General features: G+C 36.8%; 1 protein-coding gene across 2 annotated transcripts; it reads right to left on the reverse strand.

Moving 5' to 3' along the window:
• Positions 1-23,751: 23,751 nt before the first annotated feature.
• Positions 23,752-212,842, reverse strand: grm7 (glutamate metabotropic receptor 7). 2 transcript variants are annotated; one of them, XM_065259836.1, is made up of 11 exons: positions 211,866-212,842; positions 156,779-156,995; positions 122,558-122,693; positions 122,024-122,178; positions 106,870-107,007; positions 95,493-95,687; positions 86,443-86,582; positions 54,714-55,649; positions 36,828-37,077; positions 33,374-33,395; positions 23,752-25,029 (listed from the first exon to the last, which is right to left on the reverse strand). In XM_065259836.1, the coding sequence occupies exons 1-10, from the start codon at positions 212,343-212,345 to the stop codon at positions 33,391-33,393; spliced, it is 2,652 nt and encodes an 883-aa protein (XP_065115908.1). In that variant the 5' UTR covers positions 212,346-212,842; the 3' UTR covers positions 23,752-25,029; positions 33,374-33,390. The 2 variants fall into 2 exon arrangements, with proteins under 2 accessions (XP_065115908.1, XP_065115907.1); XM_065259835.1 differs by lacking the exon at positions 33,374-33,395.
• Between the last annotated feature and the right edge of the window lie 75,516 nt (positions 212,843-288,358).

Raw genomic sequence — 288,358 nt, forward strand, 5'->3', positions numbered from 1 at the left:
GGATTATAAAACTTTAGCCTGGATTTCACAGACAGTAACATTTATTTTTTTACTTTTTGGATCACACACCTCTGCAAGGTTTATGACACATTTCTCAGTCGGATAGTGGAGATTTCTCTAATTCATAAATACATAAAGGTCATAAATAGCTAAACGTCACCCCTCCCTTTGCCCAGTATGCTTATCTGAGGAGCTCCTGTTGCCATGACAACTAAACCAGAACAAATAGGCTCAACTCTGGTGGCTTTCATTAGAAAGAAAGTCCAGCTATTCTTCAATTCCCTCATTGTTATTTAAAATCAAGTGCAGATAAATATATAAAGCAGAAAAAACTGACAAAATGTAGGTTACTTGTATCATTAAAGTTATTTAAGAATGAAGTTCTTCTCAATTTCATCAGATATCCTTTTAATGTGGACTTACTAGAAATAAAAAATAGCTCATTTACGTAAGTCATTTGAATATAAGCGTATTATCGCAGCCTATCCGTAAAGGAAGGCCTCTTTATGAGACCAAGATGAGCGTTTCTACATGCTGTGTGTTTCTGTCACATTTCGTAAGATTTCTTCCTACTCAGGAGGACACAGTGTGATTCATACACCCACACAGCCTCCAACCAGCTATACACACCACAGTTTACTGCACACTTTGACTTAAATTACAAATATAAGCAAATTAATATTGCATATAGTTATGAGACCCACTATTGCGCTGTTTTCAGACAAACCGCACCTGTTCAGCATGTAAATATATATTAAAACTGAAGTGTGCTTTCTGGGTTAAAACACATTCTGCTCCCCGACCCTAATGTGCAGAGACGTCTATAAATAATCCATTGATGGTTGATTTCGGAACTGTAGTGGGATCAACTTTAAGATGAAACATGTTATATGGGTATAACAGTGTTTATAATTTATATTCATTAACAAGTACTCTTCAAATATTAGCTCAGAGGTAGAGCATTAAGTTATAGTAGCACAAAAGATCATGTGGGTTCGATTCCAGGCAACACACATGCTGATAAAATGTATACTGTACCTTGTAAGTCACTTTGGATAAAATGGTTTAACAAAAACGTCACGTTTGCTTTTAAACCCTCAAGAATGCCTCACTACATAGACTTCCATTGTAAGTACATTACTGTACATGCAATCTCACTGGAAATCACATTTTTGTCAAATTAAGTTAATCGACAGGAGGCTAGAGTTTAAATCTAACCTACAGTATTGATTTAAGAAAACAGTGTGTTAAAAGTAGCATTTGGGTTTTGTAAAGTATAATTTTGAACAGCTTTCTGAGAAGATTAGTGTGTGTGTGTCAGAAGCTGCATGAAAAGATTTGTTTACTGACAACAAAATTTTAACAAATTACAATGTGAAAATGTTTTTTCCCTGTTTGAATCATCCTTCACATTAGACATATCTAACTGAATTCTCTAAATATCTCTGATATGAGTGCAGAAATATAAACACAGTGTCATCTGGTAGCACTAGAGGCTTTTAAAGTGATAAACAAGAAGAAAGAACAATGGACAGCACCACAACTGATAGAAGGACCATGGGCAGCTCCCCAATAAAACCCAAGCCACCATTAAAGGACCATGGACAGCTCCCCCCCCAAAAACCACAATTTAAGGACCATGGACAGCTCCTCTCTCCAGAAAAGACATCAAAAGCACCATGGACAGCTACCAAACCCAAACAATCATTAAAAGACCATGGACAGCTCCCCCTCCAAAAAAAAAACACCCACCATTTAAGGACCATGGACAGCTCCCCAATAAAGCCCAAGCCACCATTTAAGGACCATGGACAGCTGCTCTCTCCAGAAATGCATAAAAAATGACATGGACAGCTCCCCAATAAAACCCAAGCCACCATTTAAGGACCATGGACAGCTCCTCTATCCAGAAAAAAACATCAAAAGCACCATGGACAGCTCCCCCTCCAGAAAAAAAAACACCCACCATTTAAAGACCATGGACAGCTCCTCTCTCCAAAAATTCATAAAAAATGACATGGACAGCTCCCCAATAAAACCCAAGCCAGCATTAAAGGACCATGGACAGCTCCTCTCTACAAAAATCATCCAAAACAGGACCATGGGCAGTCAAAAACAAACCACTACAGAGGAACGATGGACAGCACCCAAAAAAGTCAAACTGTCAATAGGACAATGGACAGCTCCCCAATAAAACCCAAGTCACCATTAAAGGACAATGGACAGCTCCCCCCAAAAAACAAACCACAATTTAAGGACCATGGACTGCTCCTCTCTCCAGAAAAAAAACATCAAAAGCACCATGGACAGCTACCAAACCCAAACTATCATTAAAAGACCATGGACAGCTCCCCACCCAAAAAACAACAAACAAACCACCATTTAAGGACCATGGACAGCTCCTCTCTCCAAAAATTCATCAAAACTGTCATGGACAGCTCCCCAATAAACCCAAGCCACCATTAAAGGACCATGGACAGCTCTTCTCTACAAAAATCATCAAAAAAAGGACCATGGGCAGTCAAAAACAAACCACTATACAGGAATAATGGACAGCACCCAAAAAAGTCAAACTGTCAATAGGACCATGAACAGCTTCCCAAAACACCTAAACCATCATAAAAGGACCATACAGCACCCAAAAAGGACAATATAGTGCAGAAATATGTACACAATGTCAGCTGGTGCTCTTGCACTAGAGGCTTTTATATCTTATGTCTTGTATGTTTTCAGTATTTCTATCGTATCTTCTAAACAAAAATAAAAAAGCGACAAACCTAATCTGTTGAGTTGTAATTTAACTTTTGGTTTCTGGGTTGTTTCAACCCAAAATGCTGGATTGTTGGACCCATTGTTGAGTCAAATATAAACATTTCCTGGGTTAATTCATGTTTGACCCTACACTGGGTTGAAGATAGCAGCATTTTTTCGACTGTACATACAGCTGTGTTGACTTTCGAACATGTCTGAAACTAAAGTTTAGTAAATCTTTTTTCTGTTTCAGCACCAGGTTTATTATATAAAGTTCACAATGTTTCCTCAATAAATAACCTAACTTGCAAGATTTATGGTCTATGCCCCAAATTTCCCCTGACCCCAGAGCAGCCCAACATGCCCCACAAATTATATTACGCCTGTCACATCAAACTCACCTCAGCATAAACCTTCATGTCACATTGTGTTTACCACAATATTCAACTAATGAATTTTAGAATGCCGAGTATAGACCGCAAAAAATAAGAGGCAAACAAAATGTCAGATGTCAACGGGTCTAACACGACTGAACGCGCTCTGGGAAGCTGATCTGAGATTGATTCTGACAGAAGTTAAATGACATTGAGCTTTGGTGACTTGAGCAACAAATCAGAGGCCGCAAGTTTTGCCATCTTCACGATCCTGGTCCATAGGGACCTCCGAGTGCACGGCTGTCAATCCTGAAAATCTATAGTGCTCAGGCGAGATATTGGACTAGGATATATCTGACAAACTTTCAATCAACGAACAACAAGAGGTGTACTGAGATATTTGTGTTATTCTGCTGCCAGTGTGCAGTTTTGGTACAGTTATTGTTTTTCTTGAAAATGTTAAAGGTTTTATTGCCCTCAAACAAATGTGATTTGGACCGTTGGCTCACTGTCTTTTCAGGAATCTTTGGAAAACAAATTAAACAGGAACATATCAATTTGTTCCTATAGTTCAAATTGTAGAACATTGCACTTACAATCCCTTGACATTTGTTTGAACACTCACAAGGTAATAAAAAATATATTTAGATGAAAGTATCTTGTAAATACAAGTTACACCGACTCATGTATTACCTTAACCTTCACTTGATTTGCACTCAGAACGTGACCTTAGACTTTTGGAAAGTCGTTTTTTATCCGCAAACCACCACCATTTGCATGCATAATTTTCAAATTGTGAGGTAATGTCATCTATGTTTGATTTCTAACAAGTCTCTGAATCAGATGTCCCTGGAACATGTGATGTTTGCCTACAAAATGTAATCATGCATGCAAATTTTTCACCTTCATTATTATCCCTCTAAACATGAAGGCACTTAAATGTTGGTTGACAAAGGTTTTCGAATCTATTTATCATCACCATATAAAGTTCTTGTATCATGTGCTTGTGTCCTAAGATGTTAATGATGTTCATTTACCCTATATCCTTGGGTAAGTCATGTTCTTAATTTGAACCTTTTGTTTTATGATAATGGATTAAATATTTAGTGACATCATTCATCTAATAAAAGTTCAGTGATTTTACACTGAGCTGGGCTCCTATAAAGTGTCCAATTTTTTTAAAGAAACAACCAACTGCATCTACTTTACTTTCGTGCACTTTCTTTCACAGAATACATTAGTCATGATGCAGGGAATTTCAACAGTGCCATCTGTAACTGAAAATATTTGGTTGTGCATGATGCTGCATTGGCGTTGCTAGCCTTCCCTTCAATTTCATGCAACAGTATACAAACAAAAAATAGTGTTTTCAAACAAACTCTATCACGCACAATTAAATAAATGCCATTTGTATGCTTTTTTAATCACCATAGACAGCTCCCCAAAACCTAAACTATCATTACCTATCATTATCATTACTATCATCATCATCATCAGACCATGGACAGTTCCTCCCTCCATAAGAAAACATCAAAAGCACCATGGACAGCTACCAAACCAAAACTTTCCTTGAAGGACCATGGACAGCTCCCCAAAATCCAAACTATCATTAATAGACCATGGACAGTTCCTCCCTTCAGAAGAAAACATCAAAAGCACCATGGACAGCTACCAAACCAAAACTTTCCTTATAAAGGACCATGGAAAGCTCCCCAAAATCCAAACTATCATTAAAGGGGCCATGTCACAGGACTTTTTTTAAGATGTAAAATAAATCTTTGGTGTCCCCAGAGCACATATGTGAAGCTTTAGCTCAAAATACCATATAAATAATTTATTATAGCATGTTAAAATTGCCACTTTGTAGGTGTGTGCAAAAATGTGCCGTTTTGGGTGTGTCCTTTAAAATGCACATGAGCGGATGAAATTCAAACACTGATCACAATGATGGTGGTTTGTTGAAATTGAAACTCAATTGTTCTGTGAATTATTTTCTCTCTGCACTAAATAGCAGTGCTGTGGTTGGATTAAGGGGTGGTTTTATTATAAAAAGAGCTCCTTATGACATCATTAGAAGAGCCAATTTTCAACGACCTATTTTTTCAAGTGCTTGTAGAGAATGGTTTACCAAAACTAAGTTACTGGGTTGATCTTTTTCATATTTTCTAGGTTGATAGCAGCACTAGGGACTCCCTCCAGAGGAAAACATCAAAAGCACCATGGACAGCTACCAAACCAAAACTTTCCTTAAAGGACCATGGACAGCTCCCCAAAATCCAAACTATCATTAATAGACCATGGACAGCTCCCCAAAACTCAAACTATCATTAAAGGACCATGGACAACTCCTCCCTCCAGAAGAAAAGATCAAAAGGCCTAGTGTCAGCACCCCAAATCATCCAAAAAGGACATTGAACAGCACCCCAGACTCAAACCATCAAATAACTATGAACTACTTTCCAAAAAACAAGCCCTTAAACAGGAACAACGGACAGCACCCCAAAAAACATAAAAAAACACATCCAAAAAAGACAATGGATCCCCCCCCCCAAAAAAATAAAACTGCCAAATGAACCATGGACAGGATCCCAAAAAAGGCAAACCATCCAAAAAGTATTACAAGAATGGCCTCTCCAAAAGTAACAAGCCATCAAATGGAACCATGAGTTGGTCCCCAAAAAACACAAATTGCCATAAAGTTCCATGGACAGCACCCCATATGGAAAACAGGCAGACACAAGCATGGATAGTAACATTACAGATGATACACAATGACTGTGTCTCTTTACATGTGCTATACAGTACAGCAGGAATGGCAGCCTGGATAACAAAGCCGTTTAGGTGTCAGCAGCTTTGTCACATAGAAAGCATTGTAGTAAAACACCACAATGCACAACAGAGCCAAAAACAATTTTACGCAAGGTTCAAGTCTGCTCCAGTGAATTCTCAACAGTATGATGCAATGGAAAATCCTGTGCCTTTTCCAAGATGGCATTCCTGTCTAAGACTGCAGTTGTCTAGGTACACAAAGTGGGCAGTTTTAACAAGCTGGGACATCGATTCCTTGCGGTCTCCTCTCCCCTGCTCAATGAGGAAGCAAACAATTCAGCTCTTTTCCCTTCACAACACCTTTCCATTCCATTAGCTCCTCATGACGGCATGTGCATTCCCTTGCTTTCACCACCTGCCGTGTCGAGAACGGAAATAATTCAATCAAGCCAGGATTTTGTGCCTGTACATCAAGCTTATTTTTAGTTTCGTTTTTGCAAAGTATAATCTAGAAGTCTTTTCCAAGTAATTTTCTACTCAATTTCTTTTTACATGTATGCTTTTGGAAGGCACTTTTTCAAAGGCCTTTGACATTAAACAATATTATTAAAAATTTATGAACGCAAAATGCATATAGCATCGTTTATAATAATTTTTACGAAGTTAAGAATGAGGTCTGACCGTAATTTTTCTCTTCTTCGCTACTCGATGTTGACAACAAGGGCGCAGACATCTTGGATTCATCGTTCCAAAAAGCGGCCACCTTACTGGTTGTGCTTCCTACACGTGACTACTAATAAAACACTAATAAAATAAATAAACCACAGGATTATACATGAAGAACTTTTATTTTCTCGCTCAAAACCAATAGCTCTTTTAATTGGAATGAAAAGAATTTAGTGCCCCGTATATGGGAACGGGATGAAAGGAAAAACAGCTTCACCTTACGGCCTATATACATCCCTTCATTCTTCTCAGCTTAAAAAAATAAACACTATATAAAAGTCATAAAATCATATAGTGTAGTAAAAATGTGTTGAAAAGCAAGACCAGAATGAGGGTTGTCTTAAAGAAATAGAGGCATTTCAGGAGCTTACATTAGGTATGTAAAGGGAGTTCAGGGTATGCATTTGTAGGTCGTGTCGATGACAGTGGTTTCTACATTCGTTTCAGGTCAGGCTTTGATGTACTTCATGCCCGTGACTTGAATGTAAGATCAAATGCCTTTAGAAATGTCCCACTGGCTTGCAAGCAAAGCACACAAAAAATAAAAACTATCCACGGACACAACAAAAACATTGCTGGCGGCCTGCTTTTATTATGCTTACAGAATGTTAAGCTCGACAGTATTTGCACTGTCATATTCATAAGGCCACTGGTAGAAATCATGGGCGCCAGTGAAAAATTATAGATCGATCTGTCTGTCTGTCTATCCATCCATCTATTTGTCTACATCTCTATCTGTCTGCCTGTCGGTCTGTCTTTTTTTATCTACATCTCTGTCTGTCTATCTGCCTGACTGTCTATCTACCCATTTGTCTACATCTCTGTCTGTCCGTCTGTCTGTCTTTTTGTCTATATCTCTGTCTGTATGTATGTATGTATGTATGTATGTCTGCCTGTGTGTCTGTCATTCTAGCTACATCTCTATCTTTCTATCTACATCTCTGTCTGTCTGTCTTTCTGTCTGCCTGCCTGTCTGTCTGTCTGTCTGTCTGTCTGCCTGTGTCTGTCTGTCTGCCTGTCTGTCTATCTATCTACATCTCTGTCTGTCTATCTGTCTGTCTGTGTACATCTTTATCTGTCTATCTAAATCTCTGTCTGTCTGTCTATCTCCCTGTATGTCGATCTAGCCATTTGTCTACATCTCTGTCTATCTGGCTGTCTGTCTTTTTGTCTATATCTCTGTCTGTCTGTCTGTCATTCTATCTACATCTCTATCTTTCTATCTACATCTCTGCCTGTCTGTCTGTCTGTCTATCTGTTTGTATTTCTGTCTGCCTGTCTGTCTGTCTGTCTGTCTGTCTGTGTCCGTCTGCCTGTCTGTCTGTCTGTCTGTCTGTCTGTCTGTCTGTCTGTCTGTCTGTCTGTCTGTCTGTCTATCTATCGATCTATCTACATCTCTGTCTGTCTATCTGTCTGTCTGTCTGTCTGTCTGTCTGTCTGTCTGTCCGTCTGTCTGTCTACATCTTTATCTGTCTATCTAAATCTCTGTCTGTCTGTCTATCCGCCTATATGTTGATCTAGCCATTTGTCTACATCTCTGTCTGTCCATCTGTCTGTATATTTGTCTGTCTGTCTGTTTGCCTTTCCATCTGCCTGTCTGTCTGTTTGTGCGCCAGTCTGTCTATTTGTCTTTATTTTCGTCTGCCTGTCTGTCATTTTATCTAAATATCTGTCTGTCTATCTACATGTCAGTCTGTCTGTCTGTCCGCATGTCTGTCTGTCTATCTGTCTGTCTACATCTCTATCTGTCTATCTACATCTTAGTCTGTCTGTCTGCATGTCTGTCTATTTGTCTATGTTTTTGTCTGCCTGTCTGTCATTATATCTAAATATCTGTCTGTCTATCTACATCTTTATATGTCTGTCTGTCTGTCTGTCCGCCTGTCTCTCTGTCTGTCTGTCTACATCCCTATCTGTCTATCTACATCTCTGTCTGTCTGTCTGTCTGTCTGTCTGTCTATTTGTCTACTTCTTTGCCTACATATCTGTCCGTCTGTCTGTCTCTATCTATTTGTGTATATCTCTTTCTGTCTGTCTGTCTTCATCTTTATCTGTCCATCTACATCTCAGTCTGTCTGTCTGCCTGTCTGCCTATTTGTCTACATTTTTGTCTGCCTGTCTGTCATTCTATCTGAACATCTGTCTGTCTATCTACATATCTGTCTGTCTGTCTGTCTGCCTGCCTGTCTGTCTGTCTGTCTACATCTTTATCTGTCTATCTGCATCTCAGTCTGTCTGTCTGCCTGTCTGTCTATTTGTCTACATTTTCGTCTGCCTGTCTGTCATTTTATCTAAATTTCTGTCTGTCTATCTACATATCTGTCTTTCTGTTTGACCATCTTTCTATCTTTCTGCCTATACATCTGTATTTCTGTCTGCCTATCTATCTCTCTATACCTGTCTATCTACCTTTCTGTCTACATGTCTGTCTGTTTGTCTTACTAACCATCTATCTGTCTGTCCATCTACCTATGTGTCTACATCTAAATCTGTCTGTCTGTCTGTCTTTGGTGTTGTGCTACACTGAGTCCACTACAGCAATGATCGTAATTTTTTTCCATTTGTTCCTTCTGTCAGGCTAAAGTTTTCAATTATGAGGAACTCCTGAGGGTTTGGGTTCTTATCTTGAGCCCTTGAGTCAGAGCAGACAGACACACATCTCTGTGATATAGATCCACTGCACACAGTGATGGGGATAATGCTGAGATAAGATTTCTATGACAAGTGAATCCCTGGCCTCAGCTTTTCCACACTTTACTTTAAAAGAGGCACAGTGGCGTAAGGATATATGGCAAAGAAATACAACAAAAGGTGCAAATGCAGTTGAATGTCAATGTATTACAGTCGAATGTGCATCTGTTACTTTATCAAGCAGCAGGCATGTGCCGCACATTTTTATACACCGTAATATCTCCAAAAGCATTAGAGACACAAATCCAATGAATCCTGTTGTGAGAAACAATAAATGTGTTACATAAACTGTTATGTAACATCAAATTAACCTGGCTGGCAGGAAAAAAGATTACCTAGATTTGCAAAGTAGCTCATTAAACATCTGTACAAAACCTTTGTGACACCCAGAAAGCAACATCATGAGTCTTTCAGCACAGGAGGATGGGTTTGTATTAGTAATCCTTATTTTTCAGCTGAGGAAATTGATCATTTATTTTTTATTGCCCTTTCTACATTTCTTTTTTTACTTATTTTAAAAAATAGCAAAACTTTAAAAGTTTCAAAACTCAATTTTTTATCTCTTTTCACACAAAGTGCCTTGCAATAGTGAGAAACCTGTGACGAATCGATTGTGTCGCCTGTGTTTATCCATCTCCCTGGTTTTTGGCCTTTCGTAATGACCGATGCACTGTTGTGGTATCAGCTCTCCATACATTCACACTCTTTGCAATGTTATCTCCATTTATTGGAGAACTATGTCCATGAACCACGCCTATTTCAGACACTATTCTAGAGAGTTTGATATTTTTGGTTGCTTCATGATAGTCATTAAGTCTTTAGATGTGTCTCATGGTGCAATTAGCCCACCCACACATGTGGAAACCTGGCTGCTGATTGGTGGCGGATGTCAGATCGTCGGCCCCCGCACATCTCCATCGCTGGCAGTATCAGCAGGTTGCAGCCTCACCCCCCATCTTACAGTACATTACAACAGCGAGACTTATATCTGAGGTTAATAGTATTTGAAATAAGAAGACTGTATGTGTGAAACTCTTGTAATAATGGACTGATGTCACGTAATATTGCAGAACAATTTCTAAATTTGGTGACACCTCCAAAAAGAGGTGTTGTTTGTGTCCTGTCAGTCAATGGTAGGAAGCCACACCCCCTCTGGAGCTTCCACCTCGTTCTGGAGTTTCCAGTGATGATACTTTCATGATACTTTACTGAGTAACCCTTAAATGCACGAGAAAATGAACCACTGAACCACTCATTCTAGTCACCATTACAAATGAAAAAAGCATAAAAAGTGGAAGTTTCCAATATGGGATTTCCAAAATAAGTTAATTTTGTTGATCCCAAATAAAAAAGTTACTTTTTAATAGCATTAGTTCATTATTTTTTTCTTACACTATACCTCTGGTTTAAAGTGAACCTATACACTTTTTATTTTATATTAATTATAAAACAAATATTATTTTACATTTTTGCATCTTTTCTCTTGTTAAATTGTTGATAAGACATAGATTGAGTAATACTAAGCTGGATATCTAACTTTAAAAAAATAAATAAAGGGGACAGACTGGGTCACTAAAGGCATGAAGTATGCCTTTAAGGGTTAAAAAACCATCAGGATTTTGCAGTCACTCACTGTCTTTGACTTCAGTTAATTCCTATACTTAGGTCTCAAGGTCTTCTTGGTTTCATCACCTGTCAAGCAGTCTTCTGCAAAGCAGACGCCTTTCTCAAGATCAAAACTTTGTGACTGCTTTTAATGTCTTGCAAACCATCCATCTGTCCATCAAAGATCAACCAATCACAAATGCTCTCCAACAGATGTTCGGTCCTCGCATTTGCATCAGCTGCCTCGGGAGAAATTTGAAAGTAATAATAACACATTTGAAGTCAATGTGAGATAATTACGCATCCCAATATTTCATTATTCAGTATAATAGCCAATCAAAATATGTTATTTAGTCTCACTTTTTTTACTTGCTATAAGCAACGTGTTGTTGTTTATAATGCAATTTCGATAATACTTAAAAATGCACGAAAGACTAACATTCATTTGTAAATATCTATTTTCACTGCGATAGACTGTCCAGCCTCCTTACACTCTCAGAAAGAAAGATAATAAAAGCACTGGGGTGGTGCACTTAAAAAAAATCCTGTTTATTCCCCAAAAGAGTGCATTTACTGTAGTACCTCAAATATACATACTGGTACCAAATGTATACACTTTTAAAAGCTACCATCCCAGTAATAGCTTCTGTAGCATTGAGAGTGCAAGATGAGATCGCCAAAACCATCACACACTCTTCATTGTATTCTTTCTCAAATAAAGCAATTTATTGCCTTTCATATCGGCACTGAAAATCCCACCATAACTGATCTCATAATAATTTAAGCCCGGTATAGAAATAAGAAATATCTCAGATGTGTCATTCACATATAGTTCATAGCACAAAGCAATATGCAATCTGCATCCGGGCTCAAATAGAGACACAATTGAGATGGTTGCTATTATGTCTTTGTACAGAGAAAAACGGTCTAATTTTTTAAGAAATGCATATTCGGTGACCTATCCATACATACTGTACTGTTCAGGTAAAGTGCTGCATTGAGAACAGTATGGGCCTACTTGTACCCAAGATGTCTTTTATATCATGCATGCCTTCTGTTACTTTGCATTCACGCATTTTCCTTTATAGTAACAGGGTCACCCTGAATCTGAAAGGGTGTCTCACTCATTGTCAAACAGCCATGTCGCTTTTTCCAATAACATGAGAGTACATGGAGATCAGCATCATAAAAGCTTTATTATATCCAGCTCATGTACTGCTTTATATTCCAAGTGTTCTGCAGCCATACGGTAGCTTTTACAGTGAGATTTAGTCATTATGCACAGATATTTTGCAATGGTCAGCATTTACTTTTACAGTATAGTAAGGAAGAAGTGTCTGCTATAAATACCTCATTTTGTGCAGAGATTGAATGTCTGTTAATGATGACAGATCTAAAGATCAGCCAATGAAATATTAAAATGACTGTATATGAAATGTTTAAGACGAGTTTAACCCCGAGTCCTGAACCCATCAGGCTGAGAGCGGTTAAATGGCCTCTGACACTTTTAAACAACAAGAGACAGAGATAAGTGGGGTCAGCATGAAATATGATTAAACTAGAGGCTTGTGTACGCCTATGATTTAAAGAGCGTGCGGCAAACAATTCATCTTCACAACCCACACACACACAGTCAGCGAGTTTTTCTGGAACAAAACTGGGAATACAGAGAGATGGATAGGACAGGGAGAGAGTAGGACACGCCGTGGGGTAGGTGGACCAAACTGGGCCGATGAAGCATGCCTCTTTGGGAATGTTTTAGCAGGTAAACACATAAAAATTAATATGCAAGCGTGCCGGGGATTTCAGGCGGCACAGAGGCACAGTGTTCTACTTTTTCTTGGTCTGCTGTAATTTGTCAACATACGGCTCGTAGAAATGCATTTTGTTGCGGGGAGGGAGCAGGTTTTGTGATGATCTAATTTGAGACGTAAACAACAAATGTAGTGTTTCATCAGAGTTTCATCGTAAAGTTTACAAGCCTAAGGCTGCAATCTGTAGCTTAAAAAGAAACATAAACAAAAATCTGTTATTAAGCAAATACATAAACAAACAATATTGAAAACTGTCTCCTTACATGATACACATCCAAAACTGTAAACTTATGTTTAAAATAATGAGGTATAAGTTGAACTGTCAGGTCAATTTATGCCACTTACATGATAACGTTACGTAATCACTTGGAAACGCACACTTGCGGACCATTTTAAACAATAAACTGAGTAAAATTCACATTCAACAATGTCTGAACACTCCTCCAAGTTCTCCACACTTATAGACACTGGAGTGGTAGTCTTGCATACATCATGTGTGACCTTTCCACGTTATTACGTAATACGTAAGGTCACGCTGGCGCATCACACGGTTAATGCAAGACAAGAAGTTGTGGTTAAAAAGTACTTTTTTTGCGAAAATTAAACATTTTTTGCTAAATAAGACCCTTATGTTTCGGTTGGGCTGCATTGAAACTAAACTGTTGAAGTTTATTATTTTGGGAAAAAATCTGAAAAGAGAAAGAGATAAACATCTAGGATGACACGGGGGTGAGTAAATTATCTGAGTTTTTAATGAAAGTGGAATAATCCTATAAAGTAGTCAATCTTACAATCTTCGTACATATTTTACGAGCTGGCTTATTCATATTAATTTATACAAAGTGAATCGTACAAAAACATACGATTATCAAAAGAAAATCACAAGCAAAAATGGTTTAAAAATAGAAACCAATACGTATGCATGATAGATGCATGATATTAAGTGAATGGGATCATATGCACGCAAAATTGGACTTTGACATATGTATTGCACGACTTTTTAATGGCATCCTATTTATATGCATTTGATTAGAATGGGTAGGCATGGGCATGGCCTTGATACCATGGCTCCACCTCACGATCACTGTGATTTTGTTTTTACAGTGAAAGTTTTTTTTTACAGCCTATGTTTCAAACTGAGATGGCGATAGATAGGCAAGTTACTGATTGTAGTTTTAATGTAACGTAATTAACCATAAATACTTTACTTTTTAAGTTGTTACATAGGTTACATGGTTGAGAAAGTGATGCTGTGTAAAATAATATTTTTTTTAATATGTTACAGATTTTTTCATGCAAACTGAACTTGGCTCATTAATGCACAACCCTGCTTGGTGGAGAATTTTTTTGTACAGAAACCCCCATCTGACTAGAAAAATCCCCCATGCATGCTTGGCTGGGCATAGCAATTCAAGGCTCAATTTTGATAGCCTCTCTCCACAGGAGTTAAGACTAGACGTCCCCATAGACTCTTCTCCAGTCTTAACTTGGGTCACTGCAAGATTAAGAGAAGCCTTCAGTCCCAGAGACACGATGATCAATCTCCAGTATTTGCTTCTGTGGTGTCCTGCTGGAAAATGGCTGGGTTTCAGGGGAACATGCACTTACACAGCAAGGTTAATGGGTCTGAGGAGTGGAGCTCTTATCTCTTCATTCAGCAAGGTCAAATGCACAGTGACCCGAAAACAGAGATATACCTTCAGATACCAGATTTCAGTACCATCTTCACCTAGTGTTGAGATTTGATAAAACATGCCATTACCAGGAAACTTATATTTGCCAAAATGTCACTTCAGGTTTATGAACCTCTTCAGCAGGACTATATTTGCAAAAGATATCAAAATGGTTGTGTATGGAAAAAAAACTATATATATAAAATGAAAGGATTGCACTGTATTGATATGATTCTTAATGTAAACAGTGTGCTGTGTATGCAGCTATAAAAATCAGTTGCCATTTACCAACATAAATGTTGAAAAACTATATTGTTCATTGCTAGTTCATGCATTTACTTATAACAACAAATACAACCCTATTGTAAAGGTTCACTATGGTAGTAATGCCAATGCAAGATTTTTCATTCAGAATAAACACGCATGTTTTTCTGCATAAATCTTGTCGTACAGCATGACTTAAAAAGGTCTTTAGTAATGCATTAATTTGTGATTTTCTACATGCATCACTGTGATGCGACATGACACGCACCGACTAAGAAGTGGCCTGCAGAGGGATTCCAGCGAGTGCACCGTGCTAGTACATTCACGAGCTTGTCACAGGAAGTTGGTTTGTGATGTGATGGAAGCCGTTCCCTGAAACAAACTCTATCCATCACAGGATCCCGAGAGCCCGGGATACAGGGATACATCTCTGTGGCTGCAGCTGTAGAAAGTTCCCATTGAAACAAAGACCCTCTCTCTCCTAATGCATTGCTGCCCTAGTTTGCGTCCCATGACTCAATTGTGGGCTAGGGCTTATAGAAAATGATCATCTTAAGCCCATATTGTTCTGTTGCTCAATATATGTATATGTGTACATTTTGTTAGCCATTTATACATCCTGAAAAGTGAAGCTGCTGGCTCGTTGATCGCCCCCTGGTGGCTGGATGCAGAAAAAATCATAAACCCTGTTTTTACGTAACATGTCAGCGCAGATCGTACGTTCAGTTTAGTACAATGGAAGGAAGCATCGTTGCGTCGTCCATCTTTTTTTACAGTCTATGTAGATTCGAGTGTAGTTTACTGTATGTAGGCTTCTATCATTTTAAGATTATTAACGTTAGGATAAGCTACCACAAGAACTCCAGAAAACCATTCAGGTTTTCCTTCTGTACCCAAAGCTGTAAAGCCGCAGTGGGCAATGAAACACGCTGGCACCTCTCTAAATAGTGCTGGTAATTATAGTCCAAAGTCAACTCCATATGAGACAAAAAGGTGAAAGACCGTGCTCCGTCCCAGGACAGATGAAAACTATTTTCACCGGTATGAAAAACCCCGCTGTCCTCTAAACTTCAGATAGGTGAGATTCTCATTTTAAACGGTGCACCTCTCTGACATGTCGCTCTAATGGAATTTTCAAGCACTGGGGCATTCTGGTCCTCTCCTTCTATTTGTTAAAGTCTGCCATATAACTCACACAGGTTGTGCTCGGCCGAGCAAAGACGATTTCTAATCTTTGAACAAGGAAAGTTTAAAAGCTGCCGAGAAGTGATACAAACCCATAGATTTATTCTGCCTCTAACCCCGTTGCCGTTCCACCTGCAGCTGGTGATGAATGTTAAAGTATCGCTAAACCGTCTGTTGAGATTTCAGTTGAAATCTACTTAAAGTTAGCAAGCACACCGTTAGAAAAAAGATATAAAACTCTACCTTTTCTGTTGGTGGATTTATTTACCTTTATGGGTATACAACACATTGAAATGTTGTACCTTTTGGAGTACCCTAAGTACCTACACTACAGTATTGTGTAAAGTTTACCCCCAAAAAAATGAAAATTCTGTATTCATTTATCAACTCAAGAAACTCATACAGGTTTAAAACAACATGAGAGTACGCACACAGTAGCACCCATTTACTTCCATAGTATTTGTTATTCCTACTATGGTAAGTCAATGGGTACAGTCTACTCTGGGATTACTACAGTATCATTTATCAAAATGCCTTCTTTTTGAACAAAAGAAAAAAGAAATTCATACAGGTTTATAACAACTTGAGGGATTTATGACATAATTTTAATTTTTTTGGTGAACTATCCCTTTAAGGAAAAATTTTGAACCAGTTAAATTTTAGGAGTACAAAACAGTTAACTGTATCTTTAAAGTTTCACACTAGATCCTTAAGGTACAGTAATGTACCCCAAAAATAACAACATTGTATTGTGTTAATATACCTGTAAAGGTACAAAAGTAACCTTAAGATGGGGGGGTCGCACACCGGACGAAAAGCCCCATGTCGTGTGTAGGACAACTCGCAGGCACACCAGAAGTGTCAGCCTGAACTCACAAGAAATCGTACATATTTTACAAGGTGGCTAATTTGTATCAATTCATACGTTAATCATGCAAAAAAAACAACAACAACGAAACCCCGCACCTCACCCCAACATCACAGGGGTCAAGGCAAATCATATGATTCTCATGAAAAAAAAACGAACCCCTAACCCTACACCTAACCCCAACGCCACAGGGGTCAAGGCAAATCATACGATTCTCATAAAAATAAAAAACCGAACCCCTAACCCTACACCTAACCCCAACGTCACAGGGGTCAAGGCAAATCATACGATTCTCATAAAAATAAAAAACCGAACCCCTAACCCTACACCTAACCCCAACATCACAGGGGTCAAGGCAAATCAAGCAAAACTTATGAATGTGGTCGTTTGAATTAATACGAATAAGCCAACTTATCAAATATGTACAAATTCTCATGAGGTAGCATTGAAAGTGCACATTAAATAGCGTGAGTTAAGTCAGATAGCTATTACTTCAAGATACAAAATATGCATCCATTTTTGGAGACCCGTACCAGCAAAGTTCAGCACCAGATCCGACCCGTCTCCCGTGATAATATCAAAATTAAATTGGCACCCACCCAGACCCATTAATACTTGGAACGTTACCCGCACACACATAAATCATACGTGCTAAAATCATTCCAATTAAAGTGCTTTATATTTTATGTCGTACATCACAATAGCGTCATGAATGGGCTAATGAAACAGGCTAAACTGTACTTTGTTTTGCGCCATTCAAGTAGCCTACCATCAGCACCTAAATAGGTTATGGAACCTGATAACTACACACAATTAGACCTATTAATGAAAAAAGAACAAGAAAAAATACAACCTACCTACACAACTGTGCTCCTACAAGTCTCAAAAGGCTTTCTAAGAAAAGACGTTCCCGGCTTCCGGCTATTAATGGCAAAACTTTATGCAACTCCTGCGACGCTCGCACCAACTAGGCTACGAGAAGCATCAACAAAGGTTGCGCACTGTCTCAGTGGTGGTGACGTGATGGGTCAACTTTCATATGTTGCATGTCTAATGGTAATTTAGACATACAAATATTGCACATTTTCATTTGCGCAACTATCCTCCCGCACAGAGTTAATTATGCACCCTGCATCCCTGCCCGTGAATTTTAGGAATGTCACAATCCACCCGTTTTAGACACTTTTACGTTGGTACACGCGGGTATCCGACCCGTTGCAGGACTCTGCGTTAGCAGCCTATTTTAATCGTTAATGATTTAGGACAAATATGATGTTATTTAATGTTTAACTATTTGGGGCATTGCAATTGTAGAGAACATTTAATTGGAGAAACGACAGGACATGCCCATGAGTCATCCAAAAGGGGCGTTTCCCAATATTGGGGCGTTTTCAAACTGGTATTGGGCGTTTTAAACCATTCAATCAATAAAGTACCAAAGCCCTGAAAAGCCATACATCGTTTTTTAAGACCTATTTCAATTTTTAATAAATATCACTTTGCTATCTTTTATAGTGGATTTCAATCTTTAAAATTACCGTACTCAATGACTGAAATAAAACTTTGATACACCTCTCATCATTAGATAATGATTTCACAGACTGAGTCACAAAATTTATTTGTAAGCAGCAACATTATATATTTTAAAATGCCACGATAAATAATATTTTTAATATCTGGCAGTGACTCATGTTTGATTCAATCAGAAACGTTATGTGCATGAGAGGTTTCCAAGCGAGTCATGTGAATAAATACAGGATTGTGGCCTCCGCCGGGGATTCAAATGAGCGTAATGACCCGTGCAATTTCCATCTGATGCATGCCATGTAAATTAGGTTGTGACACCTTTTATAAGTGGCAAAATTTGCATTTTCCTACAATTCGAATGTCAAGGAATAGTTTTACAGCCAGTCAATATAACTTATGTGCTGTACAGTTATGAGAAATGTCCTCTTTTAATCTTTTCTACAGTATGAAACGAATGCACTTTATTTGAAAAAAAGTGTGGGTACCGCTGATGTTGCTTGAGACTTAGAGAAAACTAAGTGAAATAGAAAGGTTCTTCAAATGTTAAAGGTGATTTAGTTTCTCCGATAGCACTTTACTTTTTAAGAGTGCATTAACAGTTGTGTTAGTTGCTTACCCCAGAAGTTTCCTAAAGGCAGTGTGGTGTTTGGATAGAAATACAGAGATAATCAAAGTTGAGGTAAAGTGAAACCCAAAGTAAATGTGTGCACAGCTCACAATAACGGGATGCTGATAGTACCAAAAGTAAGCAATTTGAGGTCTGCTTAAAGAAAGAAGTGTACTATTAATAGCAACTCTGTTAAAAATGAATGACACTTAAATAAATGCATGCTTCAGAAGTGCCCAATTTGAATTGCAAGTGTCTGCTAAGTACTTTCTGTTTATCTCCTTTCCAGGAATCCTAAATGTAAAACAAAGGCAGCTGGTGTTTTACTGGATATTCTGTCTAGCTGTTTGATCTTATCTGTTTAAAATGAGAAATAAATTACTAGCTGTCACATTGGCACATACTCTAAGCTTTCATCATCACGGTAAGCTAACATTATCCATGAATATTTAACGTGCAACAGTCTGGATGAATTACAATAACAATGTATCTTAAACTTACATTTAAATTTAAGGACGACAGTGAAAAGTAACAATAGTAATAAAACCTGAAGTACGATGAAGTAATCAATAAGAGAGCGTCATTGCTTTCTTCTGACATGATTTAAAGGAAAGGCGATTTCAGCCGACACATCTGGTTTCCATTAGCACAGTTGTAAAAAGTCGTGCCAGGGGGCCGCTGTGACATTTCTTGCTGTTTTGTGGAACGTGAAACGTATAATCCAGGTGAGAAGGAGTTAAACGTGCTGCGCAGCAGCCAGATATACCCGCGATGAAATGTCAAATACTCACTTAAGATGCAGCTGAAATAGATCAATGCGTCTCGAGTCGTTTCTCAATATCCTCCCAAACGGAAAGGCCAACACGCAAATACACATTTCCTGGCACGCAGGTTAATAACTTTCATTCCTGTGGATCATACAAATTGGGTTCTATTGACACCTGCTATTTCTCACTTGATAGAGGGAAAGACCTCATCAAGCAGGAGATGTATCTATTTGCGGGAAACTCTGTCTGTTTGGGTCTCAATTTTGCTTAGTGTAAGCCCAATACCGAGAAGAAGCCAAGAGATATATTGGTTGGACAATCACGGTAATTTTCGTGTTTTGTGAGAAAGAGGCCGAAGGCATTTTTGTAAGCTTCTTCGCAATGACAACCTGAAAGTCAACAGTCAGGAAAAAGTAGCAGACTGGTGGGTGGCTTTTGGGCGCCCAAAAGCCACCCACCAGTCTGCTACTGGACCAGTTGATGCACATTAAGCACTGGCTAGTCTATTTGCCTTTTACTTAACCTTTTTAAGGTTGCTTGCAAATAAAGTTGTGTTGACATGATACCATATTACTACAATGAATGTCACAGAAAAAAATAATCAGTGGATTTCAGAGAGTTTTCCTATTTGATGGAACTTCTTGGTTGCATTTTATTTTAACAGTATGTGCAGTTAGGGGGTGTGTACACCAAAGCATTAAACTCTTTCCCCGCCACTGACGAGTTTTATCTGTCAATTAAGAGAAAACATTTGCATTAAAAAAGTGTTCACAATTAATTTTTATGTTAATCTGAAATACTGCGATTATCCACTACCAGAGGCGGCGTTTGCGTATGGCAGGGTATGGCATTGCCATACCCTAGCATTCAGACAAAACACCAGAAATCAACAGGCTATAATGAAGCTCATTAAAAATAATGTTAAATATTTTCAGTAGAACATATCTGAACATTGGTACATCAATAATATGGATAATTTACGCGTGTGCTCGACTTCATGCTATAATACAGGAACCGACATGTGGATGACATCAACGTGCCGCGAGAGCGGTTTGAAAGCAAACTCTTCCAATGATTTCTCGCCTCACCCTCGCGGTACTTTGATGTCATCAACCTGTCGTTCTTGCAGCGCAGCTTGAATTGTGCAGGAGGTTTCATGATGACCGCTGTTGTTATAATCTTTATTTTGGCAAGTAAACTCCTTTTTTTGTTTTAACAGACTCAAGGTTCTCCCCCACACTCGCGCTATGCATATTGTATACATTATTCCAGAAGTAAAACGATTTGTTCTCTGTGGATAAATAAACATGTTCTCTTACACTGGGAAATTGTAGCGCAGTCGAAGTGATTGTATTAATTATTTGCGCGCGTTTTTGAATATGGCGACTTGTGGAATAAAAACTTCACGACGACAAAAGGTAAGACTTGTTTTTACATTTAGCCCTGTTTTACTGAGAGTTTTATTTAGTGTTTTAGTCTAGTTGGTTTAGTTAGCTGGCTGGGTTAACTACGTGTGCTCTATCACATCATTAAAAGTCTTTATTGTGTTTTATAAGTGTTTATTTGCGGCTGTCATGTCAAGATTTGTGAAGGGATGTTCCAGTATGTTTTGATGTTATCTTGTTTTAGTTTATCTGTTGCTGGAGTTGCACTTAGTTAAGAATGACAACATTTGAAAAGCATTTTAAACAACCATGATTTCTATTTTTGTTTTTCATTTGTATTGCTTCCGTATTGTTGTCAGTAAGTGTACATCCGTGCAATCATAGTATGATTTTATACAGGTTGGTGGAGTATGTAGACATATCATGGATATAATGTGGTTTCATAAATTCGTTATTTGAATGGCCTTCTTGTACGAAGGATTTTTGCCATACCATAGGTTTTCGTGAAACGCCGCCACTGTCCACTACATACACAATTTAAGATAAAACTGAGCCAAAACGTTTTTCACTAATTTTAAACTCTGTGTATGTTTTGATAATCGTTCTGAATTTGATCTCTAACAAAATTCCTTCATAAAAAAATGCAATTATTTCAGCTTTTTGCAAAAAACAAATATTTTTAAAGAAACATACCCATATTTAAGAGTTTACAAGCGTTTTGTTTGTTTATTGTTTGTTTAACCCTCTGGTGTCTAAGGGGTTTTTAGGGCCCTGGAGAAGTTTTGACATGCTTTTGCATTTGTGCTTTTTTCAGTTGCTTAAAAACATAATAATGACAAAAGTCTCATAACACTGGGCTACAGTATTATATGAGCAACATGTATGTATTTTTGAGACAAAAATTTTTTTTATGCATGGTTTTTGAAAAAGCAAAATGTTTAATTCACTGATATAAGACCACAAAAGTCATTCTAAACATGTTTTCCCAAGTCTGTCCTTTCATTGTCTTTCGATATGTTTATATATGTTTTTAGAAGAAAATTTTCATGGAAGGCATTTTGTGTAACTTTTGTGAAAATCTACTTTTCAAAAAATGCCTGGGGAGGAATGCGTTAAACACGTCTGAAAGTGCCAGGCAGATGACAAGCGCTTGCCAGCGTTTTTTCAGCTGGGCGCTTTGGTCGCTATGATACTCTTCTGTTCTGTTTATGAGTCATTGTACGATGTGCTGGTTGGTTGTTGTAGTATTTAACCCCCCCCCCTCCAGCACTGTGATTGGATGTCTGAGTAAAAAGTGACACTGACCAGCTGAGCGTTCTTTCCTAAGTTTAACACCGAGCTGGCCACCGCCATAAACGCCTTGGTGTACGTGCCCCCTTAGTGCATTTACAACAAGTGCATTTACAAGTGCAGGTACTGCTAAATCTATGTACTTGTGGGTTTAGGAGAATAAAGGCACGACTTTATAGGTAAGCACAGGCACACATACTGTAAAACCTTTAGCTTTGGGCAGCGCATGTAAGTGGAGCTGAGATGAGCCCAACCATTTCTCTCAATTGCGATCCCCGCTCACCTACAATTTCATCCCACTCCGGTAATGATTATTTTCCCCATGCAAGTCTATCATTACTGTATCAGCTTTTTGGATAGACCAACAAACATTTTTTCATCTTTGTGTCTAACTGTGCATTTTCAATGTGGACCACACTTAATGCCAAATGTTAGAATTTGGATATGTAGAATTACAAAGTATCAACTCTTATGAAATCAAACCCAGACGGTTTCTTGAATGTGTAATGACCTCCAGTATATCAACATCCTCACGCTGAGCATTGATATTTGCTGCGTGTCATAACCAAGTTAAAGAACCGTGACAGTGTTTTGGCAAACGTGTTTTGCAAACCACACATATTTCCTTCCTCCGTCACCCGTACAAAACTTCTGACTTACACCGAAAACACTTTAGACTTTAAACTCTCTCCAGCTGTGGCTGAAAGACGCGTATCTGTCATCCTCCGTCAGGCATTAAGCTTTAAGCACACAAAGTCTTCTGCTGACAATGCATGCTTGTCATCAGTGTACGTTCTTGTGTGCTAATGCAGAGCCGTTAAACTCTGCTTTCATCCTATTTTATAATTCAGAAGATGGGTTTGAATACAAAACTTTTACAGAAGCATTTTCTGCATTGTCCCATATGGGATTATGTCTGCAGGGTCTTAGGGGGTGTGCACACCAAAGCTTTTATGCAAATATCACAACAACCAACCGGCACATCGTACAACGACTGATAAACAAAGCAAAAGCATCACAGTAACTAAAGCGCTCAGTTGAAGAAAGCTGGCAGTCAGCTGAAAAAAGCTGGCGTCCGTCTGGCGTTTAAAAGCTTTGGTGTGCACCCACCCTTATGCCATCATAGTGAATCTAATTTTATAAATCTTTGGGATTTATTTGAATTCTCTAAAGAGTTTTTGGATGGTGTGTAGAAATCAGCTGCTTCTTCATAAAAATCTATTTTAAAAATCCAAAATTATGTTTTGTCGCAGAAATATTAAAATGAAAAGGCAAATTTTCTGAAATGCTTGTCAATCTCTTAAGTAAAATTGGCCATATTTACTTTCACAATACTCATTTTGGGGCTTTTGTTATTTCAAAGATAAAGATGTTTGTCTTTTTAATCTTTCATCACATCATTTAAGGTAAATTAATTTAAAGGCAAATCAAGCAAAGACTAATGAATAATAATAGTAATAAAAAATAACCAAATGGTTTTATTTCATGTTGGTACATTCTCGGACAACACCACAGTATAGTTGCATGAGTGGCCAAACATAAAAAGTCTTCCACGATATCAGCACATAAGCAGCAAGGGCAACATGAATATACTTAGTACAAACAGTATAAAACATACATGCTTTTTATTTTTCTCTTATTTTCTTTTTTAAATATATATTCATATCTTTTGCACAATTTCTCCATAAGTTCTGGGGCATTTAGAAATTCCAAGACAAATTAAAGCCATATTCTGTCTTGACCGAGTGAATGACTAAAACATGAATGAGATACTTATGAAGGAAAGGTGAAAAAAAAAAAGATATGAAATAATCAGAACAGGCCAGTGTGAGAGAATTGTGGTGAAATATTCATTTACTTCAACATCGAACATATCAAGCATGCATTGACGACTGCTACATGAACACTTCCTTTAAAAGAATTCTGAAACACCATCAGTTCTGAAACACCGGGGTTAAGATACTGAGAAACCAATGCAACGTCTCTCAAACCACTAAAAACACAGTCGATGGTCTACGGACCCTTACAGACATGATGAAAATGTCACGTTTATCATGAGAGGAGAAACCAAACAGATGGAATTCCAAAAAAGATTTGAGGGAACGAGATCTCATAGAGAAGAATATGGCTTTAATACAATGTGCATCCAGAAAAACCAAAGAACTGAAACAACAGAAATGCTGAGAGAACCACACGAACTTGCACGGAAATCTGAAAAACTTGCAGTTTGGAAGTACGTGTAAAGACGAGGAAAAGGCCCCGGGGCCGGCATTCCGAAGCCATGACAACCTGAATGAAGTCTGTGACAGATTATCAGATCAAGCGCCTTATCAAAGGTCTATAGATTTGCAACCGACGTACGAGTCGTGTTGTGCCGTTTTAACCACATCAACAAACCGTCATTCATCACAAAAAAATAAAATACAACAAAAATGTATTTTCTCCTTTGATTCGTCTCGCTGCTTTTTGTAGGTATTTTTCTGGGTGCATTAAAGTGTTGAAAATCAGCTGATGTCCTCTTTCGTTGGTAAAGCCGAAGGCCCGGTCGCAGTCCTGGCCCTCAAGCAGAAGAGAGGTGAGAAGGGAGGGATGGAAAAATCCTTTCTTCCCACTTTACTTTGTGCCAAAAGCCGAGAGAAACCGAGAGCTGTCATCGATCACCTTCTTCCTCCGCTGGAGGCTCTCAGATCACAAGGTCATTGTAGCTCACGTATTTCTTCTTAGCGGCTGGACCTGAGAGGAAGATTAAAGATAGACGTTCGTTTAACATTTCTCACGAAATGACGACGAACACATCCATTCCTGCTTGATGACCCAACAGTGACACTTTATAATCCCAGGATGTTTTAAGAGAGGAAAGAAATTTACAGTTAAACAAATCATGTCATAGTTCTACTACACTTTTTTTCCTAATATTTAAACTTTTTTTGCACATAAAAAGTTCCACCAAAATGGTAGGGTGCTGATGGTTGCCAGGGTGTTGTGGTTTTAGCATGTTGCCATGCATGGTCCGTATGCAGTTGCTAAGATGATCTGTGTGGTTGCTAGGTGAGCGCTTACTGGCCGCTGGTGGTATTTGTCACTAGAGTAAATCATTAAATGTAAATCAATACGATTTTTTATTTGCTGTATTGTCTGCAGATGAAAATGTTGGTTTTGATAACTTTACAAGTCACATAATTTAAAGTGTCATTCATCACTAATGTCAGTCCTTACAGAAAAACGTTAAGATTTTTTGTGATTGTTGCGTGCAAAAATCATTGAACTTTCTTGTTTTCTTAAAAAATGCAATTTTATGCGATGAAATTGCAAGAACTTGCAAAAACAGTTTGCAGCTTTTGCCGCTTTTCAATGATGTTCACGTCAGATACTCACGTCACTTCATAACGTTTCCATGGCAACAGGGACATGTCTGCGCTTGTGGGAAGTAAATGCAACATTTTTCAACTTTCTGATAAGATATATGTGATATTTGGATTATGAATTCATGCATATTTTCCATACGGAAATCTGCAATTTATGCTGCGAAAGTGCGTATTTGAAAAAATGCGGCCTATATGCGGACTTTGGCTGATTATGCGTTAAATCGTGCAATCGCATAATCAAGTTTTTCTTTTTTTATTGTATGCACAACACAGGACAAGTTACGTAATGATTTACGTACAATTATTTCAACGATTATTTCACTGCAAAAACTGATTCATTCAAGTTACTCAAATTTTGTAAGGTAAGTGGTTGCAATTAATTTATTTAAGCTATTTAAAAAAAAACTTTTGTTTAAATGTAGCATAAAAAAATTGATTGCGACCACTTACCTTAACTTAAATTTGAGTAAATTGAATGAATATTTTTTTTTACAGTGTATGACTCTTGTCTTAGCAAACACCGCTAATAAAAATATAAAAGCTTAACTGGTTAAAAAGTTGAACTTGCATGAATGTAAATAAACTATGATTAGAGATCTCCTCAAAATTACAAAACAAATCTATAAAAACATCTCAAGTCATATGAACATGACCTTCAAAACCTGCCACACGTGGTTCTGTAAAATAAAGTGACCCTTATGTGGTCTTTTGCATGTAAATTAACTTCTAAATATTTTAAAGTAAAGGTTAGCGCATAAAAAGATCATTGTGGCATTTAAGAGTCAGTAGCCCCTTTAATATTTGAGTTAAATGTCAGTCTAAAAGCAATTTATTCTCAAATGTGAGTTTGATGAATGTGGACTCAGAGGTGCTTTCAATATGTAAACACTCATAACACATTGAGTTTTATTCACTTCACAGGATTGAGGCCAACTTCATTCCTTTATGCAATGTATTTTGTAAAGTTTAATTTTACCTACAGCAGAAAGGAACAGGAAACTAAAGACTGGACCTCAAAAATGCATCACCCAAACAAGCAACATTTTTATATATATATATGACGCTAATAGCAACTACTCTGCTTCATCTCTGTTTAAATGATCATATTGCTCAAAACTATTTTAGCTTTATTGCAGGACATATGTGTGACAGGTCACATTTAAAGTTCTCCAAATGAAATCCTTAGGAACACATAACTAATGATAAAAAAAAAAAAATTATACTTAAATTAGGAAATGTACTAAATATTCATGAAACATGATCTTTACGTAATATCCAAATTTTTGGAATTTAAAATGTTAAAAATGTATTGTTGGTTATTGCTACAAATATACCTGTGCTACTTATGACTGGTTTTGTGGTTCAGGGTCACATATTTCCAGGAGGACTGAATATTCAGTAAAAAAGAATGAGGCGGGACTTTTATCTGTAAAGGGATGGGAGGGGTTTAAAAATAAGGTGTTTCAAAAGCGGAAAAAGTTACTTCATTTTGAAAAAAAATATAACAAAGATGTGCAACCTGAATCGATGGCCAAAGATGAATGAGTAAAGCTTACATGCATAAAATGAACACTTCAATAATACCATATTTCTAATACAACATATTTTTAGTTTTTTATCATATCTTTTCCCTTATTTCTATACTGTTTTTAAAATGTTTTACTGTTATGAAAAATAAATGATGTCAAAATATTGTTTAGTTTAATTTTATATCTAAAGCAACATTTTGTCTATTTAGTGCTTTGCTCCGTCTGGCACAATAATGTCTTAAAGGGATAGTTCAAAAACAGGTTTGTAACAACTTGAGAGTGAGTAAATGATGACAAAATTTAACATTTTTCGGTGAACTATGCTTGAACTATTTTCACTTTGGTACTTTTCTATTATATTGATGAGATCCTTTTCAATTTACTTGATTTAAAGAGTCCGCTTATCGCACCGTTTATTTGATGTTTTATTGTTGATTGACAGCATGGGTGTGAATACAAAGACATTCTACAAAATTAAATAGCGGGCTGTCTACAGTGATGGTATTACCCTGTAAAAAGAAGAAGAGGCAATGTGACCCCATTTAAAGATCTCATTTGGCCCACCAGCTGAGTTTCGCTCAACCACGGGGGTCGACTGTTTCACATTTCTTCAACTAATGAATCTTCAGACAGAAGCCATTACGTCTCTCCTGACCTACAGCAGCACATCCTTACAACTATAAACGTCTCACTCCCATAATCCACCTGAGACAGGCAGAGCATTGAAATGAGGCTAAACGTCAGCTGTGAATGAAAATAACAACAGCACAATGAAGGAAGTGCTTCTTGGTTTCCATACATATAAATGGCTGTTCGCATGTAGTATTTATTATAATTACAAACATATAAATGTAACAATTTTCAACCTGCCCCACATTTGATCATGTAAACTTTACTCACAAATTACATTACAGCTCATTTGCATAATTATGTTTTTTTTTCAGTTTTGGAGCATTACTGGACACACCCACATCGCTTTGCCGATGATCGCTGTTGCTCAAATTGCCTTAAAGGTGCAATTTGTAAAATTTAGGACGATCTATTAAAAAACGGAATATAAGAAACATAACTATCAGTGTTGGACGTAACGCATCACAAGTAACGTGCATTACGTAATAATATTACTTTTCTGAAGTAACGAGTAAAGTAACGCATTATATTATTATAAATCTACACAATAATATAAATAAAGGTACTTTTTTTTAAAGTAATGCGAGTTACTTTTCAGTTTAATTAACTCAATTTAAAAATAAAATAATGTTCTGAATTAAACTGAACATATTAATGTAGAATAACGCACTCTGTGCACCTGAGCGTGAACAGTTTGAGTCAGAAACGGAGATGGCAGGCCAGAGCTTACCATTTTTGCAATCATAAAAAACACCTGCACGGCCTGAAAGAGATCAAGCCTCAGACAAGGAAAAAAAGTAACACAAAAGTAACACAAAAGTAAAGTAAACATTACTTTCCATGAAAAGTAACTAAGTAATGGAATTAGTTACTTTTTTGAGAAGTAACTTAATATTGTAATTAAATTACTTTTAAAAGTAACTTTCCCCAACACTGATAACTATATTATAAAATAAAGACCTTACATAATGAACTGTATTGTTTTAATTACCTTGAAATTAGCAGTTTTTATCTATATACACCGCAGGTCTCCTTACATGGAAGTCGCCATCATGTTTCTATAGTAGCCCTAAATGGACAAACTGCTCTGTAAAGTGCGTTGTCCCTACGTTGTCTCATACGATGGTGTGTTTGTCCTGTGACAGCTACCGTAGCTTCACTATTCGTTTCAAAATTAACGGGTGACCTTTGGACTGAGCAGTTAGTTGCTATTCACAGTCTCACCACTAGAAACTCCCTGACTGCACCTTTAAATCGCCACATTATCAAACTAACATAATATGAAAATTTTTGACAAAATTTTTTGGAAAAAAATATTACGTATCGATGGTAAAATTTTTAAGTTGGATCTACTTAAAACATTACTTTGATTGGTACATTTTTTTTTCAAACCTCATTTTCTCACTTTAAGTGCAAAATTCAACCCAGTCTCCTATAGTCACATATTTTTTATTCTTTTTTGTGATACTGTCACGAATTTCCGCGTTTTTTTCATGATCGTATCACAAATTTCTGTTTATGTGTCATTGTCATGTATTTTGTTACTCAACTGCTTTTTCCTATTTTCAAACCATTTTCGCTTTGGTTTAGGGTTAGATTCGGTGTTTGCGTTAGGATGTCACTTTATATATTGGTTTTTACCATTTTTTTTCGGATTTATTTTTTTATATATCCCCTGGCGTTAGGGTTAGAGTTGAGTTTGGGTAAGGATGTCATTTTATGTAAATCTAACCCTAATCCGAAGCGACAATGGTAAGAAATTAGGAAAAAACATTTGAGTAACCAATACTTGACAATGACACACAAACAGAAATGTGTGATACGATCACGAAAAAAACGCGGAAATTTGTGACTATAATTTCGAGAAACTGGGCTGGAAAAATTTAAATAGAAAAATCATACAGACAAAATAAATTTTGTAGGTGTTACCAATTGAAGTCATTTTCTAAAGTGTTTTACCTTAAATTTTTCACAAAGTGAGAAAATGAGAGTTGAAAAAAGTGCTACCAATCGAAGTTAAGTTTTATTTTATTTAAAATTTTCAAAAGAAATTGTAAGTTATAAAAAAATCTATTTTTTAGGTGTTACCAATTGAAGTAATTTTTTAAGTTAGTGAAAATTTCACTTTTAATATTGTATGTTTAGTGCATAAATTATCATGTTCACAAATGTTTACGTCATGTAATACTGTATTTTTGTACAACTGTAATTTTGTAAAAATAGTTTTATGAACAATTCTCTAAGCTTTTAAGTAATAAATGAGATTAAAGAGCACCTATTATCTTGCTAAAAACAACGGTATTAATTGTAAAACAATGTATTTGCATGGTTTATGGCTTAAAAACATTTTGTTGCTCCGGATATCCTTGCCTCCCTAAAGTTGCTCTGATTTTGTACAAAACTCATCGTTTTGAAAAGCACAGTGTCCTCCGATTGGCCAGCTAATTTGTGCGTTGTGATTGGCCTGAATACCTCTGACGTCATCCTGAAATGTGACGCTCCTTACCATGTTTGAAAGATTTGCACACAATGCAATGCTGACAGGAGTTAATATCATCTTTACTACCTTATAATAATTGATGCCCTTTAAATGGCTTGCGGACACTTTGAATCTTTACAATTGAAATAATGTAATAGCGCCCATTAATATTATTTTATTAAGTTGATATTATGAACCCAGAATATATTAATATATTATGGATCATTACACTGTAAAAAAATTCCGTAGAAATTGCAGCTGGGTTGCCGGTAATTTACCGTAGATTTACATTTATGTTATTTACTGGCAAGAGTTTGTTCAAAATTAAATGAACATTAAACATTTACAAGTCTTTGTCTTTACAGAGTAAAACTAAAAAAACAGCATCAAGCAAAACATTCTGGGAAACAAAATCTGAAGCAAAAAACAGAAAAAGGTTGATGATGATTTCTGGTTCCCAGAATGCTTTGCATGAGGCTGTAATTGTATAGTTTTATTCTGTAAAGATAAAGACTTGTTAACTTCTTTAACTCTGTGGACCCTGTACCGGGTCCAGAATTATCTTATTTTGACTTAATATAAAATATTCCTGTAATTTGTAATGGTCTGTCATGGACCCAGTACCACATATGAGATACTGTTTGAAAGCTTAGACTCTCTACTTTCTGCAGATATGCATCACTTTGACATATCTTTTACTGTAGGAAAGTTATTTACAATTAATTTACACCATCACCCCCCCGATATTTTGTAATATCTTTTAATATTCATATATTTCATGTTTTTCAAGTATGACAAACATGGGCAAGTCTTATATCAAATGAAAGCTCTCACTCTCAGGAATAAGTCTGCAGCGTTATTTTTGTCGTATTATCATCACCTATCTAACAATCATCGAATGAATAATGAGGTAAAAAATTGTCTTTTGTAAACATATGGGAAACTTGAGTGTGGACTGCCTCAGATAGCACATATAGCCACAAATGATACACCATCTTTTATTTTAGGTCCTACTCTAAAAAATGAGTCCATTCACAGCATTTTCTTTGGTTGTGTGCATAATTAATCCCTTGCTATTTATTATATGTGCAAAACAAAAAATTAATATGAAAAATTTATTTTCGCACACTTCAGTAAAATGAGAATAACTTTTGAATGCAACATGCTAAAGAGTTCATTCTTTTTTTGGGTGTTTACTGTCTGCTGCTGGTAACAACCAGAACTGTCTGCAGTCTGCTAGAGCACCCAGAACCAGAGTTATACACTATCAAAGATAGCATTTACAACATAAAAAAAGAAAATTTGGTGTTTTAGCATATGAAAAACCACATAAATAACACTATTTGTCACAAACAACAGCTTTTTATGTAACTTCAAAGGGATTTTTGCAAAATGATATAAAGATATTGCATTTATTCCACTGTATGTGGTTATGGGAGCACTTCAAATGTTTTTAGGCAGAAATTGTATACCAAAAGCGTATTAGTCCTCCCATCAGTTGGAGTAAAATAACTTTTGCATTTATTATGATAGAGAAAAAATTCCTTTTTCCTCTGTAAGCTGGCAATTGCTGGAATCAAACAAAACTGTCTGGAGGTTTCGTTACCACTCAGGGCCAGAGTTATACACTTTTAAATACAGACTTTAGAAAAAAAACATCAAAAAGCGCCTATTTATTTTTGTGCTTATTAGAGAACTGACAACACATACAACCATGTTTAGCACTTTTAACAGTGTTTTATGTAATTTCAAAGGGTTTCCTGTAAAATGATACCAAACTTTTGTATGTGCACCTCTGCATGTGGGTATGGGAAGCTTTTGAAATTGGGTAGGCCAAATCCAGGCAAAAATCCCCAAAATAGCCTCAGAGTGTAAGAAGTTAATATTTAAAATTTATTTAACTTTGAACCAACTCTTGCCAGTAAATAACATAAATTTAAATCTACGGTAAATTACCGGCAACCAAGTTGCAACAACATTGAAATTTCTACGGAATTTTTTTACAGTGTACTATCTTTTAGTGACTGCAAGGATCATTAGGATATTGAATATGACCCTGTGAATATGGCAACTTTTTTGTTTATCTTCAGTGTAAAATATCCTCTTTTTACATGACTAATGTAGAGAGTCAGAGCAACTACAGTACATCAGTTCAGATGCGGACTGTTTGTAGCTGTTTTGCAAATTGTGTTGCATTCTTGCAGTGAATTCCCCTGCTGTTCGGCATTCGTGAAGAAACCAGCATGCGAAATGTGATGAGAATTTGCATGTGCTACCAAAATTGTTTAGAAAGACGGCCGTTCTACTCTTGTCAATGCTGTCTGGGCTGGATAGTTTTAGTGATTATTCCTCAGACTGTAAAAATATTTCAAGGTTCAGGACATTCTTAAAATATTAACAGACCAAGAGGAAAATGGAGAGAAAAAAAATGAGTGAATGAGTGCTCAGGGACGATCGACACAGATGGTTCGTGGCTCTTTTGGGACTTTTGGCAGTGTCTGCCATCAGGTTGACATTTGGGGAATTGACCAGTGGGGATTGCATTTGACATTTGAGTTCACTGTTTGGCAACTATGTTAAACTGCTTATATAGTCTACTGTGTGATAAACAAGTGGGCTTTTTTATAATTAATCTTATACCTGAGCTAATTTAGTTTTGATGAGTGAATCCAAACTGATGCACAAATGCAAAGATAAATGCTTATAATCGTGCATGCACTATATGCACTTTTTTAATAGAGAAGAGTACACTACCGTAAAACAGAATATAAATGGTTTATTGTTGACTTCTTTGTGGGTCCATTCAAACTCTATTTTGGCAGATTTTCATCTTTTACTTGGCTAGTCAAATATAATAGTACAATGCAATTCTTTCTATGAATGAAATTTAATGACTCTTAATAAGAAGTCTTACTGATTTACGCTGTGTGATGGTCATTAAGTTTTGTGAAAGTTTCGAAGGCCTTGATTAATGGCCACAAAAGATTGATTAGTATTTCCATTTCGTTCTTTCCCCAAACCTTAGAAAACCCAGCAAGGTCATAACGAAGTGAAGTAGATTAATTTGGTCTTACCTGATAAATTATGAGAATTAGCCTGTTGGGGAAAAAACAATACTTGGTGAGCTGTTCCCGAGCGAACCAACAGACGCTGATTGGTCCAACAGAAGAAAAGCAAAACTTCTGATTGGCCCAAACAGCTATGTCAAGCTGTGTTGATGTACGCAGGTGAGTGTGGTTTGCACGCAGGTGTGCAATAAGCTATGGTGGCAGGGAAAAGCCTGGCTTCGGAAATGACATTTTCCGGATTTGGTCTTTGTGCCTAGTGTCCCAATTAATAATGGCATATTGAACATTGCAGGTGAATTCTGGGAATGCGTTGCCACTGTCAATAAAAAAGCCTTTAGTTTTGAAATGATCTTAATTTCCAAAAATTGTCTTCTATATTCAGATCAGTGAAAGATTGAAATTGCCTGTGCCTTTATAGGTCAAAACAGTGTAAACAACACCACAAGTATTTTTTATCTGCTGAAATGGCTTTTCTTTGACGTGACCGCATGCTAATCCTGTGAGTTTAGAGAAACTCTGAGCTATTACTCAGGCCCTGTGGTGTTCATTAGAGGGAATGTGGTCATTCACAGAAGACGAATTCATTCCATTATAATCTGACGCAAGCTCATGCTGCAACAAGCAACGGTCCAAAGCAACAGTACTTCAGCTCACTGTGACATTCTGGCAAGCACGGCACCCTGGGATATGAACGCTTCATTACACCCGGCGGCTGGAGGACATTTTTGGGTCAAGCTTGGGTGACATATTTATAAGTGTTTTATTTTTTTATGTTTTCCTCTGGAAGGATTCTGATACAAGCGCTCAGATTTAATGATTACATCGAAATCATTAGTAGTGTTTTAGAAGTTTAATATTAATTTTGTTAATTTGGTTTCAAATTATTTTCTGCTATTTTGGTGATGCTTTTAAAAATAACTATGTTAGATATTTTAATAATACTTTTTCCATGAAGTTGTATTTGTTAGCATGAGTTAAAGGTGAAGTGTGTAAATGTTAGTGGCATCTAGTGGTAAGGTTGTGAATTGCAACCAATGGCTCAGTTAACAGCTCACCTCTCGCTTCTAAAACGCATAGAGAAGCTATGGTGGCCGCCAGCGACAAAGATATAATCTTCGTAAAAAAAGTTTGTCCGTTAAGGGCTTCTGTAGAAACATGGCGGCACAAAATGGCGACTTCCATGTAAGGGGACCCTCGGTATGTAGATAAAAATGTATCATTTTAAGGTAATAAAAACATAATGGTTCATTATGAAAAGTCTTTATACACCCCTGATAATATAGTTTTGTATATTATGTTGCATTTCTGTCAAGAGATCCTTCTAAAAATTACACACTGCACCTTTAATGCATTAGCTAACATTTGAACTAACAATACTTTATACAACACAATAATTAATTTATCTTAGTTTATGTTAATTTCAGCATTTACTAATACATTTTTTACTCTTTCCCCACCATCGACGAGTTATCTCGTCAATTAAGAGAAAACATTTCCCTGCCAATGACGCTTTACTGATGAGTTTTTACGGTAATCTGTAATTCCACTATTAACCACTAGATGTTTTTTTATTTAAAAAAATATAAAAAACTGAAGCAAAAACAAATTTAATACATTTTAAACCCTGTGTATGTTTTGATCATCACTCTGAATCTGATCTCTAACAAAATTATTTTTGCAATTATTTTAGCTTTTTATCAAAATTGGTATTTTTAAAGAAATCTAGCCATATTTAAGAGATCATAAAAAGAGAACAAATGAAGATTTTCATTAGTTTGAAAGCAGAGGGTCTGCTCTTTCGTTTGATATATTTATATGTTTATATATTTATATTAGAAAATTTTCCAGAAAGGCACTTTGTACCCCCCCCCCCAAAAAAAACTATTTGCTGGCTGGGAATGAGTTAAAATCAAAAGTGGTAACTGTAAACATTAGTTAATGGAAAGTAGCTATGTTTTCTTCCCCCTTTTTATGCTCACTTGTAGTTTGTATTTTTGTATGCGCATAAATACAAAAAATGTGCATAAAAAACTATGCGCATAATTGAATCGAATAAAGTTCACGAACAATGATGAAAACACTTTAACAGAATAAATCTCTAGATTCGCAAAAAAGATGCTCATTGTACAATATAACTGGACTTACCAGTCTGGTCTCACAAGAATTCGTACATATTTTACAAGTTTGTAAGAATTCGTACAAAGTTAATCGTGCAAAAACGTAAAAAAAAAAACAATAACAAAACCCCAACCCTAACCCTAACATCACAGGGGTCAAGGCAAATCGTACAAAAGGTATAATTGTGGTCATACGAATTAATACGAATTATCCTTTTCGTAAAAGCGTACGAATTGTCACGAGATAGCCTTGGTTTTGCCTGCGCAGTCTGAGGTGATTATACATTAAAAGCATAAATTCATTGCCGTTAAGCTATTCTTACTGGTATTTAACGCCAGTTTATCAGAAAGTGACGATTTTGCAGTCTTTAGCTTGATGGATGGAAACGTTGCTTTATTCACAAATGTTTAATGCGATATTCCAATTATGTGCATACGTAACTTTGGATGGAAGCATAGCTACTAACTTGAACAATTATATTGGCATTAACAAACATTTAATAAACGGTTAATAAATGCTTAAAAACTATATTGCTCATTGTTAATTTATGTTAGTTAATGAATTTACTAATGTTAACAAAACAACTTTATTTTGAAGTGTTAACAATTTTTAATAACATTTCATTAAATTCAATTAAATAATAATCATATAACTGAACCCATAATTTATTGTTTGTAATGTAATGTGTGTAAAAAAGTTTGAAATTAAAATGTAAAATATGTATGTGCACAAATGCTCATTGCATAATGTTTGTTAAAAAAAAAAAATAGTACGTTTTTTTTGTGATGATGCTATAACGTTTAATTTTTTTTAAGTATAGTGACTGACAAGTATGCATACTGTATGATTTCCGGTTTGTGTGTGTGTCTTGTTGAGTCACTAATTTTTGTCTCATTGTCGCAGTCTCGGGCTTTTTTGACACGACTGCATTTCATTTCACAGCTTCGCACATCTAGCTCCTTCATTTCACCTCTTCAAGGCTGTGTGACATTCTCAAATAGACATCCATTAATGGAACAGTCTTATTTGGGACACTGCCTGAGGTGAGAAGTCATGAAGGAAGATGTTTAGATTAAAGATCAATTTGCGTTGCATAAAAATCCTCTTTTTTAAATAAAATCACACATATAAATTTTAAAGCACAAATATTAAGCACACTTTGAAATTCTGCCAGTTACACAACAGCGCCATGGCAGGTGCAGAAATACAGAAAACATGCAAAAAATAATGCGCATCACATTATTTTCTTGTGATAACTTCCATACGTTCATGATTTCTAATTTCATCATGAACTAATGTACGTTATCCACTCTGACGTCAACAGCAAATGAAAAATACTTACTGTTGGGATCCACATTTTCACACAGTTCGGTTTTGGCCTCGCCGTTGGGTCGGTCGGCAGCGGCTTTGTGCGACAGACGCGTGGACATGGTGGCCGCCGTCACCACGGCTTTAAAGCTCCGCTTGCGTTTCAACACGTTTAGCTCCGGGTGAAAGATAATGACGTAGACTTTGGGCATGTAGAGCATCCCAAGGGCTACAGATGCACTCAGATTCATGGAGATGGTCAGCGTGGTGGTCTGGACGTACAGCTTTGAAAAAAGCATAAGAAGATGGAAGCAGAAAGCATTATTTTCAGAACAGGAAGGCAATAAATTATACAGTCCATTAGCAAACATTAGTACGTTTTTCCAGACAGAATAAAGAATAGCGCAAAGCGTTAGCAGGTCAGCTGATGTTGAGATCCTGCTGGGAGAATTCAAAATGCATGATATGAAATGGATAATCATCTGTAAAAACTTGAGTAGTTTTCATTGTCTGTATAGTCTCAGATACACTTGTACTGTATGAATTAAAGTGCTTGTCAAGTATTAAAAGCAAGTCGCTTTTATACTTCAGTCACAGTGGATTTGCATTCCTACAAAGATTTGTTTCATCTTTCATGAACGTTTCAAGTAGTAATTACCAATATTCTCAAAGTATTTAATATTTAATGTATTGCGACTTCAAAGCCTGTTAGGAAGGTCACTGGTGGGCACCAACGAAACATACTGGCCAATCTATCGTACAATCCATGTTGAGTTTCAAATTGATCCTGATACTTGAACAGCTGGCAGAACTGAATTCTCAAATGTCCTAAAATCTTTCAATGTTGCATATTTAAAGTGTGAAAACGTCTAAGGGTGTCAAACTGATTTGCGATGTGTAAATGCAGTGAACTGACACGTGAACCTTAACAGAAGAAAGCTTTCCGGATCAATGACACAAAGGCCCGGTTTTACAGACAAGGCTTAGCTAAAGTCAAGACTAGGCCTGAGTTGAATTAAGATGTTTAAGCCTCTTTAAAAACATGCCTTAGAAAAGGATGTTAATGGTGTACATATGTACGTATTAACTCTTTCAATGCCAGCGTTTAAAAAAAAAGTTGCTTATGATTTTTACAAAAGTTTAATGCCTTCCAGAAAATATGTTCTTTGAATATATAAACATACAATATATAAACAAAAAAGCTTCATCCTACCTTTATACCAAATTTTGAGCAAAAAGCTGAGATAATTGCATTTTTGTGAAGAACTTTTGATAGAGATCAGATTCAAAACGATGATCAAACATGCACGAACTTTGAACTGTTTGCCCTAAGGGGATACTTTCAGGTTTTATAAGTTTGGTAAAAGCACCACCTGGTGGATAATAGCGGAGATATGGATTGCTGGAAAAACTCATCATTGGCAGTTTTTTCTTAAATGATGAGATACTGTCAATGGCAGGGAAAGAGTTAACAGTGAGACCAGGCTTAAGCCTTGTCTGTGAAACCGGGGGATAATTTATTAAGTCACCTGCATGAAATTGAAACTGAAACTTAAATAAATGACTTATCTGTGCACTTCATTATTTATTTATTTATTCAATTCATGTGCCCTCATAATCTTCAATCAAAAATGATATCTAAGATTTACTGTGTGAAAAAAAAATGATGAATGAAATCTGATGAAGATCTTACATCTGCTATCCAATTGATGTATAGATGGTTCCTCTGATTCAGAGACACACACACAGATGTCCGAGTGAAGGAGGAGTGTTTGGCATTGATCAGCATTAATTACTGAGCATCCAGTCCTAACGGTCTCTCTCATCTGAGATGTGAGGAATAAGACGGAAATGAGGAGGTTTCTGATTCTGACTATACGTGGATCAGTCAAACCAGAAAAACCCAGAAATAAACAGCTCAATATAACAGCTTCTTGAATGGTGGAGGGCTCTCCAATGAATAAACTTTATGAAAAATCATTAATGGACTGAAAATGTAACAAATGAGAATGGGCTGGGTGATATGACGGTTTATATTGTAGATGCCTTTCCACAACTGGGATGAATGATTACATTGGTGAGTTTGCAAATGTTTTGGTAAAGTAAATAATAACATGTGCTCACCTAAATCTGGCTTTAACTGTGTCTATCAAACTATACAAACATTCATTACTTTCCCACATTGAACATCCCACCTGTATGTGTTTGATTCCAAGGTACACACGTACTGACAATATGTATAGCTTGAATGCACTATAAGTTGCTTTAGATAAAAATTACCACATGTCACCTTATGTACCACCTTATGGCAGCATGCAATCAGATGTTAATAGTTTTATATTGCCACACTGACTCTTGCCATAACCAAATGCATTTTTTAATGTTTTGCTATCATGCATATTCTCTAACAGCAAAAATTTGCAATGCAAGAATAGAAACCTGAGCTCCAATTCATTTTTTAATCCCAGCTTTGTACCACAGTTCTGAGTCTATGCTCAGCCCCAGTCTGAACCCACTTCTTAGCTGTTATAAGCGACATCTCTCCATCTGCAAGTAAAAACCCATTCTTGAAAACCAATCCTCAAAACGGCAGTCATTTGATGTGTTGAAAGTCTCGCACCTATAGAAGTAGCAAAACATCCTCCAGAACATTCCTAAATGCCACACAGACGTCAAGCAGACAAGAAGAGTCTTATATAAAGTGACATATATCTAGTGACAAACTGCAGTCGACTGTCACGCTGGATGAAGGCGGCAGATTTGGCACTACTAAGAGACCCAATCGTGGGAGTCGTACAGTAGGCAAAGACTTCAACTTTTTATTTTGGATTCACCTTTTACATAAAAGGACAAAGCCGGTTGTCATCAAACATCCTTTTTACCGCCTTACGGTAATACGGACTGAAGATGAGCAAAGGCAGTTTGACAAAAACACAAAGAGGATTTCTCCTTTCAGCTATCCATTTCAGTGACAACATCAACAAGTGGAACAACACTTCGGTTGAATGCGAGAAAATAAAGCTTTCTGTGGCCCTTACATCAAAAGCTGCATGTATGTTTATCTTTTCAGAGTTTGATGTGTGTGTGACACAAGCTTTTCAGATCATGATAATACCAACTAGATTTTAAGAAAATATTCTGGTGTTTGACGGTGCAAAAGCTGTGGTTGTTTGGGCATTGCTATGTGGTTACTATAAAGTGCAAAAGTGATGACATGTTTTTTAGGCCAATTCGGAAGTTAGCAGGACACTGGTTCTCTTCCCAGTTCTCACATCAATAACTTCTGTGGTTGGCCTACAAAAATACGTTATCTTCAATTGAACTTTTTTGCCTGTTTTGTCATCTGGCCAGGTACAATTATTTATGTTTGATAACACACAGCTCAACTGCAAAGAGGTGCAAAATGCAACTGTATGAAAAACGCTTTGTAATGTGACTGTAAGAACATTTAGTAACTTCTTACATATTTCTGAAATAAAATACATATGCAAATGCAAGTATGGATCCCGAGACATTGATACTTAAGCAATGCTTTGCAAGTTTATGTCCGCATTGTACTTTATAGCACATGCACTGATGCTACTAAACCTCAGTAACTCCGGTGGGCAATTCGGCAACTAACTATAAAAAATGGTTATCCAATCTTCTCAGTAGGATTCTCTTTAATATCCTGCAATAACAGAACTTAACCTGAAAAACCTGCACAAAACACTTTAAGTTAATGTTTACACAGCGCCCCCTGTGGCAGAAAACACATTACATTAATGGCTGAACAGCGGCATGAGTACTCATTCTGTATTATGTATTGCATTTTAGAAAACCAAACCCCATTTTGCCACAACAGTAATATTTTTTATGCCGTTCTTTTATATTTTATTACCCAAACACTTAGAAATTCAACATTCTTAGTTGGTTTAGTTTATTTTAATGCTTTTTTGTCTTATTTTGAATCTTTTAAGTCTCTTGAGTTGCCCCCTAGTGGGTCCCGGCCCCCTGGTCTATTATATATCTATAATATTATAATCTATATTTTTTTATCCATTTAAGCTCCCATTATCCCGCACCAAAATTACAGTTAAAAACAAAATGCGATTTATCGCTTTAAATGTCACATGGCTCTTCCTGCTAAGTTGAAACGGCAAAAACTACCAGACTAAAAGGTCTGCCAGCAATGGACTACATTTATTTATTGACTTTATTACATAAAACAACGCACTTACACCAGAGTGATGGCTTATGGCTGGTTTCTGTGAATGCATTACATTTAATGTGGTAATTACATTAAAGTGCATGAACTATCTGTGAAGTGAATGAAAATGTAGTGTGCATGTTTAAAATGCCACAACATTTCGAACAAAAATACTACATACAGTACTGTATGTTCCAAAGGTATACAATAAAACATCAAATACACAGAAAAGTACTAATGCATACAGTACGTAATAGTTTTATGAGTACATGCATGTGAATAGAAAGACTGTGTGCACACTTCCTATGAAGGTAAATGTAGAGACAGCCTGCAACATCACTGCATAAAAAAGCGAAGCACCTGTGTTCACTGACCTAAATCCGCATGGGAAGACCACAGATGGCATAAATAAAACAAACCTCTGCATTAAACAAGGGTCAACACTCCTGCATCCAAAATATCCTAAACTCAGCATTCTGTGCAGGCTGCTGAATCTCAACCACATCCAGATGAAGTTTTCTCATTGAATATGCATTTTGATTTTCAAATGACACCAGCTTCTTGTAATGTAGGGGAGAAATGGGGTGAAAGTAACGTGGGACAGAAGTAATAAAGTGATTTTCTCCAAGCCCTTTGATTACATTTGCATTTCAAACTATGACAGCATCTTTAGCACACAACCCTCGATAGAGCTGACAAATAATGTGTTATTTTCTCATCGTTTTGCGCGTGTAGGTCCAGAAAGCCGTTTTCAACACTGTTAATTTTGTCCCCCTGCTAATACTGTTGCATTATGTTGAACATTTATATTATTCTAATTTTATTTAATTTAATTTCATAGTGTTTATTTTCAACAATTCAAGTTTGTACTGTCTGGTTGCTTTTGAAACATTTAATAAAACAAATTTGAAATGAAAATCTAATATTTTTGCAGTTACAAATTAACAATGTCATAGTCATGCATGTTTACTAAAACATGTGTAACACAAATATCTATCTTGTACTGTTGTGTTACAAAGTAAAAATGTGCCACTTTAAAGTGAAATTATACTGAAGTTGTTTTACATTTGTTCAAATTGCACCTGTTATTGATCGACCACACTTGTGAATTATTGACCACAGCAAAAATATATCTCGGTCTAAACATTATCTTTTAAAATTATTATTTTTTTCTTAATAAATGGTACTTTCGCTCCTGCTCTCCCCTATTAAGGAACTCTTGAGGTTGGAGTCATTGTGGATTCACCAATATTTTCAGAATGGAAATCAATATCATTTATTTCACAGTAGACTTGTGGGAAAGATACAATTTGAATAGGTAAGGTTTGTACAATAAGGTGAGGGAAGGCAAAGGGTGTATTTTTCTTAAAGGGCCCATGGCATGAAAATCTGACTATCTCCATGTTTAAGTGCTTCTATCAACCTAGAAAATGTGAAAAAGATCAACCCAGTAATTTAGTTTTTGTAAACCAATCTCTACAAGCACATGAGAAAATAGGTCGTTGAAATTTGGCTCTCATTATGATGTCATAAGAAGCTCTTATGATAATAATACCGCCCCTTAATCTGCACTATCCAATCACAGCACTGCCAATTAGTGCAGAGAAAAGGAAAGAGAGAAAATAATTCACAGCACAACTGAGTTTCAATTGCAACAAACACAAACACCACCATTATGGCGATCAGTGTTTGATTTATCAGCTCATTTGCATTTTCAAGGACACACCCCAAACGGCACATTTTTGCACACACCTACAAAGTGACAATTTTAACATGCTGTAATAAATTATCTGTGGGGTATTTTGAGCTAAAACTTTACATATGTGCTCTGGGGACACCAAAGATTTATTTGCCATCTTAAAAAAGTCATGTGCCATGGCCCCTTTAAATTCTTAGTTATAATTTGTTTTGCTCTATTCCAATTTTCAAGTGTTATAATAAACTAATGTGTTTGAAAACTGCCATGTCACCCATCAGTTGCATTTTGCAGTGAAATTGAGCTTATTACCATACTTCCAGTTCAGTCTATTCCAGGTGTAAGTAAAATGCATACTGTGCACAGTATGCATTTTCTGCATGCATGTATATTAAGTTGACCTACTTTCGCCATTGGATATAATGCATCACTGCACGGAAAGATTTATCCATAATGCAATATGCCAAGACCTAAATATATCCAATCATTACTTAATCAGACTGATTTCATTAATAATACAAAATAATAACAGCTAATGTTGGTGCTTTGCCAGCAGCCTAGCAGATGGGATTGCTAACAGATTCTCCAATTATGAATGACCTCCCAGATAGCTCCGCCCACTGTGAACTCTCATTGGCCTGACATCCTTCAACATAGTCGTTTTCTCTTTTTTCAGAGAAATTACTTATCATGTTGTTGCACCTGGTCAGGACAGCCAATAAACACAGATGTCTGTAAGTCTGTTTACGTTTAGTCTATTTAAACCCGACAACAAGGACCGGACACCTGCAGGTCTTGCGTCTGTGACCTTTGTCGTACCAACACCTGCTCTACATTTGAAGTGACTGGACGGCACAGGTGGCCGACTTGCTGACCACGAACACACGCGTGGATGAGACGATATTCACCGATGTACACGGTGCTCGGTGGCTCTTCTTAAATCAACAGCAAGGCGATAATGGTGTAGGTTAATCCATCCCTGTGCATTTATAATTACGGATGTTCCAGTCGGAAAGCAAATGTAGGCTGGGATTATGCAAATGAACGCATAAAAGATACATAATGAGATTTAATGCAACGGCACGCACCTGCTAGAGGGAAGATTGTATGATTAGGTTCAGCATCACTGTGTAAGGCAATAAAACTAAGCAGGCTTTTTGAAAACACATCCGGCCGAGAGACTCGAGAGGCTGCGACTGAACAAATGCGCTTTGATTGGCTACTTCATTTCTTTGAAGGTTTTTAAAATAATCACGCTTCCTCTATTTCGAAATGAAGTAGTGACTGCTCAAAAAGGCTCGGGGTTCATTAAAGCACGCTTTGTGTGCATGCGACACCTTTTTCACTGCCTCAGCGGTATTTCAGCCTCATAAACATGCACCCCGCCATTCATAATCAGATCATAATTACAATATTACACAATGATGAGTAACCGTTCCGGAGTAAGAGTCTGCAGTTGTAATTCATCTCTTTATCCATACCGCAGCCATCTGAATGGCAAGAAGCAGACCCAGGCTCTGATTGAGCAAAACCGTACATTACCGTTTCCTGTGGCGAATATAATTACAGACCAAAATCAACAGGGACCTGTAATTCACACACCTACACGACCACGAGGCAACTCCAAGCTATAAAAGAACGCAGTCGCTTCTGGTAATTTCGTCCACTTTAGCCTTGAGAGTTGGCGGGGAGGTGCATTTCACAGTGTGTCTCACCACAGACACAATAAAACACTGAATATCTTAGTAGCAGACAGCCACTAAAATCCAGCCGCGTTGTTTCCTCATACACTTTGAGATAAAAGTTCACTCACAGCTCAATAAAAGCATGTTGCGAAACATCTACTGCCACATGCCACAATACTTGATTTGGGAATTGTGTTTGGCCATGCAAACAGTTGCCGCAGTTGTGCAAGTAAGGACTTGACTTGTCCGGTGGCTCTCAGCTCTGGTTCACTATGTTCAGCATAGATTAGGAGCTGGATCAAATCAAACACCATACAGACACGTTGTTGTTTTCACTACCCACCACGGTCGATATCAGTTCTGTTCAGCCCATTCCCATCAAACGCCAAATGAACCGTGCTTGTAGCCTTGCTGCTTCTGCATGGGGGTCTCCTTTGGTACGAGCATTAGCACAACCAAAGTGACTTTGTATTTGAACCCTCATCAGTGAAATCCCGCAAAGGACTCAATCAACAACTCGTCTGGTGCTTTAATCTGTGTGCCGTGTCCCGATTTCACAGAGGCTGATGAGAAACACCCCCAAGGTCTCCCCGAGCTAAAGACTTGCTGTCTGAATCCTTCAGTTTCCCGGCACGGTGGCACGGACAGGCCCTCTTTCCTTTTTGACTGAGCCAGGCGGGAAGCAAACCACTTCAAGAAGAAGAAGAAAGATGTGGAGGGCAAAGACACGGGGGAGAGAAGAAAGAGGGATCAACATGGCACACAGACTCCTCTGGATTTGCTCATTCTTCCCTTGATGTGGTTATTTTTTAGCAAGATGAGAAGTGCAGTGGATTTTTCTATTCTGTTGCACATTGTGTGCAAAATGTTTACTTTGCAATTATTGCATGTGAATGCATGTTTGGTCCAGCAAGCTACAGTACTTTAACTCATCTTCATGCCATTTCAGGTCTATATGACTTCCTTTATTTAGTTGAACACAAAGCTTTTTCATTAAACCATGCAAAGTTTGTTCATATGCAAATATGTAAAAAAGCACATATTGTATATTTCCCAAAAAAGAATATCGGAAACAAATGTATGATGTCATGCTACGTTCTTCCAGATGAACTACAGGAACAAAAAAAAAGGGGGGGGTGTCAAAGAGCCAAATACTCTGTAATAAATGACTGCTATCTGTGTTTATTAAAAACTGATTCAGCTGATAGAAGCTTGCTTTATGCGCATGCAGCTAACAGCCACCCCGAACATTCAGTCAAACCTTTGTTTCAGCAGTAGGAGGCTAACATGCAACTAATGAATTTGGGTCACACTCCAGTGGAGAAACTCTCTAAGGTCCATTCCCAGATTCAGTTCTGTTTTTGAAAAAAAATGGGAACATGCAAAAAATGTGCACCCATGGACAAAAACACAGTTTTTATAAGGGCATTACACTAACAGTAAATAAACAATTTCAAAAGCAATAGTAGCATGACCTCGTTTCAATTCAACTGCTCTTCAATTTCATGTAATGCATTTTGGTGCACCGTCAAACCTTCAGTAAATATCAAACATTCATAAATTTCCCTACTTTCCCCCCTTTCATGCTGTTGCCATGGAGACGGTTATGAAATAGCGAAGAGTTCGAAATTGACAAGCACAAACGATCTCTCCTCCATGGCGATGTCAAATAGATTTGTACCTCCACGCCAAAACCTTTAAGAGCGGACTCTGTAACACAAACAGTTCAGAAGGGCAACGGTGGTCGGCTTTCAGTCTCCGTTGTAAAGAGGGTAAGTGTGAGACTGCCATTACCGTACATTTAACAAAAAGTGACAGACACGGAGCCCTTGAGGGACACCCCATTAAACATAGCTGCTTAGCTTCACTGCATGCCTGAAAGCATCGGCTCACAAACAAGACAGACTGTTTACATATCAGAGGTTGTTCAAGCAAGGTTGGACTAACAATTACAGTTACAAAGTAAAAGGATTTTAAAAGAAGCATATAAAGATTTTTGGGAATGGGCCAAATTGGAAAATCAGGGTGATATACTTGGTAAAATATCACTTAAACTGTAAGATGATTTCTAAACTAAACCAAATAACTAAACATGGACTAAAGGGAAGGTGGTACTTTTGGCAGCATGCTTTGTAAACAACCAATCTTGTTGGCTCATTTTCTCTGTGATTCAAGTGACACTCCACATCCAAATGACTCTAATTACCAACCACAGATTAGTGTCTCCAGTATCGATCGACAGTCTCTGCATTTTCTCAAAGAGACAACGCTACACGCCATGCAGGCAGATTTTTCTTGCATTTAAATGTAAATGTGCCATTTCAGACAAATCTTCTTGACGCACAGCTACCGAGCAGCTCAGGCGAAACTGTCACTCTCTGTACTGCTCCAGTAATACTGTCAATCAAATGGCCACTTAACACTCTTTAAAACACGGAGCATTGTCGTGTTCATCGCATCTCATCACTGCTGTGACCTGCTTAACGTTTTTTTTTTTTTAAATAAAGTTTATTTTCCAGAAATAGGTGCCAGTCTAGTAGCTAGCTCAGCAAACTTTCTTTTTTTTTACTGACCCTCCCTCAAATCCCATCACACAAAGACCATCTATTTTTTCTTATTAATGCGTATGTGTGTGACAAAATTTTAGCGGGCCCAAGACTGGTATTTGGTTGGACGCCTCAATCCTGAGTGTGATTTCTCCTGGGACAATGTTGCAGGTTGTTCCTCTTTGACGCTAACCCTGGTTGTACACACAAATCACAGACAATATATGTGTAGTACATGCATATTTATGTGTGCATACAGCTTCTGTGTGCAGAATATTAATCAGCGCATGACACGTGAATGTGTTGTTATATTGAAGTGCAATCCCCATCTAACAGATGCACGTCAGAGAATGTATATTTATATATTTACTTTTTAATATCAGTACATCACAGACAGCGACGCTGCTTTTATTGGGTTATGTAAAACATCATACCTGTCCAACAGACCACCTATAAATATCCCTTCTGTTTGGTTAGTCTGCCGAGAGATAAGATAATTTACCATTTAGAGCCGGGGACCCATTGACAGCATCCCTGGTCGCTGCTATGATTTATGGCGTGGTCAAATATAGCAAGCCTATTAGTCTCATTTAAAAAGGCATGTAGTTACAAGGTGTCATGGACAATACAGAGGCGGTAGGGAGTGGGGGTGGAGGGTTAATAAACAATGATGCTAGATCAGGAAGAAAAGAGCTGTAATATGACCATTAGCTTGTGTTTTAATGTTACAGCAGTGTGCCGTTTCGATTTATATGCGCTGCAGCTTTGACGGAAGTTCAAGAGCTAGCAGATGACTCCGGAGGGTAAAATATCAGGATGGGTAGATCCATAAAATTTCTCTATTGTCTTTTTCTACTTTGGGAGAGGGATGACTGCTTGTTTGAATAAATAGTGCATTTACATGAATACAGTGACGTTGAGCTTAGGGGTGGGGTTATTGTTTTATATGATAATCATACGTCTAATTTCGCATGAATTCATACGATTTAGCCAACTCGTACAATATGTACAATTTCTGAGATCAGGCTGTCCTATAAAACATACAAATACCCAGAATGTACAGTAGCTTGTTTTTAACACATCAAATGTCTACCTGTTAATATTTTAGCGTGAATAAATTAACAAAATGGATAAATAACACCTAATATAAAATTTCTCTTGACTTTTTAGCACTTCAGGTCTTATTTCGCACCCCATTCACGGAAAGTACCACGGATGCTATTAAAAAAGACTCCACGCTATGGGTATTAGCATTGCAAACATCTCTCATCTGCTTACGGTAGATGTGTTAGAAAGGGAAGATTTGGTGGACGGGTCGGTCATTTATAATTCGAGGTTGGGTTTCGATCTGCCCTCACAGACCTTGACTCCTCGCTTTGCATATTGCAGCAAATCATCAGGGACACGCCCACCGTCAGCTCCAATAAGCTTTTACTGATGGCCGCAGATCTTTCAACGGCACAAAAACCCAATCTCATTGAATATTCATACAGATGCTTCTCTTACACCATTGAATATTCATTGCCGTGGTACTAGAGTCCACTACAAATGACCAAAACTTCAGTATTCCTACATGGAGCTGGATATTGCATGAATGCCTGTGGGTCTATATGGTAATTATGGTTTAAATTAAGCCTTTAGTGGTACACTCGACCCCTAACAGTTTATTATAACTCACTGTATTATAATTAAGTAATTTTTTATACATGCATTGAATAATAAATTATTGAATTAATAATATTTTCAAGGAATAAAATGGTAGAAGAAAAAAAATATAAAAGTAAAATATATGCAACCAGGATTATAACTAAAATGTAATACTCTCAAATAAAAATAGCTATTGCTTTTAGCAAATAAATCAACAAAATATAATGCAGATTTTTTATTATATGGAGTTCAGACTGTCTTTGGATAACTAATGGATTAAACAGTGGCCTTGACTTCTAATAAAATAAATAAAAATCTACACCTTCATATTCTCTTGAAAATGGCTTTAAATATTTGAATCGCTCATCAAGAAAGAATTGATGTCTGTAATTTTCTCTTAGATTCGGAGCCATGTTAAGGCTCATGCTTCTGTCGGCTATCACTTCCCAGACCTCACACCCAACTAGCAAAGGCCTCCAGCAGTACAGATGTCAGCATAAAATCAAGAGACTCCAGCTTCCATCACCAAACGCCTCTGTAACCCGAAGGGAACGATTTCAGTGGTTCAGGGTTGGTTTAAAGATGGCTGGGAGAAATTTATTCAGAGGATTATTTGTTCCTGAAATACAATGATAGTGGGAACAGTGACTAATAACACTGACTCTGCACTCGAGGTTAAAAAGCGTCAGACGTTTATGTGACAAAAGCCTTTTGGTAAGATTATTATTGCTTAAGTTTTTCTTCTGTTAAACTCAGTATATCTTAATAAAGCCATTGTGCTATTCTAGTGTAGGTTCAGCCTTAAACCATTATAAATGCTGATTATGAATAACTCTTGTTGCCTTACTTTTGGTTTCAGCAACTAGTTTTGTAAATCCCAATCATCTATGTGGCTTAACCGATTATCTTATCAGATTTTCCTGTGGTGTGCAGTGTGTTAAGAGCGTCTTAATCTGCTCAAAAGCACGTCGAGGCCGCTCCGATCACAAATCATGCTTGTGGTCTCTCACATTTTGAAAATCTGCTAAGATTATAGCCCTAGATATGCCTCAGATCACATTAACTTATGTGTAGATTAACTGGTTCTTCCCAGGAATGGTGTTAGGGAGTAAATAAAACAATGCATTTCAAGCTGCAACCATACAAATTCACATTTTGTTCACACTAGATGCTTTTTTAAAGATAACTGTGGTGCAGATTTGTCACATATACAGTAATGGAAGGGCCTTGAACTGAGACTGGTTATTTGCACAGCGTGTAAAAAGCAAACTATCAATCACAAGCAAGGAAAACCACCCCGACGACACTTCAGAGTTACACAGTGATCTGTTGAAGGTACGTGAGCCTCCATCTGGATTTATTCAGGGTCTGTCAGATCGAAATAATCATTCAGTTATCCCCCACCCCCCAAAAAAATATCTTAAAATGTTATCATTCACTTGTTCTTAACCTTTTAAGACTTCTGTCTATAGGGGGTGGTAAATTATACTGTCCAGCTCCTAAAAGCACCATGGAAAATTCATAGCAGCACATAATTCAAATGAGCTCCTTTTTACAAAGCCTTTTGAGGTCATACAGTTGCAATTGGACCCTTTAAAATACACCACTCCATTTATAAAGCACGCGTGTATGAACCGATTTGACCACAGAGTGTGCAAAAATCCTCGGCAACATTGAAATTAAAACGTCCTTTGATGTGGAAAAATGCTTAGTGGCGCTCAAGGGTCTGAATGGATGGACGCTCCTTTGCATCTCCGAGTCCTGCAGGTTTCTGATTTTGGATGTGGTGCTCTTTTATTTGTCAATGAGGCATCGGTTAGAAGGCGGAGACCTGAAGTGTTCATCTGGGCACTGATTCAAGATCATTTGCGACTTATGGATTTCACATTTGAAAGAGAGGCGTATGCCCATTATCTGTGCTTATACCACAAGCCTGTTAATGCTTTATTCTGAATGTTTCTATGCAGCAATTAATGCAACAAATTATCTCGTCAATTAAGAGAAAACATTTCCCTGCCAATGTTGTTTCCCGATGAGTTTTTACGGTAATCTTTAATTCCGCTTTTATCCACTAGATGTCTCTCTTACCTAATTTATAAAAACTGAAGCAAAAACTAATTTATTTAATTTTAAACTCTGTGTATGTTTTGATAATCGTTCTGAATCTGATCTCTAACAAAAATGCAATAATTTCAGCTTTTTGCTCAAAATTTGCCTTAAAAAAACTACCCATGTTTAAGAGATAGAAAGGATGAAACTTTTTTACCTGTTCGTCAGAGGGTCTGTTCTTCCATTTCTATGTTTATATATTTATAGAAGAACATTTTCCTGGAAGGCATTTTGTGAAACCTTTTTTAAAAAGTGGCGGGCAACTTTAAAAAAAAGCTGGCGGGGAATGAGTTAAAGGTGCAATGTGTAAATTTTAGCGGCATCTAGTGGTGATGTTGTGAATTGCAACCAACAGCTCAGTCCACTGCTCACCCCTCGCTTTTGAAACACACAGAGAAGCTCCTGTAGCCACCACCAGACAAACATGTCATCGTCGGAGACAACTTAGTAAAAAAAGTTTGTCCGTTAAGGGCTTCTGTAGAAACATGGTGGAACAAAATGGCGACTTCCATGTAAGGGGACCCTCGTGTATGTAGATAAAAACTTCTCATTCTAAGTTAATAAATACATAACAGTTCATTATGAAAGGTCTTTAAACAGCCCTGATAATATAGTTTTGTATATTATTTTGCATTTCTGTCAAGAGATCCTACACACTGCACCTTTAAATGTTATAAATGTGATATTATGGCATTTATTTTGAATCCCATTTTTTTTTATTTTGCCATCTTCACAGAAGAATATAAAAAAATTTGGGGTGAACTGTTCTTTAAGATTCAATGTGGTGGAGAGCAACAAAATAAATCTTATGCTGCATAAGCAGGCGACATTTCTGCAGTCACAACAAATTTAAAAATGTAAACAATTCTGCTCTTGTCGCACGCACATCCCTCTAGTCATTTCCAAGATGACGACAAGCTCAAAACAACTCAAAGTGCATTATTTTTTTCTACTATACAGTCACGGACGTGTCCATGAACGTGTCGGAGCGAAGCTATTATTTTCATTTAAGTGAGATCCTGCTTCACAAAAACTCCCTCTGCCTTGTACTTGCATCTCTTTCCAACACACACATAACACACAATCTTCACAGCGGCACCTCGGAGAAGCTTCATTTGTATTCTGCGTGACTCTGGCCAGGTAAGTAATGACAAGCAACGAAAGCCAGCATGTCACAGTTCCCCTCAGCTGGGACGTCGGCCTTACGTCAGTCTTTCACACGGCCGTAGGCTCTGCCGCATATGAGACCGCTCTCCTCTAATGAGCCTGCTGTTCTCCTCTCAGGGCTGTACATCATATCCAGCGTCCCGCCTGACTTCAAGTAATAGTTATAGAATCCACAGCTATTTTGCTTTGGCGGCATAATGCATACGGATGTCGTCGTGTGAAGCTTAATATGACTCTTGAATTAGATGAAATGCAATGAGATGGTTTACTGTTTATTAAAAACAGGCATCTAGTTTTGAGCTTTGTATTTCAAATAAAATATATAATTTATATACATCTTACATTTATATACACATTTATTTTTCATTTGAGCATTTCACAGCTCAGTATATTTGGTAGTAAAGGCCCTCGACTGAATAAAAAATGTGAACGGAAAGCTTTCTCCAGGTATTAAAGATCTCATTATTTATGATGCTGATAAGAAATCAATACAGCTATAGCTTACAACACTACTATTTTGCGGCTGTTTGTCACATTCACATTTTTATTATAGTGTAAAAATAGTTTTAAGCTGTGTACGCAACCAACTAGCCTTATAATTAATCATCATGAGGCGGTTTCCCAGACAGGGCTTAATTTAAAAACACCTTGTACTGACGCATCGTAAAATATATCAGTGCCATTGTTCTGTCTCAAGATGCACACTAGTATTGTTTTTGCAAGGTTTCTTTGTAAAAAAAAAACTACTCTTATCTCCTAATATAACTAAGGCCTAGTCATAGGTTCATCTAAACCCGGTCCGGGAACACACCACATATTCTTTAAAACAATAAAGAATTTGAAAAACAGGTAAAAATACAGGGAATCTTAAGGGGAATGAACAACTTGTCCCATCAAGCAATGTGAATGTACTAAAAAATCCAGAAAACAAAATAAAACTAGCTATATATTTATTTATAAAACAATTTATTTAACTTTCTTTGTGACTTTTACAACTATAGTGTTCATATTGAAATGTATATTTATAAAGGTTCATTTATTTATTTAAATATTTTTTTTTACTTTTTTATTATTATTATATATCTTATAAATAAAGTTGTTTTTGTTCATTTTTGTTATATGTTATATATTAAAAAACATGAATTAAAAAAAAAAATTGCACACTTCTTCCAGTATTTTGCGTTTGAATTACTGAAAACTCATATTTTCTTTTTTTTATATTCTAAAAACAATTGCGGATTAACATTGCAAGAGCCAAATGTTAATAGTTCAACTATGAACATTACACAAAAAAGTGCAAGTGTAAATAATCAACATATGTATTATGTATAGCAATTACTGTAATGAAGAGCTCTTAAACTTATTTTGTTTATAACCTTTTAACTTTCATAAATTGTTACATTTCAAGTATTCACAACATATAGTCAGTCTTCTCCTAATGACTAAAATTGCACTTCATGTTTTTTTTTTTTATATTTTAAAGCTATATAGCCTAAACTCCCGATTGTGAATTGATTCCATTGTACACTACATTTGGACACGACTGTCAGAGTTCGCCCCCTAGTGGCAGTCGTAATGAAATTGTAAATCTGTGTCAACATGGAAGAGAAGCTGATTCTGGCACAAAAACCTTTAAATCTATGAATACATTTATACTTAATCATTTACTTATCAGTAATCAATCATTTTTAAATGATTCAAGTGTTACTGATAAAGGTCAATAAAAAGGATTAATAGTTTTCATCTTGCACACAATGTTTTGATCGGTCGGTGTGTCACGTGTGGTGTAGTCGCACAAGTTTAATTTTTATGCATCCAAAGCTCAAATAGGATCCGAAAACTATGCACCCGCAGATAGTTGGCATCCCACACAGCCCCCTTCCGGTTTTTCGGCCATCATTTGTCATGTACAGTGGAAACGTAAAAGTAACCACGCTGATTTTAAATCAGACAAAGATGACCGGCGGGCCAGATAAAGATGATTGGAGGGCTGCATTTGGCCCGCAGGCCGCCAGTTGACTGGCAATGATGTAGGTATTGAATACCATAAGTTCAAATCACCGTCACAATGATAAAAACCACAAAGCTCAGCGTAGGTCTGAAAAGGTTACGTTATTGTGACTTATTTCTGGAAACCCATCTGTGCATTAAGGCATAACTCAACAGAGTTCTTGGAAACGAAATTAAACGGTGCCAACAAATGGGAGTCAAAACCCATCAACATATCTTAAGCTGGTACATGCACAAGCCAGCTTGCTCTATTATTTAGGTAATTGCTTTTCAGTACCGCCACTGAAGAGAAAAAAGTCAAGCTATCAGTCTCGTATGCAGATAATGAGCAAATGTCCTTATGCTAATAAAACACCTTTAAAAGGATTGTTGTGGGATATTAATTCTGATCCTTAACTGTGCTATTAATACCTATTTGCCCCACCATTCCCTGAGAATGCAACCCTCTTCCCACATTCAAATATAGTTTTTCATTTCTTTAGAAAGGGATAAGAAATGAATGCTCTTGGGTAGAAAAGCTGGAGTTTAGACTGCCTGCAGCTTGCAAACAGGTATTACAAAATAGAGCCATTACGGAAACATCAGCCCGCAAATGGATTTGAAATTGAGTGGAAAACTGTGTGTGCTCTGGGTTAGACTCTTAGCTGCCTTGATGGGAATTATGGAGAAGAAAATCTCCAAAAAATGTGGGAAGTAAATGAAAAAGGTGACACTTAGAACAATACATTTTCAATAACCAAGATTTAAAAATGCAAAGGTGCCTAAGTGCTTTTCCTGAAACATTTCTTTGGGTTACAAAGCTAACTTATCAAGTCTAAGATACATTTACCAACTACATATTAAAATGCAATGAAAATTGTAAAAATGCTACCTTATCCGCAGACTGCGCTGTCCCAAAGAAAATAGGAATGAAGGCGAGCCAAACGATACACGTTGTGTACATCGTGAAGCCGATGGGTTTGGCTTCGTTGAAGTTTTCCGGAACACCTCGTGTCTTGATGGCGTATACCGTACATGTTACCATCAGCAAGATGCTGTAACCTAGGGAGCATATGATTTGTAGGTCTGAAATGTCACACTTGAGAATCCCTTGGGCCTTGTCTGGGTTTAAGGTCTTCAGCTCGTCGTAGTCGACTATGGCATTCGGGGGATCGACCCCGAACCATATGAGGACCCCTAAAAGCTGGACCGAGATGAGACTTGACGTGATTGCCAACTGAGATGTCGGGCTTATCAGTTTGGGTGGAGTGACTGACATCTTCCCTTCTTCGAAGATCCGGTAAATTCGATTGGTCTTGGTTAGCAGCGCCGCGTAGCTAATGCACATTCCCAACCCCAGGAATATCTGTCTAAGGGAACACACTGCCCCATCAGGTGCAGCAAACATTACAAAGGTGATGATGTAACAAAGAAATATCCCGGTTAGGAGAACATAGCTAAGTTCCCTGCCAGACGCTCGGACGATCGGAGTATCGTTGTAGCGTATGAACGTAGCCATAACGAAAATGGTGGCGATGATTCCGAGCATGGCCAGGAAAACCGGAATGACGGCCCAGGGGGAATGCCACTCCAGTTTGACGACCGGAATGGGTTGGCAGGCCGTTCGGTTGGGGTTCGGCCGCATGTTGTAGGTGCACAGTTTGCAGGATGTCTCGTCGTATTGGTACTGGTAGCCGTCGCAGGGCTCGCAGTGCCAACAGCAAGGCATTCCTTTGACCACTTTCTTGCGCTGACCAGTCTTGCATGGTAGACTGCAAACCGAGCTGGGAACCTCCATCTCACCGTTGGGCCACTGCATGTCCTCGATCTGAAAATGAAAGAAAGCACTTTCAACTTTGGGATATACAATACGACTGAAATTATATTCCTTATTACCTTAAATATCTGTTTATCAGAGGCTTAATGCATAAATGGTTGAAGTTACCCAGAGGTCAGTGTTATTGCTCAGGAAGTTTAGTCCCAAATTGTGTCTTAAATGTTTCTCATACAATTGCTTATGAGAAATAAAACAAATGAGACAATTGATCAAATGCATTAAGAGTATGTGTAAAAAGTAAAATAATTTGGCTTTTTTTGGAAAATTGATGAATGAAAAATGTTTGTTCATATTGAAATCATCTTCAATGATAAATATTCAATAATATTTTTATTGCAGACTTTGCAAATCTAAGCTCAGTTTGTGACATTGTTGAGATCTCTTTTTAAACTCTAATATAGACATCTGTGCGATTTCTTTGTCTTTATCTAAAAATAACACTGAAGCGATGCTTGTTTTTTTGATGAAGCTGGTTGACCAGAAAAGTCTTGAGGTTAAGTTAAAAAGCCTGGAAAAAACTGCGCACCAGGATCCAAAAGAAATGCAACACACCAAAGTGATGTTTTGTAACAAGTTCAAGTATAGCCATAAAGACGGTAAACACTTAAATATGATAATCAGGAAAAATAAACTGCTTATTGCTTTCTGCCAACTCCTTCATACCTCCTTTAATATGCACTTTGAATTTTATGCCTTTCATTCAAACATTGCTGATTGCAGCGTGATTATCAATAATTTCTTTTAGCCCTTCATGGCAACAATCACCATGGAGACGGCGCATTTTAATGAAAACGTGCAATAAGAGGGTGGTGAAAGCAATCCAAATGCCACTTTTTGAAGGCATGAATAAATCGTGTAACATGATAAAATAGCACTAAAGAGTCTTTAAGCTATTACAATTTTGCAATGATTACAGGTTGTGGTTGAGCTGAGAAATTAATCTGCATGCGTTTTCAACAAGATGACTGCAAGAAAACAGGTGAAATATGCAAAAAATGCTGCCACTGAAGGAATTCATGAAGTTGTTTATCTTTAAAGGATCAGTACGACAAAAAATCCCATTTACACTTTTGCCGTACCAAAGTTGTTGTTGTTTTATCAAGCACATGTACAGGTGGGGGGCACCTTGCTTGAGCCCCTGCCCCTTTACCCAATGTGCACATTTTTTTTTAAGCAATGCATTAGCTTTAGCATCACATTATGCAATTTGGGATGCAGCATAAGTGTATGCATTGTGTAAAATTATGGGATGTAGAATATGGTCATGCACAATATGGATTAATATGAGCTTCATAGACAATAGGCAACTAGTTGGTCCCCCATTCTAAAATGTTACTCCGAAATTTTGTCTGGTCCTTACACAAAGCTATGGTAAAGATTTAAAAGACAGCACGATATGTGATATGTCTCATGGACCACTTTAATGATACTTTTATGGTGCATTTTGTCATGTTGACATTTGTTGTTGTATTGACAATATGCTTTAACATTTCTTCCTTATTGCTCTGAAAAAGAAACTCATACAGGTTAAAAACGGCACAGGACGAGTAAATAATGGCACGGGATGATTTATGCCTTTAAAGAAGTTCTGTCATGAAGACACATTGCAAAGCGAGTCATAATCATTGGCTTAATAATGCACCGGAGGGCTGCATCCCTTACTCTGTTTACCATGACTTATACCGTATATGTCATAAAATTTTTGACAGCACATGCTGGTCTCATTCAAACAAACACTTGCTATACAAATTAACATGACTTGCTTTTAATCAAACTGGAGGTTATTTATGTTACAACAGTACCGTTGAATGATAATTTGCTTTGATGAATGTAGTCTCCATGAAAGGTAACTGCTGAAAATGAGGAACGGTCTGACTGTGAGATAACAAACAGCGCTAAAGCTAACAGCCAAAATGCGAGGTATTGAAAGCTTTAACAGAGGCCAGCCAGAGGCAATTAGCGGCAGAGAAACATTCTATTACACCTGGCTATTATTGAGCCCTGTTCGCTTTCAGGACCGCCGATCAATTTGGCTATTTCCGTGGCAACTGTGTGAATGCCGGAGTGACACCTGGAGATGGCATAATGAAAAGCCACATCAATCCAGATGCCGCACTCCGCAGGCCGGCTGATTGGACACGGCGAGCATCCCGGCACCCGAACAAAAACTGAAAGACAGCGCAGTTAATTTCGTGACAGAATCTCATCTGGAGGACGAGGTGGAAAGCAGACAAAAAGAATGAAGCTTTATTCGTTTTTATGTTCTTTAAATCTTATTTAAAATCCCTGGGCCCTCGTGTCTCCGTCTTTTCTCTTTTCTTACTGCCGTTTTTTCAGTCTTTCTCACAACAACATGCATAAGAGAACTTCTGTTCAGGTGGAAATAAATGTTGTGCGAAATAAAAACAAACTTTCATGGACTTTTCAAACTATTATAGCATTTGCAATGTTCAGTAGTTGATATGCATCACATGGGAATTCTGTCATCTTTGCATTTTAATATTTGTAAAGGTGTCGCTTCAATGAATGCTGTTTCAACTGAAATTTTCAGTAACCAAAACTATGCATGTTTAATTCAGTTGTGATCATATGGCATAATTTAAATGACAATGATATACACTCACCTAAAGGATTATTAGGAACACCATACTAATACTGTGTTTGAGCCTCTTTCACCTTCAGAACTGCCTTAATTCTACATGGCATTGATTCAACAAGGTGCTGAAAGCATTCTTTAGAAATGTTGGCCATATTGATAGGATAGCATCTTGCAGTTGATGGAGATTTGTGGGATGCATATCCAGGGCACGAAGCTCCCTTTCCACCACATCCCAAAGATGCTCTATTGGGTTGAGATCTGGTGACTGTGGGGGCCATTTTAGTACAGTGAACTCATTGTCATGTTCAAGAAACCAATTTGAAATGATTCCAGCTTTGTGACATGGTGCATTATCCTGCTGGAAGTAGCCATCAGAGGATGAGTACATGGTGGTCATAAAGGCATGGACATGGTCAGAAACAATGCTCAGGTAGGCCGTGGCATTTAAATGATGCCCAATTGGGGCCTAAAGTGTGCCAAGATAACATCCCCCACACCATTGCATTCATGAGAAATTAAACAGGTGTTCCTAATAATCCTTTAGGTGAGTGTATTGCACATGCACATCTGGAACAAGAACACACAGTAAACTGTATACAAAAAGTATTTGATTACAAAATATTTAAAAAGTAAAATCATTAAGGTTTAGTCATAATCAACCCAATAGGACTTCACCCGTATTACCCAAAGCTGAGAAATGTTTTATACAATACAAATGCAGAAAATAGCATGTGATGAGTCTTAATATCTCCACAAAAATGTGGCAGACGTTGCCTCGCGTTTCAACTTCAGCTCCATTAGGCAAGCTAGCATGATATCAGCAGCGTTAACAACACATTGTCAAGCTAAAGCACGACACATGCAAAGCCAAAAACGCATGCATCCGCGCCCCCGTGAGATTGTTTTGCCAGGAGCAACAGTCAGGGTTGAATCAATTATTTACCCAGAACACCAAATATCTCTCTGACAGAAGACAGAAAAACAGCGCTGTCTTGAATTATTGAAGTCCCTTCGTTCACAGTCGAGGACAAGACCCTAGCATTACGTCTACATCTAGCTTATCATCTACATTACAATACCACACACCTTACAGAACTTAATTGAGATAGCTGTTGTTTGATGCTGAAAAGCTTTGCATATCATTAAAGCTGTTTTTCAGAGTTTTGGGCAATAAAAAAAAAAGAATTGCTACAACCCCCAACTCCGAGTTCAGCTTTCAACTTTTCTGACAACTAGTAATTCAGTTTTCTGCCCGCTTGAGTTCTTTAATCTTAGCCTTGTTTTCGTTTGAGAAAAGGTCGTAAACAAAGTTAAAAGTGAAGCGGCCCTTGATTTTCTGCGGTACAGTTCTATTTAAAGAGCAATATTTACCTCTGGGCGAATGGGATCTACTATCATCCGCTATCATTGCTTTTAGCCGAGCGAACACTGAGGGGATTGGTGGACAGTAAGCAGACATAAGGAAGGCCATTTAGGGTCATTGGGAAATTGCAAACGGAGAGAACTCAAACTAACTACGGCAATGCCGACATTGGTACAACAGAAGTCAACTAGATATTAAAGTTTGAGGACAAACTTTATGTTGGCTTGAAAAAGCGTGGCCTGAACATTTAAAATGGTTTGACAGAAGTTTATTTTAGTAGGCTATCTGGCTATTAGCATGATTAGCATGAAGCTAGCATGATTAGCATGAAGCTAGCATGATGTTAGCATGATCAGTATGAAGCTAGCATGAAGCTAACATGATTAGCATGAAGCTAACATGAAGCTAACATGATTAGCATGAAGCTAGCATGAAGCTAACATGATTAGCATGAAGCTAGAATGAAGCTAACATTTATTCTGTTGCTAGGGTACTAAGTTTGGTTGCTAGGGAGAAAATTGGCATCCCATAATGATCAACCTTCAAGCCACAAGTAAAACGGTCCAACCCCCGTGTCTCTATGATGTTCTGAAGCGGAGATATAAGGCTTTGTTTATTCCGTTGCTAGGGTACTAAGTTTGGTTGCTAGGGAGAAAATTGGCATCCCATAATGATCAACCTTCAAGCCACAAGTAAAACGGTCCAACCCCCATGTCTCTATGATGTTCTGAAGCGGAGATATAAGGCTTTGTTTATTCCGTTGCTAGGGTACTAAGTTTGGTTGCTAGGGAGAAAATTTGCATCCCATAATGATCAACCTTCAAGCCACAAGTAAAACGGTCCAACCCCCGTGTCTCTATGATGTTCTGAAGCGGTGATATAAGGCTTTGTTTATTCCGTTGCTAGGGTACTAAGTTTGGTTGCTAGGGAGAAAATTGGCATCCCATAATGATCAACCTTCAAGCCACAAGTAAAACGGTCCAACCCCCGTGTCTCTATGATGTTCTGAAGCGGAGATATAATGCTTTGTTTATTCCGTTGCTAGGGTACTAAGTTTGGTTGCTAGGGAGAAAATTGGCATCCCATAATGATCAACCTTCAAGCCACAAGTAAAACGGTCCAACCCCCGTGTCTCTATGATGTTCTGAAGCGGAGATATAAGGCTTTGTTTATTCCGTTGCTAGGGTACTAAGTTTGGTTGCTAGGGAGAAAATTGGCATCCCATAATGATCACCCTTCAAGCCACAAGTAAAACGGTCCAACCCCCATGTCTCTATGATGTTCTGAAGCGGAGATATAAGGCTTTGTTTATTCCGTTGCTAGGGTACTAAGTTTGGTTGCTAGGGAGAAAATTTGCATCCCATAATGATCAACCTTCAAGCCACAAGTAAAATGGTCCAACCCCCGTGTCTCTATGATGTTCTGAAGCGGTGATATAAGGCTTTGTTTATTCCGTTGCTAGGGTACTAAGTTTGGTTGCTAGGGAGAAAATTGGCATCCCATAATGATCAACCTTCAAGCCACAAGTAAAAAGGTCCAACCCCTGTGTCTCTATGATGTTCTGAAGCGGAGATATAAGGCTTTGTTTATTCCGTTGCTAGGGTACTAAGTTTGGTTGCTAGGGAGAAAATTGGCATCCCATAATGATCAACCTTCAAGCCACAAGTAAAACGGTCCAACCCCCGTGTCTCTATGATGTTCTGAAGCGGTGATATAAGGCTTTGTTTATTCCGTTGCTAGGGTACTAAGTTTGGTTGCTAGGGAGAAAATTGGCATCCCATAATGATCAACCTTCAAGCCACAAGTAAAACGGTCCAACCCCCGTGTCTCTATGATGTTCTGAAGCGGAGATATAAGGCTTTGTTTATTCCGTTGCTAGGGTACTAAGTTTGGTTGCTAGGGAGAAAATTGGCATCCCATAATGATCAACCTTCAAGCCACAAGTAAAACGGTCCAACCCCCGTGTCTCTATGATGTTCTGAAGCGGAGATATAAGGCTTTGTTTATTCCGTTGCTAGGGTACTAAGTTTGGTTGCTAGGGAGAAAATTGGCATCCCATAATGATCACCCTTCAAGCCACAAGTAAAACGGTCCAACCCCCATGTCTCTATGATGTTCTGAAGCGGAGATATAAGGCTTTGTTTATTCCGTTGCTAGGGTACTAAGTTTGGTTGCTAGGGAGAAAATTTGCATCCCATAATGATCAACCTTCAAGCCACAAGTAAAATGGTCCAACCCCCGTGTCTCTATGATGTTCTGAAGCGGTGATATAAGGCTTTGTTTATTCCGTTGCTAGGGTACTAAGTTTGGTTGCTAGGGAGAAAATTGGCATCCCATAATGATCAACCTTCAAGCCACAAGTAAAACGGTCCAACCCCCGTGTCTCTATGATGTTCTGAAGCGGAGATATAAGGCTTTGTTTATTCCGTTGCTAGGGTACTAAGTTTGGTTGCTAGGGAGAAAATTGGCATCCCATAATGATCAACCTTCAAGCCACAAGTAAAACGGTCCAACCCCCGTGTCTCTATGATGTTCTGAAGCGGAGATATAAGGCTTTGTTTATTCCGTTGCTAGGGTACTAAGTTTGGTTGCTAGGGAGAAAATTGGCATCCCATAATGATCACCCTTCAAGCCACAAGTAAAACGGTCCAACCCCCGTGTCTCTATGATGTTCTGAAGCGGAGATATAAGGCTTTGTTTGTTCTGTTGCTAGGGTGCTCATATTTGGTTGCTAGGGGCGTGGCTTAATAACTCTGTAAGAATCCTGAGAGTCTGATTGGATGCCTGAGTAAAATGAGCCCACCCCCATGTCTTTGCGACACTCTAAAGTGAAGATATTCCATCTGGGACGCTTTTATTCCCTTATATGGGCGTGCTTCCTCCCCCATTATAAGTCAATGGGAAATTTTGGGGGCCTCTTACACCCCAGGGGTACAGCTTACACCCCATTGTGATGTATGTTCTTACACAGCCTGTCAGCCTCCTCAACTGTGATAACCCACAAGTTTCTACAAATTTCTCGTTCACAGCTATGACCCGTCAAAGTTGGTCGTAATGTTAAGTCAATGGAAATTTTGGGGTGTTTGAGCGCCCCGTTTAGGAATTCGGAAGGTCCCATCAGTTAGAAAAGTCATAGCATAAATCTACGGACCAGTTTTAAAAGTTTTGTAAAGTTTTGTGGGTGTAGCTTGAAAGCTCTGGGAGGAGTTACAATTGGTAAAAGTGGGGATCAGAAGAAGAATAATAACTAGATAGGTACATTTCCTGAAGAAAATGTGAAGTGGTGCTTGCCGTGGCAAAATTCTCGGGACAATATATGATTATACTTCAACCCAAAAGTAAAACGTTCCAACCCACTATCCACTAGTGATTACACTCAGAGTCACGAGTTAAACGGTCCAACCCCCGTGTCTCTACGATGTTCTGATGCGGAGATATAAGGCTTTGTTTACACTGTTGCTAGGGTACTGTATTTGGTTGCTAGGGAAAAATTGGCATCCACTAGTGATTACATGCCGAGTCACGAGTAAAACGGTCCAACCCCCGTGTCTCTACGATGTTCTGATGCAGAGATATAAGGCTTTGTTTACACTGTTGCTAGGGTACTGTATTTGGTTGCTAGGGAAAAAAATTGGCATCCACTAGTGATTACATGCCGATTCACGGGTAAAACGGTCCAACCCCCGTGTCTCTACGATGTTCTGATGCGGAGATATAAGGCTTTGTTTACACTGTTGCTAGGGTACTGTATTTGGTTGCTAGGGAAAAAATTGGCATCCACTAGTGATTACACTCTGATTCACGAGTCAAACGGTCCAACCCCCGTGTCTCTACGATGTTCTGATGCGGAGATATAAGGCTTTGTTTACTCTGTTGCTAGGGTACTGTATTTGGTTGCTAGGGAAAAAAATGGCATCCCATAATGATTACACTCTGAGTCACGAGTCAAACGGTCCAACCCCCGTGTCTCTACAATGTTCTGATGCGGAGATATAAGGCTTTGTTTACTCTGTTGCTAGGGTACTGTATTTGGTTGCTAGGGAAAAATTGGCATCCCATAATGATTACACTCTGAGTCACGAGTCAAACGGTCCAACCCCCGTGTCTCTACGATGTTCTGATGCGGAGATATAAGGTTTTGTTTACTCTGTTGCTAGGGTACTGTATTTGGTTGCTAGGGAAAAAATTGGCATCCCATAATGATTACACTCTGAGTCACAAGTCAAACGGTCCAACCCCCGTGTCTCTACGATGTTCTGATGCGGAGATATAAGGTTTTGTTTACTCTGTTGCTAGGGTACTGTATTTGGTTGCTAGGGAAAAAATTGGCATCCCATAATGATTACACTCCGAGTCACGAGTCAAACGGTCCAACCCCCGTGTCTCTACGATGTTCTGATGCGGAGATATAAGGCTTTGTTTACTCTGTTGCTAGGGTACTGTATTTGGTTGCTAGGGAAAAAATTGGCATCCCATAATGATTACACTCCGAGTCACTAGTCAAACGGTCCAACCCCCGTGTCTCTACGATGTTCTGGTGCGGAGATATAAGGCTTTGTTTACTCTGTTGCTAGGGTACTGTATTTGGTTGCTAGGGAAAAAAATGGCATCCCATAATGATTACACTCCGAGTCACAAGTCAAAAGGTCCAACCCCCGTGTCTCTACGATGTTCTGATGCGGAGATATAAGGCTTTGTTTACTCTGTTGCTAGGGTACTGTATTTGGTTGCTAGGGAAAAAATTGGCATCCCATAATGATTACACTCTGAGTCACTAGTCAAACGGTCCAACCCCCGTGTCTCTACGATGTTCTGGTGCGGAGATATAAGGCTTTGTTTACTCTGTTGCTAGGGTACTGTATTTGGTTGCTAGGGAAAAAATTGGCATCCCATAATGATTACACTCTGAGTCATGAGTAAAACGGTCCAACCCCCGTGTCTCTACGACATTGTAAAGCGAAGATATCCCATCTGGAACTTTTTTATTCCCTTATATGGGCATGTTTCCTGCCCCATTATAAGTCAATGGGAATTTTCGGGTGCCTCTTACACCCCAGGGGTACAACTTACACCCCAATGTCATGTATGTTCTTACAGAGCCTACCACCCTCTTCAAATAATGTAACCCACATGTTTCTATGAAATCCTCACTCGTACCTATGACGCGTCAAAATTTTTCCAATGTTAAGTCTATGGGATTTTGCCCCATTGACTTTTCATTGGGCATTTTTGGGCACCTCTTACACCCCAGGGGTACAACTTACACCCCATTGTGATCCATGTTGTTACAGAGTCTACCACCCTCTTCAAATGTTGTAACCCACATGTTTCTATAAAATCCTTGAGCAGAGCTATGACTCGTCAAAGTTGGGCGCAATGTTAAGTCAATGGGATTTTTCGGGTGGTTTTTCGCCCCCCTTTCGGAAATCCTGCACCCGATCCCTTATAAAAGTCATAGCAGACGTGTCCTCAATAAGCCGGTCATTTTGAGCCCTGTTTTATTGGTCTACGACAAACCGTGTGGGACGAGTTACGCGCCGAAAAAGTGTCCAGATATAAGAATAATAAATAAAGATATAAATAAATAATAAGTATGAGCAATAGTAATAGTGATGCCTTGCATAAATGCAAGCACCACTAACTAGATAGGTACATTTCCTGAAGAAAATGTGAAGTGGTGCTTGCCGTGGCAAATTTCGGGGGACAATATATGATTATACTCCAAGCCAAAAGTAAAACAATTCAACCCACATGTCTCTACGATATTCTGATGCAAAGATATAAGGCTTTGTTCATTCGATTGCTAGGGTACTGTATTTGGTTGCTAGGGAGAAAATTGGCATCCACTAGTGATTACCCTCCGAGTCACGAGTCAAACGGTCCAACCCCCGTGTCTCTACGATGTTCTGATGCGGAGATATAAGGCTTTGTTTACTCTGTTGCTAGGGTACTGTATTTGGTTGCTAGGGAAAAAAATGGCATCCACTAGTGATTACCCTCCGAGTCACGAGTCAAACGGTCCAAACCCCATGTCTCTACGATGTTCTGATGCGGAGATATAAGGCTTTGTTTACTCTGTTGCTAGGGTACTGTATTTGGTTGCTAGGGAAAAAAATGGCATCCACTAGTGATTACCCTCCGAGTCATGAGTCAAACGGTCCAACCCCCATGTCTCTACGATGTTCTGATGTGGAGATATAAGGCTTTGTTTACTCTGTTGCTAGGGTACTGTATTTGGTTGCTAGGGGCGTGGCTTGGGAGTGGCCAATGATGTGCCCAGTGATTACACTCCGAGTCACAAGTAAAACGGTCCAACCCCCGTGTCTCTACGATGTTCTGATGCAGAGATATAAGGCTTTGTTTACTCTGTTGCTAGGGTACTGTATTTGGTTGCTAGGGGCGTGGCTTGGGAGTGGCCAATTATGTGCCCAGTGATTACACTCTGAGTCACAAGTAAAACGGTCCAACCCCGTGTCTCTACGATGTTCTGATGCGGAGATATAAGGCTTTGTTTACTCTGTTGCTAGGGTACTGTATTTGGTTGCTAGGGGCGTGGCTTGGGAGTGGCCAATGATGTGCCCAGTGATTACACTCCGAGTCACAAGTAAAACGGTCCAAACCCCGTGTCTCTACGATGTGCTGATGCGGAGATATAAGGCTTTGTTTATTCGGTTGCTAGGGTGCTCAAATTTGGTTGCTAGGGGCGTGGCTTGGGAGTGGCCAATGATGTGCCCAATTGTTACACCCCTAGTCACAAGTAAAACGGTCCAACCCCCGTGTCTCTACGATGTTCTGATGCCGAGATATAACTGTTTGTATTTTATGTTGCTAGGGTGCTCAAAAGTGGTTGCTAGGGGCGTGGCTTAGTAAGTCTGTAAGGATCCTGAGAGACTGATTGGATGCCTGAGTAAAATGAGCCCACCCCCATGTCTCTATGACACTGTGGTGCGAAGATATCCATCTAGGCATTTTATAATGGCAGTCAATGGTATAGGTTGCTAGGGTGCCCAAAATGGTTGCTATGGTAACCTTACACCCCATTGTGGGGTACGTCCTGACAGAGTCTAGCACCCTTTTCAAATTTAGTAACCAACATGTTTCTATGAAATCCTGGCTCGGACCTATGACCCGTCAAAATTTTTGCAATGGTAAGTCTATGGGATTTTGCCCCATTGACTTTTCATTGGGACACTTTTGGGCACCTCTTACACCCCAGGGGTACAACTTACACCCCATTGTGATCCATGTTTTTATAGAGCCTACCACCCTCTTCAAATGTTGTAACCCACATGTTTCTACAAAATCCACGAGCGGAGCTATGACCCATCAAAGTTGGGCCCAATGTTAAGTCAATGGGATTTTTGGGGTGGTTTTACGCCCCCCTTTCGGAAATCCTGCACCCGATCCCTTATAAAAGTCATAGCACACCTCTCCTCAATAATCCGGTCGATTTGAGCCCTCTTTCATGGGTCTACAACAAAGCGTGCGGGACGAGTTAATCGCCGAAAAAAGTGTCCGGATGTAAGAATAAAATATAATAATAACTAGATAGGTACATTTCCTGAAGAAAATGTGAAGTGGTGCTTGCCGTGGCAAAATTCTCGGGACAATATATGATTATACTCCAACCCAAAAGTAAAACGTTCCAACCCACTATCCACTAGTGATTACACTCAGAGTCACGAGTTAAACGGTCCAACCCCCGTGTCTCTACGATGTTCTGATGCGGAGATATAAGGCTTTGTTTACACTGTTGCTAGGGTACTGTATTTGGTTGCTAGGGAAAAAATTGGCATCCACTGGTGATTACACTCTAAGTCACAAGTCAAACGGTCCAACCCCCGTGTCTCTACGATGTTCTGATGCGGAGATATAAGGGTTTGTTTACACTGTTGCTAGGGTACTGTATTTGGTTGCTAGGGAAAAAAATTGGCATCCACTAGTGATTACATGCCGAGTCACGAGTAAAACGGTCCAACCCCCGTGTCTCTACGATGTTCTGATGCTGAGTTATAAGGCTTTGTTTACACTGTTGCTAGGGTACTGCATTTGGTTGCTAGGGAAAAAATTGGCATCCACTAGTGATTACATGCCGAGTCACGGGTAAAACGGTCCAACCCCCGTGTCTCTACGATGTTCTGATGCGGAGATATAAGGCTTTGTTTACACTGTTGCTAGGGTACTGTATTTGGTTGCTAGGGAAAAAATTGGTATCCACTGGTGATTACACTCTAAGTCACAAGTCAAACGGTCCAACCCCCGTGTCTCTACGATGTTCTGATGCGGAGATATAAGGGTTTGTTTACACTGTTGCTAGGGTACTGTATTTGGTTGCTAGGGAAAAAATTGGCATCCACTAGTGATTACATGCCGAGTCACGAGTAAAACGGTCCAACCCCCGTGTCTCTACGATGTTCTGATGCAGAGATATAAGGCTTTGTTTACACTGTTGCTAGGGTACTGTATTTGGTTGCTAGGGAAAAAAATTGGCATCCACTAGTGATTACATGCCGAGTCACGAGTAAAACGGTCCAACCCCCGTGTCTCTACGATGTTCTGATGCTGAGTTATAAGGCTTTGTTTACACTGTTGCTAGGGTACTGCATTTGGTTGCTAGGGAAAAAATTGGCATCCACTAGTGATTACATGCCGAGTCACGGGTAAAACGGTCCAACCCCCGTGTCTCTACGATGTTCTGATGCGGAGATATAAGGCTTTGTTTACACTGTTGCTAGGGTACTGTATTTGGTTGCTAGGGAAAAAATTGGTATCCACTGGTGATTACACTCTAAGTCACAAGTCAAACGGTCCAACCCCCGTGTCTCTACGATGTTCTGATGCGGAGATATAAGGGTTTGTTTACACTGTTGCTAGGGTACTGTTTTTGGTTGCTAGGGAAAAAATTGGCATCCACTAGTGATTACATGCCGAGTCACGAGTAAAACGGTCCAACCCCCGTGTCTCTACGATGTTCTGATGCTGAGTTATAAGGCTTTGTTTACACTGTTGCTAGGGTACTGTATTTGGTTGCTAGGGAAAAAATTGGCATCCACTAGTGATTACATGCCGATTCACGGGTAAAACGGTCCAACCCCCGTGTCTCTACGATGTTCTGATGCGGAGATATAAGGCTTTGTTTACACTGTTGCTAGGGTACTGTATTTGGTTGCTAGGGAAAAAAATGGCATCCCATAATGATTACACTCTGATTCACGAGTCAAACGGTCCAACCCCCGTGTCTCTACGATGTTCTGATGCGGAGATATAAGGCTTTGTTTACTCTGTTGCTAGGGTACTGTATTTGGTTGCTAGGGGCGTGGCTTGGGAGTGGCCAATGATGTGCCCAGTGATTACACTCCGAGTCACAAGTAAAACGGTCCAAACCCCGTGTCTCTACGATGTGCTGATGCGGAGATATAAGGCTTTGTTTATTCGGTTGCTAGGGTGCTCAAATTTGGTTGCTAGGGGCGTGGCTTGGGAGTGGCCAATGATGTGCCCAATTGTTACACCCCTAGTCACAAGTAAAACGGTCCAACCCCCGTGTCTCTACGATGTTCTGATGCCGAGATATAACTGTTTGTATTTTATGTTGCTAGGGTGCTCAAAAGTGGTTGCTAGGGGCGTGGCTTAGTAAGTCTGTAAGGATCCTGAGAGACTGATTGGATGCCTGAGTAAAATGAGCCCACCCCCATGTCTCTATGACACTGTGGTGCGAAGATATCCATCTAGGCATTTTATAATGGCAGTCAATGGTATAGGTTGCTAGGGTGCCCAAAATGGTTGCTATGGTAACCTTACACCCCATTGTGGGGTACGTCCTGACAGAGTCTAGCACCCTTTTCAAATTTAGTAACCAACATGTTTCTATGAAATCCTGGCTCGGACCTATGACCCGTCAAAATTTTTGCAATGGTAAGTCTATGGGATTTTGCCCCATTGACTTTTCATTGGGACACTTTTGGGCACCTCTTACACCCCAGGGGTACAACTTACACCCCATTGTGATCCATGTTTTTATAGAGCCTACCACCCTCTTCAAATGTTGTAACCCACATGTTTCTACAAAATCCACGAGCGGAGCTATGACCCATCAAAGTTGGGCCCAATGTTAAGTCAATGGGATTTTTGGGGTGGTTTTACGCCCCCCTTTCGGAAATCCTGCACCCGATCCCTTATAAAAGTCATAGCACACCTCTCCTCAATAATCCGGTCGATTTGAGCCCTCTTTCATGGGTCTACAACAAAGCGTGCGGGACGAGTTAATCGCCGAAAAAAGTGTCCGGATGTAAGAATAAAATATAATAATAACTAGATAGGTACATTTCCTGAAGAAAATGTGAAGTGGTGCTTGCCGTGGCAAAATTCTCGGGACAATATATGATTATACTCCAACCCAAAAGTAAAACGTTCCAACCCACTATCCACTAGTGATTACACTCAGAGTCACGAGTTAAACGGTCCAACCCCCGTGTCTCTACGATGTTCTGATGCGGAGATATAAGGCTTTGTTTACACTGTTGCTAGGGTACTGTATTTGGTTGCTAGGGAAAAAATTGGCATCCACTGGTGATTACACTCTAAGTCACAAGTCAAACGGTCCAACCCCCGTGTCTCTACGATGTTCTGATGCGGAGATATAAGGGTTTGTTTACACTGTTGCTAGGGTACTGTATTTGGTTGCTAGGGAAAAAAATTGGCATCCACTAGTGATTACATGCCGAGTCACGAGTAAAACGGTCCAACCCCCGTGTCTCTACGATGTTCTGATGCTGAGTTATAAGGCTTTGTTTACACTGTTGCTAGGGTACTGCATTTGGTTGCTAGGGAAAAAATTGGCATCCACTAGTGATTACATGCCGAGTCACGGGTAAAACGGTCCAACCCCCGTGTCTCTACGATGTTCTGATGCGGAGATATAAGGCTTTGTTTACACTGTTGCTAGGGTACTGTATTTGGTTGCTAGGGAAAAAATTGGTATCCACTGGTGATTACACTCTAAGTCACAAGTCAAACGGTCCAACCCCCGTGTCTCTACGATGTTCTGATGCGGAGATATAAGGGTTTGTTTACACTGTTGCTAGGGTACTGTATTTGGTTGCTAGGGAAAAAATTGGCATCCACTAGTGATTACATGCCGAGTCACGAGTAAAACGGTCCAACCCCCGTGTCTCTACGATGTTCTGATGCAGAGATATAAGGCTTTGTTTACACTGTTGCTAGGGTACTGTATTTGGTTGCTAGGGAAAAAAATTGGCATCCACTAGTGATTACATGCCGAGTCACGAGTAAAACGGTCCAACCCCCGTGTCTCTACGATGTTCTGATGCTGAGTTATAAGGCTTTGTTTACACTGTTGCTAGGGTACTGCATTTGGTTGCTAGGGAAAAAATTGGCATCCACTAGTGATTACATGCCGAGTCACGGGTAAAACGGTCCAACCCCCGTGTCTCTACGATGTTCTGATGCGGAGATATAAGGCTTTGTTTACACTGTTGCTAGGGTACTGTATTTGGTTGCTAGGGAAAAAATTGGTATCCACTGGTGATTACACTCTAAGTCACAAGTCAAACGGTCCAACCCCCGTGTCTCTACGATGTTCTGATGCGGAGATATAAGGGTTTGTTTACACTGTTGCTAGGGTACTGTTTTTGGTTGCTAGGGAAAAAATTGGCATCCACTAGTGATTACATGCCGAGTCACGAGTAAAACGGTCCAACCCCCGTGTCTCTACGATGTTCTGATGCTGAGTTATAAGGCTTTGTTTACACTGTTGCTAGGGTACTGTATTTGGTTGCTAGGGAAAAAATTGGCATCCACTAGTGATTACATGCCGATTCACGGGTAAAACGGTCCAACCCCCGTGTCTCTACGATGTTCTGATGCGGAGATATAAGGCTTTGTTTACACTGTTGCTAGGGTACTGTATTTGGTTGCTAGGGAAAAAAATGGCATCCCATAATGATTACACTCTGATTCACGAGTCAAACGGTCCAACCCCCGTGTCTCTACGATGTTCTGATGCGGAGATATAAGGCTTTGTTTACTCTGTTGCTAGGGTACTGTATTTGGTTGCTAGGGAAAAAAATGGCATCCCATAATGATTACACTCTGAGTCACGAGTCAAACGGTCCAACCCCCGTGTCTCTACGATGTTCTGATGCGGAGATATAAGGCTTTGTTTACTCTGTTGCTAGGGTACTGTATTTGGTTGCTAGGGAAAAAATTGGCATCCCATAATGATTACACTCTGAGTCACGAGTCAAACGGTCCAACCCCCGTGTCTCTACGATGTTCTGATGCGGAGATATAAGGTTTTGTTTACTCTGTTGCTAGGGTACTGTATTTGGTTGCTAGGGAAAAAAATGGCATCCCATAATGATTACACTCTGAGTCACGAGTCAAACGGTCCAACCCCCGTGTCTCTACGATGTTCTGATGCGGAGATATAAGGCTTTGTTTACTCTGTTGCTAGGGTACTGTATTTGGTTGCTAGGGAAAAAATTGGCATCCCATAATGATTACACTCTGAGTCACGAGTCAAACGGTCCAACCCCCGTGTCTCTACGATGTTCTGATGCGGAGATATAAGGTTTTGTTTACTCTGTTGCTAGGGTACTGTATTTGGTTGCTAGGGAAAAAATTGGCATCCCATAATGATTACACTCCGAGTCACGAGTCAAACGGTCCAACCCCCGTGTCTCTACGATGTTCTGATGCGGAGATATAAGGCTTTGTTTACTCTGTTGCTAGGGTACTGTATTTGGTTGCTAGGGAAAAAATTGGCATCCCATAATGATTACACTCTGAGTCACTAGTCAAACGGTCCAACCCCCGTGTCTCTACGATGTTCTGGTGCGGAGATATAAGGCTTTGTTTACTCTGTTGCTAAGGTACTGTATTTGGTTGCTAGGGAAAAAAATGGCATCCCATAATGATTACACTCTGAGTCATGAGTAAAACGGTCCAACCCCCGTGTCTCTACGATGTTCTGGTGCGGAGATATAAGGCTTTGTTTACTCTGTTGCTAGGGTACTGTATTTGGTTGCTAGGGAAAAAATTGGCATCCCATAATGATTACACTCCGAGTCACAAGTCAAAAGGTCCAACCCCCGTGTCTCTACGATGTTCTGGTGCGGAGATATAAGGCTTTGTTTACTCTGTTGCTAGGGTACTGTATTTGGTTGCTAGGGAAAAAATTGGCATCCCATAATGATTACACTCCGAGTCACAAGTCAAAAGGTCCAACCCCCGTGTCTCTACGATGTTCTGGTGCGGAGATATAAGGCTTTGTTTACTCTGTTGCTAGGGTACTGTATTTGGTTGCTAGGGAAAAAATTGGCATCCCATAATGATTACACTCCGAGTCACAAGTCAAAAGGTCCAACCCCCGTGTCTCTACGATGTTCTGGTGCGGAGATATAAGGCTTTGTTTACTCTGTTGCTAGGGTACTGTATTTGGTTGCTAGGGAAAAAATTGGCATCCCATAATGATTACACTCTGAGTCATGAGTAAAACGGTCCAACCCCCGTGTCTCTACGATGTTCTGGTGCGGAGATATAAGGCTTTGTTTACTCTGTTGCTAGGGTACTGTATTTGGTTGCTAGGGAAAAAATTGGCATCCCATAATGATTACACTCTGAGTCATGAGTAAAACGGTCCAACCCCCGTGTCTCTACGACATTGTAAAGCGAAGATATCCCATCTGGAACTTTTTTATTCCCTTATATGGGCATGTTTCCTGCCCCATTATAAGTCAATGGGCATTTTCGGGTGCCTCTTACACCCCAGGGGTACAGCTTACACCCCTATGTGATGTATGTTCTTACAGAGTCTATCACCCTCTTCAAATGTTGTAACCTACATGTTTCTACAAAATCCTCAAGCGGAGCTATGACCCGTCAAAGTTCGGCCCAATGTTAAGTCAATGGGATTTTTCGGGTGGTTTTTCGCCCCCCTTTCGAAAATCCTTCACCCGATCGCTTATAAAAGTCATAGCACACCTCTCCTTAATAATCCGGTCGATTTGAGCCCTCTTTCATGGGACTGTGGCAAACCGTGCGGGACGAGTTACGCGCCGAAAAAGTGTGCAGACATAAGAATAATAAGATATAATAAGTATGAGCAATAATAATAGTGATGCTTTGCATAAATGCAAGCACCACTAATAATAACTAGATAGGTACATTTCCTGAAGAAAATGTGAAGTGGTGCTTGCCGTGGCAAATTTCGGGGGACAATATATGATTATACTCCAAGCCAAAAGTAAAACAATTCAACCCACATGTCTCTACGATATTCTGATGCGAAGATATAAGGCTTTGTTTATTCGGTTGCTAGGGTACTGTATTTGGTTGCTAGGGAGAAAATTGGCATCCACTAGTGATTACACTCCGAGTCACGAGTCAAACGGTCAAACCCCCGTGTCTCTACGATGTTCTGATGCGGAGATATAAGGCTTTGTTTACTCTGTTGCTAGGGTACTGTATTTGGTTGCTAGGGAAAAAATTGGCATCCACTAGTGATTACACTCCGAGATACGAGTCAAACGGTCCAACCCCCGTGCCTCTGCGATGTTCTGATGTGGAGATAAAAGGCTTTGTTTACTCTGTTGCTAGGGTAATGTATTTGGTTGCTAGGGAGAAAATTGGCATCCACTAGTGATTACACTCCGAGTCACGAGTCAAACGGTCCAAACCCCGTGTCTCTACGATGTTCTGATGCGGAGATATAAGGGTTTGTTTACTCTGTTGCTAGGGTACTGTATTTGGTTGCTAGGGAAAAAATGGCATCCACTAGTGATTACCCTCCGAGTCATGAGTCAAACGGTCCAACCCCCGTGTCTCTACGATGTTCTGATGCGGAGATATAAGGCTTTGTTTACTCTGTTGCTAGGGTACTGTATTTGGTTGCTAGGGAAAAAATGGCATCCACTAGTGATTACCCTCCGAGTCATGAGTCAAACGGTCCAACCCCCGTGTCTCTACGATGTTCTGATGCGGAGATATAAGGCTTTGTTTACTCTGTTGCTAGGGTACTGTATTTGGTTGCTAAGGGAAAAAATGGCATCCACTAGTGATTACCCTCCGAGTCACGAGTCAAACGATCCAACCCCCGTGTCTCTACGATGTTCTGATGCGGAGATATAAGGCTTTGTTTACTCTGTTGCTAGGGTACTGTATTTGGTTGCTAGGGAAAAAAATGGCATCCACTAGTGATTACCCTCCGAGTCACGAGTCAAACGGTCCAACCCCCGTGTCTCTACGATGTTCTGATGCGGAGATATAAGGCTTTGTTTACTCTGTTGCTAAGGTACTGTATTTGGTTGCTAGGGAAAAAAATGGCATCCACTAGTGATTACCCTCCGAGTCACGAGTCAAACGGTCCAACCCCCGTGTCTCTACGATGTTCTGATGCGGAGATATAAGGCTTTGTTTACTCTGTTGCTAAGGTACTGTATTTGGTTGCTAGGGAAAAAAATGGCATCCACTAGTGATTACCCTCCGAGTCACGAGTCAAACGGTCCAACCCCCGTGTCTCTACGATGTTCTGATGTGGAGATATAAGGCTTTGTTTACTCTGTTGCTAGGGTACTGTATTTGGTTGCTAGGGAAAAAAATGCCCATTCTGTATTTTTTTGTGTGTTGGCTTCGTAGCTGTCATGCTCTATTTTGTCAAGTTCAGTCTCAGTAAGCTCTCTGTGTCTTGTCGTGGTTGTCGAGTGTTTGTCACAAGATGGCGCCAAACAGACAGTAATCTTTATTGATCTTTATTGGCGCGGAGCGATCTTACTCGTAAAGTAGTACCGGCTATGCGTTATTATTTTGGAGCGGTTATTATTCGAAAAGAACGAACCTGCAAATGTCTCAACTGACCAATCAGAATCAAGCATTCCAGAGAGCCGTGTAATAAGTATATATAAATACACACATACATTTAAGAAATTTTAAAAGCATGTTATTTATGTATATATTTTTTAATTTATATATACAATAAAAAATAAAAAATAAATGAATAATACACATGCACATATGCATGTGTGTGTATTTATATATACAAAATAATTACACACAGTACACACAAATAAATTATGCAAAAACAAACTTTTATTTTGTATGCGATTAATCGCGATTAATCTTTTGACAACCCTAAATTATTTATAGGTTGGAAAGTTCAGGTCTAAGTTGTCCATTTTAATAATAATTTGATAATGTAGCATTGCGCATGATCAATAATAATAATAATAAAAATAATAATCTACAACAACAACAACCATTTACTCGAGATAACTCGTCATTGGCGGTGAGTTATCTCATCAATTAAGAGCAAACATTTCCCTGCAAATGACGCTTTGGATTACAACAAACGGCTTAGTCTAAAGGTGACTTTTCAAAATGCATAGAAAAGCTACGGTAGCTGTCACAGGACAAACACATCATCGTCTGAGACAACATAGTGACAAAACACGCTCTATAAAGCTGTTTATCTATTTAGGGCAAATGTAAATGACAGTGACTTGAATGTAACCAGATCTGCGGTGTGTGTAGATCAAAACGACTAAGGTAATACAAAGGTGGTGTGTAAAATCCTTACAATTCAAACAGATTTGTGTATAATGTATTATATTACATTTCTGTCAATAGATCCTCCTAAATTTTACACATTGCTCCTTTAAATAGATTTAGATTTTCTAGAGTAAAAAAGTCAAAGAAACTGTAAAGATGCCTTTAAAGAAGCAATGTCCACATCATAAAAAGACAAATCTCCTCCTAACATCCATCCCCCTAACACAAACATCAATGGCAGCACACTAAAACAAAATCACAAACTATTCAGATTGATAAATGCACTTTCCAAATGCATCAACAGAGAAACAAATTCCATCTCAAGGTCCAGACAAGTCTGCAGATGACCTTTCCAGCCACACTATTTTCTCCCATGACCGCTGCTCTCTTCTTCTGCAACTTTACAGATCCACTGATGCATGGAAAAGGAGAGTTCATGGCCCGGTGTACTGGGAGTCGCGGGACACCAAGGAGGGCGGGCACAGAGTGCATTTAGCGATCTGGAGTGGGGGTTAACATCCATGAGTTCCTCATTATTCCTAGAGCTTCCTTCTCTTATCAGACCCGGCCAGGCCTTTGCTAGCACTTACTGCATTGAAATTTTGTGTCATGCACAACTGTCAATTAATCATGAAGACGGCCAGGCCAGCATCATAGGTAAGACGACAACTTAAATAATGTTAGCCTGCACAACAGGAAGACCTGGCCTGTACACAATGAAGGACATCTCACAGTAACACACAAAACTGAGAGGTAGATAGTATTAAATAAATATCTGGATGATACTGAGTGACAATAATATTCATTGCAGGACGGGTAAAAATGAATGTAACTCAAAATTGGATATATCCTTCATTAGGCTATGCTGTACGTTTTACTACCAAATAGTTTAATGTGGTTAGTTTAAACCATACTCCATCCCATATGACTGTTTAGTTAATTTGTCAATTCGCCCAAATACAACCCACAGATGTGTTTATTAAATTAGCAGATCTACCATAGCAGGTGAAACTTAATTGGGGGTATGAAATTATATATTGGGGGATAATTTAGCAACAATGACAATTTAAACTGCAAATATGAGTTGTATTTTTATTAAACATTACACTATTAGAGGCTTTTTCAGCTTTTCATGATATAAAAAATAAATAATTTAAAACACATACCAAAAGTAACAAAATATAATTTAAAAAAGCATACAAAACAAGTCACAAGTTTATTTTAAACGTACAAATATTTCAAGTGTACTGTGGCCAAATGATCTATTTATATGAGGATATTGTGAAATGGCATCGACTCTCGTGGGTCTCGTGACCAATTGCATCATTACGTCGGCTTGAAACGTAAACCACTATTGGCTCTCGTGATGGACTGCATAATGCACTAATGTTCTGGATTATGTTTAAATTGAATCATGTGTTCATTGTTTATGAAATAAATTCATGTACTTTTACTTGCATATTGAAAGGTTAAGAATTGGTTGGGTTTAGGATGGGTTTGGGTTAGATTCATATATCTTTAAGACCATAAATCTTTATGGAACCATTTCTAATTTTACAAATGCAAAAAAATAAATGCGTCTAATCTGAAACATAAGGCCAACAACATTGAAATGTAAGGGCAGGTTGTAATTCACTGCTGGCTGCTAGAGGGCGCTTCTCCCTAATACGTAACTGTTCCTTCAAAATAAGGAAATTAACTATGAGGTTGTTTTTTGGAGGACAGCCTCGGTTAGTTACCTGATAGTAGCTTAGAGTTTAGCAAACAAATTTTTTATGGTCCTGACAACCCTGTTTATGGTATTATTGTGTACAGTAATAATATATTGTTAACTCTTTCCCCGCCTTTGACGAGATATCTCGTCAATTAAGGGAAAACATTTAAATGCCAATGACGCTTCCCTGACAAGTTTTTAAGGTAATCTGTAATGGCGCTATTATCCACTAGATGGCACTCCTACCCAATTTAAAAACAAAAACTGAAGCAAAAACCAATTCAACAACATTTTAAACTCTGTGTATGTTTTGAACTTCAATCTGAATCTGATCTCTAACAAAAGTCATTTTTGCTCAAAATGTGGTATTTTTGAAGAAACCTATCCATATTTTAAAGGTTATAAAAATAGAAACACATGATGAAAGTTTTTTCCTATTTTGTTTTTGTTTGAAAGCAGAGGGTCTGTTCTTTCATTTGATATATTTGTATGTTTATATATTTATAGAAGAATATTTTCCTGGAAGGCATTTTTTGAAAAAAAAAAAAAGGCTGGTGGGAATGAGTTAATTCACACAAGATAAGCAATGTTTGTAAAATTATGCAGACTACATTAAACACAAGCATATATTAAAATACATCAGATAAATTGACATCCCATATTATACAACACAAGTCAAACAGCATACTCAAACCTCAACATATCGCAAACAAAGCTCAGCGATTGCAAATAAACCTTTCATTTTCTGATGTTTTATCATTGACCAATGTCCAATTTTGATCCTTACAGTTAAAGGCTCACGGTTTAGTATGCCAATTCACACAGGACTATTAGTACCAGAGGCTATTTTTGCATTACTCATTTAACCCAAATCCCATCTGAACACTGTACATTATCCTTAAATTACAGCTGCATCTGTAGATATTATTTGAACATCATCAAAATCATGTTTTATCACACAAATAAAGCTGAAAGAAATTAAGAACGAAACCCACAAACTATTATAGCTGGAAGCAAACCATCTACACCGCCAGTTATTGTATGTAGTAACTCCACACAATAAAGGTTTCAGAGTGTTCTGCAAGGTGCCAAGCAGCCTCTCTAGTTGCTTAGAAACCAAGAATTAAAGCTCTCTCTAGCTTTCTTTCTCCTGGCCCACACTCACACACCGCATGCATAAATGCGTCCGCTGCGGCATATTTCTGGTCAAGGTTTTCAACTTTGGCTCTGTGAGATTCTGTCAACATTAAAGTTGTACTGTAATGTGCCTTACAGTATGTTTAGTGTACACGAGAGGCAAGCAGTCATCCGGGTATTAGACAGTACGTTCTGCTTTTCTCCCAGTCAGGACATCTGGAGGGAAAAGGAAACGTTAATTGGATTAATATCTGTTGCCCTCCCGAAGCCATTTTTCGCCCAGCCTTTCAAGCGCAGCACATCATTTGAACTTTAGGAGCCCCTGTATCTGTCCTATTGCTCGTAATTAAGCACAGTGTGGAAATCCTAATGCGATTAACAGCCCTGTTGCTATGGAGACCGAGATCTATCTTCTTAGCCCTCAATGTGGTTTCTTCAATGTTTCATCAATTTAGCTCACCTCCTCCTCCTCCTCCATGGATGCATGTTGGCTTTTCTTCGCGACTCATTCTCTCTGAGTGTAGGAAGTGCCGAAGCGGTGTCTGCAATGCTAAATGCGTTAGCTTGTTTGTGCTAATGAGAGGCGTGCCCATACTTGTTTTTCCACCCACGTTCATACTGAACGATGTCATTACGAACGGGAATCCACAGAACTGTCGGACACTGTGATTGTCACGCGGTGCTTTGTCAACAGGAGCGTTTTATCAGTTCTGAGCGCATATTTGATTTGACACTCCGTGTACGCCCCCGAGCACCCTTGTGTCAGTGTTTGCTATGATAATTAACAATTGTGGAGGAAAACCCCTCTTTTAGCAAATCCCTCCGCACACGAGTGCCGGTGAATAAGTGCTAAGCAAATTAACGTAAAATCGCAATGGAGAGGCGTTTTTAACCACAGAGGAATCAGTGTTTTTCTGCTTAATGGATAAAGTTATAAAACAGGAATCAACAGCTTCAGTCTCTGCTATTTGTAATTTTAAATACTGCAGTAAAAATGAGTTTTATTTCTTTAAGTTAATAAGCCATCCAGCTGAGAGACTGAAGTTGTGGACAGCTTCAGGTAAACCTTATATAACAAACTAAACAATACTTTATTGTACACTTGTTTTGTTGTTATTGTTACTTGGAATAATAATCAATTTTCTAAATAGTTGTCTTTTGTTTGTCTCTTTATTTTCAAAGAACAAAATCATTTCAATCAATATTTTATGCACACTGATTCATTTTTAAGTGTATTGAGGAATAAACAGAATGTACAGTCGGTTGTTATACATGCTGTGAGTCAGAAGTGGGCGGAGTTATGATAATGAGCGTCATGTCCATATATATGTAAAATAAAGGCTAGATGTGTTATGGCGGAGTCTCTGACGTCATCACCTGACGGCCATCTAACGTGAGTCAGCTCGCTCACTCGTAGCATTGTGTTTAATGGTGCATGTACTTTTAAAGCCTTTTAAAGTTTTTTTTTACCTTAAAATAACGCTTCCAAAAAAGTTTCAGTCGTTCATCCACTCGAAACAGGGTGAACGGCACTTTCACAATCGCTTTGCAGCCCTCTATCGGCCAAAACCGCACTAAAGAAGTTTCCATCCGTCAGGTCGCGGTCCTGTAGTTCGAGTAAAAACTACAAAACTTGCTCTACGGCAGACCTACAATCCAATCAGAGCCAGCTTTGCTAAAAATCATTGTCGTAAATTATTTACGACATTGGTAATGGACAATTCCGCTTCCAACCTGTAGGGGAAGCAAATAGCAAAAACTCTTTAGTGTTGCTTTAAATGACCATAATTTGCTTAATTTTCTACCGATTTTCAAATGGTTTGGTTTCTTACAAACTATTAACGTGGCTAATTCTGGATGTTTTAACATGTTTCATGATTTTGTTTTTTTAGTATGCAGTGTCATCTTTGACGTTTATAACAAACCAAACCGTTCAGTAAAAAATTGAAAAAAGTACATGCTTCAGTAAAACACAATGATACGAGTGAGCGAGTGCCCTGTGGTAAGAAGGCCGCCAAATGCGGACGTTACACTCAATTGGCCAGCAGCGCGGGCGAGACATCCAGCCTTTATTATACACATCTATGGTCGTGTCCACGTCAAGAGGCCCAGGAAGTAAACTGTTGCCTACAATTCGTGTGTTTGTTGTAGTCCAAGAAAATAGATTTACGTTGGAGACGATAACTCGCGTCATCGTTGACTTTGGGATTTGTAACTTTGCATATCGTTAACATGTATTAATACACACACACACCAAAGGAAATGTAAAATCATGAAATGGAAAATAGGGGCTCTTTAAAGCTGCAATCCGTAATCTTTTTAGTTAAAAATAAACAAACATAAGTTGCAGCAGGGAAATTAAATTCCTTATGTTGCTTAAAGTAATTTTTGTTGTGCGAGTAAACAAAAATACCGGTAGCTCTGCAAATTTTAATTTCAAGCTGGTGATAGAGAGGGAAAGTTACAGACTGCTGCTTTAAATATTATATATAACTTATTATAAAACTAATAAAAGATTGTGAACACATATATTTTCTGATGACTCATAAGTGACAGGAGATATATTCACGTTGTTCTTACTACAAACACGATGAGATTATTGGCTATAGGCTCTGTTCTCACAGGCTAATGAAAGCTCTAGGGGAGTGTATAATTATACCCTGCTGGTATTAAGGAAAGTATCCAATGATAAACTAATTAAAAATGAAGAATGGGTGACTGGTTTTGTTTTCAAACAACGATCCATTATATGTCACGCTTGATGTTCAATTTGTATAGAAACCTTGAGTTAATTTTGTGCCAGCTAAATGAGGTCCGCCTTGGTATTGTTTCATGTCTTGGATTTCTAGGCTTTATTACAAGCAGCTACAGCACCTAAATACAGATGTGTGCTGATGAAATAGTCATTTTAGATTGGATAATTTAGCTACAGGGGTGTTGGGATATCTGCACGTTCCTACTAATGCACTAGTCTGTACATTTTCATCTCACCATGTTAATATATCAGATGAAATATTGAACTCCAGGTTTTTTAAAAAAAAATAATTAAATGTTTCTCCATCACGTGCATTTAGGTGAACATTAAATGAATTTTAGATTATTTAAATGCTTTGGTTTGAGTATGCGTTCCTATTTTCGCATTTTGCATATTTCACAACAAACTTGCGTGATGTTTTGTAGTATTAGTTGGTCTGTCTTAATCTAAGACATAAATTTTTGTCTAATAAAGGCAAAAAATAAAATGTATATTGTTGATTTGTAACCGTTGACCACAAAATCAGTCATAAGTATTTTTGTAGAAAAGCCAAAAATACATTCCATGGGTCAAAATGATTATGTAAAGATCATGTTCCATGAAAATATTTAGTAAATTTCGTAACATAAATATATCAAATGCATTTTTGGTGAGTGTATGCAGCAAAATCACAAACAAAATTGGCCAAAAACTCACCTACAAACTTGCTCTCGTTGCAACTCGCTCTGGAGATTTCCCATTCAAGTTTGTTTTTTATGTAAAAGCCCATTTAGTCAAAATTTAGTCAACATTCAGTCCACAAGTTCATTATAGTGGTAAGCCGGTAGAGAGCACTAAACAAACCTTTTTAACTCTTTCCATGCCATTGACGAGTAAACTCATCATTGGCAGGGAAGCATTTTTTCTTTGATGTGTATTTCCGGCTTTCCGCAATACCGCTATTAGACACCAGGTGGATAATAAGTTGGACCCGCAACTTATAAAACCCAGACGTATTGCCCGCACTGTAAAAAATTATACGCTGGATTTACTAAAAAATATAGTGCATAATTTTTTGTTTTGTTTTTATTAAAACAATTAATAAATTGCATAAATTGCTCAAAATTCCATGTAGAACTTACTTATAGTAAAAATATATATATAGTGCATCATTTTTGCATCCACTTTTTAAAAGTAAATCCAGCATTTATTGTGCAGGGAAAACAGCTGTTTTGGGGATCGCTCTATCAAAAGTCCTTTACAAAAATTTAATTATCTCTGTTTGCTCAAAATGTGATGTTTTTGAAGAAACCTACCCATATTTGAGAGGAGATAAAAAGAGAAATAATGAAGGTAGGATGAAACGTTTTTTTTTTTTTTTTTTTTGAAAGCAGAGGGTCTTTTCTTTTATTTAATATATTGTATGTTTATATATTTTAAGAAGAACATTTTCTGGAAGGCATAAAACTAAATAAAAACTTCATAAAAATCATTGCTTGGGCTGGCTGGCAACTTAAAAAAAAAAAAAACGCTGGCGGGTAAAGAATAAATAACATGCGTTTCTAGAGACTTCATATGGACTTTGATCTTTAAATGCGATTTTCTCAACATCTAGATTTTTTTCAGATTTTCAAATCATTGTTTCTCATCCAAATATTTATTTAGCTTTCGGATGATATATAAATCTCGATTTCAAAACATTGACCCTTACAACAGTTTTGTGCTCGCAGGGTTAAAGTGATGCATTTAAAATGGAACATATTTCTTAGTCTGGAATATAATTTAATACTAAATATAGTATTTAAATTACAATAAAATCTCTTTGTTTGGTTGTTTTGTATAATTGACATAATTTAACAGGTGCTACAAAATATAAACGATTAGGATGCTTCCTGCATACACACTGTGAACTGTGAAATGACTATAAAATCTACAAAGGTTATGCGATGAGTACTCAAAGGTCAACGTCTATGACAGCTTCCATCTGACTTTTCACGAATCTTTTCGAATCCAATTATCAAGGGAACGATAATGACTGCATTACATAAGATAAACACTTATTTACAGTAGACTTTATTGGGTTTCTTTATGTTTTGATCTCTACTGCATAAACCAAAGTCAACGGCACTTTTTGTTAATCTCTGTATTTCTCAACTAGCGTTTGACAAGTTCCACCGACAGTGAAATCTCATTGGTCCAAAATCCCCAATCCCAGCTGTGCTTGTTTTGTCTGTGAAGAATCAACACATCGTGCTACACTGAAGTTGATTTATTTTAATATTTATCCAATATGTGCCACGTAAAAAGTTCAAGAATGTTGACGTAAGAACCATAACACACATTTCAGATATAAATTCAGAGCTTTTTACAAAAATGCAAATCAAGATTGCATAATCCTGTTAATTATTAATATCTCTGCAGCAAGCTTAAAAAACACATTGGAGTTTTTCTTCACAGCTGACACTCTGATGCATCCCGATGAATCCATAAAAAAAAACGACTGCGCCATAAACGCATCATCTTTTCTGGAAATGAATTCAACTCAGGCTTTCATCGCAATCCCACTAAGGAACGAGGATAAACCTAACAACCCGCTGTTGTGTCCTGCCAGCATTCCGATAAGAGTCGGTAGGTGTGCATTCAAAATCAGCGTTCCCAGTACAGCTCATTGCAACGTGACCTTTCATGGCCGTCTGCGACCAGAGAGTGAAAGGGAAAACATCACTTGACGCTTTCTGAAATCACACCAGGTACAAGGACTCTTTCTCTGTAAGCAGACATAGAGGACAGTCAGCGAAACCCTGAAGTCCCAGCCATGCAGGACTGTTTTTGCGAGACCGGGGCGTAATGACATTTGCTGTAAGAGCCGTAGGCGATCCTTGGAAACAACTCAGTCGGACGCCTCATCCGTGACTCAGTTGAGATGCCGTGGTGGTATCAAACCTCAATACTCAAGGGGGCAAGCGAGTTACCTTCAGATGACTGTGCTATATTATTAAAGTAGCTAACTATAAACATCGACATTTTGATTGTTTGATATATAGTATTTTGTTGTGTTATTCATTTAATTCAGGGATTGGTTCAATAAAAGGTTAAATAAATAAATAAAATAATCAATTTTAAACTGCTATTATGCAGGTACTATGAATAGCAGGAATGCTTTTCAAATAAGACATAAAATCCCTGAAGCCCCAGCCTCATACAGTAGGACCATTTACGGGACTCTCTCTCCATCTCTCCAATGCCCACCGTGCGGAGGGCTGAAGGTGGGGAATGAGGTGTCAATGACATTTGCTGCGGGAGCCGTAGGCGATCCTTGGAGACGACTCAGTCGGACTCCTCATCTGTGACTCAATGGAGGCCGGAAGATGTGATTCACATATGGACGGCATTCTCACCGTCAATTTCTCCTCTAATAATATTGCTTTTCACAGGCTGAGCTTAAAAAACATCTCCACAATGCAACACAAATCCATTTACAGCATTATTGAGGCCAAAAGAAACAACAACTGACAAATATTAGGTACATGAGATGAGACTTCTAGCTCGAAATATGATTACTTTTGCTTTTATAGAAACCTAATAAAAGGCCGAAAATTTGATGTCTTGGTAATACAATACAGAATTAAATTTAGTTTCAGGTGTGAACGTGACAATATTAAACATCTTTAACTCTGAATTTGTTGACATCATCTAGCTTGTATCATGTCTCATTCATACAGTGGTGCAAGGTTTGACATCATGATATACCCATAGCTTATCTCCGACCTAAAGGACGAATCTAAGGTCGATCTATTTAATATTCAGAGACCAATCCATCTTCGTCGTATAACTGAAAACTTCACCTGTGTGAAGGCAAGGCTAAAAGAGAGTATTAATAATTTCTACCTAACAGATGAACGACCAGCAGGACGTTGAGAAACTATGAATTTTTACGGTGACTTTTTCTTGTCTCTTACTTACATGCTGCCGGTTTTCATTTTCAAAGAATCGACCGCCACACCTGTCAGGCTGATGACACAGCTGAACGGGAAATCTGCTAGACTCATTTGATTTAGGCTAACATAGTAATCTCCAATACGTTATGTCACACTTTTTATCCCATTTATGAACTACCAAATATAAAAAACAAGCTAAAAGTCTTGTGGTGTATCCCCACTAAAACACATGCGGTCAGTTGCATCAGGAAGCACAGAAGCGGTTGGTAATATTATTAACATCAATATAATAATCTGTACTGCCCCAGGGCAAATTATTCTCATATATATATGAACATATCATTTAGCAATGGCCATTTAAAAGATACATCTTAATAGCCAGAACTTCATAAGACTATAATATCTGATTGAATCTTAGATTATATTACGTTTGACTGCAATGCTCGACTACTGCCAACCGCTGAGTGTAGACAGAGCTTCCTGAACAAAATCAAAAAACCGGAAAGCAGAAACCAGAGACCAGTAACTGTGTTGAGTGATGACTATAAAATTCACACATATTGATTATAGGCTACAGTGAATGGTTTATTGGTGAAATTCAATTTTGGCTTGATTTTTATTGAGTGCTGTTCTTCACATTTTGGAATAAGGCCTAAAATGCAAAGTCTTGGGAAATAAGGTTTGAATGACAATTAGATTAGCTGATGAATTTGATCTGTCCATCAAGTGCACTTACGTTAAGTTGGAGATTTTCTGTCCACTGCCCAATAACTTTGTATCCTGGAGTACTGTTGATATTCATTTGGTACTGAAAAAGATCGTATCTTCCTGGGGCATCACCATTCCGATTAAAAGTCACAGACGTTCCAGCACTCCCTATGAAAGACAAATCATAAAATGTCTGATATCTGGCAACAACTAATATGACATTGAAAGCTGCATTTATAAAGTAAATCAGAAATGAAACATTAGTCTAAATCCGGCACACAAAAAATTGTGGTAAATAAAATATTGACTGTTTTATAGAGTATGATTTTACAACTCAATGTTGCAGTAAATGTTAAGACAGACACAAAGTATATTAAAATAAAATACGAGAATACAGTGGGAGAAAAACACACACAATGGATGCATTCTTAAAATTATTAACTCTTTCCCCGCCAATTAAGAGAAAACATTTCCATAAAAAAATGTGTTTCTGATGAGTTTTTATGGTAATGTGTAATACCGTGATTATCCACTAAGTGCTATTACCTACTTTATAAAAAACTGAAGCAAAAAATTATTTATTTAATTTTACTCTGTGTATGTTTTGATAATCGTTCTGAATCTGATCTCTAACAAAAATTTTTCACAAAAATTCTATTATTTTAGCTTTTTGCAAAATATATATATATATATTTTTTTTGAAGAAAAATACGCATATTTAAGAGTTTATAAGCAGAGAAAAAATATAGATAGGATGAAACGTTTTTATATTTGTATGTTTATTTATTTATAGAAGAATTTTTTTCTGAAAGACATTTTGTGAAAATCACAAAAATGCTGGTGGGCAACTTTTCAAAAAAAAAAGGCTGGCTGGGAATGAGTTAAAATACGCAGGCTAAAGCACGCACATAAATTTAAATTGGGTGCTCGACCAAAAAAAACGTAGTAGTATAGTAATGCAAAGTCGGCAACACCAAAGCTCCAAAAGTATCGAAAATATTTATTGTTTAAAAACAGTGCATGGCATCAGGTTACGTTTCGAGCAAGCTGGCTCTTCATCAGGGAATGAGTTAAACAAATACTTTTTTATTTTAGTATACCAACTAGCGAGTAAAGGCTACATACTGTATGCTCAAGTCAACCAATGTGAATTTAAGAAAGGGGTTTAATTTTTGGTTTATCAGTGGTAGATAGGGTAAGTTTGGGAAAACATACACTCTAAAAAATTTTGGGTTGTTTTTAACCCAGGGCTGGGTAACTATTGGACAGAACACATTTCTGGGTTAAAACGACCCAAATAATGGGTTATTTTAACCCAACTGCTGGGTTGTTTCAACATGGTTAATTAACAATAACCCAGCAGTTGGGTAAAAACAACTCATTATTTGGATCGTTTAACACAAAAAATGTGTTCTGTCCAATAGTTACCCAGCCCTGGGTTAAAAACATCCCAACATTTTTTTAGTGTGTATGACTGCCATTTGAAATATTTTAGCAATTTTGATTGGTTAATCTAACATGGCAGAAATATTACTTTTTGTAACCATTGTTACATTGTCAGCAAACACAGACCATTGTATCAACATAGACAACTTTCGAACAACATTGTAACAACATGGCCAAAAGGTTGGCGTTTCTACATTGATGGTTTTCACTATGTTTCTGCAGACAGTGCGTGTGATGCAGGTTTTATCATCAGAAGAGTGCACACGTACTGTACGTCACCCGCTGGTTTTTTGAAACCCTGCATACATTTTACACGTATGTCGCGCATTCACGCACTGGAGAATGTAGTATGTAACAAAGAAGATGCGTTGTATTTTGTAATGCGCATGTGGCGAACATCTGCGTACACGTTTGAGTCAAACTATGCTGTGCTGTGCTTTTAATCGTGCACGTACGTTCCTGTACCCATAAAAACAGACAATACTCCGGGCTTTAGGTTGTGCGTATGTTGTGTAGACAACCAGTGAACAACGTAAATTTGTTTGCTGCATACAATCAGGCAACGCTCTATTGATGTACCATGTTCAACTCAACCGCGTATAAGAAACTTTTAGTAACTGACATGCCCTGTAGATAACTTCAATCAACTGATTTGCTTTATAGAAGAAAAGTTCCTGTAGTTTGGATATGACAAAAGAACACAATGTAAGTTCCCCTCGGGCCAGCAGTGAGAACTTACAGGTCCTTGATACTTCGTTCAAAAGAGTTTTACCTGCAGGGCCTGGCACTAAGGATCTCAAATCTGCCAAAATACAATCAGCAGATGAAACATCCACAGCATTCTTTCTCTTGTATCTGCCTCATGCTTTAGGCTTGACAGTTTCTCATCACACTTATTATACTGAAGGGCACTGAGAGATACAGTATAGGATGTGCAGGTGCTATTGACTTTGTGTTTTCAAGAAACTTTCTTTGAAAGTTAGCTTAGCCCGCTGTACACCGCTGTCCAAAATAATAACTTTAAGGACACTTTAACACAAAGCCTTTTGATGTGGAATCAACTCTGATGTGAAAAGTGATTTGGCTTTGAAAAGTTTTTTAAAGTAAAGTATGACTTCATACTGACAGGAAATATTATGAATCTTTAAATGCTCTCTTTCACAATAATCACAATACAATGACTTCCCCATAGCTGAATAACTTGCCTTTGTAAAGAGATGAAGCATGCAAGCTCTCCAATGTATCTGCAGCTGACAAATGCAGATGTCGATACAAGGTTATCACGCCCACGGATTCTTTTATTTCTTTAGGTGGGTCAGAGCAAGGTGAGAAAACATATTTCAGTCATTTTGTGCACCGTCTTCAATAATCTGGAAGCCGACAGAATCTGTACAAAACCTGTTATGTTGATGTCCACTGACAATTGTTTTGTAATTGCATTGTGACTCCCTGAATTGCATTGAATTGAATAATGGCATACATCACAAGGACGAGACAATCTCATGGCAATGCATATCTATTTTACGAGGTGGCTAATTTGTATTATCTCATTTGTACATTGTACTGCTGTAATAATGATGGGGTTGGAGTTTCATTCTTGCTTCTATTTTGTGTAATTGTACGTTAATCATATGATAATTGTACAGTATGAGTTCATACAAAATGGCTACCATGTAAAATATGTACTTTTTCATGTGAGATCAGGTTGAGATCTATCTAAAAAGATTTTTTACCTGTAACCCTCTCTTTTTTAGATCATTCTGAATTAAATCATTTATGAAAGGTTAAATTCATTTTAAAGCAAAAACCAAATAAATATTTATAACAAAAGAAAAAGTCTGGCATTTATGCAAGTTCATTCCTAAATTGATAGTTTACAAAATAAAAAATTGTCATTATTTACCCATTTTGTTTGATTCCCCAATGTATTTCCATGTTCTTCAGAACGCAAATGCAGATTTTTTTACAAAGTGTTGTTTTGGGTTTTCTGGTTACCGTGGAAGTGGATAGTGAGTATTTCTCCAAGCTTTAACTCTTTTCCTTTCATTGGTAAGTTATCTCTTCAATTAAGAGCAAGCCTAAAGCCTAGTCCTGGATTTATATAAACCCCGTCCGGAAAACTGCCCCTTAATATTTTTGGAAAGGAGCATCATGGGAGTTTAAAATAAAATGATAACAGGATATAAATGTCAATGCTTGGTCAAACATGGAATCTTAATGGTTAAAATAACCCAGCATTGGTTAAATTACAACCCAGTGGGTTTGTCCTGTTTTGACCCAACGCTGGGTTAAAAAAGCCCAGCATTTTCTTAGCATCACTGCCCTTCGTGAGATGCCTGAAGATTTCCACCCAGCTTAATCAAACCCCAAATAAAAGCTAGTTAATCTACGTCCCATCTAGATCAATACAGAAGAAGTCAATCTGAATGTAATTTAAAACCTAACAAAGACCCTGCAGCATTAAGCACTGTCTTCTTATCCTTAATGAATTCATCGCTATTACAGACAAACAGGCCCAGAAGTGATAAAGACATGAGTCAGCAGAAATTCAAAAAGATCATGAACGTCGCACATTTAAAACTGCTGAGGTGCATTTTATTGAGTTGCACTTTGGCATCTCCAAAGCTGCCTGTTCAAATCTGTTAATGGTTTTGGAAAGGATCATCATTGAAGTTTAAAATCAAAGGAAACATACAGAGTGCCTTTTCCTAATAGACTCTGAAGAGAACATAGACACTAAATACTTAAGGAAAGACGCTGCGATGAGAAAATAACAGCGTGACGGTGACACTTAAATAGCAGGCGATGGGCTGGAAACCCACGGCGAGTAACAGGCCACCACTTAACGTTAAATTAACATAAACCTTCTGACACGCCACAGCTCTTCTGCTAATATCTTCAGTGTTACACGTTAATGTGCTTCGGCTTTATGTGGAAAGCAGTTATGTGCTAATAGGGGCAGCTTATCAGGGCTCTATATATATATATATCAACCTATATAAAGTTAATATATATAACCCATTTCATGTATGGCACCAGATCTCTCCAAATTACACAGTAATTATACTGTAAATATTATATATATTTTTTTAAACCATCTTAGGCATATTAATTATTAGTATGCAAGAAGCCTTTGAAATATTTCATGTTCTCGCTGGAGAAAACTGCTTTGAAAAATGGCAAAGAACGTCAGTTGCCCAACTTCAAGCAGTATGTTCGCTCCTTTTTAAAAAAAAAAATCCCATCTTTCCATGTCTAAAGGAGAAGTGCTTTCATCATAAGAGTTTACGTGCATGAATAATATTTAAATAACAAACATTTATCATAAAAAATAAATAGGTAAACCAGTTAGTTTTACTTCCAGACACGCTAAATTACAAATCCTTTTTTTTCCTGTCAGTCTGCTTCAAAGTTATGATCATGGATGCTCAGCCTAGTTCATAATGTTATGATTTAAGTATCAAAAAGAGTCAAAAAAGGGACAAACCCAAACTTTATCCTATGTTGGGTTGTTTCAACATAATATTGTTTGGTTAAATTTTTTAAAGTGTAGGTAATTGTGCTCTTTTGTATATTTAGACAACTTTAACTATTTCCAAGTACTAAATAAATCAACAAATCTTAGATTAGGTCTTTTTTTGCACATGGGGTTCGGGTAAAAAGTACATTTCTTTGGATCCAAGAAGACCTACAGAAAACCTGTTTCTTTATGGGTATGTGGTGCTGCTTTAATGAGTCTACATATGAGATCACACAGTGATAGTTGCAGAGCTGTTAGGTTAACACCACAGGCTGAAGAACTGATGAACTCTATATAATATCTTCATCAGCCAGTATATCTAACCCATCTTCATCTGTCTTATAAATTGACTTTAAATTTCAGGACTTTAAATTAAATTACTGTTATGTTAAACATTGTATTTGGCCATAAAGGACTTTACATTTTAAAGAATTGTAAACATGCCCGAGGGCTGTTTGTTTTATTGTGCAGGTAAAACTCATAAAGGTATTGTTGTGCCTCAGTAAAGTAAACAATATTAGATATGCTACTGACGGTAAAGAAAGCTATTTATTTGTTTCCATCTAACAGAACATTCATACTGGATGAACTACAAATTAACATATTTGAGAAATGGTTATTTTACAAACAACATTTAGTTTGTTTTCTCAGTTTAGACAAAAACAAAACTGATTTGCTACCTTTCATGTCTTTCCTTTTTTGGCTTTTAAGTCTCAAACTTAAGACTGCACACTACAAAGTGATGTTTTTTTTTTAAATATGCCAAAAAATGCATATTTCCAGAAATGCTAAATTTCCAGAAATGTTTAACATGTCCATTTTTCAACCCAACCGTATCTCCATATCAAACTTTGGTGTTATAGTCACAGAATATTTTGCTCATTTATCCGTGTCATTGTCACGGATCTCCGCATTTTTCCGTGTCCGTACCATTGACTTGTCAGTTTCACGTATTGGTTACTCAATAGTTTTTCCTATTTTTAAACCATTGTCACTTGGGTTTGGGGTTAGATCTGGGGTTTAGGTCAGGATGTCACTTTAACTATTGATTTATACTATTTTTTTAAACAATTGTCACCTGGTGTTATGGTTAGAGTTGGGTTTGGATTAGGATTTCATTTTATGTAACAGAAAGTCATTCTAACCCCAAACCCAAGCGACAATGGTTTAAAAATAAAAAAACTGTTGAGTATCTATGCCTACATACTTGGTTTTTGCTCTGATATGCAAGGCATTTTATGAAGAGATGTGTGACTTTCCAAGCCATGTCTAATCAGTTGGACAGAACACAACAATGGGTTAAAATTGACCCAAATGCTGGGTTATTATAACCCATTGTTGCATAACAACAACCCAACATTGGGTCATTTTTAACCCAGCATGTGTTCTGTCCAATATCTACCCATAATGGGTTAAAAATAACCCAGCTATTTTAAAGTGGACATTATTTTTCTCTTAAACATTTCCTCAGTTGAGACATTTTATATGTTTTCTATGTTGTATTGAAGTTAAATATGGGTTCATGAGATCATTGCGTTCTGATTTTATTTACATTTTTTTCACAACGTCCCACCTTTTTAGAAATCAGGTTTGTATAGAAAGCATTTGCTTTAGAAGCTGTTTTATTATCATATAGACAGAGATAACTACAAACACTAACAATGTGCCCTTTTATAACCTTCTTTCTTATTAAAAATAGTTTTTTTTTTTAAAGTTTGATCGGTGCATCTTTCATCAGGTGTTATAAGTTAGATCACATATTTACCTCAAATAGTATCTCATCATCATATAAACATCAAAGGTAGAGCTGCCCTTTGATCTAACAGTGCACCGGGTGCAGGACTACAAAAACTTGCAATTCATTAGGCTGCATTAAAACCATGATTCCTTTCTTCTTGGAAGTTCCCTCTTTCAAAGGTCTAACACAAAGGCAACTTTAGATAGGATATAAAAGCTATCCAGAAAGTTAGAAGCCGCAGTAAAGGTTGCTTCAAAGGGAAAAGTATAAAAGCATCAACTTTACTACAGGAATGGTGTACAGGCACATAGCAGCAATAAATCAGGACGCTAAGATGAATAAGAGGAGACCGGGGCTAGTTGTCACACTAGTTTGTGGTGGGTTTATGAAGTGCATTGCTTGATAAAATGATTCAGTCCATCTCCATCAAAATTGAGATATTGATATTGATCAAATGCTTCCGCTTCAAATCCGCTTAATCAGGCCATTCAGAAATATCCAGTATCCATTAAACACCACAACGTTTTTTTAGCAAAATCCTCTAAGTGCACTGAAGGAAAATTGGATGAGCGTGCGTCAAGGTGCATGGTTTGTCGAATATATACTTTTCTAACTCTTTCTCTTCATGCTTTTTATTTCTTGCATATTTAAACAATGTGTTTAGGTGTTTGTCTGCTGGTGTCCCTTAAAACTGTTCATCTATTTGTCATCTCTGCACCAAATTCAACTTTGCAGTGTTGGATTGCTCGTGTGGGTGTTTCACAACGAGACAATCAGTTTATTTTGAATTTCTTTGCAAGGAGACCCCTAACAGACAGGTGCCAAAAATAGAGATTTCACATTAAAACCAGACCTAATCAAACGACAATATTCATTTTCCTCCCACAAGCAGCTGTGGCATAAAAACAAATGACGCTGCTGGAACAGACAGTGGGGTTAAAGTGGACCCTATATAGCTCGACTCTGTGGGTGCTTGAAAAGCTATTCTTACCACCCAGACTTATTATATTTTCCTCCTACGATCATGCTTTTTGCATTACAGATGTGAATGATACCTCCAATTATGTGGCTCAATAAGGATTATTTCTCTGTGATTTGCAGATACTTTAGCATTGACTTAGCAGAGGGCCCTTTGCAGGGATCAGATGTCATATACACTTTGGGCTGACTTCGTATAACTTGGATCCTATCGCCATAGCAAATAAACTGGGAAAGGGAATTTTACTCAAATTATTTAAGTAAACGTAAAAATCTAAACACTGCAAAAGGTTCTTCACAGCAATGCTATTGAAGAGTTAATTTTTGCATTCAGTCAAAAAATCATTTCTTTCATACATTTTTAAAGTGTAAATAAGCCACAGCAAAGAGCCTATTGTGCAACAGAAAGTTTCTTTAGATGAATACAGACAAAAACGGTTCATCTACACCATCATGTAGCACCTTTATTTTTAAGGTGTAGTGTAAATTATTGTGCAAACGTCTTATTTTCAGGCACATCTGGGAATAGCAGAGATATTTATATATTTTAAATATTTATATCTTTTGGGATTAGACCATTAACTGTAACAATTTAAAGCACAATTCTCAAACAGGGAAAAAACATATAAGTTATCGTTCATATCCACACTGTGGAAAATGCAAAAATGTTGCATGCAAGTTTAATCAAACTAGATATGCAAATCAATTGAATCTTCTATTATTAGTTAAGCCTAGTGATGAGTTGACATAACTTATAAAACAAGTTACTATTTAAGTTCATTTAAGTAAAAAATAAACTGTGTATAGCACAAGCAAAGGAAGTTAAGAATTGATGTTTAAGGGTTATCATTTTCATGTTCAGCATTACGTTGTTTAAAGGGACACTTCACTTTTTTTAAATATGCCCATTATTCAGCTGTAATTAGAATTACAGTTTTTGGAATTCCATTCAGCTGATCTCTGGGTCTGGCGCTAGCACTTTTAGCATAGCTTAGCATAGTCCATTGAATCTGATTAGTCCATTAGCATTGCGCTAAAAAATGACCAAAGACTTTCAATATTTTTTCTATTTAAAAGTTGACTCTTCTGTAGTTACATCGTGTACTAAGACCGACAGAAAATTAAACGTTGTGATTTTCTAGGCAGATATGGCTAGGACTATATTCTCAAACTGGCGTAATAATCAAGGACTTTGCTGTCGTAACATGGCTGCAGGAGGCGCAATGATATTACACAGTGCACAAAAATAATCCCTTGCTATTAAAAGATACTAAGGGGACTATTTTCGGGCCGTACGTGATATCATTGCGCCTCCTTTTTTGATTATACTTATTGATTATCCAGCATAATACTGTGTTATTCAGTATTGTATCTCTGCAGGTTTCAGTTGACTTACCGTTAAAGCTGACCGAGCGGATGTACTTCAGGAGCTTCTTGCCACCCGTCATCTCAGGACAGATACCTGACTGGTTTGGACACAGGTCCTTCTGCATGTTGTGCAAGGCATGGGCCATAGCGTACACAGCATCAATCACAAACTGCACCTTCCCCTCCTGCTCATATTTGGAGTCTGTTCCTATTCGCTCTTGCCCTGGAGGAAACATTAGAAAAAACATAAGAGATGTTTTTTTACGGCCACAGCAAAGAATGGCTAGATGTACAGTATAGGTGCTTTCCATTGCTCTATATTATATTTATATACATCACATTCTGTACATAAAAAATAAATAGCTCTTCTGTGGTATCTCTGTGAGGAACTTTTTTATTATTAGATGTGTATGGCGTGAACTAAATTTAACATGCATTAAGATGCATTAAACATCATTGGGAAATACCTAACCACAAAACTCAAAATCTGACCTCGAGTCAAGCACATAACTGTACATTATGTGTTAATGATGATGGTCATGGACTACCTTCATAACTTCAATGTGAACTGCAATGTAAGCTATGACAGTCTATTAAGACCCAAGGGTCCCGTATCCATGCATGGAAATTCTCACAGGACATGAATAGAGCTCATGCAATAATCTTTGCAATTTCTCTCCAATTAGCTCTGCTGTCTCGCTGATCAGACTCTCTCTCTGTCTCTCTCTCTCTCTCTCTCTCTCTCTCTCTCTCTCTCTCTCTCTCTCTCTCTCTCTCTCTCCCTCTCTCTCTCTCTCTGTCTCTCTCTCTCTCTTGGAAGTCCACCCTGGTTCCTTGGAGAAGCTCCCACAATAACGCTTTTCATTAAACATACTACAGCCAGCTTAATCGAAAGGTTTTTTAGGGCAGCAATGAGTGACTCTAATGATGCCTGACAGAAAAGGAAAACTAGCTTAGACAAATATCAGCCTATCCAAACGTGCTATTAGACCTTTACAATGAGCTTGAAATATGCCAGGATGTCATCCGTATTATTGAGCCAATCTCTTTCTTAAGACGATATTTACTTGCAGGGTGATTGATTGATGTCTTGAAAAAAGGAAAATTCCCCCATATCCCTAAAGAAGAGTCTAGCTGAAAGGACACGGCTATTATGATTGCATGCTTGGATTGATGAATGTTATCACTACGACATTGCTTATTGTAATGGGGTGAAAATTGTTTAGATTTATTTTAGACAAAAATCTTTTGGATAAGTTTATGGCGAAATTGGGACAGTATCACTTTGTAGCAGCGCATCACAAGATTTTTACATTTATGTAGTATTTAAATTTTAACATAAACCAGGGGACCCCCATTTTTTATATTTGTGTGCTTTATATGGGGGTCCTAGACCACCCCAGCCCGCCCCTTCAATTCAAACACTGCATGTAACACACACTGTAAAGGCATGATGAGAAGATGGATGGAAAGAGTTAAAAGAGATTTCACACTTGTCAACCTCCTGACAGCAGCAGATTAAAGGTTATGACAGTCTTCCTGTCAGGGTCAGCTGAAGACCTCGAAGGTTTTTAGATCAATATACATCAATGACCCTACGCAGTGACGAAAAGCCCCAGTCTGCCAGAGGTACAGACACACCGAAGGTCAAAATAACACTTGAAAAGTAATAGTTTGGTCTTTTCGATGATACTTTAGAGTTACCTAGTTGTCACCACTCAAAGCCAATTCTGTCATTAAACACACATTCTAAAACATTTAGCTTTTTTAATCCTCCATTGTGGGCCAACCCAAGCTTTAAATTAACCTAAAATGTTCATATTTGACCTTAGCATGGCTTGAAAGCACCCAGCATTTTTTCCAGTCCAATTGAGAGGGTCCCCAGAAAATGTTTTGCATTAAAAAACATCTAATAGCTGTCTAAACACAGCCCATACGTATAAGCTATAAAAGGCAACATTTGGGTTGTCAGTGAAAATTTAACAGCTGTCTAACCATAGCTCAAAAATAAATAAAATAAAATAAATAAATGAATGAAACCAAACACCTTGTAATCACTGTTGACTTTGCTTACATGATGCAATAACATTTCTTGAAAAAATTTAAGGCAAAAAACCCAAAACAAATTCAAGTTTATTTTAGCTAGAAGTGGGTTACTCATAGATGGACTATATATATATTGGTCTAAATTTTACCTAGACAGTTAAATGACAGCTATTGCCTGCTGGGTCTTGGTCAGTTTAACAGAAAGTTGCACATGCTTTTTTGTGCAGGATACTGTAAGTGCAAACCTAAAGTAAAAGACAGCATCTTGCTCATTTAAATGTGATTTTAAACAATTTTCTTGCTATTTGATCGCTTGATCAAAGTTTGATTCCACTTCTTTCTGCGAGAAATGTTCTGGCATTTACACAAAAGAAAAAGATATCTTTGAATTCATTTATCTTTCCCTTGTCTTAGTGTTAAGAACAAAATCCATTGCGGTTGGAAAACTAAAGCCAGATGTTGAAGTTAATTGGACTGCCTGCTACCACCTTGTGTAGGCTTCACCTAATCTGTATCCGCCATATGCTTTTACTTCTGCCATTCATTATTGTTTTTTCAGATGAAAACAGACCACGCATTAACGCTGAGAAACACCCCCCATGTGATAAACTTAGATATAAGATAGATATGTGAGACCATGAAGCTTAACAACTTTAATTGTATAATTTGTCTGCATTTACCATGAAAGTTTTTATATACGTTTAGAAATGTTCCACATTCCTACAATCTGTTTATGATTCATTTATGATTAATCTGTTAATTGTTAGTCTTTTAATTGTTTAAGCCTACAGGTATAGGAGGAGTGCACGACAATTCAAGTAATATTGATGATGAGAATAATATGTAGTATCTATTCATCTTTCCATTTTCTAAATCCGCTCATTCTCTGCCATAGATAAGTGGGTTTTGGAAAAATGGATGGATGTTATATAAACATATAAAATATAAATGGTGGAATCAGAGGTTTGCAAAATGTTAACTTTAGTGTGATAGCATTAAAGGCACGATCCCACACTCCTTGCAAATCTCTCTCCCAAGCCATGAATGTAAAACACATGAACGTATCGCAGACCAAAAGTGAGATGAAGACGGGAGAGAAGGAAAATTTGATATTTGCTGATTGCCTGTCATTTTGCACAGCGTACGATGTGAATAATTGGATGACGTATGCATAATCTCTGTGTATGCAAACACATGCTGACTGAATGAACATATATTTTATAATCCTACGCCTTTCAAAGTTAAAATACATTTATAAAAAAATACATTTAGATCAATTAACAGTGATTGCTATCAGGATAGGACACTTTCAACCAGCGTAACAACATTTTTTTTTTATGAGGATCATCTATTACACCTTAATGGTGCATTCCCACCAGCGGCGGTAGAGCGGCAAAAACGTGCATTTCGCGCGTAGTTGGACGCTTGAACATTTGAGTTCATGCGCGAATGCCGCACGTACAATTCTAGTAATTCAAGACATTCACGTGGAAATTTGCATCATGGGTTAACGCGCGCATCATGGGTTAAATCTGCGAAGTTCAGATTTTTTCCGCATCAATGCTCAATTCACGTTTACTGCGTGTACCGCGTCGCAGGATGCCTAATCACGTCTTTGCATTGACTTAACATGTAAACCACTCGCGCTTGCCGCGTCTACCGCATCTGGTGTGAACCCTGCATAAAAGTCCCAGTGAACAGGAAGTTACGATCAACTTCTATATCGTGACATATTTCCAAGTAAATTGATTGGATATAGAAAAATAAGCATTTTGTTTGGAAATTGAACACACAGCAGACTGACAATTGGAGGGGCGTGGTTAACGGATTTCCCGCCCAAGTCATCAAGCTGATGTCATCGGAGAACGATCACCATAAGAAGTCCTTTTTTTTTATTAAAGTCTGTGAGTTCGCTTATGAGTATGTGTCCATTTGAGTATGTGTGTGCGTCTTAGCTCACAGAAAACAGCTCGCTTTAACATCTTATTGTGCTCAAATTGTTTAAAAAGGCTTGAATGTTTACATTTACAAGGTTTAGAAAAACATGCAAATGATAAACTTTCTATATAAATAGTTATTTATTTCTAAATGATGCGTATTTGAGCGAATGATTATTAAAGAGATTATTATCATTTATGCGTGATTTCTGATGCTTTTTTCACAAAAATATTTAGTGTCTCTCCTGACTGGTTGGGCCAGCTGTCAATCTGAGTGGGCAGTGCCACCCTGGCCCTTATGTAGCCTCGCCAACATTCCATTAAAAATAAGAATTGTCAGTTTTGATTTCACATGGACTTTTATATGCTCTATTTGTTCTTAATTATTCATCAATGTTCACATACCCTATATTTAGTTACAGTGGTTTGACCCTAGCATCACGTTCAGCCAATTTAGGTTTGTTGTATGAGAGACAATCTGGTCTTACCGAGGCATCAGCCTGAGGCAACTTTACCCACAATCCTTCATTCTTAATGAAGGATAGCATATATAACCATGCTGTCATTCATGTGTGCAAAGTTTTGATTCCCCATTACTCACAAAAGATTCAGTTTGATCTTTGAAATTCCAATTAGACGTTTCAGAGTTAATTGAAGAATATAAAGCTATAATGGAAACAAATCTCATCCCAATCCTAAGAAGGGAAAAACATCACCGTGTCATACAACTTGACATCTCTTCTACTTATACAGGCATTGCCTGTATGAAAAAAAAACACTGAAATGTCAAGGGACCAATGTATCTGAATGTATCAACAATGTATCCACATGATATCTTATTATTTTGCTAGCAATTTATCATATCTTTTAAATCAGTTAACATATGCATGTTTACATGGTGCTTAAAAAGTGACTGATGAAGGCCTACAGAAAATCATTATTAATAATCAAAAATACTTTTTCTGTTTGTTTTCAGCTACTTAGATGGTCTGGTTCTTCGTCTAAAACATTTGTGAACCGTGAGGTCAAACCCAATCAAGAGCTTTGATCTTTTTTGCATTAGGAAGCCAGAGCGCAGATGGATAGATGAGCGAATGGATGTCGGGACGTTCGCTTGCCTCCGGTACACGAGGAAATGCCTGTCACTCTCATTATTATCAAGCTATAAACCCCGCCGCTGAAATGAAACATGTGCTGTACAGATAAAAACAGCATGTAATTATAATGAATAGATGTCTGTGGGTTGTCGCTGCCTGCTGAAAGAGGTCAAAAAAATGGAAAGGAACCAATCGGCATGTCCCCGTTTTTCCAAACAGAACATCCCACACAGGAAGCGTTCGTTTGGTGCCAATACAACACGGAAAGATTGACTTGACACACAGCTACTATAATGAAGCCTGACCCGTCATTTTAAACCAAAAATACAAATGCTGTTATTGTTTATCTCCCCCTTATATTGTAGCTTGATAGAGTCCCACAGAGATGACGTAATTTTGTAAGCTAACCCGGAGGTTAGCGGGACACTGGTTCCCTTGCAAAAAAGACCATTTATTTTCCCATAGACTTTTGGATTATTGCAAAAAATGAGCTCTGTGTTTAACAAAACTTAGTCTTCACAGATGAACACAATGTTTATGAAATTTAAAGTAAAAAATTGGCTTTTTATAATTCTAGTAAAATATTTTTTGCAACAATGTCCCGCTAACTTCCAGGTTAGCTTACAAAAATACAAAGCTTGAATGCACTGCCATCTTTAACATACAGTAATGTGAACACATTGAAGTGTTTGTTTAGATGAAACTAGGCAGACATCTCCCATTATGCACTGGCTTGCTTAACTGTATTTAGCGGTTAGATGCACAACTTCACATCCGACATTGAATCAACAGTTAAGTTATTAAAATGCTATTATGTTACATGGTCAATTCACTTTTATTTGCTATTCATTCATCAATCCATATGAATAATATCTTGCTGAGCAATGCTTACTGTATACTCTACACTAAAGAGTCAATTGACCGATATATTGCCCAATACACAATGTATTTACATTAATGCAGATGCATTCAAAGCCAATTACCCTGCATTCAATCCATTGATTTTATCGGCATCTTTGTTTTCCTATAGATCGAACCCATGCTAATGCAATGGTCTACAAATTAGGCCACAATCCAATGGGTTAGTCCTTGCCAATTCATTCACTAAATTATTTGTATACTGAAAATCAAATGTTAATTTTCACAAGAAAAATGGGGTCATGCAATGTTTGGGTGAAAGAAACTGTGAGTTACATCATAAATGTTCAGAGGAACAGTTCAGCGGAGAAGATTAAAAGCAAAAACCTTTTCAGATGGACAATACAGAGAGTACAATGTTGTCCCTACATGACTTCCTCTTATTATCTCTGAACATTTCTGTTGAAAAGCATTTCAGACAGCATTCAACCATTTTCTATATATTTTTTCTTCTGTGACAAGTCTGAGAAGTTGTCATTTTCATGGAGCATGGAGTCTAAATAGTGTACAAACAACTGCTCAGCTAAACTACTACTGAAAAAAAAGGATCTCATAGTTTTCTGAATGAAAGAAAATGAAAAAAAAAAACATATCTGCATTAAAAAAATAAAAATAATAATAATTGCGTACATTATTTGTATTTATACCACAGGGCTGTTAAATGCTTTATTCTGATTGGTTAAGACATTTTTCACTGGTTAACGCATGCCTAACCCGATAAATGTTTTAAAATAACCACCAGACCAATGTTTTTGGTAACCGTGATGAAAGCGGAATAATTCACTCCGGTCCATTTAATTATTTAAATTTTTCCCCGCCATTGATGAGTTATCTCGTCAATTAAGATAAATACATTTGCATAAAAAAACTTACCCAATTTATAAAAAAACTGAAGCCAAAACATTATTTACTTATTTTAAACTCTGTGTATGTTTTGATAATCATTCTTAATCTGATCTGTAATGAAATTCCTTCACAAAACTACAATTATTTCAGTTTTTTTCTAAAAAAAAATTAAAAATGTTTTAAAGAAAAATACCCATATTTAAGAGTTTATGAGCAGAGAAAAAATATATAGATAGGATGAAAGTTTTTTCCCCGTTTTGTTTGTTTGTTTATTGTTTGTTTAAAAGCAGAAGATCTGTTCTTTTATTTAATATATTTGTATGTTTATATATTTATAGAAGAACATTTTCCTGAAAGGCATTTTTGGAAGCTTTTGTGAAAATCATAAAAAATGCAACTTTTAAAAAAATGACTGGCGGGGAATGAGTTAAGAGAAAACATTTCCCTGCCAATGACGCTTTCCTGACGAGTTTTTATGACAATCTTTAATTTCGCTATCATCCAATAGATGGCGTTCTTACCCAATTCATAGAAAACTGAAGCAAAAACTAATTTAACAACATTTTAAACTCTGTGTATGTATTGATAACTGTTCTGAATCTGATCTCTAACAAAATTCTTTTACAAAAATGCAATTATTTCAGCTTTTTACTGAAATAGGTTATAAATTGAGAACAAATGGAGATTTTGCGAAACTTTTGTGAAAATCACAAAAAGATGGTGGCGGGCAACTTTAAAAAGAAAGGCTGGCGGGGAATGAGTTAAAAATAATGCTTCTGGTGGTGCCGCGTTACCACTTGTGCATTGTTTTCGAATAATTCAACGTTCTGTCATCAACGTTCTGTCATTTAAACTTCTCACAAAAAAAAAAAAAAAAAACATTTTTACCCAATGTTGTTTAGTGATGCTAGATGACACACTTCAGCTTTAAATGTTTCTTTATGCCTTTCAACAGAAAAGACAAAAACGAACAAATCCCCCTCTCAATACAGCCTCATTACATCTTATTAACGGCAAACCTGGCGAATGCACGGTGCACGTAATGACCTGTATGCAGGAGCACATCATTCCAGAGAACAACCCAAAAAGGATTCACAGAGACTTTCCAATCCATCCCCTGTAATTGTCTCCTCTACATTGCGAACGTGAACCTGGACCCCAGCCAATCCCTCTCTCTCTGTCATCCATCAGACCCGACTCGCCTTTGGCCCCCGGCTCACAGTGTTATTGTGGGGACGGCAGCATGTGCTTTCACTCTCATCACATAGTCGGGCCCTTGATGTCTGTAAATTGGCCCTCGCACCGATGGCGTCTCCGGGCGACGGAGACTGATCTGCACAGCCGAGGTGCCGCTGTCATTGCCAGCTGTCGCTGACGGAAATCTTTGCCACCTAAAATTCTTGAATATCTCACAGTTGTCCAGATGCCAGCGTACAAGACAGGACATTCAATAAATAAACAAGATTATAGCATTGTAAGCATATAAAAATATACTTATATGTGTAAGGAACTTTATGCTCATGATAGTATTGGTTAGGCAGACCTTTCACTACTGGGCTTCAACTTGTTTTGGACAAAAAACACCAACTTTACACCTGGTATTAAGATGCACTTTGGTCGATCGGATCACAAGTAGACGATGCTAAATACATCAACCATTCAGAGGTTGTTTAAGTCAACCGGATAGCTTTTATGTGTTCTCCGCCTTTTGATCTAATGTGTGATGTGCCAGGCACAATGTTTGAACAGCTGTCAACAAGAATTTGTCTCCTTTGTCCAACTGATCAACAAGATTGAAATCACAGAGCCTTAGTAAACATCATCAAGATGTAAACATAGTAAACAAACACAGCAAGGAGAATCGTGGAGGCCACTTTTGCATAAGAAGCTTGCACGTAGTTACATAAATGTAAGCCTAGCCTGTATGCACAGTAATACTAAGTTTACACAGTTAAATGTATTTAACTTCACGTTGACAAATACGTCATTTCATCTTGCATTTTTATTGGCTACTCAGTAAGTGTAGGTTGTGGGATCATTCTTAACTCTTTCCCCGCCATTGACGAGTTATCTTATGAAAAAACATGGTTGTGCAAATAGTAATCAACTCACCCCCCCAAAAATGGTTAATTTTCGTAAGAATATCTTTCATTGTACGATGAAGGACCATTGTTTTGGATCTATGATCATAGAAATCAAATGTTTAGCCATTTTAGACTATGGCAGGTGAAAATCATGAGGTGTGAACCTGGCTTTAGCCATTAACTGAGCTGTCACAGTTTAAATTGTTTCAAATATCCGTAGACAGACAAGCATTGTATTTCCATGGGACAGAGCCTACAATACAGAACAAATGTGTGTAACAGTTTCTTTTCCATGCTTTCATTTAGTCTGAATCTAGTCAATAATATTGATTCTTATGTTAATTATGCTGGATATTTCAGATTGTTTACCCCATGTGTAGATATTGACCTAACCATAGGTTATAAAAGACTCTTTAAAACTGAACTACAATCTACCATTGGCACAGTTTCAGTAGTTAACCCTCAATCAGTCCATGGGGTCTATATGACCCCAAACGACATTTCATTGGTTAAAAAAAGGTTCCCTTCATCTCAAAGATGTAAAACTTTGTGACTTTCCCTGAATAATCTATCTTTACATACAAAAAAAAAACTGGGCTTGATTTGGTTGTTCTAAAGGTATGTTAAAAATTTTATATCAATCTGTCCCTTGGGGTCAATATGACCCCAATTGAAAGTGAATTATTTATTAAAAATAAAAGTACTTTTTTCCATTTGTCAAAAAAAAAAATATCAATAAATCCAGCATAAATCAGAACATTTTGACACGGAAATGAAGGCCTGGTACTTGTGCACAAATGCAATGCAAAAAACACACGCTCACACAAACACACACAAATACACACAAACACACACAGGTATGACTGCCACAGAGAGCATTTGTGTGGAATTTGGCAAATAAAATCAGTCACAAATGCAGAAAATAACACATAAAGGGGTGTGACCTAATGCACGCACATGTACACTCACAAATATGTGCACACACACACATGCGGCGTGCACACACACACACACACACACACACACACACACACACAGACACAAACACTTACACTCAGTCAAATTTCTGTGGCATTTTGTAAAAACAGACATTTCAAAATGCATCAAAAACTATAAAAAATGACTATTTGAAATAATATTTATTTTTAATATCCTTTCTTATGTTTATATACACATACATTTACAAAATGTATCACAAAAGTAATGATTTGAGCAGTTGTCCATATCCAGGAAAATGAATGGGTCTCTATGGGAATCTGATGGTCGAAATGATTTAATTCCTACACTGTAATTCTTTATGTTTTTTTTTTTCTAAAAAACGATGCCTGAATTCAACACCTCACACCTATATCAATATCTAAAAACAATTTAAATCAAATTTAGATCATAATTTATGTGAATTTTCATAAAAAATTATATTTTTTCAAGCAAGCCAATGGTGTAGTTGAGGATTTTAGTGGTAAAAAGGTACAAAAGTACTTAAAATCTCTCAAAACAAAGCTTTATTGTATAGATGAGAAGTAAACAAAAAAAAAAAAGATATATTATTTGTATTATTGAAAATGTATATTTTTCTTACAATTATGCTTTCAATTTTGGGGTCATATAGACTCCAAGGGCCAGAAGTGTAAACAGAAAACGAGGAGCGTTTCAGTAGTTAACTATATAATTGGCTAAATTAATTTTTCTAGATGACTTTCTGAAAAACACCATCATGCTATCCCATTATGAATATCCCCAACTTCATTTGACAGCACATCCAGTCTATCTTGTAAGTCTCTGGGTACTGGAAACCAGTCAGCCTGAACTCTTCATGATGAGCTAAGGGAAGCTTGAGTAATTGATAGCTCTGTTATAGAGAAGAATGTGCTTTGTATTCAGATACAATAAAGTGAAACTGAACTGAACGCTGCATTAATAAGCTGGAGTCAATGAGCCTGACAGGGCTGTGCAAGAAATCCAAGGAAACAGAAGCAACTTTCATAATTTTTGACTTCCAGTTGTTTCAGGGCAAGTTGTCAGGTTTGTCAGCTCAGCAACAATGAAGCAACTTTCAGAAAGAAAAACTGCATGTTGCAGCATCCCAGCTGAAAACGCCTCATTTCTCTTTCTCTCTCTTTGTTTAGATGATTTCAGAGGGGTTTGGGCAGCTGCTCAGATTTTACACCCTAAAGGTCCATATTTTATGCATTTTTGGTCATCAGAAGGGTGTCCATTCAGCGCCTACAGGAGAATGTAGTACGTAGCGCGGGAGATGCATTGCATTTGGTCGCAGTGTGCATGCATGCATCAAAGGTCTGTGTCAAATAATTATACTTTGCAAGGCTGAGTGCACATACGTTCATGCACAGATACGAGGGTTTAAAGGTCTAGTCTATAACTTAACTGGTGAGGCTGGTCAACCAGCAGACCAAAAACCCTTTAATTTAAAGCATATAAAAGTTAATCAGATTGCAGAGAATGAACTTAGCGATTACCTGTGCACTTTCTGCTGGTGTCTTCTTTCTTGGAGGAGCTCATGAGCTTGCAGTTGAAGTTTTCCTCCCAAAATTCAGCAAACCAGACGTTTCTTCTATTATTCTCAAGCGTGCGTGACGTAAAGTAGGCATCAAACCCTGACAAAGACAAATGGGCATGGGTGTCAATGTAAACATCAGGTTATCTGTAAGTCATACGCATTCATTGTAACTGATACATAATTTACTTCCCATCATTTATCTCCTGAAGAACATCAAACATGTTTAAATACGGCACTGCTGATCATCAGAATATGTTGTGTTTTAGATGATGGTTAAATAGATTAACAGAACCAAGAAAGACCATACAGGTAAACTATCTTCACTTGTTGCATTTTGGTTGAACATTTTTTGGTGGAGAACAACACAAAGTTCAGCTTCCCAGCAACATCCCTAATATCCTTTTTTCACATGCACCCCATCAAACAGCAGAGTATTTCATCAGAACGATTGCCATTAGCACACCAAAATAAACATTTATCAACCTAGCTATGTAATATGATGCCTTCCGGTTAGTCCTTGTTGCCTGGCATTAGGGCTTAAACTACAGTATAAATAGATTCAGAGCGTAATGAGGCTTTCACGAGCAAGCCTTCACCAACAAGGACAAAGGTCAACAGAACTTTTAATTTGGCCAAAGGCGTCTGCTAACTTTACATACAAACTTTCTTTGCTTCCTCTCTACAAGCTGCAGAGGAATTAAGTTTGGATCTCTGTTGGCTCTATACGTGTTAGGGAAGAGATAAGGTTTATCATGTGGATGCTACAACACAGCTGCCCTAAGCCAGTCTCCAGATGTGCCTTTAATGGACTGCTGGGTATTTTATATGTTTGAATGGGAACAAGCATCCAGCCTATCTGCTGCTTCCAAGCTGCAGGCCGTGCCAACTCCATTTTGAAGGCTGTGGTGTAGTGGTAAAGTCAGTGCTTAGTTCTCGTGTAATTGGTTGTGCCAATCAATGTCGGCAAAATGGGATTTTTTTCTACTATTATAAATAAATAAATACACTGTAAATAAATACCTTGTTAATTGTCAATTCAAGTTGATTAAACTTAAAAAGGTACTTCAACTTTTTTAAGTAGTGAGGAGTTGCTATAAATTATAAAATATTATAATTGAATTTCAACTTTGTTTAATTTATAGCAACTCCTTAACTCCTTAGTCAGGAAAGTTTAAATGAATTCTGATAATTTCAAATCGATTAAACTTAAAAAAATGCAACAATGGATTTTTACAGCGTAGAAAGCAATTTGAACCCATCTGGATCACATTAGAAGCACAGTGCCCAAGTAGAATCATGCAATAATTGCTAGGCCATGTTTTCATATCAGAAGGATTATTTTAAATATCGACTACAATTATAAAATGAATCATAGTACTAAAATCGAAGATTTGTGTAAAATGTGTTTTGGCAACCAAAGTAATTCTGTTTACATAAGATGTGGAAAATGCAGATGATCAAGCTAATTGAACATTGTTGCCAGCGCGGCTTAAGCAGAACGTAACAGATTGGTAAGGTAAAGATACTAAAACTAGTGCTGGGCAAAGATTAATCGCGATTAATCACATTTAAAATAAAAGGGAGTATAGAATATATAAAAATATAAATAAATATATACACATGTAAATGTTTCTTAAATACATACATGAATGTATATATATATATATATATATATATATATATATATATATATATATATATATATATATACATTTATATATAAGTGTGTACTGTGTGTAATTATTATGCCAAAAAATCACTTTAATTTTGTATGCAATTAATCGCGATTAATCTTTGCCCAGCACTGACTAAAAGATAAAACCATTTCAGCATTTGTTATCGTAGAAACAACAAACAACAAGCGCTACTCTGAACAAAACTTGTGTTTAAGTCAGGGTTTAGTCAGTAGAAAATTCTTTAAAAATGAAAACATCTGACTCGCGGCCTGTAAGTAGTTGAAATGAATTATGATAATGAGCGTCGTGTCCACGTCAACCGGCCCAGGAAGTAAATTGTTGCCTACAATCTGTGTGTTTGTTGTAGTCCAAAAAAAAAAGAGATTTACATTGGAGACGATAACTCGCTTCATTGTTTACTTTGGGATTTGTACCTTTTGCATATCATTCATATGAACTAATACACACTTACACACCAAAGGAGATGTGAAATGGTAAATCGGATAATAGTTGCTCTTTAAGTTATAGAAACTCGGCAAGATAAAAAATTTAAATTTAAATGACAAGTTGTTTATACTTCACATTTTAAATGCAAAGGAAAAATGGTCACACTACTGTAGCTTTATGAACAATGTACGGTATAAAAATGTCAATTATTGATAATTATTACAGTGGACCGACTGAATGTTAAAAACTGTAAAACCTCTTCAATGGTTTAATCAGTCAACTAAATGATACTTTGAGGTTGACTGATGGACATTTGCCGCATTTTTGTCAGATGTGCCCCGACAAACCACAGGCGTTCTTGACTCGGAAACGTTTCCTCGACAGGTTTGCAAGCACTCTCATAAATTTAGCTAATTGCATCTAATTTGTACACAAACCCCGTACGCAAGTAACTCCCAAAAGCACATCCGTATGATTTTCTCTCTGTCTGCAGCACAAAGCTCAAACCCTCACCTTTTGTTAAAACAGCTGTTGTGTTGTGGACTATTAGCAACCTCCTCAGTTATGGAAATTCAGACCCATCCTCGTCCGGCAATATCACTTATTTATAAATATTAACAGTGTATTTAAAATAAGACTTTAGACATGAAGATTAGATTAGACACGAAGCTATGTTCAATAAACCACTAGACATAAAAAAATGATGTGAAGACAGCTCGAAACCATGCATTACAGTGGCGTCACATTCATTATTTATCCTCCTAATGTATTTAAATGGACAAACCATCTTTGCCTTGAAGTTGCAATAGATAATCTTTAGAAATGACCCTTGATTGAAGAGGTTAAATGATGGGGAGCAGTTTATACAATGTTCTGACCTATGAAAGAGCAATTTCAGGTAGGAAATATTATGGATCGAAGTAGAACATACATTTGCATAAAGCATCTATTTTTGTCCACACCCATGTTGATAAGAGTATTAAAAAACTGAAAATTGTTAAATTAAGACAAATTTAGAACAGATAAAAATGTAATTTGTGATTAATCGTGAGTTAACGCATGAAATCATGCGATTAATCTAGATGAAATATTTTAAACTATTGACAGCCTTAATTTGATTGTAAATAAGATTTTTCAAAATCTAAGTATTATCATATTGCATATTATAACGCATTACTTAACAAGTTATCCCATACAGTTACATGCAATACAGTACGGTGTATTACTAATAGCAATAAAAAGACTAAGCGGTTTGACACTGACAGCACTGAAATTGGCTAAATTTGAATATTATTTTATTTTATTGCCATGATTTTACAAATGCATTTATATATACAATAGTCAACAGTAGATTTCCCACTTCCCAGGTTTGCCATTGGTGATAGATACTCAAGATCTGATTGAAATAAACACTGCCCAGCAGTGAAACCCGAGGAAAAGTCATGTGAGAGATCATACTTCGCTGTGATTGGCTGTGGTTGACATCGCCCATGTTTGCTGCCTGCCTGAAATGGGCACAGATGGGTCGAAACAAGTAAACGTCTTCACCCACTGAGACATCATAATAAGTAGTTATATACAGTCAGCAACTGGTTATTTTTCTTTAGTTTAAATTAAAGGGGTGATCAGTGAGCGAAGTACTGTATTGATTTGAGCTGAAATGATTTTATTATGTGAGAAAAAAGCTTTAGGAAAACAATCATTATATGAAACATTTGACCACAGCATGTTGCAATTGACCATTTAGTTTGAAGCATTACATCGAGTTTTGTATAGCATATAATTATATAAGCAATTGTTGTAGGTTTATTTCTCTGCATGCACATGGCTTTGCAACCAATTTAGCCGGCTACTACATTTATTTTCATTTCTTATCTGAAGACGACAACAAGGTAACCACTAAGATGTAAAGTTCAAATTGATTGACTGGTGGGTATGTTAACAAATTAACCTACCAACGCCAGCCACACGCTCTTGGCACCAGGGAGGGGTAAATGACATCACGCATAAACGCAACATACTGTAGTTTGGGTAATCCCGGGGTCCGTTCAGCAAAACACATTCATTTTAAATTACCTGAGACCCGAGGCACACGTTAAACTTTTAGACCCGAACCCGTTGGGGTCGGACTTCGGGTTTTCGAATCTAGGTAGACTTGTGAAGACCTCTACTGTATATAAAACAAGCGATTTGATTTAAGTGACAGGGAATTTCATTGTGGTCACCCAACGCTATCTCATGGCAATTTGTACGTATTTTACGAGGTGGCTAATTCATATTAATTCCAGCACATTTGTAAATTTGTGTACGATTTGCTTTCGTTGGGGTTAGAGGTTCGTTATTGTTTTTATGATAAATGTATGTTCTTGGACAATTCACTTTGTACAAATTAATGCAAATTGGCCACCTCATAAAACACGTTTGAATTCTCGTGAGATCAGGCTTGGGCAGCAAACCTGGAACAACTCCATAGCCATACAGTTACCGACTGTCAGTCAATCAAAATCAGTACAGAGCAGTGCTGTGATATAATTTGCATTACTACTCTAGTCTCTTATACCCTGGTCCTTGATGCTGACTGTCTGCAGTTTATTCACAGCCTCACGTCTCTTACTGCTTTAAATATTGATCAGCTGTACTGTGCATATATTATAGAAAACCACAAACATGCATATATTTCCCTACTGCACCAATTTAAATCACTAAGACGAAAATCCAGCATAGATTTACTCTGAGGTGCGTGTGGGCAGCCATATACATCTTTAAGCATTTCAACAAGCATTGCCAAGGAAGATTAATTCATGTGGAGGCCTACACCATTTCCTTCCTTTGCCGTGGGTTTCCTTCCAAACCCACGTCCAGTATATTGTCGTAGAAATCATCAAAGAATTATCCCACGACTGCATCATCGATTTTTAAATCATTAGGCAACCTTAAACCTATTTCTTTCCAGGTTTCCAGAATCAACAACCCCCAAACAGTTCCAGTTCGTGCCCCCTCCAGATATCACGCCTGCTTGGCTACATTCGAGCTATCAAGCCATGCGAAAAACCTCAGGTGACAAACGCTAGCTACGACGACACTTCAAATAAAGTGCTTGAGCTTCTAGTGCCAGGTTGGATCTTAGACTTCTTGCTGTGATTTAATGTACGGTCCGTGGTTAAACGTTGCTCAGAGCCTGTAGGGACAAAGGGCAAACCAAACGGATCTCCAAATCAGAAAGGATCACACATCACCCTGTCACTCTTCCTTAAGTGACTCCAAGTGTCTCTGCTATAACGCTGTTGTCAAGTGCAATTGACTAATGCACTTGCAATTTGTCTATGTCTTGAGGTGAGTGCAATCCAGACGGGAGCAGCAACTTCAAATCAGGTCTACTAAAACAAGGCATTGATGGTGTGTGTGTGGTCAGGGGGAGGATGAGGAAATGGATAATTTTTATGGGTATTATGTAATTCGGTAACCTATAAAATGACAGCATTGGCACATAAGCACAAAAGTAAGTAAGGTTGTGCAAGGTTGTTGTAATAGACTGGCTTTATGCTGTGCATGAAAATTAATTGTCAGTTTCCTGGACAGGGTTTAGATTATTTCAGGACTAGCTTAAATTGGCATATTTAAGTAGATTTTACAAACAAACCTTAAAAAAACAAAACAAAACAAAAAAACAATAGAGGTGTGCCTCTTCACATGTGTTAATATGTCAGTTCAATGTGTTTTTAAATGAAGGCAGCTCAAACATGCATTTTAGTTTAGGACTTGGATAAACCCTGTATGGGAAACTACCCCAAAATGTTTCAGACTAAAATTTGACAGGATGAGCTATAAACCCGTGATTGACATAACACATTACTATGCCTACAGTTAAACTAAAGATCTACTAAAGCACTATATAGAATTATTATTATTGGTGGAAAGTACCCTTGGATAGGAACTTCTCCATGACATTGACATAAATAAAATAAAATAAATATTTATTTTGTGCTCACCCTTTTTTTGCAGTTAAAAGATAAACTGTAACTTACTATTATTATTATTTTTTTATTTTTTTTATTACATAATAATAATAATTTTAATTATTATTTATTAATTATTATTATCATTATTATTTTTTTAAATATAAAACTATATAGAATTATTATTATTGGTGGAAGGTACCCTTGGATAGGAACTTCTCCATGACATTGACATAAATAAAAATAAAAAAATATTTATTTTGTGCTCACCTTTTTTTTGCAGTTAAAAGATAAACTGTAACTTACTATTATTATTATTTTTTTTTTAAATAATAATAATTTTAAATATTATTTATTAATTATTATTATCATTATTATTATTATTATTTTTAATATAAAACGATATAAAATTATTATTATTGGTGGAAGGTACCCTTGTATAGGAACTTCTCCATGACATTGACATAAATAAAATAATAATAAATATTATAAATAAAATAAAATAAAATAAAAATGAATGAATATTTATTTTGTGCTCACCTTTTCTGTTGCAGTTAAAAGATAAACTGTAACTTACTCTTATTATTATTATTATTATTATTATTATTATTAATAAATAATTAATTATTATTATTATTATTATTAATATTATTATTAATAAATAATAATAATGTTATTAATATTTATTAATTACAACTCTTATTCCTTGGATAGGAACTTCTCCATGACATTGACACAAATAAAATAAAATTAAATAAAATAAAAATGAATGAATATTTATTTTGTGCTCACCTTTTCTGTTGCAGTTAAAAGATAAACTGTAACTTACTCTTATTATTATTATTATTATTAATAATTAATAATAATAATGTTATTAATATTTATTAATTACAACTCTTATTCCTTGGATAGGAACTTCTCCATGACATTGACACAAATAAAATAAAATAAAATAAAATAAAATAAAATAAAATAAAATAAAATAAAATAAAATAAAATAAATATTTATTTTGTGCTCACCTTTTTGTTGCAGTTATAAGATAAACTGTAACTTACAATTATTATTATTATTAATTATTATTATTATTTGCAGTAGTAGTAGTGACAATACATTTTATTTTTCATTGGACATTGCATAGCTTTTGTAGTCATTTTAACTATTTCCTTGCCATTGATGAGTTATGTTGTCAATTAAAAGAAAACATTGCATAAAAAACATGTTCCTGATGAGTTTTTGGTAATCTGTAATACTGTGATTATCCACTAGATCCACTTACCCAATTCATAAAAACTGAAGCAAATTTGTTTTTTATTAATTTTATACTTTGTGTATGTTTTGATAATCGTTCTGAATCTGATCTCTAAAAAAATTCCTTCACAAAAATGCAATTATTTCAGATTTTTGATAAAAAAAAAATATTTTTGCAGAAAAATACCCATATATAAGAGTTTATATGCAGAGAAAAACATAAAGATATTATTAAACTGTTTTCAAGTTTTGTTTGTTTATTGTTTGATTGATGGTCTGTTATTTTATTTGATATATTTGTATGTTTATATATATTTAGAAGAACATTTTCCTGGAAAGAATTTTGTGAAACTTTTGTATACAACAGAAAAAAGTGCTGGCGGGCAACTTTTAAAAAAATATGGCTGGTGGCGAATGAGTTAAAGAAACCAGTCATCTTTTGTGCTGAGCAATAACCCCCTTTTATAACATAGCTATTACTTTATTTTATCTTTCTAGTTTAACCTATACCATCTGACCCATTAAAACTAATGGACACCTTCAAATTGTTTGCATGCTCTGTTGTCAAGGCTAAAACATCATGAGGTGTTTGATGTAAAGGTAATCCTGCATACTCTTATGCTCAGTGTGGATTTAACCAGTTGAAATGCTCCCATTATTTTAATAATGAATAACCTAACCAACTGCAAATACTAAAATCCACATTGCTACTTCAAGTTCAACCTGTTTAAAATTGGGGACCTTCTCGTGGTGAAGCATCAGTGCACTGTGCCACCCCATTTATGTTTAAAATAACTTTTAAAGGCCATTTAAAATACTACTACTACTAATAATAATAATATGTTTATTTTTATAGCCCCTTCCAAGAATCCAATGTCGCTTTACAATTTAGGCCTAATACAAATAATAAACAGACAGATATACAGGCCATCTGCTTATTATAACAGACAAACAGGGGAGGAAAAAAGTGCTAAATACTTAAAGTACAGTAGCAACAACAACAAAAATAATAATAGGAAATAAATAAGAAATGTAAGAATAAAGTCATTGATCTATATTAAACAAAATGTTTTGCCACTTTTATATTGCACTTTATGGTCTTATTTTTGTGATATTGGGAAAGGAGCATTTCATTTATGCAAAGTATTTCATTAACATAAGATTAACAATTATTGCTTTTTTATCTATCTGCTTATTCTTAATATCTATTACTTGTTTATCACTCATTTGCTCATTCAATTAAAAGCAAAACAGCATGAATTATTGAAACCTTCGACTCTTTTAATTATTCATTTTCAGCTAAAAATGCATCTCGTCGAGAGCTCACGCTAAGCAGCCCTGCAGTAGATTGGGTTAAGCTTTATAATAAAACTATCATCAACTGTTAAATCAATATCAGTATAATCACAGTTGAACCCTCGGGTCAGACTCCATCAAATCCGAATTGTGATTTTGTCTTTTCATCGATGTTGGGTTCACCACGTGGCCACTGAAATGATACTCCAAAAATTTGACATTCAAAACACATGGGCATGTGTTCAATAAAGCTTGAATTTATAACTTTTGTTGGTTAAAAACTCTGTTACTGAGTGAGTACAAGTAATATTGATTTATGACCTGTTTGGTCACAAGAATGTCAGCTTGGCATAATTTGACTTCAACCCTTATAAAAGATCAGTCTGTCAAGTAACCTGCAATCTGATGTTTTAAACCGAGATAGTGATAGGAAGGCAAAAGTTAGGCATTGTAGTTTAATTGATAAAAATCTCCTGCCTCTGAATAGCAAGGAGTACGCAAACCAAATCCTTTTAGTGTGTCCTACCCAAACCTCCTGTTTGAATAGAAAACACATCAACACAACAAATGATAAAGGACAAAATAATAGTTTTCTCTCTAAGTGAAAAAAAAATGTTTTGCTACAAAGTTTTTCTATGAGTGAAGGCGTATATGGCGCTAGTCAAAATCCTTCATTCAGGCTCTTATAATGACATTGATGATAGCGCATTGAGTTGTCACTACGAGTTTAGGGTCATAATCGGAAATCCCAGAGTGCCAATTCCAGGCCCCCTGCTGTTGGAGAGATATCTACTATGAAACACAATAAGCACCCAAACAAACAAACGCAGTCGGAGGTCAGCACAGAGGCCTGAGCCCCAGCTGTGAGTCTAATGGCCAAATTAAAACCAAACCAAAAGACAGAAATGCCACATGATAAGACAGCGAGGAACCGCTTTGTGCGCGGTTTGATCCAATTAAAGACCAGGCGAGGAATGTCAGATTTCAGCAGGTGATAAAAGTTTGATGTTTAGAAAGTAAAAAAGACCATTAAGTATCAATTGTGTTACAAAAACAATGCTAATACTCCATAAACTCTTTTGCAAGGTTTGCATATCTACTACTTTTATTTTGCAGCATTGTACTTTACGGCAACCAAAATGCAACGTTGTATAAACGTAATAAAAACGTTTAGTGTTTGCCGAGAACTGATTATTTTAGCTATTACCTAAGAGCTGCTGGGTCATTTCAGATGAGAGATCTTTGCAGACAGGCTGTCAGATAGATTTCACCCCGACCTACCTGACGAGAACGAGTAGCCATTGCACTTCATGGCTGTGTTTTTAGTCGTCTATTATGGTTTCACAGCAATACATGAAAAGTCAAGAGGAAAATGAAGAGTTTGGGGTTATAGAGTCCACAAACTCGTTTTTTACTTCCAATTAAAACAGGTGTTTTTTAGCCAAGACAGTGAATCGCAGAAATGCATTAACCAATCAATGGTGTTAAAATAGTCCCGGCCATCATGATGGCATACTTAATGAGTGCCGAATAAATGTCAAATGATGTTGAAAAGATGTTAGTGAAGGACACGCTGTTGTAAATTATGTGAACATCCAATGCATATTTCAAGAGAGTAATGCAACAAAACCAGGATCCTGTCGGTATAATGAACGAGGTGTGGTTAAGGTGTAAATCTGAGATTTATTATGCAGCGTAGACAGATATGTTGATTTTAATTGCGCTAAACTGTGGGGCTGAAACTGTCGCATGACACCATGCAGTAAATTATGTGTGTATAAATTACGTGTATAATTTATTTAAACAGTTATGTTTATTATGCTGTCAAATAACAAAAACAAATGTGAAGCAGTGATTTTTTTATGTGTAGCATAAAGCTGATCTCTAACAAAAGTCATTTACAAAAATGCAATTATTTCAGCCTTTTGCCCAAAATGTGAGAAACACGCCTATATTTAACTCTTTCCCTGCCATTGACGAGTTATCTCGTCTTTTTCCAAAGTATTTTATATAAACCGTGAGAAAACATTCGCATTAAAAGTTCCTAATGAATTTTTGTGTTTATTTGCAATCCGCGATTATCCACTAGATCCAATTTGTGAAAAAACTGAAGCCAAAACGTTATTTACTAAGTTTAAACTCTGTGTATGTTTTGATAATTGTTCTGAATCTGATGCAATTATTTCAGCTTTTTGCTAAAAAAAAAGATTTTTAAAGAAAAACACAGTTTATAAGCAGAGGAAAAAATATAGATAGGATGAAAAAAAATCACATTTTGTTTGTTTGTTTATTATTCAAGGATCTGTTCTTTCATTTGATATATTTGAATGTTTATATATTTTTAAAATAAAATATTCCTGAAAGACATTTTGTGAAACTTTTTTGAAAGTCACCAAAAATGCTGGCGGACAACTTTTTAAAAAATGGCCGGCAGGAAATGAGTTAAGAGGTTATAAAAACAGAACAGATGAAGATATGATAAAATGTTTTTTTTTTTTTTTAAAGCAGAGGGTCTGTTTTTTTATTTTAAATATTTGGAATGTTTATATATTTATAGAACACAATTTTCCTGGAAGGCATTTTGTGAAACTTTTGTGAAAATCACAAAAAATGCTGGCTGGCAACTTTTTAAACAAAGCTGGCGGTGAATGAGTTAAATATGGTTTAAATGGATTAAACAATTTTAGCGTTAAGTTACTCAGTCTACATATTAAAATATCAAGATAAGACAAAAAAATATGAGTTTTTATATTTCTATGTCATTAATAGCTCAGACACAATCATAAGTGGCTCTGGTCTGGGGGGTCAGTGCCCCCCTGACCCTCCAAATTCCACCAATTACTTATACAAATACCATATTGTGTATAATTTGTATTGTGAATACTGTATTGTATTCTAGTGTTGTGCCGATAGACGATAGTATCGTGTATCGACGATCGTCCAACATATCGCCAATGGCAGGCTTTCATGGCGATAGTCATGACGATAGTTGGCGAATGGTTGTTATTATCATCATCATCATAGTTTTGCATGCTTTTCCTCGCATGAGGGTTTGTGCTTCACTTTACGCGGAGAGCTTGTAGAGAGAGAGTTCCTTCTTGCACGCAGATGCACTTAATGCGCGCGTCTCGGACTCGTTCTAGCACCTAAATCCAGCGCGTGGATGAGCAGCTACGCTTCCCTCTGTCTCACATGCACGCGCTCTCGCATCTGTCCGAAGTCTAAACATAAACTGAAGTAGTAATCCTTATGTATTTGTGCGGTTTAATGCGTTTCATGCGAGCTGAGGCAAACTATTCCTTTTGTTTAAAATATAACCCGCTGCGCTCTGTCTGAACTTGAAGTCAGATAGTAATCCTGTTTATGATATGCTTTTCAAGGAGTTTTAGCAATACATCCCTCGTGTTTAAAATATGATTGTGTTCCGCTGGACCAGTGTGTTTAAAAAGGCACCTCTGAGAGCACCACTGCTTGACACGTGTAACCTTCTGCAACAGCACTAAACAAATGCATTTAATTATTTTTATGTGCGCTGCGTGTGTCTGCGCAGGTGCATGTTTTTACAGTCATTAAGTAATCGTGTTAAAAATCAGGATTATGATTTTTCCCATAATTGAGCAGCCCTATCTCTGACATTTCCTTGCACTAGAGAGGTTGTTAGCGCGCAGAGGGTTAAAACCAGCGCGTGTCCTGTTCTCCCTCTCTGGCACGCAAAGAGCGTCTGGGCTTTAATGACGCACTCAGATTAATGGCATTAGTTTTAAGAAAGATGCATTCATGACGGTGTTGCTCTTGTTCTTTTTTCCACCAATCAAGTCTTGTCATAAATGAACAAATAAATAAATGAGTAAACTACTGCCCCGCCCCCCGATACTATCGTGTATCGCCGATCTCACAGGCTGACGATAGGACGATCTCAAAATGGGGCATATCGCCCAACACTATTGTATTCCCAAATTACTTAGTAAAGTCAATCTCAGCAGAACATGGGTGTTAAACCACAGATTTCATTTCTCAGCGTCAATGCACCGGGTGCAAAAGCAGCATGGTGCCATAAACCTCCGACTTCTGCAGCGAACACTCGCATTCACTCTGTGTTGTGAGATCAAAGTGAACCATCTGCATCGCTTGCAGCCTTGTGTCTATCCACAAACACAACATCATTTCACTTTCAAAAACAAAGGTAAACTAAAAAGATGAATTTGCGAATATCCTGTGTTTGTGGTGGGTGCTCGCGGTAGGGCAAACTCCCTCCACGGCAAAACTACGCTCAATTGTTTTCACAGGTCTAAAAAGCTTTAAGAGTGATGCTTTTCTTGTCAAGTGCTTTTCAAATTGTTTCATCAGTGCTGTGAAATGCAGGGGCAGTCGCTCGACCCGGCACAGCACTGCGCAATACACTTATCAGCAAATGGCAAACAGCGCACGCAACCGCAGGCGGAGAGATGCTATCACAGCCATGTGAATACCTGGAAAATGCATTTCGCTGTGTGACATGACTTAGATTTGCAGAATTGCATCGCATGCATAAAAGACAGATTAACTGGCGGGTGAAGATGTAAATATGAAATGATCAAGGATACGATTTTCCAGTGCACGAAATCACAGGTTAAAAAACAAGATAAGAGGAAAATTTGTGTTCGGATAAAAAGCGAATATTATTGTCATGTATTAGAAGAAGATACATTTAACCAATTGCACAACTTTGATTAAAATAATGTTAATTGTAATAAAAAACAGCATGAGCATTTTTGAAAGAGTAATAGTGAAAGTGAAAAAGTATGTATATTTTTGTAAAATGGAAATTCCAAAATAATGTATAAAACAAATATATGTGTTCTGTGTGAATTAGCCTCAATAAATGTTATAAATAAACTAATCTCAGTGTATCTCTCTTTAAGATCTGATTTGCTTCACAAAGCTCAAATTCTTGCAAACCTCTCTTGTACCCCTGAGAAGACATAATTGTAAAATTAAGACAGCTGTATATTTTTTTATATATATTAAATTATAATAATCTGTACATTTTGCCTCTCTGTCGCCACCACAGTTTAAAAGAAAAAAGTGCAGGTTATGTTACATGCTTATCTTTACATGTACTGAAAAAAAACATACATTTGACATTCATCCTGACTTATAAATCATTATCATAAGCTTACTGTTGTAAATTGGGATAACGAATAAAGTTACAGACTGCAGCTTTAATATTATCTTAATATTACTTCATATGATTTTCTTTTACTTTTTACTTTTGTTTGCATGTATGGGTATGTGTATAAATAATAAAAAAAAATATTTTGTATGTATATGTTGTATATATTTTATGCATTAGCAGGCCAAACGTCATGGGTTTGATTTTAAGGAAACACATCCTGATAAAATCCAGACCTTAAATGCACCACAAGTCACTTTGCAAAAAAGCATCTACAAAATATATTACCATCTATTATTTCAATATGCACTGTATGTGTATAACTTTTAAAGCAAACATTGCATATTTCTATGCTGTTTTTAGTGGTTACCAGGGCTGTTAAGCATGGTTATCACGTAACTTCTTGGTAGCACATTGGGACTTTCAGGGGATCCAGGAAAGTCCCAATGTTTCACATCCCCATTAAAATTTGACAACAGCCGCTGTAGTAAGATATCTGAAGTTACTATCTTACACTGAATTTTCCCCAAACCAGTTGTTACAAAACATTAAGTGCTATTTTCTAGAACGGCTCACAGGCCCCAATGTTCGGCATCATGCCAACATTTCAGATATAGAGTACAAACAAATAGATCTTCATCACTCGAAGGCAAAATAAGAGCAAGAATTTCCTCTGGTTTTGCCGCTGGATATAATGCATGCTTCTGTGATATTTTAATTGATATCAGAAGACATAATTAAAGTATTGTGCAAATGCTTTTGGGCTGTGGGATCATCAACAGGTTGGTTCATTATCACAAAGAATCCAGGACCTCAAGGCCATTTCTCTTCATTTCAATCCAAAGGATCTTTGTATTTTTAGCATGTGCCCTTCTCAAAAATATTATACCACTGAGTATTATTCTGGCACTGAGACCAACGCCATGGCATGGTGTCTTTTATTCAGAGAACGGATGAAAAGTCTTGCCAGCCGGGTCGTCGGGTCCAAGCCTCTGGCTGAGTTCAGATTCTCCGGTCAACAAATGAATCAGATTTTTGGACACAGCAGTGACTTCACATGTCCAGGGTGCCATTTCGTAGACACCTGGGATATTGTTATCTATTTTTAGTGCACTGTTCCTAACATTCCTTCGATCAGTGTGCCTGATGTTACTTTGAACTACCACATATTGCAAAAACGGAACAATTTAATAAAAGTAAAAATTTCATTTCATCTGTGGTCAGGGGAATTTACAAAAGCACAATGCTTACGCACTCACTGGTTAATCTGTCCATGCACTTCACAATGGATCCTAATCCTAATTGTCTCCATTTAAAAAACCCAGAATAAATCTCACCAACAACAGTTGCTCTTTTTGGCAGGATGGTGACGGCACCGACAGCGGCATCTTCCAGGCCTTGAATGGGGCTGTATTTGGCTCCCCAGCTATCCGACCCAATCCAAAGGAAATGACCCACTTGATCTGCTCTTTTGCTGGCGTTAAGGATCCCCCTGCGAACATTCCCACACATAAAATCATTATATTGACACTAAAGCCCACTGTTACCCTTCAAGAGGAGATGTTGGCTTGCATCAGTGCATGAAATACAAAATAGGAATTTTGAATCAGTTTGCCGATTGATGGTATTCTGATGACATTAATCGATACACCTTGCGAACGGGCTTACACAGCAAACAAGATATAAAGCCCTAAAGTGAACCCTTGGGTTTTATCTAAGTAATAGCATCCCTGCCCAGTGGAGCATCGATTAGTTGTCATCAGTAACTTTTACGTTTTTATTTTTGGCAAAAGGGAGCAATTCATTGGATTAACATTTAATTTATTTACAGTTTCCCTTTTGCGCATCTGGCAAGGTAGTCAACAGCTCACCGGATGTCTTCGTCGTGGGCGAAAATAATGACGGCCCGGGCGTGACGCGTCTCCAGCAGCTGCTTGATGATCTTGTCAAAATCGGCCTGCTTGTGGTCGTGCGGGATCTTCAGAGACTGAGCAATGCAGATTCCACCTGGAGAAAGTTAAGGAGACAGCGTTACGATGAGATGAAGTACTTTCTCAAATTTTGGAACAATATCACGCAGCGAACACCTTGGATGACGCTCCCATGGGAAAAGTGTTAGGATATGTCGAAAGCCATGAACGATTCATGGGTGTAAATCAGGCGTTAATGGAAAATGTCACTCACTTGCAAATTGAAAATGTTCTAAAATATGTCCTTGCTGGATACATCAACATTTATTATCAGCTATTTGTCATTACCACAAAAAAAAGCAAGATAATGTATGCAGATCAAAGAGATTTGGGTATCCAATTTTTGGGCTTATGCTTATAAAGAGAGGTGTGCTGTTTGGGAACCACTACACAGATTCACTTATTTCTCAAAAAACCTGATTCACAGCTGCAAGTAAAAGTGAAATACAGCTCCAGCTATTTATATTTTGCAGGTTAATGATGACTTGAAATCCCCCTGGAGATTTATTGTTCGGCCAGCATCAATATCCGAGCCCATGCCTGCTTCCCCGGAGTGAAGTTTTTATGAGTGTGGAATGAAAGCATTGGAAATGTGATAAAAAGGGACAGTTGAGTGAAGTAAACCCTTTACAGTTTGTATAAGTTGCTTCAACACACTTGCTTTTCTGGAAAGAGGATCATTGATTTTGGCATAACTTCACATCTTGTCTCAATGACCCCACATCCGTGCTCCTCTCTGGTTATTCATTCATCCCACTTAACCCTATAAATATTTTACATTATCTGATGTATTCATGAGGACAGGCCATTAATGACATACAATATGAGTACAATAATGAAATCTAGATTAAACATACAGTACAAGCCGGAATAATGAGGGAGATAAAGCATAGCTTTTGTTACATAAATGTATGGAATCAGGTTTGTAGAAATCTGAAAATCTGGTTTATTTCAGCTATCCATTTCAGATAACTGATTGTGTTTTAAATCTTTTTGAGATGCAACATTTTGCATTTTGGCAAAGCAGTCCTACATTATATTAGTAGAAATAAGCAAAAACACACGAAATTATAAAGAAAATATCCAGATGCAAAAGTCGATAAATCACACCTACATCAAAAATGAGATTATATTGACCGAACACTCTTGGCACGTATTATACATTCATCAAATATTTTCACTTGGAAATGGCATATTTCCGGCCTCAGGCCATTCAAAAATATAGCTTTGTTGGCTGAATCCATTAAAAAGCACATACATTTTTCAGCAAAATCCTCTAAGTGCACAAAATATTAACATATATGTTGGATTTCAAATGTCAACCTGCAAGTTTATTTATTTATTTATTTTTTGAGCCTTTATTCAGAAAAGAGAGTGACTGGAGACTCTTTAAAAAGTGGAGATTTGCATGCACATAGAGGGTTTTGCTGCAAAAGACAGTTATTTCATTAGAATTTACCACATTTGACTAAAGTGACATTTGTGAAAATAAGGCAACTACTGACAAAACCGAGTACTTGGTAAATTGGTTCATTAAACCGTGAGTCGTAATGTATTACCATTGTACTGCATTCACCCAACCTGATATTTGTTTCAATCATGTTCAGCAGATGAAGTGCCCTTATAAAAATGTTCATTTACAGAAAACATGTCAGACACCAGAGTGTTTTGCATCTGCAAAAATTAATGTATGTAGTGCACAAAATGAGTCGAGTATGAAATGCATACATGCAATTATGTTATACTGCACTTGCAGATTATAAAAAAAGATTTTATATGCTGACATGACTGAAACTGCAACACAAAATGCTAGATGTTATTATCTGCAGTAGTTGCACCATCAGATTAGACAGATACCATAAAAAGAAACCTAAAATCTGAAGTTTCCGGCCTTTCAAGTTGAGTTAATGTAAGTTAACTGATCTGTCAACTAATGTTAACTGACCAATTATAGTCTTCCAGAAGCATGTCACCGAGTGTCAAGACTCGCACTAAATTGACATGGACAGAGCCTGCAGACACCAATTATAATTAAATCCCTCTTAGCTATGGGATTCATAGCTACACGGCTTGGAAAATACACAACGCATGCTGACAATATATGGAGCGTGAATCACTAAAGAGGATTTGGCCTTGAAATTTTCCAACTATACAGCGTGCCATGAAATCATTCAAATGTAATCCGGCCATTGTTTGCGAATCTCTTCCTTTGTTGGTGAGCCTTAAAGGCATTCTTATGATTCATCACAAATTTTAGCCCTAAAATATCCCAGTGGGCACAATTTTGAAATAGCATCCTTTATTTGTTCAATGCATTGTGCATTAAACCCTAAAATAAAATAAAAAATTGCCTGTTTTATTTGCCCATACACCCTTATGTTTTAACATTGAAAATCTTAGTTTAGTGATCTGCAATAGTGTGTTTTACAGTATCGGTAACACTTTCATTAAGGTTGTATTTGTTAATTCCTTTAGTAAATCCAGATAAACTAACAATGTATTTGTTTTCTAGCATTTAGTTAGTTAATTTCAAAACACTTTTTCGTGTTAGTTCATTGCATTTACTAAATGCCAAATGCAAACAGTTATAACTTTAGATTTTATAAATCATAAAAACATTTAAAAGTACATTGAAAAAAATTGCAACGTGTCGCTTTCTATTTGAGCACGCTGGCCCAGCGTATACAAAAAAAAAATATCTATTTGCGCGCACAAATGACGCAAAATATAAACCGCCCATAAAACAGATAGTTGTGCATTTATACTCTCATTGAGTCATAGTAAAAAATGCAATGCACATGCCTGTACATACCAATAAAAATATATGTGTATACAAACATCATATCTGCAAAATCAAAAAATGACAGTAAACTTAAAGGGTCAGATCAATTTAAAAGAAAGCCGTATGATATTCACTGGACGCTATTAGATTTAAGCTTTCCTCCCATTTAGGAGTTGCCATCAAAGCTGGAAGACAAAAGTGAAAATATATGATAATGTCATCCACGTTTAGAAGAGGGACTGATATTTCTCACAGTCTGTACTGTTCCTCGCATCCTTAAAGTCAGATGTCACCTGTAAGTTGTGTGCAATAGACTCCAAAGGATTGACCTGGATCAAATTTCTAACCCTTTACTGTCCAAGATGACCACTGTAATCCGTAGCAAACTTCAAGACGTAATGACTTTCTTTCCAAAGAAAACCCTGTTTGATCCAAGCGTCATCCTCATGAGATTGTTAGATCCGTATAACAAACTCCCAAATCAACTACCAGCAAAGTCCATCCAATAAGAAATACAAATTATGATCCAAATATCCAAAAATGTAGTACTTAAAAATACAAAACCAATAGTGTGTTTCCAAACAATACACAGCTTTCAATCCACTCCATTATCATCTAGTCTATTTCATGCTGAAATTATTGTGTAATGACTCCATGCCAGCTTCATGTCAGATTGTTTTTTTCAGAAAATTTATTTCAATGCTCATGCTCAGTGGTGAGAGAAACTTTGCTTTGAGTGATCTGGAAAATGAGAAAACGAAAGAATGAGAAAACTGTAACAACCTGTGTCTAACTATTTGATGATCCATGATATCCAAGCACGATATTTTGAGGATGATGAGCATCTTGCATTTAAAAAACAAAACAATAAAATGTAACAATTTGTAGAAAAAAGTTAACATAGGCAATGTCACAAATTTGCTACTAGTGACTTAGTAATAGTGAAACTCAATTCATTTAAAAGGGACAAATCATGAAAATCGGACTTTATTAATGTTTAAGTGCTATAATTGGGTCCCCAGTGCCAGAAAATGTGATAAAGATCAACCCAGTAACTTAGTTTTGGTAAACCATGTTTTGTAAATATCCCCTTTAAAGTTTTAAAGGTGCTATGTGTAGATTTTAGTGGCATCTAGCGATGAGATCGCAAAGAAATCGCAACCAGCGGCTCAGTCCGCAGCTTATAGTTATGTATATTTTATTGCATTTCTGTAAAGAGATCCTATTCAAATGTACACACTGCACCTTTAGGTCATAATGTATTTGTTAATGTAGTAATAGTAAATGCATTAGCTAACATGAACTAAAAACTTATTATAAAGAGTTACCAACATTTCTTTGTTTCTTTGGATCCAAGACTTTTCTATCCCGTCTTTTATAAGACAAAAACCAGGACGAAATTTTAGGATTTGCGGTCTTTTAGTTTTTACAGTCACAAGGATCTTTTGTTCACCAGGCGTCATACACTTCAAAATGCATGGCTGCTTTCTTAACATTATTAAAAGTTCTGACCAACAAACTTTGTATTTTCAGATGTGTTTATCGGTTCTAACTGAGCATAAATGTAACACGACTGTTTTATTTCTTCAATAAACACATTTTTTGTTCTCATTACGAAAAGTCTTGCACATCATCTGGTAAATAAGGTGAATAGAAGATGGTTTTGATGAACAGCTTCTGGTAATTGGCTCTTTGGAGACCGTTGATGTCTCGTCTTTTCGTGGCGGTGCTTCAACAGTCATCAGAGACACTCAGAGAAATAAATGTTTGAGATTCAAGACACTTCTCGTCATTACAGGGTAATTTATGTTTCACGAGTGCGGAGAGGTCTGTTTAAATGAAACATAAAAATGAGGCTCATGCCATAAACACGCAATCAGATGCTCGGCGGCAGGCGGATTTACGGCGGAAATCAGAGCTGAGTGATGTACGGGTTTGCTTGTGCTCCATGTGAAGGGATTTTGTGGAAATGATTTTCTCAAAGGGCATCTGTTGACAGGAAACATCAATCACATGTAGGATCTCTTGAATATCTTAGTTGTGTTTCCATGAGATGTTTCTTCTGAGAAGATCCTGGTAAATGTTTCAGAGATCTAAAAAATTTAACGACCCATACAGAAGTCTTATATTTGTCCAGACATAAATGCATGTGTGTTCATTTCTTTTCACATTTGAGACTGTAATCTTTTTTATTATCACACTGTGCATTGTTTTCACTTCACTTTAATTTCTTTGAAATTCAATATTGAAATTTTGTGTGTTTTATTACAAAAGCGAGTACGTGGTAAATGAGCAGCCTCATCTATTTTCTTGCTATAACACCCTTGAGTGGTTTATTAAAACTTTTAAGTGAGTCGTAACGCATTACCAGTGTACTGCATTCACCCAACCTGATATTCTTTAAATGATCTTCTTTCTTGTTCAGCAGACGAAAGAAAGTCTTACTGGTTTAAAAAGACACGAGGGTGAATAAATTATGACAGAATATTCATTTGGAGGTAAGCTAATTAGTAAAAAAACTAATTTAGGTCTGAGCTATTAAAAAGCAATAATGTTTTCTCTGGGCACTTTTTTTATATGACAGCGAATTGTAATAACCTGCTCTTAACGCACACAATCATGTAGAAGTGGGTTTCACAATCTTCTCGTATGGGTGGTATAAATAAATATTTGGCATACACTTTCATCCAAAATGCATTTAAACAGTATGTGTGTTCCTTAGGATCAAACCCATGACCTTTGCACTTTGCTGTACTAAGCCATGTGCGAACACAAAGTGAGATGGACCACTGAAAGTTAATAAGCATTTCTGCATGATAAAAGGGAATTGAAGCGATTAAACCCCAAAATTAGAGTTAATCTGTTGCATGAATGAGAACGGCGAATGAGCTGACTGGATTTCACTTACACGCATCGATTCCGCACTAATCCCCTAAAAAAGTCCATTACCCATAGATTTTATCTGTGTGGTCCGGGCGTCGCTGACATTTCTGTTATTTCTGTATGTTCATGGTTGTGCTGTGCCTTTATTCAATAAACCTCATCTACTGTATGTGTGTCAGAAACTTGTAATGTGAATATGTCTCCTGGGACCAGAGCCGATTCTGGACTTCTAGGGGCCCTAAGCAACTTTGTGAGGGGGCCCTGTCATGTTCATACAAACCTATTCACTGTCTCTGCTTAAAGGCGGGGTGCATGATCTCTGAAAGCCAATGTTGATATTTTAAAACACTTAAACAAACACGTCTTTACCCCAATAGAATCTGGCAATAATGCTGGTTAGACATGCCCCTTACTGCATTTTTGCCATGTGAACATTACTCTGACTAGTGCTGGGCAAAGATGAATCGCGATTAATTGCATACAACATAAAAGTGATTTTTGGCCTAATATATGAGTCTGTGCTGTGTGTAATTATATATATATATATTAATTTATGTTTTTATATATTCTATATTATATATACATTTAAAATGATATATAAATAAAAATTCTGAAATAAATATATGTATGTGTTTGTGATTAAATATACTTAATAATTACACACAGTACACACAAATATGTGACCCGTCACGGAAACCAGGGACTCAAGTCGGCAGCACAAGTTTCGAGAAAATGAGAAACAAAGTTTTTTTTTCGAAATTTGTGATTTTCGTTTTATTGCAGAATCTGTTAGTTGAGATCACGAAGAAGCCTCTCCATGTTTGAGATAGCAGTTTTTGTATATTTAAAAGCGTACATTTTGCGGTTAAAATAGGCTTGTTTTTCCGGAGATTCTAGCGTGCAGCGGGGGGCGTCATTGTCTGTGTGTATATTTACATACTGTATAAGCTTGTGTTTTCGCCTCCGCCCCCAAAGGGAACAGCGTGACTACTAAATAAGGATAGTTCGCCCAAAAATGAAAATAATGTAAGTAATGACTCACCCTTATGTCGTTCTAAACTCGGAAGACCTCCGTTCATCTTCGGAACACAGTTTAAGATGTTTTATCGTTAGATTTAGTCCGAGAGCTTTCCCCTTCATTGAAAATCTATGTATGGTTTCCATGTCCAGAAAGTTAATAAAAACATCATCAAAGTAGTCCATGTGACATCAGTGGGTCAGTAAGATTGTGTTGATGCATCGAAAATACAGTTTGGTCCAAAAATAGCAGAATTACGACTTTATTCAGCATTGTCTTCTCTTCCGGCTCGAGCGTGAAGTCACGTGACTGAAGTGACGCGCTGCCCTGTTCCTCAGATATGTTTGCTAAGTTTTTTTTTTTTTTTTCAAACTTATAGCCTGCGTCTCCCCAGACTGTAAAGCTCGGGCGCACAAAACAAAAGAAAAATAAAAGAAGCTGGGGCGGAACAAATAACAGTCAGCCGCATCGTACGTCAGCCGCGTCACTGACTTTATGCGGCGCCGCAGTCGGAAGACGTCAAAGTACCGCGAGAGCTCTTCAAGAAATCTTACGGAGTAGTTTAATTTCGACTCGCTCTCGCGGTACTTTGACGTCATCTGTATGTCAGTTCTTGCAGCGCAGCATGAGTCCAAACACACAGAAGTTACACAGATATCGTTGTATTCTTCATATAATTGGCTACATGTTTTGTCTATCAATATTTTCCATGAAGTCATTGGCTGATGGAGGAACGAGCGAGCCATTGGTAACCTCTCTAAAGGATGTCACGTTTTCGACGGCGCTGTTTGGATGATCTATTATACTACTTCCCTATTTTAAATACAAACTTTGAAGGCGGGTTCATGTGTTTAACGAAGTGTAAGCTCATATAGCCTTACATGTTACGATTTAAATAGTCTTCAGATTATATATTATATTGTATTACCAGACATTCATGCGAAATCTGATGTAAACAATCTATATTTCACGGATTATATGCATTTGTGGACAAATAATGGTCATTGGATAATCTGAAACAGACTGGATTCGACTTGTGATCCCCACAAAGGTAAAAGAGTCATGTTTATTTTTGCGGGTTGTCATTTGGTCATAAAATACTACATATGATGCTAGAACATCTCAAAAAGGGTTTTACAGGGGGCATGGCTTAGCTAAATGAGATGTAAATGAGCCCTATTGTCTCCCCCAGCTGAAAAGAAGAGTCCCTTTCGTCTCGATTTTCTCGGTTTGAGTATTTCTGAGTTCCTATATTCAAATGGCCACAACTTCTCCAAATCTTATCAGATTTCCATGTGTTACACATCGTTGGAAAGCTTAGAAACTGCACTTTCAGAATCTGTGAATAACTCAAAATGCCCAGATCCGACTTGTGTCCCTACTTTCCGTGACTGGTCACATATATTATGCACAAAATCACTTTTATTTTGCATGCATGATGATTTATTTTGTATATCAAGATGCATGTCGATAGGCGTGTCAACTGCATGCGTAGCTGCAAAGACTGATTGAAAACTGGAATTAAAGTATCATGAGATAAGACTGCTTGTTATGCTTTCAAATACCTCTTACAACACGATGTCACCAGTTGTCACTTGCTAGTGATTCGGGGCCCTACGCAGCTTGCATGCCCTGCGTATAGGGAGGATTGGCTTTGGCTGGGACATATTTGAATTTTTCCTGTAGTCAAGACTTTTATCAATTAAAACTCATCTTTGAACATCATAATAGCTTATGTAAAAGTTTTACCGTCACAGTCATTTCTTCATGCTTTAAAAGAGCTTGAATGTAACGCTACCCCCTTGCCTCATTTAGTATATGTATATGAATATTTTATGAATATGCAAACTAGCCCCCAACTCCACTCAATTGCACAGTTCAGACCATAGATATGAATATGCAAATTAGTCCCAGCCTTCACTCTTTCGCACCACTTTGGACTATATATATGTAAAATATAATATATCTATAACTCAAACTGCTGATCCACACGTTCAAATGTGTTGATATGATTGGTTGCATGTTTGTGTTGGAAACCAATGTGATTTGTGAATAAGTCTCTAATTTTATAGACAAAATACTCAGCAATGGTGTTGAATGATGAATTTGTGCATGGCTTGTCTTAAAACATATAAAAACACCACATAGAGATATAAACAACCATAAAAACCTGATTTTACCCACAGATTTAAAATTGGGAAGATGAGAAATAAAATGGACCTGAATGATGTTTGGTCCTGTATTCTGATTGGTCAATGTTAATGATGTTCCATTGCTTTATATCACAGACAAACGAGGCCACTGAGCAAACAAGGTCACAAGTCGTGAAATTATGTTCCTGTATAGCTCAAGGATAGAGCATTGCCTTAGCAGCGCAAAAGGTCAAGGGTTTGAACCCAGGGAACAAGCATACTGATACAAAATGCAAGTCACTTTGGATAAAAGCATCTGCCAAATACATAAGTATAAATGTATGAACTATATAGACTGCCCTTAGTGTAATTCTATAAAGCACATGAAATTTAGCACCATTATGATTTTTTTGGCTGATGAACTCCATCAAGGCCATCTCTATCAATAAGACCCCCAATGACAGTCCATTGCAAGGGGGTTACACCTAAAGCAGTGTGTGCATGACTGTAACAAATCACATAAAAAGTCTAGTTATTACCAATCTTGGCCCTCTGCCTCGCTGACAGCCGTCCAAGGATGAATGGTGAAAATCTATGGGTATTATGAATGACAAAATATTGATCTAGGTAATCATTTTCAAGTTAATTCATGTCTGTTCCCCAGCCAGGCCTATGGTCTGAAATATGACTTCATTCCTGGACCACTAAATCTAAAAATTACACACAGACCATCAAAACTTACAAGGCCGGCCTTGAGATCCTCGCACGGATGAGCGATCCGGCTGCAGCAGGTAACTCAAACTTCAAGGTTGTAATTAAAATTGCAGTGCGATTCAACGTGTCACTCAGCGGGCCAAGACGCTCTCCATCATGTGGACTTAAAAACTCAATATCAGCCGGTAAAAATCCAATAAGATGCCCCAACAGCGTCTCATTTGTGTATTTGTAAGGCGGTGTAACCAATCAAGATATCAGCGTCGGCTGGGATGGCCTTGCATAGCGCGTTATGTTGATTTGTGGCTTGGGGGAAAGTTGTTTGCATGTGGCTGCAATTAATCTCTATTGAATATGTAACAAAGGAAAATCATTGCGAGTCTGCGGGCGAAGAGCCTAATATAATTTATCGTCCCCTTGTCTTCCATCTTAAGAGGGTTCACCTTCAGTATCTTCATCATTACAGATACAAAATGTTCTTTTCCATTTTTCTTTCAAAGTGTTGTTTTCTTTCTCTGTAATATTGTAATGCATGGGAAACTTAGCATTGCATTTATAAAGCTGACCTACAAAACACTTCTGTGGCCAAACTGTACCTTCATAAAGACAATTTGTTATGGCAGAGCCTGTAGACTTTGTCAGCTGTGATCATCGGACCAATCTATCTTATTGGAGGGACTTTGTATTAACCTGCATGGGTTTGTTTCCCAACAAGCCAGAACGGCGCATACAATTCGACAGTAAATTAAAATAAATATTTCACCCAGGAAAGCAATCCTAATGTCAGTTCGAACCAGTATGACTTTCTTTCTATAGTGGAAAACAAAAGAAATAAGTTGAAGAAAGTTCAACCAATACAGTTTCTAAAACGGTTTCTGAAATGTAAGTTGCATTAGCAGTAAAAAAGCATATGGGTTCGATTCCCAGGAAACACACATACTATTAAAATGTTTTTTTTTGCCAAATGCATAAATGTAAAAGTTGAAATCTTATGCTTCAACAAAGCTCTTAAATCCCAATCATATGGGTGCATATGCGGCGCATCAAAATTCAAGTCAGTACATTTGCAAATATGCAACAACTTTGCCATTTCAGCAGAAAGTCTTCCAACAAAATCCTGTTTACAAACCACCACCAATCAAACCGTGAGCTGCAATATATTGTAAAGTGTACACTTTAGGCAGAAAGGTGACGCTCCTTAACATATTTGGAAGATCAGCTCCCAATGCAATAAAACAGGAGTTAATATCATCTTTACTACCTCGTCAATACATGCCCGAACCTGATCCAGAAAGATGACCAAGCTGATCGATTAACTTTGCCAGCACGGCTTGAGCACACCAAAGGAAATATAAAATCAGGAATCGCGATGTTGTACGGGAAATACACCCCAGATTGTGTTTGAATATTTGGTGCATTCTTAGTGAAGTACTCCCTATCTAAATCATCCTACAACTGATATTAAGAAGTTAGTTTGTGTTACTCAGAAGGGTTAGACCATCTGAGAGACCACTGAGAAGAGAAAAGCAAAAAGAAATAAGCTATTTGTTCTTGCTAACTTGATTTCGTCTGTTTTTATGTAGCTGGTAAATGGATGGAGATGCTGGAGTGGTTTGTATATCATTTCAACTTCCAGGATCTATGACATTTACAACATTTGCTTTGAGAAATGTGACAAGCACCCAATGATACCCAAGCAGTTCAACTCAGAGCAGACAACAAAAATGCATTTTCGGATTGACATATACATTTTTTTTTTAAATTTTGGACGTAGTAAATAAAAATAATATTACAGTACATGTGCACGTTTTTTGCCGATTTGACAGGTGTGTCACTGCAAGATGTCATCATATTAAATTGTATCCCTGGATTTTTTGTTTTTGCACCTCGAGCCTTTGGAAAAACAATCTTAAGTTTCTCTTGGTGATCTTACCTTAACATATCATACACAGAATAGCATGTCAACTATAAAATAAACTTTAAAATTAATTGCATTTTATAACATAAGAGGTATGAAATACTGTGGTAATAAATATAAAAACACTTCCTGTGACAAGAAACATGCATACTATCAGGGTGTATGCAGTAATTTGGTTATTGTTTTTAATTGTGGTTGCTTACTTATTAAAGTATTCTGCCAGTTTACTTGAATAGTTACTTTTAAAGGCATGCAAGTTTTTTTTATTTTTATATCATTTAATTTTATATATACAGTACTGTTGTCAGGGTTTGTTCATGTCTTTTATTTTGATGTTTAGGGGTTCATGTCTTTTATTTTGATATTCAGTTACAGCCATTTGCATCTAGTTTCATGTGTTATGTTTTCATTGGTTTCCTTGTGATATGTGTCATGTTCCTATTGGTTCCCTTTCCCTTTATAAGCCCTCTTGTCTCCATTGTTTAGTGTTGGTTTTTGAAATATATTTAGGGATTATCGTTATGTGTAGTTGCTATGTCTAGTGCCATGCCATGCCATGCCATGCCATGCCATGCCATGCCATGCCATGCCATGCCATGCCATGCCATAGATTCTTGTTTATGTTTTGTTTATCTACTTAATAAAATCTTTCTGCATATAGAGCCTGTGACTCGTCTCATGTTGAGCTTTTTTGACGAGACTAAAGTCCTGAAGTCATTCGATTAAAATTAGAAATTAGGATTTTATTTAATTAAGGTTTAAGAGATCCTGCAGTTGCCTGCTATTGCTCAAGTGGAAGAGGAGTTTACCCTAAATACTTGACATTTCAGCTTATACTTTTATACAGTTTTTAATACTAAATACACATTTTCTGATTGTATTCTAAAAAAGAGACTGAGAAAAATGCTATATGATCAGTAAACCATTACAAAAACAACAAATCTAATGGTGACAAGGTGGCTTAAGACTTTTGCACCATACTGTATATGTATATAAGTGGCTGCCAAACCCACAAATGCAATGTAATTTCATGTAGCTAGAAAATCAATCACTGAACCGAAGTTACAGTACGATTACGCTTACCCTGCAATTCTTCACTTTTAACCATTCTCATGTTTTGTCAGCACACAGCAGGCATTTCAATTATACATCTTTGTTTGCATCACCCCAAGAGAAATGGTTATTGTCTATAACATTACAATTTAAAACAGAAGACAAAGATGTTAGCGCAAACGGGGTAAACAAAGTATATAAGCGACCAGACTCCTGGGGGAGCAAACGTGTGAGCTGGATTTAAAGGTGTTCCTCTTGAACTTTAAAGTCATGTTCCCACTCAACTTCAAAGCCGTGTTTTCTTTCAGTGAAAGCTGTGTTTAGTCTTCTCTTCTTGTTTTTATTGCGCTGAAGCGTTGAGAGTGACAAAACACAGAATAAAACATTAAGCAGATCAATCCAGAGAGACTGAAATGCACTCAGACGTTGTTTCAGAGCACTGATGCACGTCCAATAGCTCACCAGACAGCTGGAAACATGGTCAGAAATTTAATGCGTGCAATATTCAAATAGCCAACGGAAGTGTAAATGGGTAATTTAACAGGGACTGGGGCGAGGCACTCATTATGTGAAGGAAAATAATGTTGTAGGCCAAAAAGTTGTTCAATTAAAGTAATGGCATTTGGATGATGCTTTTCTGAAGTTTTAAATATAAAAAAATTACTGTCTTTTGAACCAAAACTATTTTAACCCTGCAAAAATTGCCATTTATGATAACATTATACAATAGTTTCATTCAATAACAGATGCAGTTATTATTAAGTTTCTAGTTTGTGGTGAACTATCCCTTTAAGAAAGTACAGTAGGAATATGCCCAAAACGTATTATTGTTTTTATTTTCCACTTTTCTTTTCAGCAACACTCTGTAGCGTTATTGCCACAAGCAAGCAACTCAGGTAAACAAAAAATGTCAAGAGAACAAAACATGTCAGTTTGATTCTTCAAAATAAAACAGGAAATGTTCAGTCTCAGATATAAACCGTATCAAACCAAACTTTGTATTCAATTTTTAGTGGCTCTCCGAAGAAAACCAATGACCTGAGATTTTAACACGCTTAGTCCTTCAGAGCGGTTGCATTATTACGATTTTGGGTCGACCCTGGAGGTGTTGTCTGAGTCACTAAAGTGGGAACAGAAGAAGAAGACAAAAACTGGAGAGCTTCCTGCAAGCTCAGCAAAAAAGTGGAGGTGAATGTCAAAGCTGTTCAGTACAGGATGTTCTGAGAATGTTGCCCCGGATTCGTGAAAAGAACTTTAAAATACTAAACCTTTACGAAACATTATAGGCCAGATTTACTAAATAAGATGGGAGTGGTCATATATGTAGGTTATTTACTAAAAAGGTGTCAAATAAATAACCATAATGACGAACACAATCTACTAAGAGCAGCGCAAATTAGTTTAGGGTCACAAATAAGCAGAGCTGATGAGGTGCGGGTGATCTACTAACACCTGATGAGCTTGAGTTCAGCACCACAGGGGTGTGAAATCTCAGCTAATGAAGCCATATTACAAAAAAAATGTCTTGTACCACATGCTCTCTGATCTATGTGATGCCTACTTGTATCAGCAACCATTGCAGCCATTTCAAAAACAAAATAATTGAAGACATGCTTTTAAATAATGATGCAAATAGCAGTCAAAACACACGTGCAAACATTAGTAAATCACATTGCTTGAATCATTTAAATATTCTCCTCCCAAAATGGTTGCGTCTGAAAGCAAAACTGCATATGCAATAAGTCGCAAAAAGAACTACACCACACATTTTCGGTGCTAATTATCCACTGTGCGTCTTTTAGTAAATCCCGACAGTCGTTATTTAAAACCAAAATGATGGTTTGCGCTGGTGCAAGCTGTTAGTAAATCTGGCCCCTAAACTTAATCTGAATTTGAATGGATAAACTATTTCATTTTTTTCCTACAGGTTTCTCTGTCATGGCATGAATTCATGATTTTTTTCTGTTTTTTTTTTAAGATCTAATCATAAAAGTATCCAATTTAACATTACATTTCGAGCACATTCCTCTTTCCTTATTGTTTACATAATTTACTTATTGCATGTTGACACTGTTACACATCATGTTAGCACAAATTAAATCATTTTATTGTCAAAATGTAACCTCTTTTTTATATTTAAATAATTCATGTTTATATTGTTTATATACATTTCAGGAGAGGATTTTGTGTATTCATGATATACATTTTATCAGCTTCATCCCTTAACCAGTGTTACCAGCCGAGCTACTGGAACCCTACACGCGCACGCACACATATATATAAATTATATGTATTGAATAATTGACAACGGGTCGTTGAATTATTCGAAAATAATGCACACTGGTGGTACTGCCGTTGCACCACATTTGTGTATTATTTTTGAATAATTCAATGGACCGGGGTCAATTATTCTGCTTATATTATGATAACCACAGACATTACTCTTTTTGACAGGCCTGGTGTGCATTTATCAAAAAATAATGCATACCCGTGAAACATTTCTTAACCAATCAGAATAAACCATTCAACAGCCTTGTGGTATAATACATATTAATGCATCAAGGACACAATATCACATGCAATTTGACTAATAAACCATAAATAGATGAATGAATTATAAATGGTGTCCTTTATCGTATTGCGGTTACTATTTGTTAATAACATCAAAAGCCACTTATGGCACTGTGTTCAGTGATAATTTTACCCCATTAGCACGGTACATCTACCACTTACACATGCAACTACCACTTAAAAATGAATCAAATCTAATGGTATTATTATTATAATTAATCCACACACTATTCATTTTTCCACATTCACGTTTACCCCTGACATCTAACTCACCCTGTCAGCTACACAGAGAAATAAAAAGGAACCTCTAAGATTTTCACCCAAAAATTGATGTTAATAATTTTACACATCAATCACCAAGCCCTTCATTTTCCGCCCAATTTTGTACGGCTTTGAACCCAGTTGAACCCTATAATAAAACTGAGGCATTTGGTCAGCTGCCTTCCCAAAATAAATGCCTGTGCCCTTTGTGCAAGTCACTACTGTGCATTATCAATAAAGTCACAACATATAGTGGAAAAGACGAATAACTCAAAAAGCTGAGTTGAACCGCCACGTCACCGTGTAAGGCACACGAGCACATGATGGACTGATTAGCAGTTGCGTTGGTGACCTGTGGCTCAGAAACAAACGGGTACACTGATCGGAGGAGCACACAGTAGGAGAGTGACTGAAATCATAGCTTATATCCGTTCATCCAGACTTTAGACTTTCTTAGCCCAACCCCTGCCATCACTCAACCCTCGAATTACAAACAAGTCAGTCGAAAGGGCACAAATAGCATAACCTGGCATGACAGACTAATAACTAGACTGCAGTCTCTTTCATCTCCACCAACAGAGCTTTTCTTGTTTTTCATCCTCAACGTACGTGAGATGCAGTGACCCCAACAATTAGACAAAGAAATTCAGGTTTTAACAAAATTGAAACTTAATGCACAAGCACTGGTGTCTTGATTTTCTGCAGCGTAAAAGACTAGAAAGCACAGTTGGAGAATAAAATGCAGATTGAAAGGTTTAGAAATCGCAGAGGACAGCTGAGAGAGGTTTGAGCAGTTTAACAACAATAAGACTCGCCAACAAAATAAAGCAGCATTCATGCCCCGAGGTGAAGCTGTGACGTAAGAGCGACCCACCATGACTAAAAAGACAAGGATGTAAAAGGAAAACAATGAGAAACTGATACGGCGGATATAAAAATGCTTTTACTGAAGGCTCACACAGTAAGAAAAAGGTGGGATTTTCTGGGAAACAAAAGGACCCTTGTTGATTCGCTGACAGGAAAATAGCTCCCGGAAGGATTGTCACCCGAGGATTTTAGGGGACACGGGTAAAATATTAATGTGCGTTCGCTCGCTATCCACTTAACAAATGCTGTGTTTTCTCAAGGGATGTTTTATCAGAGAGGAGAAGTCCAAAACAGGAGCTATGGGACAAAAGCAAGCATACGGCGTATTAAGGGTGGGATTTTAGGACAGGCTACTGGGAATGTATCTCGATTTTGTTGTAGGCCTATCTCACTCAAAGTCCTGACCCACATCGTCTTAAACGGTTTTCTTTCGAGGGCCAGATTATCTTGTGAGACACACTAAACCAGGATGTATAATAGCATATGTTTTGGCCCATTCCTCCTTGAAGGTTTGATTGTAAACAATTTACTATTTTTGGGGCCACCGTCTTCAGCTCTGTCACAATAGGGTTTACTAAAGTTTGCAATGATGAAAGTTCTTATAGCTGGCAAGCATTTTTTTTCAAATCTTGTGCATCATTAAATGAGTTTGTGTATCAGCATATCTAACAAACCATGTAGCCCAATCAACATCAAACTAAGACACTGGTGGGCATTCCTGATCCTGGAGGGCCACAGTCCATCTAACTCTAACCAAACACATCTTAATGTCATTTCCAAGCAATCCTAAAGACTTCAATTAGATATTTCAAGTGTGTTTCCATGACCGGGAATCCCCATCCCAAAACTAAGGCCTTGTCGACACGGACATGGGTATTTTTATAACCTTGACTGTTTTTCCGCAGTTCGACTGTTCGTCCACACGGAAACGCAGTATGACATCACTGAAACCAAACATTTTGGAAAACCCCTATTTTAAGAAACGCCGGTTGCAGGGGGGCCCCCAGGGGGACCACGAGATGGTGCCAGGGGGGCCCCAGTTTTATGACATTTTATGAAATACATTAATTTATCATGAATTCTGTGTAATTAAAAAAAAAATAAGGCTACTTACCAAAAGCACTACTTTTTTGTATAATTTAATGTTTTTTTTTTATTAAAATGTTAAAAAGAGTTTTAGAACAGTTTTTTGTCACAAATTTTCTTTGGGGGGCCGCGAAGGAATGCACCGTACACAAGGGGGGCCACATGCTGAAAAAGTTTGGGAACCACTGGTGTAAACAGTAAAACCGTTAATTTTTTTCTTGCGATGTCACTTTTGTTAGGCTTCTGATGGGCCAAGGTGGTTTTACGATTTGAGTTGCTCTTGACAGCGTGTGATCACGTTTTTTGCGTGTTCATGTAGGTGGAGATTTCTTTTAAACCGCAGGAGGAAAAACTCTGGTTATAAAAATACCCGTGTCCGTGTGGACTAGGCCTAAGAGTTGTATAGGTCGAAATGTTGAGGTTTCGACTGCTGGTCTAGAAATATTTGGTTGCATTTATCATTGCAATCCTAGCAAACATTGTGCAAATATAACCATACTGCCATACAGACAGATTTTACAACTTTCACAGGAGGGGACACAAATAAAATATGAATGTCCACAAATACTGTGGTAACTCAAGCAATGCATTATCAAAATGGGAACACAAATCTGCCGTTTCAACCCAATGACCCACAAGTAAAGATGTATAAGAGGTATTGCAAGATTCATAACATTTTGTTTGTACACAAATTCATTCGCTTTCTTTACAATAATGTGCACTGATTAATTGCTATAGCACAGTACACACTGATGATGACTTAGGCCGAAACGCGTCTGTAGACATGGTATAAATAAATCAATAAAATTTTATCTCGAAAGTGCGGTTTTTCATTTTTATTTGGATAACTTCTTTATTACTCGCACCCATAAACTATTTGGGAGTTGAGCGCATCTGTTCTCAATTGCTAAAGCACCAGAAATCCACATTAATTTAGTAATCAGGGTGTATTTTGAGATTTGTGTTCCAAGTTTTAACCTACAGCAAATAATGAATGCTTCAATAAACACGACTTTATCTCAACAGTCTGCTCTGACTAATCGAGAAGCTTCTGCGAAACAAAAACAAGCCTCCGCAAAACATAAGGTGGACATATGCTCTTAGCGCCTGCTTAATCTTGCTTTGGTGAGGTAAAACCTCAAGCGGTCTTTCAAAAAGCTCACCCACCTCCGAACGCTTCGAATTAATATTCAGCCGGCCATATTTTCATTTGTTAGGGCACAAAATCTCTCACTACCAACACAGCTTAAGGCACTTTGGGAGAACTGAAAAGGTCAAGTCCCCTACGTGAGAGGAAATAATGAATGCTGCACACTGGATATATCAACCGCAAGAAACTAAAAATTTTAAATATTTTATACGTTCAAATATGTTATTTCCAAGCAATACAAGGTCAACCAATGCTGTGAGTCTGGGACACGATCTGCCAATCCAATTCCCCTTATTCCACCCCGTACGTTAACGTCCAACATAAACCTCATTCGCACCGCACTTAGGTCCCAGAAAATACCCGTAAAATTGGCAGGTTATGTGTGAATGCAAACACATCCCCTAAATGTTCTGGGATCGCTTATGGAAAGCATTTTGTGTGAACAAGATGCAAAAACAATGCCGTGAGGGGTGTGCCGTAGTGAGGACGTTTGCCATCATTGCCAGTGTGAATGAACCAAAAATCAAACAATCCCGAGAAAAATCCCAGATAAAGCAATCCGATAAAGCACACTACTGTGAATGTTGCATTCCAATAAATATCATCTCGAAGCGCACTGTTCCTTCCTGTCTCCCGGCATGCACCTTGACATCAGTGCCATTAAAAGCTCATGGATCTGTCCTCAAGAACGTCTAACAGGCTAATCTATTTTACAGGCTCTTTACAGGGCTTTTCGGGGGGAATCACGAGTCCACAACACTAGATGAAGTGCAAGTTTAAAGACAAGAGCATTGCAAATAAGAGGCACTTCACTCATCCATTATCCATTAATGGACTTTAAAGGAGAAAAGTGAGAACTGCTCTCCTAATGGATGGGGGGATCGGTTTCCTGTTAGATGGCCTCCATAATTTTAAGTGATTGGCTGTTGAAGTCATAGTGTGAGCAGAGGGTCAGTTTATATATTCATATGAATCATCTACTCTATGCTTTCATCATGTAAAAACATTCATGACATGAAATCAAACCTTTTTTTATTTACCTTCCTAATGCATGTTCACTTTAAATGCACAGTAACATGATTTCATTATCATTTATCAAACATTAACATGAACGTCCTTTGAAATCATGTTTAGGATGACATCACAAATCTCGCCCTGGCTCTGTTCTGCACTCTCAGAAAAAAAAGGGTTCAAAAGGTGTTTAAAGATTTAGGGACATCACGCAAGTTACATTGCAATGTATTGAAACCATATAAATATAAATAAATAAATAAATAAATAAATAAATAAATATATATATATATATATATATATATATATATATATATATATAAGTAGCCATCAGAGGATGAGTACATGGTGGTCATAAAGGCATGGACATGGTCAGAAACAATGCTCAGGTAGGCCATGGCATTTAAATGATGCCCAATTGGCACTAAGGGTCCTTAAGTGTGCCAAGAAAACATCCCCCACACCATTACACCATTGCATTAATGAGAAATTGAACAGGTGTTCCTAATAATCATTTATGTCAGTGTACATGTTTTTATTTTGTTTTAAATGACCCTGCCCCAACCCTCCCTGCAAATCTTTACCCACGCCAACCCACATATATTTACTAACAAATAAACTACTGCATTTACTCAAAACTGCATAGTATCTACTTAACTGAACTAGTTGTTGATGAAGTATTTAAAGGTCTCTCTTCTGAAAAACAAATGCATAGAAGGGCAAAAAGTCTTCTGTATGTGCGGTGCAGAAAACGACAGAGGCACAAGCGTTTGCTTACTAGTGTTGCCAGATCTTGCATGAAAAAACAGTGAAAAGAAAAATCCCATGATAAACCCAAGTAAATCCCAATGCTTTACCTCAAAGATCAAAGTATTGGGAATGGCACCTCCCCACTTTAATAACACCAAAAACTTGATCGCTTCATGAGCCAAAGACATAAACGGTTAAGCACCACATTGGTATATAAGCCCACAAAAGACACGGACATGGCAACACCGCTGAGAGAAGAATCCGCACAAATGGGTACAACCCACAACGCTGGCGGGGGTTTATTGCAAAACATAAAGCTGTAATATTATTTTGGTCAAATGATAACCATGCGAGACGGCAGAACGTTGCTATAGTTACCTCTGTGTCAATCATCGCATTTTCAGAAGTGAGTCTTGCTCTGTACAGACATGAGACGATTATTTAAGTGATTCACTTCTGCATTTTAACATGCTTGTTATTCCCGAAAGTGTGCAGTGTGTACGAGGCCCTAGACTAGCTAAAGCCGGCATACGCTTGCTCTCTTAGGACTGTAAGCTTGCAAGAAGTGTGGTCTTTTAAGCTGGTTCTGAATTATTTACAGCCAATTTGTTTTGCACTGCGCCACTGTTTTACAACGCTATTAATACTCAACAGATCCAACATCATTTCAGGGGAAAAGGGCCCAAATTGAGCTAAATGGCTTAGTTTTCCTAAGGCAGAGAGTTGACAAAAGACTTTAAGATAGAAATGTCATTGCTTACAATGAGGGGTTTTTTTTACGGCAACTTCCATGTAACACGTTTTGGCACTAAGTGCCCTTTACTCCGAGGCAAACAATATGTCAGGGGAAAGCACATTGTTTATCGCTAGATTATAAAACCGCCAACGCTATCTCATGGTAATTCATATGTATTTTACATAATTTGTATGACCATCTTCATGCATGTTTGTATGATTTGCCTTGACCCCTGTGATGATGGAGTTAGGGGTGGGGTTTCGTTATTGTTTTGATGTATGATAATCGTACGTTTTGCATGATTAACTTCGTAAAATATGTACAAATCCTTGTGAGATCAGGCTGGAAACTGCAATAGGATCTCAAAAGATGCAAAAAGATGATCGACGATGCAAACTAGTAGAAAACCATTTTTAATCGACCCTCTTCTAACATCAGCTGCAGAGTAATACAACTGAATAAATGGGAAGGGATTAAAGGAAAACGGCTACAAGGAAAACTCCCATGGTGCACTGCTCATGTCAAGAATTCTGTTTGAGGAAGTCAGCTCGGCTGAATCTCGTCCCTGGGCTTCGGCTGCTGGTATTAATGTAGGATTTGTGGTTGCTCAGTTCCAGCAGTGTTTCTCTTTTAAAAGTGGCAGAGATCAGCCTGGGCTGCATTGTGGAACCTGCAGTTTAAAGTACTTCCCCAGGCCACAGGTATTCCTGTATTCTCTGCTGCGCCCCTGAATACATTTGCTATTTCAATAATGCGCGTGTGAATAAAATGATTTTACGCCTGCTTAAACCCAGGCCGAACGGCTTGTTTTCGATGCACAGCTTGAGTTTTTGCATTCGACGGGGCCGGAGGTGGAAAGGAGCCGTTAAGCTGTCTTGTCGATTTACGAGGAGCAAACTAAATTGCGTAATGAAGTCGCGAGTGGACGATTAGCACATTGACAACTCATAGGATGGATGAAGAGCATAACCTCACACACTGAATACTCTTTGCAAGGAAGAGTAAACAGCCATTTGTGTGACAAATTTGGCTTTGCTAGCAAGCAAGTATAAAAAACAACTAATAGTGAATTTTTTGTTAGACTGCACAGCTAACTACGTTTTAGCCAACAAGATATGCATTGATAGCCTGTAAAAAAATGCACTGATTTTATTGTGTATACAGTAATAAAGTTTTAATAGCATAATACTGATTTATGCTATAGTGTATGGAAATGGGGTAAACATAAAACTTGAAATTACAAAATGTGTTTGCACAAAACTAAACTGTTTTTGTATTTCTGTATATTTTGTTGTGAACTGTAAATTATTATAGACTTTTACATGTTAGATTAGAGACCGAAGACATTTTTATTTTTCAGAAAAATCGAACAAAGTGTAATAAAGTTCATGCTTAAAAGATAAAACTATTTGCTAATTACACAAGACAAAACAGATTTCCCTTTTAACTCTTTCCTGCCATTGACGAGATATCTTGTCAATTAAGAGAAAACATTTGGATTAAAAATAGGTTCCGGATATTTTTTGTTAATTTGCAATAGCGCGATTATTCACTAAATGGTGCACTTACCGAATTTATAAAAAAATGAAGCCAAAATGTTATTTACTAATTTTATCTGTGTATGTTTTTATATTCGTTCCCAATCTGATCTCTAACAAAATTCCTTCACAAAAATGCAATTAGTTCAGCAAAATTGGTATTCTTAAAAAATATAGATAGGATGAAATTTTTTTTCCTGTTTTGTTTGTTTGTTTAAAAGCAGAGCGCCTGTTCATTCATGTTATATATTTGTATGTTTATATATTTTTAGAACAACATTTTCCTGGAAGGCTTTTGTGAAAATCACAAAAAATGCTGACGGCAACTTTTCAAAAAATGGCTGGCGGGGAATGAGTTAAATAACTTTTCTAATCTCATTCACAAATAGTTTTTTTGGGCATCCACGCCACACTGCAAAAAAAATATTTTCAAGAAAAAATGTCTTAGTATATTTTTGTCTTGTTTTCAGAAAAATATTAAAAAATTCTTAAATCAAGATGCTTTTTCTTGATAAGCAAGAAATTAAGTCTAGTTTTTAGACCAAAAATATTAAATTTAAGTGATTTTGTGCATAAAACAAGCAGCAAAAATCTGCCAATGGGGTAAGCGGATTTTTCTTGAATTTTTCTTGAATTTAGTGTTCAAGAAAAATGTTCAAGATTTTTTTGCTTACCCCATTTGCAGATTTTTTTTCCTGAAAATTATTTTTTGCAGTGCAAATGCATATTAAATATTTTGCACATGTAGATTACATACAATGTCAATGGAAATATGCGAATAAAACAGTGCTTCCCAATCCAGTTTTAGATGTCTCCTTATTTAAAACACCTGATTCAACTTATCAGTCTCCTTCCAAAATAGTAAACACATCTTCCTAACAAACTGATGAGTTAAATCAGATTAGATGTTAAATACGGAGGCATCTAAAACATTCTGCGAGGAGGATTGGGAAGCACTGGAATAGACTTTCAGGAGGTGATGTGAATGACGGGTTGCTGTGAAAACACACGCTATTCGCCTCAAACGTGCAAATTCAAAATATTCTCAAGACACAAATTGAGAGCAAGAAACGTGATGCTAAGCACCATAATGTATTTTTTCAGTGTACCATATTAGATTTTTTTGCTTACCCAATTTGCAGATTTCTTTGCTTGTTTTATGCACAAAATCACTTAAATTTGATATTTTTTGTCTAAAAACTAGACTTATTTTCTTGGGTCATTTTGTTCATTGAGAAAAAGCATTTTAATTTTAGAGTTTTTAGATATTTTTTCTGTAAACAAGACAAAAATACTAATATTTTTTTTTCTTAAAAATCATTATTTTGCAGTGCTCCTCCTGTGAACACATCTCTACTGTGTCAGAGCAAAGACACTTGACTCTTGCTGATGTGTAGCTGTTTACATGCTCCAGATGGAAAATATTTGAAAATCACAGCCTCTGAGCTCCATCTTGTCTGCAAGTCAATAGTATTGTGTATCTGTGCGACTACATTCATTTATCAGCCGTTCAGTTTATAACCGTCAAACAAGCCCTTCAACAAACCCCTATTGATCGGGGTGGCACTCCTATAACAATTTTGGCAAAGGGTTAAGTCACATCTCATTAGTCCATCATTATCAGCTCCTATTCAACAGAGACTGATATTCTTGGTCTCTTTTGGAGACAGAAAGACAATAAGTTTACATAGGTTCTTTGTCTGTCTATGATGCATGTTGAGTTGTAGAATTTTAATATAATATAGAAAAGAAGCACAGAAATCTCTGCGTGTACAATTTGTACGCCATCGGCGCTCATGGCAGGACGGAGCTACAGAAGCAAAATGAATAATGCATTGGCGAAAGGGCTCAGTGTGTGAAAAGCTCTCATTGATATGTTACCGCTGCGTTCCCAGCCTGAGAAGAACAGAGGGAGAGACATCTTAATAACAGCTTTCCCCATTCAACTCTTCACTCTACAGGGCACTAAATTGTTACCTGAGCTTAAGTCGGGTCTAGTGACTGACTAGCTAATACCCATCTGCTTTTACTTTCCTTTGATCCACCGCTTTTATGAGACTGAAGCTTGAAATCGAGTGCAGATGATCACAAACAAGCAATGAAGGGCAACCATCTCAACACACTTAGGAACAGCAAGATCTTTTCAGCCTTTAATGGTGCAATTAAGTCATGTCAGGATTTATGTAGAGTGCACATGAATGCTGCCACAAACTCACAGTAATCTCTTGTGATTTTCTTCAGGCTCCATTTCCAATCTGAGGCGTGTCAGTTGCATGAGCAAGTTCCTATTGCTAATATACATCTTATGAAATATCTTCTTTACAGTACTTGCTTTAATAGCACCACATATTAGAGATGCAACAGTATAAAATGTTCCTACCGATTATTCAGACTGATATCGGCTGAAACTGATAGTTTGGTGGTTATATTAACTTTCATGAAATGTAATCTTCAGAATTTAGTTAATGCTATTCGTTTATATAATGACCATTCATATTGAACATTAAACTAGTGATGCTTCTTAATATTTTCTATACACAGAGCTCAAATTCATTGCATTTTCCTTTTTTTTTTATTGACAGGATATATCGCCCATGACTTGGCTGTTTTTAACTCTTTCCCCACCATCGACAAGTTATGTCTTTAACTTTTTTACGGTAATCTGTAATTCCACTATTGTCCACTAGATTTCTTCCCCAATTTATAAAAATCTGAAGCAAAAATTATTATTTTTTGTTAAACTTACATATTTTTTTACCATTTGTTTAATAATGCAATATTGTAAAACTGTAAAATATGCTATAGAAATAAACGTTTAAAATGGGAAAAAAGGTTGACAGTACTTGTTTAGCCAACTTATAAATTAATAGCTTTGAATTGACTACATTTCCCATAATTCTCTGTGCATGCAAAAAATATATAATACATAAATAATTAGTTACCTGTGACTGTATTTTTTACTAGTACAGAAGGTTAAAGCTTTCTGTATTTGTCAGTATGATGAATGAATAAATTAAAATTTCATTTACAAGTAAATATTTTTTCTCAATCAAAACCACCTGCTCATGAATCACATTGCAATTATGCCTTCCTACTTAAAATAAAAGTGCTATATAAGTTCTTCGAAGCAATGGCATGGAAGAAACATTTAAACAAAAGGTTTAAACAAAAAACATTTCTTTCTTAGATTTTTTTTCACTACTAAGAACCTTTTTATTCTTGGAAATACAAACTTTCCAGAAGGATTTAACCTCACAATAATTCACAGCATTGAACTCTAGGGTCCCTATTTTAACAATCTAAGCGCATGGTCTAAAGCACACGGCATATAAATGGGTGTGTCTGAATTTAGTTTTGCTGATTTAACGGCAGGAAAAATGGTTTGTGCGCCTAGCACACAGTCTAAAAGGGTTGTTCCTATTTTCGTAATGAGTAATGGGTTTGTTTGGGGCATAACGTGCAATAAACCAATGAAAGTCTCATCTTTTAATAACAAAAACAATATTTCGCCATTGAATTTAGACTTTAGAGCAGGTTTTAGTCGGTCAATGGCGTAGTCAATTTTACTTGCCTCAAAATAGCAGCGCACAAACAATGCACCTGAACACACCTCGTTTTCAGATCAGAACGCCCATGGGCGCACAAATGGGCACAAATGCATTTGCTATTTAAACAACATTGCATTGCGCCAATTGTATGATAGGGCCCCAAGTCTTAGTCCTAGATTAAAAATAGAGCATAATGGTTTTTGGTAAACTAAGAGGAACCAATCCAAACACTTTTGGAGGAAAATATACCTGTAAAGTTACTGTGATGTCATTTCACTGGGAATGATTCTAATTGTTGGATCGAAACAGTGAACTTTTTTTTAATTGTGGTCTACTTAGCAATGCTTAGATCTAATCCAGACTACAGACACTCACTACTCAATTGTGGATGCAATAAATGAGACACATGTCAACAAATATTGATAAAATTTTAAGAGGGCACCTTAGAAGCAAAGGTTTGTCATTTAGCAGCAAGTGTCATCTGATAGAGGCCCACAAACATTTATCAGTGAAAGTTCTTCTATTTCCTGCAACTATAACGGTGAAATCACAAAACAGACATTTTCTGACAAGTGCACGTCAACATTGAAAAATTGTCAAAGCTGGCCTTGTTGACAGTGAATCCATTTCTTGGGCACAAACTGTGCAGGCAAAGAACTTGCACAAAAAATATGAATTGAAATCTAAAATCTACATTTTGGGCTATGCTGACTAATTCATTGTCATCCATGAATGAATCCCGATTAAGCAGATGCTAAATAGAAATAGCAGATCCCGATATTGAAACAGTCCTCTGAGCCGAAACATGCCTACTTCATTCCTAATGATGTTATTATAAAAGTGAAGTTTCAACCAAATCAGCACTACAGTATTTGACTGGTTGAATTAACATTGTGCTATTACTAAAGGAAATTAGATATTTTAGAGCGTTCACAGCAATCGTAATCTATCATACAGTAGACAAGAGCTTTATAATAGGGCGTATATCCAGACTCATAGTGTACTCAAGCAAATTACCATACTTTTATGAATCGAATCAAGTGCTGTAGTGGAGTGATGATGTATAATCTCAGTAAATAATACCAGATTTTGATCATCTGCATTCTTCTGCCCATTTGCATAATGAAAAGTTGCAACATCCCAATTAAATCCTGTACTAATCATTGGGGTGTGTTCGCACTTACAGATAATCATGTGCTATTTTTCACTGCATGAAATTTTCCAAATAGCCTGGCAGATGTTTAATGCAACTCACAATGCCAGAACTGATAGCTTGGCATTAACACTCAAATGTACACTCATCTATTTAATGCACAACACAACTTTATGTGATAAAGGTTGTGCCAAATTAGGTGCCGAACTTACTGGATGGCGTATTTATACCGATCCAGCAACTGTTGACCAATCTCAGTATTGAACATTACCTTAAAATCAATGAGACGGAAACAAGCTGTCATTTAGGTGCCAATAATTGACAAATCATTTAAAGCGAGTCAGGCGTATTGGTTTCGTACCTCAAAGCATCTGTTTTGCATTGGTCTGTGAGCCGTACTACTAATAGCAACATTATCTGTGTTGCTGCAGTTAATGGATCAAAGGTCTCAACCAGATTCCTTTGAGGCCGGACCGCTGCAAGTGATCATTTTCACAGATTCAAATTAGGTTTCATTCTCCTAAGCCTTCAAAAGAATTGAAAGAAATAGGGGAAGATGATAGAGACATTTACATAGCCCAATTTCGTTCTCCTTGTTTCCAGGGTTGAATAAAAGCAGTTTGCTTAAACTACACAGATGTAGTTTGCAGATATCTCAAGTTGGTCTCAGTAGCTTTCACAGAAGGATCCCTACTGAACCTTTAAACTTTATGGACAAATGTGATGATGCTGCGTTGACTTTCCAATTCAATACTTTTAACTTTGCACCTGGAGAAGTGAAATGGTAAGCCTTTTGAAATGCATGACTGAAAATTGCTTAAATTTAGCCGCATGATGTCATCCAAACACTGATGAAGGAGCTCATGATATCTTGAGAGCAGAACATGTCTTTAAACCTCTTCTTGAATATGTGACCACAAACCAGTCGTAAGGGTCACATTTTTGAAATTGAGATTTATACATCAACTGGAAGTTGAAAAATAAGCGTTAGGATATGACACTATTTGAGATACAACTATTTCAATATCTGGAATCTAAGGGTGAAAATTACAGATTACCATAAAAACTCGTCAGGAAAGCGTCATTGGCAGGAAAAGTGACAAAATAACTTGCCAATGGCATGGAAATAGTTAAAGTTGTCCAAATAAAGCCCTTAGCAACTGAATCCACTCACAAAAGTTTTGATATAATAGGGGAGCACGCACAACAAAACGTTTAAACGAGGCTGAAAACGGCAGACTGACATCGACAATAGGCGCTTGCCAGCTTTTTTCATCTGAGCGCTTTGGTTGCTATGGTAATTCTGCTTTGATTTTCAGTCGTTGAACAATGCACCGGTTGGTTGTTGTGATATTTCTCCGACCCCTCCTTCAATGTGATTGGACGGTCGAGTGAGAAGTGACATTGACGAGCTGAGCGTTTCACCCAAAGTTGAACAGTTTTCAACTCTCGGCACTCAGTCAGCTGCTGGTGTTTTTGAAAGTGGCATGCTTTCATTGGAAACAATTGAAAAAACTTTGGTGAATGCTTTGGTGTGCACGCCCCCTTAAGGTAGAAAATTTACCAAATATCTCAATGGAACATGATCTTTATATAATATTCTGATTTTTAGCATAAAAAGATAATTTTGACCAATACAGTGTATTGTTGGCTATTGCCACATACTGTATGTACCCATGTGACTTTCAGGAACAGTTCAGGGTTCAGGAACTGTTGCAAGCAGATTAAAAAATAAATAAATAAAATATAAAAACCCAAAAGCATTTTGAAGCTCAAACTTTCATGTTCCACAACACCAATCTAAGAAAAGTTTGACTACCTCCAAACCACAAAGAGACGCTTTCTGAATCAACTTTCAATATGAATAGATCCGTCACCTATCCTTGCATGCCCGCTCAGACTGCTAAAAAAACAAATCACAACCCTGGCCAGATCTTCTGCAATTTTAATGAGAGATCAGACAACACTAGAAGTCGCTTCACTGCAATATTAATGACTGGTCATCCTTTGGGATGTCTCTTTTTTCTGGATGATTTCTTGAAAAAAAATAGACAAAATCAACCCTCAATGTACTGAATCAGATGAAGTTCAAAAGGAATTGTCAAGATAACTCAGAAAATGTGAGGGTCATACATATAATATTTACAAACTCACAACACGCCGTAATGATCAATAATTGTAATTTATTGAAACATATAAATATATTTTTTTTTATCAATTTATACTTGATGCAAGCACACTGTGTTAGAATTGACAGCCAAAAAAATTTTGTAAAAACAATGATTTTTTATTCAGGTTCTAAAGAATGAAACAGGCAAAACTGACAAACCTCTCATGGGTCATACACACCAAACATTCAACAATTTACGGAAAATGCAAAAATGTACGGAAAATTCAACAATTTGTGGAAGTAGATTACATTCTGTACAAAGTCAATGCAAAGACGCAAATAGATACAAATTCACATGGCTTGACGTGAATGAATGCAATTCGGGCGGTGAAATTGCCGCAAACATGCGCTATTTGCCTCAACTCAAGCAAAAAATTTGTCTGACCCATGGTTAAATCCAGCGAGTAATAATAAGGGGTATAGCGATGTGAATACAGGCTTCATGTTTACTGTGTCCACCCCATTAGTATTGCATACATGCACGATAAATGGCTGTTCACATTATAAAATAAACTATAACGATAAATATATTAGCGTCCACATCATAACAATAACTTGCTAATTTGCTTTATTGTAATAAAACGTTTGCAAATGTTGCAAAAGTGTCACTGAATATGTAAATGCGCATTGCATTAACCAGCAGATGTATTTAACACACTGCGTTCCGTGTAACTCTAAACAGTGAATCTAGTTTGTGTAATAATATCTTGGCATAGTCAGTGTGGGAGAAAAAAAGCATTGCGTAGTGAGTTTTAGAGCAACTGCATCAGCGCTGCAGACCTGAGGTCATTTTATGTTATGAACCTCATGAGCTCCACTGCTATTTGAAGTACGCGTGCACTTGAAGTTCAAATAGATTTGATTGGCTGTGAATGATGAAAAAAAAATGTTCATAAAGTGATCCCAACCATATCGTTCAATGTATCTTTATAGTTATAGTTGTGGTGTGAACTCGGCTATTCTCTTTAATACAAAAACTATATTTTTTATAGTTATCGTTATAACGTGAACGGCCGTTTAGCCTTTAAAACAGCTGTGCATTTCTTACATTAGCTTACTCAAGTATACTTCACACAGATACCCTTAATTCAATAAATGTATAAAACAACACGAGCACTGCTCCCCATGACCATGAGCAACCATAAAAATCATCTCAAGTACACTTAACACTTTGAAATGCTCTCAGGTGCATCTTCCCCTCTGGTGGGCAGAAGTTCAGTGACCACAATTAATTCAAATCACAAGTAACACATTAAAGTCTTCACAGTAGGGTTATACCTACACTAAGACAGCTTACAGTAATCACGGCAAAGTGATCCAGCATAATACTGTACAGAACTGTGTCCTCATCCGTATGAAAACACATTCCCACTATATTCAATAGGATAAGCACTATTCCACTAATGAATGTGTGTGGGTCTCAAAGCAATTCGAGCGGTAAACATCAACAAACTGCCACTTATACACCATACAGAATAATCAAATACACAAATTATGAACATTAATAACAGCCTTCTCTCTACTGATCTCGAGTGGACTGAAATGGCTTCACAGATAAACAATATAAATGAATTTATGCCACGGTGGGCGCCAAAGCTAATACAGAACCTGGCATGTGAGGCTACAGCGCTGTTTGGTTGGGAGTAGTTGTCCTAATGTTAGTGTTTGACAAATATTAACACAAGATGTCTGTAAAACGGAAATCATATTTGTTCGTCTCTACAAGGTTCATTCTGAGCATTCATGATCACATTCTTCAACCCATTCTCATTATTTGCACATAAACAGCACGCAGTGTGAAAAGTTATGCAATACATATGCCAAATTCCAGTTTTGTACTCGCCAGTCATTCCCCTTCACTTAATACACCGCATTTTTTCATGTTGTATCAAGTCTCATCTTGGCAGGATTATGACTGTGGTGCCCTTGAGCAAGACACCTTAACCCTAATTGCTCCCCAGGCGCTGGGATACCTGCCCACTGCTCGAGGTGTGTGTGTGTGTGTGAGTGTGCTTGTGTTCAATACTCACTGGGATGGGTTAAATGCAGAGGTCAAATTTCGAGTATGCATTGTATACCTGACATGCATGTCACTTTCACTTTTTACTTTCAAATATTGGTTTCTCTTACCACTTGGGTTTGGCATTAGCATTAGAACTTTTGTTGCATAAAATGACATCCTAAAGCAAATCCCAAATCGAACCCCAAACTCAAGTGACCAAAATTGAGAAATTAATACATTAAGTGAACGGGAAGGACTGGCGTTATCATATGCATGCAAAATTGGAATTTGCGTATGTATTGCATGACTTTTTACACTGTGTGCTATTTACATGCACTTCATGAGTTTGATTCTGCTACTTCTGTTTATGTGTTGAATGAGATGCTGATTATACTTACAATCCAAATGTATACTTAAGGGCATCTAAAGGGGTGGTTTCCCTGGCAGGGATTAGACTAGTCCTAGACTAAAATAAATGTAAGAGCTGTCCGAACTGAAACAAAAATTAAAAATTTTCAGACGACAATCCAAATTAAATGAATAATAGATAAACTTTAATGCTATTTTCCTTTTAAATTTTCTACTTGAAAAAGAAATGCTCAATAATAACAAAAGACGAAAATAATATACAACATTTACACACATGCTATTATATTTCTCTCTTAAGACTCCTGAGGATTGGAAAAACTGGTGATTTGCTTTTTGTGTAAGCAAAAGCAAAAATGTGTTTGATTCACACAGGATTAAAGTCACAAGTGCGTTTGCGAAATACAAGTTTACGGAAACAAGTTTTCCTCTTTAGGGAAAACACATCTGAAGAGGTCTTAAGATGAGAAATGCCTGAAGGAAAGAGGTAGACACAGATAATATGACAGGGTAGATGTGAGAGACATAGGTGTGCCATGATTGCTGAGATGAATCTGTCATTAGGAGTGTGACGGAAAAGCTACGGCGTAATAAATCTGGATTACATCCTGCAGTCAAAATTCCTGTGAACCGTGTTTGGGAGACTCTGAACATGACATATATGGCATGTTATGCAGTAATTGATTCGGCAAACAGTAATAACTCATGATTAAACAATAAAGTAATTGATTATTAAATAATAATAAGTAAATGTCAAAGTTTTTAACCAAGGTAAAATTCACAGTCTTATCATATTTTTTGTAATGAAAATAGTCCACTGCCATTGAAAGTTACTATTTTCAGGCACTACGTAATATTTTCAGGCACTACACCTGCTGCAGCCATATTACAGCAGCAAAGATCTTGATTATTACGCCAGAATGAGAGTATTTTTAGCGCGATGCTAATGCTCTAATCAGATTCAATGGTTTATGCTAAGCTATGCTAAAAGTGCTAGCGTCAGACCCGAAGATCGGCTGAATGGATTCCAAAACGGTAAGAATCAAATATCCTTCACAAACAAAAACATTATCTGGTGAAGTTGATTTTGGATCAGCTGCAGGTTGGTGTGTGTGCGCTATTCCGGGTGAAATGCCCATATAAGGACTTCCACTGTACTTCCAGGAAGAAATTGCCCATAAAAGACAGAGTATAATTTATATGTATAATTCTTTCATGTTCGAAACTATCACAAACTTGTTCGAACCCTGACAAAGTGCATTCAGCACAGAAATAATCTCGCACACTGCGCAGGTCAAGACTTGAATATTTCCACTTTGAAAAATACGTAAAAATTGGCAATTTTTTCAACATTTTGTAAAATTGTTCATATTGCCTAGTAAATATGTATTATTTAAAGTGCACTTATTTTATTGCTAAAACAATTTTATTTTGTGTATTTGGTATAATACAATGTTTTCGTGTGGTTTATGGTTAAAAAAACACAGCTAATCTGTACGTTGTGATTGGCCTGAATACATCAGCAGGAAATGTGATGCTCCTTACTATGTTTGAAAGATTCGCTCACAATGCAATGCTAACAGGAGTTAACAGGAGGAATTATCATAATGTCGATCTAACATGATAACTTGCGTCATCGTTTACTTTGGGGTTTGTACCTTTAGCATATAGTAAACATGACCTAATACACACTTACACAACAAAGGAAATTTAAAAACGTGAATTGGACAATAGGTGTTCTTTAATATTTAAGTACCAGCTAAGAAAAAAGGTTTATTTTTTGATAGAGAACAACATACCTGTATCAAACCAAGAAATGTAGCCATATCTAATTTATACATGTATTTTTAATACAAAAAAAAAAACTATTTAAGAAATCTATTTTGTTATCTGTCACAATTATACGTTGATTTAGTTGTTATACTGTAAAGTCTGTCCCATTAAGCAACCCAAATTACCCATCATGTCAGGTTACATCTTACAATCTAATTTGTGCCCTAAAAGGTAGAAGTCAAGTTTCAGTAATTGGCTTTTCTCGTTAATGAGGAAGACGCTTTGAATTAATGTCCTTTCCTCTGGGGCGCATTCACACTTTGTTTGAGTGAGTATGTGTATTGTTTTGCAATCGACAAAGAGACGCCACATTTCCAGCGTCGACAGCTATTGGAATTGTTTACACATTCATTTATTTGATAAGTGGCTTTCAGTGTAGCTTTTTGTTTGGGTAAACACTGCAAATTCCTCATTGAAAGTTTGCAGATGTCTCTAGTAATCAACTTTTTACAGAGATGAATGAGAAATCCAAACATTTCTCTGCGAATGTGACTTGTTTTGGAAAATATAATGATAGGCTGTTATTAAAATGGCACAAAGACTGCATAAGGCTTTTACAAACTGCATTGTTTAGGCTCACCTGCTTCTCTTGAAATCTGCATAAAGGCCTCAACTCCTTTCTCGCCGTAAGATCCCTCGGAAGCCACCGTAGATACGTAGTTCCATCCCATCGCTTTCACTATGTCCACCATGGCCTGTGCCTGGAAAGAGTCAGGAGGAACCACTCGAGAGAAGAAATCGTACCGTCGATCATCACTCAGTTCCGGGGCGGTGGAAGCGTAGCTGATCTGTGGAATCTGAAACCGGACGAAAAAAGGTGGTTAGATTCACTGCTGCGCTCGGAAAACTGGGTCGGTCCAATCTGTATTTCTGTCAACGCTTATAATGGAAAATGATAGAGCGTTCCCCTGCTGTGATTCTGTGATTGAATGTAACTTATTTAAACTTTCATAGGCAGTTGTATTTGCCAGCCAGCATTGACGTGGTCATAATATGAATGCCGGTCTGCTCGGGATCTCGGAATGAGACTTCGGAAATCAGATAGGAGGCAAGGATGAGCTGACTTTGAAACTCACACTCTCTCTCTCTCTCTCTCTCTCTCTCTCTCTCTCTCTCTCTCTCTCTCTCTCTCTCTCTCTCTCTCTCTCTCTCTCTCTCTCTCTGGGAGTAAATAAGAATGAGATTTCTACAAGGATTGAGCAAAATATTAAATATTTATGAAATACATGACATTTGTCTGCCTTTTTTTTTAATTAAAAATATTTAATACTTGTTTATTCAAATGTACACTCACCTACAGGATTATTAGGAACACCGGTTCAATTTCTCATTAATGTAATTATCTAATCAACCAATCACATGGCAGTTGGTTCAATGAATTTAGGGGTGTGGTCCTGGTCAAGACAATCTCCTGAACTCCAAACTGAATGTCAGAATGGGAAAGAAAGGTGATTTCAGCAATTTTAAGCGTGGCATGGTTGTTGGATGGACATGGTCAGAAACAATGCTCAGGTAGGCTGTGGCATTTAAACGATCCCCAATTTGGCCCTAAGGGGCCTAAAGTGTGCCAAGAAAACATCCCCCACACCATTACACCACCACCAGCAGCCTGCACACTGGTAAGAAGGCATGATGGATCCATTTTCTTATTCTGTTTACGCCAAATTCTGACTCTACCATCTGAATGTTTCAACAGAAATCCAGACTCATCAGTCTTCAACTGTCCAACTTTGGTGACCTCGTGCAAATGTAGCCTCTTTATCCTATTTGTAGTGGAGATGAGTGGTACCCGGTGGGGTCTTCTGCTGTTGTAGCCCATCCGCCTCAAGGTTGTGCGTGTTGTGGCTTCACAAATGCTTTGCTGCATACCTCGGTCGTAACGAGTGGTTATTTCAGTCAAAGTTGCTCTTATCTATCAGCTTGAATCAGTCGGCCCATTCTCCTCTGACCTCTAGCATCAACAAGGCATTTGGACGCATACTGAATGTTTTTCTCTATTCACACCATTCTTTGTAAACCCTAGAAATGATTGTGCGTGAAAATCCCAGTAACTGAGCAGATTGTGAAATACTCAGACCGGCCCGTCTGGCACCAACAACCATGCCACGCTCCTAAATGCCCCTGAATGCATTGAGGCAACTGCCATGTGATTGGTTGATTAGATAATTGCATTCATGAGAAAATGAACACGTGTTCCTAATAATCCTTTAGGTGAGTGTATATCCTGTAATGAAAAGACTTAACATTTTATTACATTTGTTCTCTGTTTTCTGACTTCAACATGGCTTGCTTTTTTTTTAAAGAATGATTGATCTATACAGCAATATAAAAAAACACCAACTCAGAGAAAATAAATGATTATTGATTTTTATACTGAATGCTGTATATTATTAAGATATCATTTATTTGCCTATTCTAATCTCAACCTGCGTATAAAACAAGGCGAAGAAATAAATCGTCTGCCGCAGTTTGAGCGATGCGTGATCAAAAAGCGACGTTTGATAGATAAACAGAAAAACACAGAAATAAAATTTCTTGTCACCCACCAGATGCCGAAGCAAACCGCAGAGACGCATTTATCATCTTAGACAAGCTGCATAATATCCTCTTTGTTTTTGGAGTTATGTAATGAAACAGCGAGTGCTGCGTTACCTCAAGAGAGGCCGTGCTGAGAACGTACAAGTAAGGTTTAGCTCTGTCATCATGTTGTTCTGTTCTTGTGATTTTTCTTGGCACAAAACATGTTGTGAGGTTATGAAAAATCTTTGGGTATTAGATAACTATCAAAAATGGACAGTAATGGTTTCATGCACGGCTGTGGTGTTATTTGAGCTGTTTCTGGATGAAGGCAACGAGTCATGTTGACAGAGTTCAGGGAAAACTTCCTAATGTCAAATTTACTAATAATTTGTACTTAAAGTGACACTTTGTATATTTCATAATATATTTTCAAGACCCTCGTGATGGTACATTGACTTAAAATAGGTTGAATGGCATGTCTACCATAGCCTGACGGGGTCTGTGTGACTTTTAAACTTGGGGTTTCGGGAAGTAACCGGAGCACAAAAAGAAGGGAAGAGGAGGGGTTCCTGACCGATGCTGACATGGCCGTCTGACTTTTTTTGATAAAAACTTTAACCAAGCGACCACCGTTACAACTGGCTTGTAAACGTGAGCTACGCATTCTTTTGGCATTTGAAAAAAGAAAACCTATGAAATTATATTCATATGACATGCTGGAAGGCACACTGCAGACTTTGCGAACTAAAGAGTTGTCTTCTTCTCCTTTGCGACAGTGCTGCGGTGCTTGTGGCCTCTAGGGGTGCTAGATGTGAAAAATACATGTCTAGCACCCCCTAGTGGCCAAAAAGTTCCAAGTTGTGCCTTTAGGGTGCGTGACAAAAACACACGCGCACTTCAGTTAGTGCGGTATAGATGCAAATAAAGCATTTACATGGACACATACTGCGATTAAAAATGGAATACCCCGCCTGTTTTAATAATTATACTTGCTGTGATTATGAGCTTAATCACATACATTTGATCAAAGTATTGTGTTTATATTAGATAAAGTATAATCGCAATATTGACAAAATCCCGTAAAAATCGCATTATGAGAGTGAAAGAAACGCGGTCCATGTTTATTCTGTAAAATAACCCACACGCTGAAATGCAATTCAAGAAAAGACCTCACCAATGTTCAACCATGTAAATTAGTACTGTAAATACTTAAAAATAATCACACTTTGCTCCTTTGCTCAAAATGGTGATTATGTGAACAAAAGTGCCATCTTTCAATTAACAGATAAAGTTGACTTTTTTAAGGAGGCATCGCAATGCGGCGGTACAGTAGTAATGAAGTCAGCTAAAGATGCAAAGTTTACGAAACTTTTAAAGATGGATTGGTGCTGATATAAAATTCTGTGGAACGTAATTGAACAAACTGTTTTGGAGATTTCAGTTATTATCAAGAAGACAAGTTAACTAAGATCATTTTTTCAAAGAGTATATTCAATCAAATCATGCAGGTTCCTGAGCTCTGAGCACACAGGAATGTAATCTTAAAGGTCAACGCTTTAAAAAACCGTGTCAGATCCACAGAAAACTTGAGCGAAATGAGTTTGATTCAACTTGCGCTTTGGGTTTTCTTTGCAATTATCTTCAAGCTTTTCCGCTGTTTGACACCAGTCTGGGATCATTTGATCTTTGACCAAGTCAGGCCAGATATATTCTTCTCTAAAAGTTAATTCCCTTCTCTGGTGGGCCTTCCGAGCACTGGCCAACAAAGTTTAGCCAGGCGCTGTATTTTTCAATTAGCCTTTTGATCGCTCTTGATTTAATGGTGAGCTAAGCTTTTCTATTAAACTGGTGAATAGGAAGATATGTAAGGAACAGATATCCGGAGGTGGATGTGAGAATGATACTGGGATCAAAAACACCAGCGTATGTAAAAGAAGGTGCGGCGAACAAACAACGGTAATGATTGTGTTGCAATGAAATCTGCACCCCTTAATTACTGTGATGAAAAGAGATTTGTGCTGTATTGAGCAGTGCTTTGTCCAGAAGCTGTCAGTTTATATGCTAATTCTCTTTCTGCCAGCCAACTATGTTGGCTCGAGCATCACAGATCCAATTTATGGAAATCTTCAAGACTTGTAATTTTTGGAAAGAAGAGGGAGGACAAGAAATGTTTAGCAATTATAATCTTGAACTTATCATTTTGAGGCTACAATTATTGATGTTCACCTCCAGGCTAGATTATCATCACGGTGTAATATTACAGGATAGGTTACTGGTGACATTTTGGAATAAATAATCAACAGAACCATATTTTTTTTAATATTTTCAGTTATTTTGTGGAAAAATATGCTTGTTTCGGTAGAATAGATTTTAACAGGATTAAAACCAGGGATAATTAATCCAAAAAGGAAAATTATGTTACAATTTACTCATCCTTATTTTGTGTGATTATTAAACACAAATAAAGACAATTTTTAATGATTGTAAGCACATCCTTGATGGCACCGATTGACTTTCATAGTATTTTCCAACTATAGAAATCAAAGGTTACAATCAAATGTGTGGTTGCCATCATTTAGCAAAATATCTTCATTTGTGTTGAACAGAACAAAGAAACTTACACAGGTTTATAACAACATGAGAGTCAAGAAATAGATTGTTGATTTTTCTGTGAACTATCCATTCAACTCTTTCTCCGCCATTGACAAGTTATTTCGTCGATTAAGAGAAAACTTTTCCCTGCCAATGACGCTTTATGGTAATCTGTTATTCTGATATTATCCACTAGATGACGCTCTTACCCAATTTATAAAAAAAACTAAAGCAAACTATTTTAACAACATTTTAAACTTCGTGTATGTTTTGATAATCGTTCTGAAACTGATCTTTAACAAAAGTCCTTTACAAAAAATATTTGTTTCCGCTTTTTGCTCAATATTTGGTATTTAAAAAAAAAACATATTTGAAAGGTAATAAAAAGATAACAAATGAAGAAATTGTAAAACTTTTTTTCCCGTTTTGTTTGTTGAAAAGCTGTCTGTTCTTTTATTTGATATATTTGTATGTTTATATATTTATGGAATAACATTTTCCTGGAAGCCATTTTGTAAAACTTTTGTGAAAATCACAAAACAATGCTGGTGGGCAACTTTAAAAAAAAAAGCTGGTGGGGAATGAGTTACAGTAAATATTCTCATGCTACAGTATACATTTTGCATGTGAAAGGAAACTCACACAAATGCATGTAGCAAAGTCTTTTGCACAAATCACTGTGTCCACGCCCTTTTCATCCAAATTTTTGTCTTTAGTAAATTCTGACAGTGGTTTTTTTAACAGCAAAAGAGGGCAAGCTGTTAGTAAATCTGGCGCTTAAACTTCCTTTGTGTTCCACAGTGGAAAGTCATACAGGTTTACAATATGTTTTACGTTAAGTGCACTTTAAGTGATGCTATCATAGTCGTCGGAACCATTATACATGTATGTGGGTGGCAAAGGAACCCACCCACTTTTTAAGAGCAATGACATTGGACCCACTCACTTTTACCGTCTTTAATTCCCCACAAACATCTTTTCACTTTTCAGAGCGTTGTCATTCATATTCATATCCAGGCTCATTTACTGTCCATATAAATTAAGCTCCACTTCACAACACAAAGCAAAACTAAACAAGATTTTAGGCTATAAAAGCAGTCGTTTAATTAAAGCACCAAAATATAAGAAAATGACATCTACTTCAGTCATTTTTTGGGTGAAGGACCCATCAACTTTTTTACAGTATGTGCTTAGCCACTAATCACAAATCGCTTTAAAGTGACTAAAATATGTAGAAACCCCATAATATTTATTAAGCACATAACATTTCTCTCCCTGAGAGACTTCATCACTTCAATAATTCAACACATTTTGCTTTAAAAGCAACTATCATGATTTGTTTAATTGTTTTTTATACTATTCACATCTTTTAAAATTGTGTCCGCTGGGTTTCTACGAAATTTTTCACAGGCACATAATAATGTTTTATAGTTGATAACCTGTTATTTCTTTAGTCACCAGTATTACCACTTTGACTGCATCTTTCAAGGGAAAGTCCTGAAGCAAGAAGTCGTCATTCAAAACAAAGATGGCCTCCATCATGGTTTGATTGCGGGTGGGAGCCTGCAGCAAGCTTTGCCTGTTTGTTCCTTAAGGATTCGGAAAGAACAGATCTCGTAACCACAAAAGAGGACATAACAAAGATCGTCTTTAGGTGAGGCCTCGAGCTGTAACTAACGTGAAAATCCTCCCCCCTTCCCTCAATCTGTCTTTCGCACTTTCTCACAGACACGCAAGTAATACCAAGGCTCTGGATTGTAGCCTTAGCCCTTGTAAGCTGTCGGCCGTGTATTTATGTGTCTGTGCAGATGACAGCAAAGGCCATGATGAACATTGTTCGGTCTCTGGAAGGCGACCCATTATCGGACTCCATTATCTTGTCTATCAGGATGACTGATCGGAACGTTGCGGCTACTGTGTCCCCGGAATTCCGGTTCGCGTCCAGGGCTGTAAGAATAAGGTGTCCTGTCCGGCAGTCCATCAGGTGAAGGCATCCGATATCAGCCACACAAACAAAGCTCAGAGGAGCTTCTCATTCTGAAGTAATTACTAGTGTCACGGTAAAAGTTGGCGATTGTCAGCGTGACCATCAGATAACTTGGAACTGAGAGAAAAACTGTAAGTTATGGTTAACCGATGTGTTGGGTGATCCCACCCAAAAAATAAAGAAAGAACTTCTGATTGAGTATTTTGTACTCGGGATATCTTCTGTTTACTTCTGTTCTAAGACACTTGAGTCTTGTTATCTCAGCTTCTAAATAGATTCATACCATCAAGCGCCTTACATTTCATGCTTATCTCCCAGTGTTATTGTACGATTAAACCCAACTCCATAAACCAAAGTGATTTCTGTATTTGATGAACCTTATCGAGAAGATCCTCTTCTGGATCAATCCACCTACACGCTATATTTATTTACTTCATGTAAGCTTGTTAACACCTCTCCGGGGCTGTCAGACATCCAACCACACTTCTTCATAGGTCAACGTTCAGCACGCACAACAACCTCGAGGGTTTACTCCCTCCTGGCGATGTTTAATGCGGTCATGACCCTGAAATCTTTAGTCAGGGCCAAAGACAGATGAACCCGAGGATAATAGATCCGCCTTGGGGTCATTTATTACATTACACTGAAAGGTCAAGTGTATTGACAGCACCAATAAAACGAAGCAGGAGAGGTGTTTGACAATAGGCTTACGCAGCATTGATCGGAGGTGGAGTGCTTGTACCCGAGCGATATTGTGAATCTGTGCCGATGTAGGTTGCTGCATTAGGACATATGACATGGTGGATGACATTTCCGCTGACATTTTCCAAACCTCCATTTTTCACCCAACATGAGGGGAACTTTACACCGCTATTACCTTTTATAGTGGTGGAAAACTTCTAGAAGGGTGAAATCCATTAGACGGGTGAATTTGTAAGTGGATCGGGATTAAGGTCATTCCAAAGCAGTACGATTTTTTTCTTGTGGAACACAAAAAGAGAAGTTTTAAGGAAATGTTCACATAGGTGTATCTTCTTGAAGACACACATTGAAGGTTTATTGTGAACTGTCAAGGATTATTGCCTAAACTTCAGTTGCAATGATCCGTTTTCCAGAGGAAGCCCAACTTTTGACCATTAATTAGAAGAAATACAACACTTGAGCTTCAAAACACTGGGCAACCCAGTCGTGCCTTGTGACTCAGGTCTCTGAATAATGTCTGTCAACAAAGCAAGGATTAAAAAAATGAATAATCTAACTTCCGTGCCCCATGCTGGTATCGCTAATGTTCTAATATGCGACACAAGGACCCCGTGTGAGTCAAGCTCGGGAAATCAAATTACTATGCAGCCAGTGCCGCTGATGTGAAGTTCATTTGCCTGGGTCTTAGCAGCGCCGGATTTTAATCACTCTGACCCGCTGCATGGAGGGGCAGCAAATCAGTGATTTCATTACAAGTGCATTTTCTTCCCCGCCTGCTGGTGATTGTCAGCTGAAAGAATGACAGCATGGTTTCAATTCTTCAGCACTTTCTGTGCGCTGTGGATGATGGTGAAGTGAAGGGAAACATTATAATGACAATAATTGCTTAAACTAGTTTAGCTAAAGAATGGGCATTGAGTTGGCATCCTGGAAGACTTTTTCTCTCTGTTTGTTAAGTTTAACGTACCCTTCTATGATGGTATGGAGTTAATCCTATCAAGTTTGCATAAATGGCATAATCCATCACACACAAGTTTTTTTGTCAAGTAGCCGATTATTTTTGTTTAATCAAAAGGCTTTAATTATCTTTTCTGCGTGTCTTGGCAAAACCGAGATGAGATGCATGAGAGGATCGTTGTTTAACAACATCCCGGAGATTAATTTCTTGTCTCGGCATAAGAAGGACTCAAGTGTTGCCTCTACCCTCATACATCTTGAACCGGTCCTTGATTATGTTTTCACCGTATTAACGCCATTCAGTGTGTAATGTTGCTGCGTGAGCATAAACAACATCTGCAAAGTTACAAAGTTCAATGCAAAGGAAGATATTTTCTTTAACTTAAATCTCTGGTTGCACTACAGTTAGCTTCTTTTCTGGGTTTATGACCCCCCAGATTTAACACAAACCCTGCCCCTGGAATGAAGGCAATGCTGTTTGGCTCTGCTAGCCAGTTAGCTAAATGCTAATTCATATGGAATCCAGGAATGGAAACAGCGGTGTAGAATAAAGGTAAAATGTATGAAAATAATGCATTTAAAAAAGCATGAACACGTTACAGTGCATCCATAAACACAATCAAACCTTGATAAATAGCCGGATTACCACCCTTTTAAAATAAGCGGTCCGTTGTGCCTATAGATGCTGAATGTTGCTTTGGGGAAAATACGTACTGTAATAACCATTTCAAGAACTGCAACATGGTTTAAACAGCAGCGATGACTCTTCAATAAGTCAGATAATGCCTAAAGTGAATCATTTGAACTTTACTGCAAACTGTGTGAAATTTGTATAATTTGCATAAAGCCACCAGAGTAACATATGACTAACAAAAGTTTATGATGCGTCATTACGCATCTCTCTTACATGTAATGCTATAAGTGACACATTAGTGACACAATAACCTGTTCAGTTTCATCAGCATCAGTAATCATCCTGATCCAGGTAATTGAATTATAAAGATATGCATATTTAGTAATGAATGGGATTTACTGTAGTTAAACTATAGCGTATTGGGAGACCAGCATCTGAAACATATGTTGGTGTTCAGCCGCAATTCTCAATACAGCTTAGGTCAAAAAGCGACACAATTATCCCAGAACATGTTTATATTATGTCCCAATAATGGGTTAACACAACCCAGCATTTTAACTTGAAAAAACCCAGCATAGGTTAAATTGGGTCCATCCCTTTTTGACCAAAACTTGAAAACAACCCAGACACAAAAACATCAAAAGACATACAAGTTTGGAAGTCAGTGGCTACAAGATTCAATTTTAAAGCTTCATCTTTCATCTTTGTTTGTGAATATTTAAGTTAGTGAGGCTTATGCATTTATTATGTAGCTATACTTTAGTGAGTTTTCCCCTCCTTGAACTTTTACCAAAACATCAAACTCTTGTGTACTGAGACAACTGGATAATGAAAAGTGCCAGGCTTCAAAACCTCCATTCATACTCAAACATCAAAGCACATAAACACTCTTGCCTTGCAGAAAGACTCAAATCTTACTGCACAAAGCAACTTAGACTTTTCATTAAAACAGTTGATTAACAACTTTGATTGTTGATTATTTTTGTTTTTTTGTGTATTGGCCGATACCATTGGCTGAAATATTGGTGCATATCTACTATAAATCCTATCATACATACAAAATATTTAGTAATTTCATGTTTCTCTTTTGAGAGAACTCAACGCTGTGTCATGAAATTACACTTTGGGCGAAAGCTGCTGTGTCTTTTCATGATGCAGCGTCGCATTCCCTTTCTCAGGAAACCATGGTTACATGCATAACTCAGACGTTTTATCTTTCTTGTAAAGCTGCTTTAAAGCTATCAAAAAAATGTAAGAACTTAATAATTGAATGTTATGTGACTTAACTATCACATTACCTGTTTTTATTTTGTATCATTACAGAATAAAACAAAACCAATTTTAATTTAAATCATTTTAGTACGTATATAAATCCTCTTATTTATTAATGTTTGTATTTATTTAGCATTTCATAAAACTTTATTTAGAACTTAGCGCCATTAAACTAATGTCAGCATGTTACGTTAATGGTGCCTTGCCATTTAATATGCATTTTTATATATTTAATTTCAGTCGCAATACTAAAATGATTGAAGTGTTAAATGATTTAGCTATTTCGTAAAAAAGCAAAAGGTTAAGTGGTCCCAATAAGTAAAAACTCAGAGATGACGTGAAGCTTTAATGCGTCCAGTGAAAACAAATTGTCTAGCTGTTACCATCATTAATAATTTCTGGCGTAAACACTGTGTTATTGTCAGACAAAGGGTGGAAAATTACTCAGGGAAAATGCTTAAACATTAAATACTGAGAAGAGGGTAAAGAAAAGAACAAGATTTGGTTTGCATTCCTATACTTTATAGTTATAATACATGATGTTTTATTAACAAAGTTCGGGAGGAGCACGTTCAGATAATTAATCACAGGTGGAAGCACTCAGCCATTATACACAGGTGGAAACACTCAGCAATTAACCATGAGAGGGTACATATAAGCCGTTTCTCAATATGCGTTCTTGTCTGTACTTGTGTTCTTGTGGACTTGTGAAACGTCATCAGTCGCGGCCCAAGTACTGTTCCAATTCAAAGTTCGCATCAAGCCCAAGTTCACATAAAATCCCCGGATGTGTTCTTGATCCGCCCATTTTATCGAGGATGCATCAGAGGAGACTTGTGTGGACTTATGAGAGCGAAGTTTCCCAGAATGCATTTCGCGTCAGGAGTTCGTTCTTCCGAGTCTGAACTTGCAAGTTCGAACTACGTAGGACACAAGTCCGAGTTCGGCGTACTTGGTTTTGAGAAACGGCTATAGACTCAGCAGTCTTACCTCGATCCATTGACAGTTTGTAGCATCCCACCACCACCCCTTCTCCACACTTCTAGTTCTAAAAACCACTTACACGGGGGGGGGGGGTACTCTGGGTTCGGGCCAAGTCAGAGCTCGACGCCCTCCCCCGGACAGCACGCCAAACATGCATTCTAAATTACTCTATAAATTATATGTAAGTGTGAACTCGTGAATCCTTCTTAATGCAAACAGGTACTTTAAAGTAATTGGCACAATACAGAGTATCAAAATCTCAATGCTTTAAAAACAGGATTGGCAGACCAATTTAAAATATATCTTGCTGATTTGTTCAGAGCACTATTTCTCTTTATCCTCTCCTGCTCTGGTTTGCAGGGAAAGGATGGATTCCTTTGCATTTTATCAACTAGGGAATTTCAGGACCTTGTAAATGACTATTCCTAGTTAGCTCACGTCGTTCCTTGTTTCGCAGCCTGCGAACCAGGAACGAAACATGCTTAAAATAATTCACCCACCCATCCCATTGCAAACATCTGCACACACAGCACAACAACAAAGGCTCTTGCAGAACCCAATGCACCAGACGCACAAACATCAAGGTGATTCAGTCGTTTGTAAAGAGAGAGAGCCGGGTGGAAATGAATGCAGAGATTCACTGATTCATCTCAAAAGCATCTGGGATGCATCAACTCTTTTTCATAAAGCACGGATGTCATCATCAATCAAAGTCATGCTGTTGCCGTTATGTTTATTGATCGATCGAATGCATCGTGGAATGTGTGCGTTATATACCAGAATGGAGCCAGCTGCTTAGATTTACATTTGTGCATTTGGCAGACGCTTTTATCCAAAACAAGCTTTACATTTTTTATCAGTATGTGTGTTCCCTGGAAATCGAACCCTGATAATATAATGCCCTACCTACACATGCTTGATGATAATAAAAAATAATAAAAAGCATGCAGTCTCAACAATGCATGATTTCTGTACAAAACGGCATAATTTCTTTGGATCCAAAACGTCCCATGTGTCCGAAGCCCATCAGAATGCAGTGCAGTTGAGTTGCCAAGCAGAATCGTATCTGTGGCTTCAAACAGAATCCTGCAGCGTTGCATTTGGATGCATCTCTCTCATGTGCTGCGGTGAGCCGAGAGGGTCCGCGAGCAAACCAACAGTAGTGCAGTATCCACAAAAGTACATTTGCAGTGATTCATTTAAGGGCAGAGAAGACTAAAATGGGATGGGAGTAGCATCATTCCCTGTGGTGGGAGGTGATGTGGATTGGAAAAAAGGTGCGTTCATCTCTACTCAAAAAATGCCTTTGGGTTCATGAGGACACCGACTGCAATACCTGAGCCTCATCAGGCGTGCACCGAGTGGACCGCCAAACCCTTTGTCCCCACAGGACATCTGTGTAATTGGATCACAGTGCTGTGGGTCATATTACGGCGTGTATGATCAGTCTGTTTGCCACCTCTTTAACGTCACAGACAAGAAAACCTCAGGCTTGCAAGACAAGGGTAGATTAAAACAAGTAAAATGTGTCATTGTTTTAGATGTGTGCATATCATTTCTATGCCTTACTGATCCAAGGTGCAGATGGCTGGTACCAACAATGCTAACTCACCAATTGGGTTTGAAAATTACTGATGTTTCATTAAAACTTTTTAACAGTTTGCAGCACCATTGTCTGTATCTGGTACTGTAGTTAGATTTGTTCTGGGACTAAATTCATTGTTCAACTGACCATACCTAAATGTGAGAAGTCAATTACTCAACAACTACATTTTTTTTACAAAATTGATGTATTTAAGCAATATCTCAAGAGCGCTGATTTACAAAACAGCACAAAACTGTACCGTTTAAGGTAAAACTAGCCATCACTGGGGTGGTACCCTAAGGGTGCCGTATTGTAAGTCTCAGCCTCAGACGTCACACCCACGGATTGTTGGCTGAACATCCAGCCCAGTCTTATGGAGATGTGTATAAATAGCACGAAGTGTAAAAACTTGTGCAATATATTCGCCAACCCTCCAATTTTGCATGCATATTGCATATTATGTATTGCAGGGTTCCCACACCTTAGTTAACTTCAAATTCAAGGACCTTTCAAGGACTTTCCAGGTGCAATACCCTCAAATTCAAGGACTAAATGTGGGGACACATTTCAAGTAAGAGCAAGGTTACATCGTGTTACCTTTTAAGATACATTGTTACAGTTCCCTTTCGAGGGAACTCGCGCTGCGTCACTGCGGTGACACTTTGGGGACGCCTCCAGGGGTAAGTGTGTCTGAATGTGTATATCAAATTCAACCAATGGTGATGCCTAACGACAAAGACAGGGTGACGCAGGAGTCAGGAAGTATATCGCTATCTCAAATATTGCCAAAGACGGCGTTACAGGGACACAGGAAGTATGGCAAAGGAAACGCAGCGTCTCGTTCCCTTCTCAGGGAACAACAGGTACATACGTAACAAGAGACGAATTTTCCTCCCCAGATTCATAAACTTTCAAGTATTTCAAGGAACTATGGCAGGGGTGCCCAACCCTGTTCATGGAGGGCAACCGTCCTGCACATTTTAACTCCAACCCCAATCAAACACAGCTGAAGCAGCTAATCAAGGTGTTCAGGGTTGCTTGATAATTACAGAAAGGTGTGTTGGAGCTTGGTTGGAACTAAAGTCTGCAGGATGGTAGCCCTCCAGGAGCAGGGTTGTGCACCCCTGAACTATGGGAACCCTGGTATTGGTTTTTACAATCGTCGCTTGGGTTTGGGGTAAGAACAAGTTTTTGTAACATAAAATGACATCCTAATCCAAACACCAGTTCCTCTAGGAACAAAACTGTCCTTTTTCTGACAGTGTACTGGCAAAAGCCGTATGCACGCTACAGCAAAGCACATCATTAAATACAAAAGCATCACAAATTGGTCTGATTATTTTCAGACGCCTGTCTATGAATCCTATATCCATCGGGAAATAGCACTGGTAAATTAAAAGCAGAAATCTGATGGAGGGCCGAACTCTGATAACAGACAGACTGTTCCTCTCTGAGAGGGACACATTTTCGTGCCAATGAAGAGAGCGAGACAGCTGGTCCTGTCACCGAGCCCGACCGTCCTGCAGTAGGTGGTGAAACTCCAGAGAGGAGAATTTCATCCAACTCAAACCAATTACTGAGCCCGAACACTCTCCAATGACATTGACACAGTAGACATTTCATTTAATTTAGTTAAAAAGCTTTATTCTTGGATTTCAAATACACATTTGATTTATAATGCATAGGTCAAATAGTCTCTGTCAAATACATTTGATCCAGGCTTAAGTCTTCTAATCTAATTATGAGGTAAGGAGTGACAACTTTTGATTTTTAATATAGTATTAATAAATGCTTAAATGAACATGAACTAATATACAATATTACTACAGTCTGAATGAACCTCCAGCATATACAGTACACAAAATTATTTCACACCTAAATATTAGCAGCTTATTCTAATAAAAGAACCCTATTGCAATTGTTTCCAAAAGCAACTCGGCTATGATACATCTCTGCTTAGCGAGTGCCAGATGATTGGGAAACCTCCTGCCAACAGCCACATGGCACACGGTGTGGTTGTTAGCCAGACACTGGCGCGAGAGTATCTGCACCAATCACATGCATGCTACTGACACAAGTTTACTATAAAAAACCCTCCACGAATGCATCACTGCCCCATATGGTGTACACTCCAGACGAAACCAGACCGCTCAGAGATGTGACTGATATGAGGAAAAGATAAAAGCATAAAGAGAAATGTGAAGGACAGACGTCCTGCCAAGAATTCTTCTGCCAGCGGTAAAGCATGAGGAGATCAGAATGGCGTCATGACTGACCACTGAGAACAAACTGTAGTCTTAGCGGTGTATTTTAAGAAACACACGGCACGATATCGCACTCCAACATGAGAATGATTCCATCTGTTTTCAGAACAGTATTTTATTAGAACTACAGTTTATTACTAGTTGTGGTATAGCAGGGCTTCCCGCAGAAAATTTGTTAGTTAAGGTGGTAGGGTTGTGCTGTTGGGTGGGCCGGGAGCGTGGCAATCAAAGGGGCAGGGCGTGTGCGTCATGATAAAAATATTTTTATTTAAAACAATCAAATAAAACTCAATTTTGACACATACTAGATTATAAATTAATTAAATATTTTATCAACAGGCTAGTTATCCCTCAGACAGTGACAGACCATGTCTTTCTCTCATTTCGGCCATGTGGCGTTTGGTGGAATTTTTTTTGGGACGACCTAGTTAAGGCGGTAGGGTATCCCAGCTTAGGTGGGCCGCCCGAACTGAAAAGTGCTGCGGGAAACCCTGTATAGGATTGAAAGAATACTCAAATTAGTAAAGCAAGTGTTGCACTAGTGGTTGTAAAGTACTAGTATCAGTATAGTGGTACAGTGCTAATATTAGGAAAGTACTAGCAATGGTTTAAACATAGTGTGGTTGAAGTATAAACTACATATGTTTTCATTAACAACTGTATACATATCATGGGGGGGGGGGGGGTTGGGGTTGTAATATGTTTATTAATGGGGATTAACTCCCCTCCATCCCACCTGGAAACTATGCCCCTGAGTACGATCATCACAATAATCATTTAGTAGTGTAGCGCTAATACTGAGCTAGTATCAGTTTAATAGTACTGTACTGACATTGGGACATTACTTAGTAGTATAATGCTAATATTGAGATCTTAATAATATTGGTTTAGTTGTACACTGCTAGTATTAAAGGGACACTACACTTTTTTGAACATATGCTTATTGTCCAGCTCCCCTAGAGTTGATTTTTACCGTATTGGAATCCATTCAGCCGATCTTCGGGTATGGCGGTACCACTTTTAGCATAGCTTAGCATAATTCATTGAATCTGATTAGACCATTAGCATTGCGCAATTTTTTTTAAATGTTTGATTTTTTTCTCCCCATTTTAAACTTGAATCTTCTGTAGTTACATCGTGTAGTAAATGATATTACGCAGAGCCCGAAAATAGTCCCCTGCTATTAAAAGTTACTAAGGGGACTATTTTTGTGCACTGCTGATATCATTGCGCCTGCTGCAGCCATGATACGGCAGCAAAGTCCTTGATTATTACGCCGAAATGAGAGTATAGTTCATAGACATATCTGCCTAGTCTTGGTACACAATGTAACTACAGAAGAGTCAAGTTTTAAATAGGAGAAATATTAAAACTCTTTGGTTATTTTTTTTTAGGAGCGATGCTAATTGTCTAATCAGATTCAATGGATTATGCTAAGCTATGCTAAAAGTGGTAGCGCCAGACCCGGAGATCAGCTGAATGGATTCCAAAAATGATAAAAATCAAAAGTTTAACTCTAGGGGAGCTGGAAAATGAGCATATTTCCAACAAAAAAGTGAAGTATCCCTTTAAGACAATACTAATATCGGTTTTAAAACACCAATTTTGGGACAGCACAAGTATCAGTTAATAGTAAAATCCAAATAGTTTTAAAAGCACTAGTGCTAGTATCAATTTAGTAGTACATGACTGATATTTGGACATTACTTATATCAATTTAATAGTATTATGCTAATATTGAGAGTTGTATAGTGCTGTTATTGAAACGGTAGGAGTGTCAGTTTGGTAGAAAAGCGATAATATTGATTAATAATCAGCAGTAGAACTTTAATATTTGGACATTACTACTACTGTATCAGATAAGTAGTATAACGCTAAAAGTACTGGTGTCTGTTTATTGGTATACTGGAGCAATATTTTTTCTTAGTGTTATATTAGATGGGATATATAAATATTAAATGCACCTCAGGCAACTTAATTTAGCTTGGAATTGTATAGAGCTACACTTCATACCTTTAATGCATTATGGTGCACAGACGTAGAAGACTATATGCAGCATTCATGATTATGCATGATGTGGGTTTTCTACCCAGAGGGTTGTATAATACTTCCAGTAATCTCTATGGCTGTTTATTCCACCTATAGCTGGTTTTATTGTTCGCAACTGCCGGTATATAATGAGGTTGAAACTATTGAATAACGCATGATGCGAACATCATCTCTTGATTTCATCTGACGATGCAAATGGCAGCAACCCTGGCAAGGCTGACATGTTATTGATGTCACTTCATACTGTAATAGCGGAGTAGTTAGGAGATCATCACAGCTCGCGCTCTAAAAATGGTGTCACACTTAAAAGGCAGACAAACACCATTCTTTCCCAACGGCCCCTGAGGGGAACATTAGGGCTATGAGGCATAGCAGCGTACTAGTTACTGATGTGCCACGTTCAGTTTACTCAAACTATCCCACAGCTTAGGCCTCAACATCGACTCGGTTACCCAAAATTGCGTTAAGACTCGTCGAGCAAATGGACTGTTGTAATTAAAAGCGTTACGCTATATTACGCAAATTTAGGACCCTACCGCCTTTTAGATCTCAAAGGCTAAATAGCCAACAAACCACTTTTCACCTCGTGTTTGAATTTAACTTTACACCATCTGGAAAATCTGCTTCCTGTAAATTTTTATTAAACATACTTCCAAAACCTGCTATGTTGTAGTTAATAATACATTTGAACCTGGCGCATAAAGTGTTTCTGACTGAACCTGCTGAATCCCTGAAGTCATTATAGTAAGTGAAGTGAAGTCAATCTGGCAGCAATTAATCGAGGGGCGTCCGTTCCAGCCTCTCTAATGATTATTTAGCTTTTAACAGTGGAAAATCTGCCAGTTTCATCCATGTCAACACTATTTTCTTTTCTGCCTGCTGCTGATGGTGTAAAACTCAGACTTTTATAGCATCAGTTGCAATAATGTTTAAATGTGCACAGATTTTTGCTTTTTCATCAAACTTTTAGACGTTTTATAGCCTACCAGGAACAGGTTGATACTTTGTACAATTTTAAATTTTGCAAATATCTTTTCAATATATTTGAACTTCTCCAACTCTGGGACCCTGTACCGGGTCCAAAATTATTTATTATTACTTAATATAAAATATTCCTTTAATTTTTAATGGTCTGTCATGGACCCAGTACCACTTAGGAGATACTGTTTGAAAGCTTAGAAACTCTACTTTCTGTAGATATGCATCACTTTAAGATATGTTTTACTGTAAGAAAGTTATTTACACTTAATTTACATTATCACCCCCTCGTAATTTTTTATATCATTTAATATTCACATATTTCATATTTTTCAAATATGACAAACATGGGCAAGTCTTATATCAAATGAAAGCTCTTAATACAAAAAGGGTATTATTCCTTCCTTCAGTTGAGGTAAAATAACTTTTGCATAGATTATGATAGAGAAAAAATTCCTTTTTCCTCTGTAAGCTGACAATTGCTGGAATCAAACAAAACTGTCTGCAGGTTAGCACTCAGGGTCAGAGTTTTACACTTTCAAATAAAAACTTTAGAAAAAAAAACATCAAAAAGCGCCTATTTATTTTTGTGTTTATTAGAGGACTGACAACACATACAACCATGTTTAGCACTTTCAACAGTGTTTTATGTAATTTCAAAGGGTTTCCTGTAAAATGATACCAAACTTTTGTATGTACACCTCTGCATGTGGGTATGAGAAGCTTTTGATATTGGGTAGGCCAAATCCAGGCGGAAATCCCCAAAATAGTGTTTCCTAAGATATATAAGATATATAAGAACAAACTATGAGCAACAAATTCTGGAAATGTCTGAAATTTTTAAAACATTAAGATATCAAGTACACCCGTAAAAATAAAGTTGCTTCAAAATGTTCAATGAAAAAAACACTTTGGTTCCCCAAAAAACCAATCAGTCTATGTAGGGCTGCACACCCTTATGAAAATTAACCATGGTTTTACTACAGTTAAAACAAAAAAACATGATTACTGTAGTAAAACCACGGTAACCACAAAATAACCATTGTTTTGACAACCATAATTTTTGAAAACCATGGTTACTATATTAAAACTAGAGTTTTGCTGATAGTAATAAATCCTCCCAAAAAACCATGGTAACTACACTTTTACCACAATAAAACCATGTTTATAAAACATTTCAAGACTTCAGTGTAAAGTATATTAATCTACAATAATAATCGCAATAACAATATAAAGGTGAATAACCAATTAGTTATTATTTTTCTCCTAACCGTGCAGTCCTAAATGTACGTTCACTAAGCCATTCATTTTCGATGAGAGCCGGTGGGGAGCTCTGGCGTGGCACGTCTTGGACGGTGTGAGCGAGGAGAGTTGAAATCAGGTCATGGTAATGAGCAATGACAGGGTTCGGGGACAACCAATCAGAAGGCGGACACCAATAGAAGATGTGAATGTACAATTAGTTTATTGGTGTCGAGGTTATGTGGGTGTTAAAGGTTCTTTAAAGAACCCTACAGCCCAAAATGGTTCTTGTATGGCATAGCACCTTTATTAGTCCAGGGAGCGAGGGACTTTGTCGATGCCAGGTCACTTACTGAGCAACAAACATGCCCTGACCCTCTGGAGGGTGAAGTCGCCATCTGTCTAGCTCTCATTAAATAAACCAATCATGCTCCGCAGATAATTGCTAACTAAGAAACACTTAGATGTAATGTTTGCACTTTTTAGCTTGAATTTGAATAGCAATTTGCGAACCCATTGTGTGCAAACACCAAGTAGTCACATTCTGGACTTGCATGAATGTGAAGCAAGATATTTTTGGTACTTTGGTGTTGTTGAGGTCCCTTTAATTCTGGTTACACACAACAATGCGTCAATGCTGCATGTGCTTGAGCAAGCAAAAAAAAATGGTATGGATATTGAAGTCTTCATGTGTGGAATAAGAAAAGTCTCATATGAATGTAAATGCACTTTGGAGATGCAATCTCACGAAGCTGGAAGATCTGTGCAGGACTGATGTGCAATTCAAACACTGTCGCTAGTACTGAAGAAAAACAATATAGGATAACCATGCATGGAGTGCAATATAAAAACCTGTACCCGCCAGCCAAATAAAGCCACTGAAACACTATAGACAATGGTTGTCAACAGAAGCTGTGTCAGATTTTTGGTTGTTTAAATTTTATGGTCAATAATTTATAGCACAATGATTGACGGAAAGAATCAGGTGTACTTTACCAGCGCTTCTTAAATTATTCACATAATAAGAAAAAAAGATTAAATATTTACCCTTAAAATCAATATTTTGCGTTTAATTACTTTTGAGGCATGTAGTTGTGTAATACGTGATGTTATGTACAGTCTTAATATCTGTCAAAAAAGACCTTTGACCCATTTTTAAAACCATTGAATTAAAATACACTGCCTTTTGCATATAGCTGTTCCACTTTGGCTTTTTTAGTTATCTTGGGAAGCAGTGAAACGTGGAAATCACTGAGGATAATTAGTGCTAAATGAAGTTATGACCTTCAGATTGGTTTTAAAATCCTTATGCAGAGTTTCAGAGCTGGTGGCCAGGACCGCATACTTATTTCTTAAAAAACAGAAAGAGGAAAAAATGATGCAAACTATATTAAGGATTATTCATTTGAGTGATGACACTTTGTATTTGTTTGTACGTGGCAGATTAGTTATTAGTGTGCATGTTTACTGTCCAAAGTCCAAGCTGATTTCTTTGGTAATCTTGGTCTTAGAATTGGTTCAGGTCCTTGCAACTGGGATTTTCTTTTTACCCGCATAATTCTCAGCCATCTGAAAATCTTTAAGCAAGCACAACTAATGAGATTTAAATATATTAAAATTAAATATCTTAATCATTTCTGCTATACTGTAATGAGATTAAAGTCCACATGGATTGGAATTTGCAGCCAATTTCTACTGTATTGCAATAGATTTCAACTTAGGGGCTGTTTATACATGTTATTAACTCATTCCCCGCCAGCCTTTTTTTTAAAGTTGCCAGCAATTTTTTGTGTTTTTTCACTGGACTTCCAGGAAAATTGTATTATAATTTTTATATAAACATACAAATATATTAAATGAAAGAACAGACCCTGTTCTTTCAAACAAACAAAAAAGGAAAAAAGTTTAATCCTTTCATCATTTGTACTCTTTTTATAACCTCTTAAATATGGGTAGGTTTCTTCAAAATACCAAATTTTGAGCAAAAAGCTAAAATAGTAACATTTTTGTAAAGGACTTTATCTTGTCAATTAAGAGAAAACCCTTCCCTGCCAATGATGAGAATTTCCAGCTTTCCGCAATACCGCAACTTATACAACCTGGAAGTAAAGCCACATGTGCAAGAGACAGAACTGTGTGGATGTTTTAAGGATTGCTCTGAATTTAAAAATGCTGGCGGGGAAAGAGTTAACTGCTCACAAAAAGCCAGAAACACGCATTAAGAAAGCTGGCATGCCAATGGAAGATAAAGTCAATTCTCAGATATTTGTCCTCAGAAGAAACCCCGTAATCTTGTGTGGGTCTCGAGAGTTTCAGAACAAAGTCTTAAACTGTGCGAAGTCATGTCAAAGTCTGCAATTGAAATTCAGTTCAAATCAAAGTTTATGACTCAATAAAAGCAAGGGTTTCCATTAATCCTCCTGACCTATGACAGTACAACATTCAAGCAATAAAGCATTCCTCTGGGGATGTCGAAACCATTGCAAAACAAATTGGAAAGAAGATGCTCCTGCTCATGAGATGAGATTACAGCAAACTATTTCATCACTGTCATCTTTTAGCTGATAAAGATGCAGCTTTTGTCCTTTTGCCCTCTGTCAAAACTATAACTCCTAATGTGATAGATCTTATTTTACATACATTGAGGCCATATACGTGTCAACCTCTTCCTATAACTCAACTTATACTGGAGCTTAAATGTATTCATGAGTCACTTTAGATAAAACCCTAACCCATTGTTATTTATTTGTTATAATAGTGTGTTTCATATTACATAAAAAATGACTTTATAGCTTCATGATTAAATTTGACTTTTTATTATATCATGTATAAAACTCACTGGAACACCATCCCAAACATGTACAGTAAGGTAGCAGCGACACGCATCTTATCTCAAGTGTAACCTCCTCTTGTTTTCACTGCACAAATACCAGCAAATATTTTGTCCTGGTTTGTTCTCCTCACGCGTGTTTTCGGAGCTCCGTTCCCTCAGGCAAAATTTCAATGGCCTTTTTCACCACCACATTTGCTGCTTTGGGATCAGAGCTGTGGAGTCTACTGAAAAGTACAGTTTGTATTTGCATTCATGCAGTGCTGTTGTGCTTAATCCTTGCCTGTACGCTGCACAATCTGCAAAGATAAAACAAGGCCATCGATTGAGTTCCTTGTAAACATCTCCAACGAAGCCCACTGCGATACGTATTGTGTTTTTGTTTCTAGCTCATTATTGTGACTCCTCAGCACTGCCTGGAATATATGAACGTTAGCTGATAGCGATATCTTTAGCAAGAGATCAGGAGATTTCTGCATTCGTACACTGACACAATTAGGCTTCGTTACTCGATGCATAACCTGGGCTGTTTGTACAATGTGAAAGCTCAGGAAATCTGGGTTAATTAGTCGTCTTTCCAAAGGAAAGTGTCACTAATATCGTTCTTGGATATGGGATGTAAACGAACATCTACGTCACAAATATTCTCTCCTCTAGATATGGCACTTTCAAATTTAGGTCTCAACTCTAAAAATGGCTGGGTTATTTTTTACCCATAATGGGTAAATATTGGACAGAACACATGCTGGGTTAAAAATGAACCAATGTTGGGTTGTTGTTGTGCAATCATGGGGTATAATAACCCAGCAGTTGGGTTCAAATAACCCAGCATTGGGTCAATTTTTAACCCTGCACGTGTTCTGTCCAATATTTACCCATTCTGGGTCAAAAATAACCCAGCCATTATTAGAGTGTAGGTGCAAAACAGACGATGCATGGGCTGTTTGTCGATGTCATGAAATCTGGGTTAATTAGCGTTGTTGTATTAAGATTTATGATGTAAACAAAAAATGATTTGTTGCATATTGTTCCACATCTCGGATATTCTCGTCTATGGAGATATAGCTCCTTCACATGTAGGTCTATGGGATCTTTCACCCATTTTACTTAACAGTCTGGCACACATTAACTCATAACTTGCCCCTAACCTTTTGTGTTACAATTATTAACTATATTTTCACACGTTAAGAAGAGGTATAGTGTCACTTTTAAGACCATTGGCGCATGCGCGAGCGGCGACACGGTCCCTACACGTCTCCTACCTGTATCCGTATTTGGTTTGTTTGTTTGTTCTTTAATGAGTGTTTTTAAGACGTCGTAACTCTTCAATGAGGGTTTTTATACTTTGTAACTCTGCAGATTAATTTATAACGTGCTGGTCCTCACTATGAGGTCGAATCAAGTAATTTTCCTGCTGATCCTCACTTTGTTGGCCGACCTTATCCAATATGTTACCGGCCACAATATTAAGACACACACCGGCGGCCAGACGACTCGGATCAGCTACACCCGGGACTTTCTGTTAAATATCGGACTCCCTCCAACCCGTCTTTGTTTCGAAGACACGTCGCTGTTACCACCCGAGTGTGTCAGAAGCAATAATGCTAAAACAAGGAAACGTGGTAAGAAAGGAGGAATCCGGGAGCGGATTAAAAGGCAACCTTACAGACAATCTCTTCCAACTGTCATGTTCGGTAATGTCCAAAGCCTACGGAAAAAAGTGGATGAGTTGCGGGCCTGTACTCAGTACCTCTCGGACTACCGGCATGCTTGCCTTATCTGCCTGACAGAGAGTTGGCTTACGGGGGCGGACCCTGATTCTGCAGCCGACCTGGAGGGTTTTACGCTGGTAAGGATGGACCGCAACCTCAACTCTGGAAAAAGCAAAGGTGGAGGTGTGTGCGTATATATTAATAGTAAGTACTGTAACCCGGCTCACATTACAATGAAACACCGAGTTTGTACTAAAGACATTGAATTATTAGCGCTCAGCTTAAGGCCATACTATCTGCCGAGAGAGATACATCAAATTAGACTTTTTGTCGTGTATATCGCACCCTCCGCTGATATACAAGTTGCTGCTTCTACGATCCATGATCTGGTAGCCCAGTCGGAGTCAGAGGCTCCAGATTCCGCTAACTTTGTGATGGGAGACTTCAACTCATGTAGTTTAAATGAGCACTTATCTACGTACCAGCAATATGTCACCTGTCCCACCCGCAATGCAGCCTGCCTCGACCTGTGTTACGGAAACATTCAGGACGCCTTTTACTCTAAAGCACTGCCTGGTTTAGGGAACTCGGATCACAACATGGTTAAACTGATGCCCGCTTATGTGTCCAGGCTGCGGCGAGAGAAAGTCAAAAAGGTGGAGGTTAAGAGCTGGACTGCTGCCGCATCCGAGGCACTGCGCGATTGTCTAGAGCGCACGGACTGGAATGTAGTGACTGGCGGGACCGAAAACGTCAATGATGCGGCGCTTGCAATCTCGGGTTACATAACATTTTGCGAGGACATAATCATTCCTAAAAAGACTGTGAAGATGTTTCCAAACAACAAGCCTTGGGTAACTCCAGAACTAAAACAACTTCTCAACCAAAAAAAACGACTTTTTAAATTAGGAGGAAACAGAGAGGAGAAAAGGACTGTGCAGAAAAACATAAAAGGTATGATCAGGGACTGTAAGGCAGCATATAAACGCAAATTAGAGAATTTTTTCAGAAATGATACTAGGAGAGCCTGGCAGGGGGTCCAGACAATCACAGGATACAAGCCTAAGAGGCATCTCATGGAAGTGGAAGATGAACTTGAAATGGCAAATGATTTGAATGATTTTTATTGCAGATTTGATATTTATGATTTTACCGCTGAACAGGAACTGGTTTATAAAGAAATCAGTAGTATGAGGTGTATGGACATTGAAATTTCTGTAGATGACGTTAAGTCCTATTTTAGACATGTGAATCCCCATAAAGCTAGGGGACCGGATGGTATTAGCAGCAGGACATTAAGGGTGTGTGCAGATCAGCTGGCACAGCCCTTTCAAAGGCTGTTCCAGCTGTCAATCAACACTGGTGTAGTTCCTTGTCTATGGAAAAAATCTTTGATCGTGCCCGTACCCAAAAACAATAAACCTAGGGAATTTAATGACTTGCGCCCTGTTGCCCTAACATCTACAGTAATGAAATGTTTTGAAAAAATAATCCTGAAACAGATTTTGGGGGAGGTTACTCCATCCCTAGATCCAAACCAATTTGCATATCGTGCAGAGAGAGGGGTTGAAGATGCACTGCTGACTTTGACAAACAACATATATGAGCACCTTGAACAGGCAGAGAGTCTTGTTAAAATCGTGTTCATAGACTTCAGCAGTGCCTTTAATACAATCCAACCCCACCTGATGGTAAAAAAATTGGTACACCTGGAGGTTAACCCAAGATTAGTTCTGTGGATTTTTGACTTCCTGACGAACCGCAGTCAACAGGTTAAATTCAATTCATGTGTCTCATCGTTAAAAGCCATTAATACAGGAGCACCACAAGGGTGCGTTTTGTCCCCCATTCTGTACACCTTATATACTAATAGTTGCCAAGCAACCTCCTCAAATCACACCTTTTTGAAATACGCTGATGATACAGCATTAGTGGGTTTTGTAAAACCTAATGCTGCATCCCTAGAAGGTTTTGAGAGAGAGGTGCAGGGTTTTATTGATTGGTGTACAGATAATTTCCTTGTGGTTAACCCAAAGAAAACAAAGGAGATGATTATAGATTTTACTAAAAAGGGAACTATAGTTCCACTATCAAATATAAATGGGGTAGCAGTAGAGCGGGTCACAACATATACATATTTGGGGGTTGAGATAGACAATAAACTGACTTTTAATGAATGTGCACAAAATAAGTCTAAAATGTTGCAGAAGAGGATGTTTTTCCTAAGAAAACTTAATCATTTTAGAATAGACAGCTGTATTCTACAGATGTTTTATAAAGCTCTCTTGCAGAGTGTTTTATCATTTGGCCTTATCTGTGCATTTGGTAATATGTACATTAAGGACCAGAATAAACTGCAACGAATAATCAAAACAGCTAGTAAGATCATTGGAGTTGATCAAACATCTGTGGCTCAACTATACAATGACCTTAGTTTAAAAAAGACAGAACAAATTTTAAAGGATCCAACCCACCCTCTTCATCAGAGTTTTTTAAAAAGCTATAGGTCAAGTGGCAGACTTCTGCAAAAGAAAATTAGGACCACAAGGTACAGTAAGTCTTTCGTGCCTACAGCAATTAGACTGTACAACAATAGAATTAAAAATTCTTAGGCATTTTAAAATATGAGCATACTGTGTATGTTAGCACTAAGCTAGTTTTCAATGCTTATTTATTTTTCTGTTTGGATTGTGTTTTTGTGTGTTTTGTTCTCAATGTTTAAATGTTTTTAATGTCTACTGTATTTATATTTTTATGTTTTTATTGTTTGGAGCGTGTAAGGTGACCATATGAATTTCCTACCTGTGGATAATAAAGTTTACCTTGACCTTGACCTTGACCTTGACTTTTATGTTTCTTTTTTTAACTCATTCCTGCCAGCATTTTTTTTTGTTATTTTCACAAAAGTTTCACAAAATTCCTTCCAGAAATAGTTTTTTTTTCCTAAAAATATATAAACATACAAATATCACATGAAGGTACATACCCTCTGCTTTCAAAAAAAAGGTGGAAAAAATGGGAAAAAGTTTCATCCTATCTATATTCTTTTTCTTTGCTTAGGGTTAGGGTTTTTTAGCAAAAAGCTGAAATAATTGCATTTTGTGAAGGAATTTTGTTAACGATCAGATTCAAAATGATTATCAAAACATACACTGCAAAAAAAATGTTTTCAAGAAATTTTTTTTTTAGTATTTTTGTCTTGTTTTCAGTAAAAATAAAAACATTTCTTAAATTAAGATTCTTGTTCTTGATAAACAAAACAACCTAAGAAAATAAGTCTAGTTTTTAGACCAAAAATATTAAATTTAAGTGATTTTGTGCATAAAACAAGCAAAAAATCTGCCAATGGGGTAAGCAAAAAAATCTTGAAAATTTTTCTTTAACAGTAAATTTACGAAAAACTCAAGAAAAAATAGCTTACCCCAATTGAAGATTTTTTTTTATATTTTTACTGAAAACAAGACAAAAATACTAACATTTATTTTCTTGAAAATATTTTTTTTTGCAGTGTACTTGGAGTGTAAACATTCTTGCTTCAGTTTTCTTATAAATTGGGTAATCAATTATTGTATCTTGTCAATCAATCTTGTCAATCAATCTTGTTTTCAGTAAAAAAAAAAAAAAATCTTAAATCAAGATGCATGTTCTTGAAGAGCAAAATGACCGAAGAAAATAAATGTAGTTTTTAGACAAAAATGGTGTACAGTAAGAAAATTTATTGAAGTAAGTGTTTAAGCAAAAAATGTTAATGATTTCTTTTCTGGTTTTTTTTTGCATGTTTTAAGCACAGATTCACTGGACTTGGGTCATTTTGCTTATAAAGTAAATACATCTTGTTGAATTTTTAGATATTTGTACAGAAAACAAGAAGAAAATACTAAGTAAGAAAGTCGTTTTTTACAATGCATAGCAACTCCTTACTAGTCAAGAAAATTAGGACAAAAGTAAAACAGAAAGTGTAAATTTAGTAAATAGCCTACAGTGTAGAGTGACCGAGCCGATGTGATACTTATTACACAACCACCCAAAACACCAGCAAATGCATAAAATGTGCAAACAACACTGCAAAAAATGACTTTCTTACTAAGTACTTTTGTTTTGTTTTCAGTTAAAAATATCAAAAAATTCTTAAATTAAGATGTATTTTATTGATGAGCAAAATGACCTAAGAAAATAAATCTAGTTTTTAGACAAAAAAATATCACTTTTTTTTATTAAGTATCTATGAAAAAAGTACACTTTTTACAATAATTTTTTATTCCATTGGCAGATTTTTTTGCTCGTTTTAAGCACTAATTTCCTCAAAGTTTATATTTTGTCTAAAAACTACACATATTTTCCTAGCTCATTTTGCTCATCAAGAAAACACATCTTGATATAAGAATTTTTAGATATTTTTACTGAAAACAAGACAAAAATACTAAGTAAAAAAGTCATCCACCCAGAACCGCTTTGTGAATTTCCTCTTTAGGTAAATCTCTTCAGATAGTTTTGAAGCATTTATCTCTGGGTTTTTACAGCTCCACAGATGATGGTAGTGCAGTTCACCTTGTAGCGACACCTTGACATGTAAAATTTTCAACACTTACGATTACATTTTCCCTATATAACAAAATGTCATCTGTTTTTTTTTGGCAGCAAGACAACCTCACAAACCCTGACTGTGTTTCCAAACAATGATATGGTAACGATTGACAGGGAACAAATCCTGGCCCCAAAACTTCATGAACGAAAGTTGAAACCTTCATCGACGTAATTTGTCAGAAGAAGAGATGACTCAGTTAAAGGCCAAAAGCAGAACACGTTTTGTGTGGAAATATGCCAGACGGCGAGAGGTAAAACCGCATCTAGAAACTAGAGCGCCGTGACAGCTTCTTTCTCATCTTACCTCATTTGAGGACTTCAAGGTTACGCAGACGTCCCAGACACCGATGCATGTGTTCCTCCGAGTCTCAGAGCTGTAATGAGCTCATTACACACTTTCGGAAAATGTCACGGACCCAGGCAACGAGCCGTGTTATATTTTTCCCTTTTAGACTAGCGAGCGGTTGAAGGTTCTTTGCTCAAGTGTATTCCAGGGGAAACGTCAACCTGCACGCAATGAGGCGAGTCTTGACCCAGAATTTTATTCGCTGGTCAAATGTCACATTTTACCCTTTTGGTAGAAATATATAAATATAATAATAATTCAGTACTGTGCCTTATAGTATGAAACGGCTTCTTGCGTCAGAAAGGAAAGATTGTGTCCAATATTGACGTAATAAGTGCTAATGTTAAGATGATTTGGATTAAATGATCCAGTTAACGGCTATTTAATGGACCTTGAAACGCTGCAATGCTTTCTGGTAAGATTTCAAAACCTCGAAACACAATGAAATCATATGAAGTCATACATTTGTACAAATCCCATTTAGTACAATCTGCATTGATGGTAAGATATAGGGGTGGGGTTTTATTTTAATGCATTTTTTATTTTTTATTTATATCATACAAATTTGCTATTGTCTAAAATGCTACGAACCCCAATCAGATGAGGCTGATTAAACTTCTCCAATTATTTCAACCTAGTTGGTAAATCATTTTATGCTTAGGTATGGAATAATTTTCTTAATTTCAACAGAAATCTTAACAACACATTGTTGATTAAAAACTAAATATGTATGTATCCTTTCAAAGTGTACACATTCCCCCCGTGTCTTGACTACTTCTTAGTTAGGTTTCCTTCGTGCCGCCTGCAAACGAAAGGGAATAAAGGTTGCGGTTTTAGGTCAGACCTCACATTACATCTCTATTTGTATCAATTAAAGATTTGTCCATCACCATACACAGATGGCAAGTGGCTTCCCCAGTAATTGAGGCGTAATTGCTACGTATCTGCAGAGTAATGCATCCATTGATTTGTGTGTAATTGGGTTAATGCTCGACGCTGGGTCAGGAGTTAGAGGTGAAGTTCATAAATTCATTCTGGGTAGTACAGAAATGAAAAACCCTTGCAATAAAGACTGCAACACAATCTTCTATGATTAAAAGAAAATGTAGTGAGCTATACAAGTTACTATGCACTGCATTAAAAGCACAAAGGTCATGGGTTTGATTACAGGTAACACACATATAGATAAAAACTATACCTTGTATTGCACTTTTACTATACAAGTGTCTGGCAGATGCATAAATGTACACATTTAAAGCTGTGTGCTGTTTTCTGTTTACAGTAGGGCTGTCTAATGATTGATCGCAATTAATTGCATACAAAATAAAAGTTTGTATTTGTATATATGTTCTCTGCATTGAAGTTAAAGAGGTTTTAAAACAACTTTTTAAGGGATGGGGTGTAATGAGATCAGAGAGTCACGTACTGTACTGTACTGTACTGTAGGAGCTCTTTGGCATGACTGACACAAACTCAGGACTTCTTTAAGAACAGAGAAAGATCACACGTTCATTTGGTTCAGGCTGAAGATTGATGAACCTGTCCATTTAATCTCAAAGGTCTGTCAGAGTTTTATGTTAAATTGAAGATTAGCTGCACATTTGATTCTGTCTTGTTTAGGGGGCACAGTTTCACTTAGACGGTTATAAAACATCTCTAAATCATTACATTAGGCATCAAAACATCAGAGCATAATTTTAGACAAAAAATTAAATCAATTTTAATCAAACTTTTTAAGTAAAAAACATTTTACAAAGAGAAGCACTGTGACCCTTTTACAGTAGGTTGCCAAATGTTAAATTAAATCAATATGTTATTGTAATGAACTACACATGTAGGGCACACTTGTATGTCTACTGTCATTTGAACATGCTCATCATATCATTTATTTGAAAAACAACCCATTTTTGTCTCATTACTTGACCAACAGGTAGGCAATCATTTCAATACGTCAAAGTCTCGCTTGCATTTTGGAGTGGAATCAATGTTGAATTTATTATGAAAAAGCTTTTAAAATGTTGGTCTGAACTTGAATTATAACTAATTTTGGGAAGGAGTTTAATAAGTGCATTTTTTTTAAAGAGGCAGAACATTTGGATGGGGGTCAGTTGTACAAAGCCTAAGCCTAGATAGTTTCTTGGATTAATTTCTGAAAAATAATAAGAAGAAACCTTTAGTGCTTGGCAAGGATTCATTACATTTAGCCAGGCATTCAATTTAAAATCAATCTGAAATCCAAATTGACCATATTTACTTTCTTAATTACCAGTCTCATTGTAACACACTTCAATCAAACTGACACAATGTCAGACATTATTCATATCATAATCTTGATCAAAATATAATTTCCTTTGCCTCAAAAATGATTTTCTTTTTTTAGTTGACATTACCAAGCTCTTTTATTTCTTTCGAGCCCTCCCCTTCCAGTCGTGTGTCACATTGATTCGCCTTTCAACATTTAATTTTTTCTCATTAGATTACAACTAAGTCTCACCCTTCGTATTTTTATTAAATGTCACATTATGGCAGTAAAATGGATTGTGAATACTTTTTGGTAACTATTAATTACAGAGCAACTGAAAAAAATCACAAATAGGACATTGTTTTCCCTTCATGCTCAACAATGTACATGCATCTGTCTTACAGTCATTATAAGGTATAGATTTTATCGATATGTGCATTTCACTACTAACGCAATCTAATTCATATTAATTTGCACGACCGCGTTCATATTTTTTGTGTGATTTGCTTTATACCCCTGTGACGTTGGGGTATGGGGTGTGCTTTAAATATATTTTTTGCTTTCTAACAATCGTATGCTTTTGTATAAGTAAAATGCATACAAATTCCTGTGCGATCAGGCTGGAGACATGAACAACTTTTTGCTATCATTCAGCACTGGATGTCAGTCGGCTAAATTAACATTGACAAAATGCCTGATTTTGTAAAGCCACACAAGTTCTCCAGTTCTTGCTGAACAGCATCAACCAAAAAAGCATCAGTCCTCCATCTATCTGAGACACAATACTAGTCAAGAAATAACCGAATCAACAAGTGACAAGCAATTACAACACGTCACAAACCATTAAACAAACTCTTAACGAAAATGAAGTCCCCTGACGCAGAATTACAGGTTTTCAGTAATGGACACAATAATAATAGGAGTAAAATAAACAGCCTGTCAGGGTGAGATTGCTATGTTTAATTTTTACTTGTATATGATTGCTAAAGCTTTTGTTTGGTAATACTACTTTAAATTGCATTTATTTAATATCATGGTTTATTATGGTATTGGTTATGCCAACATGAAACACACAACAAAATCATCATTTACACAAATGCAGAAGTTTAGCATCCCCAGTTCTCTTCTTTGGTACAGAAAACTTTTCATAATTTTTGAAAAACGTAAATAAGCACGAGACCTAACAGCAATATTGCACAGAAATAGACCCGACTTAAACGCTCTGTTGGGAATAAGAGTTTATCTTGATTTAAGTCTACTTTATAACCCCAAGCTTTAAAGGGGGCTTGGTGATAATAATGAGACGGCACTAGATCTGTCTGACAGTCTACAGCACAGACACTAATCTGCATTTGATTGATGGCTTGAAATGGACTGAAAAATCAAACAAAGAAAAAAATGCTTTTATAAATGTCAGGATGTGCTGGTTAGTAAATAAATAAAAGCATTAAAACTGCAGGGAATTTATATTTAATATTTGACGTGATAAAAAGTGCAAGGGTTCTGAATGGAGAAATGTCACAAATTACAAGAAGCCGACCAAGGACATGTGGGAAAACAGCAGCGTATTTAATGTTATTTACAATAAATAGGTGCCAGTGGCTGTAAAGGAACAGAAATGTATAAGAGACAAAGTGCAATATAATTAAAGATCCATTTTCACAATGCCTTGCGTTTACAGTGACATGTTTACAAGTCTGAAACTTGTAATGGAGGATTTAGGAGACAGGAAATGAAATAGGAGCCAACAATGGCAGATGAATTGAGTTATAGTGAAAGTATTGCTCTCCAGAACTGCAGAACGAGCAAAGTTTGAAGCATACTGCACACTACGAGACTAAGGGCCCTATTTTACCATCTAAGTGCATGGTCTGAAGTATATGGCACAGGTGCACTTAGGGCGTGTCCAAATTTAACAATGCGCAAAAAAGTGTTGAACCTATTCTTTTAATGAGTCATGTGTGTGTTTTGGACATAAAGTGCAATAAACCAATCAGAGTCTCATCTCCAAATCCCTTTAAAAGCCATTGCACCATGGCGGATTTGCTATTTACATGGCGCAAAGACTGAACGCTTCCCTAGAAAGATGTGTGTTCGTTATTACTTCAAATAGGCAATTCTGATACATCCAATCATTATCCATTATGACATGTAAGCATTTTTATCTTTATGCACACAATAATAATTTTTTCCTTTGTAATATTTGCCAAGTTTGTCTGTCTAATAGGTGTCCCTATGAGTGCATATTACTAACGCGTCCTTTAAATAAAAAAATACGGCATCATTGACTTTAGACCAGGTTTTAGTTGGTCAATGGCGCAATCGTTTTCAATTGTCTCAAAATAGCAATGCACCACCACGCCTATTGGCAAACAGATGGGCGGAAGTGGATTTGCTATTTAAACAACATGTCGCTGGACGTGAAAATGATAACTGCATCTGGCAGAAACTATTGCAGTTGTTTTTCCAATTTACAAATGATTAAGCAATCCTGTAAAGTTGTTTAGCTAGTGCTGATGTCATCTTTTATGATGTCCATGATGCACTGAAACTAATACTGATGCAAACAGAAGTACAAATAAAACTTATCTTCAGAAGATGACAATTCATCTACTCCAGAACATAAGTAGAGCATCAGCAGATGTGCCAAGGACAGCATTTACTTGACTGCCTGACCCATAAAGCATCTTGGGGCGATGAGGGAAGGTCTGACCTGAGGCTTCGAGTCCCAAAAGCAATAAAAATCAGCCACACAGGACAAGCAGTGAAAATGTGCTCGTCTAAATGTGTCATGCAAGGTTGCTTCAACATTGCTGGTTCGACTGCAAAACGATTCTTGCAATCCCAAACCAGATGTTCCGTTCTCTTCGTACTTTGAGGTTTCCGCTAATGTAATGCCCTACTTTCATCCCAGAAACACAATAAACTCAAAGAGATCATCCTCCCAATTGAAATGAACTTCCTGCGATCGATGGAAAAACCACTCATGGTAATGGAGGAAACCCAACACTTTTCAGTCAGTGGGTGAAATGCCATGTTCACGTCAATCTAATTTTCGTTAAACTACATTTAATGCAGATTTAAGAGCATGGGTGGATTTTTGAAGAAGTGCCAATCGAATAAAAAGTTTTCTGTCTGAAAGAGTTTATTTGTTTGTCAATGTACATGCCATATTACCAAAAATGAACAATGAAACCGTGGTTATACAAACAGCAATCAATACATCAAAAAACACACATTTGGTATTGTACAGCCTATGATTCCCATGAGGCAGAAAACAGGGACTGAATCACGGAATTAAAACATGAAAATGGAATTTACTCTATAATGCAGAATTTTACGGAATTTGGCCAAGTTTGTATAAACCATTATAATTTATTTGCAAATATCAGTTCATTGCTGTGGTATTCAAATAAAATCATTTAACTGTTTGCAAGACGCAATATGGTCACCTGATTACGCACCGTCAACTATAAACATTAATTCTTAAATAGAGAAAACCATGTCTTCTGAGACCACAAAGGCTTAAAAAAACTGAGAAAGTAAAATTTAAGACCCTCCTCACATACACCAAGTTAAATGCAGAGGCTGGCTCTAATGTTTTAATGGCGATCAAGCTGTTTTTATATGCACTGTTCACTAAATTTAAACTTTGTTTGACTAAAAGATTCAATGTTGGATTTTACTATGAAATTCTGTAAATTACTTAAATTCAATTTATTAACTAATTTCACAGCATTGACAAGTTAACCCGTTAATTAAGAGAAAAAGCTTCCCTGCCGATGACGAGTTTTTCCAGCAATCCGTATTTCTGCTATTATCTACCAGGTGGCGCTCTTACCCAACATATAAAACCCAGAAGTATCCCCTTAGGACAAACAGTAAAAACTCTGTGTATGTTTTGAGGACTTGATCTCTAACAAAAGCTAAAAAGCAAAAACAAAACCTTCCCTTATTTGAAAGGTGATAACATAAGGTAGGATGAACCTTTTGTTCCGTTTGATATATTGTATGTTTATATATTTAAAGAGGAACATTTTCTGGAAGGTTTCAACTTTTGTAAAAATCATAAAAAATCTGGCCCTGGCTGGGGGGGAAAGAGTTAATTTACAAAATCCAGAAAATTTTAAACAAAACAAAATGAGATCCAAAAAATTAAAATGAATAAACAGAATTTAGAAAAATAAAACAGAAAACGGAATTTGATAAAAGAATAAAAAACGGATTTATTGCAACTTTTAATATGAGCATTTTTAGGAGGTGTGTCAATAGTTTATTTTTTTATTTCTATCTGCATCTTTATGTAAGAACATGCAACTTGGTGTAGATTTCTCTGTGTTGAAGACCATTTTTAAGACATGCCTTTTACCCAATTGATCTTAAAATGGAAACAATGTCTTGTTTCACCAAATGAGATTACAAAAAGATTAACTTCTCTAAAAGTTGTCTTATTTTTGCTACATATTAAATCAGTGTATGAGAGTTAGTATTACATACTGTACACCCTGCAGCATATGTGCTGCCTTTCTAAGCATCGCTCTCTACAGCATTTCTGGAGAAGGTGACTCTATCGCCTCTGGCACAACAGGTACCTTCAAGACATGTGACCCAGAACAAAGACACGTGCTGCCCTCTGTAGAAAGCGTGTATCAAGACATGCTTTAGATAGACCACCCTCAGGAGCACAATACAAAAGGGACAAAACCCTGAAACTCTGAATACATTAATAAAACAAAGATGGTGACACCTGTTTGTAAACAATAGCCTGACAGTTGAACACGCATTTCAGTCAGATGGTGAAGGACATAGACGGGACAAACATAGCTGAGACGTGTGATGCATTTATTTGTTGGCTAAACAAACGTGACAAGCCTACACCAAAAGAATGAATGAGAGGTCCATGTCGGGCAATTTAACATCCTTCCCTAAATAGATAAAATGAGTCTCTGTTAAGAATGAACTTGTTTCGCTACATTATTGATTTTCACATTCATAATGAAGCATGAAAAAAAGAACGGAAGGAAAAAATCACTAATGAGATCTTAATATCTCGTTTCTTTATGTGAGAAAGCAATGGCATTAAATGAAACCAAATGAGGACTTAACAGTGAAGCTTTTTAGACCCCAGTAATCCCATCTGTGTCTGCTCGACAGTTTAACACATAATCTTGACTTTGTCTTGGCTCGGTCACACAATATGATAGCTCTCATCCTGGATATTTGGGCTACGTTATCCACATTCTTAGCTACATACTTTTAATTTCAATTCTTTGACTTTTGTCTCCACAAGTCTGAATTATGAAAACACATTTAAGCAGTAAACACCCAATCTAAAACTGTAAAATATAGATTTATTCTCACTAAAAATACAATTAGTTAGAGTAAAGAGTAAAACCCAACAATCAATAGTTGTTATATTTCACCATCTAGGTTAACTCTATAACTATGTATAGCCTATATATCATTCAATGCATGATATATTTCCAGCCAAAATAAACTTGAATTTGGTTGCTGTTAAAAACCATAACAATGTCTGATATTCCATCATGTAAGCAAAGTCAACCGTGATTACAAGCTGTTTGGTTTCATTTATTTATTTATTTTATTTATTTCATTTCTTTTTGCGGTATGGTTAGACGTCTATAAAAATTTTACTGACAGCCCAGATTTAGCCTAGACGTCTGGGCTGTGTTTGGACAGCTATTTTGACATCTTTTACATGCAAGATTGCTTTCTGGGAACCATGCATAAATTTTACAAAATATTGAATATGGCTTTTATAAACTTTAACATGTATTAAAAAAGGAAATTATTCTCGTCAATAAAGCATTACATAAATAAAGTCATTCTCAGATTTTTGAGTAAGGTTTTTGAGTAAACAATGAATAAAAACCCCTCTAATAATAGTGATGCATTATTTCATTAAGGTCCCACTGTATCTCATTAATATATTTTTAATACCAAACAAAAATACAGCAGATTCTCAGAATTGTGCTCACAATCACACATAAGAATTTTTAATTCTTCATCTCATAAAAATGCATCAATGCTTCAAATTCACGAGCAACAGTGACCATTGGCGACGGGATGGGGATTGTCCAGAGACTCAACAAAGTTGAGAAAAGTTTTGCTTTATGCAAACAATGAGCGTGACTACCAATGAGAGCGAAGCAGTTGAGTTCACATCATCAGTTACTGCAGTGGACGAACACATCGTTTATGGGCCTTTTTACACCTGGTCACTTCATGATTAGTTAAAAGTTTTCCATTTAGATTCGGGCACATAAATGCATCTTGGCAAAATGGATATCAATCCGATCTTCTACTAAATACACGATTCATTACTCCGCCTTAAAAACTTCAGATGACGCTTATGCAACAAAAGGCAGCACTTACTGTATGTTGCCGGCGCATGTTTGTTTTCAATAGAAGCACAGCGTTTTCAAAACAGCCAGCAGCTAGCGAATTTTTTCTGCGCTGAAAGTCGGCGCTCTGCGTTTTTTTCAATCACAGTGGAGGAGGGGAGGGGACAAATATGACAACAACCAACCGGCTCACAGCTCAAGTGTCACAGCTAGCAAAGCGCTCGGCTGAAGAAAGCTGGTGCTCAACTGAATAAAAAGCTGGCATTTGACATCCTACAGGCGTTTCAGTCGCATTTAAATGTTTTGGTGTGCATGCCACCTAACAACCTCACCGAAAGAGACACACAGAGACAAAATAGTTGCCAATATTAAATCCTTTCAAACCTCCTAAAACACATTGTGTATTCAAATTATATGACCATAAACGCGATTCTACTTTTCATACCCCTATACAGATTCACATCAACAAAGAGAAGGAAACGTAAAGCTGGACCGTAACGTCTGAAAACTATAAACTTGAACCGTCAGATTGTTTTGCAACAATAAAGAAATGTGGTCCAGGTGTGCATACTGTAAAACCCAATTTGAATCTGTCTGTGATTAATGATGTGGCATCCTACAATCGTTGCAAGAGTTCCCCACTTCCCTAGGTACAATATTACCATGGTAACATCTTCCAGCACAACTGCCATGAGTCTCGGGCAGCAGATTAACAGCGCAGCTGAAATGCCTTGCTACCCAACTGTGCTGTCAAAAAAATACCAAAACTGTGCCTCTCTCCCCCGAGAGCTCTCATTAAGACAGAATAGTATGTTTTTTATCAAATATATTGCATTATTGATTTGAACACGACCCAAAAACTAGCATTGTGTCATTATGTCTATGCCGATAAATCACATTTTTGCTGCTAAAATACTGAATGTTGGAATCCACACTGTATAAATGTACTGTTACTATGTTAACTACTATGGTGTAGTAATGCTGTACACTCTCAAAAACAAATGGCCCAAAAATGGTCCCTATAGCTTTCACTGGGGTGGTACATAGCTCATAGGTATCTCAAAGGTACATATAGGTAAAACCTAAATGGTACAAAGTAGTACCTTTTAAAGCCCCAGTGACAGCTTGGGACCATTTTTTGAAGTATATCAAACTGCTGCATCCTCCACAACCTAGCACTTAGAACCAGCAGTGAAAACAAAAAAGTAATTTTAAAGAATGCAAATCTGATTTTTATACTACTTTGAGTGAATCAGCTGCTAAACAACACAGACAGTGCATGAGCATACAGTAAACAATACCATTAGATTTCTTCATGCTTGGTGAATTCACCCTACAGCGTACATTATCTCTCCAAGCACTAAGGCATTAGTAGCGCATGCATCTCTATGATGCTTCAGAATTTCCTCTAAAACGAGGGAGATTCCCATCACAGTATCTCCTAGCCGAACCTCCAGTCATTAGCCTTTACCAGCAGCTCTCTGTATGCCCCGACGTCATGTAGATGATTTCAAAAGAGCTTCTCATCATTAGCCCTGAGATAAACTCCCCAAGACACCGACCAATCACACGCCCGGTCAAGCATCCCGACCAGCCCGGGTCAAGAGGAACCACTGGAGCCGTTCTCTTGCACAAGTTAAAAAGGGAAAGGAGGATTGACGGCCTTTTTTCCTGAAGCATTGGTCAAGAGGGCCGACGCTAACTGGTGGCTATATCAACAGTACTTGGATTTTACACTAATTTACTGAATTGTCAATCATGAGGACTTACGTGTAATCTGATAAAATTAGCAGCAATATTTAACCACTATAGACACTGCTAAAACTGTTGCAATAGTTATATTTATAACTGACCCATTTTATCACGGGTTACTGAATCCATGAGGTTTTAATTTCAGCTGCTGGCGTACTGCCGTAGCGTTTACAGTCACTGACAAGAGGCTATTTAAACCAGTCAAGCAAAAACAATACAGACAACCCCTGCAAAAATGAGTCAAAAACCTATGAGCTAACCTCTTCAGAATGGGATTAAAATTGATCCTATTTACCCTTTCCTGGTTTTATTGAGAAGGCTCATCGGTGCACATCTCTTTTCATGAATTTCACAACGGAGGCCTAAATGAATCATTAAAGCATCAACAGCCTTGGGTATAAATGATCCGGATGGTGCCATTTTTGCTCACGGGGACTTTGGAGCTGTAAATCCCATGTGATTGGTCTATATTCAGCTACATTTATGCTCCACTTAATTCAAGAAGTATAAAATTAGTCCTGCCCCAGATTTTGTCATTTACAAAAGCAAGAGGAAAGACGCTGACGGTGTTTTACACCAAATTCAATGGTTTGTAAGCGGTCTTTAATGCAAGTTTTATTCCATTCACAGTTTTTCAATTCATTCAATGCCTCGCACACAAATGCTGTCCTCAACGGTTAGCTGAAACGCCACAATATGCTGCAGGAAACTCCGACTGAATTGCAAGCGACATGCTGTGTTGACCCTTGAGGGCCCGTTTGGGCCGACAACAATGTTCTCCAAAGCTCGGCCAAACTGCCAACTCAAGGTGCCTATTCCAATTTCCCATATCATCTGAACCTTTATCCAAAACACCTACAGCAAAGCTTCTCTGCTGGTACCGGCTCGACCACTCACATCTAGGATTTCCACTTGGCTTCTTCGCCGTCGGACGTTTATGTCAGACTTAGTGCCAACGTAACTGCTTCCCCAGGCTACGCTTGAGACCGTTTAGTGGTACCGACCTACTGAGCCGATGGTGATGAACAAACAACAATGTCAATTGTTTCAGACAAGGTGCTACTGTAGATTAGGTTATGACCTGAGTAATACTTTTGTGGATGGAAAAGGGTGGAATGGATTGCGAAGGGAAGAACAGATATGCGTTACATAGCAAATGACCTCAAAGTGCCATACAATTCAATGAAACAATAATGGTAGCCTTCTCTGACTGTATGATTCCTGGAGGAATAGTTTCACACAGTTCTTCCCAAGTTCATGCACCAGACTTGCTTCTGCAAAATATAGCGGTGTCTATTTTTAGCAGGGAACAGGGTGATTTACTTGACATACACAATGACAGATAGCTAAGCATTTTTTACAAAGCGTCTTGTGCGCAGAGATATGCAAATGCACAGGCAGTTTGGAAATCCTACCTTGGGACCAAATTGGCACCAAATGCAATGATTGAATTGGGAATTAAGACCTATATTAAGACAACTTTCCTTTTTGATTGTCAAGATGTGAAAAGGGAAGACCCCAAAAAATGGCTATTATCTGAAAAATATTGCTATTATTATATTTTTTATCTTATTTATATGCTTTATGTACTTTTTAATTTAATTTACAGTTAAAATACTAACTATTAGAGATGATGTCCTTAATGACATTAATACTAGGTAATATTTGTTGTCTTAATTTATAAAAAAAAATACATTTTGTCTGAAATAACATACCAACCTTTTCATTTTTTATTTTATATTAAATATGAAAATAATGGACTTATTGACATGAATACTATTGTTAATGGTAATATTTATTTTCTTAATTTATAAAGAATTAATTTTTTGTCTAAAATACCATACCAACCCTTTATTTTTATTTTAAATATAAAAATGTATGGAATTATTGACATTAATACTATTGTTAAAGGTAATATTTATTTTCCTAATTTATAAAGAGTTTACATTTTGTCTAAAATACCATACCAACCTTTTATTTACTTATTTGTTTGTTTGTTTATGTATTTATTTTTAATATTAAAAATTATGGACTTGTTGACATTAATACTATTGTTAAAGGTTATATATATTTTCTTAATTCATAAAGAATTTACATTTTGTCTGAAATAACATACCAACCTTTTATTTTTTTTTAAATATAAAAAATGATTGACTTTACATTTTGTCTAAAATACCATACCAACCTTTTAATTATTTATTTATTTGTTTATTTATTTATTTTTAATATAAAAATGATGGACTTATTGACATCAATACGTTTGTTAAAGGTAATATTTATTTTCTTAATTTATAAAGAATTTACATTTTGTTTGAAATAACATACCAACCTTTTATTTATTTATTTTTATTTTTTATTTTATTTTTAAATATAAAAATGATGGACTTATTGACATTATTACTACTGTTATTGTAATATTTATTTTCTCAATGTATCCACATTTTGCATTTCATCTAAAATTCCATGCATTTGATAATTTTAGAAATTATGGCTTAAAACCGAAATTAAAAATATTCATGATTATTCTGCTTTCTAATATACAGTATTTCCTTCTGGCTCAATTCTAAGACAATCCCATAATGCATTGCGCTGTGAACACTGTGAATGATTATGTGTGTGTGTGTCACTTTATCAGCTTAGCAACATACCAACTGCAAACTCGATTTAATTGTGACTTAACTCAATTGATTAAGTCAAATGAATGTAATTAACTGTGAGTCAAGACTCTTCTGCACTTCATGTGATGAGCCCTACTTGTATGACTGCACTACTAAGGTAGAGTACTCCAAAGTGGCCACTTATGAGAATCCATTTCAGTTAGCATGCACGCTGTCTAAGAAGTCAGCTGCTTATGAAGACAGTAAAGATCGAGGCTCATCATACAAAGCCTACGTCAGTTCTCCGCTGAACACTGCAAATGTCTATAAATCTTACAGCTGTGAACATACTGTAATATGGCACATTGTATTACTTTAAGGCTAGCAAACAAATGAGTTCGTTCTCACTCGTTTTTTTCTTCAATTCCCACACACTTTTCCCACCTCTGAAATCTGTCAATCAGGTATATAAGATGAGACAGATTTCATGCATTCTGCCACAGTCTGTAGTGGATTGATATAGAGAGGGCTTTAGATCAACTTCACATCTGATTTCCATTATTAAATTGACTGTGAGACAATTTCATACAATATAATAACTATTTTTGCACTTAAAGGGATAGTTCAACCAAACATGAAAATTATTTCACCATTTATTCTTCTTTCTTATGTCAATCCAAACCTATATGACTTTCTTTCTTCTACAGAATACAATAACACTAAAACCGTGACACGCATCGAACCGTGAGTAATTTGAACCGTTACACCCCTAGTAGATATGTACCTTTGAGGTACAAATACATAACTTTTGGGTAATAGGTGTACTATTGGAAAGGTACCGCCCCAGTGGCAACATTTGTAGATTTTTTCTGAGAGTGTAACGCATGAATTATTAAACTTATATGGCCATTGTCTAGAAAAGTCAATATGATTTACAACAAAAACTAGAAAGTAATCTCAGCACTTCTCCTACATTACAGTGGACCCAAGAGCACTAAAAAAAATAAAAAATCCTATCAAGCAAAGAGAAATATCCTGCGTTTCTGTAAGAATTAAAGGATGTAAATCAAATGATCCTCTGAAAGCCCATTTAAACACCCAGCTTTTAATGATATTTGCTGAAAACTTTCACCATATTTCCTGTGGGGCCGTAAAGCTAAATTACACCCATCTCACTCTCTGTTGTTAACCTTAAAGATTTGATTGGATTTAAATATAAATTGCCATAAAGGGCCTCTCAAACCATAAGATAACTATTCAGTTGAGCCAAATGTTCACTTCTGCCAGGAAAGGATATGACATATCTGCAGATACATGTAAAATACATAACCAGAAAACACAGTTTCCACCATAAATGTCACAGAGCGTTATAAGATACAGAACATTTACCATTTTTATCACCAATTAAATTAAATTAAAAGACTGAAGGTCTTTGGGTAAAATTTTAAGAGTGGTGCATTCAAACATGCTGTATCTTGCATTAAATGCATGAATGAAATCAATCTGGTATTAGATTGGCTTCAGGAACCTTTTCAAAATCTTTCAAGGGGAACGGTTTGCATGCATGCATGCATGCAATAGTGATCTAAAATGTTTAATTGCATTTAAAAATATTTTGTGTTTATGATGCTGCTTTTTCTAAGAGCTCACCCCACAAGTCAAAGGTAAATGTAAACAAATAATTAAATCTTCATGAGGTAAGAGATGCCCTATGTGAATTTCTTTCTTAAAGGGGCCATGGCATAAAAATCTGACTTTTTCCATGTTTAAGTGCTATAATTGGGTCCCCAGTGCTTCAATCAACCTAGAAAATGTGAAAAATATCAACCTAGTAACTTAGTTTTGGTAAACCATTCTCTACAAGCATATGAAAAAATAGGTCGTTGAAATTTGGCTCTCCTTATGATGTCATAAGGAGCTCTTATTATAATAATACCACCCCTTAATCTGCACTATCCAACCACAGCACTGCCATTTACTGCAGAGAAAAGCACAACTGAGTTTTAATTGCAACAAACCACCATCATTGTGATCAGTGTTTGAATTTCATCAGCTCATTTGCATTTTAAAGGACACACCCAAAGAGGCACATTTCTGCACACACCTAAAGTCAATTTTAACATGCTATAATAAATTATTTATATGGTATTTTGAGCTAAAACTTCACATAAGTACTCTGGGGACACCAAAGATTTATTTGACATCTTAAAAAAGTCTTGTGCCATGGCCCCTTTAAAACAAAACTTAGTACACCTCTTCTGCTTACAAATTTCCTGATGAAAATGTGATGGGTTTATTCAGTAGTGTTTATGACCGTCCTTGTGACAGGCTAATCTATTTGTTTATAATTGTGACTTTACTTTTGACAGGGCTTAATTTACTAGCTTTTCATCTAAATGTGGGACATAATTAGAACCCTTTTAAAGCGGCGGCCAACCCTCACTTCTCTTCTGCCAAAACGGATCATGCCGCAGTCACGTAATTAAACTTCAGCTCATCTGTCAGGTTTTCTTTTTATAGACGAAACCAGCAGCAGGTCCTCTGTGTTAAATTTACAGTAAATGGCCAAAAACATCTATTTCCGTTTAATTCTCAGTTCAAAAGTCAGCCCTAACTGGCATTCAAAGGCAATTTCATTTTACGAATTTGGCATATTTCCCCCAATGGGAATTGACTGGGTCATAAAAAGTGGCTGTGAAATATCAGCATGAGGCCAGACCTGAATGTGAGTTGTTGAAAGACATTGTAGAAATGTAAATGTAACATTTAACGAAGATGACACAGATACAGTAATACCAGAATTATGCACCAATGAAGTAAAGAGGATCACTTTAATCCATTCATTTAGCTTGTCTCTCAAGATTGCAAAAAATCCTAAAAGCACTCACTGTACTGTAAATGCACTTATACAGGAAGGCAAGAAATAAAATAAAGCTAAAATCTTCCTGTAAGTGATTTTTCTTCGGCTTCAGGCTAATAAAGGGTTAATTCACTCCAGAATTAAATTTTTATCATAAATCACTTACCCCCGTCTATTTCCAAACCCGTAAGTACTTCGGAACAGATTTAAAAAAAAAATATTATAAAAAATGGAGGCTTGTGACCGTCCCATAGACTTCTATTGAACCGATGCTTTTCAAGCCCTGAAAATAATAAAAGAAATTGCCAAAAAAGTCCATGTGCAATCAGTGGTTCAATCAGAATATTATGAAGTGAACATCTTTGTGCACAAATAACAACTTTATTTAACAATTTGTTTTCATTCTCTGTGCATTTACGAGCAGACTACAAGTGATTTGATAGCACATCGATTGTTTTCATCAAAAATATCAAAATATATGTACGGTTTTAAAAATATATCAAAAATGGTCACTGGATGTATTCTATTAAACTGTTTTCATGGGTTATTCACACATCTGAAACAGACTGGATTCGTTTCGCGATTGTTATATCAACACAAAGGTAAGACGTCCCGTTTATATTTTGCATGTTGTCATCTGGACTTCTGTCACAAAATACTACATTTATGATGCTAGAGCATCTTTATCTCAAAACAGAGACCATACACCGATGCTTTACCCGTAGACCTTTTAAACTATGTATAGTAATGTTAATATTATTAATGTTTGTAAAGAGTAGGCTATATAGATATTGTTAGCATGGTAAAAAAAACTGACGTCATCCCGCCCACAAATAAGTGCGCGTCAAGAGGTTAAGATAAAAATTTTCTTTCTGGAGTGAACTAACCCTTTAACCAACCTTGTAAAACACAAAATCCTGTTAGATCAGTCTGAAACAAACATGAATGCTGTTGTAAGCAGAGGTATTTTCTCATTACTTAAGTGAGTTGACATACTGGCAGTAAGCTTGTGTGAAACCATGCAAACCAGGTCCCTTAAGGATGCCTTCAAGTGAGTATCTGTCATTGCACAGATGGGCGACTCTCCATGCATCTCCTTCCACCACCTGACAAGATCATGAGGAAATCAAATGAAACTTACTGATCCAAGAAAATCCTTAAAGCTGAAGTGATAGGCTCAGGTACACCTGAAAGAGTATCACGCATCTCTCACGTATCTTCGTCCGAATAACACTTGGGAAAAAAAAGAATCATAAGGACTGAAGTATTAAGGCATTAAACACAGTTTGTTTATACACAGCAATGCTGACCTAAGTAAAGTGCTTTGGATTGACTGGATCCAGTCTCTTGTGGTGCCATTAGCCAATCAGTGTTGTCATTGTGGCTTCATTTTGATTATTGGCTGAAAAACTGTCACAACTTGAGTGGCCATAACCAAAGACAGCAGCAAGCACAGAAGAATGCTACCAGACAGCTTTATCCGAGTATTACAGACCTTCGTGACTGCAACACCGTCCGTCTCAATCCAAGTTAAAGGGTTTAAAGGTGCAGTGTGTACATTTTAGCAGCATCTAGTGGTGAGGTTGCGAATTGCAACTAAAGGCTCAGTCCACCGCTCACCCCTCGCTTTTGCAAAGCTACGGTTGGTGCCACCGGACAATCACGTCATCATCGGACACAACTTTGTCCTACAGTTTGTCCCTTAAAGGCTTCGGTAGAAACATGGCGGCACAAAATGTCGACTTCCATGTAAGGGGACCCTCGGCGTATGTAGATAAAAACGTCTCATTGTAAGGTAATAAACACATGACGGTTCATTATGAAAGGTCTTTATACACCACTGATAATATAGTTTTATAAATTATTTTGCCTTTCTGTCAAGGGAATCCTTCTAAAAATTACACACTGCACCTTTAATCCTCATCATTTTATATAATTCCACCCTTCACCTCAGAGCAGGATTCTCCCAACTGTACAAACTACAGATCCAAAGCCTTAGATCTGACTCTCTGCCTTTGTGAAGCAAGATCTTTTTTATGAGTTCATCTGCCGATAACTCTGCTAACCTCTGAAACCTTTACCTCTGAAACTTATGTAAATTGATGACCCAACGTCGTCGTAATGCCCTTGCTGCTCGTTTCAGCTTATGTCACACTGTTTGTTTAAAACTAAACCAATGTTTGGCACTTAAGTAAGGGATAATGTAGAGGCAGCCGGTAGTTATCGGGAAATAAGCCCCGACAGTGTGATCAGGACCGGACGCGAAGCGGAGGGTCTTGTATCACACTGAAGGGGCTTATTTCCCGATAACTACCGGCTGACTCTACATTATCCCGCTTATTACACGGCTACTTGTCACATAAGAAAAAAAACTGGACATGAATATGAATTTGAAACATTTTATTGGCATATTTGTTTTAAATTAACATTTTTATCCTTCCGCGAAACTTTGCACAGATGCATAAAATGATCGTAATACCTTATTAAGATCCTCTGCTTCATACTTGTCTGTCTCCATTTTTTTCTCTTTTAGCCAGTCTTTGAGAAGTTTTAATGCCCATTCTGTATTTTTTTGTGTGTTGGCTTCGTAGCTGTCATGCTCTATTTTGTCAAGTTCAGTCTCAGTAAGCTCTCTGTGTCTTGTCGTGGTTGTCCAGTGTTTGTCACAAGATGGCGCCAAACAGACAGTAATCTGTATTGATCTTTATTGGCGCGGAGCGATCTTACTCGTAAAAGTAGTACCGGCTATGCGTTATTATTTTGTAGCGGTTATTATTCGAAAAGAACGAACCTGCAAATGTCTCAACTGACCAATCAGAATCAAGCATTCCAGAGAGCCGTGTAATAACAATAAACAAAAACCTCACTGAAACACACAGCATCTTATGCTAACAATATCTACTCCTCCTGAAACATTCAGAGGCGACAGTTTGAAGTGGTCTCCGTTTAATAAGCACCAGCCTTCAAGTATGTTGGGTTTAGTATGCAGGAATAGATCATTCAAACAAATGATTCCTTCTCATGTTGAGGTAATAGCAACACAAATTAATCAGTTGCACTGGATGTGATAAATGTCAGCCGTGTCTGCGGGGAGCCCGGGTATCTATTGATTGGAGAGAAGAAATTATTTCATTAATTACTGCTATGTATATCATTGACGCTTCCTAGATGAGAAAAAAGATCTGCGCTCGTAATGATTTATGGCAGTCTGCCCAGCGGGACTCTCTCTTTTAAAGAGCTCTGAGATGAGCCAATGACAGTCGGGCTTTATGACATCAACTGAGGATTTTTCTAGACTTCACGCTGAGCGACTTCACAGGCAGGCATTGAACGGGAGATAAGAGAGAGCGCTTGGGAAAATGTAAAGCTCTTTCTTGACTGGCATTAGTGCTAAATAATGATTAGCAAGTTTGGACTTAAATGATGATGCTTATTTAAACCATACCTATAGGATATGCGGTAGAAGGGTGTACCAAGATTTGTCTTTCACAAAAAGTTTCATAAATTGTCACATTTAATTCAATGCAACAAATGTATGCAAGAATAAATTCATGAATACTGAAATGAGCGAGGCCCACCGAGAGTAATGGAGCGTTTGTTCTCATTTGGACCCGTTTCCAGGTACCATCCTCGTAACTTCAGCCAAAACATAATCTGTACCATTTATCAAGCCCATTGAACCCACCTGATCTACAACAAGATTCTTCCAACATAAATTTCCCGACAGACCAAAATGTAATGTTACGTAACCAAAAGTTACGCTTTGGCATTGATGTGATCGGGTTTTTGGCAGGCGTGAGTGTACACATGCGAGCAATACTGATAAATAAGCTGGGATCTCTCGCACTGAAAACAGGCCAACCCCAAGAGCTGGACTAGCCAATCAGGATCCAAAAGATGTTAAGGGGCTGATAAAAAATGGTGCAGAGATGTTACCCGAGCAAAATAACCTCCAGGTGAGAGAAGTGGTCCATCAACTCTTGCCATCATGCCAGCATCTGCTCGCCCTGGCACCTCCATCATGAAAGTGATTGGTAGGTGGCATGAACTTCATAATACTATGGGCTTTGTGTGTTTATAGATTGGTATCTGTTCATCATCCAATTCATATAATCTTCTTGTGCATTATATTTTAATATAAACATAGAGCAGTTTGTGGAATATGAAAATTATATATCTGTTGAAATTGAGACTGTGCTATGCTTTAGTAGTGGTATCAGATGGTAATACTTTTGTACAATGGTGCTGAATGTTTATTATAGACTGTAAATGTACTATGATATTTACAAGGTACGCCAAGGAAAGCTTGGTTATTTTTGTTAAAGGTTGAAAATAGTATCTAAAATAAGCCTATATAAAAGATAAACATACTAGACTTTACATTTTCTGAAGAATGTACGAGTATAAAACCAACCGCATTAAGATAGGGTGTTATTGATGGTTTCTAGCAGGTTGCTTAATGACCCAAATCCAAAGAGCCCATCCCTAAATCTCTGTGATAATCTCCTCCTTAGAAATGACTCAGGTCCTTTAAAGTAAGTTTATCACCCTTGGTATAATTCAACAGGTCCTATATCCTATAATTCGAAAATCCGATTACTGAGAAGAGTAATATACCACTCTTAAATTTGAGATATAATGCAAGTCCTCAGTACAAATGTGGAGGATAAGATTTAGGATTGGGCTTGAGAATGTAGTTTTAACCATAACAGTAATGCTTACTTTAGCAAACAGCACTAATAATAATTACAGTAACAGAGGGGGAAGGCCACATTTCATGCCTACTTCTTAAAAAATCTGTGCCGTAGAAATCCTGGGTTTGTGGGTTACTGCTTCGGTGAGAAATGAATCCCACAACACCGATATTTTTAGACTTCTGTCACTGTAGCTGTTGTCACTTTCATGTTGGTGGCCTCAGAATGAGTGATAGCAAACATATACTGTATTTACTAGAGCTCAAAGCAGCAAAGCTCCTGGGTAAGACGTCAGAGAAATCAATAGTCACTTACTGAATCATGATGACAAGAATTGTCCTGTTTAAGAGTCTTTTTATTTATCATTTCAATAGCAAAACATTAATGTTTCGGCATTCGATTGAGGAACTAAAAAACTTGTTTCCCAACGTCAATATATGAAGAGCTCAGATGCAAAACCCTCTAAGTGCGCCTGACATGTTTTCTTGAAAATGTACAAAGGTTATAAGTGAGTAATTAAAATGCCTTATTTTCACAAATGTCACTTCAATTTTAAACATTTTGACAAATTTGTCTTTCGCTGCAAAACCCCCTAAATGCATGCAAAAATCTCTACTCTCTGGCTTGGGTTAATATCCTAATAATTGGATAATATCCTAATATATTCAGTAAACCTCCTTTAACCAGGTAAAAAACCTCTTGAACACAGTTCATTTAACTCTTCTTCCATGCAGTTAGAGGACTTTGCTAAATAAAAGGAATTTGTGGGCAGAATACATTGAACGGATCAGCAAAGCGATATTTCCGAATGGCCAAAAAGAAAGTATTTGATGAACGTATAATGCGTGTTGAAAGCATTCGGTCAATTTAATTATCTCATTTTTGACAGAAGTGGCGTTTAGTAGCTTTTGTATCTGAGCTCCTCATTTATCAACTTTCTTCTGCCTGTAAAGTGTTTCTGAACTAAACAGAGTATTTAAAGAGAAAATGTAGGGCTGGGTAAGATCTTATTTTACTGTCATTTATAATTGTGAAAAGTTATCTACCATGCCTTAGCAAGAATGCGAGGTTGCAATGGATTATGAAGGACTATTTTTATATGGTACCCAGTGTTGGGCATGCAGTTATAGTTACTTATCACAAATAATAACTGAGTTAATAACTGTTTTACATCATTATAAAAGTAACTAATTACCAAGGATCGGGCTGCCTGTTAGTGCTTTGGTACGATTCATGCTTTCACGTCAGTTTCCAAAAGTCTCCAACCACACCACAAAGTCGCTAGATTTGTCCAGGTCACTTTTTTGAAATAAGTCACGAAAGGGGTGTAGAAAGTTGCTAAATCTAGCGAGAAAGTCATCGAGTTGGCAACACTGCATGGACTGACCATGCATTTGTGTGAACAAACACAAGCAACACTCTGCCTCTGGTTGGCTAATGATGGAAATGAAGCCAATCATCATCAGTTATGTGGTTGTCTCCCACCTCTCTAACACAAACACACACCAGAGTCAAAAACTTCGCAGGTCCTGAGAGAGAACCCACTTGGATAAAAATTTGCACGACTGCAACATCTGCAGTTCCCTTTCCTCTTCGTTCTATAAAAATCAAATCATAATCTCTACAGTAATGGTGTATCACGACTTCTGCCATAGCTGAATTAAATTCAGGGCCTGTGGCGTCAAAAGTATTTTGAGTCAAAATGTGTTGAGATGGAATCTAAAACCTGCGATGCCTCATGAATTGTGTCAGAGTGCATCGCCCTCAACACTTTCAACCCTCCTCAAGCCGGTGCTCATCACATTTCGACAACGCTCCGGGCCAACAGGGATGCCCTCAGTAATCCCAGCCCTACCGCAAATAAAAACAGGTCTAAAACCTGGAGCAAGTGTGAGGCCATGGGGAAATAACAATCAGCCCTCGTGAATGACTGCAGGTGGCCAGTCGGGCACAACTTGCCTTACATTTACTTTCATAATGCTTACAACTGAAAATCTGTGACATCCTGGCCGGTGTTAAAATCCCACGTGTACCAAATACTTTCTAAGTAGTCCATCTAGAAGAGAAAGTCAGCCTTTATAAACCAATCCGTGAGGTCTGTTGAAAGCACTTCGCTCTGGCCATTAGCTGTGTGCATCTTCCTTAAACTCAAGTCAAGCAAAGTGGCATAAATATTGCAGTCTTATCTGAGTGCATTCAACTCATCAACATTATCATAAGCAACTAGTACATTTGTGCTGCATTTATGATATGCAGGAATGTAATGTTTTAAGCATGCACATTTTTTAAGTTAGCTTAAACCAACAATTGGATCTGTCCATATTAGGGAAGGGTGTAACTGGAGATCTCTAAATAGGGGTGGAATTGGGAAACTCCAAAAGGGGGCATGGTTCTTACCATAAGAGCCCAAACCTAACCCCACCCACCCACTTTGGAGTGCAGGCCCCATTTGGAGATCTCCAGTTTGCAGTTATATCTACTTAATATTTTACCAAAAAAAAAAACATGCTAAAAAGTATTTTTTAAAGCGATGTGCTCAAAATTCAGTGTGCAGGGTAAATAAGTTTCAGTGCAGTGTCATTTGCTTCAACAGTTTTAAACAATAATGCTCTTGTAAATGAAATGGGTGTCATGGGAGATTTTTGTGGGTAGCAACTTGATTTTAGAACAATACGCTGCAGCTGGTGGATTAGTGCTATGTTAGTGTGAATTTTTCAATGAATCAAATTCATTTAGCACTTGTGACGCTGTCTGTGAAATCCAGTCTAGTAGGTTAAAATCTATTAATGTCTATGGGGCATTAATAGACAAAGCATACAATTTTAGGTAACAATTTACATATTACTTATATTTACATCTTTTCTTGTAGGCTATTCTTAAAGCTCCACTGTGTAAGATCTACTCCCATCTAGCGGTGAAAGTCTATAAGACAACCAACTGAATATTACTTTCTAGCCCCCCCCATTCGGAACACGTTTTAACTCGTACGGTGGCCCGGCTGTGTCATGTCAAGGTTAACATGGCTTCCAGTAGCTACAAAGCAAAAGCAATGAAAAAAATGAACAATTTGCAATGTCCTTTGTCTGTGATCCATCAAAGCACACAGATTTATGTTTAACATGGAAAAAGTCTGATTGTCATGATATGTCCGCTTAAAATCACATACAAAAAGCAACCATAAACGTAGCTTAGATACTATCACAGGCCGTTAAACTTGGTATTAAGATGTGTTTTCGTCGATGAGATCACAAGTGGACGAGAGAGACACATTACCTTTACACTTGGTGTTTTAATCCGTCTCTTTTTGTCCATTTTCGACCGCTTCTCTCCAGAATACTGAGGAGATGGTCTGTGGACGAGTCCCTCTCCTGTCATTTAATCATGAGCTGGAGTTTAAATGGACGCGAATATTATTTCAGAGTCCAATGCTTATGTTTTATGTAAACGTTACATGTCCGTGTATATGTAAGAGCTTTCTCTCATGTTGGTGAAAAAAGATCGTGCAACTTTCACACGCTTGTAAAATGAAATGAAAGACGCGCAGATCAGCGGCGTTTTATCAATGAAAGGCTAAAAATAGGGCTGTGTCACCGTGTGTTTGTGCTAGAGGTCAGAAAAGATGAAAAACATTTATCTCAGTACCTCAGATTACATAAATGGGCGGAGAGACGGCTTGTGGCTGTTCGAACACATTAAACCACATGCGTGTTTACACTAACTGCATAACCATGCAATAGTTAGCCAAGGAACTATAAAACTTCAAGTTTACAACATGGACTGTATCGATGTAAACGAATATGCTGAATTACCTGTGGAGAAGATATAAAGTGCAACTTCTGTCTCCCTTGAGTCCCATCTTGAAAAACTAACTCCAATAGTGACTTTGGTCTTGATGTTTTTCCTGTCGCGTTGTCGTTTAAAATCCCTGTTTCCCTTCCTTGGCGACTTGTTTTAATGTCCTCGGAATATGTCTTCAACAGGCTTTCAAATCAAAGCATTAGATCGCAGGTTCATCACGGTTTGCAGCTGTCGCAGTCGAAGGATTCAGCTACGCAGGTCGCAGGCTGGATACGTCATCAAGCCTGGTTTATTTAAATCAACTGAGCATTACATTCGCAAGTCATACGCATATTACATCAATTTACAATTAACTAAGAATAATTGTCAGCTTTATAATTGTTAATATTCTGAAATAAGACTGTCTTGATGACGTATACCGCCTACACATGCAACCTCCGGAGGCTTCAGCTATCGGCCAGCGTGAGTGTAGAGAGAAAGCGCGAAAGGCGGAGCTTGAATTTCAGGAATGTCCCTCGTCTGCGAATGTATTTCAAAGATGGAGGCACAACATGGATTCAGCCAGAGAGCGCTTCGACGGTATGCATTTTAAATAGCAGATTCGACACTTACGAGAATACTTTGATTAGTGGGGTGGAAGTAATTACACATGAATGAGCACATACTTTTGAAAGAAAACATGGGTTTTTGCTAAGAATTAACTCAATAAAGTTCACACTGGAGCTTTAATGAAAAATGTGGATAGCGGTCACTAAGTTTATGAAACTTCCTTATTTACTTCCTTACTATATCTGTGTTGAGTCTAAAGTCTGAAGTATCCCTATGGTAATCAAGATTAAGCCACAAAAACTGTCTAGAGTCTGAATTTCCTTTAGATAATGTTTACAGCTTCAGATGTCTTGCACCGTCTGTGCATTTGCATGCATGAGAAACAGAGAAACACTGTGAAGATGCAAACAGAAGACGAGCTTTGCATTATCCACACGGACCAGTGGGATGTCATTAGCCGTGTTTATCTCTGATGCAGGGTTCAGATAAATCTGATTCCATTCGCTTGCATCATTACGGTGAACTACACAGAATGTTACATTTTTAATTGCTGTATCTGTTAATCAGAGCCATCGGTATCAAGGGGCGGGATGCAATTATCAGTGCACTCGCATATGTGAATGCATTTACGTTTCGGTTGTCTGCAACTAAATCATTTACACCCCCATAAAGACTTTATCATATTAATAATGCCAGGGTATGTTTATTATTTATATTCTCATTAGTTTACTACAACACCTGTTCAGTTTATATAAGTTTTGAGATTAAATGTTTCACTCATTTCTAGAGTAAACTTAAGTATTAGTTTTACCCAGTGAGGTTACATCCTTTATTTCCATAAGATTAGATGAGCGGATTTTGCCTTATTAGGATGTATTTCACACATCATTACACATCATTATATATAGAAAATCATCACACTTTGGACGTCCTACAGCATCCAAGCTGACTGTGTGACAAAAATAAACGTGCTTGTGTCTGTGTTGTATGGCATGTACAATTTTGATGTCCTGGTCCAAGGGTCTGTTCTGCACAGTTAGGCTCAACTTACATTAACCAATTACATGTCTGAATGTTGCAATTTCACAGTTTCAACATATCACTACACACACTTCACAAGCCAGTCAGAAGAAAATGATAGAAAAGACAATAGACAATATGCTTATAAAATAAAATATTAATTATTATTATTATTATTATATTGTAATGCACCAATGCAATTAAGTCCTTTAAAATTGGAGAGAGAGAGAGAGAGAGAGAGAGAGAGAGAGAGAGAGAGAGAGAGAGAGAGAGAGAGAGCGAGAGAGAGAGGAAACCCCAATGAAAAGCCAGTTGTGGTTGATAATCGATTAGGACTAACAGCCTCTCCTTATATAATCGATTAAAACCCTTTATGTGCATTTACATACAAATTCCTGTCATCATTTCACTACTGAATGCTGTCTTGCAAGCATATCTTATCACTTTAGCTATGCTAATGTAGAAAATGGCATTGTGACTGAACGACATGCAGAAATACATCAGAATTCAGACACTCGTGGCATTCCAGTAGTCACTATACGCTTGACTCACCTGAAAGAGTCGCAGTATATTTGCAACCATAATAGACACTGAACTCGCCGAAGCCCCTATGACTCCGACCACCTTCTCCGGTTTGACAAACACCGGGGGCTCCCCGTTCGTACACCTTACATCCGACGTGTCTTTCTGAATGAGAGCCTGAACAAAAGTAAGGGACTGCTCCAATGCATACGTATCGCGGGAACATGTGTCCAAAACCCGGGCACCCAGAGTGATGTTGGGCAAAAGCTCGTCGTCGCTGTTAATCTGGTCCAGCGCGTACAGCATCGCCTCCAATCTGTGTATCCCGTTTTCTTTCTTGATATCTCCACACGGTTCCCCAGAGACCCCGCGGGCATGGACGGGGAATAGGCCACCTAGGGTCAGGTCCCCTTCGATTCTTATGGAATGAGGCGCGTAAATTTCCTGGCAAAGTGTCACATCCACCAGCGCTTGAATTATCCAGAATACTCGCCATGGAAAGCAAGCCATGGTTTTCTTTGCAAATAAAGGCACTTGTCAGAGTATTTATAGGTAAACCGAAACGGAGTTGGTCACAGACCCTATCAAAGTAAGACAGATCTGAGAATATGTTGAGGTTTTCTCCAAAAATACCGCGCAAGGTGCGTTATTCCTTGGGAATGTGCGCATCGTACGGCGACGCTTGTTGCTCGGATAATCTGCACAGGGTTTTTTTTCTCCTAAACAAAGAACCAACACTCTTTTAAAAAGAAAAATATTAAAGGGGTTGTCCTTAAATCAGATATGTTTAACGACAGACACAACAGTACGGTGCAACGATATTCGACTAAAACGCGTAAATCCTCGCCGATCCGCGCCGCCACAGCGCCGCTGTAAAGACATCGCAACGGAGTTTACAATTCAACGGATGAAACAAAATAAAAGGCGACGAAAAGTTTCCTCAACGACGCGCATATAGCGTTCAGCAATGTTTGAGTGAATCGATCGGCAGGTGAGAAATGCGTAACATCCTTCGTCGAGGCTCGTTCAGGCTGCAGAAGATGCTGCATATTACATTTCAGAGGAAAAAAGCGAGGTTTGGCGATATCACATCTTTTGCGCTTGGAAAAATCCTCACAAGAACTGAGAGAGACGCGGAGGCAAGCCGCGTGTCTCCTCCTCTCTCTCTCTCTCTCTCTCTCTCTCTCTCTCTCTCTCTCTCTCTCTCTCTCTCTCTCTCTCTCTCTCTCTCTCTCTGTCTGTCTCTCTCTCTCTCTCCACCCTGAATCAAATATGGATTTGTCAAATGAGTCAACGCACGATCGATGTCGTGTTACTCATCCCGGTCAGCTCTCACAGAAAACACTCCGGCATTTGACGCGCATTACAGAATGATACAGTCATTATAGCCAAAGATGAATCCTGATCAAATGAGAAAGGAATACTAACGGTAAGCTATAAGTTAACGACCCTGTTCAACAGCTTTCCTCAGATATTTGCCTAAAATTAAGGTTGATCACGATACAGAGAATAGCCTCCACCGAGACAGAATTGTCCATTATGTCATCAAGTGTTGATAATGAAGCATTCATTTATTTTCAGTGTTAAGACGAATTAGCCAACATCATGATGATTTTATTGATATTCATATGGTTTCATATGAAATATGTTCTTGTTTTGCCGTTTTGGATATTATTACAATGCTTTTCCTGTGTAGAATGCATCATGTACCTTTCTGCCAACATCTATTCACAATGTTACATGAAAGATCATATAATTTATAATATTGAAATGTTGTAGAATATTAATACATCATGTTCATATTAATTATATTCCCAGGTGAAAAAGAAGTACACTTCCAAAGTGTACTTAAAGTGCCCTATTTTTGCGCACTAATTTTAATATACTCAAAATGCTTCTTTAGTACTTCTTGAGATAATCTTAAGATCATCTAAGTGTACTTCAGTGTGCTATTTTGAGATACCATAAATATGAACTAAAATGTGCTAAAAAAAATGTATTTAAAAAATGTATTTAGGTACCACTTGTAGTAAACTTGAACCCATCTTTGTACAGTATGAAAGTTTAATACAAGTGTTAAAATTAATAAATTTTTTAATACAGAGATAGTATGTTAAAAGTGCATTTTAGTTCATATTCATGGTGTCTCACTGAAGTACACTTAGATACTACTAAAGTACTAAAGATGAATTTTTAGTATATTAAGTAAAAAATTAGTATGCGAAAATAAAGCACTATGGAAGTGTACTACTTTTTCACCTGGGTTGTCTTTTTTTCTATTAAAATAGAAGAGACAAGAACAATTTTAATATAAAAAAACCTTATGTATAGTATAGGAAACACACATGATATGCGACAAGTTGTAGTCAGTAATGGTAAAAATACAGTAATTATGCACACCTGTGAATGTGATTTACAAATGTGTATAATGGTGTGAATAACAACATAAACACGGTTTTCGAGGACAGTCCCTGCATCCTCATAAAACAAATGGCTTAAAAAACATTAAATAGTTTTTATAAGTTTAAAAATGGCAAAAGTTTTCTATGAGGGTTAGATTTAGGGGTTGGGTTATGGCTGTGGACCACTCCTCCCCTTGTTGTGCATCCATTCGCAGCCCCCCTCCCCAAAGAAAATGAATTACATAAAATAATCTCAGACTTGGAATTTGAATTAAACAAAACATATTAAATGATACAATGTCTGGTCATTATATTTTCTGAGGTTTAAAGAAACAGAATTTCTGATAAATGCCACTGGCATCATCTCCCCCCAGTTTGAAAACAAATAGGTTATGTATAAAAGATTATGTGAAGCACATATACAAGTGTGTGTGTGTGTGTGTGTGTATTTGTGGCTGGCACCTGTTATGAAAACTAAATTCAGAATGAATAGACGTGAGAAGACATGACTCATACGGATTATGATATTCCATAGTGTTCTCAATCAACAACATTCTGTCAGTGAAAGCTATGAGACTCATATTCATAGCTTCATATCGATTCATCTGTGGTGAAGCAGTCAAGTGAACTTTAGTGAAGAATCTAGATTTAATCCTGTCACCCATCTTTGTATAATATTTATTATCTATTTCACAGCAATCGATTGTCAGGCATCCAATCCAAAGTTAATAATAATAAATGAATATCGAAATTAATTCTGTAACATTGCAAGAAGAAAATCAATAGCGGTATTCTTTTTAATATGGTACACTGCAAGTGTCTTCTTTAACAAGAGAGTACAATTTTAATAAGTGGAAAGGTCAAATAAACAAGACAAAATCAGTTCAAGCAGAAAATTAACTTTGCATCTACTTACTAAAGTACCTAAAACAATACGTTTTATGAAGTAATACCCTGTAAAGTAAACTAGTAGTAGTATATACAGTATGTTATTAAAAGTAAGAGCTGCAGAATCATTGTGAAAGCAAAACATCTCAGATTAAGTTTTTAAGAAAGAAAAATTGCCATAAATGTTGCTGTTATCATTTGCACTACTACTACTACAAGTGTTGATGAGACTCAAATTAAAAACTGTATTTTGCCCGTATACTGCATTTTATAGCAGCGATGAAAACTTTAAAATGAATAAAGTACTCTAAAGGACTGTTATGGGTCCAGTGATACCAATGTGTTAGGAAAACAACACACGTTTATGATAATTCTGCTGCTCAGTGTTATAAACTTACAGAATCTATGTACTGCTGTGCTTTGGTTTACTCGATTTAATGTGGTTATTGAGGAGAAGAGAAACTTTAAACACTTTATATTAACAAAATATGTATGTACTGTATTTTGAATAAAGCCTAAAAACATCTATCTGTACTCTAACAAGTGACTCAGTTTTGAATAAGGACACACCTACTAGAGCAAAAACATAGTATAGCATTTAATATTCATTGAATAAAATGTGAGGAGTGCAATTTGTCCACGAAAAATTACAACCACGATGCAGCTGGGGGTGGTTGCCAGAATTGCACTTTGTGGGGACTGGCGAGTAAAGCAAGACTTGCAACTGAATGCAAACAACTAGAATTCATTGGAAGCTTGGCGACTTCCAGCGACAGTGACTATTGGTGACTGGATGGGCGTGTGAAATGTTGAACTATATGCAAATTATGCACAATTGTTTGCTTTAGTAAATTTTCCAATTTAGAGAAATTGGGCCATTAACTCTTTCGCCGCCATTGACGAGATATCTCGTCAATTAAGAGAAAACACTTCCCCGCCAATGATGGGATTTTCCGTCTTTCCGAAATACCGCTATTATACCACAACTTATACAACCCGGAAGTAGCGCCTCACGTGACAGAGAAAGAACTCCGTGTATGTTTTAAAGATCGCCCTGCATCTGATCTGTATCAAAAGTCCTTCACAAAAATTGAATTATCTCAGCTTTTTGCTCAAAATTGGGTGTTTTTAAAGAAACCTACCCATGTTTAAGAGGTGATTACAAGAGAACTAATGAAGAGAGGATGAAACAGTTTTTTTTTTGTTTGAAAGCAGATGGTCTGTTCTTTCATCTGATATATTGTTTGTTTATATATTTAAAGAAGAACATTTTCTGGAAGGCATTAAACTTTTGTGAAAATTATGAAAAATGCTGGCGCTGGCTGGCAACTTTTTTAAAAAATGCTGGCGGGGAAAGAGTTAAGTCTCAATAGCCCTTTTTAACTCAGAGATTACGGAAAATACACGGAAAATGTGTCTGGGATTTGTCCAGGATTGTTTGATTTTTCATACACACTGCCAATGTTTTTGGAATCTGTGTATGCATTCACACACATACCGTAAAAATCCTGTATAGACGTGTGATGTATTTAAATCCTGCACTGGTTTTTTTCCACAGCGTCTGAAGTTTGCTAATTATCCGTGATGAGAAAACACGCCCATGATTTTTTTGTTTTTGTTTTTTGTTACCTTAAAAATTTTTAGTAAATTGAATTAATATTTTTTTCAGTGTTTTCTCATGCTCCTTACGACATTGTTTCTGCATCTTGTTCACACAGAATGCTTTCCGTAAATGTTACGACAACGTGCTGTTTTGTTTGTAAAACAGCAAAAGCATATTTTGCTAAATTAGCATGGATGAACAAATGAGATTTTACTTGGATCAGAGATTTGCTCAAGCTGAATAGATTTGTCAATATTTACAATTTTACAGTGGTGAATTTAGGGACCGTCTTCAAGTAACTCAATAATATACATGTTTCTACTTTTAACAGCATTTAAATGGAATGACTGAAAGTCAACAAACACTCACAAAACCAACGTGTTTATGTGGTTGTCAGCTATAATGCACACTTTTTAGATTGTTGAGATTTATTTAAATAAACAGTTAAATACTACTGAAGATAGAAATGTGTACAGTATTACTTTAAAGATTGTCCCTAAATTCACGAACATGAACCGTCCAACTTTATTTATTTTTTAAGTCTATCGGATACACATTAGCTACATGTGTGGTAACAGCGAAGACCCCAACTCATATGCATTAGCAGTCCACTTCAAAATAAACTAAATATTATGGACAGGAAATTACAGTATGACAGTTGAATTATCATGTCAGGATAACTATTATTATTTTTGCCCGCTTGTTTTTTTCATGATCATGACTTAATTTTTTGTTATCTTGAGATAACAAAAGTTGTTTTCTCAAGTCAAGATCATGAGAAAATTAAGTCGTGATCACGAGAAAACAAGCGAGCAAAAATAATAATAGTGTATGTCCTCTCTTGGCATCCGTAGAAATTTGTGTTTTAAAGACTAAAACATCTATAATTGTTTAGAAATGGTTTCCAAAAGGAATATAAGTCGTGTGACTTTTAGTTATCATTCCGGTGCATTCTTGATCCTCATATAAAGAAATTAGACAAACACTGACAACTTACAAACAGACAGGATCCACAGTTACGGTACCGATCATATTTAACTGTTTGAAATCCCAATGATTATCCAACTTTAAAGTAGAATCAGTGTCTTACTTTCACAATAATAATGCAATGATTTGGATATTATACAGCAAGTATGCTATTCAAATAAGCAAACTTAATTCCAGGTCCAACAACACTTGTAAGATTCTTAAATCTAAAATCTGTATAATCACGACAGCAATGTAAGAATTTTACAAATAATGAATAATTCCTTTTCCTAAATTATCAACAAGCATCGATGATACAACAGCGTGACTTATATCTGCGTGTGTCATATTACCACCACCTAAAGGCATTTGTTTGAAAATTATGCAAAACCTTTGAAAATAATAATAAACATAATCCATTAGGATTAGCACGGCGATACAAACTACATATGCCATCAAAGGTAACACATGGGCACCCCCTGCAGGTATCCACGTCCAACTCAAACATTTATCATCGCTGTGCTCGAAAATCCACGCAGGCTGTTTGGACTTGAGATCTTCCTTTAGCGGTAATTGAATTAAACTCTTATCAATATGAATGAGACCACAACTGACGGTTAACCGCATAACGTATTAGCATAATTAATCACGGACACAAGTTTTAAGGTCTCCGTCTGAATGTTGGCAGGCCCCTTTTCTATTTATCAGCTAGTTAGTTTGCTGGCAACGCTCCACCAGCACCACATTGCTCACAACTATAACAGGATAATTCAGTTTTGGATTATTGTTTGACAGCGCAGAGCTCAGCCAAAAGCATCTTGGGAGAGAAATGGGGACGCGTAACGCGTCAGCGCCGCTATATTTTACAAACATCTAAACTTGATTTCTGTACTTGAGTTGTTTGTTAAATGGGTTCATTGAGAGGACAGAGTATACAAGCTCTGTTAAATGCATTTCGGGTGAAACGTGATGCAAAAGCGAGCTGAGAAAGCGTTTAGACACTTAAGGCGCGGTTAAAAATGTATGAATGTCACCGAGCTAAAAAACAAAGTATTGACGGATGCAAGGTCTGAAAACAAACGATGCTGTTGCTTTACTGATGAATCATTGCGATTGCTTTTAACTAATTTGTGTCAAGGTGATTGTTAGTGGATTTGCTTTCCTTTTACACAGTAGTAGCAGGAAACAGTATTTATTTATGACACTAAACATATCTTGACAAACTACATACAGTATCAATGGAAAGCTCAATGAATGTATATTACATATTTCAAAGCCATTTGATGAAAGAAAGTATGTAGTGACAGTCATTTTATTAAATGTCACTGACCTCATAGAAATGCAGATTCATTCATGTATTCATCACACTAATAACTCTTAAAAAATCTTGACTATATATATCACTGGAAAGCTCTAAGAATGTAGTTTTCATAGTAATGCAATGACAGTAATGTATCAATATGTGACAAGAGTATGCAGCAAACAGTTGACACCTAGTGGCCATTGTTGGTAAATCTACTGAAAAAAATGTTTTGTGATTTAATCTGGAAATTTGGATCAAAACTAGTTGAGACTTTTTGTTTATATCATTTTTGGTATGAAAATTGTCCTTTTATTAGTTTTTTATATAAAATGTATACTTTATACACTGAAAAAAGTGGTCGCAAAAAGTGGTCGCAATCGATTTATTTAAGCTACATTTAAACAAAAGTTTTTTTGTTTTGTAATGTAGCTTAAATAAATTGATTGTGACCACGTACCTTAAAAAAAATGAGTAAATTTTAAATAATATTTTTTTTTCAGTGTAGCATTATATTTTTTATCAAAATAATTTAAAACTGCTACAAATATTTTACATTTATTATTAACAACACTTTTTTAAACAAGATTAGGCTTCTAGACCAAAAAAAAAAATGCATGGGTTAACTATTAAGTATTCATAAAAAGAGATTAGATTCAATTAGTTTATTTACTTCAAAGTATAATATATTTCCAAAATATACTTTTGACATCTGATTGCCTGAGGATTGTTTAGTTATCTCAGCTCATAAGCAAATGTAATGCCACATGAAATCATTTAATAAAAAGGAAACTATGAAGCATGACAAGAGTAATATTTTTCTTAACACTTCATGGAGCTGTACAAATCTATAAATCAGAACAGCACAGTGCTAAAGAACATAATGAACTGGAGAGCAGCTGGGCTTAAAATGACAACACAACAAATCCCACAATTCAACTGTTGAAACATGCACAGACTAGAGTCTCACATAAGTGCATTTTCCTGAAGAGTTACCCGTGAGACAAACACACAGACCTCCCAGTTTAATAAGCGCTGGATGAGGGAGATTGGCCAGCGTTGAATCATTCGTCACTTTAGTCCTCCTTAACACGACTCAGCCGTTGACACCAAGCAGCGGGTGTCTAATTCATGTCCTGCAGATGCTGATGAGGGCCTGGGGAAACTCGCTTTTCTCACAAACTAAATCTCAAAACAAGAACCTCTTTTATACCAAAGCAAAGTGCATTAGCAAGTACTCCACGTAAAGGCAAATACTAATTGGCAAATGAAAATGAACCAGGGTTTTTTTTTTTGTGTTGTTGCAGTTTCACATGAGGGGTAAGTGATGACAGAATTTACATTTTTGGATGAACTATCCATTTAAAACAAGAAAAGCGTTTTGGTCATTATGGTTTCCTACAATTCTTGAATCTGATTAGGTCATGTTCACACTTTTCTTGGTTCTTCAGGACTGGATCAAAAAAAAAAAAAGGCACATGGTGTCAGTGTTTCCGCTATATGCATTCAACCGTGGCGGCCCACCACGCCTAAAACATCCCCGCCACGCCTGCGGTTGTGGATAGAAGGGATACAGCAAACGAAATCTCGCCGGATGAGGACTGTTTAATCCTAATCCTTCACCCAAACCCACCTCTAAACACAACATTTCACAGGATTGTAGGATGTATGTGTATCTTATGTAGCCAGAGCCGCTGTTTTCATCCTAAAAATCCTACCTCCAAATCTAATCCTAAACTTTTTGGCATTTTCTGTATCCCTTCTAGACAAAACCCGCGGCGGAAGCTCGCAAAATAAATAAAGCTATACCAAAATGTCCGCCTAGCAAGAAAGAAAAAAATTCCTTTCTGGATTCGCGTTGTTTACTCATTTATAAATAAATCTCCTAAAATATCATAATTTCCCCCATGGGTTTAGTTTCATGCACAAATAGATTTAAATCAACGGATGATGATTAGGCTACGTCTCTGTTTTGAGAAATAATAATAAAATAAATAAGTCTACACGAAATATGTTATAATTATCAGATTGACAAAACGAATAAAAAAAGTATTTGAGTTTTTGTTCTTTTTTTGTGATGCGCTGTTAAACCAAAGCAGCAGAAATCACGTCATGTTTTTAATGATTTTAAATAAGCACAAGGTTTTCTCCTTATTGTGAGTTTACATAAATAAAAATACACAATTTACAGATTCGAATTTTATTTTACTTTTATCTGTCTGGCAATAAATTAAGGGTAATTTAAGTTGCAAGGTCATCACGCGTATGCTGTTCACAGGCGCATGTACACGGACGCAGCGCAGGGCTGCGAGAAATGACATTTCGATTTAACATATTACGAGTTTTTTGGACATTCATTTGTAATCACTGTACTCATATTATCAACTTATTACTGGCCATTAGTTATTCAGAATATAGGCTATAAGCGCAGCGCGCTGCTGACCGCTCAGCTGTCAGTCAATCTTCTGTGCTTTAGATCGACACTCACAAAGTTTCACATTAAATGATAAGATGTTTGTCCAAAAACAAAAGGCTAAATACTGAATACAACTCATATAGGACTGCAAGACATTAGTCGAATCTGTTTGGAAGGAAACTTATTCCCGTGGAAGAGAAGGACGTTGGTAATAAAAACTGGAGGCAGACGGTGAGACTGTTTCATCTGTTTTCAGACGAAACAACAGGGTCGGGGTACCCGCGGGTGAAACTTCTAATATTTGATGTAACGGGTGTAATAATATTAACGTGTTATATGCGTTGTAGATCCAGGTCGGGACTCAATATGCGAGCGTGAACTGCGGGTCTAACATCCAAGAACAGAATTCGACTCGATTCCGACAGGTAACAGTTTTTAAATGTCCCCGTGCTTATTTGTGTTTAAGATCTGTCTGCGAAGAGCATAAAGATTTCTATAACTGCGCGATTTGCGGTGTGACCGGGTCGGGCTCTTTATGTCAAACAGCCCGGGTGTGGAATAAATTGCTGCAGATGTCGGGTGTTCTGTCAATCACAGCGGTTCGGATTATCAGACAGTACTGTGCGTGACTTTGCAACAGCTCTGTAACGCTAAACCCGAGCACGAACTTGCACACTACATTAAAACTACAATGAAAGATCCGTATGAAGCTATAAAACTTACGTATTTTTTAAGGAAATACAGTTTAGATCAAACATAGAAAAGCAATATGCTATAAATATAAGGAAAAGTAAATGACAGCATGAAAATGATAAAAAACACATGTTAGTTTACTGTAGCCTATTTTCTACATTAAAAAAAATAATGTACATTTATAATCATCATGGGCGCCCCCTGCCGCCACAGCTGGAAAAAATCCTAGAGGAAACACTGTGGTGTGTATTTTGCAACAAATTCTGCCGACCATTCAAAAACATTGCTGTATGCTAAGCTAAACTCCCTAGCTAAACAAGAATACCTCAACTGTCTGGCAGAAATGTGATGCTATTTGGAAGGTCAGCTCCCAACAGGACATAATATCATCTTTACTACCCTATCAATATAAGCCAGTAGGAAATTCTTTAAATATGAAAACATCGACTACCTTCAGGCTGTGAGTCAGAGGCGGGATGAATTATGATAATGACCGTTGTGTCCACGTCAACTCGTTGCGGAAGTAAACGGTTCATTGTTGATTTCAGTTGGAGACGATAACTCGCGTTTTCGTAGATTATGAGATTTGTAACTTTGGATATGGTTAACTCTTTCCTCGTCATTAATTAAGAGAAAACGCTTTCCTGCCAATGACGAGAATTTTCGGCTTTTTGCAATACCGCTATTATCCACCAGGTGGCGCACGTCCGCAACTTGTACAACCCGGAAGTAACGCCTCACGTGAAAGAGAAAGAACTTTGTGTATGTTTTAAAGATCGCTCTGAATCTGATCTCATTCAAAAGTCGTCACAAAAATTGAATTATCTGAGCTTTTTGCTCAAAATTTTGTGGTTTTGAAGAAACCGACCTATATTTGAGCGGTGATAAAAAGAGAACTAATGAAGGTAGGATGAAAAGTTTTTTTTTTTTTTTAAGTCTGTTCTTTCATTTGATATATTGTATGTTTATATATTTAAAGAAAAACAGTTTCTGGAAAGCATTACACTTTTGTGAAAATCATTAAAAATGCTGGTGCTGGCTGGCAACTTTAAAAAAAAAAAAAACGCTGGCGGGGAAAGAGTTAACATGTACAATCATGAAATAGAAAATAGGTCCTCTTTAATATTTATTCACCATTTGTATAAATAGATTAGAGTCTCAGTGTTTTGCTTTATAGGTTTATTTAAGCACAAGATTCAAGAGTTTTGTGTGTAAAATCAGTGGTTCTATACAAAAGAAGCGTTGCATAATGTCTGACTGTCTCTTAGTCACGGCTTGTGAGGCAATTAACAGAGTCTTAAAATCTTGGGTGAAGATACAATAAAGCAGACAGTCGTATATTACAGTGGTGTTTGTGTCGGCTTATTTATGTGTCCTAGCTGTAACCAAACTGCACTGAATGCTAAAGGAGATTTTTATTGCTTGGAGGTTTCTCTTTCACAGCTTGGGAGAATTAAAGGAATAGATAACACAAAAATTAAAATGACAAATAACATTATTTACTTGACTTATTTATGTTGTTTCAAACTCTTGACTATCTTCTTAGAAAAATAGTGGTTTTCATCTTGTCACTTTCTATAGAAAACACGTTTTTACACAATTTTTTGACAGCAATCAGCTGTAAAATGTTTTGGTCCTGCGCGTTTTTTGATTGACTTTGAGTAAAATAATGTAAAGTTTTTCATAAGATCCCCTGAGGTTAATGTGTTAGCATGACAGAAGCTTGATGCTGTCGGAGAACAAAAACAGCCGGCAGTTTTCCTTCGTATAAATGCCTCTTGTGTTGATTTTGATGGCTTACAGTTCTTCCCCGTAACAGAAAACCATCACAGGTTTATCAATGCCATCAAAGTATTTTTTTGTTTTTGTTTGTTTGTTGATCACAAAGTACAAAGTAGAGGAAAAAAACTAGGATTCTGTGTGTATTCAAAGCGCTGCCTTCATTGTTAAAAATGCGTTCAATGGTGCGCTGTGATTTGTTTAGTGGATTTATTGCATTCTGCAGAGAAGGAGGAGTGTTGATCTGATGTAATACTAATTTTGGTGCTAATATATTTTTTTTAAATGCCGTTTATCGCGTTTTGAAACCAAACTCTTGATTTGGACATTTACATAGTTTTTACAAACAAACCTTAAAAAAATACAGGTGTGCATCTTGAGACAAAACAATACTGTAGCACTGATATATGTTAAGATGTGTCAGTACAATGTGTTTTGAAATGAAGGCAGCTCAAGCATGCGTTTTAGTCTGGGACAAGAAAAAAAGACCTGTCCAGGTAAGCACCCCTTAAGAGTATTTAGCTTTTACATCCATGCGGCCAGTATATAGTTAAACAAATCTTGATCAGAAATGACTTCATATTCATCTGAATGTTGCTAATTTCTGCAGATGTTTTCCCAAACTCAGAACAGTTTCAGACAATTTGAGATACTCTAAAGAGGACAAAAATAAGAGATTACTGGAGTTTTTGGCTTGCTTTTGAGAATCAGAAAAAAAGCAATATTAAGAAGTGATTTCCCAAATTAATGTACTTTCCTTCTGGTAGGAACCATTATAACTTGTGCTTCTTATAAAGAAAAGTTATTATTCACCAGTGCAAGAATAATATCATATTGAGAAAGTGAACTGTTCCCATTTCATTTCAATAGCACTTTCTTTTTAATAATACTTCATTCTATTCTTTCCTGCTATCATACCGATAAGTACTAGAGTGCAGATTAATATTTCAAAACTGTTTGAAACACGAATCACATGACCAACATGCTGAATAATTCAAAAGTCCATTTCAAAAGAATGCTAAATCTGGTGGTGGTGAAATAAACTACAGGTTTAACACAGGGCAAATGATATTGTTAAAAGGAAGAACTTTAGAGGAATGAATCATTCATGAGAACAACCAAGAGCATTTCTTGTTGAATTGTGACATGGAGAATGGGGTTAATGGTCACAGATTGTAAAGGAAAGAATTGAGATCACAGCCAGAAGAGTTTATAAAACACTACCTCAGTGCTACATGAGTTTTATTGACACCCACTAGAGTCAACTAAATTTAGTAACATGATCAATAATGCATATAATGGATTATAAAGGCATATATTAAACATACATCTGTACTATATGTTATACAATACAATTAGGGATGCACCGATAGATTTTTTTGGGCCGATGGCGATTTAAACAGACAACTTCTGGCCGATACCGATGCAGATACCGATATTAACCACTTGTATACAATACTATACAGCTGGTCTATAAGCTAGTTTATTTCTGCATCAAATTATTTTTACTGAACATGGATTGGATCTAATTAACATTCAAATGACCTGGGCCCGGTTCCCCAAAACGTTCTTATCGCTAAGTAGTTCTTAACCTATTCCTTAACCTCTCTCTTAACTCTATGGCACGGTTCCCAAAACGTTCGTACGCTAAGTATATCTTCTGTAAGTCACACTTTCGTAAGGTTGGTCTGGACCATTCGTAAGCTCTCTCTTAGCGTTGTTTGAAGGCAAAACGCTATCGCCGCAGTCTTTAGAAATCAGCGCAGCGCAGTACAAGTCAAACTATGGTATGGTGACAATGATTTTATGATATGGACATTTTTAAGACTTATAATAAAATATGTTTGCAATGGATACAGGACTATTTATGCAGTTGACTTTATTTGGTATCAGAACTAATGAATCAAAGACGGCGCCGGTGTTTGTTCCTCATTGAAGTCTGTTCCCTCTATGTTTATAGCGTTTTCATCACGTTACATTTATAATTGATTTAGAAAGATTAAAGATATCATATATTCTATTATACAATTTATTAAATATTACATATTTGACAGTTTTATGTCTTTTAACATATAGCCTGTCTTTTTCCGTTTATCTCTCTTCACTGTTTGTTTTAAAACTGTTATGTTTCCATACATTATAAATATATATTATACATATAATATGATTCATACTGTAAAAATAATCTCAGTAGCCATTAAAACTTTCAATGTATCTAAAGAATAAATGTATAATGTGATAAAAACGCTATAAAAACACTGCACTAAAGGTAAAAAAGGGGGACAAACTTCCCCGTAACACCGGTAACCCCGTAACCGTTTAGTCCATGGCAATTTTTTTTTATTAGGCAACACTTAAAACCTTTTGACAATTTGCCTGACGTGGCTAAATAAAAAAAAAAATGCCTCCCAAGACAACCCATTATGGAGCTGGTGGATCTTCTCAGACCATATTCTCTATCTAACTCTCTCTGTTTATTGTAGATAGGTTGTTTTTTATTGAAAACATTAGTGGCAAGCAATACCGCATTAAACAGAGGTACTACAGCTGCTTGCCAAGTAATTCTGATTGTAAAGTACCTTACCTTTAGTATAAAAGTGTATTATATAATTTTTATAAGTCGTTAAACCCACATCAATAAGCGGCACAAGTGGCACAACGGAATAAGCAGGGTGGATGATTAGCGAGGGATACCCGGTTCGTCTACCCGTATTTCTGACAATCTGATAATTTAATTAATAGTCTATATTTTACAGATAACTAAACTATGTTAAAATAAATGTTACTGGAATAATTTGAGTAATGTTCCATTTGTATAGAACGTGTTGTCGTTCTTAACGCTGAATGCACCTTCACGTGAAGTGAAAAATCGATCCCTGAGAGATCGATTGCAAATAATTCAGCACCTTCACTTGGGACAGCGTCATTGTTACGTCGTTCTTAGAGGCAGCGTGTTAAGAAGCTTCCTAAGAGACACTTCGGGGAACACACTTAGGAACACAAACAACTTTGGTAAGATATATCTTTTTGAGTCTTCTTAGCGCGCTAAGAGTGAACGTTATCGGGGAACCAGGCCCAACATAATAAGAGAGACACAAATTAAGCTAAAACAAATATAATAAGACGGCATGACAACCTTCTAAGGTGGTTTTTGCTATTCAGCATTTATTTTATTAACAACATTAACTCATTTTTTACATATAATGGATTTCTTTATGCAGTTAATTAATAAACAATCGGTATAGCCCTTTCTCGATATGCCGATGGTTTCAAATTCATAAAAAAAATGGCTGATAAATATCGGCGGTCTAATTTTAACCATTTATTAAAGAGAGTAAGCTACATGTCCAAGAGGCCATTACATTGATTTTACTACAACACAAAGTAATGAGGCAACATAATAAAATAATATTTTATATAACAATTATTAGATAAATAAATTGTCTTATCAATAAACTTTTTTGTCAAGTAATTTAGTTTGTTGGCCTAAATGAAAGCTCTTCATGGTTGCCAAGTAACTACTTACATTTATATGATTTTTTATTATTTAGAAATATTACAGAAATCGGAATTTTACTTTTTTAAGATTTCATTTAAAGTGTTTATATTTATTCTTACCCCTGCTCTTCCTATATCACACATTTGTAAACAATCAGTATTTGATATTTATTTAATAAATTGCAAATAAATGTACTTACATTTTGGACCTAACAAGAACAAGTGCCACTTCCTATTTCTCTAATATCACTGTAGCCATGCATTTTAATTTTTAAGGTGATAATGCATCATCCTGTCAAATTGAAAAATTAAATGCAGTTGATGATTTGCATTTATTACAATTTTAACCACAAGGCAAGACTTACAATATTAACTCATTCCCCACCAGCCATTTTTTGAAAATTTGCCTGCTAGCATTATTTGTGATTTTCACAAAAGTTTCAAAAAATGCCTTCCAGGAAATTTTCTTTTTTAAATATATAAACATACAAATATATCAAATGAAAGAACAGACCCTCCGCTTTTTAAACAAACCACAAACAAAACGGGAAAACATTTCATCCTATATATATTTTATTCTCTGCTTATAATCTCTTAAATTTGGGTATTTTTTCTTTAAAAAAATTTTTTTTTTAGCAAAAACTGAAATAATTGCATTTTTTTAAAGGATTTTGTTAGAGATCAGATTCAGAACAATTATCAAAACATACACAGAGTTTAAAATTAGTAAATAACATTTTGGCTTCAGTTTTTTCATAAATCGCATTGCGGTATTACAGATTAACATAAAAATTCATCAGGAACACATTTTTTATGGAAATGTTTTCTCTTAATTGACAAAATAACTCATCAATGGTGGTAAAGAGTTAAAATCAAAAGGTAAATATGAAAAAGAAATGTTCATTTTCATGCACTAATTCAAATGATCAGACTGCTGAAAATTGATAATATTGTGTATTTAAATTGTCATGTTTATTATTTGATTTATTTATTACAGCCTTCCATATACAGTATGTAATGTTTAACTGGAAACTAAACACACCATGCCTGTTGCCAGATCCTTATTTTTGCAGTTTAGATAATCTAGGGCTGTCTCAGCATTTCAGGACACTACAGTAATATATATGCTGTAGGCACATTCATTTTACCTCGTGCCAAACTTGTCTGTTTGGTTGGGTGACAGTTGCAATCTCTATACTTTAATTGATGTTTATATAGTGGTATAATTTCCCTCGTCTTCATATAATCAGTTTGAATTACCTGTCCTTATCAGATGTGATTTGGCGAACAGTGCCAATAAGCAACTGTAATCTTAGCTGTCAGCGTTGTCACAATACACCGCCAACACGAACATGAACATCCATGAATGAAAAAAAAAACCCACAAGTAACACCGGGCACTCTCTCTCTCTCTTCATTCTTTTCTTGTGTGTCTATAAAGAAAATCCCCTCGTTTGCAAGTGATCCCTCCAATCACCCTGCAATCTTTCCTGAGAGGCTCGAAAGGTTGTTTAGGTGGGCGTGTTTGAAACAATCTTGGTAGATTTTTTGATTTAATGAAAACCTCTTGTTGTTGTACACCCTTAGCTGAAAGCACAGAGTTTGGATACGAGGCAATGAGAGATTCAGCAGTGTAAGTCTATGAGAATGGCTGCTGTTTATTAAAATTAGGGTCATTAAGTAAAACTCCACGCAGGGTAGCAAGTAAAGAGTTTGGCCTTATGGCTTGAAACTTATCCCATGATTTACTCAGCCTCATGCCATCCCATACGTGACTTACTTTTTTAATCATGTATTATTGTACAAATACAAACATATGGTTGTGCATCAATCAACAATAAGTGGTCACATATTATCTTGTTTACATATTGGTAATAAATATATACATAAACAGTTCATATTAGGATTAATCAGAATCTAGATGCATTGCAATATAGTAATATCTGAGGTACTAATATGAACTCTTTGGGTGCAGAGGTGTACTTTTTTAAAGGGTACTGCCCCAGTGACGACTATGGACCTTTTTGTGAAAATGTAGGAATTCATCAGCATACAGATTATTTCAAAGCTAACAGCTAAGTCAGACAAGTTTAACTTTGATCTCACGGTCTTAAAGAGACCGTAGTGTAAGTTTGGGCATTGGCACAAGACTGGGTTTGTTTCAGGACAATGAAGAGTATTTACCATTTTTTCAGACACAAAGCAGTTACATGCTTTTATGATTCTGCTGATTGGTACCAGCTGTTCAACAATCTGTTCATTCGCATGTGCCATTGTGTTTATTTGTTTATCTGCAAACCAAACCAAGGCCTACGAGGTCTGATCCCAAACCTGTTGTCCGGTGAAGTGTCTGATGTTGAAGGATCAATCGGATCAAGACTTCGATCATACATTACGAGCCAAGACAAGGGGACAGCGATGTGATCAAGTATGTAAGAATGCACTTTGTAGCTTTTATAAATCAGCCAATCAGGCCTCAGAGCATTTGCGCACCAAGAGCGTGTGCTTTTTAGAAGATACAGACACATATTGAATTGCACAAGTACATTATTTGTCTTTGAAAGGGTACGGCTGATTCCAGAAACCACGAAGAGCTGCTATGTGGCACAGTGTGGGTCACTGATGTGGTCATTACAGCAAATTTACATTCATTATATCTGCATAGGTTTTACAAACTTCTCGAAATAGAAAAAGTTATAAAAAATAGCCCACCGTGTCCTAAAACTGGCTAATGGGGCCGGCATCTCCATCTTCTAATAAAGGTTTAAGGAAATTATGCAGGACACTGTGAAATAATATGTTTTCCTTCTCATTTTCAAAGGCAATTGTAACACTTTCTTACCAAAAATTTCCTAAAAGGTTCATAGAAATCTAGAATATGATGTAACCATTCATGGGTTTAACCTCCAAAATAGTAATGTTACTAATCAATACATTTAATTTGTGTAAACCCAGCAAGTAATTTCTACATAAAATCATCCTACATAATATAAAGAACATTCTGGAAAATATAAGTTTGATATTTTTATTAAGATATTAACAGAGTTAGGTCATGTCAAAGATTGGTTAAAATCAAACTTTGATGCTCCTAATCTCATTATTAGATTATGAGACTTCAGACCAAATTTCACAGACAAGACAAATCCTAATACAGTACATCTCTGTGCAACATGAAAATATAATTTCTGCCTTTTCTCTGGTCGAGACATTACACACAGTTGTTTTCTTAAAGGTGCTTATAAATCATCCATCAACCTTTAAAAACCCTCTTTGCACCATTCACCGGATTCAAACCGCCGGTGGAGGCCGTGGCATCTATCATCATGCCGAAAGGTCTGCTGTCCACCCCCCATTGGGCCAAGAGAGATCACTATCTTCTAGTTACAGGAAAATGCTGTGTAAAGTTCGCGTGACTGACCCTTCCATAAAATTTTTGCACTTAAGCATTTACCCTTTTTCGTGCAGACACATGAATGTCAGGACATTTGAGATTTGAAGGACCACAGGCAAACAGGTCTTGGTAGTTACAGTCAATAGCAAACCTATATGAAGTGATGGCCATGGCTTTGACAAGGACATGAGACACCGATGTCTTGTGTTGGTCCTGAAACAAAAACTCATGCAAAGTCTAATTTTGGATCTACCTAACCACTCACAAGACCCATTCTGTGTCTGAAAGCTGTCAACCCTTTACTATTCCCTATAGATCATGACATTTGAGTCCACTATATGGTCAAGAAGTCAACGAAAATGTGTGAGGGATTTTGGACACTGATGTAAATACCATTCATCAGAGAGCTGCACAGATATTTGTCATAAACCATGTGTCACATTTGTCATGTTTATTGCATTAGTTGATAATAAAGAGAACAAAACACCTGCTTGCTATATTTATTATGTTTATTTATTATACTTAATAAACCTATGTATTATATTTTAAATAAAAGTTATTACATTCATTTTTAACTTTTTAACTAGAAAATAATTGACAAAAAGAACTAACAAAAGTGTATAAAGTATATGTGTCGTGCTTACGGTCAGTATCCTTCAGCTGATTCCAGTTAAGGTTTCTTTATACTCGTGCTTTGCTTCACACCGCGAGCCTTAACAAACAGATAGAGGCGTAGTTGACGCTCTTTCATGTCGCCATGTTTCATGCTGCCTTAGCTTTCGGACGCCGCCGAGGTCTCTCGCACCCAACGTGCACGACCGCCAATTCCACGTTGACGTCATTTTTGCCGCGCGCACCAATGCACATCGAGTATGAACAATACTTTAGGCTATGCGTTTGACTCCCATTGTATCATGGGAAAAAGCATCCCAGTCTCACGAAATTACGTACCTATATCACGTAAACTTTTGCGTTTTTCGTGACAAATTCATGATACGGTCACATATTGGTTGCTCAACTGTTTTGTCCTGTTTTCTTACCATTGTCGCTTTGGTATTCACATAAAATGACATCTTTACCCAAACCCAACTCTAACCAGGCAACAATGGTTTAAAAATCTGAAAATATATAAAAATAAATCAAAAGAAATAGCATTAACCAATACTTAAAGTGACATCCTAATGCAAACACCAAATCTAACCCTATACTGAAGCGACAATGGTTTGAAAATAGGAAAAAGCAGTTGAGTTACCAATACGTGACAATGACAAATAAAAAAAAAATTGTGATACAATCACCAAAAAAGCAAACATTTGTGATAGTATCACAAAAAAAAGAATAAAAAAGTTACGTGATATAGCTACGTAATTTCGTGAGACTGGGTAGGAAATAGCGATAGTGAGCGTGTGTACATGTATACCCTCAAAGTCAGAGTGCATTGTGGGTAAAAAGTATTGAACGAATATAGGGAATGAAGTTGTTCACTCAGGTTTCTGACACCACTACAAAATGGTGGACATGAAATATAATGCACTATATATGAGAAAGTGAGTTGTTTCGTAAACAGCCCCAGGCATCCTAATCTAAAATTCGTCTTTAGGTTTTATCAGTGGTCAGAAAAAAACAAAGCCACCACAACTATTGGTCAGGATTACATACCAATAACACCAGGGACCCCTTGATGGATAAAATAAGCAACAGGGACACATTGTACAAATGTAAAAGCATTTTAATCATGAGCAAAACTCATCATTTTAATCATGCCTGTAATAATGTAAATATTACCATATGAATTATGAGTTTACATGCTTTGTTATAATGCTTATATTATAAAGATATTAAAATAACAATTCTTGACATACAAAGTAAAAGCATTTAAAAATGAGGTGATCGATAAGTCATCAATGGGCTAGTTCCAGTCCTTGATTCTGATTGGTCAATAGCTGTGTTTAATTTATGATAAAACATTGAGCACCACTGAACCCAAAATATCCAAAATGCATCTCATGCAGCCCAGAGCTGATATACAGTAAAATGTGATGCTTGTCTTGTTGAGTATTAATGTAATGCCAGTTAGGTTTGTTGAGTGAATGTAAATAGATGGTGGGAATCTGATATGTGTCAGAATACTGCAGCCTAATAGACCTGCCGCTGTCTACAGTCTCATAAATATTCATCAAACAACAAACAACTAAAAAGAAAAACATTCACTTGACTGAATAACTTTAAGATACACTACCATTAAAACATTTACAAACACATACTGGTTCTCATACAGATGGGGAAAGCCACTTAACCTCGACAGCTATGCTGACTATAAGCAGACGTTGGGTCAGTATTAAGCTACTGTAATGTTATCTGTTTTCAGTTTGTCTGCTTTAATGAATTATGCAGTCAAGAGTTTCCTGTAAGCATTTTACAACAGCCATTTTCTTTTATCCATTCTTACGCATGCCAGGCCTCATTTGCTATACAGCACTTGCCTCAAGTACCTTATTGCTTTTAAAAATGGTTACGACACAATGCAAACATTACAGCAAAAAATGCTTTTTCATGCAAAAAAAACCTTACATGAAGGAAAATCACTAAAAGTCTTCTATAATGTTTACGTCGCTCAGGGTGCTGCTCACGGTGATATCAGCTTTTATGCATAATGGCTTCTTTTATTCATTTAGTGCTTCTATCAACATAGAAAATGTGAAAAAGATCAACTTAGTAATAAAATTTTGGTAAACCATTCTCTGCAAGCATGTGAAAAAAATGTAATTGAAATCTGGCTTCATATACACATTCTAGGGACACCACAAACTTATTTGACATCTTAAAAAGTCTTGTGAAATGTCCCCTTTAAAACAAAAGAAAAAAACTATTTTTTACAAATATACAGTATAAGCAGAAATAGCCATTTTTTTCATATCTCAAGACCGCTAGGTGTTACTGGGTGTCAGGACCCGTCTGAAATCATGTGTTAAATTATATCTACGCTGCGTCCGAAAACTCAAGGCAGTGACTCGTTGCCTCGCTGCCTCATGAGGAAATGACTTCGGAGGCATGAAGGCAGCAAAGAGAAAGACTTTCGGACACACTTCAAAGGCAGCGTGTTTGAAATTCAAACAGAGAGCGCCTTTGTGATTAGTAATCACATATTTGAAAACGACAATAGTAATTTCTCACTAGAAATGCAATTAAAAGGTGTAAAAAGTGAAAAGTTACCTTTATTTACACTAAATTGGTGGTCCAGTCGCGTCCTTGGCCGCCATTTTATTTTTTCGAACTGGACTAGGCTCGACCAATCACATTCTTAATGTACGTCCACACATAGGTATCTCAGGAGACAGGAAGTAAACCAAACATTGAATTCGGACATGCCTTGATGCCTTCCTGCCTTGCAAAGCTGCCTCAGAAGGCAGCAATTTAGAGTTTTCGGACGCAGCCCTAGTCTTTGTGAAACGGGGTCCTGGCAGTACCATGTTCTATGGTGGTTTTCAGCCCAGTCTCACGAAATTTCGTTATATAGTCACGTATTTTTTTGATTCTTTTTTCGTGCTATTATCACGAATTTTCGCGTTTTTTCGTAATCGTATCACGAATTCCTGTTTTCGTGTGATTATCACGTATTGGTTACTCAACTGTTTTGTCCTATTTTCTTACCATTGTCGCTTCGGTTTAGGGTTAGATTTACATAAAATGACATCCCTAACCAAACCCAACTCTAACCCTAACGCCAGGCGACATATAAAAAAATAAATCAGGAAAAATAGTATAAACCAATATATAAAGTGACATTCTAATGCAAGCACCAAATCTAACCCTAAACCGAAGCGACAATGGTTTAAAAATAGGAAAAAGCAGTTGAGTAACCAATACGTGATAATCACACGAAAACAGGAATTCGTGATACGATTACGAAAAAACGCGAAAATTCGTGATAATAGCACGAAAAAAGAATCAAAAAAATACGTGACTATATCACGAAACTTTGTGAGACTGGGTAGTGGTTTTAGTATTGGTTTATTCTGACCACGCATTTCCCGGGTCTCGTCACTTTTTACCCGCTCCCTTACTTGTCATTGATTTCAGCTGTGTCCCTCATTAGTTCTCCCTATTTATTGTCCTTGTGTTTGCTGTTCTGTGCTCGTGCGTCTTGTTGTATTCCTCGTCGTGTTCCCAGACAGGGCTTATTCTAGTGCCGGGCTAAAATTCCTTCATCTAAAAACATCTTGTATTGACATATCTTAACATATACTAGTGCCAACTACCTAAATGTCCTAATATAACTTAGTCCTAGTCCTGCATTGATTTAAACCTTGTCCGGGAAACAATGAGTCCCTGACTTGAACATCCCACAAATTTCTGGTCCAGTTCTTTTTAAAGCTAATAAGTTGTAGTTATTTGGTATATTGTTTATACAATAAGAACATATAGGTCACTAAGCTGCAGTTGTAGTGCGAGCTAAACCTCTTCCAGATCCAAAAGCTTTAGTAGTTTTATTGAGAACATGATCAAAGTTTTATAAACTTCACATTAATAACATTATACACTGATGTAAGCTGTTACATTCTTTATTATCTTGCGTCACATAAGTAATATACGTGGAAAATATGCATCATAGGAACCTGGAAAACATTGAAAACAATTTCACAAAATAAATTAATCAAAGGTGATGCAAATAATTTTGTCAGCTTGCCATACAGATGGCTTGTGTTGTAGTATTCCTGGCACAAATTCCATCAGACTTTTCAGTCAAAAATCGAGCGAGACTTGCAAGGTTACCCCCCTGCCTTGCCATTTAATTATGTCCCTTTTATATTGCAATCCATTTGTTCGTTCATAAGAGTGTCTGTTCCCTTTTGAGCTGCAACAAAGATGCAATAAAAGCTGGCAAATTACCGCCTGACGGAAACTCTGCGCCATTGGGTTCCATTGTGCTACATAATTGAAAATACCTTAAAAGAACATTTTATTACCTAACATACAAAACATATATAAATATAACACACAGGTCACACAAGTAGTTAACTCGACAATTTGTAAGTGACATTTGGAGTAAAGTCAGGGTCGAGGGAGCCACGCTGTATTCTGAACAATAACATGTTGCTTCAAACGAGGACAACATTTATCGCTGCAAACATAAGGTCTTCTATTAAAATGTCAGATTTTAAAATGTAATAATGGAGCTGGCATCCTTTGCACGTCTGTCTAACATGTATTGCAGCGCATGTATCAAATAGAAAAGTTAAGCGCCGTTTTTACGCACATGCTGGATTTTCGTAACCACGTATAATTTGCATTTTGTCTCAATGTGCATGCGTTGAACGTCTGTGTAAATAAACATCTGAGTCAAATAAACTATGCTTTTCAAGATTCAACCGTGCCTACACATAAAAAAGAGACTAAACTCCAGGACTCAGCCCAGTTATACTATTCAGATCTCATAAAATACTTAAGGTTGTTGTAGTTTGAAATCATGTTATAATCACTCATACTTCGATTTCAGGAATATCCGAGCATGAAAGCTGTATTTTTGTTTGTTTGTTTGTTTTGTTAGTTTATTAAATGTTGTGGCATTTGATATCATCAGCGGATTAAAGGCGCAAACTCAACTGTATTCTCTCTCCAAACCGTATCTCATTCCCAAGACTGAGGTTGACCTTTAGCAACAGTTCAGCTTGAACCATGCCTGCCCACGTTTGATTAACAGAAGAAGAAAAGCAGATTCAGTCGAAATTCTCTAAAGAAAACCAAAGGGGATTCATCTGCACACTGTGGTAAACTGTTGATAAAACAAACAGTGAGATAAAATACAGAGCTGTCAATAGAGAGAACACACAACATGAGACTTGAATGCTGTTTTAGACATATGTAACTGCAAGTCACAACATATGTTGCACAATAAAAGAAAATATCTCATGCAATTTTTTTTTGCCAGAACGTTACTGACACCAATCAATAGCTCTTGCTGCGGGATCATTTTATGTAATAGGGCGGGCTATAAAATATGTATGTACATGTAATTACAGAACAGGGTTTACCATTTTGAGTACACGAAAATAAAAGTTAAATGTACAGCTAAATGATTGTAGAGTGGGGATCTTAGAGAAAGCGTTCTTAACTCTTTCCCCCCATTGACAAGTTATCTCGTCAATTAAGAGACAATTTTTTAATGCAAATGTTTTCTCTTAATTGACGAGATAACTTGTCAATGGCGAGGAAAGAGTTAATAATGCTTTCCTGAATGTTTCTGATGAGCTTTTATGAGTAACTGTAACACTGCAATTATCTACTAGATGGCCTTACCCAAGGAATAAAAAAACTGAAGCAAAAAAAAAAATATTTACTAATTTTAAACTGCGTGTATGTTTTGATAATTGTTCTGAATCTGATCTCTAACAAAAATCCTTCACAAAAATGCAATTTTTTTTCAGCTTTTGCTAAAAAAATTATAAAAATACTCATATTTAAGAGTTGAAAGGCAAAGATAAAAATATAGATAAGATGAAAAGTTTTTTTCCTGTTTTGTTTGTTTTGTTAAAAAGGCAACATTTAAAAAAAAGTGCTGGCGGGGAATGAGTTAATTGTCATAAAATAGTTTGTATTGCAAAAAATATTAATGCTCCTTAATAAAGGATTCATTGTCATTATGCATCATGATTTGGTAAAAACTTATGATTATCATAAAAAACATCCTAACCTTGCCCCTAAGTCCAACATCACAGCACAAAATGTACAAATGTGGTTGTATGTAATAATATAAAAACTTTTTACAGTGCCACATGGCTCCTGAATCTTTGGGTGATGTCTATAGCGCTCAAGGCTAGAATATGCGCTATGCCACGTTTAAAGGTTTATGAAATGTCAACAGGTGTATGAACGACATTGAGACATTTGAAATGTTCCTTAAGCTATTGTCATGTTTTTTTTTTCATGTGTTATCATGTCTGTTTGTAAAACGGAGACAGTTATGTTATGTTTAACTGAAGGCTTGTAGCTATTGACTGACTTATTGCTTTTTGACCTTGAATTTCCAAAACATTTATTCATAAACCTTGAAGAATTTTTTCTGCATCATTAAATCTATCCCAGCGTTGACAGTGGTGTAGATGTTGGCCGTATCTGTAAATAATCTCTGTACATGGACATGACATATCATCATGGCTATAAGATGACTTTTAAACTTGAAATTGCTTTCTTGGTCGCTACATACAGTATGTATAGACGTTATAAAATGTGCCAGAATGACAAATAATACACAAATTGCTATAGGATAAAATGGATTACCTTTTTTTGCATGATGTTTTTAACTTTATGTTGACCCTGGGACAACATTTCAATCAACCAATCAGATTTCAGAAATACGTTTACAGTTTGTTTTAAGTTTAAGCTAACAACCAGGATTAGCTGTTTCTAGACTATTGTTTATCACTTATCATTTCTCTTTGATTTTAGGGTTAAGTTATGGTTTGGGTTGGGATTTTGGGTGGGTTTAGATTTTTTTTACAAAAATTTTATCCTTGGGTCACTTGGCAAAATCAGGTCGAGCATGAGAAAACAGTAAGTGACAAGTCAATAAGATAGTAACCATAACAGTGACCTTACATCTTATTGGTGTAAAACTATCTCGACTATACATTAGTATATAAAATATCACATGCATGAATAATAGACAAATGAAGTATTTAAGCAAGAAACAGGTTTTTTATGATACAATGAATTTCTGATATAAGTCAGTCATCCTCACCTGTACATAACACAGATCACTCCAACTCGTGGATTTCAAAGAATTGTTGGCTTTACCTAGTGATGCTGATGAACTAGACAGACCGTAACCTTTTCACAGCAGGACAGGCCTCTTCCCCTGACACCTTCAGCACAGTGTGGTGATGGCAATCATGCGAGCTCATTGATTTCCTGAGCCAGCAATCATATCCCCATTCGCTCCTATAAATTGAGTCTTAAACCCTGCGCAGATAAAAGTCTATCAATTTCTGACCTCGACAGAACAAAGAACGGCTGCAAAACACTTATTACCATGTTTCATCAGAGTAAATACCATTGTTTCTTTGAATTACAAATAGTATCGATCACAATGTGTCCTGATGCACTCAATCTGCAATGACACCAATGACAGTATTGGGAAGAGCCACTATAACCATGTTGCTTCCCAAACCACCTGTATCTAGACTTGAGTTAAAAAAATAGCTTACTACCGTGAAAGCTACCAATAAAAACACTGCAGAAATTAATGTCTTGATTTCCAGCATAAATATCAAAAAATTATATAAGCAAAATGACTAAGATATAAATCTTGTTTTTGACACTTTCTGTTTTATTTATTTCACCACTATTATTATTCATGTGTTATTGAAATACAGTTGCATCAAACATCTGTTTACAACTTCAATGTATTGGCTGTTGACCAAGTTAAATGCCAATCCCATGAATCCCCTAGGAGGAGGATTTAAATATTCAGAGCCTGCTACTGTCCAAAAATGATATTGGCCTTTTGTATAAAAAAATCACTGTAATTTTGATACATGAATGTAATCTTTATCACTTGACTCATTCCCCACCAGCCTTTTTGTTAATAAAGTTGCACGCCAGCATTTTTTGTGATTTTCACAAAAGTTTCATGAAATGCCTAACAAGGAAAATTTTCTTCTAAAAATAAATAAACATACAAATATATCAAATGAAAGAACAGACCCTCTGCTTTCAAACAAACAATAAACAAACAAACCAAATAGGAAAAAACTTTCATCCTATCTTTATTTTTTGCTCTGTTTATAAATTCTTAAATATGGGTATTTTTCTTCAAACATTTTGTTTAGCAAAATGCTGAAATAATTGCATTTTTTTTAAGGAATTTTGTTAGAGATCATTCCCTACCAGCGTTATCTTTAAAAAGTTGCCAGCCAGTGTCACAATTTTCAAAAAGTTGAATGTTTTGCAGAAAATGTTCTTTTTGTGGCTTTATACTCAAAAGAATAATTAATAATTAGGTTATCTCTAAGATATCATACCTCCAGAATTACATTGCTAACCAAACCCAACAGTTATTGCACAATAAATAAAATGCTGACCAATAATTCATTATATTACACATTTTCTTTGTGGACAAAAATGAGTAATAGGTATTGCCAGATGACAGCTGTGCTTGAATACAAACTAGACAAATGCAGGCGAAGTGAATGCATACATTTTCAGTCAAGCAATGATTAATGCATGAATTACTGAAATTATTTTATTTTATATACTATATTTATGCTTCCTGATGTTTTTAAATGAATAAATAAAACCAACACAATACATGGAAAAGTCAACAAAGTATCACATATTTACTGCCATCTCCAGCTTTATTTTGATGAATCAGCTGAGCACTTTGTGGGATATCCTGGGTCTGTGGATGATGTATGCTGGCAGCCACCTGCAGGCGAGTGCATCCTCGGGGATTGTGGCATCTTGTTTAAGTGCACTCATCTGACTCATCCCCCATACACTCATCATCACCCCACAATCTTGCAGTTTTTAATGGGGACATGGTTGAACCAGAGGATGAGGAAGACCATGATCAAGCATCTGCACAGAAATAAGAAAAAATTCGAAAAGAATAAGAAAAGTGTTGTAATAACAACAGTTAAAATAAACTACAACTTAACATTTAAATAATTTTAAAAAAATCATTTCTGAAGTATACTGATGTTAAATAGACATTTAGTATGTGTCTTTAACATGTACAGTATGGTTTAGAACGTGTGCGTAAATCCACTTTAGAGACGTACTGTTTGTGAGCTTAACTTTTTCCCCACCGTTGACGAGTTATCTCATCAATTAAGAGAAAACATTTGTATAAAAAAAGGTTTTTTGTTAATCTACAGTACAGCGATTATCCACTAGATGGCGCACTTACCCAATTTATAATAAACTGAAGCAAAAACGTTATTAACTAATTTTAAACTCTGTGTATGTTTTAATAATCTTTCTGAATATGATCTCTAACAAAAATCCTTAACCAAAATGCTTATTGCTAAAGAAATTGTATTTTTAAAGACAAATGCCCATATTTAAGAGATTATAAGCAGTGAAAAATATAGAAAAAAATCCCCCGTTTTGTTTGTTTGTTTGGTTGCAAGCAGAGGCTCGGTTCTTTTTTTATTTGATATATTTTCATTGATGCTGCTTCAACATCTAGGTGGACACAGTAGGACATTCGGGGATTTCTCGCCTATCTTTTATGAATACTGAGGATTCGGACATACTACTCTATTAATGTACTGTTTTTTTCCTACTATATTCGAATGCAACTTAAGTATTAAGAGTAATTCTCGCTTACCCTTTTATGAACACTTTATGAACTGTGCTATTTTAAGACACCATTTATGTCAATACACTAAACATTCAAGTATTACAGGCAGACCCGGCGCCAGACACAAATTCACGGACGGGCATTTCATTTTGTCAGGGGGGGCACAAATGAGATCAACCTCACTGCAATGCATAATATCATTAATTATGAATTAAATGGACAAAAAGCGAGGAAGAAAATGAGAAGTCATAAAGATTGGACCAGCCTACTGAAACAGTTTAAACGCAAATAAAACACGTTCGCAGGGCTCGACATCAACGCTTGTCCGCTTAATATCAGAGACAAGGTGATTTTTTAAAAGGCCAAGTGAAAGAGAATTTTACTTGCCCGACCGAACAAGTAGTCTAGTCTGATTAAAAATGCCAATAACAATCACTAAAACACGCTAATGATTCTGCATCCTTTAGTCTCAATGGCGACCGAAAGTGCATAATGTAATAACGCAAAGTTAAACAAATAAGCACAGCAAACACAGAGTGAGTTAACAAAGTAGGTTAAACATACTGCGGTAAAAATGTGGAGTTTTTAATAACATGATACAGTTAAGCAGCATCACATCACGGTTGAAAATGTGACGGATTTCATGACAACAACAAACAAGTAATTCATATTAAGCCACTTACATTTTAGACGCAATGTTGACTGTGTTTTTGTTGTTTCAGCAGCGAAAATAGTTGAAAGATAACAGCAGAACCATAACGTGTCAGTCTCACTACAAACCGTATCTTAACGTTAAGCGGTGGCGCGCTTAGCAAACAACCAAACATTTCCGCGCTCACTATTGACAAACCAATCAAATACGTTTAAAATAAATATTTTTTTTTAAATCAGATCAAACATTTAATTTTTTAATCAGGAGTTATATATGTCCAAAACAATAACTTTTAATTCATAACAGTAGCCTATTGATAAAAACATGGAGCTGGTGAACAGGTGAAGGGAGACCGCAGGCTCGTCCAGGGCGGGCACTGGTGACTCACAGGGCAGGCCCGGTCCCCTAAAGCCCACCCATGGCGCCGGGACTGATTACAGGCATTTAGTATACTTTATTCAAGTGCACTGAAGTAAAGTAAAACTATACTTTTAATTATTATATTTGTAGTGTACATACGTTTACACCTTTATTTAGCTACAAATGTACTTGCTGGTATTTAAATATAATTTAGTACTTTCAGATAAGCTAAAAAAAATAATATAATATTTTTACCTGGGAACCGCACACTTTAATCTAAAGAGGGCGCTATGGAGCTCCTCCTCCACACCATGTATAAAATTTTCCTAAGCCTAATGTCTGTAAAACTGTAGAGTCAAACTCCAAGCATGGCATCCCATGTGGTTGGTAAAGGTTATTAGAAAGAGGCTCCTTTCGTGAAAGAATGTTTGTGGGGAAAATGTGTGTTGTAACATCACAATGCTGTTAGCCATGAGGAAAGCTCTTAGGAGCGCTGGCATTGATTTATCTGTGTGTGTGTTCAGTAACCAATTCTGTTTTCTTCTCTTTTCTATGGCAGAGTGATGTCAAGTTTTCTCCTAAACCTAGAAAATCACTGAAAATGTTCTGGTTCTGAAAGCATATCATAGAATTAATTTAAGGGCAAAAGCAACATAAACTCATTTTTGGACAAGACCACCGCTAAATCTTAAAAGGCCCTCTTAAAAGGGGAATTATTTCGGGGGTCCCGTCAACCCCCTCCAACTCAGCAGGCTGTACTACATGTTTGTCGCCCCACGCACATCACAGTGCCGTGCAAGACAAAGTTTCCGGTTGTATTTTGGATCTTTGTAAAACTGACAACCCTGTCGACAACCCCCCGCAACGTTTTTTGCTCTGACGTACATTGTTCCCTTTTTCGTCTGTTTGACCACATGGTAACATCCAGCTTTCATTGTCAACAAAGACACATTGTTCCATTAGGAGCGGGACTACAGCAGTGTAAAGGGTCCCATCACTCACAGGAAGAATTTATTTATATCTCAATCAAGCGGTGAGAAAGCGAGAGCGGCCAGGAAAAGAGAAAAACACGAGTAACAATAGTAGACTGACTGCTCCAAGGAAAGATGGCAGACATTACAGAAAGTCTATTTCACACAAGCAGGACTTTGCAAAGGTTCTGGAAAAGACATTTAAAGCTTTGTGTGGCTAGCAAATCCATACAGTGTTGAATCATTTAGTCTCTTTCATAATTTGCATTTTGTCTTAATATTTTGGATAAAATGTTAAAATGAACTTTTGTTAAGAATCAATATTACCCGTTTAAAAGGATGCCTAGCTGTGCATTCATACCAGACGTGGAAGAGGCTGCAAAAAACGACTTATTTGTCCGTAGTTGGACACTTGATCATTTTGAGTTTACTCGCTCATGAAATTCTAGTCATTCAAGACATTCACGCATAAATTTGCATCAAGGGAGGGGCTTATATAGCTCAAATAAGTGAACTAATCAGATCAGTGAAACCTCCCAACTCACTTTCTTCTAAACATGAAGAATCCTGTAAATCCTGTAAAATCCTGTAAAAGTATGAAGATGTCTTGTGTAGCGGTGATGATGATGATGATGATTGTCCTCCATTGTTGTTTTGTTTTCTGGCTCCGCTCGCTTTCTGTAATCACATTACTGCTAAAGCAAGCTCCTGATTGGTAAATGCGGTGCAGAAATGTGCCAAAGTTCAGATTTTTCAACTTCCACTTTCGTGCTTATGGTGCCCCAGAATGTCTATTCACGTCTTTGCATAGACTTAAAATGTAAATCACTTGTGCTTGCTGCATCTTCCGCGTCTGGTGTGACTGCACCATAAGCCCCTTTATTAAAAAAGGGCTTAAAAATTACACAAAAAACACCAAAATATTTACCATTAGTCAAATTTAATGTTTCACTTAAGTGAGAAAATTTAAGTGGAAAGAAGTTCACATTTTTAATGTAACACAATATAAGTAATTTTTAAAAGGGACATTTCACAAGACTTTTTAAAGTGTCAAATTAATCTTTGGTGTCCTCAGAGTAAATACGTGAAGTTATATCTCAAAATTTCTGGGGTCTGTCAGTTCTGTTAAGGTAGCTTTTCTTGTAATGGTCTGGCTATGATATTAGAGACGTCACTGTTTCAATTTTGTATGTGTGTGATGCTGGAGTGCACTTGTTGTTCCACAATTTCTCTTTTACATGCTTTTTACACTGTTTTACATGCTATTTTACCTGCAAATTCTCAGTTTTTTTCTTGTAAAGCTTTAAAACAATGAAACATTGTAAAAACGAGCTATACAAATAAATGTGACTTGCCTTGAAATGTAACCTAAATCCGTAAGAATGAATCTATACCATTTGATTTCTTGATTGACAGGTCCACACGCTGACACACACTGAAAGACCTTTTTACGTACCTGCAACGCTATAATTTACTCTCATTTTAAATGTCACTTCTTTTTCAATTGTTTTAGATATAAAACATGAAAAATAACCACATTATAATTGATTCTGGACTGTTGAATTATTGAAAACATAATGCATAACTAAGGTACCAGCTACCAGCTCCAGTAGAGAATTACATTTTTAGTAATACAATAGTCCAGACTCAAATATTTCTCACTTAAATAATTATAAATGGTTATAATAAAATCTGCAAACATCATACATGCATTATGGTTACAAAAATATGAATCATGTCTTAAAATGATGGGTTACAGACAAGAAAGATTATACATATTTAAAATCGGGTCATAAATGGGTTATTTTAAAAAGAGAATGAGAAAAAAATGAAGCTCTAGATGATTCAGTTCATAATTCATAAGGATGATTAAAAACGAATCATATCAAAGAGTGTAAAGAACAGGCAGATACACGGCCTTTTCCCACATTCATTTGCTCTATCAGAGAGGTGTAATTTCACAACAGAGCATGGAACATCAATTAAATTAATTACTGAAGGCTGTACCGGAGTGGGAAGGACAAGCACAATAGCTCAGACTGCTTTGTTAACCTTTAGAAAACATCACCAGTTGTTATTTTCACTAGCAATGCATTTATGCTTTCAGGAAAACTAATGGATTAACAGATCCTACTCTAATGAGCCAATACATCTAAAATTCAACTGAATTAGATGCGCTTTATTCTGGAAATGACTCAAATGTGTTTCTTAAAAAAAAGAAAAGTTGCTGTCTAGCAACGGCAGAGTAATGCGCTCTCATTCATTACAATGGAAGCTTGGTGACTTCGACATGAGCGGCAGCGACCGTTGGCGACCAATCTGATTTTACAAAATCCATGAAATAGTCACGCAATATTTAGCTAATTTTTGCGTGTCATTGTCACGTATTTCCACCATTTTACGTGCCCGTGCCTTCGTGTCAGTTTCATGTATTGGTTACTCAACTGTTTTTCCTATTTTCTTACTATTGTCACTTCGGTTTAGGGTTAGATTTACATAAAATAACATCCTACCCAAACCCAACTCCAACCCTAACGGCAGGCGACAATGGTTTAAAAATCTGAAAATATATAAAATAATTCCGAAAAAAATGTATAAACCAATACCTTAAAGGTACACTTTTGTACTTTTTTGTACCTTTTTTCTAACCGTGTATATGATTGTGTACTGTATGCTGTTTCTTGGGTGTTCTTGATAGTTGCTAAGCAATTTCTTACTAGTTTATTTATAAAGACCTCACTCTCCGTTTTCTTCTGATATTCTAGTTGCCAGATATGACTCTATTCGCATTCAGTGTATGTTAGCCTGTTTGACCGCTTAAAGATGCTCCCCAAACCTTTCAAAAAGCAACTTAACCCTAAGTACGAGTGCTTTAAGAAAGCACCATGAAAAATGCAAAAACATGCACTCTCTTACCGTACATGAATCGTGACGCATGTTATTTATAGTGACACGCTACTGGCTTGTATCCATGAGCAATTGCAGTGTTTCTGAGTCAATGAAAGTCACGCACAAATGCCAGCTGAGTTTGCTTCCACCCACACTCGGGTAAGAAAGAGGGGTTTGTGGGCACTTAAAATCTGCAGAGCAGATGCCAGGCAGGCACATATCGAATTTATGTCATGTATATGACACAGTTGTCAAAAAAAAGTTTGGCGCTGTGGCTTATACGTAGCATTTCAAGATACTGGATTGTTAACGGTGCAACTTGAACCGTGATGCATTGCGGAAGGTTACCAAGGTGTTGGCATGTGGCTGCTGGCATGTTGCTTGGCAGATGCAAAATTATTTTGGGCGGCCGCTAAGCCATTGTCACCGGGTTACTGTGATGTTCTTTGTGGTTTCTAGGGAACTTTTGTTCATTTAACCATCCAGCAAGATTAGATTCACCACCTTTACTCAAACCAAAAGGTGCAAACAGCACTAAAAGTGGTTCACTGGCTTGTAATGTTGTGTTAGTGGTAAAGATTTGCGTAGAAACATATTGTGCTTTGTTTAACCATAAATATACTATATTCATGCTTTAGTTAGATTTATGGGTTTGATAAAATCATGTATATTAGTATTGATTCTTGCAAAAAAAAAAAAAAAAAATGAAGGAGGTACATTAGGTTTGCATCCATTTGTCAGGTTTAATGAACTTCAGGTATTGTCTCGTGTAATTCCTTATTCCTATATCAAAATTTAATTGCTTCTGCTTTAAACATTTAAACATTCATTGACTCATGCCCAATTCAGCATGATTTCAATAGTGCATTATGTAACCACAGAAGGTGCTTTGTATAATTTATATTTGCACATACAATTTCATTTTAAAAGTTATGCATTACCTAAATGTATCCATGCTCACTTTAACAGTAGGCGTTCCTCAAACTTTATTTAAAACGACTGAATAATGCAACATGTGCACATATACTGTTGCAGTTATTAATCGCAATCCTCCGCTAACTCCTACTTCATGACTATAGCAACCCGTCACTTTCCCATCAAGAAAATCTCATTATACCCAAACAGCAGTCACGGCCACAACCGCCTGACGATGATCTGTACTCATGGCAAGCACACCTCCACTCTCATGCGCCTCCTGTCATTTCTTCGGCTCCTATAGGAGGAACGGCATCCCCGCCTGCGTGGAGAGTTGACTCATGCTTCCTACAGCGGTGACACTGAAGCAGATGGTGCTGGTCTCGAAAGCCCATGACGGCGCTCTCTGAGTAATGTTCCCTCACGCTGTTTCTGATAATGGCTTTGCTTTGTCTTTCTCGCCCAGACGGGGCAGGCAGAGCTGTCTCTATGAGAATTTACAGCCTCTGATTAGCACTCGGTAATGTTTAAAGGCTTGTACGGCAGGTGCACGTGTAACTTGATAAGTGAAGTTTCCGTTTTTATGATTTTACACAGCAGAGAATAAAATTCCCACTTTCACTTTTACGGTTTGACTTTTGGTTAATGTTTACCTCAGCCAACGGTGCAAGCTTACTTTGGGATCCAGAAGTCACCACTATGGTACCTGGGTGCTTTTTAGTCTGTTGCTATGCAGTTGCTTAGGGATTCTGGATGTTAGTACATTGTCATGTGCTTGCATCCTGTGTGGTGAAGCTTGGTCATTTATTTAATTTGAAGGTAGGTTAACAGCACATCGCCTATAGGCACAAACATTACAGAATGATTTGTGATGCAAGTTGTTGTTAATCTTTTGGCCAAAGTTAGTCCTACAGGCCTGTATAAAACGTGTTCCTGTAGTTCTAATAGCACAACATTTAGGCATGGGGCCAAATTTATAAAGATTTGATCATAAAGTGTGCATAAGCAAAAAATCCACGGCAAAGTCCAAATTTAATTGGTTAAAAATTAAAAGGTGATTCTGAAAAAAAGATTCTGATTTTTTTTAAACATTACTAACTATGTTAACTTTACTTTACAAAAACGTACTGTAGCAGTAGTTATGCATCACATTAAACCATAGTAGTTGTGTCATTATTACCATGGTACCATGCTAACCATAAAATGTGTTAAATCAAGCTGGATTGCAAAAATATCTGGAGCCTTTAGAAATCACATGACAGCGCCGGAGAGATGAAGTGATTTTAGATTAAACATATAATTTCTTGCTAAATCCTGATTCATTCAAAGCAGGGCTGACAGCAACGCCTGTCGAACAACAACAAATGATTAAAAAAATAAAAGCAACTCAAAATGCCTATTGGAGGAGTTTTACGATTGAAATAGATTAGAGTACCGTACCCCGTGTGAAGATAAAGATGTCATAATTGAATTTTGCTGTGTATAATTTCCATACAGAAATCATTTGGTGACAACTGGAGAAAATAAAACATTGTTGAAAGTTTGCGTAGCCCGGGGTGAGTAAATAGTAATTAACTGAGAAATACACGACTTGTCACTTCCACAGAGCAGCTTCCATGCCAACACACGCGCTCTGAATACCAAATAAAGCATTACAGGGAAAACCGGAGAGCATGCTTACAACTTGTAAGGAATCACCTGCAGCGATTATAAAAGACGAGATCATCCTTAAAAGCATCCAAAAGTGAAGCACTGATCAATTCCTCATTGAAAATGGCATCGGATTTTGTTTGTACCCCGAGCAAAAAACAGTAATCGATTCCCAGCAGATGCATAAACAACAATCGACAGCACATGATGTTCAAAATCGATGTGCCTAATCTACGGTAATGAAGCTCCAGGTTGCATTTCAAAGTTTAGAAATGGTGAACACTATTAAATATTCATTTAACACCTGTTGAGCTGAAATGCAGAAAGAAAATCAACAATGTGGGCAGCCTTGGATAACCGTTGGAGGAATCTTTAATCCTTACCGGATCCACAAAATAAATAAATAAAGCCGTTCCTTTGCCAACAATGACAACCAAACAGCATTATGACTACTTTAAATTCATGCTCAGTTTTCTCCTGGTTGTTGTTAAAGTGAAAACTTCAGCTTGATTCTAAGATTGAATTAGAAATCAGCATCGAGCATCTCGGCACGTCATTAGCTCAAGCACTTTTCTCCATGCCATGTTGCCACATTTCACTCCCACGGAGAGATTTTTAAGGGTCATTGTTGCAAACATATTATTTGTGGGTGGGTGGGATAGGAAATACACACTTGAGGAGCAGCATTGTGACTGCTGTGTATAAACAAAATGATATCTCTTAAATGTATATACATGAAAAAGGCAATTTTTTGATGAAAGGCTATACTTTAGGATTTTAAGAGTAACCGTCATTCAATGGCCTGCCAGTCAAATGCAGATATCCAATGTCTAAGAATTCTGCCCCGAGCAAAACATGTGGTTACTTGGAAGTCCAAAGAACATTTTAGCCAACATTTTTTTGTCAACAGTTCAATTTATAACATTTTCAGCTCAACATGAATGCTTTTAGTAAATGCTATGATTTGAAAGGCAACGTACCATCACAAGAGTTTGTGCTGTCAATGTATATTTTAATTTGATGTCATCTACAGTATTGTGCACAACTCTTAGGCCACGACCAGCTTTGTTGTTTTATAAAAAACATCCATATTTATGTTTCACTCTTTTTATTCATATAAAATACATGAAATATGTACACAAAATGTAAAACAAAAACACAATTTTGAGAACAAAAAGTCAGCATCATCCAAAGTAAATCTTTAAATTCTAAAATTTGGTAAAGTTGATCGATCAGCTTGCTCATTGGTATATTCTGGATCAGATTCGGCTTGTATTGATAAGGTATAAAGATGATATTAACTCTTGTCATTATTGCATTGTGATCTGATCTATCAAATAAGTGTAAAGTGAGCTCACACCAGGTTGCCCACACAAAGTTGCCCTCCAAACATATTCTATTAATAGCCTCAATTTTAATATTTGTTTAATGCATATTTTTTATTAGCTTGGCTTCTTTTGTGTATGTTAACATTTTAAACAATGATAAAACATATCAACAAGTACAATAAAATAAAATCAACAAGTAAAACAAAAAAGTTTTGAGTAGACTATCAAAAAAGTAGCCCTCCAGATTGTTTTATCCTTTAGACATTCTATCTTATAGTTTATTATATATGACCACTATACCACAAATCTAAAGCTGGCATGGGGGGAAAGACTTTTGCACAGCACTGCTTATATAATAAAAGTTCAATGATAGATATTGTTTATTTCACAATGTGTTTACTTTGAGTTATTTTAGATTTCATTTTAGTTTTATTCATATTACAAATTTAATTTTGTAAAATTTTTAGTTTTCATGTTAATTTAGTTATGCTATGAAATTGTTTAGTTTTATTAATTTTTAATACATTTTAACTAATATTAATAATTTAAATTAATTGTAGTTTGTATTTCATTATTAGTTTCAACTAAGGCAACATTTCTAATTATTATTTACTATAAGTTTTCAACTAAAATCACACTGCAAAATGATTTTCAAAAAAATTTTCTTGTTTTCAGTAAAAATATCTAAAAATTCTTAAATTAAGATACTTTTTCATGATGAGCAAAACAACCAAAAATATCATATTTAAGTGATTTTGTCATAAAACAAGCAAAATATATTCAAGACACTTAATTCAAGAAAAAATTTGTTAATTAGCTTACCCCATTGGCAGATTTTTTTTTTTTTGCTTGTTTTATGCACAAATCACTTAAAATTAATATTTTTGGTCTAAAAACTAGACTTATTTTCTTGGGTCATTTTGCTCATCAAGAAAAAGCACCTTAATTTAAGAATTTTTAGATATTTTTACTGAAAACAAGACAAAAATACTAAGAAAATGTTTTCTTGAAAATATTTTTTTTTGCATTGCATATATTTGATGTGATTTCAATTAACAACCATGTTTATAATAGTTTTAGTTAACAGTAATAACCCGGTTTATATGAATGCTTTCAGTAAATGCAATGTTTTGAAAGGCATTGTTTCGTCCCAAAAGGTGGTGCTGTCAATGTAATATATATTACAGTACATGTCAAGCATTTTGTTATAGTGTGGCGCTCTGAAACCACCCCTGCTTTAGCTGAACAATTACATCATACGCATGGCAGTGCCTCAACAGTAATACATTTGGTCAGCAACATTTCCCTCGACCCATGAGAAATAGTTTTAGCTACAGTACAGTATGTTCATTTGCTTTATGTTCTTCTGCTAAAACAACATGATTCATTGTGCAAATAAAACTTCTGTAACACACCACTGCATTGCCAACATAAAGATTTCTTATGAAATCATCAAAGTCTTGAATTTAATAACTTTCTTCCTAGGAACAAAAGTAATGTCAAAGATAAGTAAAAAAAAGAATGCATATTCAAAAGACACAGTTTATCTTTTCTCCGAGCAGTCCAACCCCAGTAATACATAAATAAAACATAAAACCTTCAATATATTTGTTTTTTTTTAACTAAAACAATTTCTTCTACGTTCATAAAAAATCATGAAAATGCTTTGAATCAATGAACGCTAATGACTTTACTCACATTAAGAAGTACTGTATGATATATTTACCAAGACTGAGGCTTTGAGAAAAACACATCCCTTATTACAATATACCTATGAGAGCAGAGACTTATAGGGTTTCAGCTTTAGAAAAGGTCACTGTGTCTGAGTGTTGCTTAAGAGTTTACCAACATCACTTCAATGCTTGTGCTACATAGTTTTTGGCTATGAACCCCCAAAACACCGCTGACGTTCTTTGTGTTCTTTATCAAGCCGAAATGTCAAGGACGCGGTTAAACATTCTGTGCTCAAACAAAACAACCGACTCGATGTTGTACACGGTAACAAACCCTGTCTGAACCAGTGAGTTGCATACAAACATGTCATTTCACACTGTATGGCAGGTTTAATGGCAAACAGTAATGCTTTTATAACTAATAAACAGTCATGTTATTAGGGAGATTAACATCAAGCCAATCACAGTGGAAATGCAGTATTTTTATCTATTATGGCACACATTTGTCAAAGTTTTGTACATGATGAAATATGCATATAGCATATTAGGGCCCTAATGATCTAAGCACATGGTCTAAAGCGTACGGCGCAATGACTTAAGGGTTGTGTCCAAATCCACTTTTGATTATTTAGTGACAGGAAAAATGGTTTGTGCGCCTGGCACATAGTCTAAAAGGGTTGTTCATATTCTTCTAATGAGTAATGGGTGTGTTTTGGACGTAAACCAATGAAAGTCTCATCTCCCATCCTCTTAAAAAGACAGTTACGCTCATGCCAAGGATTGACGGATTTATTATTGAGTCTCTTAGATATAAATGAGGACCGCCTGTAGCTTTTGTTTGCTTTTAAAAAGTGCTAATATTGCATAAAAAAAACGTGTTCCTGATGAGGTTTTATGTCAATCTGTAATACCGCGATTATCCAACTTACCCAACTTATAAAACATTGAAGCATCCACTGATCCAAAAACAGTTAAAATGTCTATGTTTTGATTATCACTCTAAATCTGATCGCTAACAAAAGTCCTTTATAAAAATGTCAGCTTTTTGCCCAAAATTTGGTCTTTTTGAAGAAACTTATAAAATACTTTTTTTTGTAAAAGAGGTTATAATAGAAAACAAATAAAATGTTTCTTCACAATTTTTTTTCTTTTTGAAAGCAGAAGGTCTGTTCTTTCATTTGAAATATTGTATGTTTTATATAAAAAAACCTAAATGTTCTGAAAGGCATTAAATGTTTGTAAACAAAAGTTGGCAATGACTGGCAACTTAAAAAAAAAAAAATGCTGGAGGGAAAAAAGTGAATACTACCAATTTAAACATTGTTAAAACATTTGGAAAAATATAAACACATACACTGTAAAAACGTGAAAGTTGGATTAACTTAAAAATTACTTAAATTGGTAACACCTAAAAAAGGTGTCAACTTAAATTGTGAAAACTTTGATAAAGTTATAAAGATATTTAGGTGTTATCAATTAAAGTAACTTTTTAAAGTTTATTCACCTTAAATTTTACACTTAATCAAGTCAAGTTGACAAAACTTATTTATTAGAAGTGTTATTAATTAAAAATAAGTAGATCCAACTTTCACATTTTACAGTATAAGTGAAAAAAACAAGTGCAAGTAGTTTTGGATATTTCAATGCATTTACTAGAACCATGATTTTTTTTTTCAACAGAAGAAGGAAAGTCATTTACATCTGGCGTGGCATGAGAGTGAATAAATAATGAGAAAAAAATCATTTTGTGGTGAACTATTCCTTTAATTTCCCCAACGACATCACAGAGTTTTATTCAAACATCACAGAGCAAACATCAGTCTCTCTTCTGACACGTGAGCTTGTTCAGTAAGAGTCCGAAACACAACTTTAATCAATTATTCCTTTGACGGAGCTTATGTTTCTGCTATCAAGCTCCTCATCGGTTCACAGTCTCATTGATCAGGGTCTCTTTGTCACCACAGGCAGATGTGTGATAACTGTGATGAATATCTCCATCGACCGGACAGCTGAGATCGCCATTAAAATGAAATCTCACTGCTGTCGACAGTACTGACCACATTATTATGGCTGCTATATAAAACATCAGACTTAGGCTTTACTGTTGTTAGCCCTTTAATCATATTGGAGATGAGAGAGAACTGGAAATGTAAGAACCTTCAAACTCATCATCACCACATCTTCACGTTTTGTTTGCTTGGCACAGAAGAATGCTACAATTGGGTCTGGTGTTTTGTTTTTGTTTGTTTGAGTGTTTTGTGACAGCGGGTTGATCCTTGAAAGCACACAGACTGCATGACAATAAAAACTAGATTGAAGAATTTTGTTTCACCATCCGTAACATCCTCATCTGCTAAGCCTTAAACAATTGCAGTATATGACTGTCAGATGCTTGTCAAAACGTCTCTCAGCTGTACTGTAGCAGATGATCAAATAACTTACGACAACTACCAGAAGAAAAAATCCAGAGGCAAATATATCGGTACACAAATGCTGATCCTGTGTGCGCTTGTGTACTATGCTGTAATGAATAAACAGGCTGAAATGTACACCTTACTGTTATAGCTGTTTTTCTGAGCCCGTAATGAGTTTGTAAATAAGATAAGAAATAAAAAAATAAGATCATGCTTATTAATTTTCTTCCTTACCACTTTCATGCCATCAATACCAATATAATTACTTGATACATTTGTTTTAAAAGATCACTTACAATTCCGTCATCATTTATTCCTCATGTCATTGCTTTTTAAAAAAAATGCATCCATAACAAAAAGAGATAGTTTAACATATATCTTGGGTGGATTCAGTACTATTGCAGCACATTACCAGATAGGCACCCAGAAAATCTTTATTTACAACCCAATATTTAAGATTGACACCTCACATCACTTTGTTTATGGTACATTCAGAAGTACAGTGACATTTTGGCACATCCAAACGTTTGCCCTTATTGTGAAACAATGAATGACTTTTATTTTGAAATTGTCTGAATAACAGATCATGAAAATTAAGCCTTGCACTTCACATCATAATTTTATGGTTTTGAAACAACATGAGAGCTAAAATGATGACATCATTTTCATGTAAACAATTCCTTTAAAACTTCTTTTATTCCCTTCACCCATCTATATTTTCTTTATTTAAACGATCCCTCCATCCATCCATTCTTCTATTTATATCATAATATCTTTCTTTATTTTATTCATTCATTATTTCTACTTCCATTTTTTTCCTCGATCCAAGAATGCTTAGAAATATTGCCTATAGGATGCATCACCTCGGGCGGTCTTTCATCATACTTTAGGTAAAGGTTTCACATATTCAGTTCTCTTCAAAAGCGTTGAAAGTCATTCTGCTGTATATCCTTAATACTCAAGGACTGTCGCGTTGTAATGTTTATAATATTACACTCAACAGCCCGCTCGCCCGCGGGTCTCACATATAGTGTTTGTTTGATTTAGGTACCATCTACGGTGCGTGAACACATCCAGTTATGTGAGCCAAACAACATTCCTGTTAAAGCAGCGGTCGTCATGGTAACGCACTGTAGTCCAGGAGGTCTAGATGGATAAAAAGCCTCTGAGTCCTGATACATGAAAAATTGCGAACACAAAAGCATGCCCTTTAACTCGGCAAGGTGTCTGTGTGCGTGCAACTGCGTGGGAGAGAGACGGATTTTCACGTAACCCATCAAAAAAGACCGAAAAGATGATGAAGTATCAGTATAGCCCATCTTTCCATTATTCTCTGTGTTTAGTGTGCAATGATAAACTTTTAACCTGAAAGTCAGATGAAGGCGACAGGTGCACACAATAACGCAATAATTTACAAACACGCATACAGACACACTTAAAAGGTACATTTCAAGACTTTTTTGAGATGTCAAATAAATCTTTGCTGTCAGAATACCCCACAGATCCCCCCTCAGATTTTCATGCTATTTTCCCCCTAAAGGAATAGTTGACATAAGCAAAGCTATATGCATGATTTGCCTCATGAAGTGCATATAAATAGCAAAAGTCATGCAATACATATGCTAAAATCCAATTTTGCGTGCAAATGATACACCAGACCTTCCCGTTCACTTAATACGGTGCATCTTTTCGTGTCGTTTTATGTATAGGTTTCTCAATTCTTTTCTGTTTTTTAAACCATTGTTGCTTGGGTTTGGGGTTAGATTTGGGATTTGCTTTAAGATGTTATTTTATGTAACAAAAACTTACCCAAACCCAAGCAACTATTGGAAAACCATGGAAATCAATACATAAAATGATATGAACAGATGTGCTGTATTAAGTGAATGGGAAGGACTGGTGTATGTATTGCACAAGTTTTCACACTACTTGCTATTTATATGCACTTCATGAGAATGCGGTGGGTTAAATAGTATTTTTATAACATTTATTTAAATTGTTATATAGGTATAGTTACAGCTATATTTTAATAACTGGTAAGTCATTTTATCATTTTTGTAAAGTTCTGTTCTGAGGAATGCAAACCTTTTTACCTAAGGCAGCAAGAATTGAATATGTTTGCCAGTCTGTGGCCTTGTCTTTTGTGTCTTTCTTCATTTCTTTTTGATAATTAACCCTTTTCAAATGGCTGTTTCCTGTACAGCTTTATGATTTCTAATGAATTGCTATGGACTGAATTCAAGCAATGTATCTGTGCTGACTGTCTTTAACTATGAGTCACTTTACGACTTAATAATGCACCTAAATATTGCAGCATTTATGTGGGCTGATATTTTTTTTTACTCATATCAGATTTGATGAGAAAACTATTGATCAATGAGCACAGTGCAACCGTTCAAACCCCCATACCTTCAGTATTCAGTTCTCATACCTTTCTAGATGCAGATTTTTTGTTTTGATTGCAAATGCAGGAATTTACTGGAATGTAATCTTTTATTCATTTGCATAAAATTCACAAAGAAGTGAAACCACAAGTGACCAGCACCGATTTCAAATCTGAGATTGATAATTGAATGCTAAAAGAAATAAATCGTTTTCTTGAAGCAGCAATTATTTTTATATATTTATTATGTATATTTAAAATATAAAGTATATCTATTGTTCTGATTTCTCATTTAGACATGTATCAATATTCATACAGAATGTAAATCTATATGTATATGTATACCTTTATGGAATATAATCTTACCTAAAAGGTGAAGCCTATATAATATATTTATAGAATAATATATTTATTATTTATTCATGGTGTCATTTCTGCATTCATTTCTTCTTCATATATAAAAATGAGGAGGCGTGGCTTAGTACTGAAAGCCAAAGCAAAAATAAGAGAAACTTTTTTAGATATACAGTGATATGACATGCATAGGAATGTGTCAGATGCAAATAAAAGAAATGAATGAATTAATTTATGATTTACAAATTTATTGATATTGATTAGTTGGGGAAGTCAACTAGAAATTAAGTTTGGGTGTTTGTTTATGCTATTGCTGCTGAAACAGTCCATACCTTAAAAATAAAGATGAGATAAGAGATTTAAAGTTGTTGGCAGTCAAGTAAAAATAAATGGATGCCAAAAATAGACCTCAGGTCGATGGAAGCGTGTTTAATCTCTCTCTTGTATAACATTTACATCTCTTTAGTAGTTTGTAATGTTTTAGAAAGTCTGAAAATAACAAATGATTGGAAAAATGCACCATCTGTCTTAATCCTTAATATTTCAACATTTGGCAACATGAAAGGAGTTACTGTACATCTTGAATATAAATCTATTTGAGAACGATCTTCTTTTGAACTCAAAATCATCACTTCTGTTATAATTTCTTCTCTTTTATAAAAGATTACAGCGTTCGGGGCCATTCAGTCTTATTTTTCATACTGAATTGGTTTTGTTCCATCAAAATTTTAATTTTATTTCATTGAAAGTTTGTGAATAATTTCAAAGAACTGTTTCTAAAACACATTATAAATGTTAGAAATGTATTACTGAAACACGTTACAAAGACTGTGAACAATGTAATACTGAATTGTGGAGTTTAAACACTTTTTCACCATTCAGTATTTTCACCATTCAGTTCGATAAAAAAAATTGAGTATGTGTTTTTGCACAGAAAGTGGACACGTCCCCAGCATTTAGTGAGTCCTGACAAATTCAAATAATAAGATTTTGTTAAGTTGTATTTGCCGTTTTTTCTTTTCATCATTCAAATTTAGCTGTGTGGTTAATAACACATTTTACTATGGTATGACAAACTAAGAACACATTTTATATCTGACTTTACGTGGACTTTAAAGGTATGCATGTACAAATAAAAACAATACACAACAATAAACAACACAAGGCCTGCAGTTTTAAAAACCAATCGTCTACACAGAACATGAAAGTGAATGTGTAAGGCTATGTTTTTTTTTTTTTTTGCACACCAAAAATGACTGAAGCATTTAAAACAGCTCCATGTGAAGAATAGGCTGGAATATAATTTGTTATTCTATTAAAATCCAGCGTAGCTCCCTGTGGTGTATTCATGAGAGTTTCTATCAATGTTTGAATCATGAATGAATGATTTGTATTGTATTTCAAGAAGACTCTCAGACAGAGAAATGCCAAGTGTTTGGAGGAGTACTGAAGCACTACAGTATGTTTACTATTCTAATTTAACACAAAAAACACTTGGGATAAAAGATTTTAAAACATGTGGTGCTGTTTAAACTAATTGACTGTAACTTTTATATTACTGTAGTTACATTTGCAGTTATGCAAGTTCGAACCATGACAAAATACAGGATTGTGATGCTTTTAGAATCTAGTTGCTGTTATTTTTCTTCAGGTCTCTCCTAATAGTCACCAATTTAAATCATTTTGGTTAAATAAATGTCTAATTAAAAACCTTGCTTATAAAGCACACTTATATACAGTAGTTACAGTTGAGGATCTTTAATACTTTGAGTAATGATAAAATATTTGTCATTGGAAGTGACATGAGAGGCAAGTGTAGTGCTTTTTAGCATTACATTTGGAGTTTACTGTGGAGCAGTTTATACTTTATCTACAAGACATCAATGGAAAGGACTTTGCCCTTGAAATTATAATCCTGAAGTGCTTTCTATCATTTATTCGCTCCTAAAATTTAAGAGAGGTTTAGCTCAATCTCTGGACGGCTATTTACCTGTAATAGTAGAGAAGCTTTTCAACGATCAATTCAAGACATTATCAAGATTCACCAAAGTCCAAGGATAAGCTGTGATCTGTAACCTTTCTGAAATATCTGGAGTCTGTACTGTAGGAACTATACCACACTCCAGGTGTACCCTTACGAAAATTAACCTGCATGTGCATTTGAGTTATACGTTTTAGTTAAGGAAATGTAGTTATGTGATCGCCTTACAATGGCTGTAAGGATGCAATGACATTTTTGCAAGCCACTTTTCCAATTGTTATTATTATTGTTTAAGCAGCGATCATTTTCTGGAGGGCTCATGATTAATTTCCATATCTGTGGCCTTTGATGGAACAGCTTAGGATTGTCGCTAGTGAGGTTTTAGCAAATGATCATTGTCAAGACTTGACATTTTTCTGAGCCTCCAGAATAATTAGTCATAAACAGTCATGGCATTTATAGCTCAGGTGATTGTTACTCACGGCCATGACATTTTTGAGCCAAAGACATTAAGCAAATGCTTATGGGAAGCTTTGAAAAGTTATTGTTGATATTCTCTGTTGAACTCAAGACAGCGAGGTGACGTCAGATGGGAATAAATGTCATTTAGGAGGAATGTCATTTAAATGCATTTTTTTCTTTGGATTGGTTGCATTGATGAATTGTGCACAATAAAACAACGAACATGTATTAAGTAACTAGGTCTAGTTTTAATTTCATGTTGACTTTAATATTCTAATAATGATGATACATTTGGTTTGTAGTAGCACAGAGCTGTGCAAGGGTTACATTCATCCCCCTTTCTCCTCTGTAATTAGCAATAAAAATGAGTGTGACTCACACTTTAAATAAGAACATGACAAATATGATTCATTATCAAGATCCTCTGGCTTATCCTTCGATGAATCAACATCTGAACGCTAGAGTAGGACAATATGTCTCTTCAAAGCTCATACAGCACTTAATTAAATCTTACAGTGCTTTCAGCAGGTCATATTAAAACGCCTTTGCCTTAATTAAACATGATTAATAATTCACTCTTTTTCATTTTCCTAAAGAGAGATATTCAGAGAAATAAGTAATGAATGAACATCTGCTCAGGAGTTATTTCAGAATTGTTTAAGTCTGTAAAATGATGCGTCATATTTAGGAAGATCTCTGTGGAGTCCACCAAGGTTGAGGCCTGGGCCCAAGTTTATTCTTGGTGGTCAGTAGGCATAAACATATAGGGGTGATTTTTTTGTTTTTCACAAAAGTTTAATGCCTTCCAGAAAGTGTTCTTCTTAAAATACATAAACATACAATATATCAAATGAGTTTTCTTCAATTCTTCAAATTTTTAGCACTTTTGATAGAGATCACATGCAGAGTGATTCTCAAAACTTACACGGGCCGTAGGACAATACTTCGGGGTTTAATAACTTCCAGAAGAGCGCCACTTGGTGGATAAAAGCACTACTGTGGAAAGCCGGAAATACTCGTCATTGGCAGGGAAGTGTTTTCTCTTAATTGATGAGTTAAGTAGTTTTTAGAAACAAACCTTACAAAAAACACTACAGGTGTGCATTTTGAGACAACACAATGTCACTGATATATGTTAAAATTACTCAGGACAAGGTGTTTTTAAATTAAAGCATAAAAATATGCATTTTAGTCTGCGACTAGATAAGCCCTTTCTGGGAAACCACCCTTTAAGTTACTCAGTTACCTTCATAAACGCAAGACTCAAACTTTGAAACTTTTTAACTTTGTTAATAATGCAGTGACAAATTCAAAGATAATGAAAATCATAGCACCTCACCCTAATTAAAAAAATTGAGTTAATTACAAGGAGCTTAAATTTAACACAGATAATAGAAAAATAAAGATAATTAAAGAACAACACTCTTTGATTGACAGACATGAATGTGATGTGATTCTCAAAAGCATGACCACGATCAATCTCATTAATGCTAATTGTTTGTTCGGCACAGTTTCTTAAAGACACTACTGGACTTTCATGAACATCTAATAACCATTCTTCAGTATGGTAAGGTAATGTTAAATTGTTTGTCACACTTAATAAAATCCCGATACCTTTACGTATTAAAGTTTAGTGCATTCAAATGACTTTCTTTGCAAAGGTACTACATTAGTGCTAAAGCAATAAAATGATGAGCATGGCCAGTTAACAATTACAAAACATAAAAAAACATACTATATACATTAATGTTATAAAATATTACTGTTGCTTTATCTGTGTTGTTTTGTAGCACAAGATTAACAAATCATTTAACAAAACAGTTAAGCCTAACCGGGAAAGTTGGTTGAGTTTCATATTGTACTGGTGTCATGTTCACTTTCAATGCAATCACTTCAACATAAGTTGAAAGCAGTTTTATGTGGGAACTAAAAACTATTTCAACTTACAAAGCTTGATGCTAAATCTCAGCTACAGTACTGTACGTTATTTCCAGAATCTACTTTTATAGAATTCATCAGAGACCCTCAAAAAGTTTTGATTGATTTTGTGGTATTCAAGGATGCTTTCCAAAATATGCCATTGATTTAAACGTGAAAACGCGTTAAAAATAAAATGTGTTATAACCACGCTTTATCAAGCTGCGGTGCTCGGGGGACAGCTGAAATAAAACTAATGGCTACAAGAAGCCACAGAAATCGAAGCCAATTTAGAGATAAAAGCTTTGGCAACCCAAGGAAGGTGAACTTGCACGAACATAATTGCCTCAAATGCAACACAATTTTTGACATCACAGACAAGAAATTTCATCTGTTGTTTCCAAAAGTGTTGGTCTCAATAGCTGAAGTATTGTATTATTAGCAAAAGTATGGAGGAGCTAAAATCATCACAAACAAGCACGGGAAAGGGAGGTCACACTAAACTTTTTAAAAGTCCATGTCAAAGATTGAAATCAAACTTTGATGCTTCAAATCTCAGAATAAGATTAAGACTTTACACTGCATTTCACAAATCCATAAAATAATAGAGAGATTTTATTTGTTTAACCTTTATGTGTTGTTGGGGCCATTTTTGGAGATTTTTGGGGTTTTTTTGTCTTAATTTGGCCACAACTGTCTCTGTTTTTCAGCAAATTGAATGATTTTTGGTGACAAATCTAATATTTACACATATTTTAAGAAAATACTTAGAAAATAAATAGAAATTTTTCAAATACTCAACAGTATACTGTGGGCAAATTTACTACCCTTACGTGTGTTTGTGGCCAAAAATTGCCACTAATTTAAACTGCTATAAAAATGTATCAGATATTTTTTTTTACATAAATCTGTTAATCAACCTCAGTACTGATCAAAACTATCAAATGTTTACAAAAATTCCATGATTGATTCTTTTACTTTTTTCACAGTCTTGGGCATGTCAAAGATTGGTAAAAACATTGGCTTTGATGCATTTTTAGTTTTTGTGCAGCATCAGATTTTATTTTTTTTCTCCCTCATTTATTGTTTGTGGCCATTTTTGCCCCATTGACTTCCATTATAACAACATTTTTTGATTGCAGATCCATGACACCTTATTATCATGCATTTTTTTAATGTGGGTGTTTTTTTCTTTTGCAATGAGGTAAAATTTGTCATTTTAACTGTTGATCACCATGTGGCACTATTAATCCTTTAGTAGGCCTGTGCAAAAACAGAGCTTAAATTCCAGCTTTTACATAAAGTTATATGGACTATGACAGCATATTGTGTGTTTGTGTGTGCATGCATGTTTGTGTGTGGGGGGGGCATTTTTACATGGGGGTCTATGAGATTTACTTCTTTTGGAGCCTCTAGTGGCCAGTCGATGAATTGCAGTTTAAGTCATTTCCGTGTTGGCTTCATGACAGAGACTGGAAGGTTGCCCCGTTGTAACACCCAAACTCAATATAAAAGCTAAGCACATCACAACTGGCATCACATTTCCCACTTTAGAGAAAATGTACCTGATGCAGTTTTTAATGGGATGCACAAACCGATTTTGCATCCCATCATATCACCCGTGTTGTGTTTGTCAAGTGACATATGTTTAGATTCCCAAAGCCTACTGTATTCATTGCTGATTGGAAATCAGTTTTAAAATCAGCAGCTATGAAGAAAACCACAGTTACGGCAATTAAATATGAGGTCTTAACCATTGTTTACTTGAAAACTGGCATTTGAATGATCACACCACAGCAGCTCCATCTGTCAGTCTGGCTGCTATCACATCAAACAGACGCTCGCTTTAACTTCAGTCCAGCCTGGCGATCCGGTCCTCGCTATGAAACGTTACTACCGCAGGATCTGCCCCTGACATCGGGGCCAAACACAAATGCGACCACATTTGCATCATCCAAGTTTTTGCATTTACAAAAAGCCAAATCCACCCCTGACCACACTCCAACCTTCTGCTCCAAAACAATGTTTATTCAACAATCAAAATATGTAACATTTTCCAATGTTCATTTTTCTGCGCTGTGCTGATTAGGCCATGTTATGTAAAAGATGCATGGGTGGAATTTCTTTTCTTTTAGGAACTGGAGAGCCGAGCGAAAGCAAGATGGGTTAATGCTGACCAACAGGCACCTCCCAGAATTCATTGGGGATTTTTTTAGCTAGTTGGTTGCTGGTCACACACATCACCTACTCAATTAAAGTAGCTGAAGGAAAGAAAGCCTGTGGGATTTTGGGATATAAGATGAAGTGCGAGTCGTGTGGCAACAGTGTGGAGGCTGACAGCAGAACACTGATGCAGGAGAATAACCCCGTCTCATTTGTTTTAGTCTTAGTCATCGCATCTTCGTGGCCTTTAGACGTGACTGCACATCATGTTGGTGTTATACTTTTAAAGATCAATTCTCACTAACAATTACACATGGATGCTGATGTGAAAATGTAGCAAGCTATTATGTTTTCATAATAAATATCAACAAATATCTGTGTAGTTAAACGTAAAATCAGATGCACAGGTTTCACCAATTGCGAAACGAATTCAAAAAATATATTAAACTGAAAGAATTCACATAGAAAATGTGATTAAATAAATTCTATCTGTTTAAGAATAATGAACAGATGTGTATTTCTCAATAGCCATCTAAGACGTTTTGCCAGTTTGGCCCAAAGCTCAGACATCACCGGAGAGACAACACCACACAGCGCAGTTCAAAATAATGCTTTTCAATGTAACAAATGCTGCGCTATCCTGCATGTCGATCCTCCCACTACAAGCAATTCGTTCAGGGATAATATTTGGTTATTCAAGCCGTTCCACTGGTTTTCGTTTAAATGCCTATTAGGAACGACAAAACAAACATGCAATGACAACTTAAATGCTCTGCAATGCCAACCCTGTGATTAAAGTGTGTGGCACGACTACTAAGTCATGGAAAAAACAGCTTGTGAAACAAATCATGTTGTTTGCCGATGGCTTCAAGGAATGAAGATTGAAATAGTCTTGAGCTAATTTCTGAAATCTGCCAAATAATTAGCGACAGACTCAGAGTGTTTCACAATTGACTGATATCAGCCCCAACACCTCTCCAATATATTAATTGTTCTTCTCTCATTTCTGTAATGTTAATGTTTCCTACAGGTACAGTAAATGGAAATTATGGATTTATTTCAAAAGGTAATTTGCTTTCTTGCCATCAACTGCTTAAAAAAAAAACACACTCGAAGCAAGTATGTGTGATTTGCATTCAATTTCAGCGTTAAAAACAATGCAATTAATGAATCGTAAAACTTCATGACATACACATTTATGGTAAAATTGTCATGCCAACCTGATCTCATGAGAATTCGTACATATTTTATGATTTGACTTATTTGATTGCATAAAAAGTGAGCGTACAAAAATGTACGATTATTAGTAAAAAAAAAAAAAAACAATGATACCCCTAAACCCGTCGTCACAGGTGTGAAAGCAAATTATACAAAAAGTATGAATATCTTCATATGAATTTTTCATGGCTCGTTGGAATGCCTGTTTCTGATTGGGCAGCCGCGACATTTGCAAGTTTGTTATTCCCAGAAAACAACTCCTCAAAACTAGGGCTGCATACTAGAGGTCTTCACGGGTCCACTTAGATCCGAAAACCCGAGGTCCGACCCGAGACCCGATCAGGTTTGGGTCTAAAAGTTTCACATGTGCCTCGGACACGGGTCGGGAATGCAGAATGCACACGCGTCAGTGCCATTTACATTCAGTTCCAGTCGGGTTAAAAAAAAAAATTCACTAGTTCGGGTCGGACTCGGGTCTAATTTTCTATATATATATATATATATATTATCTATAAATATTATATATATATATATATATATATAAAATATAAATTATAAAAATGTATATACACATGTAAATATTTCTTACATATATTCATGTGTGTGTATTTATATATACATAATTATTATATACAGTTTACACACATATATGATAACAAAAACTTTTATTATGCAAACAATTAGTCACGATTAATCGTTACGCAGCCCTAAAACTAATAACACACGGTAACCCAGATGTTGCAAATCATTTTAATATTAAACAAAAAATAAATATAAATATGTCTTTTAATAACATATGACATTATATTTATAAATGATTAGGAGGTCTGAATTCATAAAAAATATATTTTAAATTAATATTTAATGTTCCTTAACTTATGAGGTAAATAGCTGTGTAATTAGCGGGATAATATACAGACAGCCAGTTGTTGTCACGAAATAAAAAAAATACAATGAAACTGCCATGAGATTGTGCTGTCATGCCACCATTAATAACCACTGATCATTTTAGATGGTTTTAGCAGTAACAACATAAACAAGTGGCTTTTGTGGAAAACACATAATTTCCGGTGAACTCCGCTAAGAATAAATAACAACAAAGTCCTTTTAAAGTAGTTTATTAATACATAAAGAACATAGATTACCTTGGAAACCAAAACATTTGTTATTTTCAACAAGGTATTTGTTCAAGAGTTCAGTTTAGCAACTAGTCAGACCATTAATAAACTGAAACCGGAAGTAAAGTCCGGATCAGACACATAATCGCATCACCGCATGTGCATCCGATGAAACCATCTATAGTAAAATATGTCAAATAATGTTGTGATTTAACCAATAAAAGTGACAGAGGTACACTCTTAATAAAATGCTCTTATTTGACCCAACCATGGGTTGAAACAACGCATAATTTTGAGCTCAAACAAAGAATAGATTCATTTATAACCCATTTTTTGTTTAGATTCAACCATTTTTGACCCAAACATGGTTTGAAAACAGTGTCCTGCGGTGACTTCTCTTCCAGGGAGCCATGAATGCAAAGCATGTCACAACATGTATTTAGCCTGTCATGTTTGTGGCTCGTGTTGTCAAAATATGTGTTTGCTGCGTCACATGATCATGTGCATCATGCGTCATGTCAAAATGTGTGCCTGCTGCAGACCCATTAAAGGGGTTTATGATAAATGCTTGCGTTTGCTAGATACTCGCTTAATCTCATCTGCCTCCCGGGAAGAGAAGTCACCGCAAACCACTGGTTGAAAATAACCCAGCATTTGTAACCTAGTGTTACCTATATGAATCTGGATTGAATTTCTGCATGTTTTAAAACCAAAATCTAAATGTTAGACATGCAAGTGGATGGACACGCGTCCTTTTAGGTTAAGCATTTGGGAAGGCACACTTCTCCGAAAACATACAAATAAGGATCATTTTAGATGCTTGATGACTATTTAGAGTATTGGGATCACCAGACGAAGGCTTAATGTACTTAATTAATATTTTTTTTACATATTTCAATCAAAATAAACATTTTTACACACTTTTGCATGTAGCTCAAAATTAGGCAATGCACATTCCGACTCATTTAGACAGCACGAGTCACATATTTCCTGCAGTTTCCTCTACAGCCATTTTCCTTGCTTTCCAAGGAAAAACTTTGAAGTTCACCATCATTAGAGATGTCATTTGGCCTCATCATTGGCATTGATGAAAGACGGACTCGTCTCTGCTTCCATGTTTGCACTCAGCTTTTAATCTTCTCCGTAGTCTACTCCACAATCCAGCTTTTCTCTGGGATTTGAAGTTGGCAGATAGATCCGGCTAAGAATCACGAGTGTCTATACAAAATAGAACAAAGGCTAGGATGAGAGATTGTTTGTCCTGTTTGGTTGGCGAGTAGAGTCGGACCGGGCTTTGATCTTCCGGAAGGAGGGATTGAAAGCAGATGGAAGATGGCTCAGCATAACAAGGTTTTGGTGTGGGAAAATGTTTCAGGAAAGTGTCAACAAATGTCTCGTGATCATAGCTGATCATTCAAGCCAGTTGAGGTTTTGTAATGATATTCATTAGTAGTGTGGATCAAACATTGTGGAGTGAGACCAAAGTGGATGATGGAATTTCTTTTCCGGTCCATCATCATTTCCTCACCCTTGTGTTGCTCCAAAAGTCATATGCCTTTTTTATCTGTGGGACACAAAAGGAGACATTAGAGACTGGGTGTTCTTTTCAATACAATAAAAGTGAATGGAAAAGGACAATGTAGAGCTCCAAGAATGAGAAATAAGCATCATAAAAGAACCATAATAGTTTGAGAAAATCTTTCTGGAAGTCATATAATAGCTCTGTGTGAGGAACAGAGCACATTTGTAGTTATTCACTGATAATAATTCTCTTCTCTGTAGCTCTCAAATGTATTACATGCTTTTCCTTAGACAAATCAAACAAGGTTTTGGTTTCTCCTAGACAGCAATAAGATTAAATGAAGAGAAAATGGAAACTTTTCTTTGCATCACAGATATTTCTACTCAGACAAACACTGCACTTTAACAATAACAACACAAAAATCTCCACTAGAAGTTTGGGATAGAATTCAAGTGTCACAAACTTATAGCGTAACTAAACCCCTGGTCAGAGCGTGACTCCACCCACTGGCAATATTTGAAAAATGCAAGAAATGTGGGCAGATCCGAATGGAGATAGAGGGGACGAACTAAGCTCGTACCAAGTGTGTGGTGAGATCGTAACAAGGGCGTGGTGAGCTTAAACCTGCTAACATCACGAGTCATTTTTTTGACCCAACATCCAATAGGAAAATTCAACTGCAGTAGCCACCGTTCAACCTGAAGAGGGCAGCAATCAGACGTTTTTACACCATATTGTATTATTGAAACACTTTATATCCAAATGTCAAAAAACTTACTAAAATCAATGAACAGCACTAATAAAGCATCATTCTTACAGATCATTAACTAAAAAAAGTTGGTTTAGGGTTTAGTTACTCTTTATGCATTCACACCATAGGCGAATAAAGCAAATAAATTGTGCTATTCGCAAGTAGTTGGATGCTTAAACATTTTGAGTTAATTTGTGCGTGAAATTTGTGTCATTCACACATGAAATTCAGATGTGAATATGCTGAATTTGCTGGCTTATACTATCTCGTAGTCTAAATATGTACATATATATTTACCTCCCTATGGCAAAAAATAATTTTCCTGCCCAAAAATGTGTTTTAAATATATGTTAAATACAATTTTGTAAAAAGTGAAGCTTAAATAAATATATTTTTACATTTTAAAATATACTTAGTTTTAGCCTTTATACTCTATCTATATCAACATATATTTCAATGCCAATAAACAAACAAAACGGGGGAAAAAAAACGTTTTTTTCTCCGCTTAAAAACTCTTACATATGGGTATTTTTCTTTAAATAATTGCATTTTTGTAAAGGAATTTTGTTAGAGATCAGATTCCGAATGATTATCAAAACAAACAAAGACTTTAAAATTAGTAAATCATTTTTTTTTCATCAGTTTTTTTATAAATTGTGTAAGTGTCATTTTAATGGATAATCGCGGTATTACACATTAACATAAAACCTCATCAGATGCAAATGTTTTTTTTTTTTTAATTGAAAAGATAACTCCTCAATGGCGGGGAATGAGTTAATACTATTTAAAACAACACATTCTCACAAAACATGACTTGTGCGATGTATGATATTCCATCATGTAAGCGAAGTCAACAGTGATTACAAGGTGTTTTATTTATTTATTTTATTGCATTTATTTTTGGGCTATGGTTAGATGTCTCACTGACAGCCAAAAATTTGCCTTCTATTAGCAAAGAAATCTGGGCAGCTATTGACTTTTAAACACAGAATTGTTTGCTGGGTGTTTTTTTTTTTTTTGTAGATAATTTGATTTAAGGATGGAAAAGGAAACCATTGACTTTACGCCTATCATCTCCTTTTGTTCTCTTTTCAAGTATTAAATTATAAAGTTTTGGATAATTGCACGCCAGAAGTGTGAAAATAATACATTTTCTTGATTTGTTTGGTGAATCGTTTCTTTAAATAAAAACAACCAAACAGTTTCTTTCTCAAATGGCCATGCTACAATCCAAGACTTCTGTCCAAGACTGCCTACCAGGAGAGCTGAAGTTCTCCAGTATAAAGCAATAACAACATTCATCACTGACGGTAATAACAGCATTCATCACTGACAGTAACCCTCCAGGTGGTGTGCTAGGAAAGAGGTTGCATGGCTAATGTGCTACCTGCAGGTAATAGGGGGTCCGAAACAGGTTCCCCTGTGATGTCTGAGACATACAGACTTTCATTCGTATAGATTACCTGGAAAATCTCTGTGTGGGTCAAAGCAGAGAAGTCATTTGTTAAACATGACAGAATTAATAATGACCTGCTATGATCATTATCACGACCGTGTTAAACGTGCTGTAGATTCTGACACATACTGTATGCTCGGAGCACAATATGTCCACAATTACTTGACAACCAATTAATTCATCACATGAAAAAATCTGAATCTACAAGTATCCTTCAGATAATATTTATAAACCAACTGGAGTCATGTGGATTACTTAAATGACATATGTATATTGTAAAATCAACATATATTTTTATATTACTTAAACAATTTTAACTTGTGATAAGTTGGCATAACTTATAAAATCAAGTAAAAACATAAAATAGTTGGTTGAATTGACAACAAAGTGGTTTTAACATCATGCTGCATTTTTTTTACATGTGATAATTGGAGATTCAACATGTTGAGCCCCATATAAGAAGATAACAGCTTCAAAGAGCTATAAACGATCCCAACCAAGGCATAAGAGTCTTATCTAGCAAAACAAAGTACTTTTAGATCACAACTTTTGGTCTTGCACTATCCTTGTGAGGCGCTAGCGTGACCTTACGTATTATGTGGAAAGGTCACTCATGAAGTATGTGAAACTACCGCTTCAGTGTTTATAAGTGTGGAAAAATAGGAGCATTCAGATGTTGTTGTATGTGGAATGATAATAATGAATGTTTTTGTGTCAGTTTATTGTTTAAAATGGCCGCCTTTCGACATGATTATGTAATGCGTACTGTAAGGTCCGGCTGGTGTTTCACACGGGGCAAGACAAGTGGTTGTGGTTTAAAAGTACATATTTTTTATTTTTCTTGTCAAAAATGGTGATTATTTCACTAGATAAGACCCTTATGTCTCTGTGTGTCATGCGAGCTCTTTAAAGCTGCATTAAAAACTGATTTGATTCCTGCAATGTTTTCCTCAAAAAAAAAAAAAAAAAACTTAATTTCTTTTCAACAAAACAAATACATAACATGGGAGTGAGAACATTTTCCGGATTTCTTTTATGAAAATTGAATATTTCTTTGATGCCATTCCAGCATCTACTGATATATTCTTGATGAAAACCAGTTCATCTATACACAACTTGATCTATACAATTTGACCTCTCCAGTTCACCTAACCTGCATATTTTGGACAGTGTGAGGAAACCCAGACGGAAACAGGATGATCTAAAGCGGGAACATATGAAGGAAATGATTTGTAGTAAAAAATAAAACCATAAAATGGATTTTGCTGTAAAACCCAAAACTGTCAGGTTTGAATGAAATGAATCATAACCCACTGTAAATAAACCATAAATGCCTGATCTCTGCTGCGACATAATTAATTTTCCTGGCTTTAAATGTAAACAGGACTACACACACGACGTTCCCAAAATAAACAAGCCAGTCAAGAAGCCTTCTGTCAAGAATAAATTATAATTAATTTTCATAATTAGAGAAACAAATAAGCTGGAGTTTAACCTGGATACACACTGTGATTTGTGTAGTCTTTCATTAATGTTGCTTGTCAGGCTGTACACAGTACAATACAGTACAAGTTTTAGATAAAAGTATAGTTTTTGACTCGTACTTATACACAGATGTTCGGTGCATTGCAGAAAAATGCAATGCATCTCGTAGGCTACATATTACAGTCTCCTATAGGCACGTGCACAACTTACACATACAATATATGCAGGGTTTCAAAAATATCCCACACTTTTCTTATGAGGAAAATTACGGCATGCTCATTAAATGCGGAGCCTCGTGTTCATGTAAAAAATTGACCATACTTCGGCCTTTAGCCTCAAGAAAGATCTTAGCAATTACATGAATCTATAAAACAAGTAATCGGCAGTCGGTGAACATGTCACAATCAACAATAAAAGTCTGAATGAATAAATTATGAAAAATGTTTTCCTAAAAATTAATCTTGAACTAGGATTACTTTCTAGTTAAGCATTGTGATCAAGGAAGATTTCCTAAAAACTAATTTGCTTTGTGTTTAATAGCACACAGATCTGTTGGGGGAGAGTTTATTGCTCACTAATAATCTTGTATTTTAGGGTGCATTTCAGTTTCATCAGATGGGAGAGACATCAAGCAGTCCATTAAAACATACACACAGAAATCAGAAAATGTCTCTGAATCTGAAAAAAACAAGCACTTTTAAAACACAGCAACATGTTTAATGTCACCATAAAGTGAACGATGACTAGTCTGACGTAAAATCATTCATTCTGAAGAGATGCATTTGCCTTTTGTCCTCTACCAGTCTTTCCAAACATGACAACTGATTTAGGGAGTGCTTGAAGGAAAGCCAGTGAGATTAAATCGAGACGTGCTTAATTAACACATTGATTTGTTTTCCCATCTGGAATAAACAGCAGGACACGATTCTTTAAAAAACATGCAGAGTTAAGGAACTGCTCGGGTGTCGTACTGTATAAATGGGTCCTATCAAAATAAATAAATCTGAAAATAAAACTAACAAAAGTAATGATCAACTGATTATAACTGATAAGCAACCCAGAGGTCGGTTATCAGTGGTTAAAGGTACACAAATCTTTTCTTTATCGGTGGAGTGGAGACAACAGGTGATGGGAAAGACGAACGGGAACAGGTTCATGAAAGGATTTTAGAACTTAAACTTGGTTTGCCCAAAGCATTATAAAAACACTTTTACAAATAACCAAATTTCGTTTAATCCAGGCCAGCCCAATCATCATATAGAGAAACCAAACTTACTTTTGAGATGATTTAAAGCTCTCTTTTCAATAACAGATAATTATATTGCTAACACTTTAGTTTTCTCCAGAGAAAAATCACGGATAATTCGCAAACTTCAGACGCTGTGGAAAAATATCAAGTGTCTTTATGATATGTGTGTAAATGCATGCACAGATTCTGCAAAATCATTGGCAGTGTGAATAAACCACGAATCAAACAATCCCGTACAAACCCCGGACGCATTTTCCGTGTATTTTCCGTAATCTCTGTGGAAAAAGGGCTCGAGACACACACAGACACACTTTTGCTTCAAGCACATTTATTAAGGACTACATCTGGTTTATATAGAGAGTCAAGGGTGCAATCTTCTACCAAAAAGAGAAAACAAACCCATTTATGGTAAAAAAAAATATGTGATAAACATCTGGTCTTAATAAAATGATCCAATGCATGATGTCAGCTTTCTGGAAAATGACTGAGACCCCACATATCTCTTATCATACGAGTGTGAGTGGACATTCAATCTTAACACACTGCATCCACAAATGCTCTAAAATAACATTAAATATCTGTTATCAACTAAACAACATTTGTGCCTTTAAAGTATAATAGAAAGTAAGCAATAGGACTTTCTTATCATGAATACTGTATTTTTTTATTTATATAGCAGACTTTTACTATTATTACAATTTTCCTAAGAATTAAAACAGTTTACTGCAACTAAATGGTTAATGTGTTAAAAGCTGTTTAAACGTTAAAAGTATTTTTGAAGAATCTTTGAAGCACTAGATTGCAATAATACAATAAAACATATTTTATAGAAAACAAAAACATTAACTTTGTAATACTGCCTTTTAAAGTACCATTATAATAGCCAAACCCATATAGTTATTTTCACTTGTGCATCCTTTAGGGTGATGAATAAGGATAATAGCATATACATAGCCAGTACATTATTACAGTTTTTAAGAGACAAGACTAGACTAACCTTAATCACATGTGAAATATAAACAACAAACAAAGCATACAAAATAGGGTCCTACTTTATATTAGCTTTATTAGTTTGTACGTACATAGTCAGATCAAGTTTCATTTATTTGTATAATGCTTTTTACAGTGTTTCATTGCATTGGAGCTTTACAAGAAAGGCGAAGAAAAAACATTTAATACTGTACATTTACATGCATGCGGGTTGTTCAGAATATGTTTAGGGCAGTGGTCTGCAACAGGCAATAAAATCTGTCCCGCACCTACAGCCTGATTATTTTTATAGTGCTGGTTCCTGTAAAAGCGTCCTTGCATGTGCACAGAACACTAATCCTGCTTCCTCGCGAGTTTGCTGATATTATTACAGCGGGGAAAATACAAAACACATCAGCAGGGTCCTGTCATTTCACTGTATTTATTATGACTCAACTTGTATACTTAAATGTTCTGATTTCTTTGTATGAATTCAATATTTGGCTTGATGGCTACATCTGATGGAAATGTTGTGTCAATAGCCCACTTAGAAATCCCCTTACTGATAAAAATGCTGATGTGTCAAATACTTATCAGGGTTCCCACACCTTAGTTAATTTCAAATTCAAGGACCTTTCGAGGACTTTCCTGGTCTAATACACTTAAATTCAAATGTGGGGACACATTTCAAGCGAGAGCAAGGTTACATGGTGTTACCTTTAAAGATACATTGTTACAGGTCCCTTTCAAAGTGAATGTGCGGTGACACATTGTTGACGCCTCCAGGGGTAAGTGTGTTGGGTTAGTGAATGTGTATATCAAATTCAACCAATTGTGAGGCTTTTCAAACCCAAAGATGGAACAACTATGCTGGGTTTTTCAAACCAAAATGCAGGTCAAATATAAACACTTTCTGGGTTATGTGTGTATTGTAATTTAACATGAACACAAAGTTCTGCCTTTCTTAAGACTATATACTATATCAAAAAATAAAAGAGGTCCCTGAAGGCCCCTTGAGAGTTTAATTAGATTTTGTTTTACCACAGCAACCCTCATTAAATTCTCCTCAGCAAATATTTGACTGTGAACAATCCTGAAATGAACCTTCTCTCTGGTCCACGACTTTTTCTACATAACTTATAAGATAAGTTAGTGATGGTTTTCCTGACACAAATGAGGTTTTATCCAAAGCTTAATTATTACGATCAAAATGCTTCACTTTTATAAGCCAGTGCTTAATTTGTGTTGGAGAAACCACAGACGTTATGCTTCGTTTGAAGCGGCGTGTCAAATTTATAAACACTGTTCCTCCTTAAATCCTCCTTAAATATATATATTTTTCTTTATATTATAGTTTGCATATATATTTCTATATATTTCTATATATTTTTAGTTTGCATTTGTGAAAATAGTGTTTAGTGTAAGAAAGATGACATACTGTATGCTTTTTCCTACAGACCTTAAAAAAATCAAACTGGATGTTGGTGGCCTTAAGTCGATGCATGTCTGATCTACACTCAAAAAATAAAAGTGCAAAAGTTGTCTCTGGGGCTTTACCCATTTAGAAAGTACACCTTTGTACCTAAAGGGTGCATATTACTACCTCAAATGTACATATTGATATTCAAAGATATATATTGGTACCTTAAGGGTGCATAAATGCTACATAACTTCTGACAGTGTGTCCTCAATGCATCTGTAGCCATAATAAATAAATCAATGCACAGTCCTTACTTTATGATTTGCATGCTGCATCGTTACAGTATGTGACTTTTAAAAATAAGATTGTAAAGAGACAATTCAGTGTAGTAGTCTGGCTTTTCACATATTCATCATGCGACACAACACACATGGCATTGTCTTACATCTGTTTACGGTGTATGTAACTCTATCTATGCTGATATCTGCAATGCTTTTTTGTGTGGAGGTCCAGGAGACCTGAGATGCTTGTGTTGCGCAGTAAAGCCCAGATTCCAGTCACATGACAGAGGAAATCTGTATTCTAGCACAAGCTTAAAGTACAAAAAGTTCCTTTATTACTGCTGCAGGATTCAGTGATTGAAATTTAGGGCATGGAATGATGGCCTCCTCTTCTGTGCTTGTGCTGAAACAGCACCTGCTATCCATCAAGGAGGGCGGGGCGGATCGCCACTCTGAAAAACATCAGAAATTGTTCAGTTTCAGCATCCTCGACACGCCATAACCAAGTTAAAGTGATGTATTAGTAAAGGATCATGTATAGTCCCATAGTGTGGCGGCTCTTTAACACTGCACAATGTTTAGTGAATGTATGGTGAATACAAATTTAAACAGAACATTTATTATGAACTTTTATTTATTATTATGGAGTAATGGAGAGGGGGAATATAAAATAGACCCAGCTCTTAAAAAGCTTGCAGTTGTGGATTGCAGGTGTACGCTCATTCTTCAAGACTTCAGTCGAACTTATGCCATGCTTCAATTCCTATGCGCTTTTTCTCCACTCCAACAGCTTTCGTCTTTTTTGTTCTTCGATTTAATTTCAGGCCTCACCGAAAAGCAATGCTTTCTAAATACCCTTGGTTTCTCCTTAGGTCTATAATAGCAAGACAATATGTATTTAACAAGGCATCTGCCAGAGGCTCTGTTCCGCCTCTTCACCACTTTTCTTGGAAAGAGACCGGAGATGCGTTGACGAGTGTAAGCCATTCAGTTTCAATTTAAGCAATAGATGCATTGGGATAAAAATCACAAATGTCAACTGTGATATTCAGGCAAATAAAAAGAAGAAATGTCAGGGGTTGAGAAGGAAATTGAGTTAAGCTCGCTGTCACATTAAGTCAGACTTTTATAATTGATAACTTAGATTGGCCTCTCGCTGCTATATTTCCATTTTATCATTATGTCAATTTCTAAGGGCACTTTTTGTTTCTTCTGACTGCAACATTTAAAACTCCAATCCATTAAATGCCGTTTCTAGTTATTTAATTTATATATCCAACTGTGTATATTAATCACAGGATCTTTTTGTACTAAATGTCATTTCAATTCATTAAAATTTCAAAAAAAAATCTTTTAATAACATATATGACATTATATTTACAAATGATTAAACCAAATAGTGTGTTTGTGACATTTGAACGTCTTAAACATCTTAAAACTGAAAGTTTTCCATTGCTAACATTAGCCACGGTGATGTCATTCTGATATTTTGTGACTCAACAGGTTTTGACCTAAAATTGATAAACTTTTTGGGTCATAAAACTAAGTTGAACTAATCTTTACATATGCTGGTGTTTCTTCAACTACAGATTGTACAGAAATAAAGTTAACCCATAAAGGAAAAAAGTGTTTACTGTATATAAAGTATACTAAGCAGTATATAGTTTTAATTCAGTTGAGTAATGACACAATTGGTGTTTTTTATTTATTTATTATTCCTTTAGGTAAAACGAGTGAGACGTACAGACAGCACATGTTGAAGTACAGTATACTCGAATCCCTGCGGCCCCTATCTATTATGACCAAAGGTCAGTTGTAATGCATTACCAAACCAAGATTGCTTTTCTCCTCTAGTGGCGTCTATCTAATGTCTGGGTGCTCCTCCATTTATATTTTCAAATTGATCTTAGGGGGACTACAAGAACGGCAACAAAGCGAGTAAAGGGACCAGACTCTGAAAATTCTTGAGGTTTCTCTAGACGCCACAACCGACTCAAGACACATGAAAATCAATGCCTGAATCCTGGGTACATTGGGCTTTGGGAATTTCTGCTAAAGATGTTTACTAGAAAAGCACAATTACCTTTCTGGATGTAATCAGCGAGATCTGAAAGCAGGAAAAGCAAGGAGGAAAATAAACGAAGCAGACTTAAATTTCATTGAGACAAGTTAATGTGTTTAATTCTTCAAAAAGTTATTTTCTTATATACTTCAATATTATTAACATGCTAACGTATAAAAGGTTTTTAAAACCCCTGATGATTAAAATTAAGAGTAGTGTTTCTTGAGTAATACAAATACTTTGTCATTTTAATAAGTTTGTCTTGGCTGATATTAGATATCTTGAAGGTTTTTGCTTTATAACTAATCATCTTTTTGTTTATTATAAAACGACTATAAACCATTGTTTTTACTTTATTATCAGTTCTGGCACTGCATTATTTGACATTAATTGTTTATTTAGATTAATATTATTATTATTATTATTATTACTATTATTATTATAAATAACACTAACAATTTATTCCATGTTACATTTGCTCATTTTATAAAAACAATAACTAAGTTGAGATCAGATGATCGTTATTTTAACTCATTCACTGCCAGCCATTTTTTGAAAAGTTGCCTGCCAGCATTTTTTGTGATTTTCACAAAAGCTTCCAAAAATGCCTTCCAGGAAAGTGTTCTTCTATAAATATATAAACATACAAATATATCAAATGAAATAACAGACCCTCTGCTTTCAAACAAACAAACAAACAAAGAAAATGGAAAAAAATATTTCATCGTATCTATATTTTTTCTCAGTTTATAAACTCTTAAATATGGGTATTTTTCTTAAATCAAATTTAAGAAATTTAGCAAAAAGCTGAAATAATTGCATTTTTATGAAGGAATTTTGTTAGAGACCAGATTCAAAATGATTATCAAAACATACACAGAGTTTAAAATTATTAAATCATTTTTTACTTTAGTTTTTTATAAATTTGGTAAATGAGACATCTAGTGGATAATCGCGGTATTACAAATTACCATAAAAACTCATCAGGAACACGTTTTTTTTCATGCGAAAATGTTTTCTCTAAATTGATGGGATAACTCGTCAATGGCAGGGAAAGAGTTAATGGGATTTCGGAGGTTCTTTACACCTTTACAATATTTATATCTTAATTTAAATTGCTGTTTACCAAACCCACATAACACACGACGTGCACAACAGTATACAGAAATGGAATAGAAAAAATATCTGTAGTCACTTACACCAGAGTGAAGTTATAAAATGTTAGAGTAATAAAATGTTAAGGGAATAAAACTTCCATAAGTAAGTTATTTTTCTCTCATTAAAGTAATAGCTGTTAAAATCATTATGGCCAAAACTGTCACTTACTGTGGACTTCTACAAAAAATCATGAACTGCTGTATAAACTTTCCAAGCCTTGGGGAGTTTTATCTTTCATGTGGCTAGATACTGTGAAATTGTTTCTCAGATGGTTTAGGAAGAATAAACAGCATCTTAAGCAAGTAAACAGAAGACAATGGTTGGAAACTGTCCAGAAAACAGTTAAACAGTCCAGTTAAAGTCACTGTGATATCAAAACTAACTTTCTTAAAATGCATTCAACATCTTACTGAGAACATTGCATTGGTGTACACTGTAAAAAAGTGCCATCAACTAGGAATTACAAGTCATTAAAACTATCTTGACAATTCATGAGTTGCTGTAACTTATTAAATCAGGTTGAATTTGCTTTAGTTATGTCAACTTGATTTAATAAGTTACAGCAACTCATCACTAGTCAATACAGTTAAAATGACTTGTAAATTTATGAACAGTGTTTGTTTTTGGTCATGTTTAATGGAATGCTTTACTGTCTGTTCTTGCCGGTTATGCAGCCATGTGATGAATTGTACAGTATAGAAGCAATATTAGCAAATGACATTGACCTAGTGTTTTGGCAGGGGAACAAATCCAACAAATCATCTACAAACTTACATTCAGATCTGACTCCGTTCTGCTCTTTCACCGAAAATTTGGTCAATGGCCAACTGCCGACCTCTATTTTCTTTCTTTTTTCACATTACATAAACTGAATTGTGTTGATTTTGTGAACTTTCCTCTGAAATGAAACGCTGTGATTTTGTCTATTCAATACTGCAGCCTTGAGCCAACACCTGTTCACCTATTGATGGAAAACTCTGTTGTCTATAACAATAGGTAAAGAAAATTCACTGCAGACAAAACAAGACCTCCAATACCTTTAAAATTCACTAAGGTTTATCTTGTTTATGTATCACACTTTAGACCGTATTGTTCATCACACAGACAGGGCTTTGTAACTACGCTGTCCTGCAAAGTTCAGCAGCAAGAATCAAATAATACAGAAACAGGTTTGATTTATTTATTGCGGACAGCAAGTGAAAAGCAGTGCTAATGGTAAGAGGTAAATATGTCATAAGAATAAACAGTATCTAAGCTTATATATCGTGCATCGTAGCTCCGTCGAGTTCATCATCTAAAAGCTCTTTTTTACCATCTTATTCCTATTTATATAATATAACTTATTAGTTTTACATAGGAATACTTTACCGTGACGATTATTGAGCAGTACTACCACGTGAAACTATTTATCACTAATAAACACCCAGTGTTGTTAGCATATAGCCCGCTAGCATCCACACGGTGGAGGCTGAAGCTAGCATTTTCCGATCTAATGGCGGATTCATCTGATATATGCTTTTCTGACCTATCCTCACCTGAGCGGGAAGCTGTGGAGGAGTTGTTTCCCGGTTTTAGCAGATCCAAGGCGAGGTACAGCGCCCACTTCACCCTGCCTTCCGACGTCCACAAGCGAGCAACAAACATGCATTCCACGCGATGCAGCTTCACGGACCGTGAACGACATGAAAGCGATCGGGAAGCTGTGGAGGAACCGCTGACCGGCCTTCGCAGATTCGGCAAGCCAAACATCACCCTGGCCCCAGACGTTCGCAGGCGACCGAGGGGTGTCACAACCGAACACCCCACGCGATGCAGCTCCGGGGACCGCGTTCGGGTAAACGAAGACGCCATCGCCCAGCATGAAAGCGGTAAGACTCCGCTTGTTATTGTAACATGTACTACTTGCCACATGTATAGTTTAGCTTCTGCTGTTAGCATAGAGGGGTTTACATGCACTAAGTGTATTGAAGTTTTAAGGTTAACTGAGAAGGTTGCTGAACTAGAATCGCGCATCCGAACGCTAGTTGAGGATAGCAAAACCGCTAATGTTACGGTCGCAAATAATCTATCGAGCGAAAAGACTAATGGCTCGGTTCCGACATCAGATGCTAATATAAATATTACAAATACTGTATCGAGCGCGCATAGTGTTTATCAAAATACACATGGCTCGGTTCCGTCATCAGAGTCAAGTCGGCGGTCAAACTGGGTGACTGTTAGGCGGCATAGTCATATAAGGCGTCCTTCTAAGACCCATAACGTAACGACAATTTCTAACAGATTCGATCCCCTAAGGAGTATACCAGCTGAAACACCTTTTAAAAGTGCCCTGGTCATTGGAGATTCTATACTCAGGAACACTAACATTGAGGCTCCAAACACCATAGTCGACTGTATACCGGGAGCCAGAACGTCTGACATTAGATCCAAACTTAAAGTGCTGGCTAATGCTAAGCGGAAGTTTTCTAAGATTGTTATTCACGCCGGCACGAATGACACTAGGCTCCGCCAGTCGGAAATCACCAAAGATAATATTAAGGAGATGTGTGAAATTGCAAAAACAATGTCAGACAATGTAATATGCTCTGGTCCCCTCCCCGCCTACCGGGGAGATGAAACACATAGTAGATTAGTGTCTCTCAATGGATGGATGTCAAAGTGGTGCCCTCAGCATAACGTAGGGTTTATAGACAATTGGAAGCATTTCTGGGGAAGACCATTTCTCCTAACCCGAGATGGCCTTCATCCGTCATCGGAAGGAAGTGCTATACTCACTAAAAATCTGATCAATAGTCTTAATTCTGATATAGTATGACTATCCAGGGCCCAGGTCAGGAAACAGACGGATCGGCTTAACCATCCATCTGTTAGCTGCCGTGATATGTCAAGACCACTTATATCCCAGCACTTCGAGTCAATCTTACCGAAATATCAGCACATTTCAACTGTATCTGTTCCCCGAACAAATAAATACAGGGCACCGCTTGTTACATCTGGTACAAATCTGATTCAAATAAAATTAGAAAACAATACATTAACAGATGAATCTCGAATCTTAAAATTCGGCCTTCTTAACATTAGATCGCTTACCAATAAAGAACCTATTGTCAATGAAATAATTACAGACCAAAACTTAGATGTACTCTGTTTAACAGAAACCTGGCTTAAAGCAGACGACTACATTAGTTTAAATGAATCCACCCCACAAGACTATTATTATAAACACGAACCTCGATTAAAGGGGAGAGGGGGTGGTGTAGCTACAATATACAACACAATGTTTAAAGTAAACCAAAAATCTGAGCTAAAATTTAAATCATTTGAAGTAATGTTGTTAAATATGGAAATAACTGATCGTAACCACAAACAGCTTTCTTTTGCTTTAGCGACAATCTATAGACCACCGGGCCACCATGCAGATTTCCTTAAAGAAATAGCAGATTTCCTATCTGAGCTTGTAGTCACTGTAGATAAAGCTCTTATTGTTGGTGATTTTAATGTCCATGTGGACAACCCAAAAGACGCATTAGGACGTGCGTTTATAGATGTTCTAAATTCTCTCAATATAAGACAAAACGTGACAGGGCCAACGCATACTCGTAATCACACATTAGACTTAATTCTGTCACTCGGACTCAATATTAATGACGTCGAAATATCACCTCAGAGTGATGCAGTTTCTGACCATTACCTTGTGTCATACACTGTACTTCTAAATAGGATCACTCAATCCACAACATGCTACCGACTAGCCAGAACAATAATTTCCACCACTAAAGATAGCTTTATTAGCACTCTTCCAGACCTGTCCCAAATGAAACATGTAGCAGATAACTGTGACGATCTAGATATTGAAATAGAAAACCTAAACAATGTCTGTTCTAACACATTGGATGCCGTTGCTCCCATTCGAAAAAAGAGATTCAAAGAAAAACCACCAGCTCCATGGTATGACCATCACACAGCAGCCCTTAAAAAGGCAGCTAGAAAAATGGAAAGAAATTATAGAAGCACAAAGTTAGAAGTATGGCGCGCAGCATGGAAACAGAGTGTTAAACACTACAGACAGGCTATTAAAACCGCCAGATCTACATATCTTAGCAAGCTTATAAATGAGAATCATAATAACCCTCGTTTCCTCTTTAGCACAGTTGCGAAACTGACTAGAAACAAAGAACAAACAGAAACCAATAGTAAACTTCAACACAATAGTAACGACTTCATGAACTTCTTTTCTAACAAAATTTCGGCTATTAGGGAAAACATCGTAGCTACCCAGGCAGCCACCACTCTACCCATTAGTTCACTTAACACTAGACTACCATACGAACATCTTGATTCATTTAAACCTACTACAATAGATGAGCTCTCTAAACTAGTCACATCATCCAAATCATCGTCCTGTATATTAGACCCCGTTCCCACAAAACTACTTAAAGAAGTATTCCCTGTAGTGTCAACCCCGGTTCTAAATATCTTTAACTCATCGCTAGAAATAGGATACGTTCCAACAGCTTTCAAACTAGCAGTTATTAAACCGCTGATTAAAAAACCACAGCTTGATCAAGGAGAACTTTTCTTTTTCTTTCTTTCGAAAATATTAGAAAAGGTAGTGGCAAGCCAGTTACGCACATTCTTGACAAATAATAGTACATATGAAAAGTTCCAATCAGGATTCAGGCCCCACCATAGCACAGAGACAGCGTTGCTTAGAGTTACAAATGACCTCCTATTAACATCCGATCGTGGTGAAATCTCAATTCTTATATTACTAGACCTTAGTGCAGCATTTGACACAATAGACCACAGAATCCTACTCAATAGACTAGAAAACTATGTTGGTATCAGTGGTCAGGCGCTAGCCTGGTTTAGGTCATATCTAACCAATCGCTATCACTTTGTTTATGTAAATGAGGAAGAGTCATATCACTCCCTGGTTAAATACGGTGTACCGCAGGGATCAGTTTTAGGTCCTATCCTGTTCTCGTTATACATGTTACCCCTAGGAGACATTATCAGGAAACACAACATAAGTTTTCACTGCTATGCGGATGATACCCAGCTTTACATCTCCTCGCATCCCAGCGAAACACACACGTTTTCTAAGCTAAAAGACTGCATTAGCGATGTTAGTGACTGGATGGCACATAACTTTCTTAAGCTCAACTCCAATAAGACAGAGGTACTTATTATTGAACCAAATCGCTACAAACATAATATGTCAGATTACAAATTGCACATAGATGGCTGTACTGTGGTGCCATCTTCCACGGTTAGGAACTTAGGTGTGATGTTCGACAGCAACTTATCCTTTGATAGTCATATCGCCAACGTCTGCCGCACAGCATTCTTCCATCTTAGAAATATCTCAAAAATACGCCATATACTGTCTACATCTGACGCAGAGAAGCTTATTCATGCTTTTATGACCTCTAGAATAGACTATTGTAACTCGCTACTCGGGGGATGCCATTCAAATCAGGTCAACAAGCTTCAGCTAGTTCAAAACGCTTCTGCAAGGGTACTTACTCGATCTAAGAAGTATGACCACATAAGCCCAATTCTGGCATCTTTACACTGGCTACCAGTTAAATATCGCATCCAATTTAAAATATCATTAATCACCTACAAAGCTTTAAATGGCTTAGCACCCTCATATCTTAGAGAATTACTATCAGAATACAATCCATCACGCACACTACGGTCGCAAAATTCTGGCCTATTGATTATCCCTAGACTATCAAAAGTGTCTAAAAGTGGAAGATCCTTTTCCTACTTAGCCCCTAAGCTCTGGAATGATTTACCAACCGATGTCCGAGAATCAGACACAGTCGATCATTTTAAATCTAGACTTAAAACTTTTCTCTTCAACAAAGCATTCGCATAATTTGTCTAGTAAAGGTTCTTAACTCGCAATAGTTATTTTCACGGAACAAAGCACTCACGGTCATAACACAGACCAACCAAATAAATAAATAAAAACCTTTTCTACATGAACACTTAAAATGGATTGCATTAAATAGTTTGCCACCGTTTGCCACTGAACCTGCATTAACGACGACAGTGGGGCTTTCGGCCTTAGTCAAACGGTTTGGCACGTATGGTCGGGTTGCGATTTTGGTGCTTTCGTGTGTCTTGTGAATAGTATGCCATACAGACCCGTTTGCCACTGAACCTGCATTAACGACGACAGTGGGGCCTCCAGCCTTAGTCAAACGGGTTGGCACGTATGGTCGGGTTGCAATTTTGGCGCTATCGTAAGTCTTATGAATAGTATGCCATACAGACCCGTTTGCCACTGAACCTGCATTAACGACGACAGTGGGGCCTCCAGCCTTAGTCAAACGGGTTGGTATGTATGGTCGGGTTGCGTTTTTCGCGCTTTCGTGTGTCTTGTGAATAGTATGCCATACATACCCGTTTGCCACTGAACCTGCATTAACGACGACAGTGGGGCCTCCAGCCTTAGTCAAACGGGTTGGCACGTATGGTCGGGTTGCAATTTTGGCGCTATCGTAAGTCTTATGAATAGTATGCCATACAGACCCGTTTGCCACTGAACCTGCATTAACGACGACAGTGGGGCCTCCAGCCTTAGTCAAACGGGTTGGTATGTATGGTCGGGTTGCGTTTTTCGCGCTTTCGTGTGTCTTGTGAATAGTATGCCATACAGACCCGTTTGCCACTGAACCTGCATTAACGACGACAGTGGGGCCTCCAGCCTTAGTCAAACGGGTTGGCACGTATGGTCGGGTTGCGATTCTGGCGCTATCGTAAGTCTTATGAATAGTATGCCATACAGACCCGTTTGCCACTGAACCTGCATTAACGACGACAGTTGGGCTTCCGGCCTTAGTCAAACGGGTTAACACGTATGGTCGGGTTGCGATGTTTTTTGGCGTCTTCTCCTGGTCCTGTAAATGGTATACAATATAGACCCGTTTGCCACTGAACCTGCATTAACGACGACAGTGGGGCTTTAGGCCTTAGTCAAACGGGTCGTCAGGTTTCACTTTCTCTTAAAGATCGGAAGGTGACCCTTATTTACCATATATACCCTCACATTGGGCCCCCAATTTGCTAAATCCTCAACTGTGGATAACATAATTATGCCGCAATATTTAGTCTGTCTGGAACTAAGCTGAGTTAAACCACATCACTGTGTGACACTTCAATACATATGAACGGCTGCTACGCTATTATGATTTTGTTTTTCTCTCCCTGTCTCGTCCTCGACCCGAGGACGAGACAAACAGACCCAGTCCCGGTAGATGTGAAAGTCGGCACACCTCTGATCTACTGGCCGTCCTTCAACGTTATGCCCAGCTGATACCTGACCAACGATCACCGGCAGAACCGCTTCATCTCCGCTAAATCTCCATTTCCGTTCTCCCAAGGGTTTTTCCCTCCTAGGACTTATTTTTCCTCGGATAAAAGCCCGGGGGTTTTTTTTCTCCTAGGGGGTTTTTCACCCCGGGGAGGCAGCCTTTTTGGGCTTTACCTAGCTTCCTCTTCTATACGTTGCTTTAGTAATACGTGCGATTATAATATTGAGTCGTAGCCGCAGCAAATTTAACTGCTCATGCTATCATGTATTCTGTTGTGCTATCTGTCGTTTTCTGTGCTTTTCACTGCTTCTATTTATGTAAAGCTGCTTTGAAACAATTGACTTTTGTGAAAAGCGCTATATAAATAAAATTGAATTGAATTGAATTGAATTATAAGCAAAACTTCTTTGATGAACAAAACTATACAAGATGAAGATAAATCCAGACTAGATTATGTATACAGTGATACTGTAAACATGGTCTTATAACCAATAAACAACTTCTAAGAGCATCAAGCCATTCAATGTTTAACTGTTTACATGGAAAAAGATTGATGGACTGTCGGAAACTTGTTTGGAAACAATCATTAATTAATGTCCATCCATCCATCATTTGTGGAATAAACAGAAACGCCTTTAAATTTTACGTGCCTAATAATGATTAACATATCTATATGGTCAAATACATAACTACGGTCCATATGCAGGACGATTAGAGAGCTCAGGTGCAAAACAGTGTTGTTTTCGTCAACAATGACAATAATGAAATGATTTTGTTGACGCACCTTTTTTATGACGATAACGCGACGATGACTAGATAAAAATGGCTCTAAGGTGACAAAAACATGATAAGACGCTTTCAAGTTTTGGTTGACGAGACGAGACGGAACGAAAATTATTATAAGTCTGACGTTCACAAAGCATGTCATTTCTGCCTATTTTGTGTGAAATCATCACGCTAATATTTTTTTAAAGGTAACTAACAATTCACGCTGTTAACATATCATATACACTCAATTTTTCTCGACAATCGCCTTGTGACACATTTCATGGTAAGCTTAAGGTTTTACATGTATCTACTTGTCAAACCTAAGCCCATTTCCTATACTTTTTAACCTAAATTAATTTGTTAAAGACTACTTTTGTTTTAATAAAATTGACTTAAATATCCTATATAAATATAAACCTTTTTGCGTTTTCGTCGACTAAAACTTGACTAAAACCTTTTTGTGTTTTCATCGACTAAAACTTGACTAAAACCTTTTTGTGTTTTAGTCGACTAAAACTTAACTAAAACCTTTTTGTGTTTTCATCGACTAAAACTTGACTAAAACCTTTTTGTGTTTTAGTCGACTAAAACTTGACTAAAACCTTTTTGTGTTTTCATCGACTAAAACTTGACTAAAACCTTTTTGTGTTTTAGTCGACTAAAACTTGACTAAAACCTTTTTGTGTTTTCATCGACTAAAACTTGACTGAAACATTTTTGTGTTTTCATCGAATAAAACTTGACTAAAACCTTTTTGTGTTTTAGTCGACTAAAACTTGACTAAAACCTTTTTGTGTTTTCATCGACAAAAACTTGACTAAAACCTTTTTGTGTTTTAGTCGACTAAAACTTAACTAAAACCTTTTTGTGTTTTCATCGACTAAAACTTGACTAAAACCTTTTTGTGTTTTAGTCGACTAAAACTTGACTAAAACCTTTTTGTGTTTTCATCGACTAAAACTTGACCAAAAAAAAATTGTGTTTTCGTCTAAAAAAACTTGACTGAAACATTTTTGTGTTTTCATCGACTAAAATTTGACCAAAACATTTTTGTGTTTTCGTCGAGTAAAACTTGACTAAAACTATCAAGTTTATAAGTGACTAAAACGTGACTAAAACTAAAAAGCATTTTCGTCCAAAAGACTAAGACTAAAAAGGCTGCCAAAAACAACACTGATGCAAAAGCAGCTAAAAGCCGCCTCCATCAAAAATGAGAATAATATTAACCGAACGCTCACATATTTTATATTCATCAAAAACTTTAGCTTCAAATCCTTAAGAAATACTGGTTTGTTGACAGAGTCTGATCAAAATGCTCATTTACAAAAACATGTCAGACACACTTAGAGAGTTTGCATCTGAGCTCTACAATTACTTTTCCATGACCAATAACTTTGATATTGATATCAAGCCATGCACTGTTAAATCTGGGTTCTGCAGAAAAAAACATGTTGAGAAACCACATCTTCATGAAGTCTTCAAAACTTTTAATAAGCACACTGAATGAAAATAAACACATGAACCATACTGCTGACATTACTAAATAATGAGATGGTGGCCAGGTCTACAGTACGCATACTCTTGAAATGGTGTGGCGTGTCTATTTTTGCATTGATGATTGTCTCTACAGCCCTCTGTTTTGGGTCATTTGGCAAACAACATTATTTTCAACATCTGATGTCATCTTATCAGCAAATGTAATTGTGACAGTGTTCACCAACAACCATTGTGATTATCACTAAATGCGATAATCTACACTTCTGTTAGAGATAACAGAAGTAATGAAGCATTTAATTGTTTTACATTGCTCTGCATGTAATAAATAAAAGCCTGATTAGGTTGATGGGGTGTAGATGTTTAAGGTGGTTTACATTAATTGTACTTTTTTACATGATTTTTTAATACATTTTGCTACACACGTTGTGTGAAGAATTCAATGGGCATTTTATAACAGGTCATTAAAAAGACATTTTGTTAAAAACACTGAGAGGCGGACAGAGAGCAGCGGTAAGCGTGGGACATTATTGTCATGGCAACAAGATACACCGCTATTTGATTTGTCAGCAAATAAACTCGCAAAGGCAAAAAGACATTTTCTTCTCTGTAAATGATTCGAGGGACGATATCTAGAAGGACATTCAGGATATTTCATTTCAAAGATAAAAGTCAATGAGCCTAACAGCTCATACTAGGAAACATTTTAAAAGGATTGTAAAAACCTGGACTGCCCCGGGTAAACCTGCGCATCTATTCACCTTATAATATTCCTCAGTTTTAGCATGAAAGATTTTGTTGGCATATCTAAAAAACAAAAATGTAAGCATACACCTTCAGAATACATTTTAATAGCTGGAAACTTCCTATATTCAGTGTGGTTTAAATGCTGCC

Source organism: Paramisgurnus dabryanus, chromosome 24, assembly GCF_030506205.2.
Source record: "Paramisgurnus dabryanus chromosome 24, PD_genome_1.1, whole genome shotgun sequence".
Lineage (NCBI taxonomy): Eukaryota > Metazoa > Chordata > Actinopteri > Cypriniformes > Cobitidae > Paramisgurnus > Paramisgurnus dabryanus.

What these genes read in the sequence shown, in the direction of transcription:
- grm7 (XM_065259835.1), bottom strand. Translation starts at nt 212,345, where the DNA reads ATGGCTTGCTTTCCATGGCGAGTATTCTGGATAATTCAAGCGCTGGTG. An exon ending in AAAAAGAGCAACTGTTGTTG is followed by an intron (nt 107,008 to 122,023) that starts GTGAGATTTATT and finishes TGTCTTTGTCAG; the next exon opens with GGTTTGATGCCTACTTTACG. An exon ending in TGAAAATGTGGATCCCAACA is followed by an intron (nt 25,030 to 36,827) that starts GTAAGTATTTTT and finishes TCTTCCTCTCAG; the next exon opens with GTCCAGCCGCTAAGAAGAAA.